Source organism: Hippoglossus hippoglossus, chromosome 3 (genome assembly GCF_009819705.1).
Source record: "Hippoglossus hippoglossus isolate fHipHip1 chromosome 3, fHipHip1.pri, whole genome shotgun sequence".
NCBI lineage: Eukaryota > Metazoa > Chordata > Actinopteri > Pleuronectiformes > Pleuronectidae > Hippoglossus > Hippoglossus hippoglossus.
Window position 1 is genome coordinate 18,657,196 of NC_047153.1, and position 288,358 is coordinate 18,945,553.

At 41.0% G+C, this 288,358-nt stretch overlaps 2 protein-coding genes across 8 annotated transcripts in view; both read right to left on the reverse strand.

Moving 5' to 3' along the window:
• Nucleotides 1-76,661, reverse strand: part of ush2a (Usher syndrome 2A (autosomal recessive, mild)) — a 198,975-nt gene extending 122,314 nt beyond the window's left edge. For both annotated transcript variants that reach the window (XM_034581476.1, XM_034581477.1), the window contains exons 1-30: nt 76,151-76,661; nt 74,875-75,653; nt 73,648-73,862; nt 73,337-73,555; nt 69,894-70,062; nt 54,916-55,051; nt 50,757-50,820; nt 49,967-50,068; nt 49,383-49,572; nt 47,437-47,651; nt 44,104-44,325; nt 39,979-40,072; nt 32,294-32,489; nt 31,734-31,864; nt 31,361-31,568; nt 28,661-28,944; nt 27,638-27,863; nt 27,323-27,460; nt 25,806-25,986; nt 23,384-23,547; nt 23,039-23,197; nt 22,080-22,308; nt 21,198-21,318; nt 20,888-21,035; nt 19,297-19,578; nt 16,907-17,082; nt 16,509-16,656; nt 10,616-10,722; nt 9,539-9,662; nt 2,282-2,412 (exon numbers count right to left, since the gene is read on the reverse strand). In XM_034581476.1, coding sequence (XP_034437367.1) covers nt 2,282-2,412; nt 9,539-9,662; nt 10,616-10,722; nt 16,509-16,656; nt 16,907-17,082; nt 19,297-19,578; nt 20,888-21,035; nt 21,198-21,318; nt 22,080-22,308; nt 23,039-23,197; nt 23,384-23,547; nt 25,806-25,986; nt 27,323-27,460; nt 27,638-27,863; nt 28,661-28,944; nt 31,361-31,568; nt 31,734-31,864; nt 32,294-32,489; nt 39,979-40,072; nt 44,104-44,325; nt 47,437-47,651; nt 49,383-49,572; nt 49,967-50,068; nt 50,757-50,820; nt 54,916-55,051; nt 69,894-70,062; nt 73,337-73,555; nt 73,648-73,862; nt 74,875-75,477 — 5,382 coding nt within the window. In that variant the 5' untranslated portion in view covers nt 75,478-75,653; nt 76,151-76,661. The remainder of the gene's footprint in view (nt 1-2,281; nt 2,413-9,538; nt 9,663-10,615; nt 10,723-16,508; nt 16,657-16,906; nt 17,083-19,296; nt 19,579-20,887; nt 21,036-21,197; nt 21,319-22,079; nt 22,309-23,038; nt 23,198-23,383; nt 23,548-25,805; nt 25,987-27,322; nt 27,461-27,637; nt 27,864-28,660; nt 28,945-31,360; nt 31,569-31,733; nt 31,865-32,293; nt 32,490-39,978; nt 40,073-44,103; nt 44,326-47,436; nt 47,652-49,382; nt 49,573-49,966; nt 50,069-50,756; nt 50,821-54,915; nt 55,052-69,893; nt 70,063-73,336; nt 73,556-73,647; nt 73,863-74,874; nt 75,654-76,150) is intronic.
• Nucleotides 76,662-88,009: 11,348 nt separating this feature from the next.
• esrrga (estrogen-related receptor gamma a) lies at nt 88,010-230,071 on the reverse strand. Of its 6 annotated transcripts, none has more exons than XM_034581147.1 (9): nt 161,467-161,836; nt 150,739-150,897; nt 138,293-138,717; nt 131,650-131,778; nt 119,583-119,693; nt 116,815-116,997; nt 97,284-97,390; nt 97,012-97,174; nt 88,010-92,372 (listed from the first exon to the last, which is right to left on the reverse strand). In XM_034581147.1, exons 1-9 carry the CDS (start codon nt 161,520-161,522, stop codon nt 92,128-92,130), a joined length of 1,578 nt encoding a protein of 525 aa, XP_034437038.1. In that variant the 5' UTR covers nt 161,523-161,836; the 3' UTR covers nt 88,010-92,127. The 6 variants fall into 6 exon arrangements, with proteins under 6 accessions (XP_034437038.1, XP_034437043.1, XP_034437041.1 ...); XM_034581152.1 differs by lacking the exon at nt 161,467-161,836 and adding an exon at nt 230,051-230,071 and having other exon boundaries at nt 92,128-92,372; XM_034581150.1 differs by having other exon boundaries at nt 92,128-92,372; nt 116,815-116,976; nt 131,662-131,778.
• Nucleotides 230,072-288,358: the final 58,287 nt, after the last annotated feature.

The window sequence follows — 288,358 nt, forward strand, 5'->3', positions numbered from 1 at the left end:
AATGTAGTAAAAAAATGTACATGCACTCACAGAAACACACTGACTGTCCATCCACACACACACACATTGTGATGAAGATTTAACGATGAGATCAATAAATGTATGAATGCCAGAGTATATCAGCCTCTGACATATTTACAGTCTTTGTTAGACAGCTCTACTTAACAAGACAACAGAAGAGGAGTTTCACCACCGCTTTCTCTCTGTCTCTTTAACACACCCGTTTGAATCCATAGCCTGGGAGGAACTGGCATAGGAAGTTACTAACTCCATGTGCCCTTGAGCAAGGCATTTAGAGCATACTAGCTCAAGTGGTAAAGACTGGTGGTTTTACTGAGAAGCACCATCCGAGGAAAATTTGTCTAGAAACACACACACACACACACACACACACACACACACACACACACACACACACACACACACACACACACACACACACACACACACACACACACACACACACACACACACACACACACAAAAACACTGTTGTGTGTGCTTTAGCCAAAGACTGAATATATAAATATGGAAACACATCTTCACTTCCTCTCTCTATCCAGGAATGAAGCCATCTTTCACATTTGGAGCCAGAGTAAGGTCCCGTTGATTCACAGAATCGAACAATCGCGAGTCTCACCCCATTTTTATAACATCAAATAACAGATTAAAACCAAACTTTCTGGAAACATTAGCACTTGATCAAACATCAGTGTGATGGGAACAATCAGAAATGACAAAACCATCTTTTGAGAAAAATGTTTTTCACGTGTATTTTGACTTTTTACCTCGTGTCCCATCCACTAACATTGAGAATTTCCTTTAGTTTCACTTCATAAGAATGGGACGGAGCAGTTCTTTGCTCTGTCTCTCCTTCAAATGAAAGAGGGTTTTTGAGTGCTCATGTGTTTCATAGTATGTGTGTGGCAGCTCGCATGTGCACATATGTATGAGCATATCACTTTCCTGTGTCATGCTAAATTACCCCTGTGCACTGGTAATCCCATTAGGCTAGCTCAACAGGCTAATAGGAGGAAGTAATGGGCCCAGCTATATGTATCTAGGGGAACACTAATAAGCCGTGACACCACTCCCACTGTTAATTACCCCAAACTAGCCTAAACAAAGGAATCAACCCAGTTGGAGAAGACACATACACTTCACTGCACATCTAGAAGAACACATCACCGCCACAGACACACACATCTACATTACAAGTCGACAAAGATCTGTTCAGTGACAAACATGCCTCTGCACACACAGGTACATCCCGGAGTTACATTCTGATGAAGACTTTTCGATAACAGTATAGTGATGAGGAAGCAAAGTGTGTATGTGTGTGTTTGTTTGAGTGTGTAATGAGTTGGTGGCCTCATGGAAATATCTGTAATCATCTCCCATCATCACTTTCATCATCGAAGTCGTTGACTCTTTAACCCCTCTACACGTGTCTGTATGGAGGGATAAGGGAAGCGAGGCTGTGTATGCGTGTGTGTGTGTACGTGCGTGTGTATCTGTGCAAGGGTGCAAAGCTTAATTAGCTTGCAATTGGTATTCACGCGTGGTGACTGCAGGGAATGAGTTAATTGCAGTCCAATTCAAACGTTGACACACTTTCAAAGTTTTTTCCCCCCTTTCCCTGTCTCCCTGACAGAAACCAATGAGGGGCTGCAGATCACATTTATTAGACGAGAGCAAGTGAGTGAGAAAGTGGGAAAAGCAGAGAGAGAGAGAGAGAGAGAGAGAGAGAGAGAGAGAGAGAGAGAGAGAGAGAGAGAGAGATGGATGGATCAGAGGAAAAAAGAAAAACACAGGTGAAGGTGAGCAAGAAAGTAAAGTGTGAATGATGAACTATAAAAGTTAAAGAAAAACAAAAGTGAAAATGTGGATGAAATACCATGAAAAAATGTGTTAAACAGCCTCTAGCACTGTGGTAAACTTCAAACATGATCACATTTTGTCAAGTTATGCTGTCAAATATGTGGCTCTGAATAACAGCAAGCTCGCTGCTACCCCAGGTGTGTTTAACAGTATTCGAGCTGGATGGAGACGCTCCTCACTCAGTGGGAACAAACTGAATTTGTTCCAAGTTCCTCAACAAACATATATCGAGTAAGACTCAAACAATATTTAAAGAAATAGGAAAAAAATAACCACAACACAGAGAAAACTGTAGTTAATATTTACGACCCTAAGTCACATGATTGATTTATATTTTTATGCATGTCTGTTTTGAAATATTAGTTCATTACACATTACATACAACACAAACTTTACATACCTGTGGGTCAAACAAAAAGTAAGGGCGTCCTTTTTGGATCTGAACAGCAAGGAACTCCTCCTGATCCCCAGGAGAGAAGGCACAGAGCAGCAGGCCGTCTGGAGACCGAGTCTTGAAACTCAACTCAACGCCTGATACAAAGAAACAGTTTGTGAGAGAGAGCAAACGATTTCATTTACTTTGAGTCATATTCTATCATACTAATGCACAAACGTTTATTGGAACAACTTTGACACCAAAGGCCATTTTGATGGACACTCAACATTCACTCAGGATTTTCTCTACACCCATCTGCAACAACAGATACTTAAGATCATTTGACCCATTCGCTGTTGGTTTTTAAACAAGCTTTGAATCAATGGGTTATCGTTCACATGCTTTAAGAAGACATACAGACTTTGCGTTTTTATATTTAATTGCATCTTCAAAGTTATGACTGTATGTCTATGTATTTCTGGGTTGTGTTTGATCATTGTGCCTTATGTATTGCCTGTAATGTGTGCACTGGTGTTGATTACCACTGTAAATCTAATTGTCCTACAGGGATAATAAAGATAATCCATCCATGCATATATATATAATGACATTTAGAAACAATGTGATGTGTCCTTTATCAGACTCAAAACAGCATGTGATGGACACTGGTAATATTAGGACTGGATTGTGGGAGCTGTTATCAGGGTTCTACTGTTAAAAGTGGCCGTTTACAAGCAGATATCCAGCAGCACCAAGCACTTTATCAACTAAATTAAATAATTAAAAGAGAAACCATCAATGTGTGACTGCTATATGCATTCTTCTCCTCAAGATCTTCTGAATTAACACTTGACTTGGTCAAATTAAGACCTGAATATAAGAACACTTACACACCACCTGCACATCCTACAGGGTCAAATTAACGGCCATTAAGAGGTTTAACACCAACTGTGCTCCTCAAACAATATGTCTGTTTGCAAGTGAAAAAAAAAAAAAGATAGGTTGTGTGAACGTTTTTCTTCTTCTCCATCGAGTACAGTGTTTCCCAGCAGCAGTAAGGTTCTAATCTGACTTCATTACCACTACAGTCCAGAACTGTCAAGGATAATCTTACAACTTAGATACTTCAGGGAAAACATGAACTTAAGAGGAGAAGCCTGAGAACGCAGACTGGCTTCCCCAACTTTAACAGTGCCTCAAATAAAAAAAATACAAAAACAAGTTAGCTAAGAAACTGAGTCAGGTCTCCTAAAGATGTTTTGCAATAAAAATACAATTAATAGAGCAGGTTTGATGGTGTGTTTGATAAATTCAGCAATGTGGGAAACTTATTGTTCTGAGACCAGCAGAACCTCGAACAATCACACGGGGAAGTGAATTCATCCAGCGTACTGTCCTGTCATGTTACTATGGAGAGAGGTTGAATCTTAATCCACTTCTAGATCCACACGGTGACATAGACCATGCAGTTTTATGTGCGTGTCTACGAGGACGTGTGCGATTCCTCAGCTCTATCGTCTCTGTAGAAAACAGAAGTGTGGGAAGATCTAAAGAGTTGAAAAGAGGCAGTCCCAGGTTTATCAGAGGCCAGTGTTAGCTAAATAATTAGTGTGTGAATTCACTTAATATGGAGAGAAGTCAAACAGTTACATGGAAAGCTCAACATGAATACAGATTAGCCACCTCACAGAACTCCCAGTTACACTATTTTGAATAAAAAGGACTTTTTCTGTTTCCTTGGTTCTATTTGTAATAGGATCTTTTGTTATGTAAACTGTTGCTTTACAGCAAATGACTGACTTGCACTTGTGAAGTCAATTCGAGTACAAAAGCACAAATTAATCTCACACAGATTAACTTTCTGTGCAACATTGTGTAAATGCAAATTTACAAAAAACATAAGTAATTTTTTGATATATAGCATGTATACGTGTCAGACGGGCATCCATCCAGTTTATCTCATCCAGGACTGGGTCCTGGAGGTAGGAGACTAAGTAGGGTATTTCAAGCCTCCCTCTCAACAGCCATGCTCTCCAGCTCTTCCTGGGGGATCCAGAATCATTCACATTCGAGATGGAATATTAAGAACCAGTGAGTCCTGGGTCTACCCTGGGTCTTCTCCCGGTTGGGCATGCCCAGTAAACTTTCAACGGAAGGCACCTAAGCAGCATTCTGACTACACGCCCGAACCACCGTAACTTTACTCTTTCGACGTGAAGGAGTATCGGTTCTACCCCAAACTCCCTCTGGATGTCTGAACTCTTCATCCTATCTCTAAGGCTGAGCGCAGCCACCCAAATATATTCTCCCCCCATGAATCCCCCAGTACAAGGGAAGAAGTGGTGTCGTAGATGAGCACTTAATCTGAACAAGTGGTTGTCAAACTAGGGGCAGGTTAAAATGAACCTAGAGTTTGCTGATGTTACCGCTCCCTCTATTATCGGCCCAAAAGGTTAGAAAACCAATATCCTACATTAAGATGTGGCAAAAAATTCATCACAGGTTTGCCATTTTCATTTCAGTCGAGCACACAAGTGATTTAGAGGAGAAGCTGTGCACAACATACATGTAACAGACTCACAGAAAAGAACCGTTAACCCTCCTTTCTACAATGAGGAGGAAAAGCCAATTAAGGTCTGAATGTAAAAATGCCTTCTTTAAATGGTCCATATTGATCTCAAATAGTGCAGAAAATACAGACTACATATAAAGTGCAGTCACTGTGGTTGCATTATACAGCTGAGACAAAAGTGTTCTTTACATTGAACTTGCATTCTGTACATCAAGCGGACATGTGTCATTTACATTCATGACCTTGTCACCACAGAGATGAGTGAAGTCATGACAGATACCTGACATTACATTATCCCCTTTTAACCTTCTTTCTCTCCAGCACACTCGCCCGATCTCTCATCCCTTCCTTTCATTCTTGCCTCTGCTTTTAACCTTCCTTCCTTTTTCTTGACCTTTTCATTCTCCTTTCTTCCACGTATTGCTTCCTGAGTGTTTTCTCTCTTTACATCTTCAGTTTTCTTTTTTTTTTACATCCATTATTCCCAACTCTGCTCCTTCCCATGTATCCCACATTCCTTTCTTTCATTTCCTCCTTTAAATCTGGTGTGAACATAATTAATAGTAAAATACACTGCATGCAGATAATGTCAGACTGTATTTTCTATAGCAGACGTCACATGGGAAGGACATATTTATCACTACATATACACACGTAACCAATTCTGTACATAGGGGACATGCAGGTCAATGGGAACCAAACACTCATATGATCTGCAAAGGAGAAGAATGTATTTACGGAAGGATTAAGTATATTGTAAATGATTGGAATGCATATAATGTATAGTATGTTTGCATGAGCCTGGATGGCAGTGAGGGACAGACTGTCAACACCTACTTGACCAAGGTGTTTGGTCCAAGTGTACGACATCACAGTGACACTACTTGTGCTCAGCATTGCTCCCTTCACATTTCCCCACAGGACTTGCGCTACTTCACACTGACAACCACTTTGGAGCCATCAACAGACAAACCTGGCCACGCATCACGACAGGTGACTCTGTTGCATATACAGAGCACATGCGAGTGCACATACGAACACACACAAATACTTACTGCACAGCACAATCACACAGAGAGTGCAAATCAGAGACGCATACATAGTTGCTCAAGATAATGCATCATTTACACAAACACGTTCCACAACATCCCACACATCACATTTGGATTTGATTTACTATATAATTAACAGTTTAGACATTGACAGTTAATTGTCTTCCCCAAAAGTAATTACTTTAAAGAACGGCCAATTATTTCCCCCCCCCCCCAAAAAAAAGAGAAGTGCCCTAAATTGCTGAGTTTGTCTTGAATGGAGACCAACCACAGGGCTATTAACATCTACTTGTCATCCCCTTCGGAGAATGAATGTGCTCAAAAACCTAATAGATTACGGGACATTTCACAGTGTGCTGCTGGCCACCTGCCCGTTACGTCCTGATGTCTCTTGTGCAGTAGTGGAGATTTTGATCAGGGACCGTGGATATTTCTATTAAATGTAACAGAAATCTGTATTTGTTGAACAGACTGACCAACGAACCAACTGACTAAATTACATCATCATCATCCTTAAGCTCACGGCTACCGATGTAATTTGATCCGTACCAAGGCCTCCTCTTCTGGTCGGACAAAAGGTTGGTCCGGTCCAAGGCATCTTTCGTGCCCATTATTTAGGCCTAAGAAGGTAAGTGTGAAAGCACCCTTTATTAACTGTAAAGGATAGATTACATGCATGACCTACAAGTACATAAAGCTAACACCATCAACTCAAGCGCAAACGAGATTAATACAATGTTTTGATTGGGTTTTTAATAAATGAATTATGAACTGTTGTTCATACTGAATGCAGCCATCTCTCTGTGCCCAGGCCACTAGAGAGGATATATGTTTTATTCCATAATATGTAGCAACTATTTTAAGTTTTAAAAGGAGTCTTATTTATTAGATCGTATTGTTTCATGTGATATTGTATTGTTTCTCCTCTCTCTGTCTCAGTAAACAGTGGAGGTTGTGTGTAATCATCTACACAACATAACCTGAATAACTCCAGTCATGTTAGCTCTCCACTGGCATTAATCAGAGCCTGGCGTATTAATGAGAGCGCGGCAGCTAGCTAATTACACCCATAGATTCTGCAGCAGCCCATTAAATATACAAATGACAGAATTAAAGAGCCCAGCCTCTTCTGATTAATCTTTAAATGGGGAAAAACTAATGATGTCTGTGCAAACTTTCCCTTCACACATTTCTCCCCCTCTCCTCTCAACGTCAATGCCTGGCAATCAATCATATTAATTAAGGAAAATTATTTGTATCATTTAACATTTCCCTCTTTCCTGTTCAGCTTCTGTCGCAGCAATGTACTGTAGTAGACGTATCTGGAAGTTATCCAAGTCTATTTGTTCCTGCATTCATTTTTTTGTTCTTTTTTTTCTAAAATGTTTGTGATACTTCATCTCTCTTCATTTGCTGTAGGTTGAAGAGATGCATTACATTGCAATCAGCCCATTTCAGGCTCAAATACTGGAAAATTATAAATGAGGAGAAAGAGCGATACAATCTGTTTTGAACCAGTATCAATTGAAATGACCTTTTTTGTCAGTCTTAATGGAATGTCCATAATAAAAAGATGAACAAGGGGAGAAGTCATATCATAGGGCTTTAGCTAAAGAGGCATTATGGGTAAGATGAATGGACTCACATGCATTTATGGAAACAACCACTTACAGGGTATTCATATCACAGCATGATTGCATATGGTTTTAATCCTATTTTATCTAAAGTAAGATTCAGTGTGGTAAATATTGACCTCAAGTGCCCTAAATTCATTCAGCATTAAGAAGCATCGTTAATCACAAGTCAGCAGACTTATCATTTATGGAGGTACGCTCTCCTTTCACAACAACTGCACATGGAAAACTACCTATTTGGCGGAAAATAATTTGAGTAAAGTGGCCATAAAATTACAGGTGAAAGGGCAAATATCAAGTGATTTTACATGGTAAAACACTTTGATCTTAGCTAAATTTAACATAAAGAATGATGGCCCTGCTCGAAGATCAGTCCCTAATTCACTTCCTTGGGAAATGAAATAAGCTGAAGTAAAATCCTCAATTAACTAGTTAAAGAAAGAATAAATTACTGATATTCCTAGAATGCCGCATAATGTTGATGGAGAAAAATGATAATCGGCTTTTTCATACAAAAAAACTCATCAGGAACTTCAGAGGCATCGACGCTGCCTCTGGGGGAAAAACAGAAACACCAATAAGACAACATCAAGTTTTCTCAAGATTAAAAAAACAATTTCAAAGCAAAATCATAATCCAAATTTTGTGATGTGTTTCCATTGAACAAAAAAAATGATTCACTGGTTCAACTAAATGTTTTACAGTTGTCATTGCTGCAGTTACTGGGTTTCCACAAGACATCAACGATTGACGAGTCTCTCCTCAGTGATCAATTGACTCTCGAGGGGGCATTACACTGCATTACATTCATAATCCAATTTGGGTTTGATTTGTTCACTGTTCCGTGCGCTTCGATGGGAATAATTGTCTGTAGATGATGCTATTAGTATTGATGGTTGTAAAAGGGCGATGGTTTGAGGACTGCCGACACATTGATGGTCCCGAATAGATCCGGTCTCAAAGTGATTGTCTGATCCATTACCCTTTATGAAGGAGGAGGCTAGAGGGACATGAAACCCTCAACAGCAAAACTCATCATCTATTTGCCGATAGTATTCTGAGAGCTCTATTTACAAGAGTCACCGTTTGTTGATCCGAGATTAAAACGCAGCGCACGGACAGAGAAAATGAACAAGAGCCAGAAACAAGCTGTTGATAAAAAACATTTAGCTAGAAATAGGTTTAAGTAATTTGCATTAAGACAATCCCACACTGAATTTTCATTTAAACTGTGTTCTTTTGAAATTAGAATATTTAAAGTGCAACCCACTAAGGAAAAGTGGAATGCACAAAATTATTCTGGTATAAAAAGAGTATCGGTTAAAGTGATAAACATAGTGTCAAAAGTGTCATTATAATTCAAAAAAAGGTTTGCCTTCTCTGCATGGTCCGTTTCAGCCAAATCCTTTTTCACTCTCATACAGTCACTCACATTTAGAGCATTTTGTGTATATTAAAAAAAAGCTATATTTTGTGGGGAAAGGAAACTGTCGGAGAGGAGAACACACACAAGAATGTATAAAATCCCAGCATTAATAGTAACAAATTATAGTTTCTGTTCAAATTAAAAGTAATTAAATATTTGTGTGCTTGGTAAAATACGGATCTTCTCAATATAAAAAACAGAACTGGTAATACACGGTTTGTGCAGGACACTCAAAGAGCTTTGCCTGCTCAAATCCCACTGATTAGTATCAGCAGTCATTAATTATGAGCGTCAGACTGGGTGATGTTCTCAGACGAAGCAGAACATGTTTGGCTGTGCAGCTCAACCCTCTAATGATGCTGGTAAACAGAAAGATAATTGACCTTTGAGATGACTGGAGAAGTCATTCGAAAGGAATGTCACTGGAAGACTGAGACACTGCAGCGGAATCACTGCACATCACAACATACCCAGAAACACAGGCTTGTATGTGTGCATGTATGTGCGCACAAACATGTATGTAGGAATAAAACCAATACAGATATGGCGTCTAGTTTCTGATTGACACCGACGTCTTCATGAAACGAGACATCGTACCTGTGAAGTCAGTATTGACAGGAAGTGTGTCACTTGGAAACTGGTAGTAACTGTTTCCAGGGAATCTGGTTCCTCTGACGACAGGAGCCTGTGGGTCAGAGAGAGATATGTCCATCCTCTCCACCTGGAAAAATAATAATACCACAGAACAATAATCAAATGTTTGTTTTAGGGCTATCATTCAACTTAGAATTTGAGAAATCTCTCTTTTTTAAGTCCTATGTCGATATGTCCTATTTTCTCGACAATCGCTCTTCTGATCTCTTGAAGGGTGACTTGCTGACGACCCTGGTGCAGTGTTAACTGTCACGAACGCGACATCACAAAATGCTGCTTTGTGAGCGTGTAAATAGATCTCATCACCTCGATCAGGATATTTTTTGTAAAAAATATGCATTGACTAAGTCGTTTTACGTTTTGTGATATCTAGTGTGATAATAAAATGTCATCCCAACATTGAAGTCACTGATAAGGTCACAACATCTTATCATCAACTTTACAGTTGACACTTCCTGGTGTCCTCAGAAATGTACCCGCCAAATTTTTAAGTCAATCAACTCAGATGAACAGCTGTCAAGAAAATTGAAGGACAAAAAGACAAAAGAGAAAGACGATAAACAGGTGATGAACCAAAGTTTTGGACAAACTGGAATAATGATGTGATGGTGGCACTAAATTAGAAATAAGGGAGGGGTCACCAATGAGATTATACTGAATCCTGAGGGGGCTTGACAAATCCATCCAACAGCTGTTGAGACAAATTCACTAACATCACCCTCATTGTAGCACCAGATGAAAAGTCATTTGTGTCCATCCTCTGGGAACCATGATTGTCTTCACTACGTGTTGTGTCGATCCATCCAGTCGATGTCTAGAGTCTGGCCAAAAAACTTGTCGTCACTAGAGCTAAGCCGCTACCTTGGCTAAACTTCATTCTAAAACATTTTGTGCACTAGTCCAGCACAAGCATGCAAAGACTATGCATGGGTGTATTCTTGTGCAAACACGCAAAAAGGATTAAAAAGCAAAGCCGACTAACAGCTACAGAGTGTACTGTGAGCTAAAAGTCTTACAGACCTGATATAGTGGGTATGGTCCATTGAGTTGAACTGGGGGATCCCAGTCTATCTTAATGGTGGTTTCATTTACTGGATGTAATCGAGGTGGAGACAGTCCTGACGGAGCTGAGGACAGAGAGAAAATTAGATTTCCATCTATATGTTGACTTTTGAGCTGGCAGTGTTTTGTTTGATAAATGCATCTAAAATGGAAGAGAAACTAACAAAGCAACTCTAATGGATCATAGCATACTCAAAAATCATGTCTTTGTTTTTTTTGATAGAATGACTTGAGCACATTTCATGTCTATTACGTCCCGACTGGACAAAAGTCCCATTTTCATTTAACAGAGGGTCAATTTAATATCCTTCTTTCACTTGAGATGTTTAATTAAATGTCCCTCTGAAACACACTGGGAGCCACTGGAGCTGCAGTTTCAACATGTATCATAAATAAATCAACCAGTGACTGGCTGATATGGTGAGAGGAGACATACAAGAATGGAAAGAGAAACATAGCAAGTGATGGACTGGTGTAGGAGATGGGGAAGATGTGTGTGTATTTAAGTGTCATTCCATTTGTGTGTGTGTGTGTGTGTCAGTAATGGTCTAAATGGTCTGTGTAGGAGTAAATTAGCTCTCAGTGACACACATGCGAACCATCTTTAGTGTGAGTTCTAATAGAGCTCTTAAAAGGGAAGTGGAAAGCTTGTCCTGGACGGCTCATCTTGGCACATCAAACCATAAATTACTACCAATCGATAGCTTACCAGTCTATTGAAATTGAGCTATGGTGACATTTAGAACACACACACACACACACACACACACACACACACACACACACACACACACACACACACACACACACACACACACACACACACACACACACACACACACACAGTCTTGCTGTAACAGTGCTAGACTAGCTTGACGAATGAAGTGCTAGAAAACAATTTCTTCTTTTTGGTGTTAGAAAGTGGACAGGAAGAAGAAAATGTTGACATGTGACTGCTTTAGATTCGCAGTGGAAAAGATGGTATGGCATTGAATCTCTGAAATGGAAAGTGGTTGTATGTATCTCCTGGAAAAACAAACTTCTTGCAGTATCTGCACTTGCTGTAGCGACTTCAGGAAACAAAAGAGTCGCTGAAAGGCCGAGGTCGGGCCTGAATACTGAATGACATGTAAACCAAAAAAAACCACAAAGATACAAAAATATGCTTTTTACTTCTATCAAAGAAAAGATGATGAACTCACTGTGATGTGCACAATTTCATAAATTGAAGCAATCACAGCGATCAAAACAGAATGACATAGCAGTCACCCTCTCTCCAACTACCCACAGGTGCTCATGTTAACTACCATCCCAGCCTGAATACTATGTGACCCATTTTCTCCCGAATCAATAGGATCACAAATAAACTAAAAACAAATACAAATAATACCCCAAAATATAAACCATTACACACCTTATATCCCTACCAAACATGTATTCTTCCCAAACTGATTCATGGCTCCTACACAAGCCTCTAACTGAGAGGGTAAATCAGGGTGGTTGAGAGGTTTGATCAAAATGGTCCGAGGGCTCTGGGTGACGTCTGACTGCAATTTCACTGAGGGAATTACACGGTTTCACTCACGCTGGTAGATCTTTTGTCACCTATGATGGCGCTGCACATCAGTTAACACGCATGAAGTGTGTACACAACGAAATATTACACTGAACTGCATGGAAGGATAGTTTTCTTTAGTTCCTTTGACAGACCATAGAAGTGTGTGTGTTGCTGTGTGTGTGTGTGTTTATGTTTGACAGTGGGTATTATGTCACATATAACAGCTCTCCTCCCTAGTGATCCCTTCTAATGCGCTGTCCTGTATTCACACTGTGTCATGTATTCATTTATTATATCTGTTTGTTAATTCACTGAAATGTATTTAACACTATGACACATTCAGTTTGACTGAAATCCACTTGACTTATCATGAGTGTGCACAAAAACACATGTACACACACACACACACACACAAGGTTAATAGTCCACCAGAAAGGTTAATTTTAGCTGCCGACATGGTAATGAAGCAGCTAAATCATGGGCCAGCTCCCAGGAGCAATTGTGCATGTGTGTGTGTGTTTTCTGTTTTTACAGCAACTGACATGTCCTAACAGGCTCTTAGCGTACAGTTACACCATGCACACAAGCACGCCACTTATTGACATGGTGATCCCTTGCCATGCATATTTCTCTCCTCAAGAAGGGCCTCAGGCCAATTATGCGTAAATCAATAAAGTTCCTGTTCTGTTGAATGGTGTTACAGTGTGAGTGTGTATGTATGTACGTCTCTCTGTGTGTGCATGTCTTGTCGAACAAGCCTTTATGGATGTAGGATACATAAAACATCCCCATCAGCCCCCGATTAGCTACTCACTTTACGCCGTGATTGATAACTTTGTGTGAAGACGTACAAAAGAGACACCTGCAAATGCATCAACACACATGGACAGAGCGCTCTTCTCCTTGTGTCGTTACGTCTGTCTCAGCGTGCGCGCTAATGTTTAGTCATGTGCTTTGGTGTAACTCCAGTGGTTTCGCAGATGCTGTCTGCTCACTTACAGCAGATGGTAGCTGCCTCTAATGGCCCAGCCTTGTGTGTAGTAGATTTATCAGCGCATTAGTACCACGCTCAAGTAGATCGAACAAGGAGTGCACTTAATGTGGGGATAATTTCCCCCACAAGCAGAGTTTCTTTTACGAGACATCACAATGTTTGTTCTGCGTCTGTACCATCGAAACAGATAAGAACGATACAACAATTTTTAGGTAAAATGAGGGCTCAAATTAGGAGACTTAAGGGATTACATATAGATAAACTATAGAAAGAATCTCTGGAACTGTTCATTTTATCGCCTTCACACTTGGGATGTGTATTGATAAAGGGAAGTGCAGTGTTAAAGTTTGGTGCAACTTGGACACGCAATTCAATATTAATAAACTTTGAACAAACAGGCAATTAACCCTCTGTAGTAGTGGCTGCTGGGAATCATCAACAGAAATGAACGGGCAGGTTCACAAAACCGGAACAACAACTGATTCTCCAGTTGAGGGTTCTGTGGACTGAGTCCAGCAGCCGGTCATTACTTCCTGTGGCTCAGTTACTGCAGGTCACTTTCACAGTGTTGGAAAAAAAGCTGCAACTAGCATCACCACAGGCCAAGCAAACAGCCCATTCCAAACAGGCAGGTTTAGAACAGGCAATGTACTAGCACAGGAAGGTGTCACAAAAAAAAGGTTTTCAGAACTTTCGTCCATCTAATGATTACAGCTAATTTGTTCACTGCTATTGATTCACTACAGCCCAGCCTTTCTATAAAGGGACAGACATAAGTGTCTTAATGCAGTAAGGAGATGTGCACGCCTCAATGCCTTACTTATAAATATTTTTTATAAATACATTTTCTGTAAGCTTGAGTTGACAGTTTTAAAGTTCATGGAAAAAAAGTGATATGAGATGTGGAGCTACAACAGAAGCTCAACACCCAGTGGAGTAGCACATGCCATGCAAAATGTTTTGAAAATAAATAAATAAATAAAGAGAAATGTGCCAAACGGCATATGCCATTATCATTTCTTATAGTTGAAGCAAGGGACATCTTTGGCGTTGGATGAAACAAAACAGTGGCAACAGATGTGGCTGTTAAAAATACATTCAAAGAGTCAACTGGGTACAATAAGCCATATTGTATTGTACTGTATTACAGTCAAGAGAAGTCTTTGGAATCACTTGAAATAAACATTGTGCCTGTGTCAACAGATGTAGCCATTAAAAATACATTTAAAAAGTCCACCGATTACAGTATGAAGTATCATTCATCACAATAAACATAAGGAAGGACTTTTTGAGAACTGTATGAAATGAAAATATTCGCTATGTCAACAGATGTAGCTGTTTAGAGCATGTTCAAAAGCTCAAATCCCTGAGCAAGTATTTATAGATAAAAGGGCTTTTTTCTCATCCACTCAGCGCATCCATTGTCTATTCACCTAAAAGAATATGCAAAACAAAAACAAAACATAAGAAACATAAAATGAGCGGGAAAAGTGAAGACCATGCGAGAACAGATGGAAAAGTGTGTTGGAGGGTCAGGTGTGTGTGTGTGTGTTTGTGCAATATGTATATTGTAGAATGATTCATGTTTCTCTGCAGCCATGTGCTATTTTCTGTTTAAGTGAAAGTGCCAGGTAGAGACAGAAGGGAGCGAAGGATGGATTGAGCGAAAAAGCAACAGACTGCCAAAGAGAAACACACACTGAATAAAAAAAGTGTGCATGTGTGTGTATGAGACACAGAGCGTGTATGTGTCATTATGCACTTATCAATTAGTGCTCATCTCATATTCCTAGAGATTTGTGCCTGACTTATTAAACACAGCTAATTCATCCTACTTCCATAATGGTTATAAATCTATAGAAAAGAGAGAGAGACAGAGAGAGAGAGACATCGTGTGTGTGTGTTTCTCTAACTGTGTGCGTGTGTGTGTGATTCATGGCCAGCGGGATATGTGAGCTACGCCACATTTTTCTCCTTGTAATTAACAGTAAATTGTTTTTACTGCAGCTTGCCATGAATATCCCCTCTGGTTAACATGACCAATGCTGTCGACACTCAAGTGCCAAATGACTGACTGTGTGATTTTGTGTGTGTGTGTGTGTGTGTGTGTGTGTGTGTGTGTGTGTGTGTGTGTGTGTGTGTGTGTGTGTGTGTGTGTGTGTGTGTGTGTGTGCATACAGTGCATCAGAGGTTTGTGTTGCAGTTGTCATAAAGACAATGCCAGATATTTTATAAAAAAAATAAATGCAATATTTAAGTAATGAGCTAATATCCCTTAAAGATACAATAGCTTCTTTGAAAGGGATAGTTCACCCAGAAATGTAAATTCACTCATTATCTTCTCACCCCTATGCCGATGGAGGGGTGTGTGAAGTGTTTGAGTCCACAGAACACTTTTGGAGTTTACGGGGTAAACGGAGTAGCAGCTGAAGATATTCGTGACCTTCAAAAAATGCTAACATCAGCTAGCTTTGCACTTCTGGTGGACTTTTAGGCTCATGTGGTGTCATCCAAGTGTCCGCAAGCCCCGACATTCATATTCGACTCGAAATGAGGTAATTTCCACCGTGTTTTAAGCCTAAAAGCCCACCAGAAGTGGCTTAGCTAGCGGACGTTAGCATTTCCGACGGTCCAAGAATTCGCAGACATTTCGGCTTAAAACACAAGTGTACATGACCTCGTTACGAGTCGAATGTGAGTGTCGCGGCTTGTGGACACTTGGATGACACCACACGAGCATTTTTTTTTTTTTTACGTCTGAAGATAGGTCACTAATGTCTTCAACTGTATTGGATTTGGCTGCAATGCTGTTTACCCCTGAAACTCTAAAAGTGTTTTGTGGACTCAAACACTTCACCCACCCCTCCATCGGCATAGTGGTGAGTAGATAATGAGTGAATTTTCATTTCTGGGTGAACTATCCCTTTAAAGTCATTCCAGAATATTGCCCTTAAGCAGAACCTTCATTATGCCTGATCTGCTTGTTTAAACTGAACCAAAAAAGCTGGTATAATGTTGCTTCATAATTTGAGAAAGCTTGTCAGTGTTCAGGATTCAGGGACATGATGTGTAACATAACAGCGTCAACATCTGTCCTCTCATGTTGGCTCTCCTATTTACACATACAGGGATTTGGCTCTGTTAGCACCTGCACTGCCGTCATCAAAGTGGAACAACTGTCATTTCCCTATTTTCAAGCTTATTTTATAAAGAGCTGCTAACTGATGTAGTGCAATTTGTACATTTATCTATATTTGTCTGGAGTCATGTGTGTTTGTGTGCTGATCTTTTTGTTTTACCTGCTGGCAAAGTCCGCCCTGTGCTTGGCAGACTGGTAATGCAACCTTTCTTTGTGCAGAGTGTGACAGTGAAGTTGTACACATGGTAAGGCTTCAGTCCTTTCACTGTATATACAGGCTGTGATGACGGCCCCAACCTATGCAAGACCTGAAAAGAGAGAGAAAAATGTGATGTGACAAGGAAGTTTTTCATTTCGGGAAAATAAAGTGATAACAGTACTGAGAGAAACAGATGAGAAAAGGTAAAAGCATAAAGACATGGTAAAATAGAACTCAAACAAAACAGCATTACAGGCTTTTTACCTTGACTTCTAGCTATTGGCATAATTTTCACTCAAAAGATGGCTATAGGTGAGCTTGATTTTTTTTTCATTAGGTGCAAGTGCTCCGGTAGTTACCTGACTAACCACAGGAGGAGCGTAGGGATTTTTGTTCTGCTCCGTGAGCAAGTTGACCCGATATTCTGTCACTTTTCCTCTGGTAATGACCCCTTGACCCTCAGCAGTGCTCCAGGAAACATTGAGACTGGTGGTTGACAGTGCTGTGACTTGTGGAGGAGCCATCAACTCTGGGACTGAAAATATGGACACACACACACACATATGCATATCAAAATACACATCGCATACTTAAACAAACCATTTATCGATCCATCCCTTATCTTTCATGATAAATGCATGTAAATAAACCCAGCAGACAAACACTATTTTTTAAGATAGTACAAAAATTGCGAACAAATTAAAAAATATTGGAAGAAATTGTAATGCATATTGTAATTATAAAATATTTCTTGATAGTATATACTTGAATACAATTAATACTAATGATTCATAATGCATTTATGCATTATTATGCATTATTTTCCCTTCCCTGTTAAAAAAACAATGTATCAGTTATTTTGTTGTTCTATTCTGTTTTTCATTTCCACATTGTTAACACAGCTTTTTGCATCCAATAACCAAATGGCTTTCATATTCACTGTATACTTTTGCAAAGCTAAAATAAAGATGTTTTTTTTACAAATACAAGCAGATAAATTGATGCTTATCTCTGAGATGTAAAGGATTACACTTCTAAACCCCATTGCTGATTTCTACTGTTTGTCCTTTGAATTTTTTGCCACTTTACAATTTAATTAATACAAAAAAGACAAATTTTGACAGATAGAAATACATAAAACATATCTAGACTTTGTGGATGTGATGTAGGCTTAATATATTAAGTACTCCATAATTCTATGGCTGTGACAGCCACTATTACACGACAGATTACAGAGGAGAATTCCTTTATCCAACAGTTGATGGCATCTAGCTGTGAAATATGCTGTGAAATGTGATTCATGGTCGACATAACCACAGTCACATTCTCTCTCTCTCTAACAGCACAAACACTGACACACATTCCACATTTTAAATGGTGTTATCATATGCTTGTTATCCAGACACATAGCTTAGACTGATGTTGGAGGCAATCGTTTAGTCCTAATGAGCCATATCATCTCTTTGAAATTCAAATACCTTAATGAGTTCCCCTCCCCCACACACACATTTTCATTTCTTCCCTCATTCCATATTTCTTTCCTCTACATTTCTTTCCACAAATGCTTCTGTTCAATTTATGTTTCCACAAATCCATCAGCAGGTGGAAATATTTTGACCTTAACATCACATGATTCAATTTTGGTGGTTATAGACCTGGTATTTCTGTTACCACATCCTTTAAACATCTTTAGGTAACAGTTTATGCTGGGGAGGGGTCAGAAACCTCCAGCTTGCCTAAACACTATCATTTTACATGCAATTTTGCTTGAACATTTTAACCTGGAGCACCAGTACAATTTACCTTAAGGTAGCAGCCGGTTTATAATATTTTCCATTTCATCCAACATGTTTTGATTGTACCAGTCATGGCCCGGTGCTGCATGCTTGAATGTCTGTAAATAACTAAGTAATTGAGCTGAGTTTGTGACCGATTTGTAGGTTTTACAGACGCATTCACAACAACAGGAACATTTCTGAAACCTTCAGACGAGGGGTGTCGCCGGGGTAGGGACTATGCAGGAGACAGGACAAAACATATAAATTCCACTGTTGAAAATACTGTGTTTTTGTTTACAGCTCATCAACACCAGCATTGGCCCTTATTGCTGAAACCTTTTGAATTTTGTCTTTTGAATTTAACATCTTCGTCTGTGTGTTCAACGTGTTTGGTAACTCCTTTTCATCCTGAGATATTTGTATTCTTCCACTTTCTCATCCGTCATTTGTTAGAAATGTCATCAACACTCACACTTTTGTGAATATACATTTTCCTGCTGTAATCTCACATGGGCTCACTTGCACATTTTACTGAGGGCCGGTGGGAAAAGTGAGGGAAGTGTCTGGAGATCAGTGCATGTCTGAAAGCAGCTTAATTGTCCACTGAGTACTGTGTGACTGACTGAATTCACAGCATTGGTTGGCCAGCTGAGTCTTGGGACTTTCCCATTGGCTGTTGTTCTTTCAAATGATTTTTGTGAAAAAAGCACCTGGCAAGACAACTTACTGGACAAACCCTAGATGCATGTATAAAAGGGTTGTCAGTATACTGTCGTGCAAGTAAGAGGCACACGTCTCTCTACATCCACTCTTCAGGGAGAGGCAGAAAGGGAGAGCAGCAGTTTGTTACACAGACAGCAGCTGTGCGCTCTGTGACAAACAAAATCTGATTTCATACCTGCACTACAACCCTGAACTTTTGTAGACATGTGTATATATATATATATATATAATGATCAGTGTATACAAACCTCCCTCCATGGTGCGTGATGTGGTCCACTCTGATGTGACTCTTCCTGCCACATTAATGCTTTCGACTTTCATCTGATAGGTGGAGAAGGCTTCCAGACCTGCTACAATCGCACTGCTCTCGGGGGGTGACAGTGCGCTCCTGTTGGTGAGCTGAGTTTCTGGGGAAACACTTGGATCCAGCCAACCAGAGCTGGAGAAAACTTTGTTCTCAACTCTTGTACTTGAAAGGTTTTGTGTTTCCATCGGTCCATGAAGAAAGACTTCAAACCTTGTGATAACACCTGCACAGGAAGCAAAAGGTCTCAATTCAGTTGGCAGTACGCAGTGTGAGTGATAGAGATACAGAGAGGAGCAGTAAATTACTGAAAGCTGTAAAAAAAACATATTTTTTATGGTCCAAACATGTATGAAAAGACCCAAAATGAACATTGAAAGGGGACTACTTGATCACTATAACCAAATTATTAAAACAGCATTTGCATAGGAACGATTCTGTCCCAAGCTTTTTGATCCATACAAAGGGTTGATCACTATATCCGTAATCACTTTATCCGGTTTCCACTGTATATTTAAAATGTATATCTTTCATATCTTTTTCATTCTCATATTTATTTTCACAGAAGCAAGGACAATGGTCACTAAATAAGACAAATGTGGAAGCTATGTTTCTCTCAACTATCTCCCTGTAGAGAGATACTTATGATATTTTTTGGCGAGGAATTTTGTCTTTATTGTTCGTAAAGGCAGCGCAAGCGTGAAATGGGGAGAGAGAGCAGGGAAATGTGCAGCAAAGGATCAGGTCAGAACCTGCAAACCACTGCAGGAGGGCTCAAGCCTCCGTATGTGGGGCTCTCGCAAGCTCACCTGGAAGAGCCCTTCCCTTGACCCATATTTCTAGTTGAGACGGCCTTGGATGAATTCAAGAAAAATAACAGGTCTGGCAAAGTCATAAAAAAAACCCAGACCAAAATAGGAGGAATGTTGAGATTTAGGTTGAGTCCAGTTGAGACAAATGTTAAAAACTTGAAGGGGAAAAAGATACTTTGAATATCAAATTGACAGAGACAGAAACCCATGTAACAGATTAGTAAAACACCAGGGGAAAAAAACAAGAGACACAAACAGGGAGAAAAACCCAGGTTATAGGGATTTGTATGACACTGAGCCTTAGAGCTGTTACAAAGCTCTTCTGATATACCAAAGGCACTTCCAATTCAGTGGGTATTTGTGTGTGTTTGTGTGTGTGTGTGTGTGTGTGTGTGTGTGTGTGTGTGTGTGTGTGTAGACGCGGTAGTGATTCTCATACTTTTTGAGTGACATACGCCTAAAAGCAATGCTACTAGGCTAATGATTCATGTTAGCTAAAATATCTGTGTTGTACAGAATGTGTGTGTAATTATTCGACTCTATTACCAATTCTGACATTGACAATAAAAATGTATGTTTATTATGTACGTAGTTGTAATATAAACACACAAAAATGTCTGTATTCTTAATTGCTTTTTCTGCAATAAGACCAACATTTGACGAGATCATTTCAACGTGCATGTATGTGTGTGAATGTTTGTGTGTGGGGGTTTAAGGTCCTACCATTGGGCTGACTTGGGGGCTCCCAGGAAGCGTGCAGTGTATGAGGTCCTGTGGCAGCGACTCTGGGTGGAGGTTGGTTTTGTGGGGGGGCAGAGGCTGTCAAAAAAGACAGTGGTGGGGTAGAGGTGCAGCCCCCAGAAGAGCACGCCTGGACACAAGGTGAGTGTTTTGTCATTTTCATGCTAGAAATGTTGAATTAAACTGAAGAACATCTTCTACATTCTTTTAAAGATACAGTTGCGTCACACATCACTATTTTTATTGGGAGTGTTTTGTATCTAAATGTTGAATGGTTGTTTTCTCCACCTACCTCCAGTTTCACAATGTACTGAGTAAAGGGCTTTAGACCAATTACCACAGCCTCTGTAGATAAGCCTGTGTAGTGAATGATGGGTTCTGAACTCGATGACTCACTGGAGGACAACACAAACCTGTGAGAGACCAAAAACACATCAGTTCCTCTTTATGTTTCGATCTCGGCCATAGGGGTCAAGGGGCTTAAACGCAAACCATGTTAACTGCAGCGTCCCTGGTTTGAATGGGAGGTATCAATTTAGAGGTCTGTAAACAGGCTTCTGATGCAGGTTATCCTCTTATTTCTCCCCACTTTTCCTGTCATGTTATCATTCAATTAAAAGCAAAAAGTCCCCCAAATTAATCTTAATAAATACAATGACTAAAACTATTGTTGGTCTATCTCTAATTGATATTTGTTCTTCCCTTATGCCTCTTAACTTCCCATCAAATGTGCGTACTGGTCTTACTTTGTTTAAATGCTTCTTCCCTGCTCTATCCACAATTAATTCAGTTAGTTTGTCCATAACAATCATTAATCTCACTCTATCATCCTTGCCTTTTAACTTATTTGTTTCCCTGACAGGCTTCAGTTGGCCACTAATAGTAGCTGGTACTTTCTATTACAATAAGGGCATGTGACCTCAAGCTGTTTTGCTATGATATTAAATTAATGATTTACATTGACCATTAAAGTGTTTTTGACATTAAAAACATCAGAAAGAACAACTTCCTGTACAGAAGGTAAAACAACTGGAAATTTTCTTCAAATTTAATGAGCCACAACTTGGAGTTTGTTGAACTGGATGTGATTACAACTCTGCAACACTGCTGACACAGTCCTGTCCGCTCTGCGTCCACTACCACAATCCCATCCCCTTACTCTCCTCCTTCTTACCTTTCCACTGGTCCTGTGTCATTTCGTGGCGTGCTCCAGTTAAAACTAGCTGTGGTTGCACCTGGTCGTCCAACAAGGTTCAGATGGAGCTGGTCAGCTTCAGGTGGTGCACCGAAGGTCTGGCATGAGGCCGATGCACTTATTGTTGCACCGGCTACATTAGCTGTTATGAGCCAGTAGGAGTAGCTGGTGTAGGGCGACAAACTGGTGTCTTCAAATGATTCAGGGCCTGAGAAGGGAAAGAAGTGATGTGGAATGTGGTTTTAGAGTGGTCGAAGGCTCAATCAAGGGTAAGCAATATTTATTTCACTTGTATTTGAAATGTTAAGAAGGATATTAAAGGTCCCATATTGAATAAAGTGAGATTTACACTCTTAGTCTTTTCAGATTATAAAGCAATAAAGTCTAAGTGCTATATAAATACTGTGAAAGTCAAAACACTAAATCCATGGAAAAACGTACACAGCCAGAAACTGTCAGGCCTTCCATAATTTTGTGATGTCAAAACTATACAGCCACTGCCCCCCCATGGCCCACCCGCACCCAACCAGTTTTCTGTTTTAGCTTTGTTAACAAAGAACGACTACAATGATCTACAAGACCGAAAAATAGGAAATGCTGTCATTGGATGCCCTCTAAAGGATAATGATACTGGAGACCAATGACTATAGTTTATCTTTTTCTGAATTAATGGAACATTTTTGGTCTGAGTTTGACAATCTGTTGGGCTCTTTACTGGTTTTACCTCTCTCTGGTCGTACATAACTCAGAACAGTAACTTAATCAGGAAAGAGGCTGAAATAACAAGTTATACGTTATATTTGTTAAACTATATAGTCAAGTTTTTTTTAGTATTCAAAACCACAAACCAGTATATCGTCTCATGGATGTCACAACACTGGAAAAGTGTAAAAGATGGGACCTTTAAGTTTTGTGTGAAAAGCTGTGTGGATACTTACTGAAAGGAAAGTGACTTTGGATGCTGTGCACTGACTGTCCATCTCTGATCAGAGTGTAGTTGAGGCTGTTTGAATTTGGGGAGTCAGGCGGAGACCAGGAAAGATGAATGGAAGAATAACTGAGAGCAGAACCTACTGGTGCTGGCTGCTGAGAGGGTGCTGCACAGAAAGACAATGGTAAAATAATTATTTTATATTAACTTTGAATAACCAAAGGTCATGGTGATGCTAATTATACATGGATGTATCATTGGTGTTGACTTAATCATTACATGTATATACTGAATCTTTGCTGATGCTTATGTTGATGGGTGTGAGTGTAATCTAGTGTGTGTATTAACAGACCTTTACTGCAGCCGAAGTGGTTTTGAGAGTCAAAATTTCTTGCTCCAGGTTGACAAACATCACACTTGTCTCCAGTTACCAGCAGCTTACACACACACACCCCCGAGTCTGGATGACATGAACCGTTGACGCTGCCCACTGGGTCACATCCACATGGCTGGCATCTGGTCAAGAGAAATATTTTTTTTAAATGGTCATGAAGATGATTTGTACAGTTTTCATGTGAGTGCGTGTGTGTGTGTGTGTGTGTGTGTGTGTGTGTGTGTGTGTGTGTGTGTGTGTGTGTGTGTGTGTGTGTGTGTGTGTGTGCGTGTGTGTGTGTGTGTGTGAGAGGAAGTATATACAGTGTCCCTCACCCAGCCAGTGTGGTGTGTATAAGAGCCAAACATCTTCCAACCAGCCGAGCAGATTGTGTTATACATGTGACCCTTCATGTGCATGCGTGTGTGTCTGTGTGTGCGTCTAAAGGTGTGAGGTAGCTGGCCGGATGATCTCCCACTGCCCAGCCCCAGTGAGGCTAACACAATTTTGGTGACCCAGACACATCTCTCTCTCTCTCTTACATACACACTCACAAGTTTGTACTTCTCTCTTAGTGAGGACAGTCATTGACATACTAGACCCTTACCCTAATCTTAACAAGCCAAACTAAATGCCTAACCCTAACCTAAATCTAACCTTAACCCTAAAACCAAGTCTTAACCCTCAAACAGCCCATTGAAAAAGTGAGAACCGGCCAAAATGTCCTCACTCTGTAGGGACTAATGCTTAAAATGGTCCTCACAAAGATATAAGTACAGGGACACACACACAAGAGCGAGGACACTGATCTCAAAGGGAGGATCGACCTGGTGCTCCTCACAGCCCCGTTCCTACAGGACCACATATTTGTGCACACGGAGAAGAAATGCTCCATCAGAAGGGTGCTTTCCCGTTCGAGGACATTGTTCTGTGCACTCCTATCACACTCATGTGCGTGCTTTTTATGTGCTCACGTTCTGACACTGATTAAACGCCATAGTTTTCCTTTCTATCACACACTGTACTCGCATGCTCTGTCTCTCTCCCCCACACAACGCTAGGCCTTCTTTATTACTGTGTGAAAAGCCACAGCCTCATAACGACCTGCAAATTTGTCCTGTCAACTGGGGCTCACACACACACACACACACAAACACACACACACACACAAATAAAACACACATGCCATACTGACTCGACCTTCACTTCATTCCCAAGGAGGAGGAATAAAAGACCAACAACACAAACATTCTCTGATTTCATCAGCCTCAAAATAAAGTAATAAAGAGTGTGAAAGAGCCAGAAAGAGAATTTGCTTAAATTTGTATACACAATACTGATTATATCACATATAGAACCAAATAAGTTTAGCAGTGATATGTAATTAAAATTGTGCACAAATTAAAATTGAAAAAACTAATGATGTTCTCACTATGGAGTTACTCTAGCCACAAGAAACAGCATTGAGCAGTAATTATTTAAGACGTTGTTTTGACATTTCCCTGCACAATGAAAGACAGTGGGAAAAAGGACGACAGTCAGAAAGAGGGAGAAGGGTACGAGAGGGTATGTCGCACCGGTCCAAACAAGAAGTCTGGAATGATCTGTGCCTCTGTGGAAGTTTTACCACACTCCACGTTTGCTTTGACCCTATCCTGAATGTTCTTTCTCTCATATATCTCTCATACTTCCTCCCTTTCCTTACTGACTTTATAAAGTAACCTTCATCACTCTGATGCGTTTTTCTATCCATCCTTCTATCCCTCTCTCCCATGCGGAGATCTCAGCCACAGCAGATCTCATGCTTAATTTGTAGTGTAGAATACAGCAATCAGGCAAGGTTAGCTATGACACACACACACACACACACACACACACACACACACACACACACACACACACACACACACACACACACACACACACACACACACACACACACACACACACACACACACACACACACACACAGGACCACTTGACAAACAGTTTGTGGAGTATCTATCTGCTATGACACCTTGTTGAGAGGACAGTAAATGTGTGTGTACCAGTATTTCATAGGGTGAAAAGTGTGCACTTGCATTTGTGTGTGTGTGTGTGTGTGTGTGTGTGTGTGTTCTAAGTAGTGTGTGTATGTGTGTTGTGTGTGAGAAGGCCTGCAGGTAGAGACACGAGTGGTAAAGGTCAAAGCAGCTCTTAACACATGTAAGTCATATGTCTCCCTATCCGTCACTTATCTCTACAGAGACTGCACCTGCTGGCTCGTGCACTGCGTGTGTGTGTGTGTGTGTGTGTGTGTATGTTTTTGTACAGGTGGGACGATTAATGGATCCAAAACCTACAGGTATTGTGTTCATCTGTGTGTGTGTTCCTGCGTGAGATGGTGACTTTATATGGTTACCTGCCCAGGCCAGGGTTGAATCCGAAGAACATCTCTCGACACTGGTCACAGCGTCGCCCTCCCACAGACGGATGGGAACACGCACACTGGCCAGTGTGGCTCTCACACCCACGCTGCACTGCTCCCATGGGATGGCAGTCACAGTCAGCACACATAGTCTGATCTGGAGAGAGGTAGAAGTCTGGACAGACACAAACATGAAAGAAAATGAATTAGACTGTGTAAAGTAACTAATCATTATTTTAAAGTTTATATTTTCTTTCTTAGATTCTTCCTTGTTTGCTCCTTTTTCCTTTCTTTGCCTTTAATTTCTACACCTTTAAAGTTATGATTTCCAAAAGCAAAATGCCAAACAAATCATTTATGTCAATTTGTGTCGTCTGCTAAATTCTTAGATTTAATGTCACAAATGTCATATAAAATAAAATCCAAAATGATTCACTGATCACTATATGGTTTACTATTTGTACATTGTAGGATTTTCCGCACACCAGGTTATAGTGGACATACATTATATTCTGTGTAGTGAGTGAAGACGTAGTGCATTTGCGTTATAAAAACTATGAACAAATGATCATATATATGATACATATTCTCGATAGTGTACTGTGTTTTCAACTGACAATATTTGAGTATATGCTGTGATAGTTTTTTTATGTTATATTCTTTATAACATTCCATACAATAGTGAATGACTGACTTTGGATGCAGCTTGCATATATTTATGTCCTTCCTAATAAGCATTACGCAGTGTTGATTACAATTTATCTGTAATAAAATTTAGCACAATGCCAATGAGTGTGCCTGGGGTTACATTAAGCACTCCAGGTTCTAAAGTATAAATCAATTTGGTTTATTTTTCCCCAGGCCTGGCAGCTAATAAGCAAATTAGATATTCTATTTAGCCACTTGGAGCAGGGAACTCACATTGGCAAAAAAATAGCAGTTAAGGAAATTGAGATGGACAATTTGTAGGAATGGAGTATGACAAATGTAGTGGAATAAATACTTACCAGACATGATAGCTAACCGTACATGAATGTTAACTCATGTCAGTCGGGCATATTGCAGAATTTGATTTTGTGGGCACATGTGAGATAATAACTATTATCTTGTGTCCTCTGTTTAATCTCTTTAACATCCGTTCCCAGCCTGTGTGACAGTAAACCTGACTATGCTGTTGGACCTTCTCAATTACTGACACAATACAACATCTGTTACCTTTTGTCCCACAAGATTAACCAAACACTCAAAACAAATTCATGAGCTAATGCACGCGAACACCCACACACAAAGTCAGATGAGTGAGAAAAAGCGATCTCTCCCCTCTTTTGTGCTGTTGTTGAGACCTGGCACAAACAGGACAATCACTGATTGGAGATCTGGCAGAGGGCACGTGCCAACACACACACGCGCACACACACAGGAACACTATGAGTTTGGAACACTAGTCATTGTTCTTGACCATTTCCCCCAATATCTCTTCCTTTTTTGGCAGCCCCTCCATACACACTCACCAGGTCGGCAGCTACCGCAGTCTTGTCCAGAGTGCGTAGGGACACAAACACATTGGCCTGTGGTGCTGTCACAGACGGTTCCTGCCACAGTTCCTCTGGGGTCACAGACACATGGTACGCAGCCCTGGAACAAACCCTCTGACAGGACAAAAAACGTTATCAGAAGCCAGAATAAACTTACAACAAAAATGACTAAATGTCTCGTATAAAACTCTCAAACTGTACAGAATATGACACATGTTAAGCAGTTGGATTCAACCAAAATGTATAACTAATCTCAGATGTGACTTTTGACTCCCGCTCTGTGTTTCTCACCCTGGAGGTCTGAGCTCCTGTTGTAATAGTTGTGGGCACAGTTGGTGCACCGTGCTCCCAGCACCCCCTCTCTGCATGGGCATTGTCCGGTCCACATATCGCATACCCCCTCGGACACAGTGCCACTGACGTCGCACGCACACGGTAGACAGCCCAGGGAGTTTCGATGCTCCAGGGTGTGGTAACCGTAACGACAAGAGTCACAGCGACGGCCTTTCACATGTTTCTGTGAAAGAATTAAGGATTATTATAGGAGGCACAAAATGGAAGGCGTAATAGATAAGTACATTGTAGTATTGCAAGGTGGTAAGGAGAAGATGTCATTGGTTTGTTCCGTGTGAGATAGCATTCTGATTGTTACCTCCACCAAGGAGATAATGTTTTTTTCTGCATTTGTTTTCAGTCAGCAGAATTCTGCATAAACTACTCAACCAATTTCCATGAAACTTTAGGCCATGACCCAAGGAAAAGCCCAACAGGGGGCGGATCCTGGATTTTTCCCCCCACTTTCCTTAACATTGTCAACATTTGTCTTGATTAGGGAATAATTCATGGATCTTGGTGGGAAAAAAATATTATATAAAAGATATTAATCTGTGCAATTTGGTGCATGTTCAACCAAAAATGTAAATCTAGTGGATCTAATGAATCTGGTGAATGTGATTTCATAAAGGGACTGTTGGACCTTGGCGGAGGTATGTGCTCCACTGAGTGACATTCTACTTGAACCTGGGTTCTGTGGGAAAGCCAGAGTGTTAACTTTTAAGAAAGTATGGATAATAAATACTTAAAGTGCTCATAAAAATAGACATGAAGAATTCTATGACAGAGAGCAAATAATACATTGTATGATAATGACTTTATTATGCTGACAAAGATCCTGTGATAAGACTGAAAGCTCCAGAACAATTACAGAATGGACATTTTGATCAGTCTTTTGTGAACTACTGTTTCAAGATCAATAAACTTTGAACCAGAACAATTAAAGTGTCAAACTTCAAATATTCAGACATGATGTCTTACCTTGCACACACACTGTCCTGTGTCAGGGTCACAGTCTTTCCCAGGTACTGTCCCCTCTTGAGAGCAGTTGCAGTGCGCACACGATCCCTCCAGTCTCAAGCCATGCGACCCACTGCCACATGAGTCGCAGCGCTGCCCCCCCACCCCGGCCTTACACTCACACTGCCCCCGCTCAGGCTCACAGAACTGGCTGACGGACCCCATGGGGTCGCAATCACATGGGACACAGCCATCTGGGTGGGACAGGTTCCAATAACCAAACTCACAGTGGTCACAAGAAAGACCTGGCAAGAGAGTAAGAGAGGGGGGTGGTTAGAGAAATGTTGAGAAAAGGGCAGAGTGAGGCCACCAGAGAGAAACAGAGAGGGAAAAGCCTCTCTCAATTTGGAGGTGTGTGTGTGTGTGTTGTTATGTGTGTGTGCCTGAACATGAGAGAGCGAGCGAGCGAGAGAAATGGTTGGTGAGTGTATAAAACTGCCATCATTAGGGCCAGGCCCTCTACATATGATGGATCACTCACCTAAGGCCAAACACTTAATTTCACTGAGCGAGAAAATAAATAAATTAAGCAACTACAAGAAAAGAATGGAGGGAAATAAAAAGACGGGATGAAGGGATGGAGAGATGAATAGGAGAACATGAAAAATAATACTAAATTAAGTCTAAAAACAAGGAAAGGCTGAGCTCCTGAGTTTGAGTCCATATCTGTCACCTCAGCAGTTTATTGTGACTTTGCCAAATCATTTGCCCAATCATTTTTGTGCTGTTTATAATTGTTGGGTTGTAGCGTATACCAACACCACGATGTAGGTTTTACAGTAGCAGCAGCAGCACTAGGCTATATGGCTAGTTAAACTATGATATGCAGTGTGTGTGCGCAGGGCTTATTTGAATATGCCATACGTATTCCATGACAGGCAATCTGTCCCTAAATGGATGCCTGGGGGCTACGCAGTCACCACCGCCGTTTATGAGCAAGCGAGTGTTCGTACGTGGGTGGGTGTGAATGTGTGTGCGTGGACATGCTTCCATGAGAGTATACCTGTACAACTGTGTAAGGGAACATGACCGTGTGTGTGTGTGTGTGTCTAATAATGTGCGTCTTACTCAGTGTGTGGCAGACACTTGGCATTTCCCCCTGGTCTGCCCACTTTAATGATTTTATAGATATGAATGTATTTCTCTCCATAGATCATATTTCATTATAGTGCAGTGACGAAATTTCCGTGTGTGTGTGTGTGTGTGTACATTTGAGTGTGGTAAATATGCAGGGTGGCACTCTGATGCTTACAAAGCTAACAATGATGTGATATATTGTACGATTTGTTCCCCAATTAAGGTATACACATTATAAAGAACCCCACAGCTATTACAAAAATATTGCAATTCCCATTTACATTTCCGATATTGAGCTGAATAAGCGTGAATCCTGTTTGTGCAGCTAGTTTTGAGACATTCAAATACAAGTTGGACCAGAAACAAATGAGGAGATTAGAGAAGTAAAAGGGAAAAGTAAGAAGAAAACCAACACTGTGTTAGAAGATATTAAATCAGAACAGAAAGGGTGATTTTTTTGTACTGGGGTGCGCACGTGTGCATGTGAGTGTGTGTTTTCGAGACATGGCCCAGCCCTTTTATCAGTAGCCAGCTGGTTAACAGGCTCATGCATCACCATTTCAAACACTATTATGTACACAATGCACTCTGGCACCTTGTTATGAGGGTGCGTGTGTGTCTGCATGTGCGTATCTGTGTCTCTGTGCGCGCATTTCAATTCCGTCCTTCTGAAGTGTGCCTGCCATTGCTCCACTCAAAGTATCAGCTTGGCAGTAATAAATTGCCATAATCAAATCTAATTTCTGAAAAATACCTGTGGGAGCCACCAAACAAACAGGGACAGGGGGAAAAAAATGAAAGTGGGTCTTGTAAGAAGGAGTGAAAAATACAAGGGGCTGCAGCAGTTTGTTTTAATCAACTTGGCATTGAATTAGAGAATTAAATACCAGCTTAGGTCTTGATGGCATGCATGCGCAAGCTCACACGCACACACATACACACAACCACATATGTTCAACATTTATGTAACACATACACAAGGAAACTTACATTCAATACATACAGTTGGGCAGAGACAAATATCTACATATGGCCACATCCAGACACTCTTCCTCATACATATACTGTACACATTTCCAAGTTTTCACGCACGCACACACACACACACACACGCATTCACACGCACAACCGTGGGCCCTTGATAGCGAGGCTTAGCAATAACCATGATGCGTTGAGTTGAGGAGCGTTGGCCGGTTTTGCATTTCATACAAGCGCTCTTCAAAGACACACAGGGGAGAGAGTGAAACCATTTATCACAAAGAAAAGCACAACGGCTGGAAGCACCGCCAGCAGAAAAGCCTGTTTATTTTGGCTGGCAAAACACTTTGGGTGATGTGTTAATGCCTGTGTGTATACACAAGTGTTTTGGTGTATCCACTCCTGCTTGTTGTGTGTGTGCACCCCGTGAGCCACTGAGCCTACGTATTAATTAAGATGCCATTAACAGACATTTAAACAGTAGCTGTTGTCATGAAAAGCAAAGTTATCAAAATACTTTGGGACATTTTGTAAGAGAAACAATTTTGGGCACCAGTCATGTTTAATAGATAAGTGGTGGACGGTGGGCTTCAGCGGTTTGTTTACCTGTGACATGGGGTTTGCACTGGCACTGTCCCGTGTCCTGGTTGCAGCTGGGAATCGCTGCTGTCGAGCTGCTGATGACACCAGTGTCACTACAGTTACAGCGGACGCAGCCGCTTGGATTTGAGGCTTGAAGACCATACCAGCCAGGCAAACAGTCGGTGCAGCGGCGGCCTGTTACTGCAACCTTACACCGACACTGACCTCCTACCTGGAGGCAAGAAACCCAGAGGGAGAGGTGTGAGAAAGAGAAGAAAAAACAGCAATAGAAAAGAAACTGATCTTGAGTTCCTTTCAACAGTTTTAAAAACACTCAATCATCACATTTAGAGTTACATGAGGTTTACAATTTGCTGTTTGTGTTTTTGTTGTATACCTGGGTGCACTCCATGCTGCCGTTGACTGTCCCAGCAGTGTGACAGTTACAGGGCAGACACACATCAACTGAAGTGGGATCAGATTCCTCAAGCCGGAAAAACCCACTTATACACAGCTCACAGTTCTTGCCTGATGGTGAAAAGAGACACACACAGGATGAGACAGAGAGCATGTCTGTCCAGGTTGACATCTGCCTAGTTTATGGTGAACCCTGCCTGCTGAAGACAGTAAAAGGTTTACGAATGTTTTAACTGGCCACAGACACGGGCTGGATTTCTACTGGTGCTGCCAATGGTCAGTCTGTCTTTGTCCAATCTGCATCACAACAAAGAAGCTCTCCTGCAGCAGATGGGGCTTCAAATCTGAACGGCTCACGGATTCAGATATAGGCAGCTGCTTAACAAACTGCTTGTGATATTTAGATTTCTGGGAATTGGTAGCCAAACCATAATATACATTTTTTTTAAACTGACAAGAACCCTTTAATTAACTGTTTTTTTGCATTATATTTACGTGGTTAAAAATGTGAAAGGGTAATTATTGTAACAAACTCTGTACCTGTGGTGTTGTGCATGCAGTTGTCACAGACGCCCCCTCCTCCTCTATAATGCTCATCTGGTTGGTCATCAGCGCTGACATCATAATGACAGGAGAGGGCATGGCCATGGCAGGGGCAAGGCCGGCAGTTCATAGGCTGGAGCTGGTCACCTGACCTGAATGGCTTGTCATTGTAGAGGGGCGCACAACGCTGACACTGTATAAAACAGCAACATATTATATTAAAATACAGATATACATTTTTAATACATAATATACTGCACGGTTTGAATATACTGCCAGTTGTATTTTTTTCTAATGATGAAGAACCGGATTCACATACTAGGATTCTAACACAGTAAGTGAATTTGAGAATACAATCAAAAGCACTTTTCCCTCTGTGAGACCACAACACATTCATTTGAATTAAAACAGACCTAGTGATAAAATCAAAAACAATCCCTTGTCCCTTGACAAGAGATCAGAAATAAACAACCATGTGTGTTAAGCAATGAAATAAATGTCATAAACTGTGCATTCACTGAGAACTACTGTATACACATGTGAGCATAGAGAAATGGCCCCATGACAAGTGAAACACTTGTTTCTGATGGAACAAAGACTGACACAGAAACAGAGAGAAGCAAAGAAACAGAATGAGTGATGGGGGATATGAAGAGAGGAAAAATCAGTGGTCCATGTTAATCTAAATCTAAAGAGAGAAGAGAATAATACATAAAACTGAATAGAAAACACAGAGGTATTCTGTACTATATGATAAAGAGTCAGTAACCCCCCAACCAATACACTCATCAGACCACTAATGAGGAGTGACTTGCTACAGCCACAGCTCTCACACAGGCACACTTTCATGTCAAAATAAACATACAAAGGTGTGCGTGTGTGTGTGTGTGTTGGGGGAGGGGAAGTGATATAAAAAATGCATTTTTCTGTAGCACAGAGCTGCAGAGGCAAGAACCAGCGAGTACAAGGCCTTTGATTTTGTTCAGCAGTCAGTACAAATTATGGCGGACAAGGGGGGCATCAAATGGTGGGATTAAAAATGTATTAAAAAACACAGGAGTTCCTCCCATGTGTGACACATGCAGACCTGCACCGGGCCTATTATGTATGACACAGAGGGAGGAGGGAGGAGGGGGGCAGGGGGATGAGAAGGGGAGGGGGGGAGAGAGCATAGATGGGAATGGGAGAAGATGCTCATATTTGTGTACGAGAGAGAAGCGGAGGATGAGAAAAATGCAGGAGACTGATAAAAATGCATTCATATTTTAAAACTTAAATAACAGGGAGAGAGATAGAGGAGACAGAGAGAGAAAAAAACAACAAGTGTATAAGCACGATGTGGGAAAGACATTAACAGGAAAAACAGAAGACAAAGAAAGAGAGGACAATAAGATCCTGAACAAAATCCTTGGAATGTGAAGAGGACAAAAGACCCCATGTGTAGCTTTTAAACTTTCAACAGTTGGCAAACTTAAACTGGTGGTAAAAAAAATGTATTATATAAACAAGAGACAGTGGATGCTCATTTACAAAGCAGATTTAAGGGAAAATAAAACACATATTCACAAGAGCAATAGGGTTTGCATTTCTCTCTGTGTGTGTGTGTGTGTCTAAACACAGATCTTGTTAATAACAATGCTCTGGACTAACGAAGCAGCATGCAATTCTCTGGAGACACCAGACAAAAAGAAACAAGCCTGTAAAGACCCCTCCCACACCCACACACCCACACACGCGCGCGCGCACACACACACACACACACACACACACACACACACACACACACACACACACACACACACACACACACACACACACACACACACACACACACACACACACACACACACACACACACACACACACACACACACACACAGGAGCGTGTCTCGGGACATGTAATTCCACAGGAGTGCAGGGCTGTTTGCATGTTCCTGTTTGTTGTGTCTGTTGCCTGCTCATCTGTCTGTCAAGCTGTTTGGCCTCCACTCTGGCTGTTGTCGTATCCTACAGTAACTACCTGCTTTTCTGTTTGTACATGCTTCTGTTACCCCTCTGCCCATCTGTCTTTCTGTTCGCCTACCTGTCTATCTGCAGCCCTGTGCCTCAAAATGTTTCACTTATCAAAGGTACTTTTCTTTCTGCAACAAAAAGCTTGCTCTACATCTCAGCCTGCGTCTCATCTGCCCGGGGAGGAGTTGAAGAGCGAGATGCAGCGAGTTTTCTGCTCCCATATCTCTCTTTTCATTCCTCTTTCGTCTCCTCTATCCCGGTGCCTCCTCCATTTTCCCACCCTTCCTTCCTCTTCCATCTTCCGTCTTTCTCAAAAACAAATCACTCCGTACATCTCTCCCGGTTTCCCACCTCTCCCCTTCCTCACTTGGTTCCCCCTGTCTCTACTATCCCCCGACTGCTCGTTCCCATAGCCGCGATGAGTATGTGAGCAGGAAATATTACCATAACAAATGAAAGAGAGGGAATTTTTTTTCTTTCTACTCCTTTCTTTTCATTCAACACTGCATTACCTTCCCTCTCTCCCAGCCTGCTAATTAGTCGAGGGACTGGTGTTCGGGAGTTAAAAGAAGAGTGCACACGTTCATTCTCTTCTTTATACAAAAGGTTTTGATGGCACTCCATCATCTGCACACAGTACCAGCAGCGAAAAGGGACAGCAGATACTGAAGATTGAGTTTACATGGTTTCAATTCTTTTGCTTTTATCTTCCTGCACGTTTTCACTTCACTGTAACAGTAAACCTATTTTAGAACATTGGTAAAGTGTGCTCTGCAGATGGAGAGGCACTTTATCAACAATCGGACTCTTAATTCAACATTTATTTTGTTGTTTTCAACACTTTGACAGAACAGACAGTTTAGTACTAGAATGCCAGTCGAGCACTAACCTCCACCAAGGCCCAACAGTCCCCATCAATTCAATTATGCTGCACCAAATTGCAAACACTTAAAGAAATCTGAATTTTATTCATCAAGATCCATGAATTATTCCCTGAAAAAGAATGTGAAACCAAATTCCTGGATCCACTCCCTGATCAGATCCTCACAAAAAATGTATGATTTCCTCCCTTACGCACACCACATCCTTTCTCCAAGTTTCGTGATAATCTGTCTATTACATTTAGCAAGATTTCATTTACAAACCAACAAACGACAAAAGAGACAGGGGTAAAAACATAACCTCTTTGGTGGAGGGGAAAAAAATGGTGGCAGGATATGAATCTGGTTGACTCCAGGAAGAGTTGTAACTGTAACAATACAAAGGCTTATGGAGATTCAAATAAACTTAACTCATTCAGGACATTTTTATGAAAACATATAATAAATTTAGCACAATTAATATTGTTATGTGGTTATTGGTTTTGTTTTTTTACTCTTTCCAAGTGTAATGTAAGCTGCGCGCGTGTGTGTGTGTGTGTGTGTGTGTGTGTGTGTGTGTGTGTGTGTGTGTTGTGGACTGTGAGTCAGAGGAAAGAATAACATATTTTTTTCCACTCGGAATATTTCGACAAAATCTGCTGAGTGAGGAGAAGACTAATGGATATGTGGACATTCAGATGGTATGTCACAAGCATCTTTGTGTGTGTGTGTGTGTGTGTGTGTGTGTGTGTGTGTGTGTGTGTGTGTGTGTGTGTGTGTGTGTGTGTGTGTGTGTGTGTGTGTGTGTGTGTGTGTGTGTGTGTGTGTGTGTGTGTGTGTATGTATGTGTATTTGTCTGTGTGTATGTGCCTCTGTTAATCTGCTGGGGAAACGCATCTTATCCTAAATGCCACGACCAATTTCACGCTCTCACTGGAAAGGTTGTGCCACTGGTGTGTGTGCGCGAGCGTGTTTGTGTGTACAGGCCTGTGTTATGTGTATCTGAAGTTAACCCGGTTAACCCCAGCGTAGGTGAAAATCTGCTGCTGAAGCAGACTTTAGCAGAAGGGATCCTGGGCAGTGCTACTTAACGTCACTAGCCATCAATATCTATCACACACACAAACACACACACACACACACACACACACACACACACACACACACACACACACACACACACACACACACACACACACACACAGAGATACAAACAGAAACACAGAGTGTACTTTTCAGAATTGATATACAAAATATACCTTAAATACCTATGAATAATCCTAACACTTACCCAGCTTAATCTAATTCTACAAAATCTTTTCATTATCGCACTTCTTTTTTTTAAAGAATAACATTCACATTGGGCAACGGTAGAAACACAGAGACCAACATGAGCTATACAATAAGATAAAATATAACATATACACAAGTGTACTCTGAAAACAAAAATACATTAGGATAGAGGATAAAGACATCAAAAAATCTGAGAAAATAATAATGAGAAAATAAAAATTACAATGTCGGCAAAGGGATTCAGGGAGTATATATTTGATGTATTAAGTATACAGGGAGACTGCATATAAAAAGGCTGTTGCCTGATTGCACTTTATATGTGACTAAGGTACTTGTTTCACTTCAAACTAAATCTATCCACCTGATCATTAATCCTAACAGCAGCTCCAAGATGAGCGAACCATACATGCACTGGAGCTAAATCAATTCTACGACTAAATTTCAAATGTAAGATTGCACAATTTGTCCACAGTAAAATCAGCCGGAACCTATAAACAGCTAGAAGTATCTCTACTAACGGTACAGTAAGGGAAACAGTACTTTAAAGATAGTGTAGTGTTTTCTTTTTTTTTTTTACAAAGAAGACATCTTTTTGCTTCTGTATCACAAATATTGGACAACGTTGAATCCCCACAAATACTAACCTAATAAAATAAAATGTAGGATTCCATGTACAATAAGATATATGATATAGCTTTCAGACACGACTGAATCCATCAGATGTGGAGAGACGTATGGAGACAGAGTGACAGAATAAGAGATCAAGTCTGACACAGAGTGCACATAAGAAAGAATCAAAAGACAGAGTGAGAAAGTGGGTGAGTGTCTGCGCTTTTGTGTGCGTGTGTGAGTGTGAGAGAGGGAGAGAGAGAGAGAATTTAAGTGTGTGTCTTCCAAGGCCCCCGTTGATCATCTTGACACATGTCTGAGCATTTCTGTCACTTTAATGTCACTGTGGAAATTCTGCAGATTAGTACAACATCCGTCATGGTGCTCGGCCGATCCAAGTCAACAGAACGCATGCAATATTAAACGCTAATATTCCTCACAGCCTTTTATGCTCCAATATTATGGAGACAGAAGAAAGGTCCTGAATATTCACTCAGGGAGACGACATGGACAGGTTGGGAAGAAAAGTGCACACATGCACGCACACACAGGACACACACCAAAAAAAGACTGTATAGACACATACACATGTTCCCCACACTCCTTTAAACACTGAGGTCTGAGCTGCTGTAGGGAATAATTTACATAAAACATACACACAACCACGCACACACACACACGTGAGCACAAATATCCATATTGGACACGTCTCTCTGAAACAAAAGACTCACTGTATGTAGAAGTGAGACAGACAGAAACAGATCACAAGGACAGAAAGACGGGAAGAAAAATGGAGGGAATACGGGGATGAAACATGAGGAACAGGAAGGAATTAAATAGTTAGAAGTATAGTGAGGCAATAAAGAGTGAGGGGAGGGGGTTAGAGAAAACGGCTGAGTGAAATGGAGCGAAAGACAAACAGAGAGAGAAAAAGAGCTGATTAGAGATGCATGCTAAGGGAATGTCATTGTTCTAGTCGATTTGAGACATTATTTAAACTGAGACCCAGGAGAGGAAGAGTGTGAGAGAGAGAGAGAGAGATCGACAAAGAGAAAAGGATGGAGGTGGGACAGGGACCTCGAGACACGAAAGAGGAAACATGGTGCGTAAAAAGAGAAATGTAAATGGTTTAAATGAGATTTAAAAAAAAAAAAAGAAGAGAGGCAGATGGATTTCTTAAAGATTAGTCTGGTTGATGGCAATTACTTTGCAATGTCAAATTCCTTTGTGTGTTTGTGGACAATATTTTGTTCAGCCACCTTCAAGCCCGCCCTTACCCTTTCAAAGGGCTGTTTGAGGGTTGAGACTTGATTTTATGGCTCAGGTCTGAATCAAGTTAGGGTTTCAGTGAGGGTTACCAAGTTTGGCATTAAATAGTGATGGTTTAGGGAACGGGACTAGGGAACACACTGAGACACACACAGACTCAGCTGCCGTCTCTGACCCACTTCAGTTCAATTTGTTTGAAATGACCGCCACAATATCAACACTGATCACCAAATAATGATTGATACTTAGTAGTAAAATCTCATTCTTGCACTGACACACACACACACACACACACACACACACACACACACACACACACACACATACACAAACAGTGTCATCGGACACATGTTTAAACTCAGACTGGGTAAAAACAACAGAATTGTAAACTTAGACAATGTATGGCGACCCGGAGGAGATGGTGTTTGGCTCAATTCGGTTGGCTGTGCGCAGCGCGACTGATAAAGACACAGAGAGGAGCAGTAACTTACTGACACAGCCGGTAAAAATTGTTTATGATAAGATCAAAAAGAAAGACTGTCAGCAGATAACATGATCATTGGTTTCCACAGTATTTGTCTACATCTGAGCCACGTTGTGATGCCCCCATTGACGATGGTAACGTCCATCAGCCCAACTCTTGTGTGTGACTGCTTCTTCTTCTATATCGATGGGTCCATGTAAGACAAACACTACCAAATACATGCTTATGTTTAGGAAAGTTTGTTATGAGAGTATGAAAGTGTTTAAACACCCACACTCATGCACATACACGGTGGTGTATGAATGATATATAAGTAGTGAATAATGCAGGCTTCAGTGAGGTGAAGCAGTCATACTGAACTTTTCACTGCTGATTGACTGGAGGCTTTTGTTGGGATGGTGCTGACTATTACCTGGCAAGTTGTATTAGCTTTGTTACAAGTACCGTTCCTGGGATGTTGGGTTAGATCAAACCAGTCTGAGAATCAAAGTGTACACTAACATTCTGCAGCATACAGTACCAGGGCGTGAATACCAGTATTAACTGTGACCGGACTTCAGAATAATGTGGCATATCGTGTTATGTTAGAGCTGGTTCATGAAGGATTCATACCTGACAACAAACTCAGTTCAAGGCTTCTTTTTCTCTGCAAAACGCATATAAGGACGGACATAAAAGCCATGTTTAACTTCCACAGCGTTCAAAAGCTCAGTCACCGCATTTCAAGTAAGGAAATGTGAAAATATGTCAAGTGTATTACACCTGATGGTAGATTTAATTCAAAATGTAAAGAAATCACAAATTCACTTATTACAAATTACTCAACCCTTTTAAAAGTCCTGCACCAACAGGGCTGATCTCATTAAAACTATTTAAAATAATGTACAATTTTCATTAACAACTTTAACAACATGCAGTGTACTGTCTTCGTTGGGGGAGATTATACGTTTGAACTTGATATGAGCATCACATGATGACTCTCAGGATCCAATACTGATATAGATAGTTGTGAAAAGAAATTCCTCGAGAAAACAAACCAAGGTGGAACATGTGTTTCAAAATCTAGTAACACTGGGTGTGTGATGTAAGACTTCACCATTAAAAAAAGGTTAAAATTGGATTTACTGTTTTGTGATCCCGTGTGTGTTACTCACATTGTTTCCCTCTGTGTGGCTGTCAGGCAGGCACAGGCAGCGGTAAGGTGTGACACTGGTATCACAGTGTTCTGCGTGGCCGTGACACTCACATCTGGCCAGATGACACAGAAAGAGAGAGAAATAAACATCACACAAATTTGCTCATCAAAATCTCAAATTGTGTAGTATGATGAAAAACCAAACACAAACGAAGTAGCAGTCTGTCATCCATTGAACAGCAGTAGTACCATTAGGAAATTGCCATTCAACATTTATAAATGCCATCCTGAGAATTATCAGAGCGACGTAGCACGTAGCAGACTGTTCTCGCTCACAATCATACACGCACACGCACACGCACACACACACACACACACACACAGAGAGCACGGCAGTCATTTAATTATTCATTCAGATATTCAGTGGCTTTCTCTCTTTTGGTTTTCTTCTCTGTATCCTTTCACCTCTTGTTCTCTTTGTGTCACTTTCTGTTGCACGACGGCTAAATTAATCAAATCTGATTCTGAACCAGATAATAAACTGAAGATTTTCTCTTTTTCTAATCAAATCAACAATGTGTTAAGTGCAGTACAGTCTTTCCTGTGGATCAATTAGTTTAACGCAGAGTCAATGTGTTTTGTACAATACCAAATCTGCTTGGATATGAAAGAAATTCTCTGAGAACTAGAGCTGTCAACAGTGCATTATTATAATTATTAAGGTAGGCCAGTCACAATAATACATTTAGTAAGATGATAATTGTCCCAGAAATTATTTCGATAACTGATATTATTGTCATCATTTTGAATTTTCTCTGGCTCTGTTGACAAAAATTGCTCTTGAATAAACGTTAAACCTTTGGCACAGGATATATGTTACCAGCTCGGTAAACTTCATGGGATTATGATTTAGATGAGCTTTTAGCTTTCTATTGTATTAAGTTAGTATTCCAGCATTTCCTCTAGGATTGTGTGTGTGTGTGTGTGTGTGTGCGTGTGTGCGTGCGTGCGTGCGTGTCTCTGTTGCTCTTCAAACAGACGATCTATATATAGATATCAAATTGATCAATGATGTTGGATCATGAATCGTTCCAGTCATGTAACAGGTGAAATACGAGCACACAAAATATTGGACTTTCTTTCAATGTGTTTAAATACGTGTCTCATAATCTCTTGAGCGAATCCAACAAACACAAAGTAAACTTCAGTACTGTTCAGGCCCTTATAACTTCTGATTCGTGTTGGTGTTTATTGTTAAAGTGTAAAGTGAGAGCAGGTCAGCAGGAGTGTGGAGGGAGGAAGCTCAGACAGAGACTCTGACATGGTACAAACCAACTGCTGCTTCTGATCTGATCCTGAAGCAGCAGCGCTAATCATTTTACAGCGTCGGTCCGTATAGTGGAAACCCTGTATTCACACTTTTTGTTGCCACTCTTCTTAAACTAACATTAACGTCCTCTCCTTATTTCTGCTTCACTGTCTGTCTGTGTGTGAGTGTGAGTGAGTGGGGGCAGGGCCAGCAGGGGCCTCCGAGTGTGAGAGTAAACTCCGCTCTCAGACTGAAAGGGGGGAGATAAGAGAAGCAACACGACGCACCGGTGCAACCAAGGAACAGTTTTAGTCGCACAGAAACACTGAAGTATTTCTGTGGTGGTATGTGGTCGACTTTGAGGTGCAACAACGATTTGATTCACTGACGTAAAAATGAAAAGAATGGACAAGAAAATTGCTAAATTGTAACTTAATTTGCTCGTACATTATCGGTTTAGAAGATAACTGATGTGGTTAAAATGAAAAAAATGTAGTTTCGCAAAAAGAATAAAGTGATTTTTCAATTACGTCCGCCTAGGAGGTGACGTTTTCATTGCTGTTTGTTTGACTGTTAGAAGGATAACTCAAAAACTACTCAATCTATTTTATCGAAACTTGGTGGAAGGGTGTGAAATGTGCCAAGGAAGAACCCATTATCTTTTGGAGCAGATTCGAATATCGGGGGGGGGGGGGGGGGGTCCAGGAATTCTTTGTAAATGCCTCAAAAAATAATTCACAGATCTTAATTATAAAAAATGTGACATATTTAGGAGGACTGATATCTAGAAGTGATTGAGGTGACTTAGTGACTGAGTGACATTCTAGTTTTTAAGCATCTAAAAGGCAATAGTGTGACACAGTGTACAACGTGATCACAGTGGTCCTGAGAAAAACATAGTTAATTTAAAATGTATAGAAAATGAAAAAAGAGGTCAACAACACAGGTAAAAACATAAGTGCTATGAATGAAAAGGTGCATCTCTGCTATAATTATAACAAACTATAATTTATGGATGAAACATGCAAAGACAAGGCTGAAACAATAAAAAAGAATTCATGCTTCAGGTTCAGCTGAGATTGTAGCAGGAATCTCTAACTATTATTGGGGTACCAGAAGCAGTTTTGACCTTTTATCCTTTAGTGACATCCCATGTCATATCCCATTAAATACTTTCTTTATTCGGCTCAACCATCTTCATGTTCCTCTTATGATGTCTAATAAATAATAATTGCATAGTCTGCAACAGTAACAATGTTAACAGCCATTTAAACTGGATATGCCACACTAATAATGTAATAATTTTTTATTTACATCATCATGATGAAATTGATAATTGTGCCATATATTAGCATTGCACGATTAGGGTAGCACTGATATATTGTTACTAGACTTTTTTAATGTCTAATAGAGGTCGAGCCATAAAAACTTTCTTCTATTTACTTCATGAACTAGAATGACATAGTGCAAACCTCCGCCAAGGCCCAACAGTCCTCTTATGAAACCACATTTAAATTCAGTAGATCTGGATGTTTATTTGGATCTGCTCAGAATTATACACACTCATAAATATCAATTCCCTGAATATGCCTGATTCTTTTGTCAAGATCCAGGAATTATTCTCTGAGATAAATGTTGAAATGTGTACTGTTTTGCAATGTTAAAAATGTGAAAAACCTCGATCTGTCTGATCCAAATCTGCACCAAAATGTAATGGGTTCTTCCTGATCTATACCACATCCTTCCACAAAGTTTCCTGGTATTCTGTCCAGTGGTTTTGCGTAATCCTGCTTTCAAACTTACCAACCAACCAACAAACAAACACACTGGGGAAAACATGACCTCACTGGCTGAATTATGTTTCTGTAGTAAAGGAGGATTTGTTTAATTCAATTCAATTAAATCACAACATACATTATCTCAAGGCACTTTACAGTCAAGACCTTTATAGGGAAACCCAACATTTGCCACAATAAGCAAACACTTGACTGTGGGGAGGGAAAAAAACTCCCATTTAACCTCAAGAAGAGGAAGAAACCTCAAGCAGAACACATAGAATTAAATTCTCATGCATGAGATATACAAAGACACACATAATCAAGTAGTGAGTGTATTTCCTTCCATTTTATTTACATGCTTTATAAAGAATTAAGAGAAAGAGAAATAGAAGTATGATGAAAGGAGGGGGAGAGAAGGAGGGACGAAGAATGCACAGATGAGATTTCAGCAGCTCTGAGTCTCTGTTTCTCCGACTTTACTGTAACAAGCGACTAATTAAAACAGCTTAGAGGGAAGAGGAGGGGGAGACAGAGCTAGAGATGATTGCCTCCTGCATAATCCCATAATTACCGCAGTCATAAAAAAGTCACTGTCAGTCTAATGATGGAGATGTGTTCACAATTACTCAAAAGGCTCCACTGAAACCCAACAGTCTGTGGCAAAATATTTTTCTACAGGTCAAACTACAATCACTCATTTAGAACAAAACGACACTGAAACGATTCAACTTCAACTGTTCTTTTCAAACAATTACAGCACTCCATTATAGTTAGTGGCAGGAGACCTACTAACAAATTGGAAATGTTCTACGCATGTTGGTTCCATTTACTTAAAAATAGTGAAATTGTGAACATTTACTGAAACAGAAAGGACATTAAATACAACAAATCTGCACTTTAAGATATAAAAGCTATATTTGCTATATGTAGGGAACGGTCTACTTCTTTGCCTACAATTCAATTTCTTCTTTCTTGACAACATCTCAAACACAAACAACAACACCCAGAAACAAATGGATGAAAGTGGATGTCTGAATAAATATATATAACCCCTCACCTGCCACTGATGGTGATTTCCTTGATGGCGTAGTATCTGTGTCGCTGGTTCACGCCGGCCTCTCTGGTGTGGTACTGTCCACTCAGATGTATCCTGACCTGGGTGGCATGTACCATTTTCTGCAGGGCAGGAGTGTTGTAGAAGTCATTGTAGCCTGGTCTCAGGTTTGGCTGTGGGGTCAACAGGCTGAATGTGATGTTGCCTCCTGAGAAAGGCACATCGCTGGAAAACAGGAAACATAAACACACTTTAAACCAATGGAGCATTAGCAAAAAATGATTGTTTGTAAAATCTGATATCTATAATATGATTTATTTTCAATGTAGATGTTCAATACAATGATACTCTTTTAACTTTGAGGAGATGTTAGTCATATCTCGACTCAGCAGAGGTGCATTATCATCAGATATAATAAGGTGTACAACAGACTGACCAACTGGTCAGATGAATATAGCAGGTTTAAGCGAAATACAAATATTTCGCAAATAGATCCAAGAAATTTGGAAAGATTTGTGGCCAGAGAGAACCAACAAGTTGATCTTTAAAACATCCCTTTTACTATGTATCTGAATCTTGGTCACAGTTCTTAAAGAAAACATATTAAAAAATATAAACAAAAAATGTATATAAAGATTGAGATTTGTGATAAAAAAAAAACACCATCAGGCAATAAACCATCATCAGATTTTTTTTAAACTCCCAATATTGATATCAGCCTCAAAAATCTGCTACTGGTCAGGCTAGTGTACAGCAAATAATACAACACAACCAAACACACTAGTGCCATGTAACTACTGTTATTCTGTCATCACTGCTTTAGTCTTCTCCTTCACCGTCTTTCTCTGCTTCACTCCCCGTAGCAACCACTTCCTCCTCAGGTAATGCTTAAAGACTTAATCAGGTCACTTCTTTATACATGCATGTGTGTTTATGGTCATCTGGCTCCTGGTAAATAACAAATTGTGTACGCACCATCACACTTATGGTTGCAAACATACTGTAGAATACATGTGTGCACCAGCATTTATATTGGCTACACATCCTTAGTGTAATTATATCTACAGTATCATGTGTTTCTGCTTGAGATTGTGAGTTTTGTGTTTGAGTGTTTGCATATTGATAAGCAATAGAAATTTAATTTGAAAAACACACCTGATCGTACCTATGAACACACAAAAACACATGTATGCTCTGATTCAGTCACAAACACTTTTCCCTGATGTTGCACCAGTTGCATGGATCTGAATATGAACAACTGCTCCCCCCCTGACATTGATGCACAACCGATCATCGGTTATTAATCAACTAGTTACACTTGAGAGCACAGCAACTTGGCAACTCATGTGCTGTTGAACAAAACCATTAAAAAAAATCAAGCAAGCATTTATTCAGAGCAATAATAAAAATATAATGATATAATGATTTGAAGTATTTTTTAAATGCAGAGTACATTCCAGACAGGACTTTTGTTTCCAGTGCAGGCCTTTTGTTAACTTGGCAGTGATACTACAACTGTTACCAAGTGTAATTTAAATGACATAATCACTACAGAACAAAAACCCATCCTCCTGTTTCTCGCTGCAGCATTAGCCCCTGTTGTGTTCATCTCTATCTAGACATTATGCAAACTGAGGACCAAGAACATTCCTGGAGCACAACTGTAACTAAAAACTCTTGAATCGACTGAGGTGCTCTCAGATTTATCTTGCCAGAAACTCCTGCAGGGTGAGTGGAAACAATGTCTCCTGCAGCGGTAAAACCCTCTCGCGAGATAAACAAAAAAAACATGATCTTGAAAGATTAAAGTCTTTTTGATTTAATCATCAACCATTAATGTCATGGCTGCCAGTGTCGGGTCCGATTGCTCTCATGCCAATTCAACTAATACAAACAGCGCCAGGAAAGGTTGTGTGTGATATCGTTTGTCAGTCATGTGATAAATAAGCAGTGACCAAATAATCTGTGATCTATTCATACCTATTCCATCTAGTGCCAACCAGGGCCTTGATACAAACAGCTACGCCAGGATCTAGTGTGTGTATGTCAGAGTATGATCCAAATCCATCTCTCTATCTGGTGCCAATTGCCTGTTATCGGTCATGTGCCAAGACAACGCTGTAGGCGGTTAGCTTCATCTAGTCACTGTGAGACTGCTATTGTGTTTCTATGTGTGTGTTTACTCTAAATGTGTGTGTGTATGTGTAATGGGTTTATGTTTGATTCCCATTCATTTCCTTTGACTTATCTTTTACGTATGTTACTACACAAACGTGTGTTTGTGTGTGCATCAATGTGCTATTAAACTTGTTTTATACACTGACTTTACTTTGTCTTGCCAGTAAATTTCTGTGTAATCTGTTTTGCACTGTAGAGGCCATGACCACCAGATAGTATACAGTAAAAAAACATGTGATCCTGCTCTGGGAATAATGCCTCATACACATAAAGCACTGGCCGAGGAGTATATTCTCCGTTTTCCACATTACACTGTTTATAATGGGATGATCAATCTGTGTCCTGACACATCTTTATCTGACTGATGACACGGTAACAGACAAAAACTTAAAAACAACCCAAAACACGTCTCATCCCCCAGGATTAAAGATAATACCAACAGTAAGTATACCGTGTTATTGTCCTGTTGATGTCCAATCAAATATCTGGCTTTCTCTGAACCTGTTTTAAGATTATGGTAATTACATAAATTTCCTTAATAATCTGGAGGTTATTTATCATAACATTGAAATAAACTGTGCAATATTTGTCAGTCACTGTACTGCTTTTGTATACATTCCAGTTACTTTGACTTGTGTTTACTTATATTTGATTGAAGAAATGTTTTAAAGGTCCAGTGTGTAAGATTTAGGTGTGAGGGATCTACTGGCAGAAATTGAATATAAAACAATCATTGTGATGTTTTCACCAGTGTGTTTCATCTAAATTGTACAATTGTTGTTTTCTCTACTCTAGAATGGACCCTTTATATTTAAATACTTTATATTTACATCGGGAGCGGGGCCTCTCTATGGAGGCCGCCATGTTGTTTATAGTAGTCATAACTGGACAAAATAAACAATGTTGAATCTCTGCTTGAGTTAAAAAGAATCCCAAACTAAAAACTTTGTCTGAAATTGAATTATCTAAAAAGTTGTGAACTTAAAGGATGTATGATCTTTTGTTTTCTTTGACACAGATGTATCATAATTTTGTACACAACAGACAGTCCAGTTATCAGTGTTCATATTAGTGCTTCAGCATGTCACTGCATAAGAAATATATATCTTCTGTTTATATTCATCATAAACATATTCAATGGCACTGACTCATACGTACCTGGGCAGCTGCAGACAGTTGACTGAGCCTGGTGTTGGTAAAGGTCCATTGTTCTTCATTCTAAACACACTGCAGTTCCTGGCCATGTACTGCCAGTCTAACCAGGGCTGTTCTGTGGTGGGTTCACTCTCTGGGTCTGTGAGGTCACGTCTCTGCCTTTGGATCAGAACCGATTCAGGCAGAAGACCCCCAAACTGAACTATAACATAGAACACCTGCAGAAGAGATGGAGAGAGGTATGAGTTAGTATGTACAGAGCCAGACTTGTTATAAAGGTGAATATGTGAAATATAATGGACTACAACACAGCAGGCATGAAATTAATCAAATCATAGTGAAGCTTTATGTTAAGATTTTTATTTCCCTCTACAGTAACATTGGAGGGCACTGAATTATAATAAGAAATGCTCACTTTCTGCCCCCGCCATTTAAATGGTATGGACAAAACATTAAAATATACAGGTCAGTTGCTGAGTGTTGATCCAAACATGCAGTCTTAGACTTGATTAGTGAGTAAACTAAACAACCGAAACTAAATGCGCACACACGCGCACACACACACGCGCGTGCACACACGCACACACACACACACACACACACACACGCGCGCACACACACACACACACGCGCGCACACACGCACACACACACACACACACACACACACACACACACACACACACACACACACACACACACACACACACACACACACACACACACACACACACACACACACACACACAACCATTTGCCTGCCCGTCTGTGTGTGTAGGTGTAGTTGTGCGTGTTAAGTGTTATCTGCCCCACTACAGTGTGGGCTGGGACAGTAGGTTACACAGCAGGGAGTGCATTAAGCCACCACTGCTGCTCAGACACACACACACACACACACACACACACACACACACACACACACACACACACACACACACACACACACACACACACACACACACACACACACACAGCTAGCACACAGACACACACACACACAGACAGGCAGGCACACAAACTTCAGAAAGTGTCTTTTATCCGGGGACCTGAGCTGAGCGACCACGTCAGGACAGCTCCCAAAATCCTGCCCGCGCTCACATACACACTTCAGAGAGGAGAGGGATGAGTCTTTTGACAACCTCAGTGTCGACAACGCCCAAATCCAGCAATCCCCCCACCCCCTCGCTCTCTCTCTCTTTGCCCCCCTGTCTACCCTCACTGCAGTGCTTAGAGAAAAGATAAAACTACTGTCCACAGCACACACAGTTACAAGCAGATAGATACAGCAAAGTGTGTGGTGTACAATTTCAACGTTACACTCTATGATGACAGAATTTATTTTTCCAACATAACGTAGATAACAACAAGTGAGTAGGTAAGGGGGTCAATACACATATTAGACGACACAATGACCTAAAATGACTCATATTTTTTGTTTCTCTGACTGGGTAAATACCAATAATCATTTAGGCTCACATACAAACATTAGCTCAAAATCTGCAATTTCTAGCCATCTAAATGAAAAATTCTCCTGCTTTAGATGTCACACATGAGTGTGGGTTGTTGCAATAACTTTAAATAACGTGCCCAAATAGTTTACACCACTGTTTATGCAACCACATTTGAATCCCGAGAATAAATTTATAGTGATTATATTGACTGTTCCTGGTCTCTCTCTTCTTTCTTTACCTCCCTCTCTCCCCGTTTTCTTTCCTTTCAACCAACCACTCGAGGGAGATGGACGCCCACACTGAGTCTGGTTCTGCTCGAGTTCTTTTTCTCTCTCGACAGTCACCAAGTATTTGCTCACTCTGGGAACAGTTCGGTATCTTTCTATTTTACTGTTAGTCTCATTCTTACCATGCAAAGTGCCTTCAGATAATGTGTTGGAACTGTACAAATAAAATTGAACAGGATTGATTTGAACTAAATAGATATTAGATGAGTTACCTGGTATTGTCCATTGGTCAAATCTACTGTAATTGTGACTCCTTCATCCAGTTCCTGTGATGTCATGATCTTAGAAAGCCATGTGGTCCCCATGTCCTGGTCGTTGATGTAACTGAGGGGGTGGGCGTTAAGGTTCAGTCTTAAGACTCTGTCATTGGTGGTGTCCTCAACAGCGTTGGGGATGCAGTATCTGTAAAGAGTGACAGCTTTAATCTACACAACAGTAACAGTTACATAAATAATAATAATAATAATAATAACAACCTTATTTGTATAGCACTTTTCAATCCAAGTAACAAGGTGCTTTACAACAAACAATAAGAAATTCACAAACAATCAGACTAAAGAAAGAATAAAAATAAAGATACAAATAATAAAAGTCATAGACATTATACAATAAAAGCGTTTTTATAGAGACGTGTCTTAAGAAGAGAGATAAAACAGGTAACCGATGTGTATGATATATGGACACGTGTAGTGATCAAAATGCAGGCAGAATACATACAATAAACATATAAAAGTAATAATCACAGATTTTTACTCAATATAATAATTAAAGTGTACATGAGAAGTTGTGATAATACCTCTCAACTAAAGGGTGTACTCGAGGGTGACTGGGAGGACAGCGACACTCTGACTGGACATGGAGCTCAGGCAGGACTCCTGAGTACAACTCTACTATTTCCCTGTTAAAACAAGAAACAGTTTATTGAGAATAGAGTTTAATTTTACTATAATAACTCACTGGAGCGAAGTGTAATTCTATGGATAGTTGCAGTTGTTAGTATTTATGAAACTATAAGTTTTATACAAAATATGATAAAATAGAAAACAAATTAAATGTTGTCCAATGTTGAGATAAACTCTTGAAGCACCTGTTGAGGAGCTTGTGACTGAACATTTAGAAGTGGAAAATCAAAGACATCATTTGAAAATTCAATCCCTCATATTGTCAAACCCTAATCTTGATTAGACAAATTTGTAAACTCTGAGTCCGCACTGTGTTCTCTACACCACTGGTAAACACAACACTAATTGCCTGGTATTGAACTCTCAGGGAAATCCTCTGGAAGCAGTATGGATCTTAAGATGCAATGATTACTCTTCTTTCCTCTAACTATCTCTCCTCTACCCTTGTAGCTCAAATCCATACAATACCTCTATTTCTCCTCATTTTTTATCCTTTTCCCTTTAATCAATCTATCTAAAATATGACATCCTTCTCCTTTGCCTGAGTAAATCATGGTTCCCCTTCTTCCAAATAACCTTGTCGTTCACAACATTAATTTCCTGGGGTCCTTTTGTGATTCCTCCCTCTTTCTCTGCAGATAGCTGCTCATTACCTGTTACTCTTCCTCACTCCATCCAACTCACCTGTTGGTCAGAGTGGCAGGATAAAATCTAAAGTCCTGCATCCGCCCAATGAACTGATTAGACCCTGGAGAGATGAAAAGAGAGGGGGAGAAAAAAACATCAAGACGGTGTTAATGGGTTTGTACTGAAGGAAGTGAGTGAGAGGATTTCACAGTATTTAGTAGATTATCTTATCAGTTTCTTGACACAAGCTAAGTGAGGCTGCCTGCAGCTGCTTATAAAGACCAAGTTCATGGAACAAAGCCGACCAGGATCTGCCACAGTCTGCACTCAGTTCCCAGAGAAAGCAACAAGACTTATAAAAGGGCAAAATCATTAACTTGGTTTAAGACCGGGGACAAAACAGGCCTGTCTAAGGATAACCAGGTCTTATCTATTAGCTTCACCCATTTTCTCTATTGAGGAAAACTGTGTTCAACAAGTTTTAAACCAATCTGGCTCCTTACTGTAAAATACTCTATGTTGAAAACCACTGTCTATGTTGGGCTAATTGAAAACCTTTTTATATAAACAGTGGAAAAGAGGATATTGAGTGGGATGATCCCCAAAAAACGTTAAATTATTCTTCTGTGTATTCACTAACAAATACCTCCCCTAAGGAAGTTGTGTTTTCACCCCCGTCTGTTAGTTTCCTGTGTTTTTGTTGTTGTTTATTTTGTCAGCGGGTTTATGCAAAAAACTACTGATCGGCTTTCCAGAACCTATTTAACGATGCAAGATTGCAACATTTTTTTAAATTTTCACAGGTTTTCCTGCATGGGTCTTGATAAAAAAAACAGTTATGTTAAGGGGACTGGTATCTTTGATTCTATGTGACTGGGTAGGGATTCAAATTAAAATCTGGATCTATCAGATTTTAGATGTTATTTCAAAGGGGGGATAGCTTTCAGGTAACAAATAGGGCCACAACCCTAAACCTACCACCAATGTGTAGCTGACACCATGTAATGCAGCCTTAGCTATAAGGCTTGTTTGATTATAGTGTTGAGCCTTAGTGGAGATACACAGTCTACTGAGTTCCATTCCTCTTCTCTTCTACCTCCGCCAAGGACATAATGTTTTCACCCCTGTCTGTTTATTGGTTTGTTCATCTCCACAAAACTAGGTGGAAAGATGTGGTTCCAGATCAGCGGGTGGATCCAGGATTTTTTTACTTTGCTTATTTTCACTGTATTCCCAGGGAGTAATTCATGGATCTAGATGAAAAGATTAGACACATTTAGGGAACTTAAATTAGGTGTGTGAAATTTGCTTGATTGAATTTAAGAGGACTGTTGGACCTTTCTGGAGGTACACATTCTACTGAGTGTCATTCTAGTCAATTGTCTTTTATAGCAATAACAAAATTGGTCTTATATGTGACAACAGTTTTCTCACTTGCATAGACAAGGAGGTAAAGGAGGTGTTGGACAAGAGATGCCACATACAGTTTGTCAAATACGCCTCAGTACCAAAGTCTGTTTATCAAGCAAATACACTCGTAAACTGGAAAATCTTAAACATATGAGCTCAGTGTCCAGACACATGTGAATCCTGGACTGCACACAAGACAACCATGCATACACTACGCGACAATGTTGGACACATAAGAGACCCACACACAGACAATGATGCTGGTCCAAAGAGAGCCAGAGTCTTTTAGTGTCCAACAAACTTCTGTGTAGTTTGACAACAACTCTGAGAATACGGATAACGTCTGTAAGCATCGACAGAACCCGTGCCATGTCTAGCTTTGTCTGTGAAAGTGTGTGCATGTGTGTCTGAGGCTCTCCAAAAAAAAACGGGTGTGTATCTATGTGTGTATTTGCATTTGAGAGAAGCTTTGCTATGTTTGGGCCAACTACAGTGTGTGTGTTGGGGGGGGTTATGAGTGTGTAAAACAGAGCGCGAGTGAGAGAGTGTTATGGGATCTAAGTGTGTTAGAACAGTGTGTGGTTGTGCAGCCTTAGGCTTTGGCTCAGGATTTCTTTAGCGTGTGGAAATGGGATTATGGCTTCCTCTGAAAAGCACTCTCTCTATTGTTACTGGGATGATGCAAGGTATAAGCCTTAATTCTCTCTTCTCTCTGTAGGTCCCTGTCTTTTTTCTCTGTGTTTCTGATTCTGTCAACCATCTCTCTTAGTTTCCTACTCTTTGTTTTCATGTTTTTTACCTGATGACAGTTAATACAGGCAACTAGGGGTGTGATGTCTTTTTTTTCTCTGAATTCTTAATTGACTCAGTCACAACTCAATATTTAAAAATTGTTTAATACTTTTCTCAAGGTTTTTGTAATCCAGCTTCCAGTCCTGGTTGATTTAGTGATTACTACAGCAACTAAAGTTTAATTAATTAGTTCAATTCCTGAGATTCACAGTCTAGTTACCCTGACAGGTACTTTTATTTGTCCACATTTGAGAACCTCATTACAGAACCCTTTTCTGTATCTGTCTGAAATGAAGACGACCTGTCCAGGGTGTAAACTGCCTCTCACCCAATGTCGGCTGGGATTGGATACAGTCCCCTCGTGACCCTAAAACGATATCTATCTATCAGCTTCACACTTGGCATGTGTATTAATAAGTGCCCTGGGAAATGCAGTGTTGAATTTGGTGCGATTTTGACAATACTCAATACATTCGATAATAATCAACTTTGAATAAACAGGCGACCAGCGCTCTATAGCAGTGGCAGGTCACTTTTACAGTTTCAGAGATAAAAGCGACAACCAGCACTACCACAGGCCACTCCAAACAGATATGTTAAGGACGAGCAGTGCACTAGTTATAACTAATGGATGGATGGATGTCAGAAATGCAGCACCTAAAAACACACTGAGGAAGAGCATGTACTCCTCAGTCTAGTAATAACTATAGACTTTGGACAATGACAAAGAATATTGCAACCTTTTTAAGTCATCTTGTGTTTTTGAAATCATTACTATGTCCGGTAGCTTCAGTTTAATCTGTGTGATATGTAATCTGTGTATCCTGTGATGGTAATGAAGTCGGCAGACATGACACAAAGGAAAGGAGAGAAAGGTGGTGGAAAGTTACTTTTGTCAATGATGTCCGATCTTGGCAGCGTAGTGTTTTTTTATTGAATAACAATCAAGTTATAGTTTTGTTCATTGTGAATTACTGGCATATCTTTTGAGGCGGAGTTCCGGGCGTGATTTAACTCATTCACACGTGCCTTACTTTTTCCTCTTTCAAGGTCAGAGCCAATCAGAGGCTGAGCTGGCAGCTCTTGACAGAATGCAGGTGAGGGGAAAACATGAAGCCACACATTGTACTGATCATAAACACAGTTTTCAGTCAGCAGGGCCCCCCTCCAAAAACAGACATAGTTGTTAATCAATACATCTGATCAGCATTCGCATAATCAATCGAATGATACGAATTCCAGACACATCCCCAGGTTCAACCCTCCCCTACCCCCAACACACACACACACACACACACACACACACACACACACACACACACACACACACACACACACACACACACACACACACACACACACACACACACACACACACACACACACACACACAGCCTGCCTGCCTGCCTCTCTCTCTCTCTCTCTCTCTCTCTCTCTCTCTCTCTCTCTCTCTCTCTCTCTCTCTCTCTCTCTCTCCCCTGAGCCAATCACTTGTATTGATCATGCCCTCTGATGTGATCTTCAGCTGATCAGATGCTACCTGCAGTGAACTAGGGATCAATGCCTGATAAACGAGAAGAAAAACACTCGTTTATCACCAAGGAGATGAACGGATATCATTTTTCTCTCAATTTCTCTCCTATTGACTGTGAGACGGCTCCCAGGCACCACCAATCAATCACAGATGTGTAGTTGAAGGGGGATAAAGGCTGGGAGGAAAATAGAGGTGGAGTAGTCATTGACACCATATTAAGATATACAGACATGATAAACTAAGAAGTAATTTTTCTCTAATCGGAGGGAAAAAATGGTTTCTTCAAAAATGAAATTCTGCTTTGTTAATCATTGTTCCTGCTGCAATGTCCAGAACTGGGTAACTGAACATTTTAAAACAGTGCCACTGAAGAATTGACCATTTGATGAATCTTAAAGTAATGTAGCACTAATTCAACTTGTCAATATGTCAAAAACTAAAAAGCTTAAATACTTGTGTTTTTAAAAAATCAATCTTTACCGTTAGAGCTGAGTCCCACCCACATGGCACCATCCTCGCTGGTATCAAAGAGTCTGGAGGGCAGAGATCGTGAGCCAAATGGTGTGCCATCCTCCTCCAGTCCATCCAGGAATAGACTGACACGTCTGTCATGGACCTGCAAGTCAGCCAGAAGGAGATGGAAGTTTTTTGTATTTTTTGTATTTTGTATTATTTTGTATGACAGAGTCTGCGCAGTAGCCATCAAGGGGATGGAGCCACGGTATTGAGGTCCCACTGATACACATGCTCAACTAATCCTGAGTCAGTCTCAGTTGGCAATCATGTTTCACCTCGTTTTTATAGCATCAAATAACTAATTAAAACCCTTGAGCAAACATCAGTGAGATAACTACCTAAAATGACAAAAAAAAACATCTTAATGAGATATTTATGTGATGTGTACTTAAACCTTTTAGTTTGGTTCATGTCCCATCCACAAACATGGATGAGGTGGGGTTTATGACCTATACTGCTGACAGCCACCAGGTGGTGATCAAGACAGTCATGTTGTCCACCTTTACATACTGTCTATAATGAATACAGAAAGAAAGACTCTTTAGCTATGCTAAATAACAAATCATTCTTTTTCCAAGTACTTTCACTGATTAGAATGATTTTTTTATTGAGGTGAGACAGGAAACAGTCACTTTTTTCTAAGCCAGTGGCCGGCAGCATGATGTTTTCGGGTTGTCCCGATTCTCGTGAACATGATATGTAGAGATCAGCTTGATGGAATGTCTTCAAATATGGTACAAACATTCACTTGGACTCAAACATGAAATGATTAGATTTCGGTGCCTGTAGGTCAAAGGTCAAGGTCACAGTGACCTCACGTCCCTGTGAATGTGATCTATTACGACTGCTCCTAGGAAATTTCATTACGTCTTAAACAATTCACTTGGACTCACCGATTAGACTTTGGTGGTCAAATGTCATGGTGACCTAAAAAAAAGTTTTGTTAATCGTTTTGGCCTCTTGAATGTGATATCCTCTTCTCCAATTTTCTTCAACTTTTGATCAATTGTCACTTGGACTCAAAGATGAAGTAATTATGTTTCAGTGATCAAAGGTGACGGTGACCTCATAATTATGTAGAAATATGTAGACAGAAACTGCACTGGTTGGCCGAGGCATGCAACCTCAGTGCAGTAATTGTGTTTATTTGATTTTTTTTAAATAAACTTTTTCTCTGACATCATCTACTGTATGTGATGTGTAGCCAAGTACACACCAGGTATTGGGCGCAAAACAAAAATGATCATCCAGTAACAAATCAGCATTTGCATGAAGCATCACTGGATACATTAACAGTCGGAGTTTCACATTAAAACCTAAGTACATGTAATGGAGCAGCCTGGGGGGGCAGATGCAGCAGTAAAGCCTAGCAGCCTGTTACTGCTGTAACACACGACATCTCAGAGAGTGGCAGCTGCTCTGTGTGCGCATATTCCCATCTTTTTTTACAAAAGTGTATGCACACACTATGCATGCAAGCGTGTGACCATGTGTGTCTGAATTATACATACAGCTAATCTTCCAGCTCATTTCCCCAGTAGCAGAAAGAGCCTCAGGCTAAAGTGCCTCAGCCGCAAATTAGCTTTCTGTTTGACCAAAAATCTCCTCTCCCCTCCGCTCGCCGTTCCCGATCTGCTGCATGAATATTAAAATCTGCACGGCACACAACACCGTCAAAGCAGGAGAAGCTCCCTGTCACATCAAACCCAGGCAAAAAGAAAGATACTTCCATAAGAGCCCCCTCCTTCCCCCCTCAAAAAACTTTAATGTGCCCTGTCCCACTTTCTCCCTTTACCTCATCTCCAAATCCTGTGCTTGGGGAACACCCTGTGGGACGACTGATAAACGTGGCTCTCCCTGTCCCTGTCTCCTTCTTCATCTTTCTCGCCTCTCTTCCGCTCTGGTCCTCCTTGCTGTGTCCTCTCTCCCCTTCACAAAGTCATTCGATTCCTTCACCTTTTTCTGTTTTGGAGTTTCCTTACCTCCAATTCATTTGCTCCCTCTTTCCCTATTTCTCATAAGCATCTTTACTCTTCTTATTCCTCTTAGACGGCCACTTCCCCCTCTCATCATCCTCCCTGTCTCTTTCCCTCATGTTTATCTTGCCCTGTCGCTCTTACTTGTTGTCAGCTCTTTAGGGAAGTTGAAAAGGTGTGAGGAGGGAAATAAGTCCAAGTCAAAAAACGCCTTTAGGGGATGAAGGCAGGCCCAGACAAGTGTCTGCCTCTCAGAGGATAGTTAAGACGCCCAGACAGACACTTTCATGATGGCTGATTGAAGACTGGCAAGCGCATGAGAGCACAAGAGAGAGCGCAGGAGAGAATAAGAGTGAAAAAAAAGGGAAGAGAAAAAAAGAGACAGGAGGGAGAAAAAGAAAAGTCAGAGAGCGGCTGTAAGAGAAGGAGCTGGAAGAAGGGCCCTCTTAAGGAATCTCTAAGCCAGAGCTGTGTGGCTCTTGGGGAGATGTGAGGCAGTTGTCAGGCCTGATGTAAATGAATCCTGAAGCGCTTCATCCTCCTTAGCCGCCGCGCGCCCTTTTGAAACACAGCCAACTCCCCTTTGTTAGCTTTCACAAACACTTTCCCTCCATGTTTCCTTTTCCCTGTCCATCTGTATTTTACCTCCGTCTTTCCTTTACCTCGCTTTGTCTCTTTCAGCCGGTGTAACTTCAGAGTTCTTTGAGAACAGAGGAAAGAAAGAGTAGTAAGAATTCTTCAGTGCTGATAACTCGTCTCATTTGGACTGTGTCCACTAAGTCCGCAGGAAAGAAAATGACGACTTTAAACTCTACCTATCCTTTTGCTTTATGTGGATGGATTTGTAATTTTCTGAGGCCTTTTTTGAAGAACTTTTAGGTACCATCATTGCAAGGACTTTAAGATACACACTGATCCCTCAAATAGTGATGAGTAACTGTATATTTTCTATTTTGACTTTTTATGATTAATTATGCAATTTAGCAGAATACACTGTAGATGTCTGGTGCATTTTCTAATTGATTTATATCCTGATGTTGTACATCAATTTATTCTTTAGTCTATATGCCCCATAATATTTCATTATTATTTAACGTGCAATATGGACTGTAAGATGAATAGCAATGGTTAAACCTTTCTTCCATAATCATGCAAACTTCAGATAAGCATTTTAAAGAAGACATATTATGTTCATATTCATGTTCATATTTTGAGGGTTAAGGGTTAGAAAACACATCACCTTCTGCATACGGTCATTTGCTGCAGCTCCTCTTTTCAGTCTCTGTCTGAAACACATGGTTTTAGCTTTGGTGAACTGCATGTGTAGGACATGCCGGCCTCCACTCTCACTATACCTGCCTAGCTGCAAAGCGTGCATTATTCAGATGTGAAGTCCTATATGACATCAAAATGCCACAGCCGTATTGGCCAGGCTGTTGATGAGGTGTTTCAGGAGCTTCAGGAGCAGTTTGTTCTTTTGTAGAGAGGAGCTCACTTTGCTGTGGACTCTGAAAAAAGCATCATATGTCTCCTTTAATACACACACATTCCAAATTGGGTTTTAAGATTAAAGCTGAAACTGGAAGCAGAGATGGTTCAGGGTTCAGTCCTGGGCCAGCCTGGATATTGAGTCTTAACCTCTGCACCACCTGAAGTCCCTGCCACTATTCATTGGTCCATTAGTGTCTGACCTGCTTACCCACGATTAAAAGTTTTCTCCTGCACCATTCCAACAGCATTACATATTTTGACATTAAGTTGGAAATATTCTATAACTTGTGCCATTCTGTGTGACTTGTGGCTATAATATTGTGAATGTATTGTATCACATATATGGGGAGTGCTGCAGGTTTCATATAAAATGCACCATACCATATATTATATATCCTCTTCAAAGAAAAGTTTCATTGTTTTCCTTGCCTTATTAAATAATTTCCTTTAACTTAGTTTCCAAAAGGTTTCTTTGCTCTTAGAGCTTGAAGAAACCTTTCCCTGCGCAGTACCTACCCCACTGGCAATGTTACCAGGTAAGCCTCTCTAAAAGCCCAGGAAAACCCTGAGTGGAAAGCTTTTAGTGATCTGTACGCTGGCATTTTGACTAAAGCTCTTCTCGATTTTCACACTCCTGCCGAGCCGTGGCTCAGTACATGGTGTGGACAGCAGTGTTTCTTCTAAGCTCAGTTTATAACTGTGGGCCACAAAAGTATAAGAGGTGGGAAAAATACAACTAATAAAAAACTGACATATAAAATATTTTTGTGCTCTAACTTTATTGTAACCAACATGGAATACAGCAAAATCATGAATCGTATTTATTGTAAAAAAGACTTAGGTACAATGATCTCAAAACAAATTTGTACAGATGGTCTTTGTAATATACCTATTCTTTATTTTTTTCAAATGGGAAAATGTTGGATAATTTACAATTAAGTGTGGTTGGTAACTAACTAACTAACAGTTAATCACAATGATAGGTGAAGAGAGGAATTAGGTGTCTATGGGCTGCAATGACACATCCTGACCCGGGTCATCTTCCTGCACTCACTGACCTGCACTTTGCCACAGGGACGATACTGGAGAATCTGAGATCCTTTTACCTACTGAGCATCTGTGTACACAGCAATAAATTCAAGTGCCAATGTCTAAAAACTAGTGTACAGCTTCATGTTTGGTTGTCAGACCCTGCAAGGCATTACTTCAAACTCAAATGTAGACTTACTGTGGCTCGGTATTACAAACAGACAGCTGCCGTTCTGCAGTTTCAAACTAAAGCCTTTCAGTTTAGCTATTCACCTGAAAAAGTTCTTAATACCAAACAGCCCGACATTATCCAAATATCTGATGTGTTATTCACAGTGTTTGGTTAAAACTATTTACAGGTGGAGCAGGGCTGCTGAGGCCTCAGGTCAAAATACATTTAAAAGACCTTGAAGATCTCTAATACTGGAAATATTTTTACTGCTGTCTAGTGCTGCCTAAATTGGCCAAATATGACATTTTATTGTACCTTTAAAAACATAGGTTCGAACTTGTTATCTATTTTAGGGATTGGTGAGGATTTTGGAATAGTTTTTAATATAAAAAATGTATTTCTCTCATCTTTTCTTTAAAGAAATACATATTAGAAACAGCTTGAATGTGCCTTGATATTGATTTTAAAAGTCTCTGGACTGTACTGGAGGGATGGACATCACTCTTACACTCTCTTATTACTCCTATTGGTGTTGTGATGATGGTGGTGGAAAGAGCTGCCTAATGTGTAGGTCCAAAATCTCCCATGTGTTCAGCTGGGTTGAGATCTGTGTGTATGTGTGAGCGAATACAAGTCAAAGTGGATGAGCTGCCCTTGCTTCATTTTCCAAAAGAAGAGACCAGCATTACCTTTATCATGCAAGATCCCATCTCAAATGTCCTCCACATTTTCCACATCCCCTCAGTCCATCTCCATCTGCAATCCCCTCTTCACCTCCCACTCATTAGCTGACTTCCCCTTCATCTCGCATCTGTCTACCCCCTTTCTTGTTTCTCTCATTTCCTCTTTATAGTTATTCACATTATCAATTCCTCTGCTCCCTCATGCCCTTTGTTTCTCTTACTTCCATCACTGCCAATTCTGTTTTCTTTAAAAACAGGGCAATTATTGCATGTCTATCTACTTTGCAATAGGGATCCATTCCTCTGTTGTATTTTCATGTGCCCCCCCCTAACATTTTCTGTGTATAAGTATCTGAGGTGTTGTATGTTACACATATTGTATTTCCCTTTGTGAAAAACCTTTGCACCTACATCAATAAAATTATGTTGACCTAACTTTCCACCATCTTCTCTTCTCCTCCTCTAACACCCTCTGCTCTAAAATCGTAGATTCTCAGTACCTCCTCTGCTGCTTCCTCTCTTTATATCCTCCAATCCCCGCGTTACCACCCTGCTCTCTTGAACTCCACTTACCCAGCTTTTGTTTCCGTTTCTCAGACCTTCCTCTTTCTTGTTGCTCATCTCATGCTTGTCTGCTCTTCCTCACCTATCTTCTCTAATCCCCGACTCCCTGTCTGTGCCCTCACACATCCCGCCTCACCAAACTCTCTCCACTCAGCTCCTCTGCTTTAGACTGCATTGCCCTGCGACTGAATGACATACTGCTCACTGATAACACACCTCATTCCACAGCGAGGGAAGCTCTCAATGGGCGAAAAAGAGACAGAACATTAAAGAATGAGAGAGAGAGAGAGAGAGAAAGACATGGAAGATGAATGGAGATGCAGTGTAGCTCTGGTTGCAGCAGAGAGATGCTCGTGTTGACAGAGGAAAAACAGTGTACACAGGAAAGACAATGACATAAAGAGAGATAAAAGGAGAGTGATGTAGCAAGATGGTTGATTTCACTGAGTCAGGAAGAGACAGAGTGAGTGTGTGTGTGTGTGTGTGTGTGTGTGTGTGTGTGTGTGTGTGTGTGTGTGTGTGTGTCTGTGCGTGCGTGTCTCTACAATCACCTCTTCAAGCTCATCTCAAATACCACCCCTCATCATGACTGCCCCTCACCATTGCTCCAACCTTCTCCCTTCATCTCTCTTCAAATACTCTTGTCATTAAATCCATTTTAGTCACTTTCACCAACTCAGCGTCTGCTTTTGGGTCCACAAATACTACGGAGTAACAGGATGGTCAACATGCTCTTGTCCTAACAAATCCCCATTGGTTGGACAACTGCTGGTATTATTTTTATAAGGTGAAAAACACTGCATAAATAAGCTTTCAGGATTAATACATTATTTTCAGCAAAGGGATGGACAGGACTACCTTACCTGCAAGGAGGGGGTTTGTTTAAAAATACCAACAACTTTGAAAGGGCTCAGAACAACTGGCACCATTTAAAAAGTTGTTGGTGTGGCTGCATTTGAAACAGATGAAGGGAGGTGAAGGGAAAAGGAGACTTAGGGAAAGACAACGTATTTTTGTGTTCAAGCGCAACATTATTCCTTTCAATCCCATTTGGTGCTGTTGATATCATTTATGCTGCTTTCAGACATTTTTGTAATCTGCATTTCTGTATGTGAGAACGCAATTGTCTGAGTCAGTTATGTGACAGACACAAAACTGGAAGAATACCAATATCTCAGGAAGAAAATGAGGTGCCATACATGAGACCCTAACAAAGATGTATACTCATTTTACCTGAAACGTTCTTATTTAGCACCTTGTGGCTGCTGAATGAATGTGTAAGGTGGTTGATGTTGTTTTGAATGCACTTAACTTGGGGAGCACGGTTAATCTCATGTTATCCTCTTCAATGACAATAAAGCTTTCTATTCTATTGTAACTGGAAAGACAACAAGACCTGAGAGTTTTTGGCAATATTGGCTGATGCCAGTGTCGATGTGTTTTAAACAGAAACACTGTGCTTTCCACCTAGTGTCCTGCCTCCTTTACCCAGGTGCCAAACCTTTCACCTCAATGTTTCGGACATGTTCCTGTTGTTGTGAACGCGAGGGAAATCTCCTGCTGAGTTCTTCATATATGAAAGTATATATGAAGATTTTTCTGACATTTTGCAGGCTTGTCTTTGGACTGTGATTCTGCAGAAGCAAGATCAATGAGCAATCCCTCTTTAAGTGCACGTCATTAGCTAAAACACAGCGGACTATTATGCCTTGGCTAGAGAGGCTAAGGGTTTTTGAATAATATTGAGCCATTTTGTTCAAGTGTGTTTGTTGTTTGATCATCCTGACCTTAAGAATAATTGCTATATATATTCTTGGCCTCCTCATGCAAAGCAAAGTGATTGAGATTTTTTTAGCAATGTGACCTAACGCATCCTCAACTCTCTACATTTGCATCTCCAGGCTCATTGCCACCTTTCCATCTCTCTTTCTCCCTCTTGTTATTCACCCTCCGAGCCTTTCCCACCATCTTTAGTCCTCTCGACCCCCTCTGTACTTGCCCTTACCCACTATGAACTGTTAGCAGCTCTGATGTACGGCCAATATTCTCTCTATCATATTAGCACGTCTGCAGTGGGTAAAGGGGGAGATAGGGAGATAGAGGAGGAAAAGGAATAGAGAGAGAGAGAAAGAGAGAGAGGATGGAGACACATTTGTTCTACTCATCTCAGCTCTAAAAGATACAATTACCTCTCACAGCATATTATCCATGTTTTATACCAGCCCAGGGCCCCATGCCTTTGCCTTGGCGCGCTCACCCCGTGTAAGGCCCATATTTTAACACTAGCTATGACAGTTTATTTAAGAAAAGAAAATTGTCCCCAGGGAGATGGAGAGGGAGAGAGAGAAAGAGAAAGAGAGAGAGAGTGTGTGCGTGAAAGGAAAATGAGAGGGAAAAAGGGAAGGACAAAGAAGGTGGAGGGGGGAGACAATGAAAGGGGGGAGAGAATGAGAGATAGATGAGGTAGAGAAGGAGAAAGAGAAAGAGAAAATCATCTCCAGGAGAAAAACAAAATCACAGAGAAAAGATAAAGAGAGGAAGAGAGAGAGAGGGGACATATATAAGGTGACACACCAACCTTTTAATAAAGACCATAAGTCTCAAAGACTTTTTCTTTCTGGGCAGAAAGCAAAGAGAGATATTCATGAGAGCGTAGAAAGAAGGAGGAGCACATACAGTATCCCAAAGCAAAGGAGGAGAGAAGAGAGGATGTGGTGATGCACCAGGAGGAGTTTTGCTTCCTGACAGATCCTGACAAAGTAAAGTGTTAAGTTTTGAGCCTTGTTAAGTTTCTGGCTCTGGTCAAGTTCATGTTTAGTCATTTTAAAATGTAATTTATTCTTGATTATTTCTTACTAATGGTTTCAATCAAACTTTTTCTATTTCAGCCTCACACCTTTGAGTATCTGAGGACACTGAGTGCCGATCTACCTGTGCTGTGGCTTAGGTAGAGAGAGTCGTTCACTAATGGTTGACGGTTCGATGCCTGAAGTGCAGATAGTGACAGTGACAGCTGATGAATTAATGTGTATTTCTTGTGGTTGATGTCTTTTCAATTTTAAATGCACTTAACTTGAGGAGCGCTGTTAATCTCATACACACACAATTCATCCTGTAGAATGACAATAAAGCTTTCTATTCTATTCAGTTAGGTCATGTCTTACAGATAGAGAAAAGAGCTGGTTCAGATTCCAGCAGTTTCAAACTCCAGCACCAGAGACGATCAAATGTTTGATATTCACTCTCTAGCATCTTTTTTTGTTTAATACTTGTTTACAGCTTATTTTGCTCTTAATACTAACAGTAATAATAACCTATATGTCATAAAAAGACTAATTTAGTTTGGATGCTGGGTTTCTAGACAGGGCAGGTTAACATAACATATGCTCTTTGGTGAATCCCTTTATTCAAAGCAGCTTGCTGCATTCATGTTTAGCCCTAGTGGGAATGATACCCTTAACCCTGGCAGTGTTAGTGCCTTTCTCTCACTATTAGTCTGGACCACACTGCACACTGGCACGAAAACCCCATGTTAAATAATTAAATAAATGAGATTAAAGACAGAAAATCCCAAACCACACACACACACACCTTGTTCCCTCTCTCACACTATGTAATTGATGCCAGTCTCGTGCCCTTTCGCCTCCTGCGCCAGCGGGCAGAGGGCTACCATAGAGGTGTCCGCTTCACCCCTACATAACAACCTTGCCTCACCTTCACACACATGCACACAACAACCCCCCACCGACACACACACACACACACACACACACACACACACACACACACACACACACACACACACACACACACACACACACACACACACACACACACACACACACACACACACACACACACACACACACACACACACACACACACACAGATATGATTGTGGGATGGACATCATGTCCTTGTATCTATTTCTTCTGTTCATGTCAAATTTCATAATTATTTGATGAGCAACAGGCCACAGCATCTGTACCCTCATCACTAGTGCACCCACCTATAGATGCATATCACTACCTTGAGATAACAACACACCAAGACTGCACCTGACCACGCCTCATTTTAAGAACAACTCGCTTATGGGTGCTCAGATGGGTGCAAGTGCATTTGCTATTTAACCAAGGTGGGCTGGATGCCAGTCTGAAACAAAGAAAAACTATCTTGCTGCTGCTTTAAGTCAGATGTAAGATAGGGAACCACAGTATCTTGGCCATGAAGAAAAGTAGAACTTATGGCTGAGAGGGTTAATGGCAACTTATATATATGTATTTTATAATCACCATAGGTATAAATATATTGGTACTAATGACTGAATTTTATCAAGTCAATTTAATTCATGTTATCAAGTAGTGTTAGATGATGAAGTAGATGATAGATGTGCAATATGTCATTTTAATCTTGACCTTGACGCATCTTTTTTTTTTTTATGTCTTTCTCCACACTTTTCTCCGTCTTTGCCAACAGATAGGAGTCATCAGAAAGAGCAACCATACATTTGTGTGTGTGTGGGGCTGTGTGTATGTGTGTCTGTATGTGTAAGTGTGTGTATGCAGAAGTGTTAAACATTCATGTAGCTGTGCTGGGTCGTGATGGGACCAGTGTGACTGGTTGTCCCTGCCAGTGTCTCATCCGATAATGCTGATCTGCTCAGGCACTAACAGACGGCCCCCTCTGGGGGTCCTCCAGGCACACAGTCAATCACTGCTACTCCAAAAGATAGAACGCCAAAGCTATTTAGCTTGTGAACTCTCTTCCTTTCTCGTCTTTCCATCTTTTGCTGTCTTTTTTCACTACTTCTCTTAATTTTTAATTTTGATTGTATAATTCATCTCACTCTGTATTCATCTTCTGACACCTACTTGTATATTCCAGATAGGACTCAGAACATCTACAACTTTAAGCTTTTTGTATTGTGTTTAAAAAAATGTATTGAAGATTATTTAGAGCCAGCACAGGAGGTTTTGTCCATGTCCTCCCATGTTAGTGTCTCCTTCTTCTGCACTCAAGTCATCAACTCACCAGCGCCAGAATCTGGACTATAAAACCCAATTATATCCACATTAGGCTAATTAGAATCATATTTTTCTCTCTGTTTCAGTCCTCCATCCAGAATAAAACTAAAAAAACGGAGCTTTTCCAAAATGAGCTTCACTGTGCTTTAATCTTAAAATGCTGATTTTGCAGACAATGGCACAATAATAAAGTAATGATTTTATCACAGCAGCCTGTAAATAACACATAGTGTTTATATAACCCTTTTAGTTCAGTTGTCTGACAGCAGAAACACAAAAATACACAGGTGAGAACAACTACATTGTGGTTTTGGCTGTTTTAATACACAGGATGATTAATATTACTGATGGCCATTATTACAAGTAAACTTGGTTAGTCCCTTGTGCTTCTTGGCAGCATTTTCCCATCATGACATCATGATCACATAAATATAATAAGCATATCCAATAACAAATTTCACTTTAGGCAAGCTGCTGAAATAATCCCCTTAAACAATGTTCAAGTTTTATGGTAAATATAAAGTGCTTCATGTTATCAAGAGATGATTTGGCTGATAACACATGCAGCTCAATGTTTTAATGAGTGCCACCTCCTCAGCCTTATTATCCCACCTTCCACCGCACCGCTGTGAACCTACAGACCATAAACAACCAGGACCACCAGTTCTGTTAATTATACACAGATCATTAGTCACCGTAACACCAGTTTTACCCATCTCTACTTCACTCACAGCAACAGTAGAGGCGCTTTTCTACGAATATTAGTATTAACGTCTGTAAAAATGAACTGAAAGGTGAGTTCCATATTAGACTGACTTCGTAGATATCACTTAAGTTCACTGAGCTGCGTCCCCCACTTCCCCCATCTCTCCTCCGCTCTCAGGCCCCCTCTCCCCCAGGCTACCTTTTCCTCCACTATTCTCCACATCGTTACCATAATCAGATAAGACAATTACCTAGGGAGCACCAGCATCCCTACAGCACCTTGCTCCTGGCACCGTTTGTGTGTGTGCAAGAATCGCTCCTGGCACTTGGAAACCCATATTCCTTTTGACTGTCTTTTTTGGTGTTTTGATCTTTTCAAACCGACAGATGACTGGTGTGCTTGTGTGTGTGTGTGTGCATGTAGGAGAGACTTCTAAATTACCCAGCTCCTTCATGTAGTAATGTCTGTATTGTGGCTGACAGGCTGCTACAAATTACCACTGAACTGTGAGTGTGTGTTTGTGTGTGTCTGTGTGAGAATGGGAGTGTGCGAATGGTGTTTGAGTGTCAAGGATAATTATGTTATTCTTCTGAATGGTCAAAGCAGATCACATCACCATACCATTAAACGAAAGACGGACTGATTCACAAAGTTTCAAAACGCCTCCAAGCCACACCAGCGCAACACACTTTTAGCAAAGTGCCTACAAGGCTTATTCCATGTCTATATGTACAGCACCCATAGATACTATACATAGACGTGTTTGCCACAGGGCACACAGACCCACTGTACACTCACGCAGTAGCTGGCAACTGAGACATCAGCAACATAACTGTCAAGTTAGTGTACTGGGCATCAACAATTATCAGCCAGTAAACAAGATTTTATAGTGCAGTAATTTTCCTTTTGAGTACTGGTTAACGTGTACTTGAAATGGAGTAGATACATATACAGGGGCTTGGGCCCTCATGCAGTGGCTACAGGTTCGGTTATGAGCCGGCCTTTGCTGCAAGTCTTCCTCCCTCTCTCTCCCTTTTCATGCTTAAGCTGTTCCATCAATAAAGGCAAAATTGCTAGGGCTGCACAATATATCTAGAATTTACCGTCATCGTGATATCAACATGCACGATATACATATTGCAAAAGACTGCTTGGACTGGGATACATACTGTTCTATGTGCCAGGCATTCACGCTCTGTATGTCAATATATTTGGCCAATCAGATGGAGCCCTATTGCGCTCGGTTTGGCTTGTTTTCGTTGGCAGTCTGCAGCGCGAATGATGGAGACACAGAGAGGAGCAGTAACGCAATATTTCAATAAATCCATGTTTGAATGGAAATGATGCTTTTCATTTTTTCAGTGTCTGCATAGGCTGCTCACTGTATGGGGACTATGTTCACAGTGAAACCAAAGCAAAAATACTTTAACACTGTATACTTAAGCATTTGTTGATTTATCGCAAGTCAAATCGTCATCGCAACATTCAACCATGTTATCGCAGCCCTAAAAACTGCCCAAATGTCTTACAAATAAAAAAAAAAGGAATGAACTCATCCCACTCTCGTGTCTCTGCATCAAGTATGGAGCTAGGGTGAAAGTTGATTTGTTTAGCTTGGCACAGGAGCTGGAAGCAAGGCGGAAACAGCTAGACTGGCTTTCTCCAAAGTTCAAAAATATGGCTACCAAAACCACTTAAGCTTGGCAATAAACTCTCATTTATTTAATCTGAGTGCAAACGGAGATGTAAAGTTGTCAAATGTTGTGGGATTTGCCTGCTGCACAGTACTTCCCTTTCTAGCATTTCAGTAGGTGCACTCATTTCTCTTGCCAGGCAGACTTTTAATGGGAAACACCTGTCAAAAGAGTTTGTGAACAGTTTTGTTAGTTTTACTTCTTCTAAATAACCAACTGGAAATTCTTCCCATCATATAAAAAGAAGTTAAAATAGGGACGGCAGAATGTTGTCAGTACACATGTAGGCCAGGTCTAAAAGAATTTAGGCTCAAATAGTACACAGACAAAAACCCGACACAAAAAACTTGAGTTAGAGGCACTTAGGGTTACAAAGCTTGTCATGGTGACCATGATCTCCCCCCTAGTTGCCTTGGTGTTGTCCAGAGATGCTGAAAGAGAGCGATTGTCATGTGGAGTAATGTGTAAAATGATCTCTCCCGACAGACCAAAAACACACACACACACACACACAACCAAACCTCAAGATTCTCTCCACTTCACTTGCTGCCATTTCAGACTGGTCAAAGCTAATTTAAGTCTTTTTGTCCATGACTGGCTTATGTTTCTCACTTCTGATACATTCTCAAATTTCTACTTTATGTAGTTAACTGATGCTGAGGAAAACAGGAAAGAAAACACTATATAAATAGAATACATTGTTATATTATCCACAGAAATTCCACCTTACCTTAGAAATTAACCTACCAATCTTTCAAACATTTAACAAGATAATAAAAGATACAAAGTAACATTAACAGGTGCAGAGTTTGGCAGTAAAATAATCTAAAATATCTAATGAGAAAAATATCAAATAAGATTCTATTTCATTTAATCAATATAAACCTTTTTCATCGTCACATTTTTATACTAAAACTTATAAAAGTACCCAAGTATTATTCTATCCTTTAAACAGCAAATAAAAAACACCAACCAAAAACTTATCAATGCAACAAAATTCAACAAAGGTTGAACAAACTTTGACAAAAGAGTCAACTTTCCCAGAATTTGACCCCACTGCAAATAAAATATATTTTATTGTATTTGACACAGTGAACTAAAGAAAAAGGCAGACGTTTCCAGACGTTTTTAAATTTCAACTTTTTCAGTATTACTTATGCTTCGGAAATATGTGTTGAAATTGTGAGGCACACTGTCTGCATATGTGTATTTGATGTGGCATTTGTGTGTGTGTGTGTGTGTGTGTGTGTGTGTGTGTGCGCGCGCACACCTGCCCCTGCGTCCAGCAGCTGTGCCAAGGCAGATGTTTGCCAGTATAATTACCACTTGCTTGCTGAGAGAAAGAGAAAACTATGGACAGAAAATGAAGGAGAACCAGAGACACAACAAGCTTGAGACAGTTTGTCTGTGATTAAAAAAAGAGACCGTTCTTCTTTCACAACCTGACAGTATAGTTTTAAGGTAAAAAGTTTGACAGCCAAACACAACTGGATGCACATAAACATACATGTGTCCAACCATGTGCCTTTCTTAGTGACTGACTATGACTCAACAGGACAACTGTCTTTCCTGCCACTATGAGGATCCTCCAAACCTTTCTTACCTGCAAGACAAGGTGCGTCCACCTCTCCAGTGCAAGCCGGCCCTCTGTCCTGAAGCTGACGGTCATAGTCGTCTGACCTCTGGACTGAACGTACCTCAGAGTGACCGCCTGCTCGGACACGGTCACAGAGAACCGCAGCCGCTCGCCTACGCTCTTCTCCAGCAGCATCCTGAGGAAAACAAAGCCACACACAAATAATGTATTTGAAAGTGAAGCTCTGTTACATCTTAACTCAAAGAACAGAAGGTGGACTGCACCATAGAGTCAGGCAGCTCCACACGCAGTCCCTCATTCTGACATTTACACGTAGAATATTAATATTTTACATGACTGTTAGGTTTTTGCTGCTACACTTGGTGTGGACAGACACGCACGGCCTCCACGTGTCATATTAACCACCATCACTGACATTTTATGGGAAAGCATGGCTTTTATGAACCCAGAGCAATATACCTCATAAATCACAGATAGATGTATGCATGATAATGTATGTACTGTATGTGTGCGCATGCATGTGTGTGTGTGTGTGTGTGTGTGTGTGTGTGTGTGTGTGTGTGTGTGTGTGTGTCTACAGGGAGAGAGGCAAAGTGATGGAAGGACACTTAAGTGTGATATTAAGTGCAAGAACAACTAACAAATTGTGAATTACTTTACTGAAAAGGCTTCTTATGTTAACAGTAGGGGCGTAACAATTCTCCAACTCTTCATTGTTGTTATCAATTAATCTGCAGATTACATTTTTTAATAATTATTTAATCTATATGAAATAATTTTCTGTTATCTTATCTATTGATCAACTACCTTTTAAGCTATAATTCATTCCTTGGAGGAGGTTTCATGATGGAAGGGGAAAAGACGACTTCAAATATTTAATGTTTTTGTTCCCTAACAAACCACGACAATTAAGTGTTTCTATCATCTGTGCTAACTATGACATTGATTTACATATTTGTCCAGACAGAAAAATGTCAGTACTATATATAACTAGGAGGGCATTTTTGGATCAGCACCAAATTGCACGCATCCAAAAATCTGAAACCACGATTTTCACAACAAAATGTAGACATAACTTTTATACTATAGTCAGTTTCTAGAGATGAAGCTGCACTAGAGTAAAAGCAATGGTTTTCGGGAACAGGTGGCTGGCTCTGTTCATTGTTCAGATGCAGGGGAGGGATGTGAAATCACAGTGAGAGGGAGAGACAAAGAGAGAGGGGTGAGGAAAGATGGACAGAGGTGAGGATAGAGACCTCCTTTCATCGGGCTTCTTTGATGGCAGCCGTGATCGTTTCTACAACAAAAAAGAGTGATGGCCAGTGACAGCAACAGAAAGACGGAGAGGGAGAGATATTACTTCCATTCAGATGCATTCGTCCACACAGGTGTCATGTTCGGCAGACCAAGACAACAAGACGCGTCTGTCATCGGAATCCCCAGACGGACAACTTCCCAAACAGCATCACAGCATTAAATAAAAAGGAGAGATTTGATCTCTGTCTGATTCAGTTAAGTGTGACAGCAACATTTAAAGTGAATATCCAGTGAGTTACTACAGTACACATGCAACCTATCCAGTCCTATGTTGGCCCTCTCTTCACACATGTCATGACTGTAAAGTCATCACTCACATTTATCTTTTCAATACGTGCCGATTATGTGAATTTTAACATAATTTCTCTCCTGAAAGTCAAATAACAAAAGGAAAAAAACAACAACATGAAATTATTATATATATATATATATATATATACACACACAATATGTTCGGTGGTTCCCTTTGGCTCTTGAGGAATTTCTTTGTTTATCCCCCCCCAACAGTAAGATGAAAGATCCGCCCTTGGGAACACGCTGACTCTGTGTTGCACTGAATTGCATTGGATGTCTTCATTTGATGCGACAACAGCACAGGCAAATGTTAACAGCGTTAAAACAACATCGTTATCAAACAATAAGATCACAACAACAAACATTCATTTATATCCATACACGAAAAACTATGAAACTTGGAAATACGCCCCTAAAGTTATATTTTTCAATATACAACTTAGGGCTGGGCAATGAACCTGTATTACCCTGCGAATCGTCCTCCCTCCCACTGACCTGTGCTACCTTTACATGTTAACAAAACCATCACTACTCAGAAGTTATTAGGACCTGTGCAGTACTTGAAGTTTACTTTGTGTTTGTTTGATTCGCTGAAGAGTTTATGAGCCACGTATTTAAAAACATTTTTTTAAATGTCCACATTTTTGCACACGCAGTTCACCTTCCACAAACCCCACAAGACGCAACATGAAATGGTATTCGAAGTAAAAGTTTGAAATAATTGTGATATTGATTTGAAGTCCTACTGCCCAGCCCTAATACAACGTAAACAAATGCAGTTGAATTATACTTACAGACCGGGGCATCACAGTGCCCCAGAAGAACCGGCCTGCATTATGCAAATTGGGCCTGCCTAGCCGCTACTCTGACACGCCCCCTAACAAAGCCAGGTAAAGCAAGAGTGGAGGCTGACATTTCCTACAACAGCGTTGACCAGTTGGCCAATCAGAGCAGACTTGACTCTGGCCGATGGGAGCCTTGCAGAATCAGGGGGTAAAACCAAGTGTTTCAGACAGAGGCTGAACAGAGGGGCTGCAGCAATGCAGTTTGTGGAAAGAGATGTCTTTTCTGAACATGTAAACCTTCCCAAATGAAAATCACATCTCTTTTAACTGTCCATAATGGGTGTAACCTTTTATTGTATGGCAGTGCAGATTCTGAATCTGTGACTGTTCATTTACTGATTTTAGTTACATGAGAAGGCCTGCCATTCAAGCAATCCACTTTAAGTGTTGCTGCACAGAGGAAGAGAAAGGGCTGCAAAGGCAAAGCCAACTGATCTCTTTTTGTGTCCATGTGCCTCAGTGTGTGTGTGTGTGTGTGTGTGTGTGTGTGTGTGTGTGTGTGTGTGTGTGTGTGTGTGTGTGTGTGTGTGTGTGAGATTGCAAGCTGATCTGGGTGTGTGAAACTCTGCACCTCCTCAGCTCTGCCTGGAACATACCAGCACACTCTCATCCCCTCACAACATGTCTAAGTGGGACATGACAGCCAGTTGTTGGCTGACATTTCCTGATGGTGATACTGACCAGACATGACCTGCTTCTTGTTATAAGATCAATATCACAGGGCTTCCGCTTTCTTGTCAATGTTTGAAAACCATATTCAATATCATACTAGAAAGTACTTGACTAAACATGAGGCAGCAGGAGTTGTATTTCATCAGTAGCATGGGATCATGTTCAGTAATGGCGACTCATACTAATGACGCACAAAGGTTTGATTAATATGTATTTTTGGGACATAATCACAACAGGACGTCATTACTGTTTCTATTAAAAGAACGCTGAAATCTTCAACTACTATTCTAATTTCTTAGAAAACACAAAAGTGTAACTCACATTTCTCCATGAGAGCTTGTTTTAATCCACAACGCCAGGGTGAGCGAACCCATCACTCCTAGTTTCTGTGATGGGGGAGACACCAGGCATCCATTCTGGACAGGCTGAAACAGCAAACTGCTGGATCCACCAGAAACACTCTCTGAATCAGGCGTGGTTCCAGTCTCTGTCTGAGTCCCAGGACGAGTGTCTTCACTGTCCTCAGATACACAGGGGCCCCTGGAGCAATGAAGTTTGGAAATGGTGATGTTTAGACTCAAAGAGACCTTGAATCAGTCATATTATAAGAGAAACCAGTTGGATGTACCTACCTGTGCGCAGGTAGCAGCAGCAGGGCATATGGAGGTGTGGAGGATCTGTAGGGACACTCCTGGATACAGAAAGCCTGATAGCATGTCAGGAGCTCCGTCTGGGAGGACGGGGACTGACAGTAACTGCTCCGCTCTGGAACCCCACAGGTGGAACGAGGCGGAGAGGTGGACACAGGTTTGAAGGAAGCAACGTTCTCCATTCGTGGGAAGTTTCCCTAAGAAAGAAGAGGGTTGAACGAATGGGATCATTCTATTTAATGTGTGTCACATTTACTTGTTAGTGGTGGAAGAAACCTGAGACATTTCCATAAAATAATGGCCTACAGTTTCATAAAATATTGTGAGTAAAATTAAAAGTGATATAAAATGAATATTATAATATAGCACAACAAATCATGTGTATAAACCTCTTTCCATCACAGATACTTGATCATTTAAAATGTATCAGGACAGGTATATTTGATAAATATCAATACATCTGCCAGAGATAAAAGAGGCAGAGAAATCATCTGATCATGTTTGTTGTGTTCTTTCATTCTCACAGCTTCCTAGAGAAGACATTTTGACACATCACAACAGGAAAACAATGGGAGTAAATAAAACTAACTAGAATGGCACTCAGTAGAGCGAATACCTCCGCCGAGGGCTAATAGTCCCCTTAAGTTCAATCAAGCGGCACCAAATTTCACACACTCAATTAATTATTATTATTCCTTAAATGTGCCGGATTTTTTTCATCAATATCAATGAATTATTCCCTTGGAAATCAGTGGAAATGCCCCAAAAACTAAAGAAAATAATTTTTAAAATCCTGGATTCGACCCCTGATCCAGATGCACCAATAAGATATAATTGGTTCTTCCCTGACCGGTACACATCTTTTCTCTAAGTTTCATGATCTGTCCCATAGTCTGTGTGTAATCCTGCTAACAAGCAAATCAACCAGCAAACAAACGGACAGAGGTGCAGATAAAACCACCTTGGCTGAGCCAATGATGGCTGAATTCATATTGATGATGATGGCTCACTATCACAGTCATAGCCAACTCAGAACATTGACCAGAACCGAGCCATTATTAGGAACATCTATGTTTTCCTGCTATGACAGATTCAATGTCTGCTGTGGAGTCTATTTAAGAGTCATTACAATCAGAGCACATTGGCACTTACATCCTCCCACAGCCTTCGGAGGAGGAATAACAATTGTCTCTTGAACGCCACTCTTACCTGTGATGAAGCAGGTTTCAGACTCAGGCTGAGGAGGAGGAGAGGGAACCAGAGGAAGATACGACAGCGCCTCATCCCCAGGACATGTTTCCCTCTGTTCACCTTTTCTTCTGTAATCCTTTTCAGGAGGAACATCCACAGACAGACAGGCCAGCTCTTTCTTTTCCTCCTCATTTTCTCCCATTGCTTGATCTCCCCTTCCATTTCTGCAGCGGACGAAATCCCTGACACATCCGACTCGCTCTTGTCCTTTTCTTTTATTCCATTTGTACCACTTCCTTTTGATTTTTTTCTAATTACCCTCCTATCCTCTCTCCCTCCTTTCGTCATCCGCTCTTTCTGGACTCCTCTGCCCCATGTTTGGCTCCTTCTCTGCAAATTCCCTCTCTTCGCTCCTGCCTTGGTTTCCTGCTCTTCCTTTTTTTCAGTCCAGCTCTGGCCTTTGACCCCACATGACTCTAGCATCAGATCCTCCGGGGGGGCCAGCGGTTCTTGACTCCCGGACGGGGATTCTGGAACATTCCTGCTGGTATCTGGACGTTCAAGATCCTGGATTTCTTCCGGATGCCTTCGAGCAGCGCCTGAATAAGTGATGACTGTCATGGTTTCATGGTTCCAGGGTTACAGGAGCATTTCTTTTTTTTTTTAAACAGGCCACTTCCCCCTGGGGTGAGGCTACGAAGCTTAGCTCTCCCTCTCGCTGCCTCTGCCCCTCACGCACACACACTCGCACACAAACCACAACCAAAGCCTTGGCATGATAGGTAGGATTTCACAATCTAGAGAGGGAAAAGAGAGAAGGGGAGAAGGGAAGGAGAGACATGGTGAGACCAAAAATCTGACACGAGACAAATCTTGAGGAGAGCGAAATGCCATGCAGGCTATTCCCAAGCCAAAGCCTCCACTATCATGTACAGCCTGATGGAGGCACAGCTCAACTGATACTGCTACATTGCTTTCCTCTTTTCTTCATTTTCTATTGAATTAAACATGGCCTCCTGTTTTTTCCCCCCCTCTGGCACCTGGCCTCCAGGTTTATATCTGAAGGGGTTTTCACAAGAGTTTGTTGGAAATTGTGGCTTAGGTGAAAAGCTGTCTTCATTACAATGTTTATCAGCATCTATTTGACATGTTGACGCACAGGAGAGCAGCGGTGCAGCCATGTGGAGTGTCCACTTACTGTGGGAACTACAGTCACAGCTCAGTGTTTGGTACAAATGTGTAAATCTATGCAGATGGAGCGACATGCTCCCGTTATCAGGGAAGTCTTCTTTACCTGTGGCTGTGGAGTCCCAGCAGCACGAGGCTCTGCTCCCATCGCAGGTGCAGCGTCAGCACAGGAACCTGTTGCTCAGACATGAGAGGAGCTGGAGGCTGGAAGTCACCACCTGTGGCTGCGGCCGTCAGCACGCGAGGCTCCGGCAGGGAGAGCGCTCCTCTCCACACATGACTCCCACTGTTGTCCTCCGACAGAGACCCGGGGCAGCTGAAGTTCACAGAGCTCCTTCCTCGCTCTTCCTCCTCTGTCTCGAGCCGTCCGGGCTGCGCGCGCTGCTGCTCAAAGGAGATTAGCGCCGGCCGCCATCTGGCCGCCGGCGGCAGTGGCAGCGCGTGCGGAGTAACGAGGCGGGAGCGGCGTTACTCCGCTGTAACGAGTAACGGAAAGTTGAGACAACGAGTAAGACGTTTGGAATCAGCTCCAGAAAAACTGTGAGACGATAGAACCTGTGGCTGTGATACTTTCCTCCGGCTGCTGCTGGTGCTTCGTCCCGGATTCAAACTGTGGCTCTGATTAAAAAAACAAAAAGAGCAACGCCACCGCCGTTGCTAGGCAACCGTGATTAGCAGCGGTCACTACGAGACCGTCAGGAGAGGAGATGAGAGGATATTATGGTCTCGTGTCCAGTCTATGATCAGTCAAACTTGTTTTTACCAAACTATTCCACTCAAGACTATTTATCCGGAATGGTGTGATATGATGAGCATCAAACAAACACACAGGACAAAACAGAAACAACAAACAAACAAGGAAATCAAACAAAAAGGAAATAAACTGGACAAAACGGGGAAAACAGACACAACAAACAAACTGACATGGAATGAATAATGCATTTATCAATAACTGTAACTATAACAGTAATAAAATGTTGAGAGAAACATATTCGATTTCGTCAAATTGTGATTCTTAACACACACGTATTATGTAATACTGTCAGTTGAATACACATTTTATAATTTTAATATACTACTACTACTACTACTACTACCAATAATAATAATAATAATAATAATAATAATAATAATAATAATAATAATACATTTAAGTAATTTAAAACACCAAAATGTGTGTGTTTGTGTGTGTGTGTGTTTGTTACAATATGCACTTAAATGCAAATACTATTAATGAAATTGGTAATTAACAATGTTTCACAATGAACAACAGTTAAATTACATATTACAGTATCTGTGTGAATGCTTGAAATGCATTTATATTTAGATGCATTTAGATGTTTGAATTATATGCATGCTCGTTTGTGTGGAGTTAAATAATCAAATTGAAGAAAAATATATAATTCAGATCAAACCTTTCTATTGTTGTACTAATAAACATAAACTGGTAACCTTACCTAAGCCAGTTGAAGCACATAAAGCTGAACATATACATAAACACACATCAGAGGCTGAAACACAAGCTCAAGTTGAACAATATTTTAGACTTCCACTGTGTGCTCATGAGCTCTGCATTTAAATCGTGTAAACATTTCTATGAAAAATAGGGCCCTCTCTTATATTTTCCTCTGCCGACAAGTTTTAACGTTATCATACTAATCGCGTTTGAACAGCTGCAATTTGCTTTGGTTGAACAAAGGCATTCTAACTAGGTTTTAATTAAGTGTTCCTAATGACCTTAAGGAGATTAGAGGTTCGCCTTCTAATCAATACCAGGCAGAGAGGAGCAAGGGGAGGGAAGAGGAAGAGAGGGGAGGTGGCTAGGGGCTAGGATGAAGGTAGTGGAGAAGGGAAATAAGAGGAGAACTCAAAAGGAGGAGGGGGAGAAGAGGAAAATGCAGGTGGTGGATGGAGGGGATGGAAATCAAACGGCCTGGTAGAAGGATCAAAATCATTTGAAAAAAGGAAAGTCTCTCTAATTAAAGACATAATCATAAATACATTTAAATTGGAAAAATAAACAACAAAGATGTGTGTGAGTTGTTTTTATTTGCTCTGGCAATGGCCTCTCATGCACATCTCCTTACAAGTAAACATTCACAGTTATGTCAGCAGCATTTACTCAAAACACTTCAGACCTTCTCTTTTTGCACTCCTAATATTTTCTTCTTTCTCTCTGAGTGGCTGAAATCACACCACAGTGTCAGACAGGCAATGATCAAGAGCTCTGCGAGCCAAGAAGAGTTTCTCTTATCCTCTTCTCGCACGACATTAGCATAGATTTGCAAAGAGTGTGTCCACATGACAAAGAATCTCGTCATACATTGATTGTTCTAATTTATTCAGCCGGGCGCATTCAATTCCACTGACTGAAGCGCTATCACACAAACAGGATTAAAACCGGATGACGATCACACAATTAATATTGTCTCATTTTCTAAATTACTTATGTATGACTTATATTTGGCTGAATTGTATTTGCTGGTCTAATAACATCAAGGGTAATATGGTAAATGTAGGCTGTAAATGTATCGTCTCTCCAAGTCTGCAGAGCAGCATGAATATGTATGGAGACATCCTTGGCCTCGCTGCTGATTAGGATAAGTGGAATAAATTGATGGTTGGGCTGTGTCTGTGGGTTTTTCTATTTTTTTCGTCTTCTTTTTTTTAGTAAAATAAAATATTGGGTTGTTCGTATGGTAATCTGTGTGTGTATCTGCCCACACACGCAAACACACACACTCACACACACACATCCATTTTAGGCTTGATGCATTAAAACACAAATTTGATCTTCTGAATAATACGGTGGAGATGAATTCAAGCCCATCATTTGGCCAGACTGACTTCAATACGTGTGCACATATCTGTGTGCATGTGGAAAAAAGTAGAATAGATTGATGCTCAGTGATTTAAGGCAGAGTGTGAAAAAACATGAGGTCCTGTGATACTTGAAAGTTGACCATATTTTCCGCGTTCGGAGTTGCACTCGTTCCGGAAACATGTAAATTCCCACGGTTCCATTCATACTGAAATGAAGGTCCACCCCTAACGTTCCACACACCTGATCCCACATTCCATTACAGCCAAGCATAGCTGTGATTTCTTTCCAAGAGTTCGCCCCCCTTCGTGTGTCCTTATATTCCTTCAAAGTTGGGTTGTAAAAACGTAGGTACTGGTGGATCTCCTCGTACAGCCTCTTCTTCAAAACAAGCGTCCATGCTCCTGATCTTCTTCTTCTCTTCTTCTCAACCAAATCAAGAGCGCGTCACCAACTGGACTGGAAAGTGTTAAACATCAAGCATGTGTAGCCGACGCACACAGTCAGTGCGGTCACAAATTTTGGGCTACACGCAAATCTGCAGAGGGCTCATGGCTGGTTGGCAACATTTACATTACAAGGACCATAGCAGACCCCAGCCAACTGGCAGATGAGCAAATAATGAATTTGCCTTTATACAGTATGAACTTTTATCGTAAAAATATTATAGGGCCACGATTTTCAAGAAACAAACACCATGAAAATGAAGCTAGTTTTGCAGTTTGCTGATGGTAACACAAAAAATTCACCTCAGCAAAAAATATCCAGTACCAGTGCCAACTTTCTTAAAGTCAATCTTTTTTTCCCCAGAGGACACTATGACTGAGAAGGAAAAGGTAATCTGCATCTTCTGCACAATTTTTACATGTCTCTGTAGCAAGTTCGTCAAAATTTATTTACAGTACACGTCAAACCTAAGGGGCCGGACGGTGGTGCAGTGCACTGTTGCCTTTGTGTGTGGAGTTCGCATGTTGTCCCCATGTGTGCGTGGGTTTTCTCTGGCGTTCTACGACAGTCCAAAGAGATACAGTGTGAAGGGTGAGGCAGACTGGAGACTTAAAAGGTTCAGTGAGTAAGATTTAGATGAAAGGGATCTATTGGCAGAAATTCAATATAAAAGAATCGTAGTGATGTTTTCACTAGTAAGTTTCATCTGAATTGTAAGAATTGTTGTTTACTTTACCCTAGAATGGGCCTTTTATATTTAAATACTTTGAATTCACATTGGGAGCAGGTCCTCTCTACGGAGGCAGCCATGTTTTTTACAGAAGCCCAAACTGGACAAACTAAACACCTTTTGAGTTTTTATGACAACTGAAGGTTACCACAGGTTCTCCTTCATGTTCGGAAGGGGAGGGTGAGGTGAGGGGTATTCAGCTGCAACATGCAACCTCACCACTAGACGTCACTAAATTGTACACACTGAACCTTTAAATTGGCCCTAGATGTGAATGTGAACGTGAATGGTTGTTTGTCTCTGGCATAGGTAATGGATAACTGGGAAAGATTATAGATGGATGGATCTAATCTCAGGAACATAAATATGCTTGATGGCAAATATGCTGGTATGAGAGAAAATATACTTCCCCACTTTGTCCCACAGTTTGTTTAGGCTATCTCTTTCTTTTCCTTTGCCGCATGCCTCATCCTGCTGTGTATCCTCCTTATTTCTATCACTTCTGTCCTCCACTCGTACATGTCTCCCAAACATCCGACTCTCCACAGGCACCACTCATTCTTTCCTTCACTCACCCCATTCTGTTCTCCCCTCCCCTCCCCTCGCCCTCAATCCCTCCATCCTCCATCACCACTTCTCTCTAAATGTCCTCTTCTTTCTTGTCCTTGTTTTATGCAGCATTTTCTATAAATAGATATATATTTTAATCCATGTTCATCATTTATCCTCGGTGGCTCTAAATGAAATGCACCAGAAACTAGATATAAAAACAATTTGGCTTTTCCCAGGCTTTTCAGATTTCATACCCTCAAGTCACACTGTCCATATTGTGTGTGTGTGTGTGTGTGTGTGTGTGTGTGTGTGTGTGTGTGTGTGTGTGTGTGTGTGTGTGTGTGTGTGTGTGTGTGTGTGTGCGTGTGTGTTTCTGCCCCCTATTGAGGTTGAGGCCAGTGACACCCTCAGGGCTGTGCTGTCCAATCCCCTCCATGCTGTGTTTCTATAGGATTGAATTAACCTCCTGCATCTCTTGACAATGCACATACACATAATCATCCAGTCTCTCTCACACCCACTTTGTCTCTGCCAATCACCTTTCCCCTGTCAAGGCTGAATTATTAGCTTGGGGCACTTCAGCAACTAACATCACTTACACTTACACATGGGAATCAACCTACTAAATGCACAGGATATATATATATTTTTAAAAGAGTAATATAGTCATTTGCACACAATTCTTCTGGGCAGAGCAGAACAGAGACCAAAAGATACAGAGTCCACACTACAGTGGTAAAGTTGCTCTTTAAAGTTGAATGATTGCAGCTTTCTGTTGTACATGTAGCTAAAGTTAGCAACCAAGCTAAGAGCACAACTTGTAAGTAAGACAACTATTAAAATTATTGAAATCTTTCCCCCATATAACTTCCAGTAAACAAGCTGCACCCAAAATAGAGCAATACTATCTTCATCTGTAATGGATTACTGGATAATTGAATCAATTAAACTACTCGATACTTAAACATTTGTATGTAAAATGTCTAGATGTAGACGGTGCTGCACTGCAGGACTGATTTTCAGCTGAAAATTTTGTCTGCTGGATTTAAACAAAAAGTTTTCTGTCTGTTGTAATATTTTAAATATAATTTCTAAATTAAAACTACAGCAATAATGAACGAGGACAAGATGAATTGGAAAAATGCAAAGCACAGGAAAAAAATTAACCAAAAAGACAAACTAAGTAAGAAAACACCTTCATCAGTTTGATAGACGGCATTTAATTACCACCTCACAATACTCCACCAACCAGTGAAGCTGCAGTTTACAGTATAAAGTATATACAGTACATAGGCTATAATAGTGAAGACTGTTCTGATTAATGTCTACAGTCTCAGTGTGTTCGAGAAAAACACTTCTTTAAGTTCCTGGACCATTTTATCACTACATTTCTAGGACTTGTTGATTAAGACTATGCAAGGTGTTGAACATATAGTCTGAATATTTAGAATTTTTAATGAAAAAATACTTACAAAGATGAAAAAATGTAGGGTAAAATGTTAATATAAAGAATAATATAAATACTGACATGTTATTAATCAGGCCTAATTGGCTTTCTAAGAAAAAAGTGTCCGCTGCATATGAAACCTTCAGGCTATCTATTGGTCACAAGTGGGGGATTTAAAGTGCCACTAATTCACTGGGCACTGACACGTCAGACTATTTATTAAAGTACACTAACTAAATGAATGGCCCATAGAATGGAGAGTTAAAACATTTACTGTCCTAAGAAAGAGATAGAGAGCAATAGGAACAGAGAGAGGATGGAGAGGGTGGAGAGGGAGAGGCAAAGAGAGGAGCGAGTGAGAATAAATGGCCCATCGCAGAGAGTTAAGACGTTAAAAGTGCAAATAGACAGCTGACCCTCTTATAGCCTCCACATGCAGCTCCGATGCACACAGTCACCTAAGCCACTTTACACCCCGTGAGATAGAGGGATGTGGGGACTGAATGGGAGAAGAGAGAGGGAGAAGGATGGAGAATAGGATGACATAAGAGGAAGGGATGTTGGCGAAATGGAAAGAGGCGAGAGATAGAAGGGAGGCAAGTGAACACAGGTGATTTATAGTCACAGTGAAAAAGATAAAAAAAGCTGCATGAGAAAAAAACAAAGAAAGACTGAGAAAATGATGATGTATAAGACAAAGAGTGACAGAGGAACATGGAACAAATGTTTAAAACAAATTAGGGACCATATATAACCGCACAATGGTCACTGAGTTAGCATGTACGCTAAGTAAGCCATTTGTGATATGATGGGGAGTGGGTCAATGCTCAATGCAAGGAGAGAAGGAAGAAGTCAAAGAAGAGACAAATAAAAACAAAGAGATTTGTTGGATATTATTTGCTGAGTGGTTAGAAACAAAGCCAAAAATGTGAACTTGAAAAAAACAAAACAAAACAAACTACATACACACAAACATTGTTTTTTTCTGTGCCCATATTTGTGCACCAGTCGGTTTGTCACTGTGCACTGTTTTACACTCCTTATCTGTTTAGTGCGTGTGCACGTGTATGTGTGTGTGTGTGTGTGTGTGTGTGTGTGTGTGTGTGTCTGTGTCTGTGTCAGGGGAGCTAGATGCTGTGAAAGGCCATTACCACCATGAGTCCATGTCACTTGGCCTGTGAAACCCAAGGGAACCCTACCACTGATACAAGGGGATACGAGGATAAGACACACACACACACACACACACACACACACACACACACACACACACACACACACACACACACACACACACACACAGGCACATCGACATTTTGAAACATATAAATAGTGATTACATATGACTATATACGGACGCCACAAAATTGTTAAAATATAAATCACACATGCCAAAAGAACACACAATGTCCTACCCACCTACACACACACACACACACACGTATAAATGTACATAAATGCACACACACACACACAGGGTTAAATAGCCACAAAACAGGCCTCTGAAACACCATCAGTGTGAAGCTGCCACACATTAGCACTTTACAGGTCACAGCACATAAAACAGATATGGCCACCCTTAGAGACTGACACCGTATTAGTGGCAAGAAATCACATTCAGACTTTCTCTCAAACCAAATAAGAGGCGTTTCGATATGAGATCAGACTCCTGTATGAGGTCTGAATGATAAAGTCGGCTTATGTAACTGTGTTATTCACATTTTATTAAAGTTTAGGATTGCTGAATAAATCTGCAAGATCTTTCACCAGCCCAATAAATGACCTCCATTGCCTTCTTCATTTTACTTGGTACAAGTATGTTGAACTAATAAAATCAATAAATCCTCTAACAGTGGTAAATGCAATGGAAATATGATGTTTATGTTTGCTGCATATATGAATAGGAGGAATATCAGTCTCCTCATGGCTCCACACAGGTCCAATGTTTTTGTCTGCCACGATATCTCATCCATTCTGTGGACGTTTGAGTCAAATGTTTCATGTACATCACAATTTATTTATCTACTGAGTCTGTTTTCATTGAAATTTGTCATCTCTTATTTTGCAATATTGGGAAAAATAGGTGGATAGCAACATGTTATACAGCTGCGGACACTCTTTCTACTCAGCAGGTTTGGTGCATGTTCTGAGAAGATGCTGCCTACTTTGGTAAACTGTGCAGAATCATCAAATTTAATGCTCAACTTCCTTATTTTTGCATCTGCCTTTGCTACTCATTCACTCCAATACATAAGGTGCTTATGTGCAAAGGTCTACTGAGGAGTTGTCTTCATACCCTAATCAATTAATGTTTCCACAACTGCTGTTTACGTCAAAGCTCAGATATCCATCAAATTGTTTATCTCGTTAACAGTAACTGATTGTAATGGGCTGTTCAAACAAGGATTCTGTCTTTTGAATTTCATTAAGTTGTGAAAATATCATAACATTCAACACTTCATATCTGCTTCTATGACTCTCTAGACTAATGGTGTCATTATGTGTTATGGGTAGCTATAACTGTGTGGCATTGGTATAACAGTGAAACTCTGTGCATGTAAATGGATAATGAAATGGGGCCGAAAAATTAACCCTGTGGGACCCCAAAAATAATGTCTGCTACGGATGAATTGTGGGTGGTGACTTCAATTGCCTTATCAAACTGCTGAGTTTTGAACCACCGAAAAACCCACCTCATCAACCTAATCAACAGTGACATATTGGGGTTATATCCTTTTTTAGTGCCTAAGTTAAACTGTCACTAAAAGCTGTGTCATTCATTAGCCTGTACTGCTGAGTTGAGTAGAATAGAGCTGTGCTGAATTTCATTTTATGGTACACAAAAGAAATACAAGGAAATTGAATGAATGCTGAATTGAGAACCTGAGATATGAGCAAAAACAGATAAATACAGCAGGAGGAGATCATGAGAGAAAATAAGAGATAGCAGAGGAGCGGGGTAAATGGTTGAAAGATATTCAGAGAGATGGAAGGAGAGATGTAGATTAAGCCAGAAGGTGGAGGAGGAGAAGAGAGGAGTTAAGTTGGCCATTAGCGATGCGGCATGTGGAGCCCACTCTTACATGCGTTCCACAAGGTTAACGATAAGAGCCCCTCAGCAGCTGAAATGCTCAAGTAGCTTTTATCGTATCATAATAATGAATCAAAGATAAAATAAAATAAATGAACTCCAAAAGGCAAGCAAGTAAAATAAAACGTATGTGCAGGGGGCTGGGTGACCAGGCAACAACCCAAATAGAAAAGAGAGAGAGGGAGAGAGAGAGAGAGAGAGAGAGAGAGAGAGAGAGAGAGAGAGAGAGAGAGAGAGAGGAAAAGGAGGAAAGAATGGAATAAAAAATCCCACTCTCTTACTGCTAATATCTTTTTATGTCATCTGGTTGAAAAATATTTGCCTGTGGGTCAGGGCTCCCCCTGTTAGAAAGAGGCTTCTTAAAACGCTCCACAGCTCTCTGCTACATTAAATGTCTGGCCTCTGCATCCCATTTACTGCTGCTGGCTATCGGGAAGAAAGAGAGGGGGAGAGAGAGAGAAGTATGATGTTAGGGCGACAGAGAGAGGGAATAAGAGTAAATGAAAAGAGGAGGATTTTAAAGGCGGAAAATCTCGAAGAATATCAAATTATGAACAAACTATAAAGAATCATTGAGAGTACTGTGTGCCGACAGAGAAGGATGAAGGGGAAGACTGTTTTCTACTCATGTGTGGTTATGCTTTTAGGATCTCTTTGTTTTACGGCGTGTGTGTGTGTGTGTGTGTGTTTAGTGCCCTTGGCAAGAACAGGGGAATGGGCCATTCAGAATGGACAGTAGTTAGCCACCCACTGAAGCAAGCTGTTCCACTTCCTCTTCCCTCCTTCCCTCCTTCTTCTTTCTCCCTCTCCCTCCTTCCATCCAACCTTCATTGTTGTCTTTAATTTTACTTATCATGAGGTGATGGTACCTGAAACAAATGGGCGACATTGGTCTGTGATTCCGAAAAGAGCTACAGCCAGGAAATGCTATCTTACCAAGTTGACAATCTTATTTTAGAATGTTATCATGCTAACGTTTGCTATTAGCACAAACAGCTAGTTGAGGCTGATGGGACTTTAGTTTAGTGACTATTTCATCATAAACCAAATGATTCAGCCAAGAGCATTTTCAGTCTAATAGATAAAATGTTAAGGTATCACCATAAATGTGTTCATCACCTTAGAATGAGCCCTTTATTTACAGTGGGAGCAGATCCTCTTCCACAGAGTCCGCCATGTTCCTACGGTAGCCTATAAAGCCCAACTCCAGAGAGGACCTTCTATGCTTTCATGTTACTTCATCCATACTCTTGTTAAGGGAGGGTGAGGCAAGGGGTGTTTAGTTGGGTGCAATCTGCAACCTTACCACTAGATGCCACTAAATCCTTCACATTGAACCATTCACCGTACAGTATACGTACAGTACACCGTATGTTACAAATGCATCCATATCAGAAACAACGAAACTTGTCGGAACAATAAGAGACAAAAGACAGATTTCAAAACTGGAAGCCTGGTTTTAATTGATATTGCTCTACTGTAATAATCCTGAAAGGCATAGTCTGGAGTAACACGTAATGTTTGAACTCATAGTAGTTTAAGTTACAGAATCATAGGTCTCTCTTTTTGCATTGAACAATATATACAATGTGAAATAAATACATTTACACAAATGGACATTATTGTTGGAGCACACTTGTATGATACACATCACAAAAATATACAAGTAATTGTTTTTTAGTTTTTTTTAATTTACTGATGTGAAGCACATCTAAAATCTACGGACATTTTTAATAACACTACAGGGTCTTCTTCTTCCATCCACAACTCTTTTCCTCTATGCAAAGGTCATTTTTTTCAATCTTCAAATATCCTTTTCATCCAATTGTGTCAACTTTCCCTCTCCCTTAAATATTTTCTGCATATTTTCAAAATTCAGACTGCAGGGTTAGCCACAGCACAAGTGGCAGTTACATTTGGGGATTAAATACAACTTAATGACTTAACACTGTAGAGCTGTAGATAGACACAGTTTGGCCTAAGCAGTTTTCAGGGGGCAGCCATGGAAGATGGACAATCCTGCTTTGTCGCTATGGCTAAATAACTCCTCCTGTTCCAGCTAAACTATTGTTACATAGAGCGTTTGCAGCTAATGAATCTAAGTTCAGGTGTGAGCGATAACATGGCGCCCAAAGAGCAACCAGGTCAAACTCTTTCTATCAGTGACTCTGCAAAAACCCAGACAGTCCTTCTTCCACTGCTCCTCATAGAAAATACCAGTTTGGTTTGTTGTTATTTATATGGATTTAACACTAACAGCAGAATAACTCTGGTAGATACAAAAGCATTTGGATCTATAACCCAACACAAACAAGTGCAACTCTTGCCTCCTCATTGTACAGTCATTGAAATATTGCTTATAACAAGAAAAGAAAAAGAAAAGAAAAACACCTCCGGCCTGTACATCTAAATAATATCTTGGCTATGAGCAGCAAGTTATATCAACACTTCTGAAAGAAACGCACACTCTCACTCCTGGTGTTAGCTGGTGAAATAATTCCTGCTAATATTTCAAACATGGCAGAATTTATCAAAGAGCTAATTAGCAAGTTTTGTTTGATTGACTTAAAGTACATCAGGAAAACTTCTACAGATCAGTGTTTCCTAATATCAGACATTAAAGTTCAGCCTTAATCACCTCAGGGAGACGTGTGACATCTTTCATCGTGTTGAATTGTTCAGAAGTGCACAGTTGGACAACTGACAAATAAATAAATAACAGAAGGAAACACTGGTAAGAGAAGAACACCTTTAAGTATATGTAGATTCATGTAGTTGTAAGAAATACCATCTTTCTGACAATTACAGTGTTTGAAGAGTCCAATTTTAAATGCACATGTGAAATATGCTTTCTGCTTATTTACACAAATTATTGTGTAAGACCTTTGAGTAACCTTAGAATCTTTGAATTTGTGTTGTTGCAATGCAGTGACTTTATGAATTTGTTTAGATTCATAATGAGTATAATAACATGTTTATCAAAGGTTGTGGGAAAATTTGAGTTTGAATCTGAGTTTTGCGGTTTAATTTATGGAAGATTGCCGAAACATGTCCGCCACTCTAATGAGGGACAGGGAGTGAAAATTAAAAATGTAGAGCTTTTTCTTTAACATTTCAACCCACGCCAAAGCTACTTCCGTCCTTCATCTGCCAGATTCACCTTGTAAAGCAAAATGTTTTCCTGGAAAAAAGCTGAAAAACAGGAAATAAGTGAAATATTTGAAGAAATAACAATTTTATCTTCATATTTTCTCCTTCTGCCTGTTGAAACAGTGAAGTTAATGATGGAGCAGAGCTGTGTGGAAGGCAGTTATGTACAGCAAGTTTATCAAAAAAGAGTCACCTACAGTTCTGTATTACTCAAATGGCCTTTTCACCTCATCTTTATTTAAACCTAAAGATATACAGTATATTGTTTGCTCTATAGGAAAGTTACGCAAATGATCCCTTTTTAAATAGTCGTAAGGTGTTCCTTCATTTAGATACTAAATATTTAATTATTCATGTATAGTTTGGTGAAGATGAATACTGTCATTTGATTCTGGCGGTCTAGTTAAATTTCTCGAAGAAGAGCCTTATATTTGGTTGGGTTCATGGTGAGAGAACCCGGTACCCAGACCCCCAGCAGCGGACTGATCCGACTGACGGACAACGTTGCCTCTATTCTACTCTGTGTTGTCTAAAGAAGAAGCACACGGCACAAGAACGGGAATCACCACAAGAAAAAGCACACAGCATCGTCGTAGAGGACCCAACAGAGGAGGAAGGGATCGAACAGAAACAGGACTTTAAAACAAAAAAAACGATAAAACTTTTTAAAAAAAGAAAGAAAAAACAGTTTTTTTCCTTGATAGAAAAAACAGCAAACATGAAACACACATCGAGGCTGAACTACATTTTTTCTGTTTTTTTTCTCGATTTTGTTTCCAATAAAATGTCTTATGTTAGAATTATATTCTGTATAATTTACAATATACAATGTTTAAGAAGGCTGAGAAAATACCCCTTACTAGTAATACTGATGTTTGATACAGAGCATGTGATGTTAGAGATCAACTACACTTAAACTGCAGCACTCCTCAGCTGTGACAAGTTGCCATTTTATATTAGATTACACATTTATGCATTCTTATTCGGCTTTAAAAATCACATAAATAATGATATATAAAAGTGACTTGGTATCACAAAGAAATAAATGTCTCTGTAAGACAGTTTCCTGTTAGCTTTTGTTTCCGTTTCCTGTTTCCAGACATTTGAATTTAAATAGTTTTGATATAATTGGTTTTTATAGTGTTCTCTACATTTTGAGCCAATCAAAGCTAAGAGTTTGTCTGAAATTATTACAGTCATATTTTGAAAAATTATATTCTACAATATCTCATTTGTTCACTTTAGACAGAGACTAATTTAATAAAGCTTATTTAAAATGTAATGAATTCCCCTTTGCAATTTAGTCTATTACTCTCAGTAATTTGGTACCAACGTTCAAATTTTAACGCTTAATTTGTTTGGTAACTTAAAAATAAAATTGTCAAACAACAGAAAGTGGTGAGCTAACATGAAATTGTCCCTTTCAGCTGTTTTCCCTATTAAACTGGATGATGTTTGCTAGCACCAATTCCCTCAGTACAAGTCTAGATCTAACCTGGTACTTCTCATGGTCCCCACACTCAGTCACATGGCTGAAGAAAATTTGAACCCTGAACGTAAAGTCGACAAAAACTGTGTATTACTGAACTATTGACTTTAAATATCTGTTTCTTTCTAATCAGGTCAAATGAGACAGTCAAACCTGCCTGCTCACTAAAAAGAAACTTTTGAATCATGTGATAATGGCAAACTGTATATTTTAGTTTCTTGCTGCTTATATGACGTCTTCAACCCTCAAACTGACCACTACACACACAGCATGTGCAGGGTTCACATCTCATCCTGACATTCCTGGTCCATTTTACTTCCTAACTGTGACTAACAAAAGCATTGCTGACTGTTCCCTAATAGCTTATGGCAAGTTACACAGAGAGGAGGAGGCGCTACCAGCTCTCCTCAAATCCCCATCTTCTTTCCCAAATGTAAGACTGGCACATTATGTTAATATTGCAGACTTAGTCCATATGCACAAACCCCTCCTTTAAAAACCACTATTGCTCAGAGTTTCTAAGATAAACGCTGATTTGTTAATACATTACTTGTTATATTTATATATATATTTATATATATGATAATGGCTGAAAGTGGTCAAGCTGAAAAAGGGAAAGACATATTGATTGAATCAGTTTTAAGAGGACAATATCAATAACAAAAAACAAAGCCGTGGTATATGTCATATACAGGATGACAATTATTTACAACCCTAATACTGGTATCATCGCTAAGATTATTTTCAAGATAGAAATGAAGAATAAGAAGAAATTAAGGAATTTAAAAGCAACAGTAGTTGTTTTTCAGTCAGCTTTGTCAGCACACCGTTCCTTCTGGTTTGTATTGCGTCGAGTGACCGAAGCTCCCGAATCACTCGCTGAATGAATCGGAAAAATATCTCTTATCTGACACAAGAGATGAGCTGGAAGTAGTGAACGCAAAGGAGCAAGGAGAGGAAGTACCATCGAGTTTGGCGTCTGGGTAATGAGCATGCTCTGGACTGTCCTTAATGGCACAATTCTTATTAACAGACGGAAATCTCTACTAACATGTACGTGGAGAGCTGTGAACCTGGGCCACCGAGCAGCTGAAATCGTTCCAAACAGACGTCCAAACACGAGAGGAACGTTTGACAGAATATGTAGAATCACAGATAATGAGAACTGAGCTTGTTAGCCAAGCAGGAATCCATTCTTTGACGGTAATGGTCTTGTTCAGTCGTATTTTTACTTTTTAACAGAGTATTGATCATTCCTCAAGTGTTCAGAATGTTTGAAACCATTTTTAGCCACGTCAAGTGTGGAAACACTGATATTGTTGGGGAGGCCAGGGTCACTGGTCCTCAACAAATAAAAACAATCGGCAAAAGTTGTAGTTGAAGTGGGGGGAGTCATGGGAAACCAAGAGCTGAATTTTTGGGAGAAGCAGAAAGTGTTTACAGCTGTGGTTTACAATCCTGGTCGTTGAAAGTCAGAGCCCTGCTGGTTTATTAAATTTTAACCACAACAATGTGAAATAAGTGGTGGAACAGAAAACCAGCAGCGCTCTCACAGCCCAGGACTGAACACCACCGGTAGATCGAACCAGAAGCAGAGTGTTGGGTTGTGACAGTAAAGTTTGCTGGCATCCTCTGAATGGATGAGCTCCATTCTTTGGCAGGGCAAATCTCCTCTTCTTTCTGTCCATCCATCAAAATTTCATTGTACAAGTAATTTGACGACAAACATCATTAATACTTCTTTAGTGTTCATTTTTTCCCCACATGTTTTCTTCGTGAACACTTAAAAAAAACTCTGAAGGGGGAAACAGGGCGGGGCAGGGGGACACGAGTGCAGTCTTAAGAGTCTCTCAGAGCTAAATTGAAGAGTTTTTAGTTTCTTTTAAACGTATCCTCGTTTTACCTTCTGTCATTAATAACGTCTTCATCGTTATTAGATGCATAAGAGACCGCCTTGCTGTCGTCAGTTTTCTGAGTCACCGTGGAAACTGTTATGTGACTGTTAATAGTCTTAAAAGGAAATCCTCCTTAGTAATACTGCAGGGGGGGTGGGGTGGCCATGTCAGTCTGTCAGCATCGTCCCCACAACAGAATGTCAAGTGAGCGTCCTTTTCTCGTAGACGGTGGAGTTTCAGGGGTTCAGGTAAGAGGTTGAGTTTACTTGTCTATTCAAAGGGGGATGCATCAGAAGGACGTATTTCAGGGACATATTTCTGTGAGGGTGTGTGTGTCTGTGTGTGGGTAAGAGTGTGTGTAAAAGAAAAAGAGGTCATTCAACGTTGCCGTTTAGACTTTGAGGTGAAGCTCAGGTGGTTCAGACTGGTGTCTGGCTTGTCCTCCATCTATTTCCCTGTCCTCAGACCTTGGCTTCCAGCAGCTCCAAGAAGAGTTTGTGCATTGGGACTTTGCCGTCCTGCTTGATGCTGTAGAAGTGCTGCACAGCCTTGGTGGAGGTCTGGCGGAGCAGGGGGAGGGTCATGAGCAGCTTGCCCGCTCGGCGGGGGTCCTCCTGGTGCTGGGAAGCCTCGTAGTCCTGCAGGGCCTCGTGGAGCACATCCTGGAGCTTCTGCACCGCGTCCACGTCTTCAATGTGCATGGAGTCTTGAAAAAGAAAGTCGAAAAACGTAAATATGGATAATAACAAGAAAACACACTAAAAATACAAGTTTCTAGAATATGCTCCCACCCACTTCTGTCAAAAAATTATGTTTTATTTTTTGAAACTAGTCCCTTCCTGAAGGACCTATTGTAATATTTAAAGATCTGATTTTGTACATTTCAGCTATTAAAGTGTGAGTCTCTGCACACGTGTAACTATAGCTTTGTATCTTGACTTCTGATTTATCAAATGAAAGGAAAATAGACAAGATTATTATTAACAGAAGGACATGTATGGATAAAGTTGGGGGATGTGTACAAAATGTTTTTTCTTTCTTTCTTAATGAGGAAATACATTTATGTAAATTGAACCTATTGTGCAGAGGACCCTTAATGTGACTTTGATATAGGTAGAGTGCAGAGAGTCTCACTATGTGTCTCTGTCAGTGTGTGTGCTCCCCCTGTCTGTGGTGTTACTGCTATTTATCTTATGATCTTAATGATTGAATTAGCCTTTAAAGTTTAACTGTAAATGTAGTACATTGTAGTACACCCTTTGGAAATGTCTGCATACATTTTTAATTTTAAACACCACAAGGGGATAAGAGCTATAAGTTGGAACTATCCAGCAATGGGGCTTTAAATTCAGGAGCTGCTCTGTTCTCTGTCTTTTAAGTGTGGATCTGTGGGTGTGATGAATGGACGGACAAAGAGACAAGTGGGCGGGAAAAAAACGAAATACCCTCACAGAATGATGGAGAGATGCAGGAACACCTGAGAGTCTGTGTGTGTGTGTGTGTGTGTGTGTGTGTGTGTGTGTGTGTGTGTGTGTGTGTGTGTGTGTGTGTGTGTGTGTGTGTGTGTGTGTGTGTGTGAGAGAGTAGTGGGCTACAAATGTCTGTAATCTCTCTTTGAGGTGGCATGTAAGGTGTGTTTCAGCGGTTGAGGCTGTAAAGGCTGAGAATGTCCCTCAATAATAATGCTCCATATTGCCCCTTAGGGAGGCAAAGTCTTAATGTGAGCTGGCCTTTAGCTCTCAACCTCCGATCAATGTCTCCGATCAATGATTACATGCATGTTAAATAATAATCACAAGGCAACTATTGATAGGCTAACCCCCCATGCCCACCCACCACACCCCACTACACACACACACACGCACGCAGATATGTCGAGAGGATAAGAGCTATAAGTTAATGTATACCGATTAATAAATGCTAAGGTGTTTAATATAAAGAGACACACACTCACACGTGCACACACATTATAATAACAATGTTGATTTAATGCACCCACTCTATAGAAACTCCATATACGTGAACTGCATGGACCTCTAAAAATAATCCATGTCTATTGGTGGGTGGGAAAATATTTAACACGTCAGGGGAGTAAAATTAAGTTATGACTCTTTATTATGAAGTCCTTTTTACTTTCTCATTTATTTGGATGCATCACGTCAGATGATAGGGGTTATTCAATAAAAGCATTTTCTACGTGACCCTTTTTTTTTACTTTGTTGTTTGTATATGAGATCAGCTCTGGACTTTATAATACTATATTGAGCTGAGATCTATCCATCGTTCTTACACAAACATGCTCACACACCAGATAGGTACAAATACACAACCTTCACAAAGGTATGGATGCACATAGACATACATAAAGAGACACATGAAAATACCTTGCAGACTACATAAATTCCACATAAAATGTGCGACCACACTTGCTTACATACACACAAACACACACTCTCAAATACAACGTGTTGGATCTATAGAGTGTAATGCATGTATCAGTATGCAGGACCAGACCGTTGAGTTGGATTCTTAAGGGATCAATAGAAAACTCAGCTTCAATTGGTTTTCAAATATTCCTACTTTTCCTGGTTTAAATAAGATGTGCTTTGTCCATTTTTGTTTTTATTTTGCTTGGTGGAAAACATTCAGAAGTATATGATGGGGCATGTATTTATGTAAATATTTTAAAAACTATTTTCTTTGTTTTTTAGGCCAAATATATAGCTGCCCCTTGTGCAGTATTGCTTATTTAACACAGTATAATATTTAATAATAATATTTAATACAGTTAAAGCAGGACGAGCAGGTAAAACCTACAAATTAAAGAGCACTAATGTCAGTAACAATGAAAACTAATCCTCTTCTCCTCTTAATTGAAGTGGTTTCCTGACTCGCAGCCGGTAATTACCATAAGTTAAACTGAAGTTTAATGAGTTTGAAATAGTTTTTGATTAATATTGTGTGTTTGGTATTTAAGCTGGTAAACATGGCTGCCGCCTGTGCCGTGACCTGCACCACACTCACAAGTAAAACAGCAGACGTTAATGAGCACGAGCACATGAGGCTGTTAAAACACACGTTAACAGAGCGCACACACACACACACACACACACACACACACACACACACACACACACACACACACACACACACACACACAGACACACACACACACACACACACACACACACACACACACACACACACACACACGTGCCTGCAGTTTCCCATGGCTAGTTTAGCTGTCTTTACATGTGGGGCACGTTTGCTAACATTTCTTAAGGCTTGGCTTCATTAATGCAGACGATTAGCATCCTGTGAATTAATTAGTGTCAGTGCCCTTCAAAATGCTAATGCTAGCAATCTGTTGTCTTGAAGAGCAGTTAGAGAGTCTGGCCACCGATGCAAAGTTCCTGTTCGGGTGTCAGCTGTTTCCCTTTCAATCAGTCAAACAGCGACTATTTCAAATGTGAGTTAACACCGAGGAAAGCTTTGGAGGAGACATTACTCTGGAGATTAATCTTGATTTGTTATTGTTGTACTTAATTTATTGGGTGAGATTAAATGGCGAGAGTAACATGTCATTTCCATTTTCAGAGTAAAAATCTAAATCTATATATTCAGGACATTCAGACTGACCAGTAAGATTTGTATTCTTATGATATGTAGTCTGACATTGTGGTAACAATGATATCAATTCATAATTAGATTGTAAATAATTTATAGATTATTCAATCTACAGAAAATTATTAACAATTTGTAAACTATAATGTAGACAACTGTGGCCAAGCAGAAATCATTCTCGGGTTCCACCTTCTTAGAAATAAGCTCTTTATATGTTGTATTTTAAAATAATCAGATATGATCTTTTTTCCCAAGTAAAATTAACTCTTAGGTTTGTTTGGATGCAAACCCTCACAAGTAAGACAACTGCTGGCAACTCAAAACTACTGTATGACTAAATAATATGTTAGAAAAACATTTAAAATAAAAGCTCTACAGTGACTTCTCTATAACAGTAATCAGCAACTCTGTCCTTAAAAATTAAAGGAAACCTTACTATAAGTGAATTTATTTTCAACATTAATTTTATTTTTCAAACAGTCAAACCAATGTATAAACCAGACTCTGACCCCAGTCGGGCCATCGATGGGCTTAAAGGCAACAAGGACCAGGTAAAGCCACATAATTCATCATCATCTTCATCATGATCATCATCGATAGTGTTGTTCCAGACAGTCAGCAGCATTCATACGCCAACAGACAGACACACTTGTTCAGAGCCAAGAGATTGATTGTCACACGTAGCCCAAAGGAAAATAATATGTCAATATTTCTGCATGTGCATGACAGTATGCACTGTATGTGTGTGAGCAAACATTTCTCAGTGGTTCACATTTAAGCACATAGCAAAGTGAGTGTGTGTTTATGCATGTGTCAGAGAGATGAAACTGGCAGATTTGAGAGAATGTGTGTGTGTGTGTGTGTGAACGTGCTGCGATGTGTGTATGTCCGTGTGTGTCGATGGTGGCAGAATCTGAACAAAAGGCCCCTCCCTCCTTATTCAAAGCTCTCCCATTTAAACACATTGTATTGACAGCTCCCCCCTTGTAATTAAAGAGTACTGAAGAGCTGGCCGGCTTCCAAGACAAAGTTCAAAAGACGGGTCACGGGAGGAAGAAGGCGTGTGTGTGTGTGTGTGTGTGTGTGTGTGTGTCAGTCAGCTGTCGATGCAGCTGGATACATCAGAGAGGGGGCTTTATTGACGGACTTTGGGTTCTAATGATTTCACCTTATTTAACAGGCATCTGAAGAGACGACTATGCTAATTGTAAAAGGGATGGTCACTTTGTTCAGGGGTGGGTGGTGGTCTGCAGGCTGGAGGTGTGTGTGTGTGTGTGTGTGTGTGTGTGTGTGTGTGTGTGTGTGTGTGTGTGTGTGTGTGTGTGTGTGTGTGTGTGTGTGTGTGTGCAAAATGACTGTAGGAATACATGACTATTGTGTGACTACGAGCATGATAATAACAACTGTGCGTGACTTTATAAGACAGAAGTAAGACATGTCATGTAAAATAAAATATAGCTCTGTGTGTCATGTGTCATATTTGTGTGTGTGTGTGTGTGTGTGTGTGTGTGTGTGTGTGTGTGTGTGTGTGTGTGTGTGTGTGTGTGTGTGTGTGTTTGGGTGGAGTATTGAAGACGGCTCTTTAATGATTCAGTTTAAATGAGTCCCATGGGACCGGGGGATTCCTGGGATTAACTATTTCTCCACCAGCCCTGTTCAGTCATGTGCTCCCAAACTCAATCACACACACAGATGTAGATGATCATATCAGAATTTCTAACCTGAGTTAGCCAAAGCAATGGCCTTGAGAGTGACGAATTCCTCCTTCTCCAGTTTCATAGACTTGTATTTCTTGACCAGCTGAAGGATGGCGTTGTTCAGGTCCAGGAGTCCTGCCAGCTTCGACTGGTCCTCGTCCATGATGTAGTCCTCAGCGTACACCAACTGAAGAAACAAAGAAAAAGAGGGAGGTGGAGAGGTTGCAAATTAACATGTGCTATATGTCTAAAAAACATAATTTCTTGAGAGCAAGAGAAAAACATGAGACACTAACCTTGTCCTCAAAGGAGAGCGAGCGGTACACAACGCGCAGGATCAAGATCTCCATCCACGCACTCTGCAGTAGACTCATCTGGTCGGCCAAAGACAGTGTGGAGAAACCTAGGAACAAAGAAGAGCAGCAAGAGAGATTTAAGTCAAAATCAGAGTTAAACAGTTTTTACTCTTTTACACTGTGTTTTTTATAGTTTGGCAATGACACATGTTATTCTACTGACACTGTTGGTAAAATATAGTCATGCTGGCAAAGTACATTAATTAGCCTTAAAAGGTGAATCTAACGAGGAACAGAGGGAATGAAGGAGCCTCTTTGATGCTAGTGAGAGGGTCAAGATCGGCCCTCCTCCCTTCTCTCCCTTCTCTCCCTGCCCTCCCTCCCTCCACTCCATCCATCCATCCATCCGTCCCTCCAGCTGACCACCTTCTCTTCCTCTCTCCCTCATGCCCAGGGGCTGCTCTCTGGGGAAAGGCAGGCCTTATCTCCCCCTGACACAACCTCCATGGATCAATGCTAGCAATCGCTGCTGCACACACAGACACACACACTCTAATTGCTGCTATGGCCTCAAAACTACTGCTTTCTCCGGTGTCAATCCATGTCTTTCTATTTGCCTACGTCTATATCCGTCTGTCTCTCCAGTCTCAATCCATGCCCTTTTATCTGTCAGTGTTTACCACTGAACATCTGTGTGTCTGATTCTGGCTCCACCTGTTTCCCCCCCCCGACCATCTTGATACATACATCTGTCTGTAGGTCCTGTCTCTCTACACACATTTTCTTTCTGCCTTCTAATTGCTTGGTCTGTTTTTACTCTCACTTTTTCTACTGAACTCCTCTTTTCATGTCTTCCGATTACGTTCTTACTTAAATGCACCAGTCTCTTGCTTTTTGTCTCTCTCCCTCTGTCTCTCTGTCTGTCTCTTTAATGGAACACCTGCCCACTCACACCTTTCCTCACAGCTGTCCTCTGCTCACACACCTGTCCATTCACACCTGCCTGTGTGTTCTAGTCTGTGTGAGTGTGCGCGCTAGGCTTCATAGGACCGGCAAAGACAGTGGCCCATGTGAGCACACCTGCCAGACCTCGCTGCAGCCCTACAGTGTGTGTGTGTGTGTGTGTGTGTGTGTGTGTGTGTGTGTGTGTGTGTGTGTGTGTGTGTGTGTGTGTGTGTGTGTGTGTGTGTGTGTGTGTGTTTGAGAGGAGCGTCCTGCCAGGAGAAGCAGGCAGATGAGAAGGGAGATATTTCTTCAACAACATCTGCTGCCGTGTGCCTCCCTTTTGAGATGATAGGTGTGCGATAGTGTGTGCAGGTGCATTAGGGGCTCTTATCTCACAGTGTGTTGATGGGTAATGGCAGGCGTCTCATTATGTCCAAGTGGCAGGCTATTGTTGTTTGTAATGTGCTGTAATTCATTCCATCTACAACTGCGAACAAGCACACACACATATGTACAGTAGATAGACACGGCTGCAGGGACAGCACACACACACACACACACACACACACACACACACACACACACACACACACACACACACACACACACACACACACACACACACACACACACACACCACACTGAAGCAGTATCATTGCCAACTGGCAGTGTCTTCTTCTACTTAATGAAATCATCAGAAGGGATTAGAGGTGAATTTCTTAAGGGGGTCTTCATTCTCTCACGCACACACACATACACACAAATCTCATTCACAGAGGCAGATGTCTTTGGGGGGTCCTTAGGACTTCAATCATCGTAAGCAGGGAAAATAAGCGCTGCCATTGCTAAAATTAACACACACACGCACTTATTGAATCTGTTCAAACCCTCGGGTCAAGTGAAGAGAAGAAGACATGAGTGAGGGGTTAATATCACTTAATGGTGTCACTGGTTGTGTGTTTTAACTTTAGGGTGTGTGTTTGTGTGTGTTTTAGGGCTCTGGTATTGGGAGAAGGGTTCAATCAATCCTCATCGCTATGATGGAATTTGATCTGTGGCCAGTGGGGGCACACATGATAAGTACACATCAGTCCATTCAAGGTAAAAAAAAAAGGTGTAAATGTCATCCAAAACATGTCCGCACGACTAGCTGTTCTTTAATAATAAGGTTTGCACACATCCACTGTAAACAAACATCTCGTCGTAATTACATATAAAATGCACACGCGTGCAAGAACACACACACACACACACACAAGGAAACACCAATAATTAAAAGCCTCATGATTAATTTATTGAGCTGAAAGTGCAGCTTCTCTTATTGAGGTACATCAATGATTTTTATCAGGATGTGGATTGTGTGAGTGTGGGTAGGTGGTGTTTGAAAGATTTGTATGCTTATACTGTTTATTTGAGCATAATAAACATAATTGCACTGTAAGTTTGCGGGTTTCTTGCTTTATTAGCATGTTTATACTCTTTGTTTATGCTTACATTCCCATACATATGTGTCTGTGAGTCTCTATGTGTACTTCTGTTTGTGTGTGTGTGTGCGTGTGTGCCTCCCCGACCCCCTCCCCTCCCCACCAGCCTGTCTGCGCCGTTCAGCCATCCAATGCCTCTTATCTGTCTGATTAATAGGCGGCCAGCTTCAGGACAAATTAATTAACAGATAACGCCATCTCTCCCTTCTTCCCTTCCTCCATTCCTCCCCTCCTTCTCATGGAGCGATCGATACAGCAGAAGAAAAGAAACATCAATGGGAATTTAGTGCTGATGATGGAGAGAGAGAGGTATTGATGGAGAGAGAGAAAGAGAGAGAGAGAGAGAGAGAGAGAGAGATGCAGGAGAGAGAGAAGAAAGTAAAAGGAGGAGAGTTGTTAGACGGAGAGATGGTGGTGGTGGTGGGAGGGGTGGAGACCTTTCTTTCATACCTGTGATTTCACTTGACAAAAGAAGGTTCCTTATTTGGCTCTAATTACATTTCCTTTCTGCCCATTGTTGATAAGGCATCACGTACTATGTGTGGAAGTATGTGTGTGTGTGTGTGTGTGGTATTTGTGTAGCTGGTGTGGTGTTTGCTGTGGCAATGATGGGCTGAGCTACATGTACAGGACTTGGAAATTAAGTTTACAGCTTTGATTAAACATATTAACGTAAATGTAAAAAAAGAGAAAATGAGTTAGTTTTGGTTTTCCATTGTAATTTAGAGAGCGCACTAAAAACCTCTGTGAGACATGGTGAGACAGACACCAACTTTTTTGTATGTTAGTCTGAACAGTGGTCCAAGGCATCTTTAACTCATTTAATTTTGATTCAGACTTAACTTTGAAGGTCTGGACCAAACAAGATGGATGTGTAATTCCCCTTAAGTTAATTCAACACCAAGTGTCTTACTACTATTTATATCTTCTCAGCTTTTGTTTTCCTCGAGGACAGATCTGTAGAAATCTGTTCACAGCTCTACATGAAATGTCCAAAGCCAAACACTGTCTAATTAAATGAGCACTGTCTGACTAAAGCTAGTTGCATCAATACTACTAATAATGACTTTTATTCTGTCCAGAGACAAAACACTGAGTGAACAAATCGACATAATAGCAACTTTTTATAAACTGAACAAATCTGTAAAACACTCGTTTCGTTGGTTCTCCTTAAAATATCTGTTTGCGACAATGAAAGGATGATTTGCGTTTTTTATTATATGAAGGTAACTCAATCAGGTTAAATCAGGACATACATTTGAACACTCTCCAGTGTACTGATGTACATGTGTGTACATGTGTAAGTGTGTGTGTGTAAATATGTGTGTGTGTTGTGCCGCACATTGGTCTGACAGAAAGAGGCTACAGTGCAGTCATACAGACTTAACCTCTGCTGTTCGCTCCTGCGTTCTTTCTCTTTTCTCTTCCCTCTGCTCTATCTGATACACACATGAAGACAAACTCACACACAAACACACACGTCGATTCCCCAGCCACCCTGCGGCCTGTTTGTCTGCCAAATGAGTCCTGACTGCGCGTTTACACCCGAGACCGCACAACAGTCTGGCACTGACACACACACACACATAGGATAGCCCTCTCTCACGCCCCAGTTGCTACACGGACCCACACAAACACACATGTACAGGAGGCCTATATTTATTTTCTTGTGGTTACAGGGCAAATGGGAACCAGTGAGAGCTGATTGTGATGCTTATGGGAACCCAGGCACTTGTGTGTGTGTGTACAGATTGTGGCATTTGTGAAGCTTTTTTTATGTGCATGCGAGTCTGTGTGTGTTTGAATGATGGTGCCTATTGTAGGGTTTTCTACACGCGTGTGTAAGGATTAATATGACAGGTGCAAAAACTGGTTGCAATGCTGATCTGGTCCCAGTTATTAACACATGACTTGCCTTTATATTCTGAAACCGTAGAAAAAATAACAGATCTCTTGGCAGGTATTTGTGTTATTTTAGAGATTACTAGTTAAATTGAGGAGGTGAAAGTAAATTCTATCTGTAACGATCTCATGATTCATGTTCGCCTGTATGTAGTTTCTTATATATCACATTGTGAGCGCTCGCCTGCAAAACCACCAAAATATAATTCACCCCTGGTAATTTAGTCCACAGATTGTAATAAGGAAATTCTGTCCGACTTGAACATAGCCTGAGAACATATTCAACAGCAAAGATTAACACACTTATCAAGAGTCCTCAGTCTGGAAGCTGTAAGAATGCACTTCACACATTGTCACAGCAATGTAACACAATACATTATTCATCCGTCCATTATACACAGCATTTCTCCTGTCTAGGGTGGTGGGGCGGCTGGAGCCAATCCCAGCTGACATTGGGTGAGAGGTGGGTACACCCTGAACTGGTTGCCAGTGTATCGCATGGCCAACAAACAGAGACTGACAACCATTAGCACTCACATTCACACCTACAGTCAATTTAGATTCTCCATTCAACCTCTAACCCTAATCTGCATGTCTTTGGACTGTGGGAGGACGTCGGAGTACCAGCAGTAATCCACGTAGACTCAGGGAGAGCATGCAAACTAACACAAGACAGTAAAAGTGAATTCACACCCAGCACAGTCAGGGGAACTGGACGTGCACTGTAAGAGGGGAATCCTTGACGAGAGTTCCACGTTTCAACAAATGAGTGAAAAGAAAATACATTAATACTAATGTGCTGCCAATGTTGTCTCCCAAGGCACTTCAACAGTGTGATAAGTCGTTGTTGATTTGTTATTTGTTAACTGTTGATTTGTTATTTATGATTTGTTAATCATTTTATTGAGAGGGTATTTAAAACAAGTCACGAAAACTGTGATGTGAACAGTTTTATAGTCGATTGTCTAGTTGATATTGTCGGTGAGGGGAGGACGGTGGAGTTTGTATGTGCAGCATGTCCACGTATTGTGTTCTGCAGGGGACAGATTTAAGTCTACTGGCCCACTGAGATATAGATTGCATTAGAACACGTGAAGTTTCCAACAGTTACCAGCACATCGCTGCCCTGCATGTGTGTGCGTGTGTTCGTTTACAGTGTATGCACACCACATAGCTCCAGTGCTTTCTCTCTCTTTCTCTCTCCTACCACTCTCTGTATATGTTTGTGTTAAAAATTTGTGTTAGTGTGCACATTATTGCATGCTGGGCGAGGCAAGTGCTCCCTTGTGATGCTTTCCAGTGTGTGTTTGTGTGTCTGTGTATCTCAAACTGTTTTGTACCATACGGCCAGACGCCGGCCCAAATGAACACAGACCCCCCGTGCTGGCTTTGGCCAAGCTGAAACAACACACACAAGAAATGACGCACACGACAAGCACGCTGGCAAATTCTGTCACACACACACATCCACCAGCTGACCCAATTACACAGAGATGCGCATCGAGATGGAAACAAATCTACCCAGAGAACCAGCTAATTTAGAAGGGCTTAAAGACACACACACACACGCACGCGCACACGCACACACACACACACACACACTTAGAGATACGCACGTACATGTGTACAGTCACTTAAATTCTGAACAACTAGAGTTACCTCCTCGCAGTTGGCAAGTTGCATGTCAAGTTGCATGCTACACCCAGGTCTGTCCACACTCATAATACAAGTAGTGAAGACTTCAAATTGAATAAAATGTATTAAGCCATAATCGGCATATGAATTCTTGAGTTATGGCCAAACACGTATTTTGTGAAGTCACAGTCCCCTTGACCTTCGACCGCCAAAATCGAATCAGTTTATCCTCCAGTGAAAGGGAAGATTTCTGAGATACCACCTTCACAACAGTGGGACGGACAGATGGTAACAATTCAAGGGGTTTGATTAAAAAAATCAGGCACATTTAGGTGACTGATTTCTTTAATAGTGTGTAATTTGGTGCAGCTTAATTGAATTTGGGCCTTGGTGGAGCTATGGCTCTACTGAGTATCGTTCTACTTGGAAATGTTATTCTTGTACAGATATCTCACTCCAGGAGGTCGGTAAAGATTGAAGCGAATGAGCTCACTGATTATTTTAGATTATTTTACCTGACACTTCTCTATTGGCAAACACAACCACTGTGACAGTTCAAACAAACTGCTGATAATCGAGAATTTTCCTGATGTGATCTGTAAATCTTTGGATAATAAACCATGAAATGTCACAGTTTTTTTTGTTACTCAGTGTTTTGTTGTTTGAGTGAAAAGGGCACAGTTTCTAATTTGATTCCTATTGTAATTGTCACTCGGGTCAAACTTTTGGTCAGATTGTTTGTTTGTCAAGGTCAAGCTGATATATTTTCTCTAAGAAGACAAACGTCACACTACTGTGCTAGACAACACTGTGGCATGACACATTTTTTATTGTTCTTGTTTTTAATCTAACTCAGGTTTTGATGAGGGTTCATCTCATCTCTGTTTGAGTTAGTCTAAATGAAAGATTAAAACAATAACTGACATGTTTTTGCACAAACATAACACAAATTCACTACACAATCTGTCCGTTCTTACACACAACCACACGTCCTCACCTTCATCCCCTCTCATAATATATCTTATTTTTTCCTGTTTCTTCCTCCTTCCCCCCTTCCCCCCTCTCGCCCTCTCCCACCACATCCCCCCTTTTCCTCTGTGTGGCCTCGGGGAGAGTGGAGCAGTCATAGGGTTGCGGTAGCCTCTAATCAGTGTGAACAGCCAGCTAATTACCAAACCCTCAGCCCTGGCTGACTGTTAATTGCATACATTAGACACCATCATCAGCACTGCAAGATTAACACTTACAATCTTCCCATTGCTGTAGTGGAGATGAGTGCTCTGTGAGGGAGTGTGTGTGTGTGTGTGTGTGAGTCAGAGGTGGAGGGTTGTGCGCTGTATTGTGTGTGTGTGTGTGTGTGTGTGTGTGTGTGTGTGTGTGTGTGTGTGTGTGTGTGTGTGTGTGTGTGTGTCTGTCTGTGTGTGTGTGTGTGTGTGTGTCTGTCTGTGTGTGTGTGTGTGTGGTGTGTGCTGCGTCTGTGGTTGCGGGTGCTAATATTTAACACTTAATTAGACTCAAAATGGAGACGCAGCAACACAGAGATGGCTGTCGAGTGTTATAGCTGTTGCTGTCTCGGGGTGGCTTGGGTGGGGGCAGCCGGTCGCCGAGGGCAACCCTGAGTCTCCGCGGAGACGACAGATGGAGTGACATTAAGAGCATTGCCGTGGAGCTATTTCAAATAATAAAATATCAATATTTACATTTTAATTACCCACTTCCAGCTCCAGCAGGGCTGTGTCAAGGAGCGTGTGGGTGACAATGTGTGGGCATATCGCACTGCAAGCTCCACTGGGGCCGTATCGTCTTGACTCTAGAGTCAGGACGACTGCTCAAGTCTGCACTGTATAAGAATGTCTTGGTGAAATTAACATTGTGTAATATCTCAGCTTATTTCCAGCATCAGTTTTCTTGTCTTTCTTTCTTTTTCTTTACTTTGTCCTTCACTCAATTCATCAATCTTCCTTGTGTATCCTTTACCTCTGCATCCTGCCCTACAACACAATGCTGATGCAGGCAGGAATGACCAGTGTGTGTGTGTGTGTGTGTGTGTGTGTGTGTGTGTGTGTGTGTGTGTGTGTGTGTGTGTGTGTGTGTGTGTGTGTGTGTGTGTGTGTGTGCAAAACTGTCAGGGGAATTAACCATGTGTTCACACAAAAGTAAAGCTTATACACACACCAGCTCTGTGCACGCATGCACGCACGCACACACACACACGCACGCACGCACACACGCACGCACACACACACACACACACACACACACACACACACACACACAGGTGCTGCTGACAGACACATCTGAAGACTAAAAGTTCACAATAGTAATAAGAATTGAAGAATAAAGAACATAATGTAAATATGATATGACTAAATTGTCTTCCAGGTAACATGAAATCAGACAGAGTACAAGTGCCAAGTATGTAACTATCATTTTTGCTTTGGCAGTTGGCAACACTGTACACCATATCCCAAATTAAAACAATTCATCAGAGCAGTTAGTCATTTTTCTGCATAAAGGAGGTGGAAATATCTATCTATCTATCTATCTATCTATCTATCTATCTATCTATCTATCTATCTATCTATCTATGTCTAGTCTGTGATTCCTTCATTTTCCCAGTTTGTTCAATTAACTGGGTTGTGACAGTATTGATCTGTGGGTTTATTGGTATATATCTGGGGATTATTATCCTCCGAAAACATATTCTCCTGAATCCTCAGGTCAAAGCATGAGCCATATCAACAGCTTTTTAAAAATTTCTTTAAATTCTACATTTTGTCACATTTACTTTCCACTGTCAAAGACAGAATTTGCATTAAAAGCAGTACCAAACTCATATAAGGTTCATGAGAAGTAAAACTGTGGAATGGGAGCGAGACAGAGCACTACTGATGGATGAATAGAAACTCGCTGATTGTGGCTTTAAAACAAAACCCAGCAGTCCCCTGTCCAGGCCCGCTGTCTGAATATGAGATTATTAGGCTGTGTTGATTCTATCTTCTTAATCCTCCGTAGCTTTCCATAGAGAGAGGACCACAGAAAGTCCACAGGGATTAATTTACCATTGACAGATTAGAGATATGGTCTCCAATATCATCATCCAGGACAAGCATCGAGAGGAAAGGCTCAACTATCGGAGCAACAAGGAGAGAGAGAACAGAGAGAATGAGAGAGAGAGGGATACACAGACTGAAAGAAAGACAGAGATGAAAACGAATGGACACAGAGAGACGGTCCGCTCTCCTACACCATCATGCCTTAATGTCCTAGCTCGAAGACAAGAACATTAGACCTCATTCCACCTCCTCATCTGGGCCCGAAAAAGCCTGGGCTGAAAATCTTAATTAATTGTCCAATAGTGCTGCAGGGTCATTATGCATTGCAATAAAGAAGCGTGTAATTATGAGATTTAACAGCCATTACCAAGGCCAGGAACTCATATGTCATCATCAGCAACCAAGCCAATGGTTTGGTATGTCTGTGTGTGTGGCTTGATTGACAGCACACGCACACACGCACACGTTGGTTTATAGTGAGTAGATATACAGAAAACAGGCAAACTTATATTTCTAAGGACATGCATGTGCACACACACACACACACACACACACACACACACACACACACACACACACACACACACACACACACACACACACACACACACACACACACAAAGTGTGACCCAGACAATGAGGCAGCCAGCTGTGATAGCAGCCTGCAGATGAAACATATCAAGAATAAATAATGTTTGTGTGTATGTGTGTGTTTGTGCGTGTGTGTGAATGAACAGATAAGCACTGAGGTGACAGACCACAGCCCTTCACCACATAGCAGGTGGCAAATGATCCACTGGTATAAGGATAAAGTGCTGTGTACAAACACATGCACTTATATTTACAGAGTAACTACTCGTGCTCAGGGATCCTACAACCAGAGAAGCAGTACGCAAGCAAGAAAACACATTCAGTTGGAGAAATTTAAATGAATTTGAAAAAAAGGAAAGTCAAGAGACACATATGAAGAGTAACATAAAAGAATGTCAAAGTTTCCTCTGTAAGAAAAGCCTACTGCCTTGAGAGTGATGGAATAGTTTTGATACAGCATGATTCTGTTGAAGTTGTGTTGAGGAAAATCCCTGCAGGTAAATTGAGTTTAGGGTTATTCTTGTGTATTAGACCAATGGAGCATCTTTTTAGTGTGTGTTGACTCATCCTACACACCCAGCGCACCCATTTTATAGATGTTAGCTGAAGATAGCTAGCAATATACAATGTGGCCATGAGTGTGTGTGAAGAGTGGCTGTGTTTTAATTCAATTATTAATGTAGATTTCACCACAACAAAGTTGTGTCCTTCTTCCACTTGCTTCCATTTCATCATTTATATTTTCCTTATATATATATATATATATATATATATATGTGTGTGTGTGTGAGACATTTGCCTTTGTGTGTGTGTGTGTGTGTGTGTGTGTGTGTGTGTGTGTGTGTGTGTGTGTGTGTGTGTGTGTGTGTGTGTGTGTGTGTGTGTGTGTGTGTGTGTGTCTGTGTATGCAGGCCGTAAGTTGTCTCAAGATGGTGACAGGCATGCTCCAATCCTATTTTCCCACCTGCTTATTCCCTGATGGAAAGGATGAACCCTACAGACTGTTATTTAAGAACGATGGATGGAGGAAGGGAGCGAGGGAGCGGGAGAAGTAGAGGAAAGGGGAGAAAGTGGAGGAGAGAACAGGAGGGCAGAAGGAAGGAAAAGAGGAGAGGAGGAATGTAAAACAAAAAATGAGTGGAGGAAAAACAAAATAAGGAAGGAAGGAAATGAGGAATAACAACAGGGATAAGAGATGGAGAGGAAAGCAGAAGGTACGGGGCAATGTTTGGGGTAACTACAAAAAAGAGAAAAAGTAGAGAGCGGAGAAAAGGGACAGAAACCATGAGGAAAAATGGAGATATACATATAGAAAGAGTGAGTACATGAATAACTATTTTATGTCTGTGAACTTTGCATGAACTGGCAGAAATAATGTGATGCCACGACAAGCCTGCCCCTCCTTCCACTAGTTTTGCTGCATGCATAGGTGTATGATATTTGTGTGTGAATCCCTGTGCATGTGTGAATGCTTTTGGATTCTCTGTATGTGTGTGTGTGTGTGTGTGTGTGTGTGTGTGTGTGTGTGTGTGTGTGTGTGTGCACTCCAACAGATAGAAGAGGATGATGATGATTTGAAATGGAGTTTGGCCTGTGTGTAATTATGATCATCTATCTTTATGCCCCGCCAGCATATCATATCACATCACATCACATCATCTCTCTCTCTCTCTCTCTCTCTCTCTCCCAGACACATGCACATACACACGCACACATTCACGCACGGATGCACGCACACACGCACACACACAAAAGCAAATTGAAAGTAGTAAAAGCTGACTGTTTGCTAGTGATGACTTCGATGATGATCGGCTCAGATGCTGTTCTGATTTATTTGTTACTGCTCGTCTGATGTCACGTATTATAAAACTGTGTGTGTGTGTCTGTGCACGTTCTCTGTGTGTGTGTTTAGAAGTACACATTTGTGTGTTCGTGGATGTGTGTATCCTGTAGTGTGTGCAGGCTTGTGTGCATGCGGCCCCTGTCTCTCTCGTGTATGTTTTGTGTGTGACAGACATTATTTGATGCAGATTAGACAGTGTACTAAGATTGCAGGCTGTGTCTCAGAGGCTGATAGACAAATTTGATTTGCTAATGTAATCACACTAACAAGAAAAACAGCAATAGGCTACTGAGTGGAGCATAAATCTCACAACTGCAGCATTTGTGTTTTTGAACACTTTTACTTGAAATGAAATACACCTGTCCACCGAATGACTTTCATGACATATTGTTTTTTAGTCAAATTATTTTTAATTAGGAACTGGAATCAATCAAAAAGCAGATTTCGATCAGTTGCACTCTTTAATTTACAAATAAGACGTTCACTTACTCTGTTGGTGATGATGATATTTTCTTTATGGACACCACTCAACCACATGCTGCCACTATGCACTACTCTTTTAAACGTTATAAATAAGATATTTATTGCCATGAGTCACACTGACCAAAAAAATGCATCATCAGCCACACCTCCCCCCTCCCTTTGTGTTCTCAGCAAGGTGTTATCAAGCTGAGTGGAAAAATGGCCCCTACACACAACCTGAAGCTCAGCTCAATAAAGTTACCTGGGTTCAAGAGACACAGGTGGATGCAGCAGCAGTGACAGCTGGTACCAAGTGTGACGCAACTTCTGAGCGCATGTGTGAGTCGGTCCGTGTGATCGATGATCATAAGGTGTGCGTCACCACCAAGGTGTGACCTGACGGAGTAATAGTGTTTTTGGGAATGTTTGTGTTGAGTTTGTGTGCAAAATAATTTGTGTTTTTAAAGTAGGCAACTTTGTGTTTGAGTGTAATCATGGGCACATCGTCATGGAAACACTATCAACATGGTGATGACAAAACAAACATGGGACGTAGGACAGACAGGAGAGTCAACACAGACTGAACGTGATGTCAAAGAATGTGTGTGTCTATTGCAAACATCAAGTGTGGCATAAAGGACTTATTTTACAAAACCTGCATCACAACATACAGTAAAAAATAGATATATATTTGTCTCACTTTTCTAAATCTTCCTGCAGAGACCCTCTAAATGTGACATGTATTTTTATTTTTTTTATTTATAATAATTGCTTTGTGTAGTGACTACATCAGTAGAGTAGAGGATATTCATAAAAAAGGGATAGGAAAATGTTTTCCATCCTCTGTTGTCTCATATTGATGAAATGCTTCCAATACCCACAGGCTTAATCCAATAAAGAAAGCCCAACTTAATCCAAACATTGAGATCAGATATCAAATATTCTTTTCTAATTTGATTTCATCAATATTTGTTTTCATCTGCAAACAGGGATGTGTTTGTCTGTATGGGCTGCAAGAGGCAACCATGGCGGTGCACTGGAAAATAAGATATTTCTAATGCACCAATGTGGACCACATGAAACAGACAAGCAAGACACACTCACACATAAAGCAAACACACATCAACCTCTAAATGTGTTATGTAGCTTAGGAATAAGATGAAATGGAAATCTAACACGGCCAAAAGAGCTCAGAGGAAAATCAACAGCAGCTGGAAACACATGATGATAAAAACAAGAGACAATAAAAGGGACAGAAGTGAGTATGAGACTGAACTAAATCAAATCCTAATATTAATAAGTTGAATCTCATTAGAAAAAGCTGAATCTGTTATACCATATCAAAGAGAGTGCTGTCAGTTAGAAGCCATGTACTTAACATCACTGAAGTAACTAAAAGGAGTAACAGTATAAGAAAGAAAAGAAACTGGTCATATAGTAAGATACCAAAAATACTGCAGATCTGAATATTTCTGAAAATACTGTGCAACATATTTTTTTAGACCTTTTAGATCTATTGGCAGAAACGGGAAATAATATTTATAATTATGTGTTCATTAGTGTTAAATATGAAACTAAGAATTGTTGTGTTTTCTTCAGCTTAGAATGGATCCTGTCATGTTTATATGGGAGCCCAGAAAGGACAAACCAAATGCTGGCTGTACACAGGGCTTTCTGTGCTTTTATGTTACCTAAAGTCCAACATGTTTTTTCTAACATGTGACGAAAGTGAGGCGGAGGCTTACAAAGTCGGTTGCAATCTGTAAACTCACTGCTAAATGCCACTAATCCTTATCTTTAACATTGGACCCTAACCCACTTAACCCCAACCCTAACCTTTAAATCTTGTTTTAACCTCTCATTCAACCCACACATCCAGATAGAAAGTTAGATAGATCGATAAATAGATAAATAGATTCATCATTAGTGAATATGTATATTAAAGTAATATTACATTGCAGGCTTGTCCATGTGTTTATATGTTTGAGGTAACTGTGTTTACACTGGGCTCTATGTGTGTGTCAGTGTGAATACACTGCATGTTTGCGTGTTGTGTTGTGTGTTAAGGAGGCACCCAGCATGCTGCCACTGTCAAGGTGAACTAGCCTCAGCCGACAGAATGGGGACAAAGCTTCTTGTGCGTGTGTATGTATTTCTGGTTGTGTATTTCCATGAGTGTGTCTTCATGAGTTTTTATGTACATGTGTACCTGGACCAGACGTTTTACTGCAGAGGACAAAAGCTTTGATGGAAGATACGCTCAAATTTGAACAAGGTTCAGAATGATGAAGACGGGAATGAAAGGACTGGGGCACGATAAGGCAATATTGTCTCATGCCAATAAAGCTCACAGATTTTACAAATGTGAAAGAACTGTGTGTGTGTGTGAGTGTGTGTGTGTGTGTGTGTGTGTGTGTGTGTGTGTGTGTGTGTGTGTGTGTGTGTGTGTGTGTGTGTGTGTGTGTGAGTGGTGGCCCGAGATGTTTCTGTCTGATTTACCACTGTCTGACCCAAAGCCCAACAACCTCTTTGCTGATTGATGACATCACCAGACTTAATGAGGAGGGCTGGAGAGTGACATCACTGCCAGTCTGCGTTATTCACATTCACACACACATGCACGCACGCGCACACACGGTGCTGTGTGATCTGCATCTCTTGAAGCTCATTGTGAAGTGTTATAATGTGTGTCAGTGTTAATTTAGTGAGCTGCACTTTCAGAGTCAAGGATCCGAGTATCTGCCTATATGTGTGCACGTGTGTGTGTGTTTCTGAGACTCAACATTTGATTTGCTAAAAGGAGCTGGACACTTCTATTAATCAATATTTGCTGACTGACTGTCTGTCTTTCTGGCTGATTGACTGGCTGTCTGGCCAACTGATTGGTTAACTAACTGGCTGACAGTGGGAATGGCTAACTGCTCGACTGGTTGAATAAATCTCTGAGTGAACACTTAAAACCAAAAGAGAAGGAGCCCAGGAGAAGAAAAGCCTGGAGAGAACTTTGATCATTGTGTAATTCACAGAGAATGTACCAATATTGATAAAAAGGCTTTTTTTTTTTTTAAACATAGAGACGAACTTGGACTCAATAAACCTCGACAACTGAATCTGTTTGAGATACAGACCGGGAGAACCAGAGAGGAAAAGGGTGACAATGGCTGCAGGGATGAGAGGAGAGAGGGGTAGGGCTGGGTAGGAGGGGAGGGGAGGGGACGGGGCTTGAGAGATGAGGTTGACTTGATAATGAAGAGGTTAAGGATACCACAGAGAGAGAGGGTTGGGGGTAAGGTCAGAGACAGGGCGAAAAGGAGGGAGAGACAGAAAGAGAGAGGTCAGAGGAAAGGTTGGAGAGGTGGGGGGATATTTAGCCGTCGGGTCAGAATAGTATTGTGTTAAAGGCTCTCTGGGAGTATCCAGGTTATACTGAGGGTCTCCCCCCTCACCCTTATACTTTCTGTTTTAAACCTCATCTCGTGCTCGCTGCCCTCCTTCAACTGTTTTTCTGAACCACAACTCCTCATGTGTATAAAATCAAATAATATACATAACATTATAACCATAAACTATAAAAGAAGAATGAAAATAGAAAGGAGGACACCTTGTTTTTTAAGCCCCTTTCCAATGGCCAAGAAACCCTCTAACATCTGGCTTTTGTCTGCAATGGGATTTGATACAATCAGCAGTTTTTATTGGCTTCCAGGTGAACACGCTCATATCTTCTTCTTCTTTATTTTGGCAGTCTAGATGCTGACACTGCACCGTTATGATGCGCATTGAACTTCCAGACGTTGGCGCTTAAATAGGTGTGAACGTTTGTTTACTTTTCTTCGTATCGTGCAAGATGCAACTTCTGCAAAACAGTGAAGTGAGAGAGCTTCTCTGTTTCTGCTGTGTTTTGGGAAATGCAGAACAGGAAGCGGGCTGTTCTTGAGAGATGAAGAGCAGAGAGAAAGAGAGAGAAGGTGAGAATCACGCAGGACATGAAGATAGAGAACTCCCCTCTTCACCTACCATCCCATAACCATTATCACCAGCACCACCCAAACCCCCTCTCCCATCCCTCCATAAAGACCGATTAACTGAGTGGACAGACAGCCACCCCTCCCCCTCCCCATTTTTACAGCTCAATCATAGCACGTTAATGTCGACACCACACAGACCGCTTATCCTGAGTGTCAAAATTGAAAGGGGAATGGAAGAAAGAAAGAGAAGGGAAAAACGACTGTGAGAAAAGAACGAGCAAGTAAGAAGAGATAGGAAAGCAAGAGAATGGTAGAGAGGGGGAAAGTGTGGAGAGTAATTTCTTTCTTGAATAAAGAAAGAATGGGGGAGAGGGGTTGTAAGAAAAAAAGCAGTAATGGCAAGGCCCGAGGTTCTGGTTAAAATAGACTGTGTTATAGGTTCTGGCTCTCATTCGTCGATTCATTCATTCGTTTGTTCCCTGCTCTTTTCGTCAAGTCAAGTGTTCGCCTGTCTGTCTTTCCCTTTGTGTCCGTGAGTCTAGATAAGAGCCTTGAGCACGAGTGCCCAGTAGTCATTTAGTTATTATAGAGAGAGAGGGAGAGAGGGAGAGAGGGAGAGAGAGAGGGAGAGAGAGTAATTCCACAGACAGATAAATGGCTCACTTTGAATGGCCTTTCTTTCTTTTAATTCACTCTCTGATTCGCTCCTGTTTCAATATTTGCTGTTCTTCTCCTCCGCTCACCTGACCGCTCCACATTTATCCCTCAAACACACACACACATCGGTGTGTATGTACATGTTCACTTGTCTATGTGTCGCCCACATTGAATCAGCAAAAAACACGCTTCCACCCCTCCTCTGTGTTTATGTGCTTGTGTGCATTTACACATGCTTCATCTTTTCAAGATGTGTGCACATGTGAGGTGCTTGTGTGTGACTGTGTCCCATCCCTTATGGGATAATAAGAGACACACACAGTGTCTGAAACCTCATTTTCCTCTCCTAACGACATATCAAATGTTTGCATATAGGCCATATCGGTATGGAAATGAGCACGCACATACACACACATGTCTTTAGAATAAAAGAACCAATCAAAGAGATATGTGCGTTACGTGTGTCTGTGTGTGTGTGTGTGTGTGCATTGTCACAAGTCTCTAAGGTTGGGCGACTCTGTGTCAAACGTGACTAGCAACACACACACACAAAGACGTGCACACACACACATACCCTAGCCTTGTTATCCGGGGGCCTGTCTTGCAGGCAGCCTCTCTAACGCTGAGTGATGTTTAAATTAGTTTACAATTTAGCCTCCTCGCTATCTGCAGACGGCTCTTAACTCAGTGTGTGCATGCAATGTGTTTTTGTGTGTGTTTGTGTGTGTGTGAGCGTAACAAATTGTTGCCAGTACGGCAGACATCTAATGACTTCAAATTAGCTGCCTGGCGCTCGCCTTGACACGTTGTTACCACTGTTAGCTGCCTGTGTGTGCGTGTGTGTGCGGTGCTGGTGTGTGTGCTTGTGTGTACGGAGCACTGCGCAGCCATATCATGAAGCATAAATTGGCTTCACCTCTCTTCTCTTTGCCTCTTTTTTCTCTTTGTCTCTCTCCATCAATTTGATTAAAAAAATTACTGTACCATGGCGAGCAAAGATGTGAGAGTGTGTGTGTTCCACACTCACCCTGAATATAATTCTCAGACACACACACATGCATACACACACACAGACACACACACACACACACACGCACACACACGCTGAGAGAAACTTAACAAGATGTTAAACAAGACGGCTACAAAAAGGTTAACTGGTCTATTCTATTCTGTTCTATTCAAGACCTAAGTCATTGAAGACTCCTAAATGTTTGCCTTTTGTGTGTGTGTGTGTGTGTGTGTGTGTGTGTGTGTGTGTGTGTGTGTGTGTGTGTGTGTGTGTGTGTGTGTGTGTGTGTGTGTGCAAGAATCTGAAAAAGAATGTTGAGGAGTCGTATTTCTTTCTGACAATCCTTTTCGACCCAGAGTGAACAGCGGATCACTTTGTGTGTGTTCATGTATGTGGGTGTGTTTGTGTGCGAGTATTAGATCAGGGTTGTAAACAGTGAGGATTTCATAAGGTGTTCACACCACACACACACACACACACACACACACACACACACACACACACACACACACACACACACACACACACACTTGGAAGATGAAGAGTTCTATCTTTCTCTGTGAGCAGTGGATTGCCTTTCTCGTTCATCTAATCACGCCATCTTCTCTCCTCCGCCAAACAATCGTTGCGCTTCGCTCTCTCCACACAGAACTGCACATACACACGTAGACACAAAACACACAAAGCACACACACACACACACTCGGCACAGCACCTGGCTAACTCCGTCCACTCACTTGTAAAAGCAGTGAGCAAAAAAAGACAAGCCTATTGCAAAACAACAGCTCACATTTATATCATGTGTATGTTGGTGTGCACATTATGCGTGTGTGAGTAGTTAGAGCATATACAGCAGGTGCATTCCAGAGGTGAGAAGAGGGAGGCAGAGACAGCAGGGGGGGTGGGGGGGGGGTAAATGGATTAAAAACGAAAGCAAAAGAGGAGGAAAGGGATCACAGGGAGAATCGAAGCTAGTATAGGGATCATGTTGTTTCCGAAAGAGAAAAAAATAAATATTCAAAGAGCTATACTTGGTTTATAGATTCATATATTTTTCTGCTTGCTGTCCATACAGCAGCACATAGATCAATACACTAACAAGAAGCAATGTACATTCCCATCTCTCTTTCTCTCCCCCTCTCTCCCCTTCTTTTTGTCTTCCTCTCTGGTACTTTCACATTTATTGATATGATATAATACATATCATTTGGAGGCCCTGTTATCCAACACCATCGACTTTATCGTTATAGATTTACGCAGCATGACTGAGTGATATTTATGTCTCTAATCTGGTGTTTCCCCCTACACTCTTACAACCCCCTATTCTGCTTGAGCAGCGGCAACTGGGGCTAAACCCATTCTATTCTATTCTATTCAAATAAAATAGATTAGAATGGAACGGAATAGAATAGAATTTCCCTTCGACAATGGGACTAACCTTTGTGCTAATCTGTGCTAATCTGAGACACTGCTCTTTCTTCCTTTCTGCTGTCACAGCAGGATCCCTCACTAGAGCCAAACCCACATTGTATAGTTTTCATCTCTTCTTTTTTCTCGCTGTGTGTCTTCCTCTTTCTTTTAGTGTACGGGTACGTGCACTTGGCATATTTTGTTCTCATATTTTCTCCTACCTTGGCTCTATCCTTATTTGAATTGTATGCTCCTGTAATCCAGCTCTAATTTTGAACAGATTAAAAAGGGAAGATATGTTTTTGAGGGTGAAAGGACCAACTTTAGCACCAGGTGTACCAGTGAGTACATTATGTAAGTGTGCCTGTGCTGCATCTGGAGCGGCTGATTCCTTCTGCTCCCTCTGCCACAGCAGGTGTGTGTGTGTGCCTGTACACTGTATGTTATCGTGGATGTGTGTATAATTATCTAATCTTCTATAATATGGAATTGGAAAAAAACATGTATGTATCTAGTAGAGGAAGCTTAGGGTCAAGGTGAAAGTCAGGGTGCAACAGTTTTTTTTAACCTACCTGGGATGTGTTTGGCCCAACCGATGTTGACCACCAGCTCTCTGTCGGCCAGGTCACAAAGCGTAGTCAGGGCCTTGATGTCGCTGTCGGGCATGGTGGGGTCAGGCATGGCGTAAATCTTCTCCGGCTCGGCCACCAGCAGGTGAGAGACGATTTTGTTATCTGCAAGGCAGCCAAAGGCAACTGACATGACCACCAGACAAGGAGAAAGACACAGAGACAGAGAGATGGTGAATTTTTGCCGTATTAGGCTGCAAGCTGTTCCACACCAATCCGGGGCAAAATTGTGAAAAGGTCATATGCAGTCTGCTAAGTAACACGTATGACTAGAGGTATTTACTCAAGTGGCAAAAAAGCAGCTGACATAAACATTAGACTAAAAACATAAACGCACATATTTTATATAATGTTAACACAATACATTTCAGTATACAGTATATAATACAACACCACACCAATAACAATGTGACAATATGTGATGTACATTATATGCAGACATGAAAAGACAGCTGGAAGAATCTTATACTTGTGAGGCTCAGTAATCTATGTATTTATACATTTTTTGGAAAGTGAATTTTATAATTTCATAAAAAATATAAAATTTTTAAAGAAAAGGTTTTTGAAAACAATGCTTTGTAACGTCCTGTGGAATTTCCCACAATCAACCCCCCTATAATTGGATGATTTAATTCCAGTAATTTGTCAGGACTCGACATGACAATCCACCTGACAATAGATGATTTTTATTGAAACAGTTCCAGATTAGGAGATGCTCCAAGGTGTGATTAAAGGCGATTACTGCTGGTAATTCAGGTAGCCCAAAGTGTTGCATTGTGTGTTGCAGCCTTAAGAAGCTCTGCTGGTACAGGGGGAAAAAGATAATACTGAAAGCCAAACAGCTCAGCTGGTAATAGTGACATGTGGTGATGAGATCTCTATGGCCCATTAGTAACAGACTGATACCCTGCTTCCAAATTAATCCACTGACTAATCAAGCATGGGAATAATAACAGAGGATAGAGGGGCAAGATGGGAGCGAGGGATAGAGGAGAAGAGAAAAAGAGGGATAAGCAGTGAAAAAAATAGAAGAAGACAGACGTGTGGAAATAGAGCCATGGACAGATTGTAAAAAAGAGAGACAGGAGGAGTGGAGAGAGCGACAGCTAGAGATAAGACCGAGTGGAACAGAGTTAGGAGGATGAGTTGTGTATTGATCTGACACTATCTCTAATTTTGTTACAAACACACATGTGCACACACTTTACATATATATATTTTTATATCCCATCCTCTTCCCTCTCGCTCCAGCTCCAGGGTCGTTTGAGCCCAACCCATCCCAGTCACACTGCAGTATCTGTGGGTAAATCTTATTTAATGTTTTCCTAATTAGAATCAATGGAAGCCCATTTCCAAACCCTGGGCTATTGTTCTGTTCTCAGACAATCAATGGGGACGCTGAGGCTAGGGATTGGACTACAGATAGATAGGCTGTGTGTGTGTATCGGAGAGAAAGACGGAGAGAGAGAGAGAGAGAGAGAGAGAGAGAGAGAGAGAGAGAGAGAGAGAGACAGAGAGAGAGAGAGAGAGAGAGAGAGAGAGAGAGAGATTGACCGTGTGAGACTGTGACAGAGAAAGAAAAAGAGAGGCGTAGGGAGTCGAAGTCGAACCCTATAGTTTTTGTTTTTCAAGAATGGGTTTGCATGGTTTCCTATAAACTCTATATTAAGGAAATTATTAATAAAGGGGATTAATAACTATTTCTACTCGCTGGTGATTCAAGTAAATGACTCATGTTCACACTGTCCTATAAATAAAAGCAATGAGGGGCTAATGTTGTGTACACACACTCACATTATCCCATCATTTCAATGATTAGTTGTGCAGAAGCTCTGGTAAGATGTTGTGCAGCCATTCAGCATATTGGCCTAAAGCAGAATATGCTCCAGCTTTAAGCAAAATGGGCTTTAGGGACCAAGCTGCTAAACACCGCTCAATCTGCACAACATGTGTGTGTGTGTGTGTGTGTGTTGTGTGCACGAGCAGACAGTTAGCTAGAGAGCTAACTCTAGTTTGATGTGGTTGCCAGATTGGATTTAATCCGGATTAGAGTTTTGGCTAGTCAACCCTACCCCCGCCTCCCCCTCTCTCTTACCCTCGCTCCCTCTCCCCTTCTGCTGTCTCCCTGTCAGTCTCACTCGCTCGCTCCCTCCCTCGCTCCCTCCCTCGCTCCCTCCCTCCCTCGTTCGCTCCCTCCCTCTCTCCCTTGTTAATTTTTCAATCATCAGTCTTTGGCGATGGTTTTATTCTTTTAAAAACGCAGCCAATCCAGCCCACGCTAAATGAATACCTTTACAGTGAAATATTACACGTATAAAATGTTATGACCCCAAACTGGTAGCAGTAGAGACGGGGAGATAAACTCCTTCCCAAACAGATGGGCTTCTCACAACCCTGTGTCTATTTATGTGTGTGTGTGTTTCAATGTTTTTACTGTCCAACTGTTTCCATTAGCACAGAAACTAATGGAAAGGTGGCCCTTTGTACTTCTGGTCTCTAAACAACACCTCCTGTGTGTTGTCTGTTGTATTATTGTTCCCTCTATATACAATGTCAGCGTATATGTAGTGTATGAGTTACAGTGTCCTGAGGAAAGGATAACACTTGCTGTCCTTGAGAATCTCAAACAGAGAAGGACTAATGCACATTCTTTTACCACACTCTGTCTTTTGTTTGTTTGTTTGTTTGTTTGTTTGTGTATGCGTTCTTACATGGCTTCTTGGGGGGTAGAGCCAGTTGTGGATTCAGGTATGGACTGTTGTCCGCGTCTATCCGGCGCTTATACTTCTGTCTCCCACCACGAACCCTGTCCAGACGAACACCTGTAGGAAGAGGTATGTGTCAACGCATTGTGCACGACAAGGAAAATAACAAATCTGTTAGTATGCAAGAAAAGAGAGCAGAGAAATGATGGGAAAGTTTGGGAAAATATGGGATGGACTAACACCATGAAGTATGTAGCGCATGCATGTGATGTTTGTATTTGTGCGTCACTTTTGAATTTTCAACAAGCAAAATTTGAATGGGATACCATTTGAGTACAAGGCCTCTCTCTCCTTCACACTCTCTCTCTCTCGCTCTCTCACTTTGTCTCTCTGGGTTTCTGACTCTTTTTCAGGTCTCTTGCCCAATCTCTGTCTCTCTCTCTCTGTCTCGCTAATTAATTGACACAAAGGACTCCTAATTTAATTAGGCCTATCTCTTAGGGGATTGGATGTTACCGTGGTTACCACTTAAAGATGGATAAGGAAGACAGAGGTGTCATGTACCCTGGAGGAGGAGAGGAGAGGAGGAATGTAAAAGGCCAGCAGTCAAATGTTTCAAAAATGAACTGATTATTTTGTAACATTCAGAAATGAAATAAATGACCCATCTCTTTTTCTCCTTTTATATCTACATGTAATTTCAGGTTTTAATCTGACTATCTTTACTATAAATGAAGTAATGTCTTCATGATGTTAACATTTGTTTCAGTTTACAATATTTCAACCTCTGACCATGTGAATAAAAGCTTTTTGAATTGCTGATTTGATAAAAATCACGCTTGGCTCTTTCAGCAAAAACAAGACTGATTTTACATTTCTGGCAGCGACAGCAGCAGCAGTGTCATCAAAATAAATACAAGCAAATGGGACGTTAACACAACCAGTAAAAGCCACTAATGCTGAACAGACATGGAGAACACCATGGTGTACGGCAACTTTGTCAACGGACTGTCTACGGAATAAGAAGTTATCCTAATATTGAACACACTGACTGAGTGATCTGAGAAGTAGACGCCTAGAATTAGTTACTGACAATAAAAGGATACGAATAAAAAAAACAACAACTATATTATCTCCTACAGAATCACAGATTTGAGAGGTTATCTGAGAAAAAAAAACAAACAACAAACAGTGAGGATTTCATTCAAATGGATGGAAAAAGAGAAAAAGTGGGAGAGGAGTATAAAAAGAGTGAGACAGCAAGAGAGAGATCTGCTCACGCACACAGATTTAAATCCTCTGAAAAATGTGCTGACCACGTTCAAGACGACACACCTAAGAGATTTTCCAGAAATACTTTTTAATTCTGACAAGGAGTAAAAACACGTCAGGGTGCATGTTTGTCCATTTAAACTTGGTTATATCGGTTTGTGTTTTAATTGTTTTACTTGTGTTTTATAAATGTGTAGCCTAAATTTGGTGGCTGCTTTTATTCAAAGCACCTCACAAAATTTTCTTGGGAATTTTAGTCTTTTAAAAACCACCAATTAACCCAAACAGCGCTCTACTCAGTGAACTGAACATGACATGCATCTGTGTGTATGTGCACATGTGTGTGTGTGTGTTTGAGATGAGGATAGGTAGACAGAAGGACTGGCAGTCCAGGTACAGTGGGGGGGCCAGTGTCAGCTAACGGTCAAGAAACTCTTAACACCAGGGGGTACAAACCCACTCACACACACACTTCCCGCTTTCTCTCTCTCCTACAGACACATTCACACTCCCTCTACGTTTCTCTAACCCACATCCTCACTGTGTGTTTGGGTAAGCCCCCAACAAGCAGCTTGCTCAGTCACCACCTGGGTCAGTGGCTGGTCAGAGGAGGAGACAGAGATAGAGTGAAGGCAGGAACAGAGGTAGAAAAGGTGGAGGACCAAAAGCAGAGGGAAAGGTTTGAGGTTTAGATGGTGAGGATGTATACAGACTGAATTAAAGAAAGGGTTCTAAATGAAGAACCTGAATCAGAAGATACATGTGTAAAGATTACAGAAATATTTCTGTGATATGGCTACATGCATTCAAAGAGAAATTCAATGCAATGTGATGAAGATGTCGGAGAGAAATATTTGGAAAACTTCTGTGTCTGAAGCATTGAATGTACTATGATACATCTAGACCTCCTGCTGAGTCCTCCAATCACATATTAAGTTTGAGTCACAGAACAGTTTAACCTGTAGTATGCAAGAACAGCTCCCTCGCCACTCATTTTTAGAGGAGTATCAAAGTAGAAGTCAACAGCAGAGAAAACTAGAATGGCACTCAATAGGTCGTATATCTCTGCCAAGGCCAAAATGTCATTAAACATAGCAAAAATAAATAGAAAAGAAAATCCCTGCCTCCAACCGTTAATCTGCAACTGCACCAAAATCTGATGGGTTCTGCCCTGACCCAGATTCGATCACTCCACCAAATTTGGCGCAACTTGCTTTAGTAGTTTTTGTGTAATTCTAATAAGAATTAAACCAAGAAACAGACACGGGTAAAAACAGAATATCCTTGGCAGAAATAATAATGTTGGGCTACCGCTGGGAAAAGTTACATACAATTCCCTGCTAGAAGAATTAAGGTGAAGACTCAGAGGTCGATAATTTCTCATTATTTCTATATATTTAACTGGTCCCTGCAGATGAATTCATAAGAGTAATAAAGTGTTTCTGTGTTTAATTAATCTTCTTAAAACATACATAATCAACTGAGTTGGACGGATACACACAGCTATGTTGTTTCTGTAAATGTGATTATACCATTGTCAAATTAAAAGTGGCATTTTGCAAAAAAAATTGGCCAAAAGTCCAGACAGTTTTAGGCTTTAATCTCGTACCAGTGGTTCAGATACTGTTTCTGTTTTTGCAGATCTTAGAATATTGAAGAGCCACCATCTCCCTGATCTCTGCCTTTGTGCCGTAACTGATTTAAACCTGATTTTTCAGTGTTAAAAAACAACACAGACTCTGGAAGAGGCGTTTAGAGTTAAAAGATTCTAGCATCTATAAAGAAGCAGACTTTCTATTGCAATAATTCTTCTACTCTGCGTCTCTCTTGCATACAAAAAAATATGCACACACACTTATTCCTCTGTAGCACAAATTCTCTAACACACAGACTCTCAATTTTTCTCTTTCCTTTATACCTAAAAAGGCCAATGCTGCGCTGAGCTCACTTCATAAAGAGCCCTCTCTAACTACCTCATCTATTTTCCACCAAATTAACTCTCTCCCAGCGCTGATTAATGATCAAATCTAAATGAATCAAATTAAAAATTGAAAATTATATTTCCAAAGCCCACAAAAAAGAGACAGGAGGAGGCAAGAGGGAGAGTAAGGGTGCTCTACCTCCTTTTAACAAATGAGCCTTCAAATCATAAAGAATGGGCGAGAGGAGAAGGAGAGGAGAGGAGGAGAGTAAGGTAAAGGGTTGAAGGGAGGAAAATGTACGGATAAAAAAAAAAAAAAATGTAAAGATGAAAAAGAATAGAGCAGAATAATTGGACAGGGAATGGGAAAGGAATGGAACAAAAAGTTGAGAGAAAAGAAATAAAATTTAGATAGAAATGATAAAATGCATTAATGGACGATTATGGAAAAAGAAAGAGAAGAGAACAGAGGAGAAAAGACTGGAGCATAGGTTGTGAAATAAGAGGAGTAGGGGAGGTGTAAGTAATGGATGGGCTTGTAAACAAAAGAAGAAAGGAGAATGAGAAAAAAATAGTGAAATGAAAGAGGATGAAGTGAGGGCTAATAAAAGGAAATGAGAAATGGATGGAATGAGAGAAAAGGACAGATCCATGAAATAAAAAGAGGGAGGAATCCACAGAGGTTAAACACCTCAATTATATGCTTCAATTATTATGTCAACTAACAGTACACCTCAGTCTACTGCTTCTACTTCTATACACTTTGAAAATGGCTTAAGTTTTGTAAAATACAAGATGTGTATACACACACACACACCCAGTGACAGTGATGAAGGTGAATCATTCCTATCCTGGTAATACTGGTGTCTGTCAATAAGACGATCTGCACTGATCACATCAGCATAGATTTTACACTGTGGTGGCGTCTTTCTGTGTCAGTGTGTGTGTGTGTGTGTGTGTGTGTGTGTGTGTGTGTTCTTGAATAGTTGAGGGATTGCAAGTGAAATGCCTCTGACACCTAAGTGGTTTTGAAGAGAGAAGCTGCGGGCGTGGAAAGCGAGAGGAAGAGAGGAATGGATTGATTTCAGATGGTCAATGATATGATAAGAGAACGAGAGAGTGAAAGGCCGAAGAGGAGTGTGGGGACAGAGTGGGAAGACAAATAAAATTTGTTTGGAGTGAAGGGAAGGAGGGATGACAGACAGCACAAGAGGGAGAGAGCATTTCAATAGGAAACAATGAGAGGGTGAGGAAGTGAGGGAGGAAGAGAGGAGCAGTTTTATGGTAATTGAAGATGTTACAAGGTTGAGGTCTCTCTTGCACCACAGACCAGGTTTTCACGCTTTGTGAGTATCTGTCTGTGTGTGTGTGTGTGTGTCTGTGTGTGTGTGTGTGTGCTCAACAAACGTGTTGATGTAATAACATATAGGGTTTTCCTATGTGGGTTTAAGAAGTGATGGGCCAGTAGATTGGGCAAGACAACAGACTCTTTCAAATCCACTGGGTGTGTGTGTGTGTGTGTGTGTGTGTGTGTGTGTGTGTGTGTGTGTGTGTGTGTGTGTCTAAGAAAGACAAACAAAATAAATGAATGAAAGAGAGAAAGATGGGTTCAAAATAAACCAAGTGAATCCCTACAAAAATGAGGAAATGTTTTTTTGTAATGACAGAAAAATATTAAAGAAGAGAGATAAAGAGAGCAGCAGTGTTGGGGGGAGGTTCAGAGAAAAGTGTGTGTAGTGTCATGCAGTGACGTTTGTTTAGACCAGAACAGATCAGAACAGCTCTGCCTGAGGCAGCGGGCAGGTGGCTGTCACTGGTGTGTGAATGTGTTGGTGTGTGTGTTTCTGCGAATGTGGGCATGTGTGTGAAGCTGCAGCCTTTTCCACACTTTTTCCTTTCAGCTCATGCTTATGAAATACACCGTGATGAAAGCATTGCACTGTCAAATAAAGCGGAAAATAACAAAAATAACAAAAAAAATCTTCTGTTAAATAAATAAATGACAAGTCCCAGAGCAGTTAGATAATAAACCACACAAATACAATACATCTCCCTCCTTCTACTCCCATCTGTGAAATCGGAATGTGTCTGGATGGGGATTCTTTCTGCCACATACATGGGGCTGTGGCTACAAACAGACATGTGGGGGTCTACAGAAAAATAGAGAAAATTATAAAACGATTTCTAACTTAGAAGATTGTTTTTTCTTTTTAGGGATATGAATATGTTTTATGCAACAATACTATATTCTTAATTTTTGAATCATTGAATGTCTTTATTATATGGGGGTTAGGGTCCTGCACCATGTTGTGTTCTTTATTGCAATTGATAATTGTGACCATTAAAGGATAAGTTAAATGTCCTCAAAGGTCTCTCCTCTCCTCTCCTCTCCTCTCCTCTCCTCTCCTCTCCTCTCCTCTCCAGACAAACAGAGAGAAAAGTGTATGTGAAGGAGAGCAGACCACTTAGGGAGATCTCTCGTCACAGTATTCCCATTATTGCTCCGTTCTAGCTTGGATGCAACCAGATGCCACTCACACACACACGGAACACACATACACACTCAGGACAGACACTACAGGGCTAGATTTAGCTACAAGTTTCCCGTGGGGGGATCACCAGACGCCACCAGTTGTCTGGCACTCGCCTGTTTCCCCGACCTCTCCTCTCCTCCCCTCTCCCCGTCACTCGCTCCCTCATCCTCTGCTTTCATTCTTTCCTCACATCTCCTTGTAATCTCCTCATTTTCCTGCTGTCTACCATCCACTAAGCCACTTATTCCTTGTGATTTCAACTTCTTGTTGCATTGTGGCAATGGTTCAGGAGGTAGAGCGGGGCATCCACTAAACAGAAGGTTAGTAGTTCAACCCCAAACTCCCTCCTCCTGCATCTTAAAGAGTCCTTGGGCATCACACTGGACACAAAATCTTCCCTGCCAGCTGTGCCGTCAGTGTGTGTGAATGGGATGTATGAATGTGTGCTACATATAGACGCACTCAATGGGACTAAGTGCTTTGAGTAATATAATAATATATAACTGCACATTTACCATTTAATTACTCACACGTTTAGAGAAATGTGTTCGAGACTAACTGTGTTTCTATAACGTGAGTAGACGTGTATCGCCAGTTGTTTTGATCGTGGTGCGTGTGACTGCATGTGCGTGGAGCAATGAGATTGGATACCAGCGGTCAGGAACGTTGAGCTATAAGGAGAGTTATGACGCACACCACCAGCTGTATATCCACACACCAAACACACTCACACACACATACACACACTCACACACACCCCGACATTCACACAGACTGGGGCCTTCCACCCGATCTCACTCATTAGGTCTTAGAGGCCGTGGGGAGCACGGCCAAAGTTGGCACGAGCTGTTAGTGTGTCTGTGTGTGTGTGTGTGTGTGTGTGTGGCAGTGTGCCAAGGTTTATATTTGCAGTCTGTGGACTTTTCTCTCCAGTAGTCTACCATCTGAATCCAGCTGGCCATTTATGGCATTACAGAGACGGAGGCTTTGGTTTTGGATTCAACACATTCTGTCTGTTTAACCATTATTCATCAGACGTGCCATCATCAAAGATGCTCTGTTGTAAGGGAGCAAATCTGTCAATATGACCATATGTAGAGTGTACATGCATACTGAATATTGCTGGCTCCTGGACCGTGTGCCTCTGCCAAAGGCTTTCATGTTCAAATGTGTGATCTGTGTTTTGTATTCTGTACATGACATTTGCACAAATTAGTACTGATGTTGAATACATTATGTCCTGCCTTGCACTTTGTGTATAAATGGAAATAACCGTGACAGCTACATTGCTTGTTTATGTTCTTTTATTTGCCAGCTAAATAAAATCGTGTTAAAATGTATTTTATGTGGTTAGCATTTGTTGTAAATCACATTCTCCTTCATCAATCTCCTGTTTCAATATTTTTCATTAAATCTTTTACCTGCAATTATACCCCTCTGTCACTCCACCCCCCTCTCTCTAGGCAGATTTAAGCACCGCCCCTGTGACCTTTCGCTCTTCAGCTGACGCATCATTATGACCTCATTAAAAATGGACAGACAGCCATTGCCAGAGGGGAAGTTCTCATAATATAGTCAGGCCTTTTAATTGCCTTGGTCCAGAAATTAGTTGCTACATATTGGTGGGTGGGTGCCGCATGTTCGTTCATTCCTTCAGTTTACCCCCTGCTCGTTCACTCCTCTCCTCTCCTCTTCCCTCCTCTCCTCTCCTCTCTCCTCCTCACAGTGGAGGGTGAGAAAATCCAATAGTAAGCGAGTGTGTGTGTATTCACATGATCAGGTGCGTGTTTAAGAGAACATGTAGACAAACGGCTTAGTTTACGAGTTGGTTTACTGGCCTCTGGCCTCTTGTGCTGCCCTCTCTCGCCCTCTCTCTCTCTCTCTCTCTCTCTCTCTCTCTCTCTCTCTCTCTCTCTCTCTCTCTCTCTATCACACACACACACAAACACACACACACACTTATTGCTGCCTCACTTGCTCTTCCTCTCACCCTCTCTGTCTCCCAGGGCGACAAAGCTAATTTGAGGCAGATCTTGCCCTAAGGGGTAAACTACAGCATCCACACACACACACACACACACACACACACACACACACACACACACACACACACACACACTTTTCCCACTTTATCTTCACCTTTCTCCCGCCAGCTAGCCCCTGACATCCACAGTTAGCTCTGATGCTAACTGATCAAGCCACTTACCATTATCATTTATTCAGTTCTGCTGCAACGATGCTAACACCCAGACTGGCGGCATTAAACACGGTGGGCGATGGTTTATTTTGTTTGCCAAAGGCTTTTGGTTCGGAGAGGTAGCATGTTTAACCAGGTAGAGGTACACCAGTGCCATTTATCCTGTTCATGAATGTTATTATTAAAAGTGTGGTAGTATTGGGTCAATATCTGAGATCCGATTTGTGCTTTTCTAATTATCAATCAACTGTGAAATGTTGACGAACAAAATAAGAAATTTAGTGAGCAAACATTTCTCTTAAGAAAAAAAAAATTAATTACCAAACTGTCTTTGCTATCAAAACCAAAAATATCTTAAAGGCTGATTTCAATGAAAAGAATGTTTGACATGTGAAATCAGTGACCAAGGAATAATTTCCAGAGTAGGTCTTATTCTTTATTTTAATAATGTGACATAAAAAAATGAGCTGTTTCTGATTTGTCTTAGTAATTCGCTGGGATGTTAAAGGAGATATTTAGTAGATCTACAGGATGCACTACTGCTTCAAGAATTATGGGAAACTCTACTTGTACAATGCGAACATTTATACACCTCCAGCAGAACAAAGCAAAGGTGAAGAAATATGTTTCGCTCTTTTATATCGAGGTCTTTCCAAATTTCCCATGGGTTCAAAAAGAGTGAAAATGAGAAAAATATAAGAAAATGAAAGTATCAATTTTCCAAATGACCCTTATTCATATGTAAAGTGGGACCCTTTGTATTAAATTCACACCCCACACAACAAATGGGGTGGCTGTGGTCTGTCATGTTGATGTATATATATATATGTAGGTCCACGTGTATGTGTGTGCATGATGTATGTGCGTGGAGCAGGGAATCAGTGGCAACAAAAGGCAGCTATTTGTTAGCCTGCTCAGGACAGAAACACATATCCCTCAGCTACACACACACACACACACACACTACATTTAAAACTACTGGTTAACATGGAACGTTTGGGTTGTGGCGCGCAAAATATTATGACCTGACCCCTGACAAAATACAGAATAAAATCAAGATAGCCCAATTAATTTTTTTATAAAAAATTTGACTAACATGAGGGTGGTCCCCCTGGTCCATTGTCAGGGTGAATGCAACATTGCAACAGCTGTTATGCATCATCAATACAATCTGACATCAGATGCCTCGCCACAGAGAAGCAGTTTTAGCCCTTGCATTGGAGAGGTTAGTGTGATATATGTGTTCTAACATTTAAATGGCCCTTGACGGGAAATAGATTCCCCACCCCTGGCTTATAACCACAGACTTCCTCAAAATTCATAGCATGTAAACTTCCACATCACTCACCCCTAAACAAAATCTAATTTTATAAACCTATTTATACTCAAAATTAATAAAAGATGTGTTGCAGTAATTGGAGCTTCTAAATAAAAACATATTTAGTCGTTGTTTGAAGTTTATCAACAAGGGCACTGTGGTTTCTCAGAGGTTGCAGTCTAAGCTGACCGTCTACATTACATCTACTTACTGTGTGTGTTTGTGGCCGCACACTTGTACATGCGACAAAACAGGAGATGAGACACAGGTTCTGCCTATGTCAGATCGACTGGGAGAACAAATGCTACGACAGCAGCTTGTTGGGAATATGTGTGTTTGTTGTGTGTGTGTGCGTGTGTGTGAGTGTTTGTGTGAGCGCACAAGAGAGACAGTGAGAATACAGAGGAGAGAAAGAGAGTTGAGCATTCTTTTGCAGTGAGGCAGTGATGAGGCTCCAAGATTCTAACACTGTGTGTTTTTAACTGTGTGAAGCTTTTTGAGAAGAATTATCTTCTATTTTACAAAATTTTTCATCTTGAAAATTTGACAGAAAGAATACTTTGAAGTTAGGATGTGTGATATGAGTTAAATCGTATATATCTTATATCTATATCCTATATTTTATAACCACACAATAATACATATCATTACTTGTTACTCAAGTGTGGTCACGTCTTTGCCGAAGTAAAATCCCTTCCTTATTCTTAGTGTAATATTATGTTCTGCATATCTGAGTCGGGGGTTTGTTTTAAACATTTGACTATAATATTGTGGCACTCTCTATACCGACTGACAGTATTGTTACATAGGTGGTAAAAGAGGTTAGTGGTATTTGAGTCTGTTGTGGGGACCGGTCTGTGGTTTAATTTGAAAAGGACATTTTGACAGAAGTAGCCCCTCTTTCAGGTACGAGCTCCTTGTTTCATCTTGGCTGGCTGAACTTCTCCCACTGTTTGGAATTAACGCGCGCTGCATCACGTTCACTCACTTTGTGTTGCCTTCATGCAAATTTCCTGCCTCCATCTGTGCCGTATGTGGGAATGCAAAGCACCGTCCAAATAATGAAGGATATTGCTTTGCACCACAACGAAATAAAAGATGGAGCATACAATGACAGAATAGACATTTTTGGGATTGTCACATGATACATCTCATTATATCGCACAATGACAATGTCCAGCCAAGTGTACATTTGTGGCATTTTTGATTATATTAACAACTAAATACGTATATTTTTGACAATGTTTGTGCTCGATTTTGTTTTCTGTTATGTTTTAAAATGTGATATTTTAGATGTGATCAACCCACAAAGCATTTGAATCAAAATCACAGTGATGTGAGCGTTGTCATGGTTTTATTATCTATCGTTGGGGTCTTTATGTGATGCTGTTTGAGTGGGTGAGAAGCTGCAGGTATGGACTTCATGTTGCCAACAGGATAGAGAGAACAGTGAAGTGAAGAGGAGAATGGATGGACAAAAGGCAACACAAGCAGTACAATAATACTGAGTGGGAGAATTGGAGGTAGAGACGAAGACAGGAATGAATGGAGGGAGGGCTGGCAGGCGTCGGCGGAGGCACACTCCCTGACCACTCTGAGGTAGGGGGCGTAGGCCAGGTCTCCCATCAATTACAACCTTGACCCTCCTCTCTTCTCCTCCGTCCCTCTCTCACACACTTTCTGCTTCATTCAACCATCCTCCCCTGCCTCTCATCCTCCCCTGGTCCCTCTCCTCTGCTCCTATAAATCAATCTCTCTCCTCTCTCTCTTTCTCCCCTCCTCCCTCCCCCTGGCTCCCCACCCTCCGAATATGCCCTTCTCCCTCTCTCTATTGGCTCTCGTCTTCATCCCTCACCACTCCTCTCCCTCCTTTCATCGTTGGAAGTGCAGTGGGAGTAGAAAGGTCAGAGGTGGGCAGACGAGAGGCAGAGAAAGAGGCAGAGGCAACGAGGGAGTGTAAAAATGAGAGAGTGAGTGTATTTAATCAAAGTGGTTTGGGGGCAGATAATATGTCTTGTTGTTTTTTCCCCCAGTTTTTAGCTTTTTTTCACCAATGAGCTGCTGCTGAGCGCGAGTGTCCCAATTATCCTGTAATTTCTATATTTACCTTGTTAAGGTGAAGTAAATCAAGCACACTGTCAGTGTTTGGAAGTGGGTCTTTGTCCCTGTGTATGGTCCTGGAAACTACTGTATGTAACTAGTTGATACGGAAGTGAAAGGTAAATATACACAAGAAAAGAAGAGAGGAATCTAAATCAATGTTAAGTGATGGTGAGATAAGCTGACGGACAAGAGAGTCAGGAACAGCCGTAAACACAGACAGTATGAAGTGACACGGACATGAGAGGGAGAAGGCAACAAGACACAGCATGATACAGATAGAAACACATTACAATATACTGATAACAGAGTTATTACATTTTCTTTGAGGTGCTACATGCAGCATTATTCAACATCAAGAAACTACTGTCATACATTGATATCTTTGTTTTAATGTTATTAAATGTATGTTCAACACCCCCACAGAGGTTGTGTTTTTGTCTGTTTGTTTGTTTGATAGTTATTTGGATTATGAAAAACTACTACAAAGATTTTCAGGAAACTTGATGGAAGTGTGTTTAAAGGGTCAGGGAAGAACCCATGTAGTTTTTCAACATTTTCATTCATTTCTCAGAGAATAATTCATTTGCTAATTTAAAGCCCATGATGCAATAAGCTGTATTGAGAAGTTCCAAATCGTATCTGCATTGGCCTCTATTGACCACAACATAAATAATGGACTTTGCAATGCTGCATGTAGCACAGGTAACAGAGAAAGATAAGTAAGAGACCTTTTCCCTTACCCTCCCTCAGCATGCCCACATTCAGACACTTCATGAAGCGGCAGGCCTGGCACGACTTGCGTCTCCTCTTGGTGATCTCGCACTCGTTGGTAGCTGGACAGCTGTACTCGATGTTGCCTGAGGCACGTAGACATGTTGGAGGAGAGACAAAATGAAACATTTCATTTCAGAAGAAAACAGCGACGACAACCTGCTAGTGTTGGTGCTCAAATCCAGCTGCATGAAAATAAATTATAGGTCACATATAAAACAAAATAAGCCTAAACCTTGTTTTGAAAAGCAGGGTTTAATGTGTATTTGTGCATTTGTCTAATGAAATGACGTTCATGTGTCCAGGTTGTGCGACTTGCAGCAGTTTGCTCAAGTTAGCTCTCTGGTGGCAGAGCGGAGGCTGGGATTATTAGCTGGTGTACAGTAAGTCTATTAACTTCAATACCCTGGCCAACAAAAATGACGCCTGAGGTGTGTCAGGGCTGCGAGATTGTGTTATATAATCGAGAATATAATGAAAATGGTATAACATCTTTCTTTTGTTTCCCTCTATAGGCCAATTTACCCATCTCTCTCTATATCTTCCTGCTAATATATTCTCCTAATCTCATTCATCTATGCTTTTTTAAGATCCTTGCATCTTACTTAGGTCTAAATGATACCTCCCAATCTACTGTGCCTTTTTGAATGGTTTCTGTTTTGTTCTCAGCTTGACCCTCCTCCGGTTCTACTCATTTATCCTCCACATTTGCTTCCACACGGTTAAATCACAGCTGTAGATTTGTTAGGTGCACTTCAGGCTATTACAGAATTACTCAGAATTGTGTAAAGATGTGTTGAGATGTTACAACTACAGTGCCCCAGAAAGCCAATGCATCTCCCAGTGAAACAGACTAAACAGCAATCACTATTGACTGCTGCTGTGGAGAGGATGTTTCTCATTACTGGGCTGATTAAGGGGGCTAGTTAGCTTGGGAAAAAGGCTAAATGCACAAACAACTTCCTAATGGGTAACAAGACACTCATTAATCGGCCTTATTAGTTAAAGGGAAGGCTAAACATGCTAAATGCTGGGGGAGCCCTCGCAGTCTAATGGACACTACTAATGGGACTAGTTAGCTTACACACCCAACCTGTGCATGAGGATGATAGAGGAGGAGCAGATTAAGTCCGCAATTTAGGCGGACACTTAACTAGCACTAAGGATAAATGCGCTAATGCCACGACATAGAATCTCTGTCTGTTAATGGAGAGTCAGTCAAAGGCCTTATTAGCAGCATGGGCTAAACAAGCGAGGGTGCCTAAATGGATAACTGCCGTAAAAAGCCACTTATAAGGTGGATAGTGTTAAGGTTAAATGCGTTAAAGCTTAGGTGTGAATACAAATGTAAACAGCTTGACATGTCAAGTGTTACTGTAGGAGGGGCCACCAATAAGCAAAAATAACTCAAACGTTAAGAAGGTTATGTTTTCACCCCTTTCCTTTTGCTGATTGGTTTGTTTGATTTTAAACAAGACTGCATAAAAACAGCTGAACAGATTTACACAAAACTTAATGGAAAGATGCAGTATGGCTCAGGGAAGAACAAATTAAACTTTTGGTGTCTATCCTATTTCTCAGATTATAATTCATGGATTTTGTAGAAAATAAATCTTCAAAAATCTGGATGTAGTGAATTTAAATGTGGTTTCATAAGGGGACTGTTGGGCCTGAGCAGAAGTATGTGCTCTATAATATCAACAGAAAAAAATCAATGTTTGTGAAACCTAAAATTACACCATATTAATTCAATAGTACCTAAATGACTAGCATACTGTAGGCTTATATTACAGGCCAGTATAAAGGTGGGATATGGAAACATGTAACCTATTTGTCATATCTATACTCTTTGTATGCTTGGACATAGATATAAACATTCTGCTTGAGAGCACAGGTATAGGGAAGAAACTATAAATGAAAGGGTTTGTATCCGAATGTCATAGCTCCCTCTTTTTCTCTGTGTGTGTCCGTCTTTATGCGTCTTGGGCGAAGGGCCTCAAATCCCCTGCAATCTCCTTTGAGATGTGAGTGTATGTCCACCTGCTGCATGACAATTGAACACCATTGTACAATATGAATGTTTATGTGTGTGTGTGTTCTGCAGTCCTCTATGTGCTCTATCTCTTTTTTTCCTTTTGTGAAGCTAGCACACTAACTTTGACATAAACTCAGCCTCTCTCTCCCATTGGCTTTCTTTGTTATGGTCCCTTGGTTTCTTAATAAAAAGACACAACATAAAACACCGGTAGAGGACGAGGGAGGAGACCAACTGACAAGGTACAACTAACCCTAGTACATCCCTTACTATTAACTATAAAAATATAAAATAATATATAATGTATAATATATATTTGAATATTAAACACTGTATAACTGTGGACGGATGTGGTTATTTTCTTTTACATGGAATGAAGATGAACAGTCACATGGACACCCTGGTTTGACCACCCTGTCACTGCACCTTTCAGTCGTCCTCCGCTCTCCATCCCTACCACCCGTCCTCTTCACTCACTCTCCCCCACCTCCCTCTTCTGCTCATGCTGCCTCTCGTCTTCCCATTTCATCGCTCCATCCCTCCCTCTCGCACACTTTGCCCTCCTCCTCACTCCCCTTTATCCCTCTCTCTCAATAAGGGAGTGATAGATGCAGGTTGTCAGGTGTCGCTGGACTGACGCCACAGAAACAGCAGCTGCCAGAGCCACTTCCTCCACGCCGTGACACACACACACACACACACACACACACACACACACACACACACACACACACACACACACACACACACACACACACACACACACACACACACACACACACACACACACACACACACACACACACCACTGATTCCCCCTTACATCCATGTGACCAGTCCACCCTTTCCCTTCTTTCTTCTTTCTCTCATTCAGTGTCTCAACTTATTGTTTATCTTAACAGGTGTACTCCTCTTTCTCCCCCTCTTCCTCTTCTTTCCTCTCCTCTCCTCTCCTCCTCCCCCCATGCTCTCCTCCCTGTCCAGCTGGAGGTGTTTTTTGGTGATTACCTGCGGTTTTATTGGCTAATGGGTTGAAACATACCAATATGTCTGCTGCTGCCCATCTGAGGCTGGCCTCGCTTTCCAGCCAAGACACACACAAACACACACACACACACACACACACACACACACACACACACACACACACACACACACACACACACACACACACACACACACACACACACACACACACACAAACTCACAGCCGCAAATAAACACAGTTGCATGGGTAAATATGCACACATAACCTGCGCTCATTTTCATTTGGATGAGCACAAGCCCCCAAACAGACACATAGGCTAACACATATCCACACTTGTCTGTGGATGAGTTTGGCTTGTGCAGTAGCCAAAGATAATGTCATGGCCCATTTGTTCCAGAGGATCCAAGACTGTTCAGTTTGCATCCAAACAAACGGTGGTACTGTAGCACGAACATTGATTAAAAAAGTGCTACGATTTGTTGCTAACAATGCTCTGCAATGATTTTAATTGAAATAAATGATAACTAACGATTAACTAAATTAGTGGTATAAAAATCGATGTTGTGTAGAATAGACCATGAGGCATTTCTTAATAGACAACAAGAATTATTCTAAATCCTAATTTTGACAGAGAATGTGAAAATTTGGTGCTGCTTTAGCCAACGAAGCTATTAAGACATGACTTAGGGGGTCTGAAATTTTAAGCTTGTTGACAGTATATCCCTATATTATAGTCTGGTTCACTATGTTCAGCCTAAAAAAACTGCTGCATATCCTCCCAACCTTTCGTGACAACTATCCTGCGGCTCGTCTTGACCTATAACCTCTAACTCTGGCCTTCCTGATCTGCAACATGTCCACGACAGGAGACAGGAGGATTACAAATAGGGTGAAAATGAGGGAATCGTATAGAAAGAGTTCAGTGCATTGGTTTAAATCTATTCAAGGTCAAACTCTGAAGAGGCATCATATATGTTTGCTGGGCTATTGTATTTAATCTCTAACCGTGTCCTCACCTTTGTAACCTATAACAAGCCCTCTAAATGAAATGAGACATCTGGAATTGGTCAACTATTGGACGCTGCAGCGATGACACATGAATTAGGGGTTAAACCTATACACTGGATGATTACAAGGACGTGTGTGTGCTCATGTGAGCAGGTGTCTGTGAGTGAACGCGCCTCTGTGTTTGTGTGTGTGAGCAGGCTAGCGAACGAGGTCTCTACCTTTATCTCTGTATATGGGTGTGCTCCAATCTCTTTGTCAGGATTTCACCGTGTCCTGATCTCATCCCATAATAAACACATACAGGTCATCTCTAGGTAGTGGTGACCATCTCGTGGATGTAAGACTTCCACCCCCTCCCACATCCCCCCTGTCTCTCTGGGGCTTTACTGGGAAAGCTGCTTATCGGAGGCAAAAGAAAGCAGCGACAGATAGGTGGATGGATGGAAAGGCAGATAGATGAATCCTGTCTGATATGACTGACTGACTGACTGACTCAATGGATCGATGACGGCTTGCTGACTGACTGCTAGCTTGATTATTGCAGTAGCAGACTGGCTGACAAGAGGACGTTCTGCTGAGTGATGGGCTTGATTAATTATTAAAAATAATTCTAAGCCTTCAAATGTTTATCGCTTGTTGACCAGCTAAGCACCTTGGTGGCCTGATTATAAACGTTTATGACTTTCCCAGATTTCCTAAAATACAAGATTCTATCCTATATTTTATTAATTGTCAACAAATACCATGAAAGGTGCCATTGACCTTCGTTGTTGTCCAAGAACTATTAAAAACTTGAGCTACACCGTTGCACTGACTTTTTGTATGATCAACATGGGTAATGTAGGTTACTTTGAGTCATTTCTATGTACCATGCATTGGTTTGCCCCGTCAATACTTGGAAAAACCCCAAAACATTGGCAAAGAATATTCTGCAAATGTTTGCCGAAATCGTGCTGTTCATGCGCACAGGGTTTCCATCGTTTAAAATGGTGGCTAGCATGGATTGAGCTGGAGGCAAGAGTCTGCGAATAGGTCTGTCTCTACAGACAACTCTATTGTGCTGATGTCACAGTTGGTGTGCGCAATGACCATCAAGCAAATTTGTTGCAGTCTACCTGTTTAAAAAAAATATATATATATATGTATATGTGTGTGTGTGTGTTTATTAAATTATATGCTACACAATTATTCAAACCAAACCATTTACATTTGTTTTTAAAGATGAATGTCCTTGGTAGGGTTGTACACTTGTGACAAAGAGCCACAGAAACAGAGAGAGATTAACACACTGTTGATTTTGGTTAATTCATGGAAATTGTTTGCATCAACAAAAATATCAAATGTCTCAGTCCATTTCCTTTAATGCTGGTTTATAATAGAAGTAAGTCATGTGGAACTAGGACGACAAACTGTTGCACTGGATGGATTAGTGAACAAAGTAAAAGTAAGCCAGGCTGCCTACCTGGCTTACTTTATGGCTAATTGATTGTCTATAAGACTGACCTACACTGTGTCTACGAGGGTAAATGAAGACAATAGTGTTGATCAAGCTGCATCAAGCATCAAGTGAATGTCCACACAATGTGGGGAGCATGGTTTGAATACCTGTGCACTACCTGCACTACTTCTGAACCTAACAAGAGACAAGCAAAGGATTACTGCGCCTCATTCTTGCTACTCTTCTCATCATGTGGATTACTGTTCTATCCCTTCTCTCCTCTTCCCTAACCTGAACTCCTGACACCTAGACATGACATCTGACCTTCCCCTGATGCTACCTTATCTCCTAGACAACAGGCTTATAGCTCACACTCTTCCTGGGAAGTATAATCAGTCCGATCTGGGAATGCAAACACAACCTGCAAATTACTCTTTGCTGTTGATGAAGAAGAGGTCAAGGTTGAGGGTGAAAGGGGGGCGTGTCTGGGAGTTTGTGCATATGCATGAACCTGATTTGATGGGTTTACATGAGTGTGTGTATGTGCATGCGTGACAGAAGGAGAACTGGTGAAGGAGACCTAAAACGGTGCGTGTCCTGTTGGCTTACTTAGCAGACATGTGCCACATAAAAATCTGGGTTCACATCTGGCCTGAGGCTTTTATTGTATGTCCTGGATCTAGTATAGTTGCTCAAGTGTATGTGCATGTGTGGGAGAAAAGTTTTATTTTTAGGTGAGATGTGTGAAACTGTTCTCTGAAAGTTTGTCTCTTTTAAGGAGCCAATTCATTTCAATATAAAGAACACGCTACCTTGACCTTTAACCCCTGACCTTGGCCTAAGCCAAATCTAATGTGTATGTGCTTTCACAGGGTTACAGTTTAGATTAAATCTGAATAAAATAACAACAACCCTTGGGTTAACACACTCAAGACCTGTCAGTTTGCCATTTCAACACCCCCATTCTCTGTTATGTCAATTTGACAAACTAAATCAGGACTTGTGCAAAACCAAGAGACAAATGACAAGATTGAACCAAACCTCTGACGATGGAGCTGATAAAAGAGAAAACAAGACAGAAATGTCGGCAGACAAACAGATAATTTAGACAACTTCAAAATGTAAGCCAACCTTGGATGGTACGTTTGAAGAAGGCCTTGCAGGCCTCACAGGACGCCACTCCATAGTGGTACCCTGACGCAATGTCCCCGCACACCAGACACAGCCTCTTGGGGATGGAATTCAGCATATACTCGCACTTGATCTGCGAATCTTCCCCAATCGTTGACGAACAGTCCTCGTAACGTTTCGATCCGGGGCCGCCGGCAGGACCCAGGGGCCCTGCGTTGGAGCCGTAGAGGCTCGGGGAGTCTAAGCCGTTGGGGTGACCGTTCATCGTGGACGAATATGAGCCTGAGGCGTCACTGGAGCCGCCGGGGGAGTGATGGTTTAGACTGTCAGTCAGGGACGCAGGACTAGAGGGCTCAGTCTTTATATAAGAGGACGGACAGTTGGACTCAAGGTGCCGCTCCTTACTGGACATTCTGCAGAGAAGCCTGAGGGAGGGAGACAAGAACAAATAGAAGAAGATGATGAAGAACAGCCTCACAAGAAAATGTAACTGGATGTTTATAAAGAAAAGGGAAAAACAAGGAGGGAAGAGTTTGAGGAAAGAGATCGAAGAGAAAAGGTTACAGTTTAGGCGATGTTCAACAAAAATTTGATCCTTTGAAAGTCCAATCATAGCAATCATTTTTCGTATTTCCTCACTGTCACTTTCTATGATGGATTTGTATTTTTTCACAGAGCCCAGTAAGCCAATAAATGACACACGCACACATGTACACACAATCCATCCTTCACATTTGGTATTCTGCGTTCTAAGAGAAATGAGAGAGAGAGAGATGTGCAGAGAGAAAAAGAAAAGGGGAGGTAATAAAAAGAGAGTAAGAGACTTAAATAAGAAAAAGAAATGGATTTCGGTTCATTAGGGAAACCGCGTGTAAGAGAGAGCTGCAGCGGAGAAACATCCAGATCAGCACACAGTCACATAAACACACACACACACACACACATGCTCAGGGGCCGATGGTCATCCGTCACTCTCCAGTCAATAGCAGTTTGTTCTACATGAAGGTAATCAGTAAGCAGGCTCTCTGCTGCTCAATCATCCCACAGACAGCCTCTCACGCACGCACACACACACACACACGCTCATGCAGTATTCAAGCATTGAGGTCTAACAAGTTAGGGGAAATCACGAAATACACAAATGTGTTTAAAAAAACTAAATCTCTGCTAATCTGAGTCACTCCTCTCCTCCTCTCCTGTTCTTCTCTGCTCACTCTCCTTTCCTCTAACCTGCTTCCCCTCTTTCCTCCCTCTCTCCTTCGCTTCCTTCCTCCCTCTCTCCTTACCCGTCTTCCTCTCCCTCAGGAGCCTCACTAGTGTCTTGTTAATGGCAGTTGTAATTAACAGCTATCTTTTCTCTGTCCATATCTCTCCATCCCTCCCTTTGTCTACCTTACTATCTATCTGCCTGTCTCCCTATCACCTCCCATTCACCGCCATCTCTCTCTTTCTCTTTCCTTTTTGCATTACCACTCTCTATCCCTCTAACCCTGCCCTCCTCCGTGCCTTCTCTCCCTTTTCATTGTTAAAAGCAGAGAGCACAAAAGGGGTTTTTAATTAAGGCAGGATGCTGCTAAACGAGGGGCTTCTAAAGTCCAGTCGGCCTGTAAAAGATCCCTGTTCTACAGGGACCCATAAAACACAGACAGCGCCCTGACGGGGAATGGAGAGGCTGTCGGGCGAAGGGAGGGTGGGGGTATGTGGAATGGATACGGACAGGAAAACAGGTAGGCAGACAGGCGGCCAGAGCGAGGGACAGTCAATGACTGATGATAGTAAAATTACAGGCAGCAGGTTTAGATCTGCTTGTACGGTTTTTATTGTGCAGCAGAGGTTTTATGTATTTGATGTGCAGGAAATTGAGACAAAGCAGTTTGCTTTGGCCAACGAGGAGGTGAGGCAACGCAGCTCCTTTACCTAAAATTCACTCCTTTCTTTTTCATCAAATTTTCCTTTCATAAAGCGACATGACATTTATTATGTACATTACTTTGGCCTTTCCCCCCTTTTCATCATTTATTTTATTCCGTTCATCCCTTCTCCCCCCCTCTTATTAATCCTGGCTTTGTGGTATCCACCAATGTGTATAAATCCATTTATCTGATGCTATGGTGGGCCTTCAGTTTGGAATGAGAGGGACAGTCATGAAGGTGCGGACACAAATCAAGAGAAAGGTGATGGAGGGATACAGACAGAAAACATGAAAGGTGAGGATGAGCGAGGAAGAATGTTAATGCAAATGTGGGAGAGAGTGATGGGACGATGAGAGATTGTTCGGGGTTTTCTGTGTTCTCGTAGAGGGAGAGAAAACACGGTGGTGACAGAAAAAGAGAGCAGACCCATTTAAGTAGATGATGTGATGGTGATGATTTAATCTCTCCTTTTTCACTCTTTATGCTCTTTTCCTGCCCCCTCCCTTCCACCGTCAATCCCTCTGAGTGCCATTAAGTGAAAGAGTTTAAGTGCCAAAAGATCTCAGGTGCTTTTTTCCCCCACTTCCCTTTCTCTCTCTCTCTCTCAAATTCTCATCTATCTCTCTTCCCCTCTTCTTTTCTATTCCTCCTCTTTGCTCTGTCTCACCCTTTCTCTTCCTCTATCATCTCTCTCTCTCTCTCTCTCTCTTTCTCTCTCACCCTGCTTATAAATGAAAAATAATGGCAGTCGAACGGGGAGGAATAAAGAGAAAAAAGAAGACATGCGTGCAGAGAAGAGGAGTAGAGGAAAGAAGATTAAGAAATCACAGCCAGTGCGTCGTGCCGAGCGAGGGGTTGAATGCATTTATGTATGTATGTTATCAGTATAATTATGGAGCTATGTAGCGACAGCTCAGTGCTGAAAGAGCAGTCTTATTGTGCCTGTCTGCTCTTCAGATGAGTGAGGAGAGAGAGAGGGAAGGGGGTGGGGTCTCACTTTTTTATCAATTCTTTATGTTTTCAGGTGTTTTCAGGAGATTTATATAAAGAGGGAAAAGACTTGAGTGCATTTCCTTCTCTTTTTGTGTTTTCACAAAGACGTGAGCACTGTGTTATGAGATGAGTGACGGTAATCAGATTTAGGGATTAGCTGTTTTGCTTAATTCTGTTATAGAAAAGAGGTTTTGAATGTCATTCTCCGCCTGCCATTTTGTACATGCTGATGCACTCCAGCGGGAGAGAATCATTTAATGACACTCTCGTAAAAAGAAGAAGATTTTAGCTTTTTGAACTGCTTCACTGCAAGGAGTGTAACTTCTGTGCCTGTCACACTACATCAACAAAATGTCGTTTTTTTAGATATCATGAAATAGCATTTCTTTAGTTTAATTGCTATACATTTTGTACTTACTTACTTAAAGAAAGCTAAGTGATGGATCATCCAAAATATATTTTTTCTCAAGTGTCCATTTTTTTTGTTTTGTTAACATCAACAACTGCAGATATGAGACTGTTTTCACAAACAGTCAAAGAAAGAGGACAAAAGTGGCTGTTGAGTTCCTGCAGGTCTATTTACCTGCCTCTGACTGAGGGAGGACGGATGCGCACACACACACACACACACACACACACACACACACACACACACACACACACACACACACACACACACACACACACACACACACACACACACACACACACACACACACACACACACACACACACACACACACAGAAAGATTACCACCTTCCCTTGTCTCCATTTCCAGCTCGATCCCTGTCATTTTCTCTTTCCCTTCGTACCCATTTCTTTTTTTTATTTCTCACATCTTGTAGAAAACCACAGTTACTCATGAAAGAGAGATAAACACATGGAGGCATTGAGGGAGGGAGAGAGAGAGAGAGAGAGAGAGAGAGAGAGAGAGAGAGAGAGAGAGAGAGAGAGAGAGAGAGAGAGAGAGAGAGAGAGCAACAGAAATAATAAAATGACATGAGAGAGAGAAAGAAATAAAGAAAAAGAAAGAAGTGTTTTTTCTGTGTGCTTTGAAGGAAGGTGGGCACTTTGGTATGACAAGCTGTCATTAGAGCGGTGGGCCGATGCAGTGCCCTGACAACTGTCAGGGACAAACATACAATCATCGTATTAGAGGAACTACTCTGTGTCTCGTTCTGCGTCTCTGTGCTGTTTCACTGTGCGCTCCTTTAGCCTGTGTTTCTGTGTGCGCTTGCACTCCTTCATTATATACAATCTTTGTAGGACTGCCTCGCTTTAGATGGCAGCCACAAAGACAAACTGATCCTCAAACAACTCAGAGAGGAGGAGAGAAGAGAGGAGAGGTGAGGAAAGCAGAGGAGGGGAGAGCAGAGGAGAGGAGAGGAGAGGAGAGGAGAGGAGAGGAGAGGAGAAGAGGAGAAAATTGTTATCACAACAGATTAAAGATTCATATATTTTTTATTTAGAATAGTTTTTTTTTAAATTGCAGCTAAGGTGTAAACGTAAAGAGCATTATTTTCCAACAGTGGAAACTTTTATATTTATATATATTTTTATATATATATGCTCTAAGACACTGAACCCCAAATTGCCGGAAGAGTTTGAGCGATGTTTGATAAAGTGCTTCACATACATGCACTAACAATGTGTGGTTGAATGTGTCTGTATAGGTGAATGGCAAAAACTGTACTGCAAAGAGCTGTGAGTGGTCTACAAGACTAGAAAAGCTCTATGTAGATAGAGACCATTTACTCCACCGTGACAATGTTCAGCGTCTGTAGGTGTAGAGAAATGAACATTGGCCGGACAATATTTTCAAAACCAAATTCCCACTGAAAAAGCAATAAAAATGAGTGGAGAACAATAAGAGGAGAGAGAGGGAGGAGGAAAAAGCAGAGAGGAAAGAGAAGAGGTGGCAGTAGAGACAGAGGAAGAGGAGAGAAGTGCTGACAATGTAGCTGCCATGGGTTGGCTAATACCTTTCCATCACACCAAGCATTGTGCTCTCGATGCTGATAAGAACACACAGTCCAATAAGCAAAAAGAAAAAAAGAAGGAAGAGAGAGAAAAGCTTACACAATTCTATCTAGATGATACCTGCAATGCTCTGGGACCGAGGGGGAAAGTGAAGGAAGGATGGATGGATGGATGGATGGATGGATGGATGGATGGATGGAGGACAGGAAAGAAAATATATTGAATTAAGGAAAGGAGTGAAGTTTGTTTACATTTCCTTCATCAAATGAAGAAAATGATTTCATCAATAGACTGAATTACTTTTTCAATTCTCACCTCACGCTGTTTATTTTCCTTTCTTTGCTCTGTTTCTCTCTGTTTTACTCCCTTTTCAATGCTCCTCTATGTGTGGAGGGTTGCTGAACTGCATGTCTGCTTGTTAGTAAGAAACGTGCAAGTGATTGTACACAAATGCATACCATGTGTGTGTGTGTGTGTGTGCGTGTAGTTCATAGACAGAGAAACAGAGTAACAGAGTACAGGATTGAAAAGGTAATCTGTGTGTTGTTGTGTTGGCCCAGGTTTGTATAAGTGTGTTTGTGTGTTTGAGTTTAGCTCCACAGACCTGCAGTGTGCAGATGATTACAGTTGTTTTCAGGGACAAAAATAAATAAAATAGAAAATAAAAACTCATGCAGCGACAGTCAATCTAAACCACTCTCCCTCCTACTGAGCTCTCGCTTGCCCTCTTCTTCCTGCTCTCTTTGGGTCTCATTCGCTCGCTCTCTCTTTCTCTCTCTGCCGTTTCTACTTCTCACAAACACACTCCATCATTGCTTCTCTCTATTTCTCGTACATCCACACCACCTTGCACCCCACTCATGCACACACGGACACACAAACGGCAGGGAGCAGATCAATTGTTACAGTGTTAGTCGGGCAGGAAACCTGTAATTCACTTCATTGGCTGCAGAATAAACCCCTGATTACATACAATCAATGTGATAATGTCTAAAACACATTCTGCCCAATGGGCTGTTGGGCTGTAAAGACCAGCAGAGGAGAGGAAATGCGTGTGTGAGTGTGTGTTTATATTTCCTCAGTGTGTGTGTGTGTGTGAATGTGTGGTTAAACACTTTGTCTAAGTATGAGCGTTAATGTGACAAATAAATGTAGTGATCACAACTATTCACTACACAAACGCACATCTACGAAATAAATCAGGGACGATGTTCTGAGTCACACCAGTGGGGCTGATGCACACACACGTACACGTATACACACACACACTCTAGATGTGAATGTATAAACTGTAGGGGGCAGGACACACAGGACAGCGTCTGCCAAAACACTATTGATTAGGAATAACAGTATGTGCTTTCCAAACTGCAGACTTCAATTTGTGAATATCATGTTGGGACTGGTGACATCAATGCAATTCATGGCTCCTTCGTCGCCACATAATACTGTTGTTGTATATTTTCTTTTTGTAAGTTTTCTTCTTCCATTCCCACGTTTGAAGGAATTTCATTTTGTGTCTGTGTGAGAGGTGATTTAGATTTGAGAGTCTGACTGCGTCGGTGGAGTAGGCGCAGCATTTAGGTGAAAGAGATATGAAGAGGGTGAGCTTGCTCAGGGAAAAAAAGGTAAGGAAGGGCAGCGCTAACCCTGTGTATGTGCGTGTGTGTGTGTGTCAGATGGGAATCTTGATGATTTAGGTCATTTTCTTGTGGAGCAGTAGCTGATAAGTGTGTTGCTGCCAGCCACTATCTTTGTCACCATGTCTCCCTCTCTCCTCACCTTTCCCTTTGTCTCTCTCTCCCTCTCTCTCTCTCTCTGTCTCTTTTATCTGCTGTGTGTCATTGTATTTATAAGGGTGGTTGTCTACTGTAAGAATAGTGCTTCAAACCTCTAAAACAGCTCAACTCCATGCAGTGCGCTGAGAATACAGTTAACACAAACTGTCTCTTAATTTGATTAAAATCATTCTGTTTTTTTATTAAATGTACATGATAAATAATCAAATACACAAATGACTACAAAATGGGTGTATAATTTAGTTCTATTTTGGGACTTGGCAGACTAAATTGCATACCATGTACTTGTAGTGACCTCCAGCCTTTTACTGGAAAGGCTGGAGAGTGGAAATCAATGAAATTACTGAATGCATCCTCTGGTTAGGTAAACCTTCTGTGGAGGAAGAAGGTGCCTGTGGCAAAAGTGGGATTACTAATCCTTCTTTTTATGAAAATACATAATGATCAATTTAGTCATTAAAATGTAATTTGCTTAATCGATGTGCACAATGAAATTGACACATTCACAGTGTTCGTTCACATGGTGTTGGTGGGAAATGTTTGTGCAGGGGAATAAGGGATATAAATTGTAGGGTGGCTCCTTTATAAAAGAAAGGTCATTGATCAAGGTTAGTGTTGGTTTCTTTCTCTGTGTGTGTGTAGGTGTGGATTAGCAGTGTTATCGCTGAGCGTTAGGGGTGCAACAGTCCTTCCAAACACTTACCGACACTTGGCGTTAAGGCTGACACACACTCATTCGCTCTCTCTCGCGTACACACACATGTACACATCCAGCCATTCGTGTACAGTGAGATGTACAGCTCTCTCTCTCTCTCTCTCTCTCTCTCTCTCTCTCTCTCTCTCTCTCTCTCATACAGATACAAAACTGGGCAAGGTGCTGTATCAAATGAAATTGCACAGAAGTACAATCATAAAAAAAAGGTGTTTAAAAAAACAAAATATCCCCCATCAGATTAAAAACACATTTTATTAAGCAGATGGTGAAAGAGGATTTCCACTCTAGTAAATATGACAGGGCTTTCAGATGTGACACAGGAGGAAGAGGGAGAGAGAGGGGAGGGAGAGGGAGACAGGCGAGGAGGGAACAGGGGAACGAGAGGGCAAGAAGAGACGGAAAGAGAGTGGATGAAGTATATTAGGGGGTAAAAGTGGAGGAGAGGAGAGGAGATGAGGAGGAGATTCAAGGAGAGGAAAGTTGAGGAGAGGAGAGGAGAGGAAACAAGGAGGAGAGGAGGAGACACAAGTGAGTCGAGCGTCAAAGCTGCATTCTTTAAGCAGATCAGATTTGGGGAAATTGGGCTGTCACTACAGGATTGGGATGATTTACACCTATCCATCACAGGGAGGGGGTGAGGAGCAGAGCCTGAGTTTGTATAATAACACACAGCATCTGTATAAATTGAGAAAAAAAATATGAAACATCCTCAGCGCGGCTCAGTTCACTGCTCACTTTTCTATTCAATATTCTGTAAATATACATTCAGAAGAAGGAAGCTCATACTGAACGTTCTGTGAATTACTCTGATGAGATTCAGCGAGTTCATTACTTTTACTATGACTACAATATATTACAGGTACCGTGGATATAAATTAAACGATTATGTCCCAAAATACAATATTTATTCCTGATGTATGAAAAACATAATTTGAGAGTGGTCGCACATAAACATTTAACTAGTGCAGGTTTTGAACTGAATTGATCTGTATTATTGTCGCTATAGCTGCTGTTGACACTTGTCCCCCCCTGCCTGATCTTCCCTCTCACTCCCCTCCGTTCCTCCTCCTCCCCCCTCGCCCCCCCCCTCACTGCTGGCTGATGCACCTTACAGCCTCGCTCCTGGACCATCTGTTAGGGAATCTAATTCACATCCAGTCATAATCAGGTTTGCTGGAGTGCCCACTGTCTCTGTCTCTCTCTGTCCGTCTCTCTGTCTCTTTCTGGTCTTGCCTGCTTTTCTTTCTGTCTTGTTTTCCACCTTTTCAACCCCCCCCCATTTGTATACCATAGTGTCTGTATCAATGTCTCTATTTAATTTTCTATATTTGGACAGTTTATAAAAATATTCCACTTTATTTTCTACTCTTCTCCACCAGAAGGAATCAGTTAATCTCATCATGTCAATGTCAGAATTTTTAGTTTCTAAATAATTTAGTTATATTTCAATTGAATCATTTTTCATTAAGTGTCTCTTCATTACTGTTTATCTTTCCAAAATTAGCTTTGCTTTTACCTGCTTTCAGATTCTGCTTCGCCAAAAACTGATCATGTTTAAAACTAATTGCAAATTACGTTTGAAATGCTCCTTCAGCATTTTAAAAGTAAAATCAAAACATTATTTTAATTGGAGACTGCATGGGAAAAAATGGAGCACTGTCAACACTGGCTCTCACAGTGTATGTTTCTGTGTTTGTCCATGACTGAGAATAAGTTGAGATGAGGTGAAGGGGGTGGAAGTTAATGAGAGGTGAGTGTCTGAAGCCCTCTCTCTCCCTCTCTTTCTCTTCCTCGCTCTCCCTCTCTGCTCCCGCAGTAATCCTCTTCTATAAATCTGCAATCCAATCAGCGTTGTCCACACTTACACACACACGCACGCACACACACACACACAAACACACATACAGAGCTGTTGGGAGGCCCATCTGTGTGTTAAGGCAATCTGCTTTATCATTATGATTACATTGGGCTCAGTTTACAGCAAAGTGTGTGAGTGTGTGTGAGTGTGTTTGTGTGTGTGTGTGTGTGTGTGTGTGTGTGTGTGTGCGCGCGCATTGAAGCGCACCCTGGCTGCCTGACATTAATCACATTGGTTTGATGGCCTAAATAAAAAGGGGAATAATATTGTTGCTGTCCAATGAAAACAGCAGATTTCCAAAAACAAATTAGGAATTTCTTCAGAAGTTTTCATTTGACAAAAGACTTCAGGTTTTTCACCTTATTTCATGTTAAAACTATTAAAGGATTTTTCTTTGTGATATGAAGACGAAATGCCATTCTTCATAACTTGCATGCATTTTGAAACATTTGAAAAAATGTGTCTACAAATATATAAACTGTGAAAGTAGAATTTGGATTTTTCTAAGCCATAAGGATTAATCAGGTCAGTGTGTATGTGTGTGTGTATGTATGTGTGTGTGTATGTATGTGTGTGCCTGCGAACAGTTGTCAATGTAAGTTGTGTGACTTAAAGTTTGTGTGTGTTCATGTGATCTTTTACTACATGATTGTGAACTAAATGAGCTCATTTTTCTGTGTGTGCGAGAGATGGTGAGTTCAGGTGATTTATGAACAAAGGTATTTAGTTGAATGAAAGATAAAAGTATTTACCTATGCAATTATTTCTCTATTTTTAAAAGGACATGTATTCTTTACTTACAACAAGTCATATCATAGGAAAAATGTTGATTTAAATGAAAAAAACAATCATGGCTAAATTCCATCTAGCTTTTTTACTGCTTCAGTTTCAGGGTCCTGGTGATGTCAACACTGGATCACTGTCTTACTGTGACTCTGGAATAGAACCGAGCTGTAAGTGTTGTTGTATTCACCTTTGCTTTTCTTATTATGATAAATCAAAGCTGCGGAGAAGACCTGCTGTGAGCATATTCTTTGTGATGAGTTGTTAATGATGAGGGCTTTTGACGTTGTGAACTTGTGCCGACATTGTTAGTGTTTTTATGATCTGCCAACTGGGGAAATATTGTGTCGAACATCTGAGGCTGGGCATCGTTCTGGCAGATGAATTCACAATTACAATATCAACTGTAGTTTGTTTGATTTGGTCCAAACCTTGAACCAATGCAGGGCCAAATAATTGATTTTCCAATTTATTGTGCTGTGTGTGCGTCCATCTGTGTGTGCGAATGTAGTTTGCGACTTCAAGCCATGGCGTGACTCCCTAGCCCCTGGCAAACCTTTACACTTCTCATCACCAGACCTCCCTGTCTGCCAACACACACACACACACCGACACCGACACACACACATACACATTACTAGTAACACTCCTCTGGTGATTGGCTGAAAGTCTGCGTGAGAATGGCTTGCCAGACCTCTAATTGGCTTGACCCAGACTAACCCTGAAATCCTATTGGACTAAGACTTCCCAGTCTACAGCGCGCGCAGACACACACACACACACACACACACACACACACACACACACACACACACACACACACACACTTAAAATTAAAGGGCTTTGCAAAAGCCTAACAATGCACTGATCAATAGTGTGTTCTAATAGGCTGGACAATAACACAGCTACAAGAACAGTAATATAATGTTCATTGAGATAATCATGTCAGCCAGGGTTAGGTCAGGCAGCATAACGCTGTTTGGTAGCAAAAAATTAAAATGAACAAGAATGTAAAGAATATTCCTGAAAAGATCAATGAATAGATAAAGCTTTGGAAAATCTATGTGAGCAGTATGAGGTCACAACAGGTGGAAATGTATGTTGAAATACAAACACTGAGCACCAACCACCCTCATGCTCATTTTAATTAAAAAGTACAATATGTCTATGCTAATCAAATACAAAGTTTTGCAATCTGTGCCTGTATTTCTGTCCCTTATTCTGAGAATGATGAAAAGACAGAGGAAGAGAGAAAGTGGCAGAAGGACAGAGGAAGGAATATGCAGATGCATGGGGGAATTACATTTAATGGTAAAAGTGACTGTCCTTCAACCAAATGATTAGATTTAAAAGCCTCTGTGCTGCAGCACATTTGCACTACTTAAGTGTCCTTGAGCCAAGTTGAATCCCGCTTTCTTGTGATACTCTATATTTTATTTACACTGTAAAGATACAACAAAATTGAGATGGTGCTATAGGTGAAAAACGTATGTAGAAGAGCATGGCTTTAAAAAGAATATGTCTGCTCTGGGCAGGGAGTAAAAGGTTTCAGGAACAAGTCGTCACAAACACAGCTCACAGACACACAGTCACATAAATTGTCGGTAAGACACAAAACAATTCTCTCGTTTTAAGGCTACTTTGTTTTTTTTCTTCTTTTTAGCAGTGTGAAATGGAAAATGTTTCTCAAAATGTGAAATAAATAGTGAGTTGAAAATTTGAAATTTTTGGACTATGCCACTCCGTGGACAACCTCTTCTCTATGTCTGATGATCAGAGACGATTGATTAAGGGGAATGTTAAGAGGGTGGCTTTTGTAATTTAAAACTAACAAACATAATCAAAAACAATCATATGAACGCATCTAAAAGTAAAGGAAAATACAGATGACTGAACCTGTTTTATTCATGGCAGTAGTTTTAACCAAAGGGTTGTTCTGTAATATGTCTGTAATAACGTCACATTTTGCTCGTGGTGACACGGAAACAGAGCAGCTTATTTTAAAGGCTGGTCTAATAAAATGTCCAAGTTTGAAAATAAAGCCTAAAAAAGGAGAGACATTACGATCTGAATCATGAAGTAAATGACTGAAAATAAAGAAATGATGCACACAGATCCACACGCACACAAAATACATCCCCTCACGTTTGAATAGATGATGGAGACAGGTCCCCCCCCCCCCCCGCAGCACCATGTCTCAAACACACTGACCACGTTAAACACTGGCTTCTGATGTCTCAAAGTGCTTCCCTGTTCTTTTCTCTTTCAACTGAGCTTTATAGAGGTCAAATCAGGCTTTTGTGTAAAACTGAGCAGATTCATAGATTCTTTTTTTTCTTTTAAGGTTTCACTCTCTCCCTCGGTTTCTTTATTTATATCTCCGGTCCTCTCTGTCATTCTGCCTTACCTGGGGTTGTAGAGGGCATGTGCGTCTCTCATGTGGTTGACCTCCACTGGATCGTAGCTCTGGTGCATCCTCCAGGCGCCAGCGCCGCATTTACCGAAAGTTGACTTGGAGATGTCGTCACTGCTGCTGTTCACCAATGGCCCCTTCGATAAGTTCATTCTGTGGGCGGAGAGAGAAAAGGAGGGATGGCGGTGAAAAGACGGCAAAGGCCACAGAAAGTGGAAAGCAGCTGAAACACGTATTTTTCTAATCCTACTTAGCCTTTCCCGAAGTCTTTGAAAAAAAAAAAAACGTAAACACTACAGTGACATTAATTCTGAATTAACAATAAACAGAGCAAATAATTTTATATAGCTTTAAACATAAAGAAAACTTAAATTAAGCAATCACTTAGTACTAGAATCAAGTTGATGATCAAGTTAAAAACTGTGAATTTTCCAATAAATGTTGGGATAGAAAATTCTAGATGTCAATGGAGCACAATGGACACAACACATGCACACATTCACACAAACTCATTTTTACTGTACGCCTGCATTATATGCATCAAAAAGAGACAATTCCAAGGGCCCTGCACTGATAGGGGGCCCTTATAGAACATAGTGAGAAATATTCACCGACATGCTAAGAGAAATGCCAACAGGCAGACAAAGATGCACACAGGCCAGGTTGTAACTTTAAAACCAGTGTAGAGACTTTTTCTCTGGAATGTGGAAACAAATCTCCGTCAAATACATCTGTCTGCACCCACACGCACCGGCTGATGCGTCAGCCGTATAATTTCAGCAACCCTCGGCTGTGTTTAACGTCAGAAGGGTTTTACCAGTTTCAGCCTTGGAAAAGCCTTTCAGAGACTGAGGGAATATAAAAGTAAAAGCACCGGAGGAGGGACCGCTATCTGTCAATCAAAACCCTGCGCTGTCGTCAGGGGAAGAGCTGTTGCCGGAGTGATAAGGTCACTATGGGGCAACAGAATCAAAATAGTTCACTACAAAAAAATAATGAATTAAACACCATGGAGTGAAAGAAAAACAGACAGCAGTGATAGTTGACGTCAAGGAGGAGGGGAGAAGGCAGCGTTTGTAATAACACTGGCTGGGCGGCCCACATTTAAACCAAACCACCAGGGGAGAACGAAGCTGGGCAGGTGGGAAGAAAAGCACTTTCCCAACCGGCAGACAAAATATAGAAAGTACAGAAACCAATTCAGGGAGTGGAACAGATGTCAGAGCACAAGTGATTCTTCTCAAATCATTTAAAATGTATAATAGACGCCTGCTGTCGATGCTTGACGCATCTCTGTGCTTTGCATTTTGAGCATTTGTACGTTGTTTTTTTTGCACAGTGACAGAGAAGTAAAAACACTTTAACACAGCCCCAAAAAAAAGAAAATATCATTTAGTATTTAGATTTAATGTTGAAATTTTTTAACACTGGTTTTGGAAAATGCAGACACTAAATAAATACCAACAAAAATAAAATAATCGTATTTGTTTTAGCTACTTCGTTTTGGATTAGTCATTGGTCATTACAGCATTTATATGTGTGTGTTGTCTCAGGCACAGTGTATCAGTAAACAGAGAAGGATGTTGGTATGTGTCGCAAACCGATCGACGTGTTTAACACACAAACATCGAACACAGACCTGTGTGTGTGTGTGTGTGTGAGATGTTGTCCCACTGTGGGTTCCTACTAAGGAGAGGCTCTGGTGGACAGACAGGTAGACAGACTAATCAGTGGTGTGACAGCCGTCTCTCTGTCCTCAGAGCTGGGCTGGCTCAGTGAGAGGTGGAGGGCCAGGGTGTGTACGATGTAGGTTTTAGTTCCACTCTGGTGAATAAGAGGAATCGATATCTTGCTGCTGCTGCTGCTGCTTCAGACACTTATTGGCTTTGGTTGCGGTGACACAATGCTATATAGACAGGCAACACTTAATACTGCTTTTTTATTGGGGAGTGTCCTGGTGTCACACTGGACGGAGGGGCATCCAGTTCCATGTGAAAGTGATGCTGTTCGTTCGATTCCCCCTCACTTCATTTCCACTTACACTTGAGCTGAAGTAACTTCTTTTATGAAAATAAGCCTAAGTTAAAATCATTTTATGCTTAACAGAGTTCTGACATAACAAAACGGCAAAGGCTTTTGGATTTGTGGAGAAATCACCTCCAGTCTGCCGCTTGCATTGAAGCAGACACTAAAACTGTTGGGGATTACAGAGAGATTCTCTTTTATTGCTTCATACCTTATGGCAAGGTAATCGGATATTTTTTCATCTTTTTATTCTTTCCAGGAGATTAAATTCCGGCTAAACTACATCTTAAAATCATCTGACAATCTTTTAAATCAGGCATTAAGTTTTTCTGTACAATAGATGAAAATGTGACAAAAGAAAAAGTATGTGCCGGCTACAAGTACAGTTTTAAATACCAACAAAATTAACCTGCGCATTTAACCAATTAAACCTTTGTCTCTACATAAATAGATTCAGATTATTTTAAGGTACCTTTCATTCTTACTATTCAAAACCAATAAAGCACTAACACATAAAATAAATAGCTCAGGTCATAAATATTTATGTATGCTTACAAAGTAAATGGAGAGAATAAAGGAGAAGAGTATTAACCTTTGTGATTCTACCTATTTCACGCTCCTGTCAGTACATGTAAGTGGCAAAAGCGCACACACACACAGGCATGCCTGCACGCACACACACTTGTGCATGCATGTGTGTGTGTGTGTGTGTGTGTGTGTGTAAAAGTATGGAGATCGTGGGTGTCTTTCTGATGCTCAGTGACTCGCTCATGTGTTGCTGGCCCATCTGTGAACAGAATGACCATGACACAGTATGTGTGTGTGTGTGTGTCTGCGGTTGTGTGTGTGTGAGTGTGAGTGTGTGTGTGACATGGTGATGCTGTGATTGATGAGACAGTTGCCATTCTTGCTAATGCAAAACGCACCTATCCCTGAAGAGAGCAAATGCCAGAAAACACACACACACACACACATACATACTCACGCACACACACACAGAGCTGCAACTGCCCTACCTAATTACGCCCTAACCAGGGCAGCGTGATTTCTTCCAGTCACAAATATATAGTACCCATAAATACGCATAAACGTAGCTTCGTTAACACGGCTGCATTCTTGAAATATACACAAAGAAAACTGATAAAAGCACACACAAAAAACGTAGACGACAAATGTCTTTGCAGAATTATGGCAAAAAGGAAGAAGGCGATCTGGTCCACCTGCTCTGCCTAAGTAGAGCATAAATACACAATTTCTGCTACAACTGTACACAATGACACAAACTAGCGACAGCGAGGGGAAAACAATTATAAACAACTCCTCCTCTTTTTAGGGTAATTGAAAACATGCTGAGATGCAACGCGTTCTATTTCTAACATATGCAGTTTATACATGGTCTGTTATTAAAAATAAGGAGGTCACATAATTGCTTGATATGGGAACAAAATGTCTGAATGTGAAATCACGACATCAAGACGGAGACAAATGAACACGATTCCAACATAAATCTAGTAAAAAGCATAATTTCAAACAAATGTGTTGGACTTCATTTCTCTGTCTGCCTGTGCATCAGGGCAGGTGGGGACCCACGGAAGCCCTGTGTGTGTCTGAGAGGATGTGGATGTGTGTGCGCACGTTAGCGCTAGCGACGGGAGCTGTTAGCGGGGCAGGCGGCAGATGGGCTGTCGGCCTTAATAGGGACTGAGCGGATGCAGAAAGGTGACAGCTCCATGAGGGAGGGGCAGGTGGGGAGGGAGAGGAGGAGTGTGTGTGTGTGTGTGTGTGTGTGTTGTGGGGGTGAGCGGAAAATAGGGATAAGGAGGAAACAAATTATCTGTGGACGGGCAGAAAAGTACGGATCAGCTCTAGAGAAGAAACGTGTGGGATAGAAATGTTTGCAGTTTTTAAGTTATCCAATACAAACTAACAAACAAAAAGGTTTTTCAAATTTTTGTGTGATTCCTGAAGATGCAACATTAGTTCTGTAGTTTAACAACGACATAAACAAATGGATATTAAAGGAAAATGTTTTGTGTCTGGATATAAAAGTTCACTTTAAACAGCACCACAGTCCAGACTGAAAATTCTCTCTTTAATCTCATCAGTTAGCTTTATGAATCAGTTTGTTGCTTACGTTAAAAAAAACCGAACCCCCGCGGTAAGTCTAAATGTTATTATGGCAAAACAATTAGCTGCTATTTTTTTCAGTGTTACAAGTCTGACTTTGTGCAGACACACAGTCATTACACACAATACACACAGGAACAAGGGCCTGATAGTCATAAGTGTACATGTGTACAACAATGAGTGTGAACATGTGACTGACATCTTCATTTCACGTCACGTTGGGATCATTTGAGAGGCTAAATAACAGGAGCTCTCTCAGGCTTGTTCGATTGATCGAAGTAAAAATCTTTTGCTGTTTTGTATCGTCACCATATGTTTAAGCGATGTTTCTCTTTCCACGATAACACCACGGCCTACAAAAGAAAAAATAAACGTACGTTTCTAAATTCCATCTGGACGGGCACATATTATGTACATATGTATTCGCATTAAGAGAGTAAGTTGTAAGTAAAATTACATTTCATGACCTGAGTAATTTTGACAACTTATCTTATTTCGCCTTAGTTGTGTAAAAACTTAATATACAAAGAGGACATTTTTCATCACAGGAATCTCAAGTGTAAAACTGCTGTAACTATGTAAGAATTTCAGGTGCTGTAAAATCTCAATTCTCTCAATGAGAAACAAAGTGCTTTTGTTTAGCAGCAGTACGTTTGACTGTTCATTGAATTCAGTCTGAATCAACGACCTGTGTTGGATGTTTATGACAGAGTTCAATTGTAAAATGTGTTTTAGAAAGTTGCAGAATTGCTCCAAAGGAGAGAAAATGGAAAGAGAAAAGAGAAAGAAAGGAAGGATAAAAACAAAAAAAAACTAAAGCTAAAGGTGGGCTGGGCCGCTGGGCTGTCATTCTCTCCCCATCAGGCACACACATGAAGCATGATGGGAGGATGAGAGGAGGAATATTTCACTGTCAGTCGGAAGGCGGCATGGTCATTCATTTCTTTCTTGCTCTCTCTTTGAATCCATCCCTTTCCCCTTCTACTGTATCTTTCCTTTTTCATCTTTTTGAGCACCACCCCCCACCCACCCACACACACACACACACACACACACACACACACACACACACACACCACACACACATACACAGTGGAAACAATGACCAAACCACGCAACCAATCTATAGGGCTCTTCCCACGGACACAGAGGAAGAGCAGAGAGTAAGTGCAGAAGACGCACAACTCTCAGATTTGAACCTGCGTTATGCTCTCGATCCTGTGTCAACTCACATGCACACGCACACACGCACACACACACACACACACACACACACACACACACACACACACACACACACACACACACACACACACACACACACACACACACGCGCAGTCTTCCACACCCACACCACCTCTCCATCTAAATCTGTTCTATTGTGGCCCGGTCTCTGCTGTCTCCTCCCATTAGGAGTGAGAGGCAGCATTAGACGCCTTGAGCACGACACGATGGACACATACACACCCACACACTAACACACACACACACACACACACACACACACGCATATACATAACCAGTCTCCTGATCTAAGCGCAGCTCAATATTTTATCTAGAGGTGAAAATACATTTTAGTGACTCCACATGGGACGATTTAATTTAAAAACACTAATACTCCCTAAAACCAAACAGGCAGATCTGTATGAAAGACCTGTTCAAATTATCATATTTTTGACAATGTAAGTTTAAATTTACACACAGACAGAGAATCTCCTCATTTGCTTCTACAGCTCTAATACAACACATAAAAGACACCTTATAAATGTCAGCTTGAGTTAGACAGAGAAGTCAAAGACTGTTGGTGTAAAAACTGACAGGACTTTATAATAATTGTACGAACAGTGACAATAAATGAAGGCACATTTTGAATGAGCAGGTGAAAGCGCAGTAAGAGGGATGGGGGGGGGGGGGTAAGAGATGAGAAGAGACGAGCAGCGACTCATCTCAGTGTATTTCACTGGCTCTTCTTTCAGTTAACGCTTTGGCATTCAATCACAAACACACGCACACACACACACACACACAAACACACACACATATGCACGCACACATTTAGTTTCATCGGCAGTTTGGTGTAATGGCTAATTGCAGTTTGTGTGTGTATCACAGCTGGTACACACTCTCTTCCTGCTCTTTCAACACATAAAGGCTGTCACTGACCCATGACATACTCTCTCTCCACACACGCACGCACGCACACACACACACACACACACACACACACACACACACTGATGGACTGATAATAAATCTGAGAAATTCACGTAATCAAGGCTTGTTCCATTTTGCTCTGTCATCTCTGTGGCTTTGCATACAAGTGTGTGTTAGTGTTGGTTTCAATATCTGCATACAAGTGCGTTTGTCCGATTTATGTGTAAAAATGTGTAATTGCCTATTGGACACAATCTGGTCACTTCTTGGCTGAAAATGCGCAGGAAAAAAGGTTTTTAGTTCGTTGCTGTGTTAGGGAGGGAGTGTCTCTGCGCACGCATGTGTGCGATCATGCGCGTGTGCGATCATACGTGTCCAGCGGACCCCACAGTGCTGGTGTCAGACAAAAGCAACCCCCCCCCCCCCCCCCCCTCCTTCCTACATCTTGCTCTGTCTGTCCCTCTCTTTGCACCCCTCACTCTTTAGGGGACTAAATTACCAGTGGAATGCCCCGGACCCTACACATGAGAGAGAGGCCGCTGTATGCAAGAGCGTGTGCGTTGCTGCGTGTGTTTGTGTTTGTGCATGTGCACGTGTGAGGACTTGCAAAAAAACTGACCGACAACGAATGCCACAGGGACAGAGGGATACGCAAACAGACACAGAAAAAGAAGAACAACACCTCCTCATTCAGGCCACCAACGGGTCTCTCTCCCTCTTCCTCTTCCTCTCTCTCTTTCATACACACACACACAAAATATGGGCAGGCACGGACCAATGCGTGACAACAAACAGATGCAAATGGACACACACATGCTCAACACACTCTCTCTTTCAAACACACACACACACACACACACACACACACACACACACACACACGCACACACACGCACGCACACGCACAGCCGACAAATCAGTGCGGCACATATTGACATGCTTTGACAGATGAATTAAGTAAATGATTTTATAAGGAGATTAAAAGGATTTTAATTTACGCAATCTCTCTTTACCCCCCAACCTGCACCCCCCTTCCCTCCCTCCAGTCAGCTTTACCTCTCTCACTCTCTCTCCCTTGCTCTCTCTTTCTCTCCCTCCTATTTTCTCTCGTTCATGGCCTGAGAAAAAAACGAGAGGCTGACGAAACGCAAAAGGCCAAAACTAAATTAACAAAATGTTCTTCTTAATTTCAGGTAGTGAGGAACATTTTCTTTTTCATGATTTAATTCCTCAGATGTTGATTTCTTTATTCAACAAAGGAACATTATCATGATCTTCAGAAAAAGCTTGGATCTTTTTACAAAGGTGGTTTCGGTTTATTAATGTTAAAAAGAATCTCTTCACTCATTGATGTTTAGAACTAGCTGTGTGTAAGCAGAGTCGTTCGGCCTCCAAGTTTAAAAAATGACATTTTCTTTACTTACTTCACCCAAATTTCTTCACGTCAGCAGAAAAACCACGAAGACACAAGACAGTGTGAAATCTCTCAGGTCAAGTTAATGCTTCCAAACGAAGTGAAACAATGGAATTTGTCTGCACACGATAAAGATGTGCACTCGACTTGCAGGCTGAGAAGTGAGCGCTATCTCAATTAATCATTAAATCTGATCAAGTAGTGAATGAAAATTACTAGGATAAATTATTTGGGATGTATTTTTGAGGCATGTCTGCATTTAATGTGAGGAATTTATTTTCTCTTGAAGGGCAGAGCCACGATTTCAAACATGCACCAAACTGATACACTGTCGGACGTTTGACTGAACAGGAATTTTACCTAAAATCTCTGACAATTTATTTGCACATTTCCACGTAATAAAAAACTTAATCTATCCAAAAATCCCTATTGAAAATAATTCAGACAGAAATGGCTTTTGCTGCTTTGTGTCTCTCTCTGCATTTTACACAGGAGACCTTTGCCTGAGCGATGTGGACGGTCGCTGTGCGCTTGTCAACGTCCGTTTCCTCCTCACACCCACCGACAGAATCCCCACTAAATTCACACAAGTCACCGCAGAAAATATATCCTAATGATATGTAAATGGTATGTACACAGTGGCATGAGGGGAATGCAATTATGTTAACAGCTTTAGCGCTACTTGTTGTTGTTATTATTATTATGGGTACGATCATCATTATCCCTAATATTTTAATTAGTGGAGGAAAGCAGTGCCTGAGAGCTAAGGATGGGAAACCTGTGCAGCGAAAAAGAGAGCGATGGATCGATGGCTGGACGAATGGGTGGATGAAGGAATGAACAGGCAGACAGATGGTAGGACTATAGGCTTTTTATTTTTAAATATGTGTAAGCGGTCCAGGCTTACAGAAACACACACACACACACAGGTAAAGCAGGCACACTCAGCTGCTAATTGTCTGATGTGAAAGTGTGTTTTATGGTCAGTTTAGTGTTGTGATTTCTAAACACGCTTTACACCTCCAAACCCTGGGCAATAGGCATTCACTGTCCCGGGGCTTAATACACTATTTAAAAAACACACGTTAAGTTTTATGTTTTTAAAGCTGAACTGCTGTCGGTTCTTAAAATACACCACACTGTGTTGCAGATGAGCGACTGACGCAGACTTCAGATGCAGCGCACAGGGATTCCTTAAACGCACCAAAGTCAGACTTTGCTCTGTGCATTCAGTCATTGGATCAACGAAAAGGGAAATCAGCACGCTCAATACAAAAGGTCGTTCTAAAGAGTATTCGTTCAAATCAGCACCTCAAACTTACTTTATCACAATTCATTGTCATCTTTAAAAATACATTTATTTCTTCATTCATCAGTAATGTTTCAAATAAAATGCAGAAAATGTGTCACCTTTTAGACATCCAAAAATCTGATCATAACTGAAAACAGACTGTTAAAATACGGTTTGTAAAAAAATAAAGAGCAAGTTGACTGATATTATTTCTCCTTCGGCCGTTTTTCTTAGAAACGTCCCTCTCTGCTCTGCACGCTCACCTCCACATGCTGAGGAAGTGAGAGGCTCTCTGCGTGTGAATGACACATGGACACATACAAAGGTGAGAGAGCTTCAAAGCACAGAAATGTATTTTTTCTTTAAAAATGTGAACAATGTCATGTTTGGCAAACACGTATTTCATTCTGCACTTGCTTCTGCTTGGACTCTCTCCTTTTTCTTTTCCTGCTCCGACTTTCTGACACCTCAACTGTGGCAGTGATTCAGTGTAAAGCATTTTAATTTTTTCACTATAAAATTAACCTCCAACTATACTTTCATTTTTTTATATATATTTACTGTAAAATTCGGGCATTAATAATTGCCAGTTTTACAATGTCAATACAATAAGTGAATTCATGGCTTAATGCGAATAGAGTGCAGATTTTTTAAAATACACTCATCACTTGTTTTATGTTGTTAAGTAAAAAAAATAGCAAACTGTATATTTATTGGTGCAATTGCTGTTTTTCCCAGAAATGACTTTGTTTGCCCTAATTTTGTATTTTCATAAACACTCAAACACACACATTGATGTCCACTCTGCCAATCAGTTCATCAGCATTTTGAACAATATCCTCAACATACTCCTAAAAAGAGCAAATCGTTGGCAAAAGGAGCAGCTCAGCGGCTATCACTCGGGTGTGTATGTGTGTGTGTGTGTGTGTGTGTGTGTGTGTGTGTAACTGTCTCTAATTCCTGTGCGGGGCCACACGCTGAGTTGCGCGTCTGAAATTCTACCTCCTCTGGCATTTAAGAGCGCAGCTCTCCCCCTTTCCTCCTCTCTGCTCTCTTACGGGCCCTTCAACTCCCGTCTCTCCATGAATGCCCCGTTACCTCAGTGATTCTCTGCATGAACGAACACACACTTTAAACACACGTGCACAAGCATAAACACAAGCACGGGCACGCACACACACACACACAAACACTCTGAGTTGTTTTGTCAGGTAAACACTTTGAATCAAAGTAGCCGAAAACAATGTGAAGAAAGTGAAGGAGAAACTGTGTCTCTGTTCATGTGTGTGTGTGTGTGTGTGTGTGTGTGCATGTTTGAGTGCACGCGCAGGTGTGTGTTTGCGGGTATGTCTTGTACTTAGGTGGAGGAAATTCCACTCCTCTGTCCACTGAGTAAGAGCTTCTGTCCGGATACTGCAGACAGACACACACACACGCACACACACACACACGCACACACACACGCACACACGCACACACACACACAGTGAACGCGTGCTACCTGACAGCAGAAACAACCTTGACATGGTGCCGGCCACCTCCGCTGCATACCAGCACACTCACTCACACAAACACACTCTCTCACACATTCTCTAACACACACACACACACACACACATGCATGCACACACGGATACACAGTGGAAGACAATGACAATGACAAGTTGAGTGATGAGTAAAATGATAAGATCAAAAGGTAAAATTTACCTACTCTTGTTCAGAGTGCATTAAAAAACACTCGGATAACGGGTGTCCTACCAAATCCATCGACGATACCGGGTCATTGTCAGGTCAACCTCCTCCAGGAAAAAAAAAAGCGAGCAAATGTTAAAAAAAGAAAATCAAAGTTTTTATATCTCTCCTCTCTCTCCTCTTATTTCTCTGGTCTTCCTCTCTCTCTCGGTCCTTCCTTCCGCTTGGAGGGAGCAATACAATTACCAGGCTCTGCGCTGCCTGCACTGATCGGCTCTGCGTGTGTGTGTGTGTAGATATGAGTGCGCGCGGTGTGTCTATGTGAGAGCCAGGGAGAGGGGGCTATAGAGACACACACAGCCAGCCAGCCGGGCAGTTGGGATGGAAAGATGTGCTGCTGTCCTAATCAACGACTTAAAGCCCCGATAGCTGCTCATGAATATTAAGCAGCGCTTTGCATATGCAGTCCCTCAGGCCCCGGTTCCGACGTGATTGGTGGACGCATGGCCAATGGCTGCGAGGAGGGGCGGAGTGAGGGGAGGAGACAAGGCGGGAGAAAGGGAGAGAGAGGGAGAGGAGCAGGTGGAGAGGGAGGGATTAGACAAAGAGCGATAGAGAGGGAGGGAGGACGGAGAGGAGAAAGAGACAGGTGAGGGAAAAAGATTCAAAGCAAGACAATCTGCACTCTTTCTTTCTTTCTTTCTTTCTCTCTCTCTTTCTTTCTTTCTTTCCCCCCTTCTTTGTCTCTTTATCAGCAAACCGTGTTGCAACTGTGTCTCAGACCACAAATCTCTCTCGATTGGTTTCTGTTGCTCTCGCATACCTGCACTGGAAATTGCATTCCGGCAAAAGAAAAAAACCTCAATGTTAAATATGACCAAAAAATTCTCTATTGTCCTTTAGCTAACGTTTAAATTTAAAACATTTTAAGTTTAAAAGTTGAAGCAAGGGTTGAACATTTGAGTTACACCACATTTTGACAATTATCGCATTTTATTAGGTAGAAAATACAGATGTGTGTCAGCTCAGGCCAAAAAAACAAAATTGACCTAATCAAATCTGAGAATCGTGAGATCAAAAGAAGAAGTGTGAGCTTGACCCTGAACCTTAAGTCTAAATAATGTGTCACACCGCAAACACACATACGCACACACGCACGCACGCACGCACACAAGCACACACACACACACTGAGGCACAGCACAGCAGAGCCCATCACAGCTCAGCAGTAAAATACAGGATTATGGCTATTCCAGGGCCCTTGTTCTTTGTTGTGGAATGATTTGGGAATGATTGGGACAAGGTTTTTTCCTGCCTCTTGCTGTTCTGTCGAGCTCCCCGCCATCTCAGAATCAGCAGGCTGAGTATTCCACGGTATTTTCCAATATTTCTAACACCTCGGAATGTGTGTGTTGTCAGTGAAAGAGGGTTCCTCCAGCGGAATCTGCTCGGCGCTCCTCGGAGGGAGGAGGAGACAGAGGACTGAGAACGGGAGGAGACAGGGAAGGGTCTCAGGAAAATGGGAAACCCAGAGGGAGACTCAGATCTGCACCGCCACCATGCTTTCTTTCTTTCTTTCCAAATGTTTATTCCTTGCCGTTTGACCAACACTCTGACACCCATGCACACAGGGTGGATGGATGGATGAAGAAGTGAAGAGAAGTGTGCAGGAGGGAGGGAGGGAGGGAGAGAATGAAAATCAGAGGGGTGCAAAGATGAAAGGAGAGTGGTTGTGATTAGCAGCTTTGGAGGCGAACAGATAATAAAACATTTCCTGAAACCAATCTCTGCTTTGATGTGTGTGTTTGTGTGTGTACAACACTACAACCAGTTTTTTCTCTCTCGTTCCGTCACACACATTCACACACAGTCAAATGGGTAACTCTCTTAAAGTGACAACAAAAATGGATGTGACTCACTGTAGGATGTGCAAATCTGAAGCTGTGAATCTACAGCAGTGATATACACTAAACACATTAATTGATACTCATCCACTATAATATACACAAAACAAAACATTTTAAATTTATTGCAGATTTAAGTTGTTCTGTGTAAACCCAACTGTGAAGAAAATTGGAAAAGAGAAATATGAAGCAACGACACACAATAGAGAAACAGATATGAGGATAATACCCGTCTTTATTTATTTTAACAATAACCTAAAGTTTAGCAGCTTCTAATTTTAGAAGCATCTTAAAGACAGACAAAAGAGCCACGAACACACACACACACGCCCGCACACACAGATTGAGACAGATGCACATGTATTCAAACTCATGTAAACACAGAAGAGGTTCGTGTACATGTACATGAACACACACACACACACACACACACACACACACACACAGAGTTATGATGTATCCAGAGGCTTATAAGCATCGACAAAGATGAGTGTGAATCAATGCTGCCGTCACTACTGGGCAAACAAATCCTTTACCAAAAAACCTCAGTCTCTAACAAACAAAACACAAACACACACACACACACACACACACACACACACACACACACACACACACACACACACACACACACACACACACACTGTATATGTGCAGAAAGCTTAGGATACAGGAACACATATTTAATATTTAACTCAACATAACATATATTGAAAAATATATTATCTGTTTGTGGAAGATTCATTTTACACATTCAAGCATCTTCTCCTTCACCTCCACATCCTCTCATCTCCCTTTGTTTCAAATAACATTTGCTCATGGAACGTCCACACATATATGTATATGTAAAATATAAAGAATTACAGGACTGAAATACAAATAAACACAACAACGATCATTTTAATTAAAAAACATGACACTAGTTTAATGGCAGGGGCAGTTTACTGCAGAAAAATGATGTGGCACAGTGTGAAAGAGTTTCACAGTGTGAAATCTGTGCATGTATGATGTTTGTGTTAAGAAGACAGTGATTGACAGGTTTAGTTGGAGCAGTGATGTGTTTGATAAAAAGACTTAAAAGACATAACAATGAGATCTATCGATCAAGTGCCACGGTGCATATTTGCTGTTAGCGATGCTTTTTTTCTACTATGTTAATATGGAAGACACTAAAGTCCTGTACCACACGCACAAAGCTACTGTATAATCAGCTGTGTTCTTAAAAATTTTTCAATACATCACATATGTTGCTGAAAGTTCTCAGTCGTCTGTTTTGAATCTACAGGAACTGTCGCTGGATTTTAGTTGCACTTTCAAAACAACAAGAACTCTTCCTCTCTTTTTGTCTCTGACCCCCATGCCCACTCATCCCTCCCCACGGCAATTGATTGGCTCTTGGTCGGTGTGAATGTTGACAGTGACCCCTTTAGGCCACTCTCTCTCACAGTGGACAAGCCCGACTAACACTTCTTCAACATGCACCTATTTCAGTAGAAGTCAGGCTAAAGCTTTGTGTGATGATGTATGTGCGCATTAAATAAATACTAAATAATTGAAAACAAACTCAAAATGTAGAATACCATGATAATTAATAACAGTGTGTGTGTGACTGGGCTGTGTGTAGTGCAGTTAGCGCTGATCTCTCACTTGTCTTGTGTCTGTGACTGTGTGAGTGTTTTGACCCTGTGGTGGCAGCCTGTTGACATCTGCACAAGAATTATCCATTGCAACTCTCACTGACATCAATCACATCACTCAATAGGCCACGGCAAGTTCATTCAGGACATCGCGTGCGCGCGTGTGTGTGTGTGTGTGTGTGTGTGTGTGTGTGTGTGTGTGTGTGTGTGTGTGTGTGTGCGTCTGCGCTGGTCTGAACAAATTCAAGAGGTGGTCACTTAAGAGCTGACTTCAGGCCCCCCATCGACACACGTGTGTCAGTCACACAACTGCAAACCGAGCTCCTGTACTAAATAACACAAATGTGACTTTTGTTTTGACGATCAACTGCCACTTAATTCTTGTTTGTATGGACGTTTAATGATAATTAGGTTAAATTAGATTGATTAATCAGTGTAAAAACTGCTTTTTGGATAAAGCTTAATTTTCAAAGAAGTTTTATAAGATGGGTTCAATGAACTTTAATAAGGTCAGAATATACTTGATCAAACTAAGTAAAATGAAAGAGAATTGAGTTGGCTGAATTTTTATCATTTTTATCAATAGTTTTATCAATACCCTAATTGCTTATATTTTTAATTTAAAAATCAAATGTAATTTACATACAAATATGACATTATAAAAACTGATGTTTAAGAATCACATTCACTGAGTAATTATTGGCTGTATCACAAACTCCGTGTAACACAGCAGCCTGAACACTGCAAACCAAACCAGAGGTAAAAATATTAAGAATTGAAAAATTCATAGAACACACAACTCTGACCTTGGCTTTTGTAAAGGAAGAGAGAGCTGCCAACACAGGGGGGAAACAGAGACGGAGAGAGGGAGAGATTGCAGTTCACTACTAGCCAACAGAGGGAGCTCTGGACTCTGGTCACTTCACAGCCAACTGCAGCAGAGACTTGGTGTGTGTGTGTGTGTGTGTGTGTGTGTGTGTGTGTGTGTGTGTGTGTGTGTGTGTGTGTGTGTGTGTGTGTGTGTGTGTGTGTGTCTGTGTGTTGATGAGTGTGCGTGTTCATCTATAAAGCATGCAAGATTAAATCATCATAAATTCAAAAATCATCCCAACAATAAACATTCATATATGACATCCAATTACATTAAAGAACCTAAAATTTTTACACACACACCCACACGCTGAGTTTACACTGCCAGCAGGGGCGGGAGCGATGGAGCTAAGTTATCTGATAGCTCTGTCAGCAGGTACAGCAGAACACAGGCCAATTTGACCTCAGACCTCCTACTTGGTCCTCAAATCAGAGACTGAACCCAGAGAGAGAGAAACAGAGGAACATCAGAGTGGGGGAGCGGGAGAGAGAGGAAAGAGGGTGAGGGAGAACACGTGAGATAAAGACTTTGCTGTCACCTAATTGACCAGTTGGTGAAACAGCAGTGAGGGTTGTGCAGTCCCACGGTATCATTAGATAAACACCACACTTTAGCTGCAGTTCATTTCAGGCTGTGTGTGAGTGATGGACTGTCTTTATCTATGTTCCCATGTGTGCTGCTTTAAAGACTAAAGGCTCATTTATGCTCAATGTTAGATACGTATATATACATGGACGGAGCATTCTGTCAGAGCCCCACGTTGATTTTGTCCGTATTTGCGCACGTCCTCTGGAAGCTTACGGATTTAGATGAAACAGACGAAACGGGGCAGTACCACAGGAAATTGTAGGGGGCAGTGTAGCCAATAGGTCAATCATAGGAAACTAGGAGGAGATTTCAAATATGGCGAAGGTTTTCGAGGAGAGACTTTCCCAGTTGGTAAGAAAACTTCAGGCATCTATATCAATGTTTGCCACAGATTTAATACAATCATGGCGTTAACGCAGGTGCACATGCAGAAAGGTCATGCTCGTGTGCAACATATTCAGAGTGAAGGGTACACAGACTAAAGAGTGAAATATGTGTTCTCATGTGAGAGAAAGAAATGCATTGCACGCCACAAAAGCAGCTGATACATTGAGGTGTGGGTGTCTGCGTGGACGGTACAAACATTATGGACCATAGCACGAGCATAGCCTGTGCAGACGGAATTGTGACAGTGTGAGCAAGCCGTGGCATATAAAATAGTAGATAGCGCTGCGCAAATCAAGTTAGAAATCTCTCATGTTATTATGAGAGGTGTAAAAAAAAAAGTGGGTTCGCTATGAAACAATGTTGGGACAAATTAGAAAGGGGGGGGGGGGGTTGCCACAGTGTAGATAATTAATGGGAAACACATTACATGAGGTTATTTTACCCACTACCCTCTGCTGGATGTGTTGCTTAACAGCCATGCCAATGTTAACGACTCATGGAAGAACGCAGGCAGTCATTTTAAACTGACATATTTCTTTTCATTTGGAAAGGCAGCATAGATGAGTCTTAAGTGTCGTGGAAGATCTGGTCGTCGTAACAGCAGAAAGCAGCAAATTCAAATCCACACCACTAACATTATTTAATGAATTATTAATGTATGAATGACTCCCTGAATGCAGGTGTTTATTAAGGAGACTACTGACAAACAAATGTTGATAAATGCCATGAATTTTGAACCGAGTGTTTATTCTAACACCTCATCTTCATACTGAATCATCACTTTAACTGTGACTGGAAACTGAGCCTTAAATCTTCAATTCAGAAATAACCCAAGGAAGCACAGACTAAAATGTTGTTAAAATGAGTACAGCACACATACACATCAGAAGTCAAGCGCACACACACACACACAAGGTCCTGTGCTCACATGTGCATATGTGCAGACTAAACATACTCGATTGCTATTGCAGCTGAATGAGGGTTTTCAGTATTTCATCTTCCACAAACAATTCTCTGCCTTGGACTCAGGGGCTTTGGACTGTTTGCAGAACACACATCCAGATAGAAAATGAGTGGATGCACAGGTGGAAATTGTGAATTTGGTCAAATTATTAACTTTTTGCAGTCTTGCACTAAAAACACTAACATACAAAAGTTAGCAGATGCTGGGAAAACGTACAATTGGTAGATAAATCATTAATGGTTTGCCCGTCATACTGGATAACATTTTGAGATGGTGTAGTTTTTGTTATAAGACTGCCCAAATTCTGTGCATACATATACATATACAGTATATATATATATATATATGTGTGTGTGAGAGTGTGTGTGAGTCCACACAGACACCTCAAGGGAAGCAAGGGGTGGTGAAGGTGATCAAGGCCAAGGAGAGAACACCAGCTGCTGGGAAAGCTGCTGGGTTTAGGGGGCTTTCTGGAGCCTGTCACCAAAACTCTGTCTGGGTAACCTTTGGAGGAGGGTAAGGGGAAGACACACACACACACACATACACCCCCCCCCCACCCCCCCCCCCCCCCCCCCCCCCCCCCCCCCCCACACACACACACACACACACACACACACAATCCAATCCTTCCGAGACATACTGTATATGCAAACTGAATTCAGTGTTACTGTGTAACAGATTTCCTTGCAGACAATTGTGCAGTTTAACGAGGGCAAACATTAATATAACAATATTCAAACATGACTTAACCACACAGATGACAATACTGACACACACACAGAGTCACACACACACACAAACACACACAGAGTCACATGCAAGCTTTTAATCTTAGAAGATGTATGATGTGTTTTCTTTAGAACACAGAGACATGTGACAGCCCTGTTATTCCATACAAAGGTCAACCAGGACTCACAGTTAGGAAGACAGAGGTCTGTGTGTGTGTGTGTGTGTGAGGGAGAGAGATACAGACAGATACAGAACGAGAGGGGAGAGAGAGGGGGGAATATGTGTATAATTAGGTGACAAAAGGAGGGTGAGAAAGAGAGTCATGTGGAGAAGGTGACCTCAGCGTTTATAAAAAGAGATCATTAACCTCCTTTAAACTTACACATCCTTTCACTATTTGACTGGTTAATAAAAGACCTACTACAAACACTTCATGTAACTTTGTTTCAAAAATTATATTTACAGGTTATTGTTTTATTTTTTTCTATGATATTTTAGTTCATAAATGCTGCATGCATCAAATTTCAGTTGAAACCAAAGATCATAGACATTGTGCACACACTCTCTCACACACACTGGGTCAGCTGTGGTCGCCAACCTGTCAGTGGTCAGACTGAAGGTTGGCTGGACCGCGCCTCAACATAGAGTGAAAGGCCTGACCTCATCATGAGGGGACGGGCAAAAGGGGCAGGCTCTGGGCTGGACTGAGGTGTAACCTCATCAAACGTGGACAGACAGGGCAGACATGCTGGATGTCAGCATTGAAAATGTTAGTGTGTATGGGTGTGCATGTGTCTGTGTGTAGAATTTACATCCAGCCTATGTCCATAGCCTCTCTTTTTCCAAACTATCGCAGTGCCCGGTCGGAACATGCGTGTTTGGGATGGCCTGCTTGCTTGGCCTGCGTTGATGCTCCAGAGCTACTTTAGAATTATTCCATGGAAGACTGACAATATACCGTCGATTTTTTATTGTTAGCGTGCTGGACGTTGTGTTTTCATGTGCAGTCTATGGTGCAGAGTTAAGTTAAAGTTGCATTCATCCTAACGTGGTGTTTCTGCAATGCAGCTGTTGGATGGAGGGACAGTCAATAAGAAAGATCAGCCTTCATAATATTTAAAACAGATGAAGTTAAGGGAATGTCACAGTAAATTCTTGCCAGTAATCCAAGAACACAGACAGGAATGTAGCATGTTTAGATATTTGACAATAAATATAAATATCAATTATTTTATCATCATGGCTTCATTGCCTCTCATTCACTTCACCTTATGACCTCTCTGAACCTCACTGTGCTCTTTTCTCTCTCCCTCCCTCTCATCCTCAGGTTTTGATATATTCCCAGGGATAAATTAGAACTGAGATGTAATTATATACAGAGTGAGTTTTTCCACGGTGTGTGTGTGTGTGTGTGCGTGTGTGCTTGTCCTGCTGCGTGCATGTCTGAATAAAGCAGTGTTTTGTATTGAAATAGGTGACTGCGGAGAGGTGCACTCTTTTAATTACGCTGCTCTCAAACAGAACATGAGTGGGCTATTCCACTGGGATTAGTCGTCTCTCATTGCCGTCTCTCTGTCAACGCAACACACACGCACAACACATGCAGACACAAATGTATGCCTGCCAAATAAGCCCCTCTCTCCAATAGTTCAACACTCAATTTATTCAAACTGAGGTGCAAGCCAAGTGAATAATATCACTACTAATAAAGACGGTAAGAGAGAGTGTGCATACAGGAGATGGGGGGGGGGGGGGGTAAAACAGTAGAAGAGGAGGGGGGGTAACGAGTTAAGAGGAAAGGTAAGCCAATATATAAAAAAAAAAGATTTTCAAGGACGACCAAATTAAACTAAATATAACCTCAACATCAATTGTCAGTATAAAACTTGTAAGCGTGCATAGTTGATTAGTGCCAGTTGTCTCTATGCGTGTAGGTTACAGGTATTTCTCTCTGACCTAACAGTCAGTAGGTTCAAGTTAAACAGACCAGTTTCATTTCTCAACATCACAAATCCAAAAAGTAAATTGACCGCTAAGTCAGACATTTTAGAAGATAAATAATTTGTTTTAGGTCATTTAGACAGAGTTTGGCCATAGCGTAGTACTATAGAGAAAGTTTGTCAAATGTAAAATGTTGAGGGGTGAAAAACAACCTCATGTTGAAAAGGCAACATTTTAATATAATTTGAGTATAATGTGCTCGTTAACGATTGTTAACAAATAACCAGTTGGACTACTGAAATGTGTTGAAAGTATACGAAAACAGAAACTTCTAAATTGATGCTAGCTGCTGTACAAGAACTGACAAAAACCAAAGGACAAGACACACCAGACGAGACTCTTACAAACTTTTTAATTACCTCCAAGGTAACGTTTGTCTGAAGAAGGGCCTGTGCCTGGGAGCCTGCACTGGTGTGCAGACATTTCTTGTAACCTACTCAGACATGTAGGTGAGAGAGTAGCCTCTCTCTTGGGCCCACATTAAATTAGCTGTTTGACCACGCGTACGGAGATTTGCGTGCGGTAAACATATACAAAGATCAGCTAATGTTAATACCAAGACAACGACTCGCTATTGCCTCGAGGGTTTTGCATCTTGCGTACGCATCACGTTCATTTCTGAGGATGTGCAAAACCTATGCACCAAATGGAAGCAGGATAAACAAAGCAGCTATTTTGCATATGCGTATGCATAGTTAACAACAAGTACATTCAGACTCTTAGGTACAAGCTCCTTGTTTTGTCTTTGCTCGTTTTGAGTCTTTCTCCTGTACAAAATTACATCATTCTGTGTCATGTTCTCTCTCCTTAATGTTTGTTTGTGTTACCTTTATGCAAATTTCCTTCACTCATACTGTTTGGAAGAGCAGAGAGCATCGTCTAAATAATGGAAAATATTTCAATAAATAGTGATTTGCAGCCCAACAAAAAACTGGAGAGCATAATAAGAAACATTTTTCAACGACATGCAATATATATCCTTACATCACACAGCCTTATATCAAAGCTGACTTCCCACTTTTCTGTGATGATGAAGAAATTTGGTTAATGCTCAGTGAACAAGAACTCCAAATCTTCATCAACAGACTAAATCTCATTAGCAGAATCCTTTAGAGCGTGACACTATTGATCTTCACTTAAATATTTAAAGAAACTAAATAGCAAGGTCATGGTCAAGACGTCTACTTGACTTCTACTGAGTCTTGGTACTATGGTTCGTGTAGTTCTCCCAGGAAGCTTGATTTTATCTGCACTGTTTATTTCTTTTATTTCTTTTCTTTGATTTGTTTTTCTTGCTATCCTAGCTTATTGTGAAGCACTTACTTTACTGTATTTTGAAAAGTGCTGTATAGATAAAGTTTATTAGTATCATTATTATTGTTATTTTTATTATTATTACACTCAAGGGTGCGTCTGGTGAGATACTAAACCCAGACGGATGAAATACTGAATACTGCTGGTATTCAAACCACATATGACTACAAAAAAATAAATTAAAATAAAATAAATTTTAACTATGATAGTTTCTCAAGGAACATTTGGCATGGCAAAGTTTTGCTGAAATAGAAGAAACAGACCAAGTGTTTTTTGGCATCTATTAATGTAAATGATAACATTTTGTAATTTAGCCTTTTGCCTGGTGCTTGTTTTACTCCTTATGCTGTTCTATGGTGAGAATCTGTCCATTTGTCATAGTAGGTGGGTGATATTATTGCATCCAAAGAGTAAAGGGGACCACATTAGTTCACACGACAAGATACACAGAACATAAACACACTCCACTTCATCTGTGTCTGTGTCTAATGACGTGTGTGAGTAATTACTTTAAAGCCAGTGTGTGCGGATGTTAAAGTGTCTGTGCTCATGTTTTTATCTGTGCTTTTGTCTATGTCTGTGCCCTGCAATGAGTGTGTTTAATGGTGTGTGTGGAAATAATCACTTAATCGTCATGCTGCTTCCATTTGAGAGGAAGTGTGTGTGTGTGTGTGTGTCTTGGTACCACGGTTTCACTGTAAAAGCTGAAAGATGCAGACATAAGTGGGAAGGTCGGGAAGCAGAAAAAGAGTTAAAATGGAGAGAATGATTGGTGAAGAGAAGAGAGGGATTAAAGATGGAGAAAGAGAAAGGGAGAATAGAAAACAAGGAACAGAGACTGATGCTATGCACAGTTAGAAAGACAGATCTCTACCTTTTCACTCTAATTCTCCACAATAACCCTTCCTTCCAATGTTGCTCTCCAAACCGTCGGCCTGTGAATTTATAGTTGGCCCAATGATTGCTTCTCGGGCCATGATGGCTGTAAATTGCTTTGCCATTTGGTAAATGTTGGCAGTTAGAAGGTATACAAGTAATTATTTCCGCTTGTGCTGATTGAGACATAATTCCAGGACGAGGCCCTGGAAAAATGACAGCATTTCGAAACAACTCTGTTTTAATTTCCCAGCATTCCTAATTAGAATCTGTATGAACATGGGGAGTTTTTTTATGTGGTTTCCTCCAATGGGGCCAGAAATAATTAAACTGTCAAGGGGAAATAAATACGTATAAACAAGGCATAATTTTTACAGCACGCAGCACCTTGTCAGGCTATGACTTTTTGTGACGAAAAACAATGTGGGGAACAATGCGGGGGCAAAGAGGACACACTGAAGGCACACACACTACTACACACAGCGAAATACAGTATCTACAGACAGGCCTACTCTTATCTCGTGTGGAGCCCTCCTTAAATAAGTACTTTACATTTTAGTCCCAAATTAATCCCCATTTAAAGTAAATCAAGTCAAACAAATTGAGAGCCATCATTTGTGCCAATCCATAAAAGAAAGCAATTATTTTGTGTAATTCATCATACCCAATCAAAATCATAGCCAGGTCCATCAGTAATGAGTCTTTGTACTCACAACTTGGAAAAAAAAACTGTGGTGATAAAGGTTAAAATGATGCTGACATCTTGGCCAGATTATCTAGACTCTTCAGTAATCCCTCACTGCACAGACAAACTATGGGTGACTGAATTTGACCAGTTTGGGTCTTAATTTCACAGCTCATATTTTTTTCTCTGTCAAATAAGTTTGACCAACTGCAATTGGTTTACGACCCGACCGATCATCTGATGAGTGATGTTTCCAGATCCAAGCAATTACTTTCATGACTACAGTGTTGTCATAAATAACAGAACTTAAAGACCTTTGCACATCAATGGCTACATAAATAAATGGCACAAAATGGCGGATAATTCAGAGGTGAAGTTCGACGTGCCTGACAATTCACATTAAGTGTGACAGGATTTTGCAGACTAATTCTAAGAGCAAAAATTGCGCCACCGGAAAAGAAAGATGGAGTCAACATTCAGTGATGATGATCTGGTGCTACTTACAGTATACTAAGTGAGAAAAAAAAAAAAAAAACTTGGTTTCACTGCTCGGTTCAGGAGCTGAAACTGCAACACAGGCCATATTTCAGGATGTTAGAAAGTTTGAAGAACTGCTGAAACAGCTGGTATCAAGTTTGAAGAAGCAGGAATAATTTTCGAGAGCCGCTTGATTGGAGCAACAGCTAGCTCTATGTGTCAGGCTACTGTGTTTATTTTGAGTATTTGATTTGAGAACTGTTTGTAAACAGTCCCAGCTCTGTGCATTTCAATGTGACAATGTCTACAAAAGGCATTCTGAATGTTGAGATGTGTCCTAGTGCATGGAAGTCCAAATTTGGTCCGAAAAAGATAGAGAATACAATATTATTCAGCTTAATTCCATCAATGATGTGAAAGCTTAACTGGATAAAGGTGTTGGGATCGAACCCAGACAAGGGACAATGGAGAGGCCTACATGGGATTTTAAAAGCCTGACTAGAGTTTTTCTTTCATGAGGGCGGAACACACCCAAAATTCCTTCGTGGACCCCCACGGTTGTTAACCGCTGCCTGAGTTTAAACTCTGGCCTTCCATTGGCTGAGAGCCAACAGACCCCACGGCCCCCCCCGGAGGGAGGCCGGACACCTCTCAGGTAATAAATAGGGGAGCCCCCCCTGCAACTCATTGCTTTTCCCGTGTGCTGAAGATTTGACCACAACCTCTCCCGGTTACTCCAGACGATCCAGCCGCTCAAGGGGAGCCACCATCCAGACGTTTGTATTTTTATTTTTAACTTAAGTTTACTCTTCCCTTTTTTGTGAACTTCCTTTTTACGTGATTTTTATTTTGAAAAGACCGCGGCAAAAGTCTTTCACTCGCAGTTCCACAGACTTTTCCCAGATCCACAACCACAGCTGCTCATCAGCTGTTCATCCCTGCAGAAGGGCAAGAAACTTCGCCAAGGAGAACGAGACCAATTCTCTCCATTTTCTGGCCGCAGCTTGATTCCCGCTGCCACAGCGCAAATCAGCTGATCGCTGCTCTCGAGGCCACGCACCCAATCCACTTGTCTTCCCGGAACGCGCCGCTCGCGCATGAACCAACCGCGGAACATCGACAACTAAGAGGCTTATGTCTGGGCAGAGACTAGACTATACCGCCATCTTGAATTCGGTCATACCTACGTCACCCACGTGACTTTATACCGCCATCTTGAATTCGACCATACGTCACCCACGTGACTTTATACCACCATCTTGAATTCGACCATACGTCATCCACGTGACTTTATACCGCCATCTTGAATTCGGCCATACGACATCACCCACGTGACTTTATACTGCCATCTTGAATTTGACCATACGCCATCTTGACTCCCCCTCCTCTCTCTTACACATACACATACACATACACATCCACACACACACACACACACACACACACACACACACACACACACACACACACACACACACACACACATAGACATACCATAGGTATGTGCATGTGTGTTATAAATCTTGATAAGTGCTTGTGGTTTATCTTTGATATAGTGGATTTTGTTGGGATAATAGTCATTGATTGACGTTGATGTTGTTGTCTTAAATAAATTCTAGTGTAATTAAAGTACCGGTATTTTGTGACTATTTGTGCATATGTATGTGAATACAGCTGGATTATGATAGTCAGTGCTCGAACTTAAAACCTTCACTGTTCATTATATAATCATTAATAGTAAATATTGAGATTTCTAATTGAACTGTTTCAGATTATGAGACTGATCTTTACAGATTGATTGTTGTTCCCTGATACCTGTCTTTTATAAATTATAATTACAAATTGTATTATTCTTAATTGATAATTTTATTGTTTTTCATTAATAATTTCATTATTCTTAATTGATAACTTTATCGTTTTTAATTAATAATTGTATTATTTTAATAAATAATTGTATTATTTTAATAATCATATTTTATGATTATTAATAATTAGCCAACATCAAGTCTGCTTACTATTGCACAACACAGGTGCAGAAAACATAAATAACTTGCAAATGAATCATACGAAGTGTGTGTTGGGACATGGTATTTGTGAACCACAGTTCGGGCCTACATGTCTCCCAGGGTGCCACAACGTCACACAGAGGTGTGAAAACCGACCGGAGACACAAGTGTCAACCACTATTGGTCACTCTGGGCCCCATGACCTGTGAGGTCACCGGGCCAATATAAGGCCAGGTCTCCCCCTCTTCTATCTCTTTCCATTCACCTCTTCGAGAGGAGCACACCGCTCTTTCTACGACACCCTCGAGAGGAGAAGGGTGTCCAGCATCTTTCTACAATCCCTCCGAGAGGAGAAGGCTGTCCAGCCTCTTTCCGATTCCTCTCTCCGAGAGGAGCTCAAAGGTGCAGCTTCCAGCTCACCTCAACAAGGAAACCTCCTCCAATCCAAGCTCTACCAACCTTCAAGCAGCGACGCGATGTCCTGCCGGAGAACTTCAAACAGCAACTGAGCAACAGAACCACAAAGGCAGGAGCCACAAAACCAGCAAGACGACTTCACAGAACTTCGAACAGCACAGCAACCTTTTTCCCCTTTTCACGGACGGGTAACACAACTGGGCTTAATAATTATACAAGGCTAAGCAAAGACTGTTTATTCGATTATGTGTGATGTTTATAAGTTTGATTTGTGTTGTTGTGATATTTTAGTTATAAGTTATTTGAAAGTTAATGTTAGTTTGTTATGCTCTTCACAGTCGTTCTTTGCATTTCACTCTACACTTTTTCTCTAACTTGGCACAACACAGACACATGCATATCGCAGCACCTATCTCTCTGACCCCCGCTACATGTCGTAAACATTCCAAGGGGGGGGGGGCGTTATCTCTAGAGTGGCCAGCCGCCATTTTGGAAGCACGCTGACTCACACAGACAAACACACCAAATTTATTGAATGCCGAAAGGCACACCATTTTATGCTATCACGTTTAATGCATTACTGCACAACATGTGCAATGGCCTTACATTTTCCTTTGGCAGTTTACTGCTGCCAACACGACCCAGACCTGAATGATATATATATATGTATGAATGAATGGATGGATGGATGAGTGTGTGGAGGTAATGCTATATACTATATATGGGAAAGACATGACCCCTTAATGATCCCCAACTTTCACCTGCTCCTGTACATCTAAAACAAACAAATGCAGGCGCATAATGGTCGTTACTCAACCACCACTGAGAGTGACTGAAGGAGAGCAAGAGAGAGAGAGAGAAAGCTTTCTTATAATTCATATTTGAGTAACAGCAACAGAACTATGACCCTGAACACCAGCACAGTGACTGAGTCAAAGATTATGATGCATGTACAGTTTACTTAATGGGAGCTCTGTCTTCGGAACCATTTTTGAAATCCTAAGTGACCTTCAAGTGTTTGTTAATTTCATTAATTTGTATTATCTACACTGTTTAACAACTTTTAACAATGAAATGATACTGACATTACAATTTAATATAAATAGTATTGTACAGAAACAGGTTTAAAACGAGACAAACAATCTCAGAGTGGAAGTATGACTGTGGGAGTCTCCCTGTCAGTCCTTGAGAGTTAGCAACACTGGGTGGATTAGAGGCTCAGAGTGAGCTCACACTGATAGGGAGAGCTAATGGAGATGCATTGGAACTAGAGTTACTCAATTACAATCTGACATCAGCTTGTAGACGCCAGCTTTGCCTGAACACACACACACACACACACACACACACACACACACACACACACACACACACACACACACACACACAGAGTAAGCAGTTAACTCTACGGCTTAAATGAATCTTGTTACACAGCAGATATCAGACTTCATCAGGCTCAAAATGGGAGACAAAGTTTATACATTTCAACAAATCTTATATCCTTATGTAAGAATACAAATGTTTTTGTTGGCTTGCAAGCTGTGACTTATTTATGAGTAGTACTAGTGGAGCGTCATGGCTAAGCTTCCTGAGAAAAATATTTCTTTCAAAAACAAGAAGAGAGAAAAGAACAAAGATAGAGCAAGAAAAAGACCTGGGCCCAACAGCTTGAGGATCTGCAGCCCTGTGTCTCCATCCCCTGACCCCTACCACTGAACCAACCCTACTCTCAACTGGACAGGGAGGTGACCAGCACTGCGTTGAATGATCTCAGTTGGCTCTCTGCAGGGGAATTCATTTTTCCCACATAATAATAATTATACGAAAGAAAATTAGCCATAGTCTGTATTGGATGCATACAGTGATACCAGTTTAATGGCACGGAAATGAATATTGGATCACAGCATGAGGATCAGAAAGAATGATGTTTTAGACTGTCGAGGCAACGTGACTGGGCCCGACCCGAACCCAGACATCATTTCAAAGTTTCTCTCCGAACTCGGGATCTGCCAGGTCCAAACGGGCTCAGGTCAGGTGTCCACAGTCAGTTTGTCTTGGGTCAAACATGGTTGGCCAGTAAGTCTGATGACACTGGAAGAACAGCTCGAACGGCCACAGCCAGCACAACTGAATGTGTTTTTTGTGTGCTTTACTTAGTGACATAACTTTTCTAACTCATTTAACACAATATTCTTCAAAATATCATCAGCACAGAATTTTATTTGGCTTCTGGCTTCTGATGCAGTCTTATTGCTTTAAATGGTAAATACTTGTATTTATATAATGCTTTTCGATCAGCAATCAAATTGTATTTGTATAGCCCATAATTACAAATCACAATTTGTCTCATAGGGCTTAACAAGGGACGGCATCCTCTGCCCCTAACCCTCAACAAGAGAAAGGAAAAACTTTTCTAGTCTTGATGACCACTCAAAGCACTTTCAAGTACAATTGTGGAAACCACCCACTCACACACACATCTATGTAGAACACTTTGTCATACACTGCCGGCACAGCCGTCGGGGGCAATTTGGGGTTGCAAGGACACTTCAGCAAGCGGAATGGGGGAGACGGGGATCGAAGCACCAACCTTCTGGTTAATGGACGACCCGCTCTAACTCCTGAGCCACAGCCACCCACTGGTGGTAAATCACAGTTTATCTTCACATGTTTGTCTTTACTTAAAATTTTTGGGTAAGAAAATCAAATCAAAATCAGACTTTTCTGCTTACACAGTAAGATTCATTATTTCAGGTTCTAAGAGCAAAGGCTTGAGTGTGTAGACACATATACACATGTACTCTACATGCCTCCGCAGACTAAGGTCAATGGTGCGCTCAGATACAAATGATTCTCATCTAATATTAATAGGATATGCTAAACGGTAACACAGGGGCAGCACAGAAGAGACGAGCATCTCTGAGTGAATCTGTGTACACATGCATGTATTTTCCTGCTGTACAGGGAGACGAATGCCACTGGGACTGAAATAAAATTCAGGAATAATAGAACTCAGCCTGTTAACATTCTGCTACAATATGAGCATGCATGTTAATATTTTTAAAGGTGGTCCCTATGGAAACAATCAAGTCAGCCAATCATAAGAATGTCCTAAGCAGAAAAACTAAAGTTTCTTGTACACACTTAAAATGATGTTGGGGAGGGCTGGGCAATATGGAAAAATGTTTTATCACGATAATTTTTTTTTATATCAGTTGACATCGCTATATCACGATATAAATCAAATCACTATTTTACATTTCTACTTCAGATGGTAAATATTACCTGTCTTTGTGGAAACATTCTTTCGACACAATTTGCAGTGCACACTACTCTGCTTCTTGTTGGACTTTAAATAGCTCCACACTAAATTCCTCTGACCCTTCTTTTCAACAATGTCCTCGTCTTTTGAGCCTTGGGCTGTGTCCATTGTCTTCTTCGGTAACGCTGCCGCTCGAGATTTTGTTAACATTTTTTGTCATAATCTTTCTCTTTTATCTCACTCCGGCTCCTGACGTACTGATGTGCACTGCAGCAGTAGCCCAAACATTAGCATGTGTGCTGCTGCCGGCTGCTTCTACTACTCTCTGTGTTGTGTGTGTCAACCTAACCTGATGTGGCTGTAACTCTATTCCAGCCACATAATTGGTTCGGCGCGACTTGTTGAAAGCAACAGTAATAGACTCTATATGATGAAATTACAAAAACAGAGTGACTCAAATGAACCTTTTTTGTTTAGATCCCAAAACAGAGAATCTCTTTTGCCTCCACAATCAAAAACTACTGTAATCTAAAGTTGAACTCTGAACTCTGTTCCATGTAATGCTGATCATCATAACCTCTGACTTTTAGACTAATAAAAGCAGGCCTGTTGTTGCCTAGTATTGCCAGACCCCTCTTTGTTCATTTTTGATATTTGAGGGGCGTTATCAATTAACGCAGAACTTTTGGACAATACCAAAAGTTGAGCATTCTTCAGTATACAACACATCAGTCTGACCAGTTGGTTTAATATTGTCTAAATAACAAATTCAACAGAACACACAGCAGCAGCCATCTCGGTTGCTAACAAAAAGGTTTAAGAGGGCCTCCTCTGTCAGTCATCATATTAAATCTTAGATAAACCTTTGTCAAAAGTTTCAGGACGTTCTGAGGAGTAGGGGGCCAGACCTGTCTGCAGCAGCAATAAACATGAGCTTGCTGAATCTGGGTCTTATCCTCCTCATGGGGACAAAAAGGGATTTCCTAATAACATAAATTCACTTGTTACAGCAGCAGGCAGGTCAGAATGAGGCAGACAAGAGAATAAAGAAATATAAGAAATATAAGTTAAGTTTGGGTTTAGGTAAAGTAGCAGTGATGATGTTACTGTGGGTTTCCCAAACATTTATGTAAAACGAGTGCTAAATTGTCTGCATTTGTGAGTTGCGAGGGTCCCCGAAGGGCCTGCTTGAGGTTAATCTCATCATTAGAGGGTGTATGCAAGGCTCTGTGCCAACATCCATGTACCCACAAATTTGTAAGATACTGGTACCAATTGTGCATGAGCTGAAAAACATGCACAATTTGTACAACTCCTGTGTAAGGAAGTCAGCCTAAAACAATTCAACTCTAAAAGATTACAGCGATTGCATGAATATTTCCAACATGATGTGATTTGTAGACCACGTTTGGAAAACATGGAGGCCAATTTACTGCACATGTATGGAACACGTCCTCCAAGTAGCATAAAACAAACAACTTTGTGTCAACGGTGTCCACAACTGTCCGTGTACGCATCCGCAATACTATAACTGAGGTGCACGTCTTTCCACTGAAGTCATGGGGGCAAGAGAGTGTGTGTTGGTGTGTGCATGTGTCACTCGTTCTTTGAAACAAAAACAACCACTTAGGCATGAATAGCAGTGCTTGGGATACATCAATATTTCAGTCAGGTGTGTCGACAGAGAGAGAGAGTGAGAGAGAAGGAGAGCGGGAGAGAAAGAGATGGAAGTAGGAAAGGGGGAACCCATGCCATTCTAACAAATTCCCATGATGGAAAGAATAAGGCTCTGCGTGTGTGAGTGCACATGCAAGCGTGTGTGTGCCATTCCCATATCCTCACCCCACCCCAACACTCACCGTTGTGTGCACCACCTCTGTCACCTTTCCTCTAATCAGGAGTTTAAATCAATGACGTTGTCCAAAACTATAATTGCCACTCCTTAAACTGCTTCTCTCGCAATATGCTTTCACCAAGAAACCACTCAGCAGCAGAAATACGTCTCTGCGTGTGTTGGTGTGTGTGTATGTGTGAGCTGGATTAAGAGTATTTTCTCATTACAGCGGTGTCTGAATGAGTAGAAAGTGCTTCTCACATTGTTTTACAGCATCCTGGAACCTCAAAGCTCAGCACTAAGCGGCATAAAACCCTGTAGTCCCACACAGCCCCTGAGCTCTGTCGTCACTAATTTCTCATGAGTCAGACTCATTAGATGTCATTTATCAAGCTATGAAAGAATTAACTATTCCAATGTAGACGTGTTCACACACACACACACACACACACACACACACACACACACACACACACACACACACACACACACACACACACACACACACACACACACACACAAATTCAGAAATAGTCATGGTTATGTGAGCTGAGACTGTCAGATTCTGGTCATACGGGCCTCAAGACTTTTGATCTACCTTCATGAGTTTCTATTGAGGTTTCAAGCCCCTGATTCCAATAGAGGTTGTGGTCCAAAGGTAACGACACCGCAGTGACTAATGGACAACCCTTCCATCTTTTGCTGATCCTTTGATGGTCAGGGCGGGAGCTGGAGCCAATCCAAGCTGACATTGGGCAAAAGGCAGGGCAAACCCTGGACTGGTCTCCAGGGAATCGGAGGACCAACATAAAGAGACGAACAATTCACACTCTTATTCAGACCTACAGACAATTTAGATTATCCAGTTAACCTAACCACAGTCTACATGTCTCATTAAGGAGGACGGTGGAGTAACCAGGGAAAACACTTGGAGACACGGGAAAAACATGCAAACTCCACACAGACAGACCCTTGTTACCAATGTACCACTGTGCAGCCTAATTGGCCCAGCATGACAACCTAAAAGGAAGAGATATGAATGCTGCAACTGTTACATAATGCTAATCTATGAATGCTTACATAAATTAGAAGATTATAACCTCAACCAAGGAGATGTTTGCCGTGCCATTTATTTGTCTTTTAGTTCGCAGGACCACTCAAAAACAGATTTCCATCACATTTTGTGGAGGGGCATGAGCCAAGGACGAACCCATTCACTTCCTCTAACATGGGGAAATGGGGCATTTTCTTCAATTCTGTGTTCTAAACTGTGTTCTAAATGGAGCAGACACTGTATCAGAGTTAGGAAGTCTCATTAAAACAACTCATGTTCCACATTATACACGTGGTGCATGTTATTGCCCACACCTGAGCCTCACAACAGTTTATTCCATTACCTGGGGTTAAATTGATGCATGCATGATGCCTCTACCGATTGTGCTTATACGGTGGCATTGTTAACTGAAATACATCAACTCTAATGCCTGTTATGCACAAATTAGTATGAAATTTATAGCGAGTTGCACTTATACGACACTGTTCGGAGTCTGTGGGGCTTGGCATGTCCTCCTGTACTCACCTGTGAAATGGACAACACTAAACTATTGTTGCTAGAGAGGTTGTTACAACCCGACAACCAGACCTGCTCCAGAGATTTTAAAATGAAAACAAACCTGCTACCGTGTGCACGTGTGTCTGTGTGTGCGTGTGCCTGTGTGTGTATGTTCGGCCTTGCTGCCAGTCTGTGTTAACCTTGGCTGATGTCCCATTAACCAGAGACAGGGGTTTCCTAAACTGACAAAACACACATACACACACACACACACACACACACACACACACACACACACACACACACACACACACACACACACACACACACACACACACACACACACACACACACACATCTAGTGCAAGCACACAATTGTAATACACTGAAACAATCTGTTTTGTCACAGATAGATAGATAGACAGACAGACAGATAGACTAATTTATCCCTCTAATGAAAACAGGGAAAGAGAATGAGAAAGAGATGTAGAGAGAGCGAATGAGCAAGACAGTGAAAGACAGAGAGGGGGAGAGAGAGAGGGAAAGCAAGGTGGAAAGAGAGATGGAAATAGAGATGGAAAGAGAGATGTCTGGTTAACAAGGTGCTGAGCACGACAAGCCCTGGGGAGTCCACGCTCCCTTACCCTCTAAGATTAGACATCTCTCTCTCTGTCGATCCCACTCTCTCTCTTGTTGCGACACACGGGGAACATGGCACTATCACAGGGGGACGCCCCGGAACCACCTCTATCTCTCTCTCTCTCTACCTCTTTCTCTCTCTTCCTCTCTATCGTCAGATAAAAAATCACTTGCTTTCTCATTCTTCTCTTTTGCTGGTTCCACTGCCACTCATTACTCTTCATTCTCTCTGGCTTTCCTTCTTATTTTGTTTCATTTTAACATTTCATTCGGTCATTCCATACACACGCTTTTGTGCTGCCGTCACAGCGTCAAATACATTTTAAATGTCAAGTAAATACAAAAACAGTAAAGGAGAGATTGAAAGATTGTGATTGAATGATCAAAAGACATAGAGTCCAAACTATGTTCAGTGTAGGGTTTAGTGAATTAAAATGTGGCTACAAGGGGACTGTTGGGCCTTGGCGGAGGTATGCACTCTACTGAGAGCCAGTCTATGATGAGGAATATAGATAAAATTGAACAGAATTGACATTGAAGTGTGTGAATATCTAAAATATTTGAGAGGCTCCAAGTGTTTTACTGTGGGGAAATGGTTGTTTTTACGTCAGGTGAAAGGCATGGACATGACATAACTTGCTACATGTGATGCTACAACTTCTGTATTTAGGTTTGTTCATGTTGACCACATGGTGTATTATTATTTTGAACCTGAGTATGAATGTCCTCTGTTTTATATCTACTCTCCATATTTTGAAACTGATTTATGTAGGTAGGGTTCTGATGGCTTTCCAAGGGCCAGTCTTGTACAGAAAGGGCCCTAAGATTTAAACAAGCACACACGCACACACACCATACAGTGTTTCCCAGTGTAGTAATAGATGTATCATTTCTTTCCTCTCCCTGGTCTTGTCGTCTCTTTCTCTCCCACCTCCTACAAACCCATCTCTCGTTCTCTCTTTTAGTTGCTTGACACCTCTCTCCCACCTGAGCATCTCTGTGTGTCAGGACAAATTGGCCGAGACTCACATCTCTCTCTCTCTCTCTCTCTCTCTCTCTCTCTCTCTCTCTCTCTCTCTCTCTCTCGCTCCCTCTCCCCCTCAGTCTGCTCACCACTCAACCGGAGAGAGAGAGAGAGAGCGGGAGACAGAAAGAAAGAGAAAGAGATTGATAATGTGTGGAGAGTGGGGGAGGTGGAGCAATATGCATCAGAGGAAAGACGAGGACGGTGGGGAGGGAGGTTAAGAAAAAAATAATGTTATGATGAAACATAAAAAGGAAGCGAGGGGAAGACTGCCAAAAGATGGAGAACAGTGGAATTTTCTTTCTTCCTTTCTTTCTTCCTTTCTTTGTCTTTCTTTCTTTCTTTCTTTCTTTCTTTCTTTCTTTCTTTCTTTCTTTCTTTCTTTCATGTGATTTCCATCAAAGTCAAGTGTATTTTCATGCAACCATTGGAAATGTTACAAAAACGAAACAAGTTTCAGAAATCAACTAAAACAATGAAGGATATTTTATGCTCCTATACTACCTTTATACTTCCTATCAGTTTGACATTATCAGGGCTTTAGGACCATGTGTTTATGTCTAAAGCCTCTTCTGAAAACATGAAGTTAAACTGAACCAGTTGTTCCAGTAAATGTCGAGGGACTGACTTAATACTTGGTCGTACTCTGTATATTATCTATATTTCAAAGAGCATAACAAGTCCCAGTTTAAGTATTTTGATTTTATATCTTAATATCTTATAGGTTTCTAATGCAATGTTTTTACATGACATTATGACAAGTGTGCATATAAAGAGGATGTGTGTGTGTGTGTGTGTGTGTGTGTGTGTGTGTGTGTGTGTGTGTGTGTGTGTGTGTGTGTGTGTGTGTGTGTTTGTGTGATTATTGGTTTGTACCTGTGACTGTTTATAAAGTTTGATGACACGTCTCCTCTACACCTGCCTAATCGACCACAAGTCAATCTCAGCTGTCAATCATGATGTCTCACCCACTTTATATAGCATCAATTAACTAATTAAAACCAATCATACGGCTAAACAGCTGATATATTTTTATTTGATGTGTTCTTTGACTTTTTTGTTTGACCCATTTCCCATCTTATAACATGGAGGAGGCACGTTTCCATCAAAACATTTTGGCTTCACTTTTGGGAAACTGTGATGTCATCTATCTTTACAGTTTTATTGGTTTGTACATCATGTGTGCATGTTAAAGGGACAGATAAGGTGAAATGCAGTGATCTCACAAACTTAGAAAAGCTAGATGACACACACACGCACACATACACGCACGCACGCACACACACACATGCACACACACACACACACATAGGCCTATAGCATTGCCACAAAGAGATCAGAGAAACGGGCAGAAAATAATAGAATCTTCATCCCAGTAATCCATATTCATTCTTCTCATCCTTCCTCAACTCATCCCTCCCTCCCTGCACACCATGCTTCCCTGTATCTGACATTCAAATGAGTTGTCTTTTCTCCCTTGTTAGACACACACACACATACACACACAGACACACGCACACACACGCTCATCCTCTTTCTTGGATACTTTCTGCCCCGCTGCACCCGTGATGGCAAATTGAGCACCTCCTGTCTCTCTCTCTCTCTCTTTCTCTCACTCACCCCCTCTCTGTTGACTCCTCTCATCTTTCCTCCATCTTCTTCTCTCCTCCGCCACACATCCCCCCTCCGCCACCCCACCAACCCATCTCCTAACCCCTCCAGACCCTCCTCCTGTTCTCTCCATCCTCTTCTTCTCCCTCCCTCCCTGTGATTTGACTACAGTGGCAGGTAGGGTTGGATCACAAACCAATGAAGGGAGGGAAAAACCCTTTATGTGGTGAACGGGTCCGTGTCTGACACACACTTAAGACGTCTCACTCACTGCAATACTTTGACAGAATTTCTTCTGTGCAGAAAACCAACAGGGGTATCCTATATTAAAGAAAGGAGTGTGATTATCTTTCTTTCTTTCCCTTCACTCCTTCCGTCCTTATCTATCTTTGCTCTTCATCTGTCTGTCGTGGTCCTATTAGTGGAAGATGGAGGTGTGATCATGGTTACTGTGTGCTAACAGGGAACGTGCTGCCACGGATGACAAATATTACACACACACACACACACACACACACACACACACACACACACACACACACACACACACACACAGGCGGCCATGCAGGGAGAAAACACTTGGTGGATTTCATCACTGCTCGTAATTATGATCCTGTCAAGTCCACAACATGGCAATCCATAACGACACACACACAAACACAGACATGCGCACACACAAACATTGGACATATCTATTAATATACACTCTCCTGCACAATCACATACTGAAGACATATTTTAAAAATACTGAGATGCACATACCAAAATATACACACATATTAGCACAGATGCACAAACACACTCACTAAAATGTTGCAGAGACTGTGTGCTTGTGGGAGACTTGCATGTTGAGCTGTTTCATGTAATGCATTTCAGTAACTTTGTTTCATTGTCTATTTACAGGGACATGGTATGTATGGCTGTGTGTGTGTGTGTGTGTGTGTGTGTGTGTGTGTGTGTGTGTGTGTGTGTGTGTGTGTGTGTGTGTGTGTGTGTGTGATGACATCTGTGTGTTGACACTTCATGTGTCAAGGGAACCTATTAGAGACCCTCACAGCCTAACCCCACACCTGACCCACGCCCTGATGTATGTGTGTGAGTGTGTAGAGTGTGTAGAGTGTGTGTAGAGTGTGTGTCTCATTTGAGCCATCTATGTTGTTTTTTAACTTTTCTCATGAAAGGTTTACATAAGTCATTCGTCATCCATCACATATTACATTCAGGTTTTGGGAATTTGGACAATCCAAAAAAACTTCAATTACAGTAGAGTGCCTATTGTGTTTATATTGTATATTGTGTTTGTGTGTGTGTGTATATGTGTCCCCAAACTCCAAAACAAACCAGGGGGTCAGGACTCTGGCAACCCCTGGATACCTGACCTGGAGACCCCATTGCACCATATAAATCTACTGGGCCATGCTGTGTGTGTTTTAGTATGTGTGCTTCCTGTAGTACATGTTTTAGTCTTCACATGCATGTGTGTGTGTGTGTGTGTGTGTGTGTGTGTGTGTGTGTGTGTGTGTGTGTGTGTATTAGATACACTTACCAAATGTAGCTTCCTGAATTGGCATAAAGAAATGAATGCATATGGTTTGCCCCCCAAAAACTTATGTCTTTGTATTTCATGTATTCCCTCCACTGCATGTTTTTCTTGTGAAGGTCACTCAGGAGTATTTTCCAGTTAGGGTTAAAGGCTTGTTGCTTGTATCTTTATGCAGCTGCCAGAGGAAAATATCCAGCACTTGTACACACAGACACACACACACAGATAGTGTGTAGGGCTTAATGTGTTGAATGTCAGTGGATATCAGTCGGCAGGTCTCGTGCTTCACTCTGCTCTACACAGTCAACACTGCGTTTAACCCCATTGACATTGAGCACCCGCACACTCACACGTACACTCTGTAGTACACTATCGCCGAGTACACATGTGGAGAAAGTCTTGAGTTCAAGGCTCTTAATGCCCTGATGTGGCGAACAGGGAGACAGAATTAAAATGTGTACATAACCTGTGAGAGATATGATTAGAAGAGGTCTGGAGTATCTACAGCAGAACTTGGGTCTCTGTCAAACAGGGTCATGTAACTCTGCAAGAACCTATGAGAGACTAAATATGAAAGCATTTTAAAATCATTTTTTTCTCTCTTAACTGAAGTACATCCCAACCAAAAGGAATCTGTCTCTTTACGATGTTTACATTGACACCAATATTCCAATAGTAACCGGATTAAGACAATAGCCTGATTACGACACTGCCATGTAAACAGCATGTTCTGATTACTTTAATCATAATCCTATTCATACTCTGTATAAGAAATAATCAAATTAGGAAATGTGGAGCATTCCAACCTTAGTCACATTATATTAATGTATATTAGATCTCATTATATTGTCCTATTGGAGTTTTCACAGCATTTTCCGAGCAGTTATAAACTGCTTGATGACATTTGTTCTAGGTGCTTTTGCAAACTACTATATGAACTATTTCAGGTTTGGGGTTTTAAATAACGTCTGACGTAATGGCGGAGTGGACGTAATGTCATGATTCATAATTGGATTCTGAAACACATTAACAGGAATATGAATGGAATATTATTTTAGCAATTCATGCAAACATCATAACCAGAGTAATGTCTTCAGAATAAGGTCAATAATCAGAAAAGTGTTCATGTAAACGTCATCTATGAATCCTCCCTCTTTCACCGCAGTTATTCGATTCCTTTTTATTTATAGAATTCAAATAAATAATTTCATTTATTTAACAGTTTTGTTAAAGGATTATATACTATAGCTATTAACTCAGACTTTCAGCCTCATTAAAGTGATATAAGCGGGACATCAGGGCACAGGTTACAGCTCAAAGCAACAATCACGGAGCCGACGGGGATTCACTGCCTTCCCCAAGGACACCAGGGCTTTTCAGCTCGAGACATGACCTTGGTCACTTAGTTGACATTTAAAAAGGGTCACCTCTCCACAGATATGACTCGAGGTAAAGCCACGCAGGCAGCTGTCTTGTCTGGCATTATGCTTACTTAATCCCTGAACTCTTTTCTTCCTGGAAACAGCAAACATTGTTGGGAGGCTTTTGCTTCCTGTTAACAGATCAGCAACTGTGATGGAATCATGAGGTGAGTTTAAATGTTACTGATCCTAATGAGAAGCTTTAGCCTCAAATGTCAAGGTTTACAGAAGAGGTAACAAAAGATCCAGTCATGACTCGTGACTTATGTCGCCAGAAATTTCCTGCTCATTACTCCCCGAACTTGCATGCTCCCACATTATTCTCCTTTCTCTTCTCTATCGCTCTCTTCTTCCCTCCTTCTCACTCTGCTCCACATCCTTGTTCTCTTTCCATTTCCCTCTCACTCCATATGTGCTTGTTTACTAACCCCGATTTCCTCTCTCCTTCTCCATCACTCCTCCAAACTAATTCACTCCCGCTCTCTCTCTTTCCTGCCCCCCCATCTCTCCCTCATTCCCCTTTCTCTCATCCTTCCTCTCACACACACACACATCTCTTGCTTCCCCTCTTGTCTCTCCAAACTCGCTCAAGCACAACTAAGCCGGGGGTTTGAGTCCCAATGAGAGCGGTTAGGGCAATCAGTGCTTTTCACACCCTCTGATGTTCTTAAAAGGTGGAGGGATCAGACGCCCCCGCTGTACCGCCGCACTTCACTGACACACCACACACAGTCGTACATACACACAAACACAAACTCACAGAGACCAATTCACATGCTCACATACACAAATGACTGGATGCACATATCCCCAGCATGGCCAGACACACACACAAATCCACACTCACTTGAAAACCCACATCCATACATGCTTGCCCACACACACACACACACACACACACACACACACACGCACACACACACACACTAACTGGGACAAAAGGAGTTGGTTATTGGACATAATGACAAAGGAAAGACAACAAGTGCTAATATGCCCCAGATTATGAAGACAAAAAAACTTTTAAACAATAGCCGTAGTAATTAAGTACGCAGTAATGAGATTTTGTCTTTAAACTGTTAAGAAAAAAACTGTGCTATTACAGAGTTTATCCATTTCCCCACCATGTGCATACTGAAGGAAACTTTGGGGGATTTGGTTGTTTGTTTTTTCTCAGTTAAAACAAATCCAAAGCAAAGTTTTTGGTCAAGCAGTAATTGAAAAATGTTTATAAATGAGAAACAAAGGTCATGTCACACAATGTGGCTGGTTTTAAAATGAAAAGCATCACTCAAACTTCTGTATCAACCCTGATATAAAAGTTCCCATAATCTGCCAAAAAATACCTTAAAAAAAAAGGAATGCACCTAACATACAGGAAGTGAGTGTGTGTGTCTGTTTCCAGTGAGGTTTCAAGTTTAAATGCTTAGAAATAGTCCTTGCTGGTGTATCAGTCAGGTCTGTGGGATCAGGTGTGCATGATGGTGTGATATAGAATGCAGTTAGGAAACTGAATGTACAGCTCCATGCTCCCTGTAATGCGGCAAAGAGCAGTGACGCTATCAATTTACACCGTAACGGACAACACAGTCACTTTGCACCAAAGTGAAAGACACACACACACACACACACACACACACACACACACACACAGGCATTAAGTTCAGGGGGATTAATTCACTGTATCATGTCATCAATCCTACCTCACCCCCTATTGTCACAAAGGAAAGAAATTTTGTAAAAAAGGAAAACTGAAGCGCAGTGCCCACAATACTGTGCTAATATCTCTGTCTCCACTCCTCCTCTCTTTTCTCCTATGACTCAATTGTCTCCTCTTTTTCATTCTACTCTACTTTCCTATCCTCTCTTCATCAATCTGCCCTCTCCCTGCAGCTTCAGCCATCCCGCCTTGATGAGCAGAGGCTCTTAGTCACATTGAGGTCAGTCTGCATGCGCACAAACACACACACACACATACACACACACACACACACACACTCAAAGGGCAAAGGTCACCTTGGCAGGGTTACGCTGCACAAAGTCAGCTCCCCATAATGTGGCTGCTGTCGCCCGCATCACACCCTCATGATCCAATTAGGAGCCTCGATTCCCCCAATCAGCTACTGTGGCAACCAACGGGTAGACGAGCAGGAAGATGCGGGCGGGCGGCGCCAATCTTTTAAGTGCTTTTAAGGGATTAGAAGGGTAGCGGAAAGTAGGGAGGGAGGGGAACCTTTCTCTCTCTCCATCCTTGGTGCTGTGGTTCTGTTGCTGAGAACAGAACACAACAGTAACTCTTAATAGGCCGCACAGATTACTGTTGCACTTCAAAGTAGAAACGGAGAAAGTAGGGGAGGAATGAAGCAGGTGAGGAACTGATCAAACTTTGAAATGGAAAGGAGAAACGATGGGACAAGTTATGGAGAAAAGAGAAAGGAGAATACGGTATGAGGAATGGATGGAGATATATATATAATGGAAGGATAGATTGAAGGATGACAGGAAGAAAACAGAAAAAACTAAAAATGGCAGTGAGGGAAGAATAAGTCGATATCGTTAACATATGAACAATCATATTGTTAACTTGTGTTATTTATTACACATTTTTATATTGTGTATTTAAAAATAAAGTGCTCAGGATATTTTCCGAGAGCATTTAGCTTCAAGTTGCATGCTGTGAGTAGTAATGTTCATGTGTGCATGTACATGCCTTTGCACATGCATTAGAGTAATCGATTAGCTTCTGACAGAGAGAGAGAGAGAGAGAGATAGAGAGAGACAGACAGAGATAGAGATAGAGAGAGACGGACAGAGAGAGAGACAGACAGAGATAGAGATAGAGAGAGACAGACAGAGAGAGAGAGAGAGAAAGAGAGAGACAGACAGAGAGAGAGCAAGATAGAGAGAGACAGAGAGAGAGAGAAAGAGAGAGAGACAGAGAGAGAGAGAGCTGGCTGTAGTTAAAACTTGTTATCAGAGCTGCTAAAGGGCAAAGAACAGGAAATAACAAACACTGTAAAATACAGATACACTATCTACAGCTTACTAACAAAGGCAAACATTTATTACACACACACACCATCTAAAAAAATGCAAAAACACACACACATGAACTTGGATGGATTGTATGGATTTCTCATACCTGTATTATGTATTTAATACTAAATGGTTATGTTAAATCAGTTCTTATATTGTTAAAAGATTGTCTTTACTAAGATATTTTTTGTATATTTATATAAATATGTTGAGCATTTTGATGTTATTATATTAAAGAAATTCCCTCAAGCAGTCTTGAGATATCACATTCTAGAGGCTGAAAACATGTTTTTTGAGGCCACTGTAACCTTGACCTTTGACCACTGAATCTAATCAGTTAATCAGTGAGTCCAAGTGAATTGCGCGAGTTGTAATGAATCTCCCTACATGCAGTCCTAATATATCACATTAGCAGTAACATTAGGTCACTGTGACCTTGACATTTGACCTCCAAGCCCCAAAGTGAAAGTTTGTATCAAATTTTAAGACATTTAAGCTAGGTCATGTGATCTTGAACTTTTGATTTTAGACCCCCAAAATCTAATCAGTTAATCTTTAAGTCTAAATAAATGTTTGTACCAAATTTGAAGACTTTCCCTCAAGCTGATCTTAAGATATCATGTTCAAGAATAAGAGACAAACCTTGTGAGGCCACTGTGACCTTGACCTTTGGCTACCAAAATCGTATCAGTTCATCCTTGAGTTTAAGTTAATATTTGTACCAAACTTGAAGAAATTCCCAAAAGACGTTCTTGCGATATCGCGTTTCAGGTAATGGGACAGACGGAGGACGGACAGACCGACAACCAGAAAACATAGAGCCTCCGGACGCTGGCTGTCACCGGCGTGGAGCCATGAAAGAATCCTTCAGACCTGACGAAGAATTTTCACTTCACTCTTGATCAGGATGACCCCAACTATTTGTATGTCTAGTTTCAAGAGATTTTACAGTAGACATTTTGATACAATTAAAGTGAAAGTCAGCTACCTTTTCAACATGGCATCTATAACTGGGCCCTATTAAATATTATTAAAACCAGATTCATACAAGGTCACTGCGACCTATGACCTTCAACACTGAAACATAATTACTATATCTGTGAGTCCAAGTGACAACTGATCAAAAGTTGAAAAAATATGCTCAAGCAGTCTTGAGATATCACATTCAAGAGGCTAAAAACATGTTTGTTTTTTTAAACCAATGTGATCTTGACCTTTGACCAGCAAAATCGAATCAGTTAATCAGTGAGTCCAAGTGAACTGTACCAGATGTAATGAGATTCCCTAGTGGTCTTAATACATCAGATTCACAGGGACGTGAGGTCACTTTAACCTTGACCTTTTACCTCCAGGCACCAAAATCTTATCAGTTCATCTTTGAGTCTAAGTGAAAGTTTTTACCAAATTTGAAGACATTTCCTTTAAAGCTGATCTTAAGATATCACGTTCAAGAAAAACATGAACATACTTTGTGAAGGCATCGTGACCTTGACATTTGGCAACAAAATCCTAAATCAATGTTTGTGCCAAATGAACATAGACACAGAGTTACTGCGACAAACAAGCGTGCATCCACATCACCTCACATGCCTTTAGCCCTGCCTCATGCACTTGTTATCAGTGCAACCAAAGTGTTCGACGTGGAAACATTATCTTCAATAAACGATTTAGTAAAGGCCAATATATAAATTTAAAAGCTTTTAGGAGCCATTATCCACATATCTTGTGCACACACAGAGTTGTGTATTTGTGTTTGAGTTAGGGAAAGAGAGTGAGAATGGCAGACGGCGGCATGTGTGTAACGTAAAAATCTGTCTCATTATCTTTAGCCAAACATTTAATATCTATAATTCTGATATGAATTATATACCACTAAGTTTGTGGTTGAAAACAAACATACTAGAATAAGCTTTAGACCAATCAGGTACTGATAGTATTGAAGCTGATAATATGCTCATTGTCTTTTATTCCCACCTTGACCTCTGTTAAGATTAGAAGACGATCAACAGCTCACCTCTGCCGACCCTTGAGTTACAGTGGCCTGAAGTTAAGCATACACTGAGGTAAGCTGTCCAATTACAGCAGGAATCCAACAGAAAAGGTGTCATGTATCGCCAGGAACACAGGCACTGCTTTGTCATTGGCTGAGCTTGGCTTCAGAATATAGTAATAATAACAATAAAACTGCTTTAGCCTTTGCAGCTGAATGTTACAATGGTTACATGACTGTAGTCAGTGAGTGAAACTGTCCAAAGGACGTATATGTGCTAGAGAGTAGGATATATTAAAATTACAGCTTGTAGTGAAATGTTTCTGTGGTTAATGTAAAGTAAACAACCTGATCAACTACGAGTTAATGTTAATCTTGTGCAGGAAAATACAAGGACACTTTTGCACATTGTACTTTTAAATATGTGTGTTTTTCTTCTTAATTGTGGTTTCCTGCCAGTAAGGGAAAGGTGGCAGGCACCATATATAACAATAAAGATATATATATGAAAGGTTGTACATACAAAACCAGAAACCATAGGAGAAAATCATTATCAGTTTGGTCATTCATCAATCCATCCATTACCTATACCACTTATCCTGCAACGGTTAATGGGGGGGCTGAAGCCAATCCCAACTGAGATATGGCGAGAGGCGCGGTAAACACCGGCCAGGTCGCCAGCCTATTGCAGGGCCCGTTGGCAGAAACCCCCCAAAACAACAACGCAAACACGGGGAGAACATGCAAACTCTACACAGAAAGACCCAGAGTCGAACCAGGATTTGAACCAAGAACCTTCTTGCTGTGAGGCAACAGTGCTACTTGTCACAAATGTGAATTGAAATTCCATCTAACAGTTTAATAACATGTCCATTTACTGGCAATGGACAGTGACCTGCATCCTATAGGCACTAACTGCCTGATAACTTACTATTCAGATTTTATGATGTTTCTGTGTTAGTTTGATTGTGTTCATGTGTATGTGTGTGTCTGTGTATGTGAGTGTATGCAGTTACCCACCACTTTGCAGGTTTTTTGCTTGAGGCGTTAGGACCTCAATTAAAGAAAACTGCTTGTATCAGTCATGAGCTCAACACACACACACACACACACACACACACACACACACACACACACACACACACACACACACACACACACAGTCTAAAGTATGAATATTTCACTATATCTTAGTCCTTTTACCTTGGAATGACCTGATTGTCCCACCACGTGCATGTGTGTGTGTGTCCCTTCATTTCCATAGAGGTATGTGGAAGTGCATTCAATCTACTGCTCGAGCAAAGACATGGACACTAATACAGGCACAGAGGACTTGGTCCAATGACACAGAATATTCAGAACATTAATTCCCTTTTTGTTAGTTTTTTTATATCCAGACAGGCATCTTGGTGGCTTCTTGATGTAGTGTTTGTCCTATATTCACCGCCTCATGGGATGAAATATTACTCATGACGTTAATCACACCACATTTCCTTCTGAACTACTCCTGTTCCGGGAATTACATTCGATAAAAATTGTATTATTGGAGCGAAGAACTTGAGATAAATCACACCGATCTTAAGAGTTCTCTGTTTCTGTAGTACAGTCGAGTAGATGGTATTAATGGTATTGCATGAATTAATATTAATAATGAAGATTTAACACTGCATTTTAACTCTGCATGCCACAATGTTTACTGGATTATTTTATGGCAGAGGTCACTGATAGGCGGACCACCAGTATGTCTCATATGTTCCGAGATCACTGTTAAAAGAAGCTGTGCAACGTAAAAAGCTGGAGCTCACTTCTCTCACTGAACAAGAAAAGTGAAGGAGAGAAATAAGAGGGAAAGAAATGAAGAGAAAAGCAGATGTTAAAGCTTTTTAGTTGTTAAGATGTGTTGAAATACTGTATTTATTTGAGTTTTTATTTTAGTGAAATTAACAATTGGAAAAATGGAAACTTAATTTACAGCTTATCCATTTATATTGATGCATTTTTTTTATTTATTCTCATTTAAAATCCCCCGGGTTCAATGTGAAACTGATATATTGATAACATATTATTACATTGTACTTTCTTTGGTTTGACAGACAGTTGTTGACTACATACAGACCTTGATACATCTAATAATTCAATATTTATTATATTATGTAACAATTGTCAGAAAACATTTAAAGAAAAAAACAAATACCCTAATTCAGCTTTAACCCTGTGTTCACCTTCAGAGGGAGCGTGTGTGACTTTGCATGCTTGCATATCTTTTTGTTTCCCAAAAGCAATAAATTACAGGTGTTTAATACAGCTGTCACCCACTTTAATAGTTACAGTGAGGCAGTACACAAAACACGCACACACACACACACACACACACACACACACACACACACAAACCTAGTGGTAAAATGAGAGCAATAGGGGAATTGCTTTTTCTCGCTCTTTCTCCGTCTCTTTCTCTTCCTCCATGGTCATTTAAGAGGCACAGTTAAAAGTGTCTCTGAAAAAAAAAATGCTACACACACTCTCTGTGCATTAATCAACTACGGCAGCCTCTCTCTTAGTTCTCAGCCCCGCATCAATTACCAGGCTTTTTAAACAAATTCCCCCACTGAGGTGACTCGCTGCACGCGTTAAAGAGCCAGACACGCAGTTAAAGAACATACAGGGAGGAAAGTATGCTGTGTATAATAACTGCTGCGTCTATGACAGATAGTCCCCATTTTCTATAAAGGTAATTCCTTCAGAGTGAGGGCACGGTGGCTGGTCCTTCTTCTTTTAAAGGGATGTAGTATTTCATGGGTGTTATTGAGACACAGGGTGAGAGTGAAGGACAGACTGGTGCAATAAGAATAATAACCAAACGCTTTAAACACGAGTGAGGAATGAGGTGAATCCACAAAAAGTCCCCCCAGCATGTCGCGTGCTAATTTTAAACTGAATAATGAAGGAAAGGGACATTTCTCCCCCAGACCTCATTCTTTTGCATTTTTTTACCCATGTTTTTTCTCTTAACCCTTCTTCACTTCTCCTGTAATTCTCGTTACACTTCTCCCTCTCAACTTTATTCTTTCCCTGCATCCTCTTTACCATGTGATTGACAATTGCCTCTGTGTTGTCATCATATGTGAGACAATTACACCAAGTCACTGTTATAATCTAGTCACAATCCACCTCACTCCTTTAGGAGGGGAGAGTTAGACAGTATCACTCATCAGATAGAGTGCTTACTGATTCATACATTTATATTCAGAAATGATTAACATGAAACGTGACATTTGGACACAGCTCTTTATCGATAGGCCCAGTATGAAGAGATACAGTCCTTTTTTCTGACATAAGCTCCAGAAAATGTCCGGAAAATTGGGTTCAGACGTTTTCTGGATTTTGACTTTCACATAAGAATAATGCTGTAGGAGGTTGTCCAGAACAACAGGAAAATGTCCAGAGCGTTCAGTTGAGGGGTGACGCCTGAGGTGATCATGCAGGAGGCAGGACACAACCTAAAAATTCTGCTGCAAAAACACGGCTCCTGCTGAGATATTTATATTAATTTAGTTTTTTAAGTTTCATGTCCGTTGTGTGTTAGAAGTGTCACCCATTCGCTTGCTGTGAATTCTCTGGACATTTTCCTGCTGTATTCTCACTTGAGCTCTCTACGACTTTCTCCGCACATTTTACTCAGGCGATGGCAGGAAAAACTCTGCAGAATGTCCAGAGCAACTGGCTCGGACATTTGGGATCTCACATGCAGCGTCTCTGGATAATATCAGGAGTAAGTTCAGTGCATGTCTGAAAGCAGCATTCGAGAGGCAGCAGAGACACCATATGAGAGTAGATGTGCCTCTCTGCAAATAAGACTCCATACTATGGGCCTCTTGTCTCCTCAGCATTACCATTTCACTATTACAGCAACAACGATAATGATTTGTCCCAACAATCTTTGCTGTTTCTTCTAACTTTTCTGTGGATTCATAATAAATCTAATAAATCATTTGGACTCAGCTGTGGCCTTTGGGTTATAGCAATACTCACTGACCCCAGTGTTCCTGGTTCTACTCTGGCTTCTTCGTAAGATCATATTTTTGCATGCTGTAATCTCTATCTCTCTTTTTCCTCTCATTCCCTATCATCTCTCCAACAAATGCATGCAAATTTCGAAAAATACTTATGTACAAAAGTGCCCATTAAAATAATCTGTATCAACTAAATGAATGATTAACTAATGAGCAAAGAGCTTCCCTCTTACCAAAGTAATCAGGCTATTGATCAACTCGGCTTTTCTCATAGAATTGACCATTTCTTAAAGATTATCAATACTTGGGCCACTTAGGCCATTTAGAGGTGACTAGGCAGCAAGAACATTGTTGCTACTAATGAGCATGGAATTGAGTCACATTTAGCAGAAAGTACATTTGTGTGTGTGTGTGTGTGTGTGTGTGTGTGTGTGTGTGTGTGTGTGTGTGTTGCAACCTTGTATTTTGAGTAGTTAAAAGTTGATCGTGCATTGACTTTGGTAAATTCTTGTCTTGTCCTCATAGTTTTATGCTGGAGCAGATTTGATAATTAATCAAATGCAGCACACAAAAACACAGAGGAATACAGAGTTTTACACACACATAAGAAGCTGAGTGGTGGGAAAGGAAGGGAAACCCGAGCTGGACCAGGAGTGGGATAACAGAAGTCCAGGAATAGTGGCAATCGATGGATGGATAGATGGGTAGATGGATGGATGGGAGGGGGCCAGGGGAGGGGGCTTGAAGATGGGGGTGGGGGGGGAGGTTGAAGGGAGAGAAGAGTGGTCTCCTGGGTGGAGTGGTGATAGTCTTGCTGAGTGTCTCTGAGACCAAATCCTTTCCAAACTGAGGAGGGAGAGGTAGGAGAAGAAAAAAAGAAAGGTAAGGGAGCTCAGAGAGAAGAGGATGATTGGGAGAGAAGGGGATGATGGGGAGAGGAACAAACTGGAAAGAAGTATAGAGGAATGCATGCAAGACATAAGGGAAAGAACTGGATGACAGTCAGCTTGAACCAACAATATTCTATAACTGACTCTAATTGGTCTAAAAATATGATTTAGATTTAAATGATTGCATAACCATAACAGTTCATATGAAGTAATCCACGGATTCCACCAGGGACCGCAGTAGCGGACTGTGGCCGCTCTGTTTGCGATTCCACCAGTCACGCATGTTTTAGATGCGTCCGAGAAGCAGCTCTCTGCTCTGCTAAAAATATGAGTCTACTCTATTTTTAAGAGAAGTCGGGTCAAGCTGCACAGAGCATGAGTACGCTTAGAAATCAGACACAGGAGCGGTACAGGGCAGCTGCTGAATTTTCAAAATAAAACACCTTGTGCAGACTCCCGATTAGAGGTGTGCATCTTCACTAGCCTCATGATTCGATTACGATTCAGCAGTCAACGAATCACAACAATGCATCTCAATGCATGTATTTCAATGTATCAAATCCACAATTTTCTATATTACTACACATGGCTGCTTTTGAACCAATTGACGAACATGAACTCTATTTGTAGTTAGAAAGGTGCTTTAAAAGGTATTATAGACTGTAATGTTATTACAATTGTGCTGTAATTTACAAAATAAGGCTTTCAACTCATATATCAGACTACAACAGTAAGTCTATGACAGTGGTCACTGCTGTCCACACTGATTTGACATTCATTCAGTTTGGACTTGTGTGCTGCAGCCAAGGCTTAAAAGGACAAACTCTGATTATAGCCTTTACAGCATGTAGGTGGTCCCATCTGGCCCCACCTGGCCCCCCTTAGCAGCACCACAGCACTGAGGAGCATTACTCCGCTGGTCAACAAGTGACTCTGCTCCTCTGATGTCTTCTAATCATCACACGTAGAACTGATCTTTATAAAACCTGATGAATTCATATTTATGTTCCTGGATAAACGTGGCGTCGCATCTTCTGCAACAAAGAAGTTAAAACACAGCGAAGAACTTCTTTCTGCAGGAGTGTGCGTGCGTGAATGCGTGCGTGCGTGCGTGCGTGCGTGCGTGCGTGCGTGCGTGTGCGTGTGCGTGTGTGTGTGTGTGTGTGTGTGTGTCTGTCTGTTCGTCTCTGTCCCTCTTCACACACGAACTGATAATCACATGCATTTAGTTATTAATCGATGATGTCGGATCATGACTCCGGATCGTTCCGCTCTCTTCAACTATGATGTCCTGGCTGCACTTGTCACGTTGCGTTGCATGTGTCTCATAAACTCTAGAGCGACTCGACCAAACGTCAGTCCTGTATGTGTCCTACTAACTTGTGATCAATGATGGTGTTTATTGTTAAAGTGTAAAGTGAGCGCAGGTCAGAGGGGGAGTGAGGAGGAAGCAGACTCCGATACAGGACAACCGGACCTTAAATGTGCGTCTCTCCTGATCCTGAAGCAGCGGTGGTTATATTGTAATTATGTAGCGGAGGGACATCGCTAAACAATGAACGTAGGCGAAAACATGAATCGATTATGTTCAGTCGCTGCATCGATGCAGAGTCGTCCAAGTCGGCATCACGATGCATCTAAGAATCGAGAAATTTCCACACCTCTACTCCCGATTATATATCACATCTTAGCATCAAAATAATAATCTGTGGCACAAGGCCGAGTCAACTAGTCAGAGGATTCTCTCGATGAACTCAATGAAAAATGACCGAAGCAGCAAGTCAACAAAATAGAGCAGACAATACGCTCTGCTTCTGAAGAACGAATGTATAAAGATGGAAAGAAATGTGTTACAGACGCAACATCAATGATGTATATCTGGTGGAATCCAGATATAACATCATGCTCATTGAACTTCAAAACAGGCTTTAGAGTATCAGTCAGGGACGGCCACATGTTATGATCATAAGATAAAGTATTAATGAGTGAAGCAGCTGTTTAAACTGCACTGCATTGATAACAACACAATATGCATTAGGATCTGTGTGATCCAGTGATTTATGGTGGCTCAAGAGTACATCTACAGTCTAAGTGACTTTTCTTTTTTGGTTTTAGCATATTACTTCAGTTATTCAAATTTGATTGTTAAATAAAGCTCAAATATAACAATTAGTCATATTGTTGCTTCATGGAGCGACCCAATGGGGTTAACATACAATACACACAGATTGAAGTGTAAAACAAGAAGGGCCTAATCTCATGAAAATAGAAAAGATGGTTGCCAACATGATCCACCGAGTTTCAGACACAACTGTTTAAAGTCATAGGAACTCCACCACCATGCAGTGTTTGGAGATAGAATCTCACAGCAACACAGACACAAGCAGAACTAGCAAAATGGCATTGGCCACTTGCGGAGGCTACAGCATAGACTCTGCATCGATCCTACGCAGAACAATAAACTAGACTTTAAACTGACAGAATGTATGAACTATGTGGAGAAATGCATAGAGAAATGACAAAAAAGATTCTCTCCAACATTAGGCAAGTAAGGAAAGTTAGAGGAATGCATGCACACACACACACACACACACACACACACACACACACGCAGCTCTGGAATAGCTGTAAAAACAGGTATTGATGAGAGGGCCTAGTCAATGACCATCAGAGGAAAACAGAGACCGCCATTAGCCAGCCAGTCAATCGCTAAAGCATTCTGGGTAATTCTAGCACACACATACACCCAGACACGGGGATACACACATCGACAGGAAGAGGATACCCCTTAGGGGCATCTTAAACACACGCACACACGCACACACACAGTTTTACTTTTATCTGTGTGAGGGCGCTGATTGATATTATTCTTTCCTTACACCCTTACCCTAACCTTAACCACCCTTACTAAATACCTAACCCAACCCTTACTCTAATCCTGACCTAAACCCAACATTTACCCCAAAACCAAGTCTTTACCTTCAAACAGGTCTATAAGTCAAACTGATCCTTACAATGAAAGACACACACACACACACACACACACACACACACACACACACACACACACACACACACACACAATATGGCAGAATAGCTTTTCCATCTTTCTCCCTCCCACTTCTTTCATTCTTATTATTCATTCTCCATTTCTCTCTACCTGAGTGTGTCCCCCTCTGTGTCCACCCCCTTCTCTCTCACACCCCCATGTCTCTCTCAGGGGTAAAGTGGTGGTTGGTTGCTCCTAGGGGGTCTTAACCAACTCTCATTAGTGCAGTAGTTTGTGTGTGTGTGTATGTGTGTGTGTGTGTGTGTGTGTTTGTGCACATGTGGTGGGGATGATTGTGCATTAGCCGGCCAGCTAATCAATGGCAAAAACCACTGAGCCCGGGCCCCTTCTTATGTTACCATCAGTGCTATTTATAGGTAAAAACATGTGCCCAAACACACACACACACACACACACACACACACACACACACACACACACACACACACACACACACACACACACACACACAAACACACACACAAAACAACAACACAAAAACCCATATGTAATCACACATATTGTTGATAGTGGGAGCTTGACTCAGGTCTATAAATTCAAGCGCAGCTCTAACCTGTCAGAAGGAGTCAGGAAACAAACTAAATTGTACCATCGTAAGTAAACAACAGTAATTGTTTTAAGGCCTAAAGACAGAGTTGTGTTAATTATTTTTACCTCCAACAAGGAGGTTATGTTTTTGCCCCTCTCCCTGTGTTAGTTTGTTGGTTTGATTTGGATTATGCAGGATTACCCAAAAACTACAGAACGGACTATAACGAAACTTGGTGGAAGGATGTGACATGGGGCAAAAAACTACCCATAAAACTTTGGGGTAGATCGAGGACTTTTTTTCTTTCCTTTATTCAACATTGTGATCATTTGTTTATGTATACACACATTTTCCAGGAAATGATTCACAAATCGTGAAGTAAAAAAATCAGGCATATTTAGGGGACTGATATCTATCAGTGAGTGCAATAGAGTGCAAACTGGTTGGATTTAAAGGGACTGTTGAGCCTTGGCGGAGGTATGGGCTCCTTTCTAATTGTTCTGTTTTTCGCTGACGCTGTAGCTTGATGATAAATCATTACACTGTGTTCATATTGTTCGAAGCTTTGCTCATATGCTTCTATGTTGCAGGCTTTTAAAATTATACAAACAGGCACTGGTGGCTCAAAGGTCTAAGAAGTATACCCCATAAATAATTGTAGTTATGAACTTTTATTTGTCCGACAAAGAAAAAATTTGAATGCTTTTAAAAATGTCTCTCTCTGTTCATCTCGTATTTCAAGTTAATTATGATGTTAAAGGTTTCTCAACCACAATAATGGCAACAATGTAACTTTTTCTCTTTGACTCCTTCTACTGTCTCACCCTCCCTCTGCCTCTCCCTCTGGCTCTCCCCCCTTATCTGTCTTTCCTAGTGGGAGTGAGACAGATTAACGTCAATGCTGGTTTTACTTATCATACTGTAGCCAGCACAACCCTGCGAGGGATGGAGAGGAGCAGGCTGCATCACCAGTCAACACGGGGCGCAAACACAGCACGACTACAACTGCACAAAACACGTACACGTACTGTACGTAGACAAGTGGGTTGGTGCACTTCAATGATGTACTGCAAGTTGAGTTGGTGGCTGGTGATACCGAGACGGAGAGAGCATCTCTAAATCTCACTTTCTTCTCTGAAGCATCCTGAAGTTTCTTGATGCATGAACAAATCAATACTGTGAAAACAGCTTTGTGTTCTAGCAGTCCTCTATGAAATGTGATGTCTTGTATGCTGAAACAACTTTGTGATACAAAGACAGTATTTCAATTAATTAAATACAATTTTATGTAAGTATTTTGTGCAACCTTTAAATTAAACAACCCTCTCCCATGTGTTTGGGTGTAAGCGCTTGTAAGTGCACGACTGCACATATCTCTGTGTGTCATTCTGAGTGGCGTCTGATTCCCGAACACACAAACATTCACACACAAACAGTTAAGAGCTTAATGAAGCAGAACTCAGCCTGGTGCCCATTAGCTTGGTAATTAATAATTTCTCCCTGCCTCCTAACACACTTATCAACTTGCAGAGGTGGTGGTGTTGGTTGTGTGCGTGTGTGTGTATGCAGTGTTGTTGATGGTAGTGGGTGTCTGTTTGTGCCTGCCAGTGCTTGTGCACTTTGGCAGATAAGAAATGTGGTTGTATGTATGTATATACAGTATGTGCACATATGATTGTTTGCATATCACTGTGATGTAAAAAATAAACTTAAGTAATTGCCCATTTAAACATTATAACCAAAGTTACTGTTTGACATGGTTGGTAGAATGTTGATATTGTAGAGCTCAAAGGTATCAAAGTGTATTTAGAACTGCACCAAATTGCACACGCTCATAAATATAATTCCCATAAACTTTTGTGGTTAGGAATGCCGCCCTCCCCCCCCAAAAAATAGAAGTAAAAAATCTAAAATCTTCCCCCTGATCCGGATCAGCACCAAAATTGAATGGGTTCTTCTCTGACCCATATCGCATCCTTCCACCAAGTTCTGTGGCAATGAGTAGTTTTTGGGTAATTAAACTGATAAACAAACACAAAAAAACAGATGAAAACATTCAGTAACTCCTTCGCGGAGGTAATTCACAGAAATTGACTCAAAATTGTTGAGAATAAACTAAGAATGCACACGTTTGAACATGGCAGCACCACTGAAAACTCAGAGACCTGTCAACCCTACTGTCCTGCTGCTGTACTGTTATTTCAAGAGACAGACAGGGGCATGTTCAAGACTGCAAATGATGCACCATGAGATTATGGACTGGGATCCATTCCATGATGTAGATATTGTTGGAATTTGAGAAAGAGATACAGAGGTGTGACAGCGAAGGAGAAGAGCTACAGGAAACTGAGAGGAAGAGAGGAAGAGAGGAAAAGACGACAGTGATGCTGTAGCTTGTTTCTCTAATCCAGCCACTTTCCTTCCTTTTCTCTTTATGTCTTTCCCGTTTTCATTCCTTCGTGCTCCCCCTCATCCCCTACACGGCACTCACTGCACCTCCATCCTCTCCTTCACCTCCCTTCTCTCTATCTATGTGAATAGAACATCAAAAGCCTCTGAGTTAGATAGGGAGTGACAGTGTTTGCTATTGGTATGCAGGCAGATATGTCTGCTCCAAAGTGTTCGTCTAAAGGCCTCGGCTAAGTGTTTGTCAAGACTTAAAGCCATTGTTCTCCTCTCAGATCTCAGACCTCTCCCCCTTTCTCTCTCTCCATCTCCGTCTCTCGCTCCACTTTTGTACTTTGACGGAGCATTTTACTGCGTGTGTGAGTGTGTGTGTGTGTGTAGGCTGGTTTAAGACAATGGGCGTGTGAGTGAGTGAGTGTGTGTGTGTGTGTGTGTGTGTGTGTGTGTGTGTGTGTGTGTGTGTGTGTGTGTGTGTGTGTGTGTGTGTGTGTGTGGACTTCTGTTCAATTTAATGGCTAAGTTTATATCTGTAGTCATTTGAGCAATAAGCTAAATTCTTCCACTAATCTAGGGGGACTGGATTCTAACAAAGAAAAATAAAGTGAATATCCGTCTATGTCATGGAGATGGTGAGAAGCTGAAACAAATCGAATATCAGAATAGTTGCAGATTAATTTACTGTTAATTTATTGATGATGATTGTTTTTTAATGGTTTAGTTTTGTTAATGATGGATATGCTATTGTCAACTTCATACTTCAAGTCAGAGAGAAGTTGTGCAATGAATAAATAATATATATCAATATAAATTAAGGGTAATGGGCTGGGTCCTGTACAGAGCAAAATAAATTGTTTTTTTCTTCCAAGTAAAAACATTAAAACCTACATATTTCAACATAAACAAAATATTGTCATGTAATTATCGACCAAAGTCCCTTTGTCAATTTTGCTCTCTTTCAGTTCCACACTACTTTTTCTTCATCCTCCCATTCTTCCATATCTTGCCCTCTGTCAATTTCTCTTGACACTCTTTCACCCTCCTCCTTTGTTTCAATCTCTCCCATCTTCCCTTGCGTGCTCCCTTTTCTCACTGTTAAACTTGGAGTCATGGGTTTGTGTTTGTGTGTGTGTGTGTGTGTGGTTGTGTGTGTGTGGTTGTGTGTGTGTGTGTGTGTGTGTGTGTGTGTGTGTGTGTGTGTGTGTGTGTGTGTGTGTGTGTGAACACTGTGTTCCTAACAGGGTTACACTAAAGGCCTGGAAACAAAAAGCAGCTCTTTCTTTGAAGTCCAACCCAACGTTCTATAGGGTGGAACTGTTAATCACTGATAACCCTGCAGCATCTCATCTCTCCTTCTCTCCCCCGGTGTCTCACCCCCACTCCTCCATTGTTGCCCTCCTCCCTCTCTGTCTCTTCACCTCATACCTCTCTCCCCTTTTTATTGTCTTTCTCTCCTCCCTGTCTTTCTCTCCCTCTCTGTGTTCATTCAGTCGGTTCTCACGGGAGAGTTAGCATCTTGTCGTGGTGTTTGGCTGATTACCACTGGTGTGTGTGTGTGTGTGTGTTGTGTTGGTAGGTACTGTCAGTGGTGCAGCAGTGAGCCTAGTGGTGCCAGTAAAGCAGATTATGAGTTGATTTTGGCGAAGGAGGCTGGTAATTCCTTTAAACCAACAAAGCTGTTCCATTAGCCCCCCGCTGGTGCGCTGAAAAACAGACAGTGTAATGTTCCCAAAACACACAAGTACACAGCTAAACATACACATACACGTCTGAAACCAAGTCAATTTGCAAGTAAGCACTCGCTCACTGTCCCATAATATTGAAGCATTCACTGCAGGCATATTATACAACCACACACACACACACACACAGTATCTAATACACACAGACATATCTAAACCCTCTTTAAGCATGTTCATTTATGTCAGTACAGGCATGTTGCAGATGAAACAGCAATAGAAGTTGAAAGTAGTTGCTCACAGCTCCCTGCACTTTAGGTCTGCATCTGAACTTTTACCGTGGAGCAGCAGCAGCAGAAAGTGTTCAGCTTCCATTACAAGTTACTTAAATCTCTGATATAGATGTTAAGACAGTTATCTTGAAGTACAAACAAGAACATGAGTGAAACTGAACTTCAAATCACAGAGATTCCGTTCTGAGGGCTGAGCTTTCTCTCTGGTCACCAGCACAACATGTGTTAAAATATCAGTTTAACGTGTTTTCAGGGAGGAGATGATCACATCTGGGCCGAAGTGCGCTCTAAACATGAACATCACCTACCTAAGTGTTTTAAGACAAGTAAGTGTGGTGTAAGTTAAGATAAATAATGGGACTGAAGTCTCCAATGTTGTCGCCACACATTATATGGATTAATTTGTAATAATTCATTGATTTAGTTGATTCTCTTTAGGATGGTACCATTAGCAGCACTTTCATAGAAAGTAGATTTGGGCTCTATGACCATGCTGCTATTGGATACACACACACTCACACACACACGGAGCAGAGAGAGAGACTGGCACTGAACAGGCTTACCTCTGTCATGGGAGGACTGGTATCCCCAAATCAGCATGGCCAAACAGATACACAAGTGTCAGTGTGTGTGCGTACGTGCATGTGTGTTGAGAAGTCTCTGATGGCAAGGATTAGGGACTTTTGGCTGTCTCAGTCTCTCAGTGAAGTCCCAAACAGTACAAAAGCATGGTCTCTCTCTCTCTCACACACACACACACACACACACACACAACATGGAAAGTGCTGCTTTGGATTTCACTTCATAGCTTGCTAAACATTTGCCTCTGCTACACAACATAACATCCTTATGCTGGATTTTAAAACAAAAATATGCCCAATTAACACCAAATATGTGAGTGAAGTAATTGCAAGTAGAAACGGTGAATAACATTCTTCTGTCTCCATACAACTGCCTTAATAATGTTTGTTATAAAATAAAGACAAACATATACTATAATGTTAAAGTTAATACTTCTATTTGCTGAAGTAAAGTGAATGTTGAGCATCGATATTCCAGGAGACAACCCTCAGCACAAAATGAGAGAGAGAGAGAGAGAGTGAAATGCAATGGCAGGAAATACAGGAATGGGAACAGCATGTCAGAGAGAGAGAGAGAGAGAGAGAGAGAGAGAGAGAGAGAGAGAGAGAGAGAGAGAGAGAGAGGACAAAATGAATGTTAGAGAAAGAGGGAAGGAGCACTTAACCCCTGGTTAGTGGGGGCAGGTCCCTGTGGTAGTGGGGGAAGAAGGTCCCTGCACACGCGCACACGCGCATGCACGCATGCAGGAACACACACACACACACACAACGTATATGCACAAAATCATTTTCACGCACACTGTGCATCTAGATGTGGACACTTCTGTGGTTTCAATTCTTGAGGGGGACGTCTGTACCAGAGAAGATCTCTCACCCTAAAAACCTGTCAGTCTCCCCCTCTCTCAGACATTTACACAAGGGACTCAGTTTTCCAAAAAATGATGGTGAAGAAACAAACAAATAATTGTAAAACACCTAGGTCTACAAAACTGCTGGTTATCAAAATTGACAACCATTTTCAGACCTGTGTGTGAATGTACACGTGTAGTTGCATGAGATGTTAAAACAATTCACAATGAAACTGGGGAGAGAGAGAGAGAGAGAGAGAGAGAGAGAGAGAGAGAGAGAGAGAGAGAGAGAGAGAGGGAGAGAGAGAGCAAAGGAAATACAGATGGAGGAGACACAGAAATACAGTCAGTGAAAAAAGAGAGACAGAAAAAATTAACCAGACAGAAAGAAAATGAAAATCTGACAGATACACACAGAGTAGAGAGAGAGAGAGAGAGAGAGAGAGAGAGAGAGAGAGAGAGAGAGAGAGAGAGAGAGAGAGAGAGAGAGAGAGCATCAATTATTTAGTGAAGGTAACGTGAAGCTTCCTTGGATCAGGCAAACTGCTGGCTCTTCCCCAGAGAAAAGAGAATGAATTAGGGTGAATTTATTAGCGGCTGTGTGTGTGTGTGTGTGTGTGTGTGTGTGTGTGTGTGTGTGTGTGTGTGTGTGTGTGTGTGTGTGTGTGTGTGTATGTGTGTGTGTCAATACAGTCCAGGCATCTTCGTTTTCTGCTGTTGGATGTGTAGCTAAAACGCACGCAGATACATGAATGCGCACAAACACACACTCTCTTACACACACACACACACACACACACACACACACACACACACACACACAAACAGATCTTGAGAATCCCAAGCCTGTTTCCAGGTTCATTAATAAAACAGCAGCTCTTTATATGTGCTCTTCCCCTCGCTGTCTTCCCTTTCATCCTCTGTTTGTTCACACACACAGTGGGATTTTAGTGTGTGTGTGTGTGTGTGTGTGTGTGTGTGTGTGTGTGTGTGTGTGTGTGTGTGTGTGTGTGTGTGTGTGTGTGTGTGTGTATAAACTCCGACTGGGATTAGGGGATGGCCCAACTGTTTGTTCATCAGTCAGACAATAGCCGACCCCACTGTGGTACATATAAAAATCTGATCTCTCTTTCATCACGGGTAAAGGAGAAACCACTCCATTCAAGCTTTTCTGGGCTTTTCTAGGTAAATTCTTCCTGTTGATTCAGAAATATGCTACATTTTTTTTACCTCTACTGTTTTTATCTGTTAGGATATATTTTGAGGATTATTGAAAAAGCAATATAACAGAAACCATTTGACGAATTTTATCCAACAGTCACACATATAAAGAGAAGGTCCAATACATTTTTGAGAACCGATGGGAAATATTAACTATCAATTGACATTTTTCGCTTTTTGAGGATTTGTCCAAGATGCTGTTTAGTCTATATATTTCAAGTTTGTAAATTATTTATTTGGTCAATATTTTCTCTTTATTATTATATTTAGATCGTACATGAAAATCTGTGCTGTAAAATAATATTTTCCCAACAAAGACATAAGGGATGCTCAGGTCCTGCATCGGCAAGTATGTGGATCTATGTACAGAACCAATATCACGTCTTTAAGGATTTTAGTTTCACCGATATAAAACTGCAATTTTCTTGTTTCCTTAAATCACGTCTTCTTTGCACAACAGCAGTTGAAACTATCACGCAAAAGAGCACGAAGAATACACTATACGGCAAAAGGAAAAAACGCATTAGAATGACGCAATTAATTCGACAAAGACAGTCCAGAAGCAAGAAAGATAACTGACAAACTTGTCGTGTTGTTGTGTATTTGTGTTCTTTTTTCAGTTATGACTGTCAAACTAAACAATGAAATAAGTTCTATAGAATTCATTCTCTGTATGTATCTGTTTTTCAGTGGGTTTAATCTGAGCCAGGTCATACAACAATGATAGCAATCATCACTTCCATACAGGGACAGTAGTAAACAGCTGTTAGATTACTTTACATAATTAAATGCACTTGTATCAGGTCAGTACTTGGTATCGGCCGATACGCAAAGTCCAGGTATCACAATCAGGATCGGGAAGGGAAAAATGGTACTGGAACATCTCTAGTGTTGGTTCAGTACAAAGTGCTGCTTTGGATTCACTTCAACCACCTTCAGTTCCACCTGTATTTCTCTCTCTGTGCATCTCTCCTCCTTTCTATGTCTCTCCCTCACACACAAAGATACACTTTCTACATAAACATCTGAGCAGCTCTGCTCTGGAGAGGAATCATTCTGGTTTAAAGTGATGGAAAATATGAGTCAGAGCATCACCTTCCTGGGTCTCCTCCTCCTCTGTCTCCCTCTGCCTGACTCTCAGTCTTTCTGTCTCACCTTTCTTCCTTTTTCTCCAACACAACTCCACTCTTGCATCACACCTCTATCTCTCTGTTACATCATCTGGATGTCTCACATCCTGTCAGTCTTTATATTTTACTATCCTTCTCTTTTTTCCCAGACGACTCAGAAGCAAATTCCTCAATTCTGCCTTTTTGTCAATTCACTGTATGAGTCATTACACTTCCATGACTTGTGTAAATGCCCCTGATTTGCTGAGGCAGTGAGTTTAAAGACTGCACTTTAACAATAAGCACCGCTGTATAAAATCGACTAAAATCTACTCACTCACTGAGAAGTCAAGGTGATTTTATTGATGAGCTGAACAAATGATGTGGGATGAGGTGCCTCAAACAACCAATCTTGATTGAATGTAGAAACCTCACATGTGCATTGAGATTCCAACTCTGTCATTTGAACAAAATAATCAATCTATTCATTTAGAATATAGGACATATATTCTAAATGAATTAAATTATTAATGAATAATTAATGAATTAATTAAATTAAACTCACAGATGCAGCAGCACATGGCTCATACTACAACAGTGGACTGATACTTCTGAATCACGTGAAATCATGATACCCCACATTTGCACAATTCATGCCATGCAGCTAGCCGGGCACACCCTCAGGCACTGGAAGCAATTGACCAATTACAACAGAGTGGGCCAGCTGACCAATCAGAGCAGATTGAGTTTTATCTGGGCGGGACTTAAAGAGAGAAGAGCTACAACTAAGTGTTTCAGACAGAGGCTGAAAAGAGGAGCTGCAGCAATAGCCAGAATGAGGAAAGTTATGTTGAACATCACTATCAATGAACATTAGAGCCTTTATACCTTTTCAAGTAACCAAATCAGAACTATGAGCCTGAATATGAGCAGAGTATGTCTCCTTTAGTAACAAAAATTAAATAATTGAGAAGACAGTTCACACATCTACAGTGTTGTTGTATAATCCAACATGATAAAAAACATTTATTTTATTCACTATTTTTTTGTCATTTGCACTTCTGATGTTTCTAGATGCATTAAGGATAGTTTCCTGCATGTCAGAGGATATTTCTCTAGAGAGACAGATGAAGTTCAACTGAAATAGATACAGTGTTCAGTCATTTGAGTTGGTAACAAAATTACTTTCTTATACAGAATTGAAATTCAAAATTGCATCTGTTCTCGATTTCTCATTTCCACCGCCCATCTCAGTTCTTTTCCTCTTCCTTAAGCTCATTCTTGCTTGTTGCCTCAGATCTTTCTTTCTTTCTCATCATCATCTCTGCTGTCTCTACAAACCAAATGTCTTTCTCTCCACTGTCTGTTTATTCCCTCTGTCTCTGTGTTTTGTTGGTATAACTGCATTTGGAGCATCAGCTGAATACCAAATATAAAACTGTATGTGATGTATGTAAGCCTCATGTAGGATTGTGTACGTTTGTGTGTCTGTGTGTGTGCTTTTTGTGTTAGTGTGAATTAGTGATTGTCTTAAGTCTGTGAATACATATGGCTGACTCAGTGATTCTGTCTCCAACACAGCAGCTGCATCTTATCTGCACCGCTCTGAGTGTGTGTGTGTGTGTGTGTGTGTGTGTGTGTGTGTGTGTGGTATCTGGAATAGAAATCTTAACAGTTTTCCACATTAGAGAAGAGGAAACGTCAGAATGCTATTGTAAGAGATCCACTTCCTGTCTGATAAGCAAAAATCTTCCTCTCCTCCTCTCACTCTCACTCTCACTCTCAGACACACACACACACACACACACACACACACACACACACAAACACACACACACACACACAAACACACACACACACACACACACACACACACACACACACACACACACACACACACACACACACACACACACACACACACACACACAGAAATCCTGACAAGCAAAATTTCCTTTCTATTTCTTCTGCTCTCTCCATCTTTTCGCCTTCGCTCTTCATCAGTCTCTGTTTCTTTCTCTAATAAGCGGAGGTTTGCTGCTGAGGGCAGACGGGGCCGTGCAGATGAAAGAGGAGAGAAGACAAGCACTCAGAGAGGAAGACAGAAAGAAAGAGAACAGCGAGTATATGACTGCAAGAGCAAGATTGCAAAACAGACAAGCAAGATCTTTTTTGTCTGCCGAATGTCCATATTGTGAATAAAAACTGACAACTGCAGCTGTAGAAATCAAACTACATTATGTGTTTGTTAAATCATTTGGGCCAAGAACTGAAACGGGACAAAGAAGTGACTGTTTAAAAAGCTTTAGAGCAGCTATGAGGATCATTTCAGTGTTTAATTATTAGTTTCAATGCCTCATCTTAGTTTCAATTAAAGCAGCAGGGACATTTGGTTCCAATGTAATGAGTTGAAATGTGCAACACGGGACAACAGCAAAGTAGGACCAGGTCACCAATGCCATGTGGGGAAGCCCTCATCACACAGTACGTTCAGATACAGACTAGTGAGGAAGGAAAAAGCATAATTTTACAGTTGAGTTGAAAAAATGCAACAATTGTAGATTATTCCAAACAAGACATGAGAGGTCAATCATCTGTTCCATGACTATGATTATGAATGAATGAGAAAGAACTGAGTATAATAGAGTTATCTAATAAGTTTCCACAATAATCAAAACAAAAAAACTTGAGGGGAACTACTTTTAAAAGAATAGTTTGATAAAATAATGGATAGAGACAAACAATCCTACACATATCCAGCTCTAATAGTAGAAAGTATTGATAGCAGTAGTCTGATAATCGGCACCAAATTGTACAAACTCATAGATCTTTACAACATCAATATATCAGATTTTTTTACGTCAGGATGCAAACAGTATTTCCTTAGAAATTATTCTGCAGACAAACAACAAAAAAAGGGTGCAATCAAAACAGCCTTGGTGGAGCAAATAAACAATAAAACAAATGTAGACGTTGATAGAAATATTGCCTATTATAGATAATCAATGTGAATGGTCTGTTTGTTTCAGACTCTACAAAAACTCTACACACTGCAACTGTTATTCATGTTGGCTGCAGTTTGTGTCTGTGTTGCACTTTGCTTAGCAGGTTTAAACTGACCCAAGTGCATCATCCGTCATTTATTCTTATCCTCTTCTCCTTTCACTTATTTTTCCTCCCTTCTTCTGCTTCCTCCTTTATTCTTCTCCCTTACTACTTTCTCTTTGCTCTCCTTTTCCTCTCCACTCAGATCTCCCTTCCTCTTCTCTTCCATCCTCCTTCGTCTTCTCTCTTCTGTCTCCCTCTTCACCATTACCCTGTCTGCTCTTCCTGTCCCATTGTCTTAGTCCCTTCACTTGTTTTACACATGCTTTCCTCACTTCCTCACCTAAAACTTCATTTCCATTCCCATTGACTCTTCTACTTGACCTCTGTTGACCCTTAGTGTTAATCATCATGGTAAGTGTGTGAAATATGTCTCCCCCTGTGGGACTAGTGGTGTGTGTCTGTAGTAACACAAATTAACTCAACATGACACCCACTCCAACCTTCTTCTGTGTTTCTGGAGTAAAGACCATGGCCTGTGGTTTAATGGTGTTAAACCAGTAAAATTGGCTGCTAACACCCCCCTCACTGTTTTCACTGTGGAAAGTAAAATGTGCTTTAAGAGTTCAACATTACTGTAATGTGTTGTGTTGTGTTCATAATGCTGTTTAACCTTTAAATATTCAGCTTTTATTGAAACAAATTGAATGAACTCAGCCTGTACTCAATCTAAAAGTAAAATACAAGACTTAACGCACCAACTCAAGAAGATACTAGTACATTAGTGCAATGTGTTATGATATTTCATTTTCATAATACTCATCACTGATCGACTTGGGGCATCTTTACCCTAAAATTATAGTATTATCTGGTTTCTGACAATTTTGGATCTTCACTTAACTAATGTATATATCGGCTTATGTGTTATCTATGATATTTTACCAATAACATATTGTTATCCAAGCAAGATTCTCTCTCTGGAGTCATTTTGTGTGTGTGTGTGTGTGTGTGTGTGTGAGTAGGGGTGGGGGGCTGCATGTATATGCCTCTGGGTCACAGTAGGCCCATCTGTTGTAAACCAAACTGAATCAAACACACAGCTAGAAAAACCCACCCTTAAACCTGACCTTTCCATACTCCTTCTGTCTCACACACACAGGACACAGTCATACCCATGCTTAGTCTTACTAAAGGCAAAAGGGCTACAGTCAACAACATTTAAGTTGTTGTACAAGGACAATAAATGTGCAAATATAAGTAAAGTGGAGGCAGCAGGTTGTCCACATCAAAACATGTTGAGTCATGTACAGTATAACCTATGTCACTACCCACCTTGTTTATTATTCCTACTAAACAGCTAAAACACCAGTCACTGTCACCAACCACATTCCCAGACAGGCCCGATCCATGGTGCTGAGTCTGTGTGGACCCATTGACAAACTGCAGATTATTTAGAAACAGCTAAATATATGGAACAAGGCAGGTTTTCTTCTAGAAGCGTATTACAACCCAATCTGCAACTACACAGTATGTTTCCACAGAGCCACACCAGGCTATTTGGCCACGAGTATAAATAAAAATAACACTACTACTAATAATAGTACATGCAGACATTTCTTAAATAAATCTGAACAAAGTAAAACATTTGAACTTAGTTTTAACCAAAATTATCTGCTCTCCAAGAGCACTAGCTAAACAGGTTTGATATCATTAACACTTGATGGAAAACTTAAAGAGTGTTGCCCAGTTTCTGGCTTCTTTTCTTATGTTTGACTCACGGAGCTACTGCCATTCACTGGAGTTAGAGCTTTGTTTTTAATCAGTGGCTGTCAACATTTCCTGGTTTCCCTGTCAGTAAGCTGACAACCAGCTTGCGATTAACCTTGGATATGGATATGTAATTTATTTTGCTTACTTGTGACCATAATTTAAAACCAGAATTTACTATCATGCCTCCTTTGTAAATCGTGTTTCAATTGTGATACATTGGAATGAACAGTTTTGGTTTCTTGCTCCTATGTGAATGTGCTTTTATTAAGTCACTTTCGACAAAATCATTAAAATGTATGTCACTGCTGAGAAAATAATTGGACTTTGATTTTAAATGAATGTTTCTTTAAAATTAGGTTTAGCATAAATGTACCAACCCCTCCTGACACCAAACATCCTCGTGAAACTGCCAGAGTGGAGCATGTATACACTGCACTATATGATCTACTTCAGCTGACATGTCGTCTTGGCTCTTAAACAGCATTTTATTTTGACACTGCCTTGGGACAAACCATAGAAGCTGCACCACAAGCTCACTGGACTGCAGCCTTTGTGAGACAAAAAAAATGAAGATGAGAAATGTAGGTTTTATAGCTGCCAGAGAGCAGCGATAAATGTGGAGCTCTACAAAGACACTGCGCCATGTTCAATGCAATGCTGCATAAAGACATGTGAATGGGGGATGTGGTTTAATGAGGACGTATAGGCCTATTTAAGATTATGATATAATACTGCTTTTGGTATTTCTTTTACAATAAGCTCTAACATTCTGGCCATATCAAAGAGAAAAAACTTTTTAGCCTCACTGTATTTACTTTCTTTTCATACAGCAGCAGAAGTAAACCTTTCCTACTTCCTGTAAAGTTCAAACAAACCTCTTAGAGTAAAGTGAGAGGGATTTAGAGTAGAGAGGAGCAGTGGAAGTAAGAAAAGACATTAGGTATGGATGCTGTTTTCTCTCTGTGTTTGTGTTCTATATCCTGAGATGGGAGAAAAGTTATGAATATGCATAAAGCAAAGCGCCACACGCAGGTGACATGCTTGACTTGTGTTACCGCTGCGAACAACTGCACCAGACAAATGTTTCCTCCATCTCTTCTTCCCTCGTGAACAAGAGAGTGAAGGGAGAGTAATCTCATGGGAACACGCCTTTTTTCACTCGGTGGATAAAAACCAACACACTAATGATGCAGGCAAAGAGGCACAAAGCTGTGGAAGCTCATACACAAGAAGAAGAAGACGACACAAATATATACGCCCAACTGCACACACACACACAAAAGCTTGTCTGCCCTCCTTTCCAACTCATTTAAAGTTTGTTGTTATCTCGCTGAGGGGCTGGATATGCAGAGTACATATAGTCCAACATTAAAGTAATTCAGTCTCAAACTGAATTTTAATATGTCACTCTCATTATCTCTGACAGCTCAGGTCAGATCTTGACACATGAACAAGTTGTTCCTCAAGTTAAAAGTCAGAAAACTCAGGCTCTAATCTGTCTTGTAGTAATATTTTGGACACAGATAACTCATTGTGACTTTTGACCACATATCACATTAACACCAAAAATGACGATAGCCAAGATCATGAGACGACCAAAGCATCTGCTAATAAAGATGATGATGAGACATTTGACCTTAAACCCATTGTTCAGCTCTTCAGTGAGACAAGAGGAAATGTCTGATTCTGATTTCAGCAGAATGTGAGATGAGAGAACAGAAGAAGAGATACGGAGCAGAAAAAAAAAGAAGATCCCTGGAGAACAGAAAAAAATAAGTTTATTTTGAATATATGCTAAAACGGGAAAATTTTAATCTTGATTCAGCAACATATTCTGCAAAAAGACGAGACATATACGGTGAAGTCATCGAATAGGAGAGAACTCAAAACATATCCAGGGTCTGAGGGAGATCAGTGTGTGTGGAGGGGGGTGTGGGGGTGGTGGCTGCTCGGTGTTAGGAGGCTGATTGAAGTTACCATAGGAGGTAGACACCGCTGATAACGCATGGATGACACCAGCATGTGCAATTAAAAAACTAAAACTGATGTGATTAATTTTAGACAGCCTACATTCTTAATGAACATTATCAGCTGAACCGTTGCCAACATACTTTAAAACACATTACAATGAATCCATATGTTTTCAGATATAATCCCTTACATAGTGAAATGTTGACCATTTTCAGTGTCTCTTCCAATGATGAAAAAAATGTAAACATACTACATATACTGCTAATGTAAAATGTTTATAGAACCACAGTACAGAGGAATGAAGTGTCTTTATTGTCAGACTTTGGCTGTTGAAAATGTTTCAAATTTTTGTGGCACGTTATGATTGGAGGAGTAAAAGAAGAGGCCAGGATTCACAATGAGAAAAAACAGAGTTAAGAGAAAAGGAAAACAGAACAGGAGGTGGTACAGAGGGGATTTGGGGAGAGGTGTACAGTGGAAGGGGTGAGGAAAGACGAGGGAGGTGAGTGGGGTCAGACAGTGGGAGGAAGTTAATATCTTTATTTCCTGGTGAGGTGGGACCTTGCATTTACCCCTGAGGTCAGTGGTCATGGACAGGGTCACTTGGGGTGCTCTGAGGGGCAGGGGTATCTCAATACAGACGGAGAGGGAGAATATCTATACAACAAAAAAGAAGTGGAGGGAACAAGAACGAGAGATGGAGTAATGGGAGGAAGAGGGAGAGAAAGAAGAAGGGAGACCTAGTTTCAGTCAGGAGGGGAATGTGCAGAGGTGGAAAGGTTGAGAGCGGTTGAGGAGGTGAGGGTACTCGAGGGAGAGAGGGCACACACACACACACACACACACACACACACACACGATATCTGTACACATGAAATAACTGTAAATCCACACTATGACTGCAGAGAGGGTCTTGTCTTTGCTTAAACACTGTAAACATGTGTCTGCATTTATCTGCACACTGTATTCCTGTGTTTTCTGTGCGTAAGTCGATTGTTTATGTGGGGATGTGTGTTCCCTTGTCTCCAGAGGCTCCGCCAACGCAGCTGGCAGATAAATACAAACGGATTCAATGTATGAGTCTTCCTCTGGAGTATTGTTAGCAGTTATCCTCTTGAACCGCTTGACTTGCTGCCTTTTATTGATGTAAATCGCGTTTGTCAAATAATGAACGATAACTATACAGTCTCCACCAGTCTCTGTGGCTTACTGGCTTTTATTCCAGCATGTAACTGCATTACCAGCAATCACATGAATTAACACTGACAAACGTGGTGAGATAAAACAGACACTGAATGTCTGTTATTGTTTCACACCCGTTCTGTTGTTGCATTTAAACACTCAGAGTGACACCTCTTTTATTAACACGTTTAAACTATTTATTAAACAATGTAAAATACATCAAACATTTTATGAGCTTATAATTTGTCATTTTTGTTTCTGTCATTTAGAATAATTGTTTGATGCCTAAGTGTTGTTTTATGACAGCAAAAAAGATGCAAAACATGTCTTTTTAGCGCTACATGTCATCTCTGAAATACAAATACAGAGCCAGGGCTGTGTTTTAAGACCAGAACACACAGAACGTGGAGCTCGCAGACTGTGAGGCTGTAGTAGCAGAGTTTGACCAAAATTGTATGAATTAAAATCACTAAACCATTTTTACTGTGACAAGTCTTGAGAGAGTCTGGCACTAACCTTTGAACTTTCACAAGAGATTGAAGATAGTAGTAACACAGCAGCCTCTGTAGTTTCATCTCTTACATTCAAACTGATTTCTGATTCATATCACTTCAACTAAAGCACAATACATGATGTTATCACTCTAAGGATTAGTCATTTAATCAAGTCTGACTTCTTTTTAAAAATGACATTTCCAACTTTTAGCTGCCATTTTCCATTCCTTATATGGGATTTTACAAGGTTAGGTTTTAGGTGGAGTTTCCCTTTAAATTGTATTAAGTTGTAATATCATGTGTAATCTGTGTAATATACAATATATGTAATATTAGAGGGTAAATCTGTCTTTTAAACCTGTCTTAAGCCTGTGATGTCTGCATGTCTATATCTGTGTGGATCTATCGTTGGTGCATTTAATGTTAGAATGCATAATTTGCCATTAAAATGCTATATGGTCATGAAGTGTGCAGAGTTGATAGTTTCTAATTCAGTATCTGTTTCTGTTCCCAGGATTTCCGATATTTGCTACTGAATGTGACACACTACAAAAAATAATATTCACAGCCTCAGTTCAGAATTCTGACCATCTATTGCTGTCTGGTTTGAGTTATTCCTTTATTGATACAGCCAGTTAAAAATATCCCTTTACCTCTTTAACGCTGGCTAAGGTCAAGAAAAAAAACACCCAACAATAGCATCGTGTCAATATAAACAAACTCTTCATTAATTTTGGGAACAGCTGAAGGAACGTGGCCTGTGTGTGTGCAAGAAGTCATGATCCATGAAAGCAGCGGCCAACGTGGCTGAGTGACAATGTCAATCTTTAACGTTCGGTTTCTCTAACAGCAGTTGTTGACTGTATTTGTAATTTTTGGCTGTGATGAAATCTTCTGAAAAGTTCCATCATCACTTAAACAAGTTTATTATTGAAGTATCTTCTGGAGTGTGTTGCTTAGCTGTCAGGAGATACCAGGGAGCCATCAAGCTTCATTATGTCCCTTTACAAATACATATGGTTCCATCACAGATGCTTTCTCAAAAATGTCTTTCAGTCTGTGGTACCTATATGTTTGCACTCGGGGTTAAAAAAAAAATCCTCAATAATTTTTGTATTAATTTATGGTTGCCCCCCCTCTGACTGTTTGAACGAGGCCAGGGCTCAGCCCCTAACGTTACACAAACACACACATACACACATACTCAGAGCGGACAGCTGAGCAGAGAAGCTGCGGTACACAGTGAACCAAGTGAACTCAAGGTTACATCTTACTTGTTGATCTAAAAACCAGTTGTATACATGTAAAAAAAAAGATTCCTGCTCGAAAAACAGTATTTAGTTAATTTAAAATATAAATCAATTTTAATCCTCCTGAATTGTTTGCTTAAATGAATGAATCAAAATCAGATTAAATTGTATGTTGCATCCGTAGTGTTGGGCAATAAAAACTATTTTTTAATCAGTATCAGTATAACGAAGGTTTAATATATGTATAAATAAATTGCGTATGGATTGTGAAAGCACGGTGAGGAGGTATAGCTACCTCAGGTTTTTGAAATCTTTTGTTGTTCGTCAAGTGTTTGTCATTTTGTGTACAACCTTCACTCAGGAGCAAAAAATCAGTTACAAACTTTTTAGACATTTTTAAGAAACTTTTAAGAAATGACAATGTGACATCTATTGTGATAATCTTCAATAATGACATATATATATTCTTTGTTCAGCCCTTTAAGATTTCCTTCAAAGAATTACACACTCCCCAACCACCATTACCCAGAACTACGCCTGAAAAACTTGGGCAATACCACGTTATTGTACAACTGACTGACTCAGCAGATTATCAGGATGGTTTCAGCATGTTGAACTGTATTTAGGTCCAACTGTAGAGTTTTAGTTTGACTCAGCAGGCTATTAATATGACTTTGGTTTAAGTTTCCTTTACACCTGTATTTTGGTCTTGATCTGGAGTTATTCTTGTTCCTGGTCTCACTACTGGACATCTGTATGACTGAATGTGATTCACTCAGCTATAAATATGAATGGCCTTTCTGCTCGGCCAGCCGCGCGGATTAGCAACTCTTCCTGCCTTTCCACTGGACTCAAAACACACTGCAGCACAGGCTCTCTCTCACTCTGACACACACACAGACATACACACACATGCACACACACAAACAAACTTGCCAGTGCTACCTCACTACCCTTTTTACAGAGCATAACAAAACACACACATCTCTACTTCAAATTTTGGTTTAAAACACAAGACGACATATACATTAAGCTTTGAATATCTTTTTTACCAAAATATTATTTTCCTGAATATTTCAATCATATCTTATCATAGAACTTTGACCCTGTAACAACAAATGGTTGTATATGGTGAGGACACTGACAGATTTGATCTTTGGTGTTGCATTTGAACAACCTTGTATCTTTAGTGGCTGTACACTGATTCCATGTCTATGGCTTGTCTACAGTTTGGTGCAATTTGTTTACATGCACTGTAGTAACTTGGTTACTGAAATCCATGTTTACATACAACAAGTAAGTAACCAATTTCTCGGATTTAGCTGTACAGTGATAGAAGATGTTACTTCCTGACCAGGCAGCAATTTTCTGTCCGAACCAAGCCCAAGAGAAAACTGAGCAATCCTGAATGAAAGTCCACAGACATTCTGTTTTTGTGTCCGAACCTGACTGGAACCGGATTACAGGCCCCTGCAGCATAAAAACATCAATAGCCTAGCCAACTTGACCAAACACGACACATAGCTAAATATTATTTAAAAACTTTTGTTGGAATCTAGCCCAACCTGTTGGGTTCCGATGGGCTTGAGTCGGGTATCCACACTCTAGGGCAGACTCTTTTACACAGCTCCACGTCTATATACAACAAATACTTTATAGGCTACTTTATGTTAGTTTCTATTTTAGTGGGATGTAAGTCAGAATTGTTCTAAATAAAACGACAGATTGCTCCCTACAATGATCTCTCAATGACCTCAGCCACTTTAACCATCAACATTATTGAATATTATCTTTAACAGCACACTTCTAAACTGACCATTGCAAATTACATTCAGGCCTTGAAGCCCATTCGGCCTATTTATATATTTTCCACTGCTTGACACTAGTACTTATATGTTAATACATGTAAGTGATGTGTGATCTGGTTTCAATGAAAATACTAAGACTGGTATATGACACTCTGCGAAGAAGAAAAGCCACAAGTGACCACCAGTGCCTTGGATTACCATGTACACAAACACACACACACACACACACACACACACACACACACACACACACACACACACACACACACACACACACACACACTAATGTGCAAGCATACACCACTTTGGTCTCTGGTGAGTGAGAGACATTTAAAAGGGAGTCTGATTAAATTAAGCCAGTTATGTCTTCTTATCACTGGATTGAATGTATCAATATATTTGTACTCACTGGTGTTATTAATAGCACCCAAGAGGCAACTAGACACTGTAGCGTTGGGTGACAAACAAATCCTTAGGATATTAATAGAAGGAGATGGAAAAACGTCACAAGCAGAGAGAGCTAAGTAGAGAGGAAAATCCTGACTCTAACACAGGGTCAAGAACAAGACGGAGATGGAAAACAGTGGGGAGAGCCATTGGGAAACAATATTTCTACCCCTGTTTGTTTGTTCATTTCTTTGTTAGCAGGAATATGCAAAAACTACAGGACAAATTTCCAGGAAACCTGGTGGCAAGATAGGACATGGGCCAAGAAAGGATCCATAAAATTTGGGGGTGGACCTGGAAAAAGGGGCATTTATATCCTATTTTTTTTAGAGAATAAAGCAATGAAGTCTGATGCTGACCTGGCAAAGTTTTGTTACATAAAAAGGTGTTAATGCTTGTGTTGGACAGCCTAACAGTGTAACACTCTGCTTAAAGTTCACTCCACTTGCAAACATTTGAACGGAAAATGTCGTAATACCCAAAAAACTGTGATAACCACAGTTACAAGGAGACCTAGATCCGTAAACCACCATGCAATATTTCTCAAAAGTTAAGGAATGTTCTGCAGTTAGATTTTTAGGTTGATTTGAGCCCGGCCCTTGTTGGATGTGGGAAAGGTTTTCTCACAGAGAGGTGATAAATCATAGAAGAGCCTGTGATTATCCGTTTCAAACGGACAAACAGATCAAACTAGGGCAAAGTGCACAAAGATACAAACACAGAAGCGTAGCATACACCTTTGAATGTGAAGGGTTGAACAATTTGCTGCACTCTCGTCTTTCCCCCTTTATGTTTTCCATCTAATGGTTGGTGGTCTGTTAGAGTACCGAGAGAAAAAGCGAGGCGAGGGTGGCAGTGTCATGATAGTATCAACTGTGAAGCAGAGAACGAACAGTCCCACCTCTCCTCTCTCTCCCTTTCTCTCTCCCTTCATTCTCTTTCTCTCTCCATCCCATTACTTCAGGCTATCCCGTAACCCTGTGCACTCCAAGCCTGCATTAGCTACATCTAGCTTACCTAGGTTAATGCTGAGGAGGCAAACGTCAGCTCTCTTGAAAGTGCTTGGTCACAATTGAGCCAACAAGCACCACCCTGTGTCATGGCTCCTTCTAAACAATTAAGTGCGAATGATGAGGATATTGACATGCAAACCAGTTCTTAATTATCTTTCAGGAGAAGTGCAGCAGAACGTCAAGAGAAGTGCACATCTAGTAACATCATCATCTGGGACATTAACACTTGGATGCACTCAGCTATTTCTTCCTGCCATGATGTTGACAGTTTGTAATGAAGTAGAGTGTCACGAAAATATTCACAGGAGCCGAAGCTGCAACCAAACACGACAATGACCCACTTGGAACCTCCTTGTAATGTATATTATGGTTAATTCAAAAACATTTCTATTGCAACAAATTAACAGAGATCCTATAAATGTCTGAAAACATTGGTTTTGATAAAAGAAAAATGTGTGCAGGGCAGTTGGCATGAGACTTTTTTGCTCATTTTCTTCCTATATTAGTGCCCCCTGCATAAAGTTATCATTTAGCTGCAATTTTATCCAAAGCGATTTACAATAAGTGCATTTAACCATGAGGGTACAAAGGTCATATTGGTCAACCTGCCTCACCTCGCCTATCAGGGATTCATACATTATATTGCTCTAGAAAAACATGGTAATAAATTTGTATCTCTAAATATTGTTTAACATTAGGGGGAAAATAAAATAAAATTTAAAAAACTTGATTGGAAATCGTCCATAAGGTTACATGACTGGATTTGACCCCGGCTTTGTTGCATAGTTTTTATATTGCAAGGATTTACATAGCTGCAAATTCTGCTGGGCAGGGCTCTGCTTTTCTTAAAGAACAGAATGTAATTTTCTGGATATTTCAATTTTTTTTTTATGCTGAAAGTGAGCAAAACAGGGACAAAGAAAAAGCTAAGTAAATATCTTTAATAAATATATTAGAAGAGAAATAATATTTAAGAAATATGTTGCTTCTAATACTTGATATTCAAACTCTAAAATAATATCACAGATAATTGAATTGAGGTGCCATGTAAATCAGATTAATCACTACCTACTGAAGCACCCGTAATGTACATCTATCAGACTGATTTATAACAACGTAATAACACATGTGAAGACCATAGAATGCAAATTGATTAAATTTAACTCTTCTAGTATTCTTGATTGGTTATTCGGTGGATTCCGTTTTGGTAACTTTTAATAACGTGACTAAAATACACAAGGTAAGAGTGCAAAACACTCTGTACATTTGCTAAAGGGACAGTTTCAATGAATCCCAACCTCATTGGTGACAATTATAAAAATATGATCAAAGATCTGTGCTATTGTTTTTACCAAAAAGATGATCATGAGACAGAAGGAAGGATCTTTTCTACGAGCAACACCAGGCAATGTCCCATCTATCTTTAGTAATTCCATGAATACAGTGCTGAGGGGCAAAACATGCTGTCCTCCTGCTAATGAAGCTTTCAGCCCTGCACCACAACCACACAATGACAGCTGGCAGGGGAGGGGCAGGAACTACACGCCATGAAATAAGAGGGGGTAAAAATTGATTAGCAATTTTCATTTGCGCTAAGCTAAACAAAAGAAGGCTGCTGCCCTACTCTGCATATCATCATGGGGTAGGAGAGGAGGAGGAGGAGGAGGAGGAGGAGGAGGAGGAGGAGGAGGAGGGTGGTTGGTGTTGATGGTGTTGGGGTGAGATGGGAAGTGATCTTTTAGAGCTCAAGGCATCTATTGTTTAGTTTGAGATGATGATGTGAGGGGGCAAAGGGGGGATTCGGGACCAGGAGACAAGGGGACCGGGATGAGGAAGACAGTAACAAGAGGTGAGGCAGACAGGAAGAATAGTGAGGACAGAAGAACAGGAAAGAATGGAAAGGAAAGAGGAGGAAGGGGAGGGACGAGGAAGGAGGTGGGGGAGGAGGTAGTGGGGTTAAAGAGAGTGAAAGAGAGGGGTGGGAGAATTGGAGCATGGAGAGACAGAGTGATGGGAGACATGAAGGATAGGGGATGAGAGAGGGAAGGAAAAGGGTGAGGAAAATAAAACGGGTCGAAATTTTTTATTTGGCGGGAGAACATAAACAGTATATTGTCCCAGATATAAGTTGCACATGCATTTACATCGGTGGTATTGGGTTGGGGGCTGCTGGTGATGAAAAGGGAAACGGTAATGTGATGGTGGAAGTCTGGAAGGACAGAGGGAAGAGAGGGGGAAAGGAGGGAGTGGAGGCAGTGTCCAAGAGTTCATGACCAATTCCGAAAATTAAAGCTGAACCAGGACGGAGCCACAACTGCTGGGAAACAAAAGCAAAGTGGCAAGGGAACAAAAAACCACCCCCTTCACTTTTAAGATATTAAAGCCACTGAATACAGAGGCTCTGACAAAAGAGAAATTTGCCAACACTATGGGAAAAAAACTGCAGGACGTGTGCAGTACTGAGGCCAAGCCATGTTGTTGTATGGGCAGTTTTCTTGAAGGGTTTTTTGGCATGACCAGGACACATGATGCCTTATAAACAGTGACACTAATGCACCTCTGTGTCTATGTACGTGTGTGTGTGCGTGTGGGCGTGTGTGTGGGTGTGTGTGTCTGCAAACACACACACACAAGCAGTAATAAATGCAAAAAGGGCAAGAAAAATAGCAGCTGGTAAGTGAGTGAGGGGGAGAAAAAAATCAACAACTTTTAACCAAAACACTGTACACAACTCTAAATTTAATTTTCTGCAAGATTAAGCACAATAATGACTAGCTTTATAAAAACCCATAACTAATGGCTTCCAATGAGCCAATCTATAGGCATTGATCTGCTCAGTATCTCATTGACTTGCAGTGCAGAGCCTATAAATGAAGGAGGGAAGAGGCAGAGGGAGAAAGACAAAAAGAGGATGGAGGAGCACTGTATGGAAAGTGGTGAGAGAGAGGGAGAGGTGCTTCGAAAAAATAAGGGTGAGGATGAAAAGAGAAGGACGAGAGGGTTGATGAGACAAGAGAATGACATGTCTCTGTTCAGAGAATACATTGTAAGTGAGTTAATTTTTATATTTAACATAAGTAACGAAACATAAATGTCATGTCCAAATTGCGTGGGTATGCTTCAAATGTTACAAAGGTGCTTGTGGTACCGACTCTGACACCCCCCCATCCAACATCGACATTCGTATGTGGAATAGAAGAGTAAGATTTGACCATCTCTCTGCAGCTTTAGGAGCCTCAGTCAACAGATCCTCCTTTATACAACTGCTTGTCTCATTTTTCCTCATTATAAAAGCTGATGTATAAACAGCCTTTACATCGTCTATATAAAAAACTCATGCACTATCAAATGCTCACATCAGGTGTAAAGAGGAGTAGTAAACAAACACAATACTGCACGAGTCATTACCTCCACCAAGGAGGTTATATTTTCTGCTTGATTTGTTTGATTGTAAGCAAGATAACACAAAACCTACTACACAGATTACCACGAAACTTGGGCAAGGATGCAATATTGGTCAAGGAAGAACTTATTAAATTTTGGTGTGGATCCAGATCAGGGGGCAGATTTTTATTTTTTATTTAACATTGTGAGATAAAACATTTTTCAATATTTTCCATATAATTTATGGATCTTGATGGAAAAAAACAGGCACATTTAGGGAACTGATATCTATAAGTGTTTGATATTTGGTGAAGCCTGATTGAATTTACGGGGACTGTTGGGGATTTGTGCAGGTATGCGCTCTCTAAGTGCCACATTAGTTTATATCACTATTTTTAAAGATTATTAAGACTATCAACAATATAGTGGTTGCACTAATCCTGTAATAACAGCACTATGTTTTATCAAATCAAGAGCAACAAAGCTACATTTAAAACAATAAGTCACAATAAAAATCATCATGATATTTTTTAAAGGTTATTAGGGCAATTAGCTATCTAGTGGTATTCTACATTGCTAATCCTACACTTGACAGCTTTTTAGAGGCTCACTGATGAAGAACTAAAGGTGGTGGCATGTGACGAGGAGGAGGAGGAGGAGGAGGATGGAGTGAAATTAAACAATCCTCTGCTGAAAATGCACAGAAGCTTAAATCCGGAGAGGGCTGCTTGCGTTAATCCCCATGGATTAAGCTTCTAAATACTCCTATTCAAGCCAATTAATTCATGCATATATCTGTCTCCAGCTCTTTTCATGTCATTTAAGATGATGGAGGGCGACTTCCTGGGAAATCAGGAGGAGGCTGGATATGCATCTCCATTAATGCACACGGGGCTCTCTCCTCAGGACCATGTGGCTACGTACATCCTGATGTAGCACACACACAGAGACTACAATGCTGATATATACATTAAGGTTTTAATGGGTAAATGACAGGGGGAGGGTGTGGAATGAGAGGGGCCTCCAAAAGTTGACTGACTTATTCTGACAGCTGAATACTAATCACGAGATCAACCTCTGGCTAAATCTACAGGATCTCACTGGGGCTTCTGGCTGGGAGAAGCATAAAAAGGATTAGCAGTAAATACAGAAGGCTTAGAGAGAACAGAGACACCAGTGGACAGACTCAACTACTTGAAACAAAAGGTTGAGGAGGAGGAGGAAGAATCCAAGGAGGAGGAAGTGGACAGTAGACAACTACATTGACCCGAAAATATGTATGTGAATGGCAGGAACGGAAGGAAGTATGGACAGATGGAAGAAAGGAAGGAAGAAAGTAGTGAGCAAGGAGGGAAGGATGAAAGGAAGGAGGGAAGGAGGGAGACAGAAGAAAGAAAGAAAGAAAGAAAGAAAGAAAGAAAGAAAGAATGGAAGGAAGGAAGGTATGTTTACATGGTCTGGTGTGATGATATTTCATTTCCTGTTTGCTGTGGAGCCACTAATCATATGTTTTCCCTAATGACATCATCAGGGCCAGAAGTGGACCGTCGTCTGTAGTGCTTGAGAAGCCTCAAGTCTCTGGTTACCAGTGTGTGTGTGTGTGTACAAGCATGCTGGCAGGCAGCGACCGGTGCACAGAGTATTAATAGGAACTCACATCACCCAGAAAGGCTTCCAGTTAAATAGAAACTCACATCAGGCCAGAGTCTGTGATCAGATTACAACCTGCAGACGACATCTAAGGCTTGGGGGTAATGATATACAGTAATCTGATTACCCAAACAGTAGCTAAAGTTACCTCAGACGACAGTACACTTAGATGGCCAAACAGGTATAAACGTGAGAATAATCAAGAAGTGCCATTGGCAGATGTTACTGCAGGTGGAACTGCTGTGAGTTTGTTGACATCTTCTCAAACCTGCGCCACTTGCTGCTTCAGAATCAGCATCGCGGAGCATCCAGTGTCGACTTGACATGGCCTGTGTGATCCACGATTTAGCCACTGGTCTAATCAATAGCTGTACATAGGGTCCATGACACCTCTATAGTACTGACCCAAGAATTCCATGATAGTCAACATGTAAATGACTCATTAAACTTGAGTCACTATGGAAAGCTACAACATAAAGAATGGAAACAACTTCACATCAGAAGTTTACGAGCACAGGGCTCATTATACCTGCCGGTCTTGGTCAGTGGACAGTGTCTCCTCTGCCAATGCTAATGTCAATAGCAGGTAGTGCAGAAGAACTGATCACAATTAATAAAACAAATAATTAAGGTTCAATCATCCCTCTGGGGAAATTCAAGTTCTGCACTATACCCATATTCAGGAGCAGTTGGAAGTGAACATGTTGCAGTCAACCAGTGACCACACCTGAGGTCAGTGTGTAACATGTCTCAGAGAAAACCAATGTAAACACAACAGAAAATACAAACGCTTCAAAGTGTCAATACTGAACCTCAGAATGCAAAATACAAATTTGCACATTCTGATGAAAAATAAAACTAAATAGTGTTAATTGTTATATAAGTAACTCATTTAAAATGTTAAGATCCTGTTATTTAACAGAATTTTGATGAGGGCAAAACTCGTGCTTTCAAATTTCCTCAGAAGTCCTTTTGTCGACATTAATGTGCAATGTTATATTTTCAAATTTAAAGAAAAGGTAAAAACAAAGACTGGGTTTTGATTATTAACAAAAAGGATAAATACCTGCCACAAGCATGTAAACTAATTTACCAATTACATATTTATTATCAGAGTATTGCACCTTGTTACTGTCTTGGTGGTTTAACTTGAAAGCTGTGATGTTGAGAGCACTGCTGATCTTACCTGATATTCTTCTAGGTAACAGCTATAAGGTGTGTTCCGTCCTCAGATACTGTAATAAGATCAAATTAAAAAAAATCATCAACACTGGGAAACACTTCTATCACATTTATATTAGATCAAGTCAAAACAATGGGATACACGTGGCAGGACACAGTACAACACTGACCAGCAGCTTTTCAAGACCTTTTACGATATTAATCCTGACATGAATGCCAAACATGCACCTTCTCAGTCTTTGCATCTCTCTTACTCACAGTCGCAGGCTCTGTCTTTCCTTATCTGCCAATTCTCTCTCTCTCTCTTTTAACATCCAGTCTGACTTTCTTTCACTCTGATCTGAAATCAGTCCCTGCGATTGGTCGACCCAGCTCGTGCACTAACCAGTGACACGCTTTAATTATTGAGCGGCTGACCTCAATTGGCTGGCTGGGGCTGCCTAAAAAACACACACAACACACAGAAACACACACACACACACACACACACTACTACTTACAGGCTCACCCTGGGGACAGTTTCTGAAGTCTAAATATATACTGTGAACAACATCAACTCTGCCTGTTACTCATCTCACTTCATTGATGCTACGAGCAAATTAGTTATGATAAGAAGCCCCGTCCAAGTATACTGTATATCTTTACCAGGTACTGTTTACACATCATACCATATAATAATATGCCTACAAAATAATTCAATCTCAAATATATTGAAAGATGTGTCATTAACAAAACATTTCTTTGTGGAATCAATTTAAGGCTACCTATTTTTACAGGGCAAGGCAACCTTAAATTGCAGGTACCTGTGAAGACTATGGTAAATGTAACTGATGAAAGCTTGCAAAGCATTTTCAATTCCTGAAGTTCCCTTTTTAGTTTGTTTTCTTGTAGTTTGCCAGAGAAAAAGTTTGAATATTAATAATATTGTTTCAGTGGTACTCTAATGTAAGTTGTAAGGAGCTGTTTCATATTTCTAGAGAGACAAGAGTGACAAGACACGTACTGTGCTGTTGCTCCGCTGCTTAGGAAAATGTATACAACTTAGACTTAAAGTTTAGTGTTTCAAATTTATGTTTCAAGACATGAAGTACAACAAAATGAGTAAATAGTGAAATTAAATTAAAGGTTTCTGTAGAAATACAAATATGAGAAGAAAATTCAGAAGATTTAGCATTAAATCCTAAAAACATACTTTTCACCATATTGCATATTATACTGCTTGCAGTATATAGTATCAAATAACACAGAAAGAAAAAGTGGTATTACATTAACAATTAATGCCGACAGACAGCAGCTTAAGAGCTATAAAAAGTAATATCACTGTTTATCACAGTTCATTTTAACAGTAATATACTATATATATAGTTTTACAAGGGTTTCCTTTAAAGGTACAAGGAGTTAAAATAATCTACGTTTATAATTTACGACACCACACTGATTGGAAACATGAATACTTGGATACTGCGTCTTTCATAACTGGCACAACAAGAAAGAGCAATGATATACATCCTCTTGTATGCCATCTATGCACTTGGCATACCATCATTTAATATCTAAATATACCACAGAGAGTATGATCTATGTCACACTTGTCTCCATACAAATGATCAAACACAGAAGATGATACCGGATATCAGATATTCACGTTACTTCATAAGACATGATGCAACCAGGGCATTTTTAGATCAGGGTGTGACGGAATCCCCACCTGGATTGTTCAGTGCTTTTCCACTAGTTGCACTTCACAGATAAAGTGAGAGGAGAGGGGGATTTTACCTGCCTGCCAACCCTATGACGTCTCCACTGTTCTGGCCCTCGACGTAATACAAGGGCAAGTTTCTTAAGTGAGGACATTCATCTCAAGAACACTTTTGGACACAGAGTGACATGTTGACTCTCATTATACTTTGATGAGTGTAACCCAACTGGGCTCTGTGGCATGCTGTGTGGCTTGTGGCCTATGATTAGTTACAAATAGTTCAATGGGTCACACCGCTTGGCTCTGATTCCCAGACCTCGCAGGGCTTGAACTCCCAACTCTCAAACCACAAGCCTACTTCACGTACAGTAGGTGAATTCAAATAAGTTTGGAAAGAGGCCAGATTTTTTTACTGGGTTGGATAATCAGGTAACAATCAGGCATCAGTTATTTGTTGAAGTTTTACTGTATATAATCTTCCTCCAATACTCAAAATAATAACAGTTTAGTTTGGGGCCCAAGGTCACATTTTAATGTTGACTCACCATGGACTTTTTCTGCATAGTTACAGGTGGTTGCAGTGTCACTGAAAATGAGATATATATAAGTATCAATTTATTTTACTATATTACAAATTGCTGTTGCACCTTTGATGATGAAAACGTAATACTGTATATTTACATGCTAACATGAGCAAATAGACATGCACACATATGAGTGCAGTCAAACAGTGCTCTCAACATGGAGCTTCATGCATGCGTGCCTGTGTCTATTAAGTTTGGCAGAGTTTCTTTGGTCCATACGGCATTTTGTATTTGCCATAATCCCCTGTCAGCAACACTTAGGCAGGCAGACAATAGCGGAGAAGATCGGCAGCCAAACCCCCTTCACTGTGAACTTGGCAGGTCAGCGTGCGAAGCAGCAGGTTACACACACGCACATGCACACACACAAACAAACAGTACTGTACATGTACAGCCATGCATCGCAAACGCACACACACCCACACAAAGAAAAACACACGCATGTCCCGCTGAGATTCACGTTACTCACACCGTCTCCCGGCTCTCTTCAAAGAGTTGTGGTGCAGTTCTCAAGGACACGGCTGTCTGACATCCCCTCTCTTCCTCTCTCTCTCTCTCTCCTCTCACTCTGGCATACTCTCTCTGCCTCTCTCACACTCTCTCATTTGCTTCCCGGTTGCTGGACGCTGCCACAACAGATGCAAGTGTGTCGCCTGCCTTTCTCCTCTCCTCTTTATCCCTTCCTTTTCCCTCTCTCCCCTTCTCCTCTCCTCTCGGTCTGCAGCTGAGAGGCAGAGCTCATTCTCTCTAAGCCATGTAGCGTGGCTTCTCTCTTTTTTTCCAAGTGTCGGGTAGTGTGAGAACGAGGAGGCAAGAGAAAGAAGAAGACGGGAGGGAGAAGGAGGAGAGGACAGTAGTGCTGGACGAACTGACCAAACTGATGTGCCACTTCAGGACACCAGAGCGCTGCAGACAGTCAGCCACAGAGAGTCGTACTGCAGAAAAGACAAACAGATTTACTGCACAGTAGCAGCAGCAGAAGCATACAACCATACAATGTACATTTAGAGAAGAGAAGAGAAGAGAAGAGAAGAGAAGAGAAGAGAAGAGAAGCAACAAGGGAGGGTGGAAAAGAGGAAGTTAAACTATTCCCAAAAGCCTTGCTGTCTTTCCTGAAAAACAGTCCCTCCAGGCAGATCCAGAAAGAGGCAACACAAACAAACACAGAGCAGAAACAAACATCTATCTATGGAGGAGGGGGGTCCAGTTTCCCAACAACATTTGCCTGCAGCTTTTTTGACAGTGTTACCAATTCAGCAGTTTAACATTCATGCTTAAGAGAGGAAAGGAGAGGAGAGGAGAGGAGAAGAGAGGAGGAGAGGAGAGGAGAGGAGACCTTTTATTATAACAAGATACATATTTTTAGATATCATAACACTTGGTGTTTGTACATGTTTATACTCAAAATATAATTATTATCAAAACTGAATCTGATAAATTAATTAAATAGTTGACACATTAATAATATAGTTGATCAAAATAAAGATCTTTCTTTTTAAATGCGGTGATGGTTAAATCTGTTTTGCGTCACTGAATATCACTGTATTACTGTTCAGTCTCTTCATCAAGAATCAAAAGATTAAATCTTCATTGTATATCTGACTGAGAAACGCCATGAGACTCGTTTTGTACAGAACTGTGTTGGTGTAGCCATCCAGCTCCAAAGGAAAGCCTTGTTACTAATGCACTGACAAAGAAACAGCCATTGATTTGCTATGGAAATGCACCACATCAGCAGTGGCTTATCACACATGGGATCAATCAGGGCAGTTTTAGTTAAACAGGGAGAACTGCGCTGTAGGATTTTCCAGACACTGTCCATCAAAATCTAAATATGGGGCTCAACTCGTCTAAGGCTTTATTCACCAGATGTTTGTGGTTTTTCTTCATCAAGCTGCTATCTGAGGTCATTTCTGCCAGACCTGGTTTATAATATATTCAAAAGGGACTCGGATCTTTGACATTTGAACTTAGATTTTTGACATTTGAAAAATGTAAATATTCAATAAATGGAGACAATTTTCTTATATGTTAACACATTTGAGAAACCAGGATGTTTACTGTGTGTGTATTCCTGCATAAAAACATCTCGAGAAGAAGTTAAGTAATCAGTGATTAATTATTGTGTTATTCAGATAATCTTCTCTTCTTCAGAGAAAGTAAAGTTGAATGGAGCAGATCTTTGCCCATGCTGTTAAGTACTTAAAGGGCCCATATTGTGTAAAATACATTTTCTGGGCTTTTACTATCCATAATTACTTGAAGGGGTTCAGTAGGGACCCTCAAAGTATGAAAACAGTCACTTTGCAGACTTTTTCACGTCTCGTTTCATACTTCCTCCCCCGTATGATGTCATTTGGGATCGCACTCATCACTCACCCACCCAGCCGGTACCAGTCCAGCCTCCTACCCACCACCCATGCTCCTCCCCACCACCACCACCACCACCACACCTAACGCGACATGTTGCTGAGCTAGCAGCTTGTTAGCTACCACAGGCTAACCACAACAAACAACAATGAAGAAACACTGCAGCGTGAAGGGATGCAAGGAAGAGAATGTGTCCGTCCATATTCCTCTTAAGAACGTTACTTCAATGCGGAGTAACGTATTGAAACTCCGTTGTGAAACTCCGTACTGTAACTCGGGACGTTACTCCTACATTGGCCGACTGTCCTGCTAAAACTTGAACAAACATGAGGACGGTGTAAATTACTGTTCAGAAACATCCTGCTGTAACCGACTGTAAATATGTGACTGGTCTTCTATAGCTGCAAACATAACAATGTGACTTTCAGCTGTGTTCACCAGAGTGAATGCGCCAGAATGAGACCGGTGATAGGTCTGTTCGCGTGTCACTCAAAGTGCAGTCAACCAATCAGAGGAGGGGCTCAAGAGGCAGGCAAAAACAGCCTGTTCTGTCTACAGCTCCAGAGAGAAGCAGAAGAGAGGACATGGAAATACACATTGCAGCAGTTTTTTCAACTTTAAACCACTGATATATCATCTTAGGGGGACCAATACCTCAAATTAAATCCCAGAAAGGTGTAAAATATGGGCCCTTTAAAGGCCTACATGGACGACATGACAACCCTGACCACAACAGCACCATGCACCAGATGGTTGCAAGGGATACTTAAAGAAAATATCACATTGGCCAGAATGAGGATCAATCCATCAAAATCAAGAAGCATCTCAACAAGCAAAGATAAGAGATCAGACCATAGGTTCCACATTAATGGAGACCGAGACCAATCTATACTGGCTGTTGGACCATCATTGACAACAGGATGGAAATGGACACCAAAAGATGCAACCAGACAAGCAAAAGCAGAACTCCAACATGCTGACATTGTGGGCCAGGTTCAACAGTGAATACGACGTTTAGGCCTAGGTCAGAGTTACAGTCCCATCACATATTGTCACTAAGACCCTAAGACAGTGGTTATTAACCTTATTGGAGGTACTGAACCCTGCAAGCTTCATCAGTGCATTCACCGAAACCTTCGTAATTGGAAAAATAAAATATGATTTCTTCAAAACATAGGTATATATTTTATTAGTGTTTCACCAATGGTGTGTGGTTTGCCCTGCTTTGCGATCAGGTATGCAACTTCGTACGATGCTGTGAGGATCGGTTTGTCGATGGGTACAAAGCTGAGAACAGGCAGAGTAGCCTTTTCATCGAATCTGGCTCTCTTCACTTTGAATTCAGCGAGCGTTTTGTTCTTGTATTTCCCATCTCCATGCAGCTTTAGGAAGTGTTCCTTTAGTTTTGCCAGTGCTAGACTAGAATTGCTCCACTTGGCATTGCAAATCATGCATTGAGGACGCTGACTCCCATCACGTTCCTTTATACACGTGAATCCATATTGTACGTATTCGTCCAACCACTTTCTTTTTTTGCTCGACATAGTTAGTATGAAGGGATTGAAAGATTAAAAGAAAATCACAAATGATGTACAATCACAACAGCCACACAGCTGCAGCCAATGATGGCCAAGCGGAGCGTGACGTCACGAATAATACGAGTGGGCTGAATTTATCTAACACGGCGAAGAAAAATTGTGTGTTGCCAATTTTTTGACGGCCGACAAAAACGGCCCGACATTGCTAGTGCGAACCGGGCTATATTGTGTGTGTCTTGACCCCTGCCGAACCCCGGAGAGAGACTCAACGAACCCCTGGGGTTCGATCGAACCCAGCTTAAGAACCACTGCCCTAAGACCTGCCCTGATACTCGTAGAATTGACAGTACCCTGTGAGGATAATGTTGATGAAGCGAATGAGTGGTAGAGGCTGTGGTATGCAGACATGGCATTTGAAGCAGAGCAACGTGGCTGGAAAGCAATAGTTTGCCCTGCGGAGGTTTGCTGCAGGGGTTTCCTTGCACCATCCACTATCAGGTTGCTGAAAGATCTGGGGATCCACGGACAAGCCCTGCGCCAGACCATAAAAGAAACAATGGCTCTCGATCAAGAGGAAATATCCCAACTTGGCCCCAAGATGCTAGGGACATGCACCCAGGTCTGATCAACCTGTGGTGGGCCTGCCTTAGAAGAGGGTGTCTTGTCATTAAAAGCCTGAAACACCTCAAGACACTAAGGTCCACAACTGAAGATATGTCCCTAACATCTACTGGTGCTCACTAACATCTGATAACATCAACTGGCGGTAGGCATTCATTAGTGTGGCAGAACGTACAAGGGATATTCTCCAGCTTGTCCTATGTTCTAAAATGGGAAAATGATTATTTTAAAAAGGCATAGAGGTAATGATGTCTGATCGACTGAGCGGGCCACAAGGCTTTCATAGTACTGCCCCACAAGCCAGTAGCCAGTCAGATTTACCTCTAGCCTTAGCATACCCTCAAGTTCGGCCTGCATAATTGATTGCAAGGCAAAAACATTTGATGACGCTAAGGTGCTAAGGGAAATTATATCCCTAAGATCCACTGGTGGCCACTAACACCTGCTAACATCTACTGGTAGTTGGTAAGCTAAATTGTGCAGAAGACCTTCAAACGTACAAGGGGTATTTAACATCTTATATTCTAAATAAAAAATCATAACAGTAGTAGTAGTAGTAGTAATAATCCAGTTTACCTTCATCTTTGAAGGCATAAATTCAACTTCTGCATTCCTGATATGAAAGAAAAATATATTTTTGGAGTATGATTGTACCCCATTGCATAACATTTGATTCAAGACATGCAAAGCAAGAATGCAACAATTGTAACTCCCTCGAGGAGGAAGTGAAATGATATGGAGGGATAAGGAGGTGAAAAACATAAAAAGAAGCAGAAGGGAAGACTAGGTGAAGGGAAGGACAGGGACATGGAGGAAGATGATAAAAGCAGGGACACAGAGGAGGAGAAGGGAAAGATGGTGGAGGACAAGGACAGGGGTGAAGGGTGTAACTCACTCCTGTCCCCATCACCAGCGCCCAGTCCTAATTTACACAGAACAATCAATCAGATCAGGAGGCAGACACTGATAGAGGACTACCATGCAACAGGATCCACCACGCATACACACACACACACTGAGAGAGAGATGGAGGACTTGCAAGCAACAGGATCTATTCACACACACACACTCACACACACGCACACACACACATGTACTTTTATGCTGACGGGGAAGAAAAAGTTTTCAGCTCATATCTGTAGCCTCTGCACTGACTTCTACAAACTAGGCTGCGCTGCGTACCAAAGTCACCGAGGCTCCGTGGGGTCACAACGGGAGGTCAGGGCCCGAGAGACAGGGCGAGCACAGAGGGAACGGAATGGGGGAGTGAGAGAGCAAGAGGGTGAGGGAGAAAGGAGGTAGGGGAGGAGAACATTGGCCAACAATTGGAAGCGAGAGAGAGAGGGGGATAAAAGAGCAAGGTGCAAAAACACAGAGGACAGAAACGGCAAAGAACAAGAGGACAAAGAGATTGTGCCCTGCCATGCTCTCTGAGAAAGATGAATGCACCAACACAGAGAGAAAAAAAATAAAAGAACGAGGGGAAAAAAGCAGCAGACTGACGCCGGCTCAGGTACAGTAGACAGTGTTACTGTAGAGGAAACACGTGGATGCCACAAAAGTTGCTCCTCAAGTGGCTTTCTGTCTGTCCCCCCCGGGTGATACTACACTCACTAGACACACACACACACACACACCTGACTTATGCCACCACTTCTCATACACACTTCATTATCTACTATATAAAATATAGACATGACAGTAAGATATTAGGAGTGGTCACCTTCAAGCCTTTTTTAGACGTCTTCGTGAGGGAAACTTGGCTTCTGTTGCCACACACAGTTTGAAGTTTTTGAAAGTACTCTTCCAGGATACTGAGTTTCTAAGTTTGTGACTGATTGGAACTTTTTAGTGCCCTCTTGTCATTGTATTGCAGTGTATTATCTTTACGTCCTGCTACTAATATAATGTTGCCTGGAGAATATATCTCTACAGCGACCAACATCGTGAATCTCGACCCCATAAAATCGAGTTGATTGAATTTATGACTAATTTATTTGACTTAAGACTAATTGGAGCAATGCTTTATTTATCCTGTAAATTATCCCAAAGCGCCTCTGCGTTTGTGTGTGTGCATGATAGAGACAGACAGAGGAGGAGAGGGAGAGAGAGAGAGAGAGAGAGAGAGTGAGAGAGAGACGACATGTGAGATCTACACAATTTATTCTAAAGGATGACACATTTAATTTAGGCCCTGCAAGAGAAATTAAAAAGCATAGCTGTTATTAATGAAGATAGAGCATAATGAGGGTAAGCCACACAAGACAGACAAACAAACACACACACACACACAGAGACACAAACACACACTCATGGAAAAACAAAGAGATATCTTTCTTAAGCTGACCACAACTCAAAAAAAAAAAAATAGGCAGATTTCCCTCAAAAGGTTTTGGTATGTATCTTGATGTAATTGTTAATTATATGACAAGCATCAAGTCTAGTCTAATACTAAAAGAGTAAAATCGGGGCGGCATATAGCTTGCCTGGTACAGCTGCCGCCCCAACGAGGCAAGGCCTCAACCGGCAGAGGCCCGGGTTTGATTCTGACCCGCTGCCATTTATGCATGTCCCCCCCACTCTCTCTCTGTCCACCCTTCACAGCTTACTCTCCTATCCATTAAGGCAATAAAAAGCCCAAAAAATCTATTAAAAAACAAATATATATAAATAAAAGGTCAAATCTATTTACTAGAATTTTTCTACTCTACTTGATAGTCAGTAGAAGGTATAGATATGAATGTAAAACAGTGGTGTTCTCTTGTTTTTAGATTTACAAACAGTCTGTTTGGAATGGGCTGTTTGCTTGGCCTGTGGTGATGCTGGTTGCAGCTTTCTTTCCAAAACTGTAAAGCTGCTGCTACAGAGCGCTGGTCGCCATTTTATTCAGAGTTCACGAATATTGAACATATCAAATGTCCAATTTGCACACAAATTCAACACAGCACTTCCTTTGGCCCTTAACAAAACAAGTGCCAAGTGTGAAACAGATGAATAGTTCTTGAGATATGCGTTCCACAAACAGACAGATAGATTGTCATTCATTGTAGTACAGAATACTTTCCTCTCATCTTAAAGCTGCAGTGGATAGGATCTTTAGAGAGACGGTTGCTTGTTAAGTCTCATCCCCAGGATGTTAAATATTTTGCATAATATTTTGGGATGGATACTCTATGTCTTAAGCCCCTCCCACCACGCTAGATGACCCACACACGTTGCCAGACACTTTTTTAGACTCTTTTTTCAATTATTTCTTCGTCATTCGTCACAGATCAAAAATCTGTTACCTACCTCAGCTTTAGCAGTGTTCCTCCAAGTAACACAAACGACCTTTACAGATCACATCATGTGAGGGTTAAATGTGTTCAGTGTGTGAATAACGTCTAAATTCAGAAGAATATAGGCTTGGTATGGTTGTGAGCCTCAAAGTCATCTTTCCCTCAGCACTGTTGAAGTCATTGAGGTTGTAAATTGACAGAACAGGAAAACAGGCTGTGGTCTTAGTGTTCCCTTAATTTTGTTACAGGTTTGCCAATCTCATGCCATTAAATGTATGGCCTCCATTGTACTCCTATTGATTAACAAATGACAATGGCGTCAATGTGTCGCAATGTGCACTTGAGGTCAGGGACTTATTGCCTTATTTCAACACTTTCTTTTCTCCTTCTCTCTCCATCTCTCTGTCGCTAACTCCCCCTCTCATCCACCCCCCCTTTCTATCTGTACTTCACACTCTTTCCTCCCTCTCTCTAAATAGATATTGAAGTTTTCTATTTAAGGCACATGCTGTTTAACTTCCTTGGGGTGGGAAGTGAAAGGCAGGCAGAGGGCCATCCATCTCGCTATCCACCTGCTGACATCTTTAAACGCTATCGACACCCACTGCCAGCATTAACATGCAAAACCGCACCGCATGTTTGATTTCATTAGCTCATTGTGCACAGGGTTTTCTCTTGCCCTGTCGGTGAGATTCTGGCTGCAATTATTGGATTAGATACAGAATTGGCAAATTTTCCAACTTATCAGAGTCATTTCTGCACTGCTGCTACTGTTAACGTGACGTTTTCACAGCTCTAAATAGACTACATCTAATACACAGTGTCCTTAATGACCTTATCTGGGGGGTCTTTAATCAGAGTAATCTTCAGTTTTTTTGTTTATTTCACATGAGGCTATTTGTAGGAGCAAACATAATAAATGTAGTGGGTGTTCTCACCATGGGAAAGTATAACCAATGACAGAAAATCTATTTAAGGTTAAAAAGTTATACAAACAATGACCATGATCCCAATGATGTTACTCAATCTAATGGTGATGATGGTTACAAGGGTCTACTTGGTACAACACATAAGACAAATAAACAACCGCAAAATTGTGCCAATCGATTCAAAGATCTCATTGAAAGTAAAGTCAATTTCAGTGCATGGTTAAAATTTAAAGCATACAGTGATGGACTGACATGTCTCCATGACTCTGAACAGCGGGACTCATTTCGACACCATCAACTAACTGCAACATAACTTGTGGGGTACCCCAAGCTTTAGGAAACAGGAAACCTAATCCAAGATACTGTACTGCCGTTTGGTACGCCTGTGCTGGTTAACCAAATCAGCATTGGTTCATTCAGGAATGTCCTGTATTTAAAGCTGGGTGTCTCGAGTCATGACAAATATTTGTAAAACACCAACTTCTTTTATCACAAAAGTAAGTTGGCTAGGCATTGAAATAATCGGTGCCTATCCTTGAGAAAACGTCTATGGTGTAGGCATAAGTGAATGCATTTGGGTGTGCATAACAGAACGGCACATTTTGTGGTCGCGGTTTAGGTATTTGAAAATATGATCACCCTATAGGTTGAGAAAAAAGCACAAAGATGTTTATTTCTAGGAATTAAATAATTTAAATAAACTTCTATCCATCCTATTAACTTCTTGTCACCTTAAAATGTAATGAAATCTATTATGTTGTACATTATATATTGTCCCCATGAGACAAAAAAGTCTTTATAAATAGATTTAGGACCCCACAATAGGAGCAATACCTAGACCACACACACACACACACACAGACACACACACACACACACACACAAACACACTTACTCACTCAGTCACTGCACGGAGACAGACACTGTAGGCTCGGAGGCAGAGTACTGTATCTTTGCTGCCACCTAATGCAGATATCACACATGCTGTCTCCCAGCACCACCAGGCTTTACTCCTACTTAGTCTCCAGCTCAGGCTTTGGGTTTTTTAATCATGTCATGTGGGGTTTCGAACACACTCACAGGTCCCAGGCTCTTCAGCACTGCGGCAGGCCTTAGGTGGCCTGGGATTTTGTTTTCTGGGGGTGGCAGTGTGTGAGGCGTTTGTGATATGCTAATTTAATCATTTTTGTCCACTCCTCCCCTTCCGTCTTTCCCTTTTGCACCTATCAATCTAATCACTTCATCGGGATTCCTGGAGCAGGTGGAGAGAAGGGGGGGTTGTTGGGGGTGAAACAAATAGATAGAGGAAAAGAGAGAGAGAGAGAGAGAGAGAGAGAGAGAGAGAGAGAGAGAGAGAGAGAGCGAGAGAGAGAGAGAGAGAGAGGATTCTCTGGATGTGCAAATACCACAACAGCAGCTCTTTCATCTATAAGCGCATGCAACCTCCTTCCAACTACCCCCTCCTAACACTCATTCACTCGCTCACACACACACACACACACACACACACACACACACACACACACCTCCCGAATGCTTTTAATTTTAGTGATGGTTCACTTTAATTATTATGAAAATTAAATCAAATGTAATCGGCGGATTAATGCGACCGATGAGATAATTCAGCCGCATGGTGATGAGAGCAGGGTGGATCGTCTATAAATCTCCACCCAAATGAGGAGGCAGGCACGAGGCACCCAGCTCCACGAGCTGGGATGCAGTGGGGTGTTAAGTCAGGTTAGCCTCTTATCTTATTTACACATCAGGGTTTTGCCATTTTTCATAGGCAGAATAAAAAAAATGCAAATTAAGATTTAAGATGTTAGTCTCCCTCTATAACTAAAGCAAAAGGAAACACATGCAGCTGCAAAGTGTGCATCCCATACAATTCTCTTGAAGTAAAAATGTAAACATATTACATGTTAGTTTTTACGAATTCACTCCTTAGTGACGCCATACAATACTCAATCCATATGAAATCCTTTACTTTTTCAGGGCAAGTAACATTGTAAAGTGTAATTTAATTAATTTTCTTATGAGCAGATATCACCCTGAAGTAAGAGTGAAAGGTCACTCTGCTATTTTTTTGCTGCTGTGTGATTAAAGATACTTCCGCCTCTCGGTGGTCAGATTCACATTCAAATGTTGTGAAAGTTTTAACCAAATATTCTGAAAATGAACAAAAGAAAAAGTAAATGAATCACGCCACACAGAATTGATGTTTTAGTATGTCCCTATTTTTTGTCTCTTCAGTGGACGTTAAAGTCCCACGCTTCATGTGCGTCATGATTTATTTGCTAAATCTGTTTCCATTGCACTTTGTTAAATTTTGTTTATAATTATTAACTTTTTCAACTCATCCATGGAAAAGTACTTTATTTCTTGAATATGACAGTCATATTCATGAAATAAAGTAATTGTATCTTCATTTGAATCCTGTGTTGTCCCTTTCCAATTCTTTCTTGTTCCCCCTTCTCCCATTCCCACAAACTTCCTCTCCTTTTTTTACTCTCTCCATCTCTTGCTTCTCCTCCTTATTCTTTTCCCTACCTCCTCACTTGCTCCTCTCCCTCCCTTAATCACGGAGTGTGAGGGAATTGATAACCATCTATTACCATATGTTGCTCCATGATTAATGTTCTCAGGTCTTTCTCGTTGTTTCTCATTCATAGCTCATGTCATGCCCCATAAACTAATACCTAAAAGAGATCTGCCAGATGATTCGCACTCTAAAAAAAGAGGGCACCAGAAAGAGACACTTAGGGAATGATACAGATACTGACACTTAAGTCTAGTTAAGGTCATGAGGAGAGGGGCTGCGAGTGGCACTGTAGGAAAGTCAAAGATGAAACAAGGGGAAAAGAAAGAGTTCTTCGTGCTTTGGCACTGATTGAAATATTTAGTTCCATTTTGTCTGACAGAGCAGGTGTCAGCGTTATGCCAAATGGAGTTATTAAGGGCATAAATCTAAGGCAAGGGCTGATTTGTCGTAGCCATCGTGGCATATTTATTAGGTACCGCCATTCTGTTATGAATCCATTGATATCAAGTGACAAGTATTGTGATATGGGGATGAGGCAGAAGCTTTAAGTCAGGGACCACAACATGAAGAAGTCCTATTACTGCACCTATCTAAGTATGAAAGTAACAATTTATGTGATTAAATGGTTGTTGACAATTTATATTTTTCTCTCCAAAAGAAAGCAAGTTATGTGCCAAGTTGTTAAGTAATCATTCTGGTCTATTCTCCACTCGACTGTCAAAATTACAATGATCAAGTGAAAGACAGATGTGGTCCAGTTCACACCTGATATTAACATCCAAGCTACTCTCAGTTTAAATGTGAACAAACCAAAGATTAATTGAGAACACATGTTCGGAAGGGGAGGCGGAGGTGAGGGGTGTTCAGCTGCAACATGCAACTTCACCACTAGATGTCACTAAATTCTACACACTGAACCTTTAAGACCAACATGCAGAGAAAGTGAGTTTAAAAGCTGGGGGAAATTATGAGGTTGATACATTAAAGCAAGTATTGCATGTTGGGAAACATAAAACAGATGCAGAATACTCTGGACTTCCACCTTCAAACCTCAGGTAGATGGAAAGTCACTGCTGTTCTTTACAGATGAGTCAATGTTTGCTGGTGAATTGTACAACAAAGAGAAGCCCTCACAAATCAACTATCATGCATCTGCTATCTGTTTGAAAAGCAGCTAAGGGACATTGAATTTTAGCTTAAACCCTGGCAAGCTCGGTTCAGTTTCCAGATGGCACACACTTAACCAGATGAAAAAACACACACACATACACACACACATGCTAAACTTGAGTTTGTGTCTGATCACACCTTCTCTGGAAACACATGAACACATGCACAGTCCAGCTGCTTCCTGTACTTTCATCTGTCGATTCTTATGGCTGTCTTCTATCCTTGTTTTGTCTTCTGCCTCATGCATACAGACATGCATACACACACTGTAATAAATACAAAGTGACAGACTATCACAGGATTGTGAATGCATAATTGATGAGGTCATAAATTTTATGTTTATTCGGGCTGACCACTACACTCTGGATAGACGGGTACAATATGTGCCGGTATCTAAGATTCCTTCAGAGATGGATATAAAGTTATGATCACAAATTATAATTTAGTGATTTATTTTACAAGTAATACAGTATGTAGCATGTTACTGTGTAATAACCTTATTCAATTACATTCATGAATTGCTTGTCATGCCTAATATATAAAGCTTTTTTTATCCAAGGATATGATTGTGTAAACTTTGTGTTCCTCACAGTTTGTTTTCTCACGAATGTTTGAGTTAAATGATATTTTGCATCTCATCCTAGTTTTAGGTTTAAACGAGTGAATGAATTTACCAGCAGGGCTCTTTTCTCGTGTCGATTCCCAGAGGTTTAAACCGAAATTCAATCAGTGAAGACAATCATGGTGTAATTAAGCTACTTCTAATTTAACTGCTGGTAAGGAAATGATAATAATATTAGCCTTTACTTAAAATGAAACTCAATTAAAATAAAAAGAGTCACCGACATTAGCCAACTATGAGGCAGTAAGATGGAGAGCCAAAGAATATAACAAAGAAAGAAACCAAGGAGAAACCCTCTGGAAAAAGAGGAAAACAAGGAGCAAAATAAATGAGAGCAAGGGAAACAGAGTGAGTCAAGTGTGCATAACAATGTGCACGGCACTCAAGTCTATATTTAAATGGTGCCATTGAGCTGCTTGTTGAAACAGAAGCGGCTGACTTGACTGACTCTGCATGTACCAGTAAAGGGCCATGCATACATTATTCTGGAGTTGAGATAATTTGTCGACAATTAGTCGGAACAGGGTACAGCGAGAGGCTGATTAGCATGTTGGTACAAGTCAGCCACAGGAATTGAGACACAGGGGCTTTGAAACTGACATGAATTCGACATCGCACATACTCTGTCATATTTTCCTTTTCCTCATTTATTTCTCCCCACTCTTCTTTAAGGCAGAATTAATATTCATGCAGAGGCAAATGATGAATATGAATGTGAGAACAAACGAACTTGTTTTGGTGATGATAACAAGAAAAAAAAAGAGGAACAGCACAGACTCCCTTGAGAAACAACGTGTGTAGGTTTCAGTTATCCTTCCAGCTCATCTAAGGGTTTTTATTTAGTTGGGGAGTCCAAAATATGGATCTCCAAAAGTGTATCCTCTTTGTGATATGAGAGAGCACATTGGGTTTTATTATTACTTAGTCATTTTGGTATCAGACAGTTCAGTAACTGTGACGAATTGTCTTCTATTGCTGTGTCACTGAGAGGCTTTTATTCAGATCAAATATTTAATTTTGCAAATCTTAGAAAAGGTTTTTTCTTGTAAGCTAATTTTGGGAGGGCTGAACCAGCAAGATATGAGGAAACCCAACCTCTCAAAATCATGTTACTTAACAACTGAAAGGCCAATGTAGAAAACAGATCTGGATTCAGTTCAGTATTCTGAGGCCAAACAATTAGAATCAAATATGAGCGATGTTGTCAGATGTTTTTCAGGAAGCATTAAATGTATCTTGTAACATGACTGGGGTCAACAGAAGCTGTTGACCCCAGTCAGCCTGTGGACAAAAAAAATGTCCACAGGCTAAACCTGAGTGGTCAGCAGCGAACTCTTCAAATCAAATGTGATAAGTGCAAATGATCCCTCAACAACATCCAACACCAGGATCCAAGAGAGGAGAGGGAGAAGAGGGAGAAACCAGATTATAACTCCTCTGTGGCCGAGAGCGAAGCAGCACCAGCAGGTGATGGACGACCAAAGTGCACCACACATCTTCTAAATAGGCGAATACACCCTTCAGCGTGAAAACAGTTAACTCCCAAAAGGCATCACAACTGTACAGACACATTGTCACACATGCAGATGTAAAAGCTAAAAGACCTCCAGGAATCTGTGGTATGATGTGAAAGTGTAGTGTAGTCATGGGGTAAAACTGGGGGCCATTTTTAAGAAATAAACTACGGCTTGTTCCAACGCCAGTATATAAAGACCAAACTGCACATTTGAGTTGATTTAGTCGTGTTCAAAAACCCACAGTCTTTTTAGTAAGGCAGTAGACAATGTGTTGAATTGCCTGATAAACATACTTTCTGACCAAAGCCTCATAAAAGGCCTGCCCTTACTGTGGGGTTGTTTCTATTTCCTAACTGTTGGAATAAAAACTATGTTTTCACTTCTTTCATCTTCTCTTGAGATCAATATAGCTCATTCCACCAATACACCTAAGACCGCTGAGTAACCAGTGCAATGCCTGGTGATCATTGATCAGGCCAGTGGGAGAGGCAGAGGGATGGAGAAGTGTCACACATGTGTCTGAACAGACTCCACAGCCTGTACTGCATTTGACAACAAACAAAATCTCAGAGTGGTTATCTAAATCCATGCTCATTTCAACAAATGAGATGCAGACTGTTGTCCACAACACTTGACACAAACACATGACTGCAGGTCAATTTAACAGCGAGTTTCCATGACGCATCCTGTCTGAATACCACATCTTTGTCATACTGTCTCCATCACTGTATCATATAAAGCAGGGGTGGGGCTGAATCAGTCTTTGTAATATCTTGGAAAGCCATACTACATTAATAAACACTCACAATACCTTACCTCTCTGTGATGACTGGAACTGCTTCTCCCTGGCCACATTTCCAGGTTTGGGTCAGTCTGGGTCAGGAGGCATTTTGGTTAGGAACAGATAACAGCAGCAGGTTGCGGGGCTGGGGAATAACACAATACAATGAGGCACAACACATATATTACCTACATCAAATTTCTAAAATATTTTGCAGTTTATTAAGTGTTTGTCATTCTCTTAGACTGTATATAAAGACGGACTATGCATATTCACTCCCTCCCACTATTCAGACCATTACAAGTCAATCTCAGGAGTCAATCGTGACATTTCACCCCATTTTTTAATCGTATCAAATACCTTATTAAAACCAAATTCACCCAAAAAAACCCTTTTTTACCTTCATCAGTGTGATAAGAACTATGTAAAATGACAGAAACCATCTTTGGAAAAAAAAAATTACTTTACGTGGTTTATACCATATCCCATCCACTAAAATGGAGAAAGTGGGATTAATGACCTATACTGCAGCCAGCCACCAGGCGGTGATCAATAAACTTTGGCTTTATTTCAGGGGGGCAGTCATGTCCTCCATGTTTGTGTACAGTCTATAGAGTTTTAAACCACAACCTTCACTCAGGAGCAAATCAGTCTTTAACTTGATAAACTAATGTTTGTCCATTGACTGAGATGTAAACTTTAGTGATGGTTTCTTATACAGTGAAAATAGTCAGGATGTAGCCTACATACAGTTCATAGAGCTGGAGCAATGGGAGGTTGTTGTGTGATTGTTGTATGATTGTTGTGTCATTGTTTGTTTGGAGTTTTTTTGGGGGGAGTTTCTTTTTTTTTTTTCATGTCCTCCAGCCTCTCACCAAACGCCTGAAGGTCTTTTTCCAAATCTAACTAAAACATATTCAGCTCTTGCGCAGTAGGAGTGCGCAGTGTTTGCGCAGTGTTTGCGCACTGTGCACAACTTCACTAGTGACGCTGGCAACTGCGCAACGAGGCTCCTTCACAAACTCACCCTCCGAATAAAGTTTCAGCTTCTTAACCACCCGCTCACTCTCCAGATAAACTCACCTGTGTGACTGACTCCATGTCTGCCTGTTCCTCTCACTGTTCTTCTCACTGTTCCTCTCACTGTTCGTCTCACTGTTCTTCTCACTGTTCGTCTCACTGTTCTTCTCACTGTTCCTCTCACTGTTCTTCTCACTGTTCTTCTCACTGTTCCTCTCACTGTTCCTCTGACTGTTCCTCTCACTGTTCCTCTCACTGTTCCTCTCACTGTTCCTCTCACTGTTCTTCTCACTGTTCCTCTCACTGTTCTTCTCACTGTTCCTCTCACTGTTCCTCTGACTGTTCTCCTGTGAAAGCCGCTCGTTGAGCGTCCAAACTCCGCTAAACAGCGCTAACTTTAACCGAGCCTCGTCCTTTTCGCTCCTCCAGTTTCAGTTCAGCGTGTTTCCAGCTCGCTTGAATCGTCATTGGGACTGCGTCTCTACAAACTGAACCCCGGGTAAAGGCGTGTTTGTCCATTTCTCTCTGAAAACGCATCTCTCCGCATCTTCTCTGTGTTTTGACAGTCGCCATGATGCTTGTGTGTGGGTCCTCTTCCCCCTGAGCGTTACCTGACAGGCGCGCACACACCTGAGAGGTAAGCTGCCTCCCTGAAGGACATGTCAGTCTACTGTCTTCATCACAGAATAAATAACTGCTGTCATGAGAATGCATGTGTATTTCTGAATTGCTTTTTTTGTATTGATGTTTTCCATTATTTTAGTTAGTTCAGCTTAGTTTGTTAGTTCAAGTGTTAATTCGTTTTTTGATGCTATAAAAAGCACGGTGAAATGTCATGATTGAGAGCTGAAACTGATATCAGATTGTAAAGTCCTCAATATGGCATCCTTCTTATCTGGTGTATTTTAGTTTCATTTCTGGATGGTGGGAGGAAGTGGAGATCTTTCTATACAGTCTATGGGCCGGCTGTATTAGGCCCAGAGGCCAGAAGTTCCCACCCCTGCCATAAAGTATCCAAACAGAACAACCCTGTGGATCATACATGTGATTTATTCCAGAAGCTGGCTGAGAATATTAATTACATTTCCCCCATGTCTAGAATCCACTGATCACACAATTTCTGGTGCGATTTGAGCAGAGCAGATATTATAACACCAATGTGAAAGCAAACCTCCAGAGAAAAACAATCCCATCTATCCCACCATGCATCTCGTCACCTTTCCCGTTTCTCTTTGGACGGCACGCCGCGTTTGAAGCCTTATCGGGTGCTCCGCTGTTTCATGTCCGCCAGATGAAGGCTTTTAATGTTGGAGCAAAAGGTAGCGTCTGAATAATTACTAGGGCGCCAAGCTGCGAACGCAAATTACTACATGCAGCAACAGATGTGTCACACACACACACACCAGCAGAGCAGCACAAACCTGACGCACTTGCAAACAAACAGGCCATCCACAAACACATCAACATGTAATCATGCACTGCTCTGCAAGGCCATCTTTGTATTTGTCTCACAGATTTGCACACACACACACACACACTGTCAAATCTTGATTTTAAAGTATAAACTATCAGTTCAAAAGCATGTGTCCCATCCCTGGGGGTTTAGTGGATGCATCTTGACAAGTTGTATTTTCTCAATCTTTTCTTGATGTTTTGGATTATGTTTGACGTCTTGTGACACCTGCCACCTAATACATGAATCCATTACAAACCTACTTCAAACCACATCATCATAAACATGCTCCAAATATTAATTACCTCTGAAGTCTCTGCTTTATTGGTGTAAAAAAAAATTGGATATATATTTTTCTTTTTTCTTTCATCAGTTATCTCTCTAGAAAGCAGGTAAAGTCATTAGGCTAAGACCGGTAGGGGTTTAGTCAGGCCAGTGAGTCAATATCAAACTTTTTAAAATACTAAAAATACCTATTAGGCGAATGAGAGACAAATCAACAACAAGATTTTTGAAAAGTAATGTAAGTTATCAGTAGTGATGCCTCCTTAGATGGACAAACTGTGGCTCCAAACAACGCGGCCAAGAAAACTAATGGACTAAAGCACAGCACTTTAATCAAACTGGTATAGCTTATTCTTCTGAGTCTTGAATTACTGAACCATGAAAGTTTTTTCTCCCCAACAGTTAAAATGTCACATCGCTCTGGCACCTCACAACGATAAAAAGAGGAACTTTCCAAATACTCAATGGGGGTAACGACACTCATTTAATGCTGATTAAGTGTCTGTTGAGAGCAAAGAAAGTTAGTGAAGATTGATATTTATACTTTCATTCTTAGGAGCAGGAAAGGAAGCTCCTTTCATACCAGGATGAGGTTTACGGACATCATCAAGATCCATAACCTCAGACTGTAATGACGTCTTGCTGTCGGATATTCCACGCTACACTGCCATCATGGAACATGCACAAGTCAACAGGTATGTGAAAACTTTCTTCTACATTTTTGAATATATTTTCCAAACATATTTATTGGGCATTTCGCATTTTGCATTGACAGGATGGTAAGTGTAAAATTGGGAAAGAAAGTGGCGGAAAGGGCCGAGTCTGAACCGTTGCGTATGCTTGGAAAAGGTCCTAAAGAGGTGACAAAAATAGTACACACACACACACACACACACATCGGAAAAGTCGGCAAATTCTACTGTCGTGCCCATAATTTCAATAGTGTTTTTATCAGAAAACAATATGATGCTGGGCCTGTTTGTATGAATATGTCTCATATCCGCTGTGTCCATTATTGCGAGTAGATGAACTTTAGTCCAGATGTGGTTTCAGGAGACTCTGTGGGTCTGCTCAGATTAAGCTGCTGTACATTCATAAAATACACAGAGATCAACGCTGTGACAAACCTTCATCTCGCTCTTTAATCTCGGATACCTTTAATCAGAATGACAGACAGACAGTGCAGTACTCCCTGCCATTTACCTAAGAGGCTGCTCATTCATCTGCCAGCTCTCTCTCTCCATCTACCTCACATAGACACGCTTTCATTCCGTCTTCCTCATTCTCTGAGTGTCAATTAATCTTTCTCCCTTTATCCATCGTGGTCGTTCTCCCCCTCTCTCTCTCTCTCACTTTCACACACATTCAGTTCCGTTCTCTCCCGCCCTCCATTCATTGTGCTGTTGCCAGTGTAGTTAAGGTGATGGCTTGACAGACAGCGCTTTAGGGTGACGCCTGTTTGCCTTGTGTTTTATGGCGTCAGTATTGTGAAGAAGGCATTAAGCATCTGTCGTCGTCATTAGCCGGCCTGCGCTGTTATGAGATGCAGATGAATGACTTCATCCAAAATGTTCACATTCTATCATTCCCTCCTCCGAGCATTTTATTGGATTTTCTAATTACACTTCCTTTCCTTTTTCCTTTTTTTAAGTATAACATACAACTTTCTCTGGCTAATCTGTCAGATCAAAACAGTGCACGTGTGTGTATGTCTCTACACAGTGTGTGCTTCTTCTTGTGGCGGTCCGAGCACATGTTCTTGTGTATCTGTGTCTGCATGCGTGTGCCTAATGCAAGGCTCCAGGCGAAGCCCCGCAGGGACATCATGGTCAGACAGACTTATTCAACAGCACAAATAAAAATCAATAAACAATCTGAAGTTTTCACCCTAAACACTGCTCCTTTTTTTAAGCTGTGTTTTTTCAATGAATATACAACGTGGCCAGGACCTCAGTGGCGTTGACAGGCCCTGTCCCTGGGAGAGATTAGATCGTGTCTCTGGAACAAGAAGAAAATTGAGGGAGAAAGGAGGAGAGGGGAACAGAAAAGGAGGAGAGCGAGAGGAGAGAGGAGCTTCTGTGTAAGTAGAGCAGTGACACCGTGGGTCAAATCAAATGAATACAGTGTTGAGCTGGAAAATGTATAGGAAAAAAATGGTTTTGAGGAGGGGGTCAAAGGATGGGTGGGCATATTGTCGATACTAAGCAATTTAACATGTAGCTGGTCAATGTGATCAATGGGCAGAAAAAGAGAAAAGGTGCAGCGCAAATCAGAGAGAACACAGCAGGGAATAAAGCACTCAGCTAAAAAAACAACATATTATATAGAACACAAAGTATAATTTTGTCATTCTACTGTAGCAAAGTACTGCAACTTATCGTTTTAGTATTACATTTTATTTACATAGAGATAGATTACATTTTTTTATCAATATTTGTGTTATTTGTATGAATTGCAGTAATTTTTAAGACAAAGATCTACGACGCACAGGCTTTTTCAAGTGGCCAATTTGTATGCACATCACAAATATACACCTTCAAGCGTACATGCGTGTGTGTGTGTGTGTGTGTGTGTGTGTGTGTGTGTGTGTGTGTGTGTGTGGGCAGGGCCACTTTGCCAGGAGCACTAATTAGAGGTCAGTTCAGTTTGGGTAGAATCTGTTCTCACCCTCTAATTCCACCGCCAGGTCACCGCTAGGCTGCCACTGTGTGTGTGTGTGTGTCTGCGCACACGCCCCTAAGCCCATATGTGGGAGAGAGTGAGCGAGGTGAGGGCTGCTGGGTCTCGGGGCCTGGCCAGGCAACCAGTCAACCCAGTGAAGAAGGCTCTGTCATGGGATAATGCTGCTGGCTGGCCTGCCGCTCTGGCCGGATCTATGAAGGCCCTACAGGTCATGGGCCCGTATACGACTCTAAGGCTACTGTCACATCGCATAATAACAGACAATCTTGACATTTTTTTCCTTCTATATCACGTTCTCTATATCACACTTAGCCCTTCTGTGTCTACCTCTTGTTCTCTATTACAAGTCTATATGAAACATTAAAACTAATGTAAATAAGAGAGTTCTGTGATACATGTTCACATCACCAGCAAATAATAAACCAAATGCAGAAATATGAGTTTTCAATACACAAAATTAATTTTACTTAGCAAAGCTTGAATGTCAATCAGCTTAGTACATTCCTCTTCCAAGGCCTAACAGTCCCCTAATGAAACCACATTTAAATTCACCAGATCCAGATTTTTAAGTCAAGATCCATTAGTTATTCTCTGAGAAATGAACTAAAATGTTGAAAAACATGAAAAACATTTTTGGGGACTATAGCATCAAAGTTATCATGAAATTAGGATAAAACCAGCACCTATTTTAGCATGAGACAAGACAAGTCAACAAGTGGATGAACAAGAACTGCTTATGAGCAGTAAAACTGAAATTGGCACATCTGGCTCAGATCACTTTTACCTCGGGGAGCATTACAGAGATGTTCTGTTCTTTACATTCTCAGGATGTTGACCATTGAAAACCAGGGTAATGTTTTAGTTACCCTGATTGTGTCCTATATGTTAAATGAAATTGAGACAAAGAGCAGGCGGAAGAAGAACTCTGTTTTGCTTTGGCTAAATATGGTCACTGATGGATGGTTGAGCCCATATTCTGATCCAAGAGTCCCAAACTGCCCAGATACAAGCTTTATATGAAGCTCCAAAACCTCAGTGTCTGCTCAAATGCAAAACTTTTGGAAGGATGTATCATAAATGCCTTATTTGGGAGAAGTTAGTGGTGGCTCATCTCACCCCACGCCTCAGTACAGCACATACAAAAGGTACATTACAATTAATTCAATACATTTCACAAATTTGTTAGTCACATAGACTACTGGATTAGTGCTGGAGCATTTAAACGCTCTACTTCGTCACACTTTGTCATAAATATAGATCATGGAAAGTACTGCTCTCACAAATTTAGTGCTATAGTGAGACAGAAATCTAAATTACATTAAAATGTGGTTGATGTTGGAAAAATATGATTTTGCGAAAAGATGCACACTCTATTTTTCTTTGGAGAGAGAGAGAGTAAGTAAGTAAGAAAGAGAGAGAGGGTGCTCCCATTCTTATATTCTCTCTTTCTCTCTCTGTCCATCAAAGCAACCTTAGCCTCCTTCAGCCACGATGGGTCACTGAAGGCTGAAATCTACACCAAACTACCGGATGGACCACAGACGTTTGCGTGCACACACACACACACACACACACACACACACACACACACACACACACACACACACACACACACACACACACACACACACACACACCCAAACCAGAAGACAACAGATACTCGCCTCCTCTTCTGACAGGGGGGGAGAGAGGGACACAGAATTGGAGACAGGGGACAGACAGCCAGGGAGAGAGAGAGATAGAGAGACATTAAAAAGATAAACACCAAGACAGAGAGAGGGAGAGAGAAAGAAAAGGAAGTGAGAGATAAAGTGAGAGAAATAGGAGGCTGATTCAGGTTCACAGTCCCAGAATAGATCAGACTGAAAGGACTCAACCGCAGGACTGGTGCAGGGTTACGGCGGCAAATTATGACTGAGAGCAACAGAGATAGAATGAATTGTCTCACTCACTCACTGGTCATCGCAGTCAAACAGGTGGAAAAAACATTTGATGCACTTTCTGCATAATTTTGTGACAGTGCAGAGAGCCTGAGGGGGTCCATGTCTGACATCAAACCTTATGCATTCATATTAGTGACAGGTTCTCTTGATATGTAGATCACTGACACATGTTTTGTCATGTCATGTTGCACCTTCACATTAGTTATGCAAAACAATACTGAACAGAATTTATTTAGATAAGGGCCTATTAACTTCTGGGTCAGATCTGCAAAAAAGGGGTGAATTCAGGACTATTTAAAATCATTTTCTTCAATGTTTCTTTCTTAAATGTGTGTGTGTGTAATTTGGTGCAGCTCGATTGAATTTAAGGGGACTGTTGGTCCTCTTGGTGATGTTAACTCTATATTTGTGTTTATTATTTCGGGCCTACGTCATGTTAATAAAGTCTATGATGAAGGACTGGATATGTATGAGGGTCCATATTAAAGCAAGTACATCTCTGCAATAAATGTCGGTGCACGGCTGCTGAATAGAACTGAATTCTTGGCTTCGGCACAAATGAGCATCCTCGTCATTGTTTTATGTGGTGTCAGGTGTCAAGTCAGTGTCATCACCGATGGTTGCCAAACTGTTCTGTGCAAGTTTAACTGTCACATTTCTGTCTGGAAGCTATTTGACATCCTAACACTAGTAAACTGCTCTTATCGCTATGTCGTAGAAATTTACTTTATGGCATGTTCGATGGCAGCCATTTTGCCCCCATATTTGTCCATCGGACAGGACACCAACCTCCTCCTGGAGTCAGAACAGTAACTATATCACCAGCTTCATAAAGAGAGGAAATCCTTGAACTTAGCATAATCTTTTGTGCCCGTGGTCATTTTTGGCTTTTCATGGGCAATGATCTTTTCCATATAAAACATGGGTGTGTGTGTGTGCATGCATGTGTGTGTGCGTGCTGAGACTGTGTGAGATGGCTTACTGTATGTGACGGATGGGGTTGTGAGGAAACGTAATGACACACTCCACTGGTCCAGAGAAGGGCAGAAGCACTGTCTCACTGATAACTAGATAATTATGTACTCTGTCATCATGTTATTGTGTGCGTGCATGTACGTTTCATTTTTTAAGTGCATGCTTGCATACTATATGTTAATTTTTATGTATTAACATGAAGACATTTTTCAGATGTGTACGTCTCTATATGTGCATGTTTGTGCTAATTATCAGGTATCAAGTGTGTATTTGACCTTTGTGTGTTGGTGTGTATGTACATGTAAACACTAAAGATGCAATTTTGATGTTTAGCCTGCATGATTGTGTATGACAGCAGTGAAGTGGGACGTTAAATTGCTGTAGTATATGAGTACACCATGTAACATATATAGTACATACCCGCACACACAAATGCATCACTCTTGCACACAGTCTGTGTGTGTGTGTGTGTGTGTGTGTGTGTGTGTGTGTGTTATAGTAACCTCCTTAAAGTGAAAAGACATGACATCAATTTCATTCCAAATGACATTGTCATCATCTGTTTTTCATCTCAGCATCATCTGCACCTCTGTCAAATCTCTCCTATACCTGCCGTGCACATTAGTGTGTATAAAATAAACACGCACATATGTAGATAAAAACACATTTTAGTTTTAGTTTAAAAAAAGAGCAAATGTATACCAGATGCAAGAGCCACAAACATACACACACACACAACAGGCCTCCATCATCTCATAGAGCTAAGCCCTCAGCGTGTCCCACTCTCCCATTGAGAATGTTTTGGACTTCTGCTGTTAATGCGGGTTTTTCCAGTGATATGTGGTTTGTGTGTCTTTGTGTCTTATTTGTTCCCCGGTGAGTTGAAGCGATAGAAGCTGAAGGAGGCCGTCTGATTGGGCTGTCACTAATCCCTTAACAACACGGCTGACCGTGATTGGCCATGACCATACAGAAGGGGATGGAGTCAGCAGGTGGTAGAGGGGATGACTGAATGGTTGCAGAGATGCAGGAATGGGCAACTGGAAAGTGAAAAATGTGGAGTATCGTTCTGGTTTAAGAGCCGAGGGCTTGAAACGGATTCTAGTTGTACAAAGGTTTGGAAAAATTCCCACAAGGTGCTTTTGGCACAGGGGTTACACAATTTAATGCAAAATAGGTAATAAAGCAGGGCTGTCTTGATGTGGAAAAATTAAAAAGCCTTTATTAATGTGGCTGATGCATGGCAAAGATAACAAATATACATATGTGTTGCAGCACATTGGCCCTCATCCAGGTGACTAACTGTAGGTAAAAGAAGAAGAAGACATATAGGCCTGGGAGATATCAGAAGGTGACATCATAGGCTCATTATCACACAGATAGAGCAGGTGACTCAAATTAGAGTAAATATCCACAAATAAATAGCATACACACTCCAGAAAAATATATACAAATATAAACATAGATACACATAAACACTTATCCTCACTTATCCTCACTTATCCTATATCATAGCCTTAAGTAGGAAAATCTAAATTCCCCATGATTCTTGCTGTGAAATATTTACTCACAGAGACATAAAGTATATAGAGTAATGGACATGAACGCTACTTTGGCAAACCAATCCGGCTCTGGGCTTTGGCAAATGTGAGTGATTTGATTCAGTGCGGCACAGTTTTAGTTGGTCAACAGTTGATCTAAGATTACTGAATGACAGGAGCATTCATTGGGGCCCTACATTTAATTAAACTGAAGCCCTAACCTAAAAACTCAGTGCTTACACACATTTAGATAGTCCTCAACAAAACCCTCTTTGTATTTTGGCAGGAAAGCATGCAGTGACTTTAGGGGGTTTTCGATGGTGGTATTGTCGCAGTCTCTTGTCTCATAGAATTTTAGGGGTCACAAAATTATTGTGTGTGTGTGCAACACTGTAAACACAGGACAAAGGTCTTAACAGTCTTAAATAGTCTATTGTCCAAGAAGAGCAATGTATCAAGAGACAACAGTTAAATTGATTGACAAACTGATGCGCTTTCCTTTATTTTACCTTTAAGAGTTTTATTTAATTATTGTTATTGTATATTTTTGTCACAGTTATCCTCATTTACTTATTTAATAAAGATTTTGTTAGATGACGCCCATATTGTGCATTCTGCGTGGACAGATTCAGCGACAACATTATTGAAATTCTGCAGCGACAATCCCAGCCGCAGCAGAGGCATTAGCATGATCCACCAGGAAGTGCCCTTTCTATCCATTGAGGCTCCGTGCATGGGTCACATCACAGATAGAGTTGTGGCTCCATCCATCATGTGGGTTATAGTTAGCCACCTATGCTAATGTCTGACCCAATGAAAAGTTTACGGAGAGACGGACAAGGACATTGGGGTGGACTCTTGTCATCCCATACCATAAACACATACACGCAAACACACACACACACACACACACACACACACACATACACACACACACACACACACACATACACACACACACACACACACACACACACCCCGCTTCAGCACTGTGGGGCTGTCATATTTCACAGTACCCGGTAGCGTGGGGTGAATTATGGCCATGTCACAGTATAGAGGGAGAGTGTGTGGTGTGTTTATGTGGCCGCGCAGTTATGTGGGAATGTGTTTACATTGTGTGTGCGTGTGTGTGTGTTTGTCTTTCTGTATCTCTGGTCCACTCCATATACGTTTATATATAAAACAACCCCCACTCCCCCCAAATCACTGGTGTCCAGAATGCCGCTGCATGTGTAAATGACAAAATGATTTATAGAAAAATTCCCAAAATAAAGTCCTACACCCTATAGGGGGATGAAATACCCCCAGCAGCATCGACCCCCAATGGGCGATGGGATGCAGTAAATGTATGTGTGCACAAATTCAGTGCATAAGCTTAAGCACACAAGCTCATAGATGCACAATCACTGATGTTGTGTGGCCCGTGTAGGGACAGAGAGGACGCCACTCTGGTAAAACAGCTCTGTAGATTTATGACCTGTAAACTAAAAGATGGACAGATGAATGGATGGAAGGATGGATCAATTGAAGGGCAAAATAGAAAAAAATGAAAGGATCAAGACAGAGGGAGAGGGATGGAAGGACAGGAGGACGAACTATTGATGGACGCACACGCAGATAGATGGAGGAAGAAGACAGCGGAAGGGCCTGTATGAAAATAAAACTGTTTTAGAGATTTATGGCTTGTTAAGTAAAAGACAGACAGAGGGATGGATGAAAGGAGGGATGCAAGGAAATGAGGACAAATAATGTATGTTAGAATAGAAGAAGAAAATATATGGTTGGACGGACAGATGGACGGAAAGTTGGGCTGGAACAAAGGGAGGTCAGGCCCGAGATAGGAAGAGAAGAAAGGAGGTGAAAAGAGAAGAAGAAAGCAGAACAGAAGATTCCTGAACTCTTTTTTTTTTCCAGACAGTATAGGAATATAACAAATCCTGAAGTGGTCTTTGCTTCTTTGTGTGCCATGATTCCTGGAGGAATTGTCAAAGCATGAAATGAGTCTTGCAGTGGGAATTGTCTCATTCTGACTGTGTGTGCAGTTATTAATGGTGTTATCGTTCTGTGCTGGTAATTATGCTCTCTGAGGGAGCTGGCCTAGACGGAAAGAGACAGAAAGAGCAGAAGAGAAAGACACACTTTGATCTTTTGTGAACATGATGGGTTGAGCTGAAAGAAATAAAAAGTGTCTGTGAATGAGTGCTTGGCTGGATACTGTACTTGCAGCCTGGTCTTGGGGACTAAAGGTTAACTGTGGAGTTTTCTGTGATACTTCTGTGAAATGAGGATTAATCTAAAAGAGTTTCCATGTATTTGGCTATTTGGTGAATTATAGACTTGGATCAAATACAGTACGAGAGACCATACTTTACATTTACAGTTAAACATTTGTAACAGCCAGTTTTCAAGTTAGTGATTAAACCATACAACTAGAAGGGAGCTCTGAGAGTTCATACCTCTACTAAGGCTGATGCTCTAAATCGCCATGTCAAAGCAGGGTTTCCCATTAATTATTTAGAATAAAGCGGCCCACCATATTCTAATTTGTCCCACCACAGGTTAATAATGAATGAAAAACAAATTATACACTTCTCATAATCACATTAGGGATCTGTTGGTGTATTACTCGGCTACTCTTTATAGCTGTGAGCCACACTATTTTCCACATGCTCACTTAAGCTATCGTCCATAAAGTTTTTAGCGTCAATGCAGACAGTGAAACCTCATAGCTTCAGCTGCAGTTGTGTGGAATCAACGCAGTTCTCTCTCTCACGCAAGAACTTGACGTCCATGCCAGTAATCCTGCTAATTAACAGACAGACAAACAAACAAAAGGAAAACATAACCTCCTTGGTGGAGGTAATAGAAATCAAAGCATTCTAGTATTAGTAGTTTTAACAAAAACAAAAAAAGGAATAAAAAGACACTGTTATCTGTTATCTTCTATATTTGTTATTTTCTCTCATCCATTTAAACCTTCCTCCTGCCCTATGTACCCTCCTCTGCTCACTTTACCGTACCTTGTCTTTCAGGACCACGTTGCCATGTGTTGTGTGGTGTAAACGGGTTGTGTTAAACGTTGCTCTGTCCCTGGTGAGTGTTAACAATATGGAGAGAGAGCCTGATAATCTTTAAACAGGGCATCTGCTGGCATCTGCTTTATCTTTATTGTTCCCCGGATACCAAGCAAGACAAATATACAGGCAGAGGGAAGACAGTCAGACGCACACGTTCGGTAACATATTGAATTTGCTGTACACCATGTTGACAATACACACAGTGAAAAACACACAAGTTTATCATGCATTCACAATGTACTACCTAAAGCAAAGCTACGAATGATCAAATAAAAGAATTGATGTAGATGAAAACAGAGAATGAATTATTGCTCTGTGGTTACACTCAAACTGTTCCAGAGGAAATCTAATGCAAACACATGATGGACTGTAAATTATTGACTCCTTTTTTCGACTCCTCCGAAAATGTCCAATTCTTTGCTGAATTTAGATGAAAGATGAAAGGAATAAAAGTGATGTGGGATACTTCTTTTGAATAATCAAGCCAATGTAACCCCTCAAATATAATCATCAAATTTCAATAACAATATGGCTACATGTCCAGAAATATCATGGCTTCACGTAATAGGCAGACCGGGTTTTAGATCCGGACCCAGACGCAGTCCTTTCAAGACCTGGACCTATAACCGATATATCATAGAGAATTGTCAAATTTTTAAATGAAATTTCTATTTTAATCAGCATAGCTTTTCTAGCCTTTTCGGCACTGGTTTAGTGGCCCAGAAAACCCACAGAACAAAAGTGTATACATTTTAAATCACCTCATGTGAAGCTACTTAGGCAAACTAATCAGGCGTTCCGACCGGAGTTGGTGGACAGACCAGGACAGATGAGAGGAGGAAGAATACACAGTGAGAACTGAGTCAGAGAAAAGTAGGAAAGGTAATTTCACACGACTCTAAAAAGAGAAAAGTTGACAGTTTGAATCGAGAATGAACAGACTCTTACATGTTACTCTGGCTGGTCCTGAAAGTCAATATGTCTCATATGTTCTGAGACCATGGCGATTGTTAAAAGCAGCAATGTGAATAACACTTCACCAGCCTAGATTTACAATCCTGATACGACTAGCTGCCAGTTCTCTCACTGAAATGAAGAGTGGTGGTGGGATATCAGAGGAAAAGAAGGGAAGAGAAAAGCAGTTTTTTTTACCTTGACATGAGAAAAGAGCATTTGGTTTTTTTAATCAGAGTAACAATCACTCAACTTCAACGTGAAAACAATAATGAACATCTTTGATATCAATGTATTATATTTTGTTAGATTTGACAGGGACATTGAGACATATAATATTTAAATATATATTACACTCAATAATTTTCATGCAATCATAACACGCTTGAGGAAATATTCTCTGTAATATCCCTGATGCAGTGAGTAGAAAGGTTTATTTAGTAACTTCTTTCAAAGATTTCATTTCAAGATCCCCCTCCTTTATCCAACTTTCATGTAAAAAACATTTATTGGAATTCAAAGTTATTACTTGGATTGGTGATAAATATCTGTGACACTGGGTTCAAGTGTATTTCAAAGTCTGTAATATATTTTCCTGTCTCTGTTATTCCAGTCAGTCATGTTATTGGGTCTTTTGGGGAGTGTCTTCGCCCCAATGAACAAACAAACTGTGGACAGAGAAATCTCTAGGATTTTGATCTAGACAGAAATAGACGAGTAAAGTGTCAGGGTAGTCAAAGCAGAACAGATGTCACACTTAAAGTATACAAAGTGTGCTGCTACATAGCGTGAGAAAGTATCTGGAATTTCAAACCATTTATAGGCACATACCGAGAATTGATATCTAAGAGGACGAATGGAAGAGAGATGAAGCCAGATATGGGAAGATGATGTGATTGAATTGCAGCAGGGATGGAGAGCCCATGGAGGGAAGGGAGAGACGAATGAAAGGATAAATTGAGAGGAAAAGGGAGGAGCGACAAAAAGACAAGGGGAAGCTGGGCTTTCCATAGGGGGCCCAAGGTCTGGCAGGCACCTGAGTCACACCTCCACTGTGTGTGAGTGTGAGTGTGTGTGTGTGTGTGTGTGTGTGTGTGTGTGTGTGTGTGTGTGTGTGTGTGTGTGTGTGTCCTTCTGTCTGATTCTGTGATTAATGAAGACGTGTCAGTGTGGTAATCCTCCCTAATAAGCACCAGTGGAGCAGCCCTCCACCATGTGTGGATATGTGTGTGTCTGTGTGTGTGTGAGCTTCTCGTAACGTACAGACATGACCAAAAAAATGTGGCAAGTGTCACATTTTTGACAAAGCGAAAAATTTGTGACCGTGCTGCGTGTATCTGTTCAGTTGTGTGTTATTGCAGGCAGATAACCAGAGAACAAGTGCGACAGAGAACTCCTGTAAAACACTTATGAGTGTGTGTATGTGTATGTCTGCGTGCGTGGGTGTGTGTGTACGTGTGATCTAATGTCATTCTTTATAAGTATGCCCAGATGTTGATACTGGAATGGCTCTTTAATTACCATTTAAACAGCAGGGGCTGTGAGCGCATGTGTGTGTAAGAGTGAGAAAGTGTGTGTGTGTGTCTGTGTGTGTGTGTGTGTGTGGGCTTGTGCGTGTGGATGTTGACAGCAGAACTACTGTTTAATTACCATTTAAACTGCGAGAGCTGAGTGGATCATTTAAAGACAGAAGAGCTCCAGCCAGCTAAACGAGGAAAACAACACCATTACTGACACACACACACACACACACACACACACACACACACACACACACACACACACACGATGAAACCTTACATGACTATTACAGTGTAATGAATGATGTGGAGCTATTTTTAAATAAGTGTAGGGTCGATATACACCGTAAATATTTTTTTCATCCATACACACACACACACACGGGAACAGACACACATTCATAATACACAATTTCATGTTGAACACATATTTAATTATAATCGTGCAATGTAATGTGTTTCGTTGTGCTGTGTGTGTGTGTGTGTGTGTCTGTGTGTGTGTGTGTGTGTGTGTTTAGGCCCCTTGCCTCTATGCATGTATGCAACCATCTGTGAATGTTCTTCAGTCAGTCACCCTGTTAATCAGTCAGTCTGCTACTGAGGCAGGTGGCCAGTCCGTCCCTCCAACAACAACCCATCGAGCCCGCATGTCTTTTAAACTACACAATGAGTCCTTCAGCCGGTCGAACAGTACAATATGATCACTCTGCACTTTTCTGTCTCAGATTTTAGAAGAAACAAACATCATCAACATCATTTAGGGATTAAAACAGTCAAACCATTTGCTCCAGTTACTTTAACAGTGGTCTGGAGTGTGTGACAGACCAGAAGAGATTACTTCTGACTAGTCGAGCTGGTGAGTCTTGCTGTTAGTCATAGTGTTACACAGTGATGCAGTGTTTGTGTGATGTGTCAAAACTTCACACAGATGAAGAGTCAGTGAAATCATACAACCAGAGGATGTCTCTGTTGAATGGAGTAAACATGTGGACCCAGTGAAGAGATTGTTTCTTATGTATGCATTAGACAGTTATGTATAATGAACTGAGGCATGCGGGGTAAACTACAAATCTACAAACTCTGCTCTGAAGTTAAAAATAAAAAGTAAATTAAAAATCAGGCACATTCTGCAGGCAGGCTACTGGAAAAAAAAATACTGTAATTAAAGCATTGTACATGATGAATTATACCAAAAGGGCAATTATGACTGATAATAGCAAATTGTTTTTACAGTGGTGTGGCAGGGACAAATGATGGCGCGGATGATTCCTTACACAAAGGTAGTTAAATAATTACAGTGTAACAGTGAGAATGATAGGAGTGATCATATATGTGACAGACAGGCTGCGTCGCACTGAGAGTATTATGATAATGATATTAATGATGGATCTTTGCAAATGTACGTGTGTGTTGGAGTTCAGTTGGAGATGTCTCACCTCACACTGGGTCTCTCAGCCCAATACCATCTGTTCTGCCAGCGCGTGCACACACACACGCACACACACACACACACACACACACACACACACACACACACACACACACACACACACACACACACACACACACACACACACACACACAGACGCACACACAAACATATTCATGCATGCGTATAACCACTGGGAATATACAAGAGACACATGAACATTATCAAGCAAGAATATGTTCATGTGCAAAACTAAGCTGACAAAAATAAGCTTCCTGCGCAAGCAGACACACAAAACTCACGTACGTGCACACGCACTCTCACACCCCCAGTTGGTTGGTAATCCTCGCTCTACCCAGAATCCTCAGTTCTGAGGGTTCAGCCAAAGGGAAAGCAGCGTGTTGTCAGCCTACTGGACATACATGAGATCAGGGACTGTGTGTGTGTGTGTGTGTGTGTGTGTGTGTGTGTGTGTGTGTGTGTGTGTGTGTTTGTCAGTGCTGAATGGGTTTGCTTTGACTATAGTGTCTCTGACTGTCAAGCACCTTCTCAAAAGTAACAAATGGCAATCATAATTTGGATAACACTAATGCTATTGACTAGGAATATTATTTTTAAGGTCTTATTGAAGTGTAGTTTCAAGAGGGAGGAAATATGCCATAGATAGATAGGTAGATAGATAGAAAGGCCTTATCTCTTGTCACTCTGACACACATACAGGAGTGTGCATATGAAGAACGTGTTTGGGTACTTTGGCGATGCCCAGACTGCATATGACCAACACACACACACACTCATGCGTGCTTTCATGTGGTGTTGCCTGGACAGTGTACGAGCAGCATATCTGTCAGTGTGTGACAGGTTGACAGCTCAAGCTCCCAGCACTTTGTCCACTATCATCATGTCAAGGAACACGCACACACACACACACACACACACACACACACACACACACACACACACCGTCACATATAGTGATAATATCGAGAAGGACCACAGTGGCTAATGTTTTAATGTCCCAGAACTGTGTTTACACTCAAGAAAATATATTTAAAGATTTAAGAAGAGGAAAAATTACTGATGTAGGTGAAGCCCAAGCTCACTCTCAAACAGACTTTGGTCATATGACAGTTTTCTTGATCTGGAGACAGGTGCCATAAAACTATAACATCACGAGTTTGAAGGCTAACAGCTTGTGAGAGTATATCAAACACTCCCTCCTCCCCATATTTCCTGTCACTCTCCTCCCAACACTATCTATCACTGCAGAAATGCTGTCAATTGTTTTTAGAAAACAACAATAATTCAAATTAATTAATGCTATCAGATTCAATAGGATATCAAAAACCAGCAGGCACTTTCATGGGTTTAATACAGATTCTGCTCAATGTCACTCCAAAGTTATCAGCACTTTACTGAGCCTGACTTACAGGCTCATGGCGATGCACAATATGCAGACGCCGCATGAGCGCCAATAGTATTATCTCACCATAATAGCTGCATTTAATGATATACACATTCACCTAAAGTCTCTTTTTATTTCCATAGATGGGGTTCAGCCATTACAAAACCAGGCCAGGTCAGACCAGATAATTTGACTCAGTTGCACAATCACGGATCACAGCTTTAGCACATTTCATACAATTAAGGCTTGTGGATTTGAAGCAGACTAAACAATGGGCCCAAATTAAATTTTGAGTTTCTCAGTGAAAGACGCTCCGGCTGCTCTGAAAATACAATCAAACAGAATGAGAATAGACGTAGTCTCTAACAGGATTGCTGGGCATACCCACTCACAATATGGCATCTTTCTCTCTTTCTTCCTCCCTGATATTCTATTACTCTCTCTTCCTCACAGTTCAGGACTCAGTCGGGCTGTGGTTTAATTCTACAGTTCTTCTATTCTGAAGCCTGTATTCTTCGTCCTAGTGTGAAACTGTGGAAAACACCAGAAGCAATAACACAAAGCAGAACAATTATAGCTTTAGTGATTAGTAACAAGAGACACATCAAGAAAGAATAAAAGCAGGAAGAATGACACCAATGAGGGAATTGAAATATTTTTTCAAGCAGGCTGATATGGAAAACACCCTGTTCATCCTCATGACTTAACTTTTAGGGCTTGGAAATGCAAAGGTTTGTGAAGAACTTGGTGAATAATAAAGGGGAAGAGACAAAATAATTAACAGAGTTCAGGAAAGATTTGAAACGACAGAGAGTTTGAAAGTGAAGGAAAAATTAGATGAATGGAGGAGGTCAGGGTAAAATGAAAAAGCTTCTTTTTTTCTTGGAAGCATATGAGACATCTGGATTTACCTGGAGACATAAACACAGGGCTAGGGGGAGATAGAACATTTGAGACGTAACATTTGTGCATGCACGTAGGGCAAGAAAAAATGGTGGAATAGCAGGAAGTAAGACATTTACTAGAAAGTTATGGATAAAAAGTTAAACAGAGGAAAAGAGACATGAGTCTCAGCAGGGTCAAGAGAGGACAGAAAGAGGAAACAAAAGAAAGAAACTGACAGAAAGACAAAAGGGAGATTACACAGAGACATGGATTGAAACTGAAGAAGACAGAGGGAGAGGGGAAAAAAAGAGACGTTCAACAAAGTTACATGAAGACAGAGAATAAAGAGTGAGAGAAAGATAGTGAATGAAACAAAAAGAGACATCGGACAGCTCTTCCTCCCAGTAAGTAAAAGACTTCAAACCGCAGTGGATGAGAGAGCTGCACTTTATGGGGCTATTCTCTCTGCATTAGCATTAGCTATAGCTCTCAGACTGACAACCCAGCGCTCTGTTCTCAAGGTCAGGAGGGGCACACGCTACCACAGGCCACAACTACGCACACACACACACATGGTCATAGACTATTCAACACTCACTCAGGCATTCTTATGCACAGACGGATACAAACGCACTGGCACAAACAGACACAAATACACAGTGACATACAAAGACACAACACACAGAAGGAGAATATGTCCAAACCGGAGGATGTCGAATTTTACCGACCAAAACACAAATCCCACGTTAGGTTACATTTATATTATTGTATTCGTTGATTATGGAAATCGTCACATTCATTAATTCATTTTTCTTTTTTATTCCAAAATTTTAACAAGAATGATTATATCTGTCTAGTTGTACAGCTAAAGGTTGCCGGTTATCGGGCTATGAAAGTGGATTGGCATATCACTCCAATGTTATAGACAACAATTAACTATTTCATGACTTAACTGAGCTATGTGGGCACTACACAATAATGAAGTTTGATAATGCCTAGAACATGGATGGATGGTAAATTAAGCACTGTGTAACTTCGGCCACTAGGGCTCTTTCAAACAAAACGTTAACAAAAGACCTAGTTTGTTGATGTCATGAAGCAGCTTCGGCTCATGGGAATTGTTGTCTTCACCACCATTGCGGACGAAAGTCGCGACTCAGGCGCAAATCATGTTCACGGATGAGGTAATTATGATGAGGTATTTAAGTTTATGCAGCAAACAGCGACAAATAATTATGATCCATCATGTGTGACTAATATAAACAGTGGAAGGACAAAAGAGCTAACTGGCTAAATGTGTGTTTTTTTCTTCATCATACGTCATTTGACGTTATAGCAGAGATGAGCAAAGCCGCGGGTAAAGCGGATGTGAAGCAATGCAAAGACGTCCAAAATGAAACGTCCTGTTACCTTGAATAAAATTGGGGATTTCTCTGGGTTTGAAAATCGTTGGAAACATTTTGGATAATGTAAGTACACAATTCAACAACATATATAACGTAGTTCTACTCATTTTTAGATACTTATTGAATTTTTCAATCAAACCCAGGTTATGATCGACTCTATAAAGATCTGGTTTCAAACTTTAGGGCAGCATTAAAGTCAAAGGAACAAAGTATTTCTTCATTCCCTGAACTAAACACTCAACACAATTCACTTGCTCACAGTTCTGGTCAGCTTTGGGGATATTACCAAATAAACGAAAATGGCAAAAAAAAACTTTTATATTGCTTCATATAATCAATTCTGTTGAAATGGATGAGTAGCTAAAAATATGAGCACAGTTGTTACAATTAACACAAACACGCACACACACAAACACACACTAACAGATGCTCGACACATGAACAGAGTTCACCCGACAGCAGACACATGGTGATCAGAGATAGCCTCCGTATTAAACGATCAATCGAAGCATCATTACCACATTGTGACAGATAACAGACATTAATGCTGCTGAATTAGTACTTTATCAAAATTATTGATTGTTATGTGAAAGGCCATTCCATTCATTCAAGATGGCACATCTCCGCAGAGAAACACAAATAAACACTCTGAACACATGGCCAACATGGCTTCTGTAGTGTGTCACAGGCAGCGAGGCTACTGGCTACTGGCTAATCAGTCAGCAGAACCCCATTAGGACATTATTTATTCAGGCAGCATCAGCTGTGTTTTGGTATTAACTTGACCTGGCCCGCTGTTAATGAAGACATCAACTCATCTGTTGTGAGAATAGTGAGAGGAAGAGGGAAAATGTGCCTCTTCTCTGGTCTCAGAGGTAGAAATCCTCAAAACCTTCTCCGGACGTTTTCACACTCGAAAGTCCAAATCATTGTATATGTCCTTGTTACATTGTTTACATTTACATCCAGTTGGTTTTGATTTCATGGTGCAATTTGGAGAGTGCATCAAAGACTTGACATATGTCCTGTCATCATATATACGTGGGCTGCTTCTACCAATACTTGACATTCATTGGTTTGCAGACAGGCGTGTGTCTGACGTTGTCGTGTTGTTGCTATTGTATTAATTTACTTTTTTACATAAAATGCAAATAAAAAGCATTTTTGTCCATTTGAATGGACTTTGAATGTCTTAACTTCCTGCTATCGGTCCAAAAGTCTGATCTATCCCAAAAAAGTGTTCTCACACTGCAACTGATTCAAACCATGGTTTGTTTGACCTGGCTGAGACCACTTCTTTTGGTCCATTGGTCTGGATGTTGGTCCAAGGTACCTATTACACCTGGGGTTTTTGGGAATTAAAAGAAAGGTCCAAATAAGGAAGGTGTAAAAGTGCCCTCAGATTCTTTTACTGGCAGAGTTAGAATTTCAATCCCCAGTCTAATTCAGTCTGTAAACCATTACCAGGGTTCAAAGATTATTCTTCCTATAAGTGACTGTCAGAGTCCACAATTAACTCAAACCATCCCCTCTCTGAGGTTACAGTGTCCCTGGACTGTACACCTGACTATCCTCCTTACTGTTGAACACATGAATCTTGATGGAAGAAATCTGATACTGTGTTTTCTCCTCAGTCAGCACTTGACTTTTTGGACACGAAAGGCTTTAGAGCACAAACACACACAGTAAGAGACTGATATGAAAAAAAAAAACAAAGAGGGGAAGAGAGAGCGCAGAGGCAATCTGTGATGTGATTTTTTGATAACCATAATCATAATCTGCCTACGGCGATCCAATTCCTGAGGCAGTTTATGGGGTAGGGAGGACCATCAGAATTAGAATGAGATGAGCATAAATGGCTATTTATCCCGAGTGTGTGTGTGTCATGAATGGCTATTTATGTGGATTAGCGGATTTCAGAGGCCATCTGAAACGCATGAAGCGGACCTCACAGCATGTCTCAAACACACCACACCCACACACACACACACACACACACACACACACACCTTAAGCAGTTTGAATCAAAAGGCAAAAATACCTGCTTTTGTCCTAGTATATTAACAGTGTTTGTCTGTATGTTATTTAAACTGTGTGTGTGTGTGTGTGTGTGTGTGTTATATGTATACTCTAGATGTGCATGACTGTACTTCATTCATTTGGTCCATGTGTGAGCTTGAATGTGTTTTTAAATACAAGTGTTTCTATTAGAGAGAAGGAGTATGTGTGTGTGTGTGTGTATGTGTGTGTGTATGTACGTGTGTGTGTATGTGTGTGTGTGTTAGAGAGTGACTGAGTGTTGAGAGAGTGGTAATTACCATTCAGCAGTAGCTAAAGTGACATGTTTGAGGAAGAGATAAGGGGACATAAATTGGCCTGGTATAAAACGGTGATATTTCCTCTACTGCTTTAGAAAAACCCATTTACTCTGTCTCTTTAGCATGTCAGGACCCCTGTCACTACCCTCTCATCCCCTTGGCCAGAAGGACCCATGCATGCACGCACGTACACACACACACACACACACACACACATATATATGCCTCACGCAGTCAGCCGGCTCCTTGTGAAAAAGTGCTCATCTGCATTCTGCTATTAACTTGGAGAGACACACAGAGAGCGACAGAAAGGGAGAGAGTGTGTGTAAATCAGTGTAATGGGGCCAAGACCCCAGTAGCTCTAAAAAGAGAGCAGACATGTGGAGGACAAGACATGATTTTTTTTCCCTTTCATGAAGAGAAGCAGCGATACAGCACATCTGTCACTGCCGGCCACACAATTGCTCCTACAGTCCCAGAGAGAGAGAAACATGGAGGGAAGGGAAGGGAATAAAAGCCATGAAGAAGAAGAGCAACAGAGTGAACAATACTTGAAAACTTGCAGTGCAAAAGCAACTGTCCCCTTTATTCCTTTTTTTGTTGGTTGCTATATTTTTCTTTCCTATGATTAACATACTAATTTAAACACAGAAAGACAGATTTACATTTACAGTTATTTTTTTAATTCAGTGGAAATGCCATAAAAAAGTCAGTAAATTACTAAGATTACAAATATTAACCATTAAATAAAGGTCATAAACCATAAATTAATATAACGGGAAATTGTAGATTTTTCCACAAGATTATTCAATTGTTTGATTGTCTTGAATGGTGGATTGCATTGAATTATATGTCAAATTTACAAAAAAAAAATTCAGTGTATCTAATTTTGCCTTTCAGACTTTTCATATCATTTCCGATCTTTTCATATGTTGTTTTGAACAGCTTCAGTACATGTGTCCTGTCAATTAAATCAATATGTTTCAGTGTGTTCAATGTTTCATACCACCTTGTCACTGGTTTCAAAAGCTTTTTTTAAAATTTGTTCTGAAAAAAGTGTAAATGTTTGGTTCTTGCTCATATACCTGAAGCAATATATATATATACAAGAATACAACTCTAGAAATAAAGTATCATAATAATTCTGGTTGTCCAGAGAGTTAATTTTGTGGTTGACACAGAGACATGGAAATCACAGCTGTTGTTATTTTGTGTAGGCTTTTATCAATGTGATCACAATAGGTCAGTATTTGAAATTCCACCACTGCAAAAAGGAACTCACATCACGGCCATGACAAGACAAAATACAATAATTAGTTTGAATCACTTATTAAATTATAGCTCAAAACTGATTCTGGTTAGTTACATTATTTCCAAATACTGTATGTAAATACATGTTTGGTTGAATAACGTCAAACAAGCGCAGTCCACTGTTGCTTTGTAGAGTCTCTTTCAGAATCATTTGCCAAACACAGGAAGCACCAAAGAACACGGCTGCTGACATCACCACCATCGCAACCAATCCCAGTGTTTCTGTTGTTAACAGGTCTGATTGGAGTGAAATATTTTCTCCTTGAACAAAGTTTAAAAGACAAAACCTTTTCCTCAGCCCCACACAGAGAAGATTGAGAATCATTTTTACGTGCCATGTGCTCCAGGTCGCAGGTTAGAGCCCTCGGTGTGTTTCTTAGCAAACACACACGCGTACACACGCACAATGGAGCCACAGGGGAAGAGGTGAGGAGGAGAGAGGAGGAGAAGAAAAGGAGTGGAGAGGAGCAGAGAGGAGGCCAGGTCAGGCCTCTCTTTAGCCTCACAGCTGTGGGCCAGATAAGCCCTTTTCTCACAGGTAAATAAAAACCACACCCTCTGAATGTGTGTGTGTGTGTGTGTGTGTGTGTGTGTGTGTGTGTGTGTGTGTGTGTGTGTGAGTGTGAGTGTGTGAGAACCTGGCTTCCCCCTCCCGCCATCTCTTCTGACACACCGCTGACACAACCCCATGAACGTTCTCTGTTTTCTTTCTCTTCATGCTCTCCCTTCATTCCTTCATTCCATCTATCCCTTGTTTTATACTATCGCTCCTCAAATGTCTGGCCTTTGTCTGTGTGTGTGTGAGTGTGTGTGTGCGTGTGTGCATGGTCGTACAGTTTGTGTATCAGAGAAAGAGAAAGCGTAAAGGGCAGGATACAGACGTAGCAATCAAAGTGTGTCCTTGTCTGGTAAACCTTACACATTTAGCAACTTTTTCTCTCATCCCCTTCTCCTATCTTCTCAACATCTTCCCTTTTGCTCATGAGCTTCTGCTTCTTTGTTGTCCCATTTCTTTTGTTTTGTATATTCTTCTGTTAATTGCATGTTTTCCCTCATCTTCTTAGTTGACTCGTTACATCTTTTTGGACAAAAACAACATAAACAACAATAGTTTATTATAAATACATATAAATAAATACAACCCTCACACACACACACACACACACACACACACACAGACAAACAAACAAACAAAACTCCATCTCAGAGTCACTTTTCTAATCGCAAGGTGTAAAAGGATCCTGTCGGCTTCGGGCCGTGGGTGTTACGTCTATTATGGTCCCTGCACAGAACCAATTCACAGCCTGAAAACACACACACACACACAAACACACACTGATGCATTGGCAGGATTACTTAAACAATCACACAAGTGAACAAACTTTCAGTAAAAGCAGCATCAGAAGCAGTAGGTGTCCTGGTCACTTCAACATGTTTCTGATTTAAAAACTGATACATTTTTAATGATGATGTTAACACTGAAAAACAATCCTGCACATGAAATTATTGAATTTAAATACCAATAATTAATATTGTACATGGATAGTTTTTTATTATTATTTTTATTGATTACATCTTCAAATGGGTCACTTCTCTAACAACTGTAATTAAATTATGGCATTAAAGTCATTCCTTCACTTTCTGATACGTCTCTGTGTTGAGGGTGAAACTGATTTTATTGTTTCCTCACATGTTGAGAGTCTGTTTCAAATCATGTGCCTATTTGATTTCTACACTGCAAAAAATGAAAAGGTTAGGAAAACTCAATTTAAGTTTTTAGGCCAACTCAATCTCAACTCAAGTTTTGATTATAAACAACTACAGTTGTGCCAAATAAATATCTTTTCTTCTGATCATCTTTATTTCATAATTATGAAAACTTAAAATATTGAGTTCTAAATACTAATAGACCTGGTGTGGCTTCTCACAGAGTCTGGGGGAGTTAACCAGTATTTTGTCTGTACTGTAGATGTGAACATTTAAATAGTAAACAGACTGCATTCATATAGCGCTTTACAAGTCACATTCACCCATTCACATGCATTCTTCTATATGCTGCCTCTTTACATTCACACTGTCGGGGGCAATTTAGTTTTCAATATGTTACCCAAGGATACATCAGCGTGCTCTTATCAAAACTTACAATTTTGTGTTTTGCCAGCATAAAATAAAAAAGTCTTGAGCAGGTTTACCAACAACTCAATAAAGTTAGTTGAAGCAGCGACATTAAATATTCGTTGCTCCCGTCTTCACTTTTACAGTGCACTTAGTGACAACCCCATTTTCCACACCACAAAGGAACATTACGTCAAAAAGTGTCAAAAGCATTTATCCGTTTATACACTCAGTTAAACTCATTATCTCTTGGTTTTTCCCTGTTCTAATGGATTCTGGAATAAAAGTAAACTTCTCTCTGGTGGTTTTGCAAACAGAGCTTTATGAGACTCTTTGTGTCAGAAAATATCAAATGTATTTACTGTACTTATAATATTCATGCATAGTTTGATTTATGTGACATTAAACAGTGCCACATCCCAAGATAAATACCCATCTTTGTATAAATTAGAGAGCAGTAAGAAAGTAAGTGAGTGGGAAAGTAATCAATAGGTGGAGTTGAAGTAAGCCGGTATTAAGCAGGTAATCAGTATTCTGAAATGAACTACATCTTCAAAGTAACCTTCCCAAACCTGATTGAGTCAAATGAACAATAAGCGTGTCTAACAATGACAATGACATTATTCTCTTGTTGTTGGTAAACAAGCAGGTCTGCTGGATTAAGACACCAGCCAGTATGCTCCTCTGCAGTGACAACAGGAAAGCCATGTAGCAATTGAAACTGAAGAGGTTTTCCTCCATATGCGCAGCCTGTATAATTATTTCAAACACGAGGAAAAGCAAATCACTTTACAACGCGGATTTACATATGATTAGCGTCATACAAAGACAGGATTACTACAAGTAGTGGAGAAGCGGCCGTTTCCCTCTGCCTGTTTCCTTCTCCTTGTCTTGATTCAAAGAGCCTTGACATAAGTTAACACTGCTCTCTCGCTCACTCTCACGTAAAAGGTACAGCTGCGGTGACAAAAGCTGACAGTCTGTACGCCGGGCTGAAGCAGACATGATTATAATGACAATAACAATATTTCAAAAGGGAACATGGTGAAAAACGCCCCATGATAAACTGCTATAAGAAAGTTATTCGATAGAAACCATGTCATGTTTTTCCATTCTCTCTGTTTCATTATATTTTCTTTTAAAATATGTTGTTAATTTAAGCTTATAATAAAACAAATGTGCACTACTCATAATTTCATTAAAGAATTTGTAAAATTACAGACAAAGGGTTAGGATGTATATGATTTTAAATTTTCTATCAGACCATATTTCTTTACCTTCAGTACAATAGGCCAATATGATTATTATCGTGTTTCCTTATGAAACTGCTGATACTGACCTTTAGGGGAAATATTTTTGCAAATAAAAGACAGATTTAACTTTGAACTTAACTTTGTCAATCAATAATGTCGAATTATTAAAACAAAATTGTAAACGTAATATAACAGCCTGTGCTCTATCACATTATAATCATCATCACATCATATGATATGAAAGATTATAGATTATCTAATGACATTTATTGCAGAAGGCCTTCTGAGGGCATGTCAGTGAGAAGTTGCACATGAATGTGAAGAAGACACCTTGCCTCTCTAAATGATCATTGATTACCCAAAATGACCGCATCAAAATGTCACTTAAGAATATGTATTATCACACATTATTCACCTATTGTCCATTGATCTACAGTATCATTTACAGTTTATTTAACTTGGCAGGATGCAGGGCTGGATGTGGCAACAGTGTTTGAGAGTTTGTAACAAACCCAAACACAGACCCAGTCATTATAAGTGATATGATGGATTTCAGCGAAAGAAGGGAAAGGGCTTGGGCAATGTTTATACTCAGGGGTGGTTTGAATGCCAGATAGTTTGGTGTGGCAGGTGAATGGGTTTGTGGTGTCAAGAGATGAGCAGTGGGGCTGGAGAACTGGTGCAGGCTTCTGAAGGCACAGAAACAGGAAAGAATACATAGGAACTTACTCAACACTTAAGGAGTGAGCTGCCCAGAGGGTAGATACCACAGAGCAGAACAATGTGGTGATGACACGGAGAGCCGAGCTCGATGAGGTTGGTGGCAGGTGTGGACATGAGCAGGAGCAGGTAAAGGGAAGACAGAACAAAGTTATGTGCAAAGACAGTTTTCTTTTAGTGTAAAATATTTTTATTGACACATCACAATTAGAGTTTTTATTTAAGTTCCAACTCAATCATATTTTATTGTGACAGCACCCACACTGAATTAAACCCTGTTTGTCTTTGTCTTAACATGTCATTGCTCTGCAAGCATTATTTAAGTAATAACACATTAACAAGACTGATATACACAATCTTTCAGAGTAATCACTCGCATAACTCTGTGTGTGTGTGTGTGTGTGTGTGTGTGTGTGTGTGTGTGTGTGTGTGTGTGTGTGCCTGCATGTTTTGATCCAGCCAGCTGACTACAAGTTGGACAAGACGTCTTACACAAACACATTAACAGTAAACAATAATGCACATATGACAACACAAGTACAAAAGAAACACATTGGAATGGAAGTGAGCAACAGCGGATGTTGAAATGAGCAGAGTTACTCATGGATGTATTGGTCAAATGAGCCGTTGTCTGTGAAAACCTGGACACTTATTATTATTTGAGTACAGGTCTGTTCCAAACACCTCGACCATATAATACAGTATTTCTCTTGTCATGGCTTCAGTCTCTGTCATATTTATGTTAAAAAGGGCAGTGCAACGTTTGTGCTACACCTCAGGTGCGTTGTCAATAGGAGACAACAGAACAACAGAAAACACAGGCTGGACAACACAATAACTCCTGGTTCTTGTTGTACTTTTTGTGTCTTGTGGAGGTCTTGTATTGATCAGATCCTCAGATACTCTTAACATTTCTTTTTAACAGCACTCAGGTCTCACAAAGAAGGAAACAAGTGATTAAGGCCACCAGCTAAACCCTTGCAGTGTAAGAACTAAAGGCATGAACCCACTTATTGGCCTGTTGTCGGTCCAACAAAATGAGCTTCAAAACTGCTGCATGTGTAGTTAAACTACATTCAAGTGAATTTCCTATACTTTCCTCGACCTGGATGGGAGTCCAGCAGCTGTGTGACAGAGTAGCTGTGATAACAGTGATGAAGCACAGAGCTCAGAGGAAGATGCAACATCAGAGAGGCTAAGATTACTGAAACAAAGCTGGAGACAGAAAAGACATGAGACGAGGGGAGGAGAAGCCACAGAGCCACATGAAAAGGAGAGAGATGAAGTGCTGGACATATTTACATACACAACAGCACGTGGTGAGAGACAGACGACCCTCTCATAGAGAGACAGTGGTGATAGACAGAGAGGAAAGCAGGAAGTTAATAAGTAGATTGTGGGCCAATAACATAACCAGTCACCCACGACAACGCACTGCCCGTACTCCTTACCTGTCTGCCTTGCTGCGCTGCATTCTGGGAGTGGAAGGGCAGAGCGGAGCGGCGATGGGATTTGAAAGGCGTTCTGCTTGGGCAACTCACTGATTTGCATTCAACAGTGGAGACACACAAACACATACACCAGAAAACACAGTCTCCAAGCACATGCTCATTGAGAAAAAGCACACACACACACACACAAACACACTGGGATATTGCCGACTAATTATTAACCCCTCTCATATTCAAGTAGTCTGAAATGATGTGTGTGAGAGAGAAGTGATGATTGGAGAGAGGAAGGATTAGAGGTTTGAGGGAATAAACTCACCGCTCTCCAAACCTCCTCTCCTCACCTCTTTTTCTTTTTCTCTCTGGCATGTTATTTTTCGCTTTACGATTCTGATAATGATGATATTAGAGAGAAGGGGAGGAGGAAGGAAAGGATGATGGGGGCCACATGCGATTGTTCGCCTTGTCTTTCCCCTCCTTTTTTTTAATGCAACACATTGCATGGAGCATGGGGGAAAGAGATAGAGAAAGACAGAGGTGGTGGTGGTGGCGGAGGGGGGGTCTTCAATGACTAATTTTCCTTTCTTTTACGGCAGCATAAATTTAACAGGAGGGGGGTGGCGGGGTAGAGTAGAAATCCTTTTAGCGCTCTGATTTATGTATGTCTGATGGGCGAATCATAGATCACCGCCGGAAGATGGCAGACACACTGATGATGATGGGGCCCTTCGACGGGGCCCACTAATGCCCCGCCGAACAAAATGTAACCAATCTGTGGGGGCCCTCAAGCATGCAATGGTTCTCTAATAGAAACTATAGCAAACTATACGCCTGTCACCAATGACAGGGGGGGTGGGGGGAGGTACGGGTGAGAGTGTGTGCTGGGGTGAGGTTGAGGGAAGTAGAGGAAGAGAAGAAAGAGAAAAAAGAGTGGAAGTTTAAAAAAATGACCTGTTATTACAGAAAACCTCAAGAGCATGAGGACGGAGTGGGGGGATGATCCACAGAAAACAAAAATGGACAGAGAAATAAAAACGGGACACGCAAGCTGGAAAGATAGAGAGAGGCAGAGAACCAAAGGAGAGAAAACCGAAAGAGAGAGAGCGAGGGGAGACCAGTTGAAGGGGACTCTAAATGTCAAGTTGAGAAAAAAAAATTAATAAAAAAACACAACCAAAGGAGTAAACAGCTAAACAATAGACAACAACAAGTAAACGATGTGTGAGTGTCCACCGTAAATCACCCGATTGTGCTCACACACACACACACACACACACACACACACATATATACGTGCAGACACACACAGGCCTGCTGCACAGTGCGGCGCATGCAGCCCCACCAATCATCTTTATATCAAAACATCATTATGCTGGCTGACAGCAGCTAAGATTCCAGCGAGGCCTCGTTGTCATAAATCGTCAGCTGTTGCAGTGCTGCAAAGAGGGCCTTTTCATTTAGGAATGTCAAAGCTCTCCTGAGCCTCGTAAAGATGGTAGGAGACTCCGGGATGGGAGCAACAGAGGTAAAGATGGCAGAGGCCGGGAGAGGAGGAGGAGGATAACTGAAGATGGCACATGTGGTAGGGATGGTGGGAGTCAGAGGGCCTGACTTGGCTTCATGTAAAACACAGTGTTCAGATGTTTGGGTTTACTGAGAACTCACCCAGTGTTGTGACTTAAATCTGTCTCAACTAATTTTACAGTGCACAATAAACTCTATGGAAAACAGTGTGAACCATAAACTGTATATAAAGTTGGGCAATGCCAACTTCCTCCCACTATCCAGAAATGAAGCCACAATATCCTGGATAAGAACGCCACAGTGGAGCCGCGTTATTTATTATTCACCCTGTTTTCATAGCGTCCAATAAGTAATTAAAACCAAAACGAGCACTTGGACTTACCTCAGTGTATTTTTAACTACCTTAAACGATGAAAATGTATTTGAGCTACTTTAACCTTTTAGTTTAGGGTCCATGTCCCATCCACTAACATAGGGGAGGCAGGGTTTTATGATCTTTACTGCGGCAAGCCACCAGGTGGCGATCAAAACGCGTTGGCTTTGCTTTTCGGTAGCTGTCATGTCGTCCATCTTTGTATAGTCCAGACATGTCAAACTCAAGGCCATACATATCATATGTCTATCTTAACTGGCCCACCGGTAAATAGGACGCACAGTTTTTTGAAGGGGGAAAAATGCTCCATAGGCCGTGCCATGGAGCGCAAAGCCTGGCTAGACGCACACGGAGTGAGCGCTCCTCTCCACTTCACTCACTCGCCCAGTATTTGATGATATTAAATTATTTTTTCCAGCTTTCCAGAGACCCCAGTGCCTGCCCCGCCAAGTTCACCGTGTCTCTCAGGCTTATCTCTCTCTCTTTTTCCTTCTGTCTTTCTCTCTCCATCTTGCTCCGGCCAGAGAGCCAGGCAGAGTGCACAGGCTCCACTAGCCGCGCCACGGTGCACAATGATGAAGATGAACAAAACCCCAAACAGGAGTCGTCTCACTGATGCACACCTTCACTCCATCTTGAGGGTTTCCACAGCTCAGAACCTAACCCCAAACATTAATGAACTGGCAGCCAAGAAAAGATGCCAAACATCTGGCTCTGGCCCCATTACATAAAAGAAGAATGTAGCTTACTTAAATATGTCTTCTTTTTGCACTTTATTCAATTTCCTGTCTATCATGTTTAATAAATGTTTGGCCCTCGACGTACTCCCAGTTTTTAATTTTGGCCCTTCAAACTAGAGACCATCTTTAGATAGATTTAACTTTCATCAACATGTTGAGGTTAGGCATTACTATATACTTCATCTCACTCACACACACACACACACACACACACACACACAAAATGTGACTGTTTTTTGACTTGCAGCCTTTGTTGAAGCCAAAATGTGTCAGTTCATTATTCAAGTATTTTTGTTCTTTCTGGTTTTGCTGAATTGCTGGATTTTTGCTGCGTGTCTCCAGGGAAGGCGATGTCAACCTGTCCATCACATCAGCTGGCACTTTGCATTTTGTCTTCCAGACTTAAATTTGGATGTTCATTGCCCCCAGATGACACATCCAATGACTTTGTAGATCCCAAAACTTTTTGCCCCAAATATCTTTGGATGGAACATCTTGTGTCTGGCAGATAGATTAGGCTACTGTGAATATTTGTTTCCCACTTGGGATGAAATGTAATAATTTTGGTTACCTTTGGCATTTGTTCTTGTTTTGTAACCAAATTCCTTCAACTTAATTACCCTCCCATTGGTTTCAATTGTGTTTCTTTATGTTCAGTGCTAATGATCAAATGTTAGCATGCTAACATGGCCATGTTAATGATGTAATATTCTTAATGTCTGTAGAGGAAATGAGCTCCAACAGATTCCAAAAAGTAACTCTTTATATTTAACTGATGATGCTCTGATTTCAAAAATAATTTCTCTCAGTCAAAGTGTTTGAACCACAGCGCCCTCTATAGGTCAATACAATATATGGGGAACCAAACACAACATTGCAGTGTTAATTCAATTAACTGTTTGGTTGTGTTTGATGGTTTTTATTTTTCATTCATTCTTTCATGTATATACATAACGTTATTTAAACACATTATATTTTTGTACTGGTTTTATACTGAAACAGGCAGAAATTGCTGTAGTTTGTTTGCTGTTCATCAAATTCATCATTAAACAGACACAAATTGAATTGGACAGTCTGCACCTTACAGCCACTGTGTCATTTCACATCAAAAAAGGAGGCGTTTGGAGAAAAAAAACCTTATGTACATGTGTATTTGTGTGTGTGTGTGTGTGTGTGTGTGTGTGTGTGTGTGTGTGTGTGTGACTAATGTACTGGAGAACTCTTTCTGGTGCTGACAAAAAGACAAGTTTGCGTCGCTGGTGCTAGTGTGTCCCTCCAGGGCTTCCGTCCATCCACTGGTAGGGGAGATGAACTGAGACAAGATGTCAGAGCAGGAAATGTCAGACCACTGCCAAACCGCTGTGGTGCACACCCCTGACAGGCACATAAACACACACATGCACACACACACACATACAAACGAAACGATAACACATACGCAACATTTGCACACAAGCATGGTTTTACATCTTGTTCTCTCTCTCTCTCTCTCTCTCTCTCTCTCTCTCTCTCTCTCTCTCTCTCTCTCTCTCTCTCTCTCACACACACACACACTAACACACACACAGAAACTTTTGTTTTTTTTATTTTCTACCAAAGACGTAAAAGATTTGAAAACTTAAATGCACATTTAAAAAGTCAATTTCAATTGGATTTCATGATTCAATTCTATTTTCATAACATCATCACTGCTGTTTCTAACATTTTGTGGTAAACACTTGGGACAAAATCCCTCCCAGAGAAAGAAAAGAAGAGGTTTGTGGACGGGGGAAATGACGAGATTGCATGAAGGGATGAGCGCAGCAGTGGTTTATGTCCGCTGGCCAGTTCTTCTGTTTGTTTTCTTGGGTGGTGTGTACACATTACAGATGTCTTGAGTAATGCCTCCATCTGTAATCTCTCTCTCTCTCCCTCTCTCTCTCCCTCCGCTGTCCCCGGGACTCAGTTTTCCTTAAGTGTGTCAATTTGGGTCTCCTTGCTCAAGTTCAAACATTTAGCCCCCAAACAGCCATTTGTCTCAAACTTAGCAGACAGAGAGACTGAAATAGACGAGGATACCTCAAGAAATGAAGACGAGTGAGAGGAAGAGTGGGAGAAAAGAAAAAAAAAAACATCTTGTATGTTTGACGGCACTTTTTGCTGCCTGGTTAGAGCACACAAACACACATCACCCCCGTCTTTTCTGGTTACTGGCTGTGCACTTGCAGTCCCTCCAGGGTGTGTGGGGTCATGCAGTGTGAGTGTGTGTGTGCTTGTGGGTGAGGGGAGTTCACCCGATGCCAATCCCCCCCTCAACCATCCACACACACACACACACACACACACACACACACACACACGTACACACCCCTCTCTTCGCAGAGCTACAGATGATGTACCGTCCAGCTGCATTTCCATCACTGTGACGATGAGTGCTCCTGCCAAACGCCCGGCAACCAGAGTCACATCTGCTCCTGTCTCTGTCGCCACGGCGATACTGCCGAAGTCTGCACGACAACCAGCACACAACCAGGGGGCATCAACGGGTGGCGCAGAAAGAGAATGAGGGAGAGGGAGAGGGGGAGAGAGAGAGGGTCAGTTACAGAAAAAAACCCAAATAGGATCGTTGAGTTCAGATATAGGTTTGTTTCTCTTGGTTTGTGAGGATGTAAACATCCTCACTAATTCAATGGAGAGTGGGCACTTTTTGTTTTTAAAGGACATCTTTTATCAGATAGCCGCAGTGCAGAGAAAGGAAGGGAAAGACGCAGTAATAAGTCTGTCTGCGAGTCGAACCAGGGACCCACTACTCAGGCCATGGATGTACCCTGACCATTAAACTATCAGGTCACCCAAATAAGCATATCCTAACTTCCCAATAGGCTTTCATGGCATTCAAAACATGTATATGTATCTGAGCATTATGAGAATAATATGGAAGTGTCAGAGAAAATTTACATCAATACCCTATCAAGCTAAATGATATCCAGCATATTGGCAATGGGTGCGGAAGCAAAGTAATTGTGTCCTTATATGTTTGAAGACATTCAGGACATATTTGTAATACACGCATAAGCCACAACTGATGATATTTGGTCACTAACAACATCAGGCCTCACACAGTCAGTTCTGGAAATTATTAAAAGGTAATTTCTGTTATTGAGAATCTGTCAATCACATTTTCAAAGATTGATATCAGACCATAAACCTTTACATTTTGAAAGAAATTACATCCTACATATGAATGAGGGCTAGGGGACCAATGAGCACTGATCCAGGGGAAAGCGTCACACTTTCGGCATCTGTAGTTTCTTCCCTAAAATTCAACCGAGAGCTAAAAACACAACCGAAACATCTCAGACAACACAGACAGAGACACAATCACAACCTTTTTATTTTACATAAAAATGGGGTTTTACACAACTTCCGCTTGCAGTTTGCTGCTTTTTAATCTTTTGAAATGTAATTTGATTTAAAATGCTTATTAGAAAAACTTGTTAATTTGAAATAAAAATGGAAAATAAAACAAAACCAAACCTCAGCAAATGTGATTATCTGGCTTCATCTCTATATAAACATCTCTTCTTCCCTTCTCCTCTTATATATGCAGCCTTTGTACAACTGTTTTCCTCAGATTTATTCACCTTATACAATACATAACATTATTTCTGTTTCCTGAGCTTTATTTGTATTATTTTGTCTCTCCTCCCTCTCGTATACCATTCCTATATTCACCACTGCTCCACCACTCTGCCCCTCTCCCTCTAACCACGTCTCTCCTGCCAGGGTGTTTATATTTGCCTGGCCCACGGCAGAGTGCCTAACAAGGTGGAAAGAATTAGGGGTGAAAAGACAGCACTGCTGCCAGCTAGGGTCTCTCTCTCTCCCTCTCTCAACCCCTCTCTCTCTTCCTCTCCGTGTTTCTCTCTCTTTCTGACAGTAGATATATTTCAGCTAATGTACTCCTGACCTCTTCTACTCCACTCCAGCATCAACAAAACCAGTTATCTGTACAACCAGGGTGCTAAAGAGTCGCAACAGACTCTCTTCATCGTTCTGTCTCTTCATCTTGGTGGCTCACATGTTTTACTTACTTTAATCTCACCTTTTTTCCCAGCCGACATTTGCCAACATGTCTGTCATTATTCAGCTTTTTATGTTTTGTTCCTCTGCTTTGTTTCGGTTTTTCTTTCCCTTCTTTAAATGTAAAGCTTTGATTGTTTTAACAAGATAAAAAGCAAAACACAAGATAAGAAAGAACCTCTTCCCTTCCCCCACACCCTCCAGGAAAGTTCAATTCAGGTGTTTAACCTTACACTTGCCTGGGGTCGAGAGCAGGAAAGCGTGGCGAGTGGCCTGTTAACGACTGCAGCGAGGGAGTAACAGAAAAGAGCAGGGGAGTAAAATAGTGGTTTGTGCAAAGCATGTGTGTGTGTGTGTGTGTGTGTGTGTGTGTGTGTGTGCGGTGGTCTTTGAATGCAGACAGGGTGACGTCCTACCCCCTCCCACCTCCCTTCCTCTCTCCTTATTCCCTCTCCCCAAAGTGAAGCGTCGCATATCCACCCTTATTAGACACTGAATTATACGATCTCACCCGGGAGGGGAGCAGTGGTGGCGGTGGCGGGGAGGAGAAATACATACTATATAGTTAGTTAAGAGGGAGGGAAGGTAAGGAGTTAGGGGTTTGAGAGGACAGGTCAAGATGTTGTTTTTTAGTTTTTTTTAACCAAGGGGCCAGGTTTTATTTTAAAATACATAGAAGAGTCTGGTAAAGGTCTTTGATTGTTCCACTGGGCACTAGACAAAAAGTGTGCTTTTAATAAGTGTGTGCATGTGAGTGTGAGTCGAAGCAGGTGTATGCTCTGTGTCCCCTATGCATATGTCCCTCTGTTAATACATATGTGTTATTATGTGCTGTTCGTGTGTGTGTGTGCATGTGTGTTTGAGTGGTAGCGCCCGTCCAGGAACATGGTAAGTGATTAGATGACTCACCTTGAGCCCGTGCTTTAGCTTTTAAATGCATTTTCAAAGTCACAGTATTTTAACACAGGACATACAATATGCTGCACAAATGAAGGCATTAGCAGTGGGACGCGGGCATGTGGGTGGTTCAGCAGCCGTCATCTTAAACAGTCGATGTATAATGCATTTGACTGTTACGCAGAAAGCTCCAGCGGATCGACTTTCACTTTGGTACCTTTCTGTCGTACGTTTATGTTATGGTGGATTACAAAATAGTGTCCTGCTGCTGAAATGTCACTGATCAGATGTGGTTTATTATAGATATTTTCATTGAATATTGATAATAAATATTTATTTTTTGAAACACAAGAAATTGCAGCTTTAACACTGTGGAATTCACATCTCAAATGAAGACAGTCGGGGGTAGTGGAAGTGGGGTAATTATCTAGGCCTTCATTCTCCTTTTCTAAAACAATGACTTCACAATAAATTCAGACATATTCTAATGCTTTGTATCAGATAAAACTAGCAACAGTACATTTTTCTACCAACAGGATTACAATGCACTCAATTGTCAAGTAAAACTTTAGTTCATAATTTTCTTTCCCATGGATTTTGTGAAGCACTTTGTAACCTTGTTTAGATTAATGCTATACAAATAAAGATATTATCATTATTATAAAGTCAAAGAAAGAAATTAATAAATACAATGTTGCATTATCATTTCCTATCTGTATTTATATATAGATTGTTTTAGAGATTAAGAATGAATCTGCTAATAAGAAAAAATGATCAACAATTGTGTAACACTGTTAACAAACAAACAAAAAGATGAAAACATTGTCGGAGGTAATAATCATGTAATGTAATTTTAAACTGTAAAACAATGACAATACCTGATGTAACCCTGTAAATATCTGATGTTTTTGAGACATTTTACCACCGATATATATTTCTACAAATTTCATTAAAACACAACTGTATTTACATGTGTAGTTAGGGGAAAAACGACTTTCTAAACAAGCTCCGACTAAATCTTAATTCTGTAAATCTGACTGAAGCACAGACTGAGCTAGAGCTGAAGTAGCTGTCCATGGTGCTGAAACGCTCTGACTGAGAGTAAAGGCCTAACTAACTTAACAATGAGTGAAACAAATGACACAACAACGGCATTTTTGCACATTTAGAATAATCACACTGCAAAATATTAAGGACAGTGTGTGATAGGAAAGCTTGTCAAAGTTTCTCTAGGAAAATAAACTTCTTGTTCGCTCAAACATAAATTAAGAAAGCAAGTTAGATCACGACAGTTCTTACAGTGCTGCTTAAATAACTGCAGTATCAATTCCTCATACAGGTGTTTTTTACCTGTTGTATTATTTCATTCAAACAGAAACACAGTGTCTGTTACACAGACACGAGAAAAGCTCCAGATGGAAACAAACACACACAAAAGCCTGCTGGTGTGTGGCTGATAATGCCCAGTGGATGTTCTCACCTTCCACAGAGTCTGTCCGTGGCTCTATTTATAATCCTTTCAATAACACACACACACACCTCTGGTTTCTCACAACACACACACTGATGCAGCTTGTGTCTCAGTGCAGGTGTGTGTGTGTGTGTCGGGGTGGAGATGGATCCAAGTGTACGGTCCTAGCAGGGTTTGCTTCAGTGTGATAACAACCTGTGATTTGTATCTGTAGATGAAGCATCGGCATAATAAATGTTCTCTACCTCTCACCTTCCCCCATCTCTCTCTTTCTGTCTTTCTCTTCAGCAGACACACTATTTCTCTGTCGGTCTCTCTCTCTCTCTCTCTCTCTCTCTCATGGTCTTTATTACTTTATCCGTCTTTTTCTTGTCTTGTTTTTTCTCCAAAGTTTCTATTTGTCTGTTTGTTTTCCTCTTTTGTCACATTTTCTCGCCGTTGCTCTCTTTTTTTCCACTCTCTCTCTCTCTCTCTCTCTCTCTCTCTCTCTCTCTCTCTCATGTGTACATACATGAATGAGCACACACATACACATGCACACACACACACACACACACACACACACGCACAGTGACATGTGTGGTGGAGAGTGAGAAGGTGTCAGTACTATTCTCAGGTCAGTTGGGTTTGATCTTTTCCACCTTCTGCTTTCACACATTTACAGACAGCCCGCAGGCTGAAACAGAGAGGGAGACACACACACACACACACACACACACACACACACACACACACACACACACACACACACACACACACACACACACACACACACACACACACACACACACAGAGGGAAACAGAGACATCACAGTCTGAACGTTGCTTTCAGAGATTTCATAATGATGACAGGCGTGGACACACACACACACACACACACATACACACAAACAGGTTCAGGTGGACACACATCATAGAGTATTTTTGGTCATTCATGAGAAAAAAAATACCCTGCTCACTTGTTGCAGTTAATTAGGGTTATTTTTCACTTTCCGGATCAGCGGATCTGTGCTTTCTGTGCTCTGAGCTGAACTTCAAGGAAAAAATACTGCTTCAATTCCAGCTCCAAACTATTACTTTCCATTCTGTCAGTCCAGCTCTGCACTCAGTCTTGTGGGTGCAATTTTTCTGACTCAACAAAAGGATCCCTTACCGCACTTGATCTATAGTTTTCTGCTGGTCTGTCATAAATTTCTCTGTGGTATTAGCTGAGGTTAGGCTCTATTCAATTCTCCTCTCCGCAGTCAGTCCGTCCGCCTGTTATCCCCTCTAACTCTGTTCCCATCCTCACCTCAGCCCTGCCTAATACTCGCTGCTGTGGGAGAGAGCCTCTTGGCAAACTGCTCTCGTTTCTTGCTCTCATCTCCCTGACTTTTCCAGGCTTCTATACTTTTATTGTCCATCTGTCTTCCTCTGCATGGTTTCCACACAGTCTCTGTCTTCTGCATGTCTTCCTGTCTCATTATCTCAGATTTACTCTGCTGTACACTTCTGTCTGCTCCTTCCTCTTAACTTCTCCCTGTGTTTGTTCAGCGTGTGTAAAGAAGTGTCGGATAAGCCAGGGTAGATATAATAGGGATATATGGCCAACTTGAATGTAGTCTAATTTCCCATAATGAACTGCAGTGCGATCCTCACCTTCATCATCTTTAGATCTCATCTTATGGAAGTGGAAAGAAATCAATTTTCACTCTTATTAAGGGAGGCCTACTGCTGCTTAAGTCTCTGATTCGAGTACGTGCGTACGTGCGGGTGAGTGGGTGGAGCAGTGGGTTACTCTCTATCTCTCCTCTCCTTTCTCTCACTCTTCGTATATTTCCTTCTCTCCGTCTGTCCCTAATGTACGACTCTCTT

Coding starts and splice junctions, on each gene's coding strand:
- esrrga (XM_034581147.1), bottom strand. CDS start 161,522: ATGGATTTGGTAGGACACCCGTTATCCGAGTGTTTTTTAATGCACTCT. Junction 150,898..161,466: donor TTAATGCACTCTGAACAAGA/GTAGGTAAATTT, acceptor CTCCGCCCACAG/AATGAACTTATCGAAGGGGC. Junction 116,998..119,582: donor TCTACCCCCCAAGAAGCCAT/GTAAGAACGCAT, acceptor TGGTCATGTCAG/TTGCCTTTGGCTGCCTTGCA.